Genomic DNA, 288,358 nt, shown 5'->3' with positions numbered 1-288,358 from the left:
AGATATTACCTCTGCATTGAATACACAATGGCAGTCTGAGGTCCTACTCTCTTATTTCTTCTTCCATACTTGCATGACTTCACTTTCCTTCCCAAATTTAGTCTTGGGAATAGGTCTTACCTTCTTTTGCTAATGGTTCCTTCCATTTGCGGATTCTACCACATAAATGGAAGCAGTGCTATAGTATCACATAGCATCCATGCCAATCTCATGATTTGGGAACCTTCTAACATACTGGTTTTCTCTCTCTTTTCTGATCATGCCATTGTAGTCAGTTGTTGGTCTCCATGGATTCCTTACATGTGCAAATACACTTCTCATCTTGTTCCATGCAGGTCTTTGTTTCTCATGTCTTCTATAACTGCAACTGTACTGAGCATGGTTGTTCCATTGGTTGCCATGGAACTGTGAGTGTTTCTTTCTGCACCCATAACTTCTATGGCCAAATCTATTGCAGTTATAACAAACACTATTTGTATAACTGGGAGAGGAATTATGCATGTTTCTACTCCTTGATACCTTTTTATCATATGCATAATACCTATGAGATCCTATATTATTCCTTCTAGATCCCTTCCTACATTATTCTACCATATGGCCATAACCATTACATGCAAAGCGATAACCTAAGAAGGGAGTTTAATAAATTACAAACTTATTCTACCATGCATGGGGAGATCTTATCAGTTTGGCATCTCCTTTTCTACTTCTCCAAGAATGGATCCTAGACTATCCATGCTCTGCAACCCTTCCATCTGATCTCTTCTTTTCCCACAGTTGTTTTGTGTTGTGGGTGGTAGCATTTCCTTGTCCTCTACTGGTAGGAGGTCTTCTTTGTTGTCTTCTCATGTTCTTGCTTCTGGTGAAGCTATCTTCTCCCATATTCCCTTTTCCTTTGGCATTTGCATTGTACCTTCTTCTTGCACCTTCGATCTTCATCCTTGTCTGCATGTCTTCACTGGTTGTGGTTCGATCTACTTTCTTCCAGGAAGAATCTCTAACTGTGAAGGTTTGCTCCTTGTTATCTCTATTTGAGGAGACAAACAAAATGTCATTGTGGGGGACAATCTTTCTAGTGGAGCATTCACTGGCACCATTTCCTAATCCACTAGTATCCTTGGCATGCTTTTGTTTCTTTAGCATCTTATCCAAGGCATCAAATTTCTGCCATCAAACTGAATTCTCACCTTGAGCTCATCCTGACATTTCTCAAGGTCATTTCAGAGAATCTCCATTTCTCCTACTAGCTGTAGATATTCTTTATCCTTGACTTCTAGCTCAGATGCTATATCATTACACCGATACACCTTGGTGTCTTCTTGTTGAGTCTTTAATTATGAGACACATTTCTTCGATTCTTCAAGGCGTCTGACCAACCGGTTTTTCTCCACAATTGTAATATTCTTGAATAATTTATCCTCATTCCTCACTCTACTAAGTTCTTCGAGTGCACTTACAAGTTCTCCTTCAAGATCAACTTCTTCTTCTTCTTCTTCACCTTCACTATCACTGCCAAACAAAATCTTGCCAGTGGGAATGATCTGCATGATCATTCTCAGATGTGTGTCTCTCATCTTCTGAATCTTAAGCCATGAAAAGGTGGGTTCCTTCTTCATCATTGTTGTGGTTGCTAACAGATCTGCCTTCATCACTCACACATGTATATGTTTCACGGTTCTTCTTGCTTCCACAATCTGATTCAGCAGTAGTCAGCTCATTACCATAGAGCTTCTTCAATCTATCCCACAAACTCTTTGTTGATTTGCACTTGTCCACCTAGGAAGAAGCATCACTAGAGAGACCACTGAATATAGCCTTCATGGCTTCTTCATTGCACCTATATATTCATTCAGCTTCAAGGCTAGTGGAAGGACTAACATGACGGGGGAGACCATTGGCAACTGACATCCAAACATCATACCCTAGAGAGGCTAAGAATACTTTCATTCTACAACTCCAAATGGAATAATTTAAACTATCAAATACCGAAATTGGGATTGACACTAAATAGACCATTGTGTCCTTAAGCCAAAATCTACCCAAGCTGGAGAAACCTTATCAACCGGGAACCTAGGCTCTGATACCAATTGTTAGATACAATGTGCCACTGAGATGGGGGGGTGAATCGGTGATTTACAAACTTTTCCCTAATCTATCCTATGTGTGTATACCAATTAATAGATCTAACAGAAAGCAAACTTACTGGTTAGATGAAAGACTAACACAAATGCAATCATACATGAAAGGGACATCACATAACACCAAATGTACGAGGAAAACCCAAGATGGGAAATACCTCAGTGAGAATACTACTGGAGTCTACTACTCCAATCCAACCTCACAATGGAAATCTCATTACAATGTTTAGGGCACCAACCCAAGGAGCACCAACCCCTGCACTGAGCTCCAACTCAGTGATCTTAATTCAATGAAAATAATCAATTATACAAGCTATAGCCTTGTTACAAAAGGAGCTTTGTAACTCTTATGCAAACCTCTCTTTCGGTTCTCCTCTCTTTAATTCTCTATCAGTTCTCTACTCATCTCTCAGCTGCAATAAACTCTCTTGATGCAACTTACTCTCTGCTACACCTTGACCAGTTCAGTCTCTTCTTCTTCTTTGTCGATTTTTCTCTCTATCGATTCTGCTCTCTAACGGTTCTCTCTTCTCTCTACTAAACTGCTATCAACCACTAGTCTTGATAACTTAATCAGATGTCTACCATCTGATTCGTGCTGGTTCTCAACTTGTCTTCTCTGCAATAATTTATGGCTCTTCTCTGTTGGCCTTTCCTCACTGATATCCTCCTCTCACAGACTCATTTGCAGACTACTGATTGCCTCACTCTTACCAGTTGAACTTAACTTGATTCTCTCTCACATAGTCTCTCCTCTGATACTCATTGAGCACTTGACTAATTTCTTCTCTCACATGCAGCAACACTCATTTAGCAACAGCCTTCATTGATTTTGGCATGCAAATTTATAAATTGGTTTTCCCACCAAAAACTAATTCAAACTTCAGGCGCTTAGGGTTTCTTCATCTACCTTGAGGCAAACTAAATCCAATCAAACCTCATCAGATCGGATCTCCTTTATTGATGAACTACAACTCATCAATCAATCCTGCCATTATCGTTCCTTAGAGAACATGCCTTCCTCATTTTGTAATCTTCTTTTAACATGTCAATTGATCTCTTGGTCAATCATAAAGAATGGTTTTGTGTTATCCTTCACCTACTTTGATCTGGTCAATTAGTCTATCCTGGATCTCTGTTGTCCATTTGACCTCAAGCCACAAACCTCTGGTACACATCCTGTGAATCACGTAGTCAACATAAATGTCGACCTTTCACCATCTACCTTGTTGCCTGACACTTTACCAACTCAACATGCAGACATGTGCATGCATGCTTGCCACATCAACTCTACATGGCATCTTTATTAGCATCCACCTTTGCTAGGTCATTTGTGTCAGTTTGGATAAGATCACTGACCAACCTCGAAACTAAGTTCATCTGCTGGTTCACAAACCTTGTTGGTTATACCCCAACTGGTTTGTCATCAACCTTGCACCTTTCTTCTCTTCTGATGGAACAATCAACCAATCAACACACATATCAATCCACCACATGCTCATCTTCATCAGGTAGGAGTACATCACTTAGCCTCTTTTCTTTCTTACCAGTTTACATACTTGCTGGTAGGCACTTTGATGACACCATGTCATCAACCTTCAACTATTTCCATCAGAGGCATCTACATTCTGGTTGCACTCTTTGTCTATAGTAGGTTGACCTTACCTTCTTCTTCAGCAGCCCGAACATCATCTCAGTCAATTTGTCAAGGTGACAAACCCATCACTTCTTTACTCTTAATTTTATGTCTTTGTAGCACAACATGCCAACTCTTTTTGATCTGGTGCACATCTCTAATTTCATGCACCTGGGGCATTCTTTTGTTTCACTGGTAGATCCAGTGTGAGCCTTCAATCACCTACCTTTAACTCTTTTCTCTTATTTTAGAGGACTATGATGCACACCATGCATAATAGTAGATAAGCTCCACTTACCAGTGGGAATGGATCATTGTCATTTGCATCCTGTAATGCACCAATGTGGCTACCCTGTATGAGCAGCATATCTTCAAATAGGCACATTTGATCCAATTGGGGAACAATAACTTTCAGTCATCTCTTTAAATGGTGGTTGCATCTTTATCCAGTGGGAGTCTTGTTGTTTGACATCCACATAGCATACCGGTGACTTGCACATACTTCACCTCCGACGTTGATGTAATTTAGATAGAATTCCCCCTCTTCATCACAATCAACCAACCAGCATCTTGCTCTCTTACAGATGTCATCATTTACTGGTTGTTATATCATACCGGGCTCATGCCCATATCTTCAATACAAGTCAAACACTAACTTGTGTACTGATGACTCCAATGGTATTCTCTCCCTTACCGTTGACCTGCTAAGATAGGTGACATCAAAGACATCACATCTGGTATGCATCAATGACAATGTTGCGCATACATCTCTTATACCAGTAGCCATCATATACCGGTTGACATCAATGACAACACAATTCCAATAGACTCTTCTTTCTTGACCAAACTACCTTTCTACACCCCCCCATCCACCCTAAGGGATTCAACAACATTTACTGCAGGTTTACTATCTTTAGGACAGTCATGACAAATGGGGTCCTCTCCTCCCACCAGGACTTTCTAGCACCTCCAAGGGTCACTAAAGTTCTTCACACACCTTTCCCAATTGTTTCCCGATCATCAAACCCACTCTTTGCATCTTATTCATAAGATCTTAGTCTAATTTTTTAGGACAGTCATATTAATAATGGCCAATCTGATCCACCAAAGGGCCACAATGCCTTGCAAAGGGTTTGCACTAACCCCTCATACCCCTTACTACTTTCCTCAAACCTTCCAAGTTCATTTTCACTCTTATATCCACCCAAACAACTCCAATCTTGTTGTCTTTAGCAATCTAAGACACAAAATCAGTCACTTTACAATTTGTATTCCTTCATGTTTTTTTTCTCAGATCTCTCCTATACTCTTGTGGTTGCTTCTTGAATCTTTGTTCATAGATACCTGAACTTTGATGATGAAAAATATTAGAGGAAGAATACATGAGGAGCAAAGGGTCCTTTTAGGTCAACATGGAAGAGACCAAAAAGTATCAATGCTTTGCATCATCACAAAAAGATAACACAAGCACATATACAACACACGTATACAACATATGGAAGAATAAAGATACAAATACGAGAATGCCACATCTAAACAAGGGCTAGAACCCACTATGAAATATAGTTTACACTTGTCCTTGAACTGAGAACTTCAACATTTTAATGGACTACATAGGGCACTGCCTTAAAAAATGAGCCGACTTCACATAAAATTGGTCTAAGGTAGAAATAATGGTAAAAGGAACATCTAAGCTTTTAAACTCAACTTTAACTTGAGGGTGATGGAACCAATGGTGAGACAAGTGAAACCATCATGCACCTTAACCAAGACTTCAGATTTATTATCATTGTCTCGATATAATGCATATGTTAAAAGATATTCTTTTGTATTCATCTTAACCATATGTAGTGGATCAAAAAGCACCCTACATGTGGGTTTGTCATTAGTTATAGCAGTAATGTATATTGGTCCATCAGCTGTATGCTTTGAGTTACCACTTTGGGTAAAGGTGATATTAGGTTCAATCTTAGGTTTCAGTCTATCTTGTTTAGGAACTAGTTTCATCATATTCACTAGATGTTCAACTCAATTGGTAACTCCAAGGGTCACCTTTTCATCCTAGTGACTACTTTAAATCTTATGAATATCATTGTCCCTTGATAAGGCATTTTCTTCATTGATGTTGAAATATGTCCCTAATACCTTTATCATATGACTGGATTTTATGATGTTATACATTTTCTTGTGTTTTTTCTTTCCTAACTACCATAATTTCTCATACACCTCTTAATTGCTTTAATACTTATCTTGGTTTTATGTTGAGGCTTTAAACTATCAATATAGCTTGATATTTTACATTTTGTGACAATGGTTGCATTCTATTGTGATCGATACTCTTGATACTCTATATAATTGTGAATTGTCCCTTTGTTTAAATGATGTTACTATTTTGATTGTGTATTGTAGGTCTATGAGACTTTGGGACTATCAAATATTTATTCATATTGCTGCTATGATACTATCATGTTCTCATTCATCTAAACCTTATACCCCTTTAACCCTAAATCATTGTAATCATTATAAGACCACTCATGTTATTTTTTTCTCAAGTACCCTCTAGAGGGGGCATCATCCTCATTTTTCTATCCTACTGTTGATACCCCAAAATCTAGTAACAATACCTAATACGCCTAACATGTCAGTCATCACCAAGCTTTTGTATTTGGCATAAGTGAAAGGTTGAAGCTACAAAAGTTTTCTTTAACTCAATACAAGACCTCACATACAATAACTAAAATCATATAAGAATAATCCCTGATAGACCTAAGAAAGATCAGCAAAATAATCCTCATTAAGTAACATTCTATGTATATATCGGGATAGCTAACCTGATCTAATAAGTCAGTATTAAATATGGCTATAGACATAGTTATACCGAACTTAAATGATGAGATGCCTATTGAAATAGTCACTAAAGGCAGAATAGTAATATTTTATAATCCTGATAGAGTATAGCTATCCCGACACACATATAGGGGTAGGTTGTAGCCATGCAGGCTCTATTGGAATAACATATAAGATCGGGGTAGGTGCAAAAGGCTATCCAGAGAGTGTAAACTTATAATCATTCAGGTAAGGAGTTATATAGGGGTAGTTCAATATTTGAGAAAGCTTATCAAATCATATTCCATATTTGCAATGCTTTATATTCCCTAATGGCAATTTTTTTTTTTAAATATAGCTTGTTCATCGGAATTCTAATGGACATGCCCAACATAGGCCCCGATGAGAGTGTTGTATCTGTGATGAAATATTTCATCGCAGGCACAACACTCTCGTCGGAGCTTTCTTGCATTTGTTGTCGAAATTCCGACAAAAAAGGGCACTATGCTTCGATAGGAATGTTGTACCTGCAATGAAAAATTTTGTTGTAGGTGCACCATTCCCATTGGGGCTTCCTTGCATTTGTTGTCAGAATTCCAATGAAAAGGGGTAATATGCTTCGACAGGAATGTTGTACTTGTGATGAAAATTTGTGTTGCAATTGCACCATTCTCATCGGAGCATAATGCCCTTTTTTGTCAGAATTCCAACGAAAACCTTGGTCCATGGTTCATCGGAAGATTGGTGACTTCGTCAGAATTCCAATGAATTAGACTGCCACATTATGTGTCAACTTCCAACAAAGAAGGCGTAGGAATGCCGACGAAAATCTGTTTGTCGAATAACATGACAAAATATGAGTGACAAAAATCTTTTCACCATTTCGTCGGATCTATGACATTAATATGTCGGAATTACGATGATAGTTCGTCAGAAAATGACCCAAAATGTGTTAGTGACGACAGGCATCCAGTGGAAGGGTTATGGGTCCACCCACACCACTGGGAGGAGAAAAAGGAGGTGATCCTAGAGTAGGGACTTCAAGAGCTTAGATTCATTCAAGTCCAGCTAGCAATAAGGGAGAGAGTTCATCATAGTTCTCTTAGATCTAGTTTTTGTACAATGATGTAGACACCTTCGGGTGATTTTGTACCCTTATGAGATATTGACATCATTGTATCATGACACATTATCTTTTGATATATATATATGAGATGACGCATTCCTTGTGACAACTATATGCATTTGTTCCTATGTGTTTGTGCTTCTATATGTTGATGCAGTTTATGTATGCATGTTCTTATAATGATTCTATGATGCTTATGATGTTATGACTATGATATGGATGCAAAATATGTACATGATGATATACAATATGTTTTTGTTCTTTTTTGTTTTATATGCTTATGCAAATGTGGATGTACTATATGTGGATGGATGTATGATTATTAAAATGCTATGATTATTTACATGATTATAATGTAAATGTATATCTGATATGCTAATCAGTGGTGTGTGCAGGATGTGATGTGATTATGGTTTCTAAATGTATGTATGAAATGAGATATGCTAACATGCGATGATGTAGGTGCAAGCTACATGAAATGAAGATATTTTGGGTGTGTCATTATACTCATTCATGTGATAATGGGCTACACAAACTCGGGAAAGGAAAATGGAGGTCAATCACGAAAGGATGATGGAAGGTAGAAGATATGGAAGTGAAAGAGCTCCTTGTGCTTTCTCATCATTGAGCTTTATAATGGAAAATAGGTTATGACAATCTAGGTATAGGTTCGACCTAGAAATTTATTGTACATGTTTGCATGGACATCATACATTTGCAAACAAGGAATGCCCCAGTTCACACTAGACTCATAGTGTCCTCATATCCTTGGACAAGTCATAGAATTACTAAGAGACAATCTGCAGACAACAAAACAATAGGTGAACATATCCCATCCTCGCCTTTCTAGTCAAAGACATCCTAGAGATATAACTTCTAGTCAGAGACATCCTAGAAAAGCTAAAAGACATGTCACCAAAAAGATGAAATCAAAAGAAAACCAAGACTTGACACCAACACACAATGAAATCCTCAGGTTATTTGTGTTTCTTGCCACATATGTTAACATGTTTGATTTGGCCACAATGTTGTCATCTTGATAAATGATAGATCATGCTGAAAACCATGTTGTTGCCAAAGTTTGCTGAAAGATTTGATTTGTTGAAAGCCCACTGTTGCTTGTGTCTCATTTGAAAATGAGTGAATCCATGAAACTAATACTTTATTGTGAAGAAGATCGGAACTTTACTGCAGATTGGCAATGCAAAGGACTTTTTATTATGGATTGTGAGCGAAAAGGAGGAACGAAAAGACGATTCTCCTCAAAACATGCGATACTCAAGGTACCACTTCCATCACTAGATTTGGGATTTTGCCCCAGTTATAGATTGGACTTGATTTATTATGGAAGGAAAGGGTGAAAAGAGAGATTTATTATCAATGCTAACCAATCTTAGGTAGATCAATAACAAGCCATGATGGGAATGAGTAAATTTGTTATGGATGCATAGACTGTGAGTGTGTGCGAAGTGAAAGGACAAGATTGAATATTGAAGGAGGGAGGAGCAATGTCTCTACACATAGCACTAGTAACCTGGTTTTCACCATGGTACTATCCCAGGGCATCACCAAAGTGGTTTTCACCGTTGGATGAATTTATTTCTCTTTACTTTTTTCTTCTTTTTTTTTTTATGATTTTTTTGTATTTTTGTATTTTTATTTTTTTTTATATTGGGATATTCTGAAAATCTATGTATAAAACCCGTGAAGGTGCATGTTGTTAACTGGATTTTCCAAAGTTTCTTCATCTTGTGTTGACAGCTGATATGCACCTAATCCATAGACTGTTGTGATGACATAAGGACCAAGCCAATTGGGCTCAAATTTTCCTTTCTTTTCTCGGTTCTCCTGATTTTTAGGATTCTCTCTCAATACTAGGTCACCTACCTCAAATGTGCAAGGTTTTACCTTATGATTGTAGCTATGACTCATTCTCTATTGATAAGCCTTAAGATTATTATAATCAATTTGTCATCATTCATCCAATAATTCTAGTTCATGTAAGCGGGAAACCCTATAGTCTTCATCATTGATTATATCGTGCAAAGAGACTCGTAAGGATGGTAACTCAACCTCAATAGGAAAGGTAGCTTCGGCACCATAGACAAGTGAATAAGGGGTGGCTCCAGTAGGTGTATGAACACTTGTGCGATAAGCCCAAAGTGAGGGATTGAGTTGGATGTGCCAATTTCGGCCAACGTCATCGACTATCTTTTTGAGGATTCTAAGAATGGTTTTGTTAGACACCTCATCTTGACCATCACCTTGAGGCTAGTATGGAGTGGAAAAGTGTTGGTTAATATGAAAGCAATCACAAAGTTCACAAACATCCTGGTTCTTGAAAGGACGCCCATTATTTGTGACAATGGAAAGAGGAACACCGTAGCGGCAAATAATGTAGTTAAGGATGAATGTAGCAATTTGTTTTCCAGTGACTTGGGTGGGAGGAACAACTTCAATTCATTTTATTAAATATTATGTGGTAGTGATAATGAGTTTATGGTCATTGGAAAAAGGAGGGTGAATCTTGCCTATGAGATCGACTCCCCACTAACAAAAGGGCCAAGGAGTTGTGATCGGTTGAAGTTAGTGAGACGATGCATGAATGAGGTCCTCATGAATCTAACATTACTTACATTTATTGAAAAATTGATATGAGTCTTTTTCCATAGTGGGCCAGTAGTATCCAGTCCATATAAGTTTCTTGGCTAAGGTCGGACCACTAGAATGAGCACCACATATACCTTCATGAACCTCTCGTAATGTAATATGAGCTTCGTCACTTTCTAAACATCTATGAAGAGTGCCATCTAGACCTCAACAGTAAAGGGTATCGGCTAAAATGATGTAGCTAGAAGATTGGTGGATGAAAGTACGACGCTAATTGTTGGAAAGGTCGGGGAAGGGTATTATTGCGAAGGTATGTAAAAATGACATCGTACCAAGGGGAATCACGACCAACACCACATATCATCTCAGCAGGAGTGATCTCATACGAGGAAACCAAAAGGTTGTCCACCAAGAACTCATAGTGGGTCTCATTTTGTGGTAGATCAATCAATGAAGCAATAGTAGCCATGGCATATGTAGCTCGATTGATTTCTCTTGGAATCTGCTCAAATATTATCTCTGTGAAGTATTGTTTGAAGTCATCTACCATTTTCTTATAAGGCAATAATTTGTTATCTTTTGTTTGGTAGTCATCATTTGCTTGACGAATTACAAGTTGAGAGTCCCCAAAAACATGAAGTTCCTGGATCTTCCACTAAACCGCAATTCATAAACTCATTGTTAATGCTTCATACTCTGCTATGTTAGTGGTGCAAGGAAATGACAACTGATAGGATTTAGGAATGGAATCCCCTTGATGTGTGATAAATAGGATGCCAGCTCATGCACCATGTTGCGTGTATGAACCATCAAACACTAACTCATTTGGGTGCATTTTCCAATGAACATTTCCGACGAACTATGGGATTTGTTTTGTTTTGTCAAATCTTAAAAGGCAATTTTTGTTAAATGTTTTTTTTTTTAAATATTACCCGATGTTCATCAAAATTCCGAAGAAACTAGTTATCATTGATGTTGTTCACCAAAAGTGATAACCCAAGACACCTGTAAATCTATCTATGAGATAGCCAATCTCAATCAATGAAACACTTCAGGGCTGGGACAACATAACATAGGATCCTAATGATCCTCCTGCACTTCAGGTTCTGCCAGACCTAGGGGGGGACATCCTTTTGATGCATTGAATACAACAATCACAAACATAAGACTACATCAACAATGAGCAGACAAACCATTCCACAAGCTCACCAAACTAGGTAACATGTACAGATGGGCTGGATCTTATACAAATAATAGGTGAAATAGAGCTTTGGAAGGATAGAACATTAACCCCTAAACATAAAGGGAAATAGATTTGTCTTTTAAAATGTATATCTGAGACCATTCTCAAATCTGTCAAAGACTAGTGCCTTGTTCATTGGGCAGCAAAGTCACTCACAGAACTACAAATATGAATCATAGATGCAAGTTTGTTTTCCTTAAACAAGATATTCATGCATCAATACCTTATATTAATGCACTATTTGATTCATTCAAAAATTCATCAGATCTGGATACATATTTCATTATTTATGAATTCAATCCTCAAGGAGGATGAAATTTGTCATCTCAAGGAGATTGTATGATTGTTTGTAGGCATTCTTTAATGAAGAGTTTAAATTCTATAGTCAGTCATAAATAATGAAATATGTATCCAGATCTAATGAATTTGTGAATGAATCAAATAGTGCATTAATATAAGGTATTGATGCATGAATATCTTGTTTAAGGAAAATAAGCTTGCATCTATGATTCATATTTGTAGTTTTGTGTGTGACCCTGTTGCCCAATGAACAAGGCACTGGTCTTGCAAGTTTGGGGATGGTTTCAGATCAACATTTTAAAAGACAAATCTATTTCCCTTTATGTTTAGGGGTGTGTGTTCCATTATTTCCAAGCTCTGTTTCATCCTACTATTTGTACAAATCTAGCCAATTTGTAATGTTTCCTAACTTGTTGAGCTTGTAAAATGATCTATCTGCTTAGTGTTGATGCAGTTATGTGTCTGTGATTGTTGTATTTAATGCATCAAAAGGGTGTCCCCCCCTAGGTCTAGCAGAACCTGAAGTGTAGGAGGATCAATTAGGGTCCTATGTTATGTTGTCCAAGCCCTGATGTGTTTCATAGACTGAAATTGGCCATTTCATAGAAGGATTGCTAGTGTACTTGGGTTTATCACTTTTGGTGAACAACAAAAATGGCGACTCTGCTGGAGAGAGTTACAATAAAGATATAAGCATAGATTTGTGTTGAGGTTTGTAAAGAAAATTATTGTGTGTTTGCAGATAAGATTGCTTGTTTTCATTTTTCCCATAGTTTTGTGGGTGGCAACTCTGTTACTTTGAACCAGTCCTTGTGAGATACGAATCTTTCTGAAAGGAAGACAAGCAAGATGCAAGGAGAAAAAAACACAAGATCATTCATGAAGAAACATCCTCGTGAAACTTTGCAAGAAGGTCTGCCAGAACAGTCGCAGAGAGGCTAGAAGAGATCCATGTTGCATGAGCCATCAAATGCTGCTTGGGTGCAGAAAAACAATACTACTAGTAAGATGCTTGACCGACCTATTTATGCAAAGTCTAATTCATCTTCCAGAGATTCAGAGCATGATATCTTAGGTTTTCATTCGGGATTGTTTGGAAATATTGATGATGCACCTATTTTAAATCAAGATCTATCTCATGCTAGTGTTTCTGCAAAAGATAGAACCAGTTCAAATGTAATTAGGCACTCTGTTCCTAGGACAATTGATGGGAACATTAGTCTGATTGACATAGATCAATTTAATGCATCAGACTCTGAAGAAAACTTTCCTAATGAGGATAAAGTGTCTCAAGAGATTGAAGATTTAAATAAAAGAGTCCATCATTTAATCTCCTTAAGAGCCCAAAAGGAGGCAAATAAAGAGAAGGAAGTTAAAGCCAAATTAATGGAAAGAGATAGGCTTCTTAGATAGATAGCTGATCTTGAAATGCTTGCTAAGGAAAAAGAAAAAAGTGATGAGGAAGGCCTTGTGATTAGGGAAATCCTAATCCCTAAAACTAGACATGCTTGTAAGTCAGTAGCCCAGCCAATTAGGGAAGTATTAAATGACTTCCAGCCTCCTAAAGCCAATTTAGATAAAGGAAAACAGAAATGGGTAGATGATGGAATAGAGTCTAAAACTGCAGAAGAGATCTCTCATAGGATTCTAGCACATGAGAGAGAGATGGAAAGGATGAGGAAGGAAAAGGAAGATCTCGAAATGGAACTGGAAAAGGCTGAGTTAGAAGTAGCGAATCAAGAAGTAAAAAGAAAGATTAACTACTTAAAGGCTCCCCCTATTACATTTCCATCAGAAGATCTTAGCAAGCCTAATCCCCAACACATTTCATTTCCTCAGGTTAATGCTCAACCTGCAGTACAGGCCAATATTGCCTCAGTAAGCCAACTACCTGTGAATAAACAATACACCCTGGCACCTCAATCTCCAATCCCAAAAGCTAGAATGACCATGGGAAATAATAGTGCTATTACCCCTTTTCAAACAAGGCCCATTAATCTGGAACAATATAGACAATTGTTCTTTGATGGGATCCCAAGATATCCAAATCATGTTCCCACTGAGCTAAGAGACAGACTCCATAAATTTGCTGGGAACAATGCATTTAGTGTTGAGGAACATCTGAAATCTTTTGGGGATTTAATAAATGATTATGAGATAGCAGATGAAGATGTTATTATGAAACTGTTTGTTCAATCCCTGGTTGATGATGCAAGAGATTAGTACAGAGGTCTTCCAATAAATAGCATAGGTTCATGGGAAGATTTTAAAAATTTCTTTCAAGAGCAGTATGGTGACACGACTAATGTGAGTTTCATGCTAAATGAGTTCAACAACATTAGAAAATCTGAAAATGAAATGGTCACTGATTTCAATGCCAGATTCCAGAAAGCTATGCACAGATTGTATCAGGTGATGAGGCTAGATGATAACATGTGTCTTAATACATATTATAATGCATTTGATTCTAAGATGGCCTATATCTTAAGAGATAAGAATCCCCATAATTTGAGAGATGCTTTTAGAATTGCCATAAATGTAGAAAGTAATAGAAAAGCATCTAGAAAATTAGGGAGAAGGACAGATGGTAGATTATGGCAAGAAACCAAACAGCAACCTAATAAAGTTGCTAAAGAGGATGATAAAATAGAGAAATTGGTTACTGCTATGAAAGATCTGACTACTAAGGTAAACAAAAATGATAAACCTCATTATAACTGGCAAGATAGACCCCCTAGATTACATGATATGCCCTATAATACCAATTGGAAGGATGGTAAACCCCAAATTGAGAAGCCCAAAATTACCCAAAGTCAAGACACACCGGATCCCTTGAAAGGAAAAACTGTTTATAATATAGAAAATACTCCTTGGTGTATTACTTGTGATGGACCACATTCCCCTCATCAGTGTGCAGTAGCTCAAGCTCTTGAAGAATCTATGAGACCAGAAGCAGAGCCTGACATTAATATGTTTGAAACCACCATAGAAAGTGATGAGGAATCTGTGCAAAGTGAATATAGTGATGTGCTAGATAATGAAAAGTTAGTGCAAGGACAGTTAGCCTTAGGTTGGCATCCCACATTGAATGTGGTAACAATTGAAGATGAAGAGGTTCATCTTAGAAGGCCCAGTGAGGAAGAAGTTAGAAATCTCACTAAGGCTGCAATTGCCAAAGCAAAACATAACTATAATCTAAGAAGCACCAAGAGAGACACTGATCAAGGTGAGCCAGGCTCTATGTTTGTAAAAGAAGTCACAAAAAGGGGGGCATCAAGCAGTGTTACTACTTTTCCTAAGGTCGGTCAAGAAAAAGAGGAACAAGTTAAAGATGTACTTAAAGGCATAGATGATAAAAATGTTGGTGATGTACAAGGAGCAGAGACAGTGAAAAGGGCAAGTCAATTCAAAACAGAAAAAGTTAGGGCTAATACTGAGAAATGCAATAATCCTACATTTGATATGGCCCAAGCCTTAACTCAAATGAAAGTCATTGTTCCATTAGTAGAATTGCTAAAGATTAAAGAACATAAGGATGCAGCTTTGTCTTTATTCTCTAGTATATCTGATAGTGACACAGTATTACCCACTGGTTTAGCTAAAGTTGGAAAGGATCAAGAGTTCCAAACCCCAGAGGTTTATGTTGGAACCACTATCACTCAGGAGCCTTCTCAGGTAGATCCCTTCTATGTTACTTTGTTAGTAAATAACCGGTTGATTAAAAACTGCATGATAGATTCAGGAGCTGCTGCTAATGTAATGCCCTATGGTGTTATGAAAGAATTAGGGTTATCAGTAACCACTGTGTATGGGAAATGCTATGCCATGGATAACAGAGAAGTACCTGTGATAGGTACGATGAAAGATGTAGAAGTAAAAATAGCAGCATTTCCTGAAGCCACTTACAAAATGGATGTTATTGTTATTGACACTAAACCCCACTATGGTATGTTACTTTCCAGACAATGGGCAGTGGCAGTAGGGGGAAATGTCCAACTGGATTTATCTTATGCCACTATTCATATTGGTGGTAATCAGGTCAAATTGTACAGAGAGCCATGAGCTCCTAGGGTAATTGAAAATGTAGACCCTAGTATGTTTAATTGTATGATTGATGTAGATTTAGATAATTTTAGACTTCAACCAATTTCACCTCAATTGAAGAATACTGACCCCATTGTAGTCGAGCTACAAGCACAGCAGTATGGGTTGTGGCAGATGTATTTTGATGGAGCTTGCTCCAAAGAAGGATCTGGAGCAGGCGTTCTTTTTGTGTCCCCGTCAGGTATAACTTTTAAATACTCATTTTTATTGGCATTCCAGTGCACAAATAATACTGCAGAGTATGAAGCCCTGTTACTAGGACTTGAGGTTGCAAAAAGGCATGGAATCCAACTGTTGAAAGTAATGGGGGATTCAGAATTGGTTGTTTCTCAAGTGAGATCTAAATATGCATCCAAAAATGATAGATTGAAGCAGTATAAGCATGTTGTTTGGGATGTTATTCAGCATTTTGATGCATTTTCTATTAATTGGATAGAGCGAGCAAAAAATATTATGGCAGATTTCCTAGCTAACAGGTATTTCCACTGTGGAAATAAAATCTAGGCCTGCTATTCCTGATAATGTGTACAATTAGCAAGTTTTTGCTGATGATGAAGACATTCTTAGGTTTATCCAATGTGTTGATGATTATGATGGACAAAAGATTGATTGTAATGCATTGGTGGAAGTGGTGGACAATAGAGAGACAGTGTTTGAAAATGATGTTGTCCAATTGGAAACAAATGAAATACCTAAAGGGCTGGTAGAGTTGGAGAGCATGTTTAGTTATAATGATAGTCATTTACATCAGCAGTCTACCACCAAGTTGGAAGAGTTAGAGGAGGTAAACCTGGGGATAGAATCATCCCCTAAGTTAGTATATATTGGAAAGAAATTACACCCTCATGTCAGGACTAACCATATTAATTTATTGAAAAGGTATAAGCATATCTTTGCTTGGTCTTATGAGGACCTAAAGGCGTATAGACAAGATCTTTTTCAGCATGAAGTTCCTTTACTTCCAGATGCTAAGCCTTTCAGGCAGAAATAGAGGCCTATCAATCCCTTGTTAGAAACTAAAATGCAACAAGAGTTGACCAAGTTGAGAGAAGGGGGGATTATCAAACCAATAAGGCATTCTTCATGGGTCTCCAATTTGGTCCCAGTGAGGAAGAAGAATGGAGACATCAGATTGTGTGTAGATTTTAGGAATCTAAGCGTTGCTTCCTTAAAAGATAATTACTCATCCCCAAATATGGAAGCCATGTTACAAAGAGTGACAGGATGTGATCTTTTATCCATGATGGATGGTTTTTCAGGATATAATCAAGTGTTGGTAAAGGAGTCTGAACAATTTAAAACAACTTTCACTACTCCATGGGGAACCTATGTATATGTGAGAATGCCATTTGGATTAAAAAATGCAGGAGCTACATTTCAGAGAGCTATGGATGTAGCTTTCAAAGAATTCATAAACATCATCATGGTGGTTTATCAAGATGATTTAACTTGTTTCTCTAAGAAAGCTGACGATCATTGTGGGCATCTAGAGAAGGTGTTCAATAAAGCCTTGGAGTTTGGTGTGTCACTGAATCTCAAGAAATGTCATTTTGGGGTCACTGAAGGAAAGTTATTGGGACACATAGTTTCTAAGGAGGGGGTAAGAATAGACCCTGAGAGAATTGAAGAAATCAATAGGGTGTCTGAACCTAAAAATGTGAAAGGTATCCAATCCTTTTTAGGTAAAGTAAATTTTGTCAAGAGATTCATTGCAAACTTCGCAGAGATAGTGAAGCCTATTGTCAAATTGCTTAAGAAAGACACAAAGTTTCATTGGGATCAAGAAGCTTCAAAAGCTTTTGCTGAGATTAAGAAGGCAATCCAGGAGGCACCAGTGCTAAAATCCCTTGATTATAGTAAGCCTTTTTCTCTGTTTTCTTTTGCTTCATATCATACGGTGGCTGCAGTATTACTACAAAAGGACAATGAAGGATATGAACATCCCATAGCCTTCTACAGAAAATCTTTGCAGGCAGCAGAACTAAAATATGAAACCATGGAGAAACAAGCTTATGCCCTAGTTAAAGCTGTTAAGGCTTTTAGGCCATATCTAGTGAATGCAAACATCATTGCCTATGTCCCACATGCTGCAGTTAAAGATATTTTGTCTTAGTCTGAGGTTACTGGGAAGAGATGCAGATGGATTAATAGAATTCAGGAGTTCAACTTGGAGATAAAGATCACCAAATTGGTGAGAGGTTTAGGTTTGGCTAAGCTCATGACTGAGTCAAATCTCTTGAATGTAGAAATACACAATGTTGAGGTTAGAGATGCTTTGGTCACTAGTATTGAGAGGCAACTCTGGTACATAGGGATAATCCAAGTTTTGAGAGGTGATATACTCCCAGAAGAAATGACATACAATCAGAAAAGAACTCTGAAACTCAAGTCCCAAAGATATGTGCTCATTCAAGGTGATCTTTTCTGGAGAAACAGAGATGGAGAGTTACTAATGTGTTTGGATGAGTTTCAAGCTAAACAAGTGTTGACTGAAATGCATGATGGAGTATGTGGAGGTCACTATTCTGCTAAGACTACTGCTGGTAAGATAATATGGGCTGGGTATTATTGGCCCACCTTATTTAAAGATACCCATGCATATGTTTGGAGATGTGATCCATGTCAAAGATTCTCATCCAAACTCAAGTATGAAGGAGCCTTACCCCTAAATCCAGTCTCCGTAGAAGCTCCTTTTGTTCAGTGGGGTATTGATTTTATTGGAGAAATTGTTGAGAAGTCAGGGAGAGTTCATGGATGGATCATAGTAGCCACTGATTATTTCACCAAATGGATAGAAGCCATCCCTACAAGAAGAGCTACTAGTAAAATTGTCATTGATTTCCTGACGGATAATATTGTAACTAGATTTGGGACACCTCAAAATTGGTGATGGATAATGCCATGTGTTTCAGATCAGAAGAATTTGTAGGCTTTTGTACTAGTCACGGTATACTCATGTCATACTCTTCACCCTATCACCCTCAGGGGAATGGACAAGCAGAATCCAACAATAAAAGCTTGTTGAATATCATCAAGAAAATCCTAGAAGAGAATAAAAGATCTTGGGATCAAAAGTTGAAGTTAACTCTGTGGGTAGATAGAATAACAGTTAAGAAATCAATTGGAATGTCACCTTTTGAATTAGTTTATGGTGCCCAAGCTAGATTGCCGGTAAATAACCTTCTTCCAGTGAATCAGTTTTTGCAAAATGAGAACATGGAGGTATCTGAACCAATGGAAAACAGAATGATCCAAATTGTAGAAATGGAGGAGCTTAGGGCTTCTGCCCATAATAGAAATCAGAAGATCCAGTTGCAGTCAAAATATCTTTTTGATAAAAGGACATCACTAAAGAAGTTTCGAATTGATGACATGGTTCTTCAGTGGAATGCAAAAGGACAGGATAAGGGAAAGCATAAGAAATTTGAATCACTATGGATTGGCCCTTTTGTGGTTTGTAATTTAAATGGTAAGGATTCGTATTTCTTGAAGAATATGGATGATGAAATACAAGAATTTCCAATGCATGGACAATTCCTAAAGCATTATTTCTCTTAAATGTCCATGCACGGTAGGTCCTTTGTTTGTACATATTTTGTTTCTTTCCTACTTTTCTGTTTTGGTCTGTGTTTTGGTCTGTTTCTCCAGAGTTTTCTGAGTTTTCTTGTGTTGACCTTGTGATCAACCATCCCCAGTCAGAGCCATTGTTATCACTGATTAAAATGGTTTTTCTTTTCCCATGATTGGCTATGATTTTGTTGAATTTTTGAATAAGGTGTAGTTCCAAATGCTTCAACTTTGTTTTAGACCTCAAGGGTTTAAGGGTTTTTGATTTTAAATCCTCTTGTGTTTCATTCTAAAACCTCTGGTTTCTAATCTTTCGTTACTTTATTCACTTAAGTAATGGGTCATGGGGTCGTAGGAAGTGTCCCCCCCTTGTTGTTTGCCTAGGCAGTTATGTTAATTAATCAAAAAATTTATGCCTTATATGTTTTTCTTCTAAAGTTGTCGGGCCCAATAACTAGTGCGCATCTCGCGGATGGATCCACGGCTCGCGTTATTTCACTAAGCGAAGTTGCACGTAGTTTAAAACCAGTGAAGTTGTGAAAAACACATGGCATGCCATATAGACGGTCCAGCTAGTGGTTGGCAGCGAGTAAGTTGGTGGCACGTGGCACAAGTCACAATAGTCAGCGGGTCAGGATTAAAGGCTAAAAGGCGGGCCCCAGAGGTGAGTCAGGTCGCAAGTGGAGATGACTTGGCGGGTATAGCTGTTAAGAAGAAAAGTGGGGCCCCGTGGTTTCCTTTTGGCAAATAAGAAGGTGACAAGTCAGCTTCGAAAGTGACTGGGTGGCAGGTGTTCACGATGAGTCAGCAGGCCCACCCCTCCTGAGAGCCTATTCAGAGGATTAAAAGTCGATCAGCTTAAGAGATGATCCGACGGCCCGCGCTATTTCGCAAGGGTAAGATGCTCGTCCTTTATACCCCACGAAATAGCGAGAGTGAACACGAGCCGTCCACGTGTCATGATGATGACCTGGAGGATATAGTTGTTATGAAAAAGGTGGGGCCCCGTGGTTTCCTTTTGGCAAATAAGAAGGTGACAAGTCAGCTCTGAAAGTGACTAAGCGCCAGGTGTTCATAAAGAGTCAGCGGGCCCACCCCTCCCGAGAGCCTGTTCAGAGGATTAAAAGCTGATCAGCTTAAGAGATGATCCGACGGCCCGCGCTATTTCACAAGGGTAAGATGCTCATCCTTTATACCCCGCGAAATAGCGAGAGTGAACGCGAGCCATCCACGTGTCATGATAACACGTGGTCTAAGAAGAAAGTGTGGGCCCGACAAGGTGGAACCGGCGATATGAAAGAAAGACACGTGGCCAGTATCAACTGGAATGCGAAGGGAATTTAAAGGCCAATGGTTGGACACTACGTGGTATCATGCAGCCAATAAAAAAGCGGGACCCAAAGCAAAGCCAAAGCCATCAGTTAATCTAATGCTCGATCAAGTTTCTTTTGATCGAACGGTTGGCGTTATTTCGCAGGACCAAGCTGCCCGATGGTTATGCTTTGCGAAGTTGTGAAAGAGCAAAATGAAACACTTGCAGAAATGTTGTGACCTGTTGGAGCAAAAAATATGAATTCTCGTATGAATTCAATTTCGAAGGGACGGCCGAAGCATGCGGAATCAATGTTATAGTTAAGGCCCTGAGTACAAATATTTGATTTCCTAACAACCGGGTGAAGATATCTTTTAAAGGATTTTGCAGAAGAGCAGACACAGAGTTATTTTCCTCAGATACAGAGCAAGTCGGTTCAGTTGCAGAGCAAATTCCTTCAAGCAAAGAACAGGTTCTCTCATATTTTTGTGTAGCAATTCTTGTGTAGTGTTCTGAATAAGATAATTGATTTGTCGAAGAATTGTTTAAGAGTGGCATTCATTTCTTGTATTTTCAAAATGGCTCCTAAAAGAGAATTTTTCGGCAAAGTTAACTATTCAGAAAGGATTGTGTGTGATGATTTTTTAGAATAGTTGACGTTGTCAACTAATCAGGCATCAAAGGCAAAAGAGTTAGTGCCCAAGGCTCCCCGTCTAAAGATAGGAGAAGGATTATATGACAAGGGTAATTGGTTGAGAGACCCACAGGTTGGATTGTCTGGGTTGGGGTTGTTTAAAGTTGGATTCGGAATGAGAAATTCTCCTGCCCCACAAAACAGTATCTGGGAACTAGATGTCGGGAAATTTGTTGTCCCAGGAGTATTCATGGACACAGATTTGCTAACCCAAATTGCGTTCAACTATGATCCAGTCACAAGAAGCATTCGGGATGTAAATGGGAAAACCCTTGTTGAAATTAATGCTGAAGAGTTTAGGACAGCATTTGGGCTTAATGAGTTTACAAACTTTCTAGAACCTATAAACTTCACATCATTAGCCCAAATTTATGGTGCACAGAGGAGTCATCTCAGGAATGGGCCTCTTAAGGAATTTTTTGTGAAAATAGGAGGGTTAACAGTTGTAGGACCCAACACATAAGAGCCCTTCTCATTAAGTATGTTCACCCTGAGGGCTAAAGGAATGTATTGGGCACTTTGCCAAGTTTTGGGAGAAGATGCTGAAGCAAATATGCTGAATCATTACTTGTTAATGATCGCTCAGATTTTGAATCCTTCTCTTGCAATCACATTTGATTATGCCGCTTATATTGTTGATGCTATTCATGGAGGGTTGATAGGAATCAAGAATGGAAAGGTGGATAGGCCTTTCGGATGGTACTCACTCCTGATGCATCTTTTTCTCTTCAAAGGTGGTGATTATTTTGCCAGTGGGCTGGACCTGGTTAAGGAGAAGGAAGGAGAAAAAATGTTGGTACAATTATGGAGTACTGTGTTGTCATGGGATAGAGAGGATGCCAGTTTTCTGAAGTTTGATAAATATTTTGCATCAAAAATAAGGACTCTCCTCTGCTCTAAGAACCCAAGAATCCCCAAAGTTCTTCTGGAATTCATGAGACCAAAAGAATTCATAGAGAACATAAAAATTGTTCATAACTGGGGTGACATTTATTTATATCCAGTCTCCACAGTTTTCAGAGTTTTTGGTTTCAGGGGCACCCCATTTTTGTTACCTTACCAGGTCCCTCTCAAAGTAGGAATCGCGGAGATCCTCAGACAAATTGGTGGCTTGCAAGAGGCAGAGTTGACAGGCAGGGGTAAAGGGACTATTTTCCCTACAGCTACCATAGCCCACCAATTTGTAATAACAAAGGGAGGCTAGAATAGCTTTGAGGATTTCCTCAAACCTTATCATTTATCCACTGCAGTGTCCAGGTGTGCCGATCTAGAGGACTTCTTCAACGGTATGTTTAGGAAGAAGGTAGCATGCAGAGGTAGGCCTTATCAATTCCAATTTCCTGAAGACCTCATCAGAAATGAATTTGATCTAGATGAGCAGGAGCTATGGAAAGAAAAGTGGGTGGCTTATAAGAAAGCCTTGGATTTTGTGCATCAGTTTGATGCTAGCTATGACCCATTGTCTAGCTTTTTCCCACTAGAAGAGAAAATAAAGTTTTTGATTGTTTGCTTTGAAGATGTGATGTAGACATTGAAGGAGAAGAGGGAAGCTGTAATCAAGAGCAACCCTGAGAAAGCCAGAATGATCCTTAGTAGGTCAGCTTCTAGCAAGCCAATCCCTCCTGGTGATTACACACTGCATAAGAAATTAGGTTATAGTGTGTTGGTGCCTACAACAAGGGAGCCCTCTACCTCCAAAGGAAAGAGGAAGAAACAAGATGTCATCGACATCCAAGAGAGCCCAAAGAAGAAAAGGGTGGGGAAAGAAATACAATCAGATACACCTTTGTATTCCCCATCCCAATCCCCTATCCATATAGGAAATGAGCAAGCAGCAGCTGAGAAACTCCTACAATTGGGTAGTTTAGGGGAAATTGCGTACACCTATGATGAAGTGGAGGAAGGGATACCGGAAGAACCCATTGCTGCTGGAATGGATATTACCTCCACTGAACTTAAAGGCCAAGAGTGGGATCCTAAGATAAAGCAGGCAAGCAGTGCCTTTCTACCTAATAACAATTTTGTCACATCAGAAGCATTTATGCAATTTATATGGAAATAGCACATAGATATATATATAATGCTAGATGTGAAACAAGAAAGGCTGAGCAGCCCAATAAAGATCCAGCCCTGGTGGAAGAGGAAATAAAGCAAGAGATGATGGAATAATTCAAAACCATCACCCTTGAGAGGGAAGAGATATGGTAGCACAAGCTAGAGTGTTTATATTACCCGAATGGGATATTGCAGATGCCCTGGTATTAGATGCAGTAAGAAAAGAGACTAAACCTATGGAAGGGGTTACTTTCAATAAGGACAATGTTGTACTTGTCATGTGGTCTCTCAAGAGAAATGAGAGTAAGAAAAGCAAAGACACCCCAGGGTCAAGTTACCTTGGTGGAATGATGGTGAAGAGAGTGCAGAGTACAGGGGTAGTGGAGGCTGCTAGCACTGTGTTAGAGACTGCAAAATTCAGTGTTGCAGTAGCAGAGAAGGAAGCCAAAGAGAAAGAGGCCCTCCAAATCAAGTTGGAAACAGTTTTAAAGGCCTATAACAGTGCCAAGGAGGAGATAAGAGGTAAGGATAGCATCATTGCCAAGCTGCAGAGCCAATTGACTGGACAATACCATCAAGGTGAGTCTTCAACACTGATGATCTCCTCTTCTCCTGCAAGACCTCCACCTACTAGCCCTATCACTGAGTTTCCACCATCTCCAGCACCCTCCAGCTCTCAAATGATTGAAATCACTCCCCAAGAATTAGAAAATTTGAAACAGGCTCAGGCCTTGTATGCAAAGAAGTATGAGGAGAGAGTAAGGGCTACAATTTCTAGTTTTGCAGATACAATAAATGCCTCATTTCTCTACAACAATGTAGGTAAAATTATGGAAATATGGAATGAGCTCAGGAGAGACAAGGCTATTTTGACGCCTATTTTTGACAGATGGAGGCCTAGGGAGCAAGATTTAGAGTTTATGTGTGTATCCTGTGATGAGGCAAGGGCCAATCCCATCATTAAATCCACTTCTGATGTCACTAAAATTTTAATACAATTAGCAGTAGAGGTGGATAATGTGGATAGGAAGGTTAATCTGTGCAAGAAGGAATACACTGACCAAGTTTTTGAGTTGCTCCCAGGAGTTTTTGCTAGCCCTGATCAGTTAAAAGACAAACAAATGTGGCTCAAGGAGCTAGAAGCTAAATTGTCAGCAAGAATTAAAGGAATTATTGATCTTGATGATGCTTCTTTCTTTGTTGTGACAATACAAGAGATAGAGAAAATTAAGTCGCATTATGCTTTTCTCAATTCAGAAGTCAACAAAATGAGAAATTCTTGGAAAAGGTTGACTAAGACTAAAGATAAAGAGATTAATTTCTCATGGCCGATAGAAGAAGTGTATAATGAGTGGATGATTAAATATGCCACCCATGATCCGGAACATTTAGAGAGCGCCCCTGAAAAGATAGAAGAGGTTGCAACCGAACAAACTGTTGAAGAAACTGCAGAGGCTGAAAAGAGTTTGTAACTGCTTTTGCGAAAAGTTTGTAACCTCTTTACTCTGAAAGAAATGATTGTAACAAACTCTCCTCGAGAAGTCCGAAGCTTTGTGCATCCATGTTGTTATAAATGGATACTAGGACTAGCGGATGAGAGATCACAAAAATTGTAAGAAAACGCTGCAGAAATTTATCTGAGCTTTTCTAAGTCTAATGGAGAATCAAAATTTCTTGTAATATTTTTTTGAACTAAATATCAATATACAGACCATCGGTTTTGAGTAAAGCTCTGTGTTGTCTTCAAGTTTGTTCACAAATTTGTTTACTATTTTCATTCTGAATAATCCATGGTTGTTCTGTTTGAATGGAATTGCAAAGCAATTTTAGTATAAGTGTTCGTTAGCTTTTCTCTTTAGGAGGCAAATTAAAGAGGCGGGGATCACTCATACTAGTAAATTCTTTGGGAGGAACTCTAAATTTTGATGACTATAGATTAGTTTGGAATGCTTGAATTCTTGTAGGTGTCAGGCATATACAAGAATTAATAGAAGCCAAGCCGACGGGAAGCATAAAGATGTATTGTTTGAAGAGTTTTATTTGAGTTTAGATGACTCTGTGACCTTGGATAAGGCACTGGTATTAATCGAAGTTGTTTATTGCATTCTTTGTTGATCGAAATGCTGAACTTAAGTACAATTTCCATTCTTTGTTTTCAGTTGATTTCAAGGTGAATAGATCCACTAGTTTTTTGGACTAGTTTGCTGTGGGTTTATGTTTGAAAGCGTGAATTTAATTCACAAAGGTATACCCACCTGGGCTCTGAGTAAGCCCGAAGTGTAGAAGGTCTAATCAAACCTTGTCATATGTTGTCTTGAGAATTTCCTTATCTTTGATGTCTCTTCTGCACCAAGCTTTAAACCATATTATTTTAAGGATGTTAAAGGGAATCAGATTTTGAAGACAACAATCAAAACTCCAACGAAAAATAGAAAAGTGAAAAAAAAATCATGCGTGAACAGTGTTTTCCATACTTGCGACATCATTTTGCTTGGGTTGTGAAGGTTATAGATCAAATTTTTCATAGCCCAATTTTTTTGCCTCTGAAGAAAAATCATGTAAGATAATATCAGCGAAGAAAAAAATAAGGAGACAATTTCTAGATTGTGGTCTAGCTTGAAAAGAAAAGGTGATGGGAAATGTTATTGTCTTCGCAAAAATTGTAAGGGCTTAAAGACGAGAAGACTTTTAATCACAACAACTAAGAAACATTGTAGGAAACATGGTCACATTGAAGAGGGGCATGATTATCGTCCATTGGTAAGTTCATTATATGTGTTTATATTGATTGTATTTGTAAATGTTTATATCATTTTAACAATTTATATACATAAAAAATCACTTGTTAATGAGATCATGATCATGGTTTATTTATGTTGATCATTTTTATATAGGCGGGGCACCCTAGGGCACATGATATGGACTACCACGACCCAAAAAATGTGGTTTTCCAAGTGGAGGAACATGGAGGTGTGAATATCGAAGCTGAAGATAATGATCCTATGGAAGAAGATGATCATGCACTAGAAAACACAGCTGAAGATGATGGTACAAATACATTGATCCATGACACATTTAGTACTAGCGTGGTTGATCATGATGATCAAGATGACTTTGATGTTGTGCATGATTTACCTATACTTTAAAAGGCATATGATCCCCTTTACGATGGCTCCCAAACAACTCTTCTCTTTGTTGTATTGTTGTTGGTGAACTTGAGGGTTATGAATGGTTTATCCAACATAACAATCTCACGTATGTTAAGGTATGTCATATATGTCATCTTTTTTCATCCATTTTTGTTGTTATTTCATCACTAGTAAATAAAAGGTGAAATATGTACCATTTATATTCTTTATATTAACAAATTATTTTTTTGTTCTAGATTGATATGTGATTTTTTGTTACCACCATCAAATATTCTACCTTGTTCATATCGAGAGTCATCTGCCATTATGAAAGATATTTGAATGGAGTATCAAGAAATAGATGCATGTACCAATGATCATATTATATATCATAAACAACATGAATTTGCAACAGAATACCCTAAATGTCATATCAGTAGATATCGAATAGATCAACTAACAAAAAAAGTGCATCACAAGGTTCTTCATTATATTCCCATTATTCCATGTTTACAACGATTATTTAGGTGCAAAAGCTTGGTGCAATTTATGGATTACCATACACGCAATAGAAGTCGAGATGACATTCTTCAAATGCCTACAAATGGTTCTTCATTTACAGACATAGAGGGAAAATGGCCACACTTTAAAGAAGAACCTCGTAATCTCAGGATTTCATTGGCAGCGAACGGTGTCAATCCATTTGGAGAGCTGAAATCTATTTACTTGGTGTGGCCTGTTTTTGTTATCAACAATAACATTCCTCCATGGATGTCAATAAAGAGGGAGTACATAATGTTGGCAATGATTGTTCTAGGTATTTTTTTCATTTTATAGTCATGTACATTAAATTATATATATTGCAATAAAATGGTTATAATAATTATGTAATATTTTTGTTCATTCAACTAGGTAAGTACCAAGTTAGAGATATGAATGTATATATCAAGCCTCTTATCGATGAGTTGTTGGAGTTATGGAATGGTGTCACTATGTATGACATCTCTAGACCAATAGGACAAAGACAATTTCAATTCCATGCAATGCTTGTATGGACAATTCATGATGCCCCAGGGCTAACACATTTTTGTGGTATGTTATAATGTTCAACTTGTGCACTTTAATAATGTTTAATTTTTTTAACTATAAATCATGGATTTAAAAAAAAAAATCCATTAAATATATATAATTATAAAAATTAACATATTTAATCCAATTATACATGATCTTGTAGGTCTTCAAACAAAGGGAAAATTTACATGTCTTGTTTGTGGTTCAAAGGAAATCGCGTCATTCAACAAGTTTAGGAAAGGTGTTTGATGAGTAAAGACACTACCTCCGCAAAAATCAAACATCTTTTCAATGGGAAAGCAGAGACTACATCAAAACCACGAAGAATGAAACCTCGCCTATGGAAGTTAGAATATAATAGAATTAATCGTCAAGGTAATGTCATTCAATTTAATTATTTATCTATCATATATGATATGTTTGGAATTTATATTTTTATATTGTGTTTTGTTTACTCATGTTGTAATTGACGATGATTGTCGTTGTTAACTTTTTAAACTTATATGCTTCATGAAGGTCATCAAGGCATTAATTATCACCTTCCAAAGGGACTAAAAAGTTACCCCAGACAATTTAGTAGGCTGGCCTACTATGAGCAGCTACAAATTGTGCATTTGTTTGATACTATGCATATTGAAAAAAATATAACAAATATGTTATGGAAAATATTGGATGGAAGGTGTGACAAAGAAAAAATTGTCAAAATTTATAGTGACATTCAGGAATCCAATCATGCAATGAAAAATGCCATTCAATTAAATAGCGATAGAGGCCGAATTAATATAAGTGCCCTTCCTTGGTTATGAACGGAGCAACAAATCAATGTTATAAAAGAGGTCATACGAAAAATTCATTTTCCCACAAGATTTGTTGCGAACATAAACAATCTCATAACAAAGAAAAGTGAATTTGGGCAAGGGATGAAAACGCATGATTGGCATACTTTCATTTAGGTAATTAATGTTCTTGTATATTTTTATACTGCATGTACTTTTCATTGTATTATGTTTAGTATTAGTTTTTGAAAAACAATGAAAGGGTCATTTTATAATTGTTGCAGTATGTTCTACCTCTATCACTCCCAGACCACTTCAACAATAATGTCAAGCAAGTTATATATGATCTGGGAAAATACATGAGGTAAGTAGTGTTATTTGTTAAATTTTTTGTATAGGTATTATATTTGTCATTTGTTTTACTTCTTACGTAATATATTGTATATTATTTTGTTAATTCTCATTAATATATTTGCATCTCGAATCACTTATAGATGGTTTTCATCTAAAGAAATCCATAAAGAAGATACAAAATATTGGAAAACAAAAATTCGTCGTCTAATGTGTGAAATACAAAAGTGTCTACCTTCGACATTTTTCAATGCACAAGAACACTACCTCATACACCTAGTTGAGGAGATTGAATTGTGTGGACCTGTACACACAAGGTCAATGTGGATGGTTGAGAGAAAATTGAAATTTTTGAAGGCTTTGGTTCGACAAAGAGCACATCCTAAGGGTTCTATGATGGAGGGATATATGGTATACCAGACTACGGTGTACCTTACTGAATATCTTCCTAAATTTGCGGCAAAGATCCATGTAGATCGCATTTGGGATCCCAACTCCATTAACAAATTCGAAGGGGAGTACCTGATGGGGAAAGGTAGATTGAGGAAAGTGAGAGGTAATTATTGGATGTTCATGGACATTAATCTAAATACATTTTACATTTGGTTTTTATATATATTGTAGTTAATTAATTCTTAATCTTCAATATACACCAGTTGTAAATTTTTAGTTATTTTTTTATAGTTGCTCGAGAGTGGGATGCACTAGATTTGTATTTCACAAAAAATCTTTATTGGATGACGGTATGGATTGAACGATGTCAACAATTTGGTCGCGCATTAACATGGGATGGTGTGGCTTCATTGGTTAAAGAAGCTCATCGTAATGGAGATTCCAATGTTACACCAAGTGAAATTGATTTGGCGTATGGTTTAAGAGACAAACAGGTACATATAAATATATTAATCACCCATATTATTTAATTTTTTTTCAATTGTAATGATGTAAATATATGTGTGTTGTTTTTTTGCATACATTCGACCAAGAATAAATATTTTTATCAACTGGTGATGCAATAATTTTTACATGTTTGACATATTGCAGGTGAAACACCACAAGGCTATGTTGTGCAATGGTCATAAATTTTGCATCAAAAACTTGGATGACACAAAGATAGCTTGTGATTCTAGGATAACTGTAGTATTTCAGGTGACTAATGTTTCATCTAGAAGCGAAATACATCCTCAAGTCTCATAAAATCGATACTATGGGATTTTGGATGATATACTTGAGTGTGACTTTGGGTCCTTCAAATTAGTTCTTTTCGTCATCCAATGGTACAGGATACGATTGAATAAAAATGATCCTAGTAGAATTGTTATTGAACATGATAATGGATTTACAATGGTCAATACAAGGTCATTTGAGCGAGCTGGAAATGAGCCCTATGTTCTTCCAAGCCAATGTGAGCGGGTATTTTACTCAGAGGTTCCACATAAATCGGGTTGGTCATTTGTTGTTAGACATGATCCTAGAGGAAGGTCGGTAAAGTATAATGTCATGGAAGAAGAAGATACAGAAGAACTAGAAGATGACGTGCATGATGATCAAGATCAACAGTTAGTTGATGATGTGTTCGGTGAAGATGTCGAAGAAGAGGAACAAGATCACGATGATGTAGGAGTTAATGTTCATGAAGATGATGATGATGATATCAATGATGATGATGATGATGATGATGATGATGATGATGATGATGATGATGATGATGATGATGATGATATGACCAATGATCCTTACAATGTTGATTTTGGATTGGAAGATACAGACAAAGAGTTGGATGAAGAAGAAGATCAATGACATGATTTAAATGTATGATGTATGCAATTCATATATTATCTATTTGATATTGATTTCTTGATATTTTTTGGTGAAATCTAAATATTGTGATTATGTGGGAGGACTTGTACTTTGTGATTATCTTTACATGTCAAGTCATTTATACTTTATATTACAAATATTTGCATCATTTTGTGTTCCTTGCTAAGATATTTATGAAAAATTTAATTGATGAATCATTTTAATGGTTTGTTATGCAATAACACAATGATTCCTATTATGATGTAGGACGCACCTGATACTATTTTGTATCTATTCTCTTAATCTAATTTGAGGAGATGATGTTTTCCAATCTTGATATTTTAACAAGTTGGCTATGATATTTGCATGAGCTATTGTAGATAATACCTTAGGGAATGTGTGTTGCATTAAGGAACATTAAGAAGTGTTGCAAATAATACCAACACTACTCATGTTTACCCTTTGCACGTGTTTCATGGCATACACACTAAAACACTTTACATACATTTCACCCTCCTATTAAACAGTGAATTTCATAGTTTAGTACATATACTTTCCTAGTTCTTCTACTAAATTAGTAACCCCCAAAAGCACCAAAAGCTCAAAATTTTAATACATATATAGGTTATCAATAGATCCTAAATCCTAGAGAAATGGTCACTAACTCATGAACAGACTCAAGATTGGACTTGGCCAATGAACAAGATTCAGCATGGAAGTTGCAATATTCTACTCTTCAGGCTCTACAAGACCTAGGCGGGTTTATCTATTGCACTGTTATCCATATACTAGCTAAATGTTAACTGACAATGCATTATGCAACAGATGCTTTCAATGAAAATATACCAAGGAAAAGCATAACATACTATGAATTCTGGCTTGAACCTTAGTTTCTTATCACTTTTGCTTGCATTGAAAATGGTTCTAATCTACTTGTACTCCTAATACAAAAAAACTAGAAAACTAAATATAAAAGGTGAAATAAGAATGAAAAGATGTCCCACAGACTTCAAGAAAGTATGATCAGTGCTTGTTCTAAGGGAAAATAGAGTCAAATCACAATCCTATTGACAAACAAGGTAACATTATCAACATTAAAGTCCACTACTAAACAGTTAAGACTTGCACTTGCAAAATCATACAATTCATTTATTGAGGGGTGTTGAATGTTGATGGCCATCATCATAAAATCAATGGGAAATTTGGTGAGCCCGCAATCAACTCCAAGGACCTTCTCTAGTGCATAATAGGTTTTCACAAAATAGGGCTCAAAACAGTCAAGCTTGAAGGGCTCCCTTTCAGATGGTAGGACATAATTCTATGAATCTTTCTAAAGTTTCCTCATGAAATGAGGAACAAGATCCTTCCTGTACCTATCATTTTTGTTCTCATAGTCCCTCTTCAAATTATCCCTATTTATAATTGTGAGGGTGGACTTATATATATCAAAACATTGAATGATAGCCTCGGGAGAGATGTCTAGTAGGACATATCCTTCAGTAGTCCTAACCATCTGGCTTGGAACATCATATGCCTTTTCCAACTCCCTTATGAGCATAGGCTCTACAAAAACATTGGGCACCACCAATTTGCCAAGGTTTAGTGTTCAGGGGTTACACACTAGGATCACCTTGTCTCTGTTGCCATAGAATGAATGAAAAATGTCCCAACCCCTTTCCTTGGTGAAGGCATCCCTACACCCTGCCTCTTTGTCATTGAAGATAGTCCTTAGATGATCCTGCATTGTGGATCCCTCAAATAATTCCAATAGGTCTTGGGATAGGCTCCTAGTCTTACTAGTTATCATCCATGTGATTTCTTCCAATCTCTGTTTAACCTCTTGTTGCAACCCTTCAGGGATCATGGCAGGAGAAAGAGGAGCAGTAGGTTGCACCGGTGGCTGCTCCACCTGAGTTGATGACTCCTCTTTGGACGGCTTCCTAGAGTGCTTTGTAGGCTTGGGGGTATTTTCTTTTGTTTGAGTAACCTCTTTAGCTGGCTCCTGAGGGTTTTCTCCTTATGGGATTGTCTTTTGAGGAATTGGGGCTTCCTCAGCAGATGGATTAACTAGAGCAAGAGCATCATGTGCAGGGGATGGGGTTTTAGTAGAGGCATATTTGGCTGAAGCCTTCTTGATTCTCTTCCTCTTCTTTGGAGTGGGATTCCTTGTTTTAGGAGCGAGAGAGGGCTCATCTAAAGATTCACTATCAGAAATGATAGTGATGGTCTTTCGGATGGGTTTTCTTTTTCTCTTTGTGGCCTTTTCTTTCAGAGGGGAGCTAGCTTCCGCCTCCTCTGATACTTGCAGGGTGGTTCTAGGGATTGGTTGCATAGAAGGGGCACCTTCAATTTCTTGCATGAGGGGAACCATATCTGGAAGTGTAGCCTTAGTGATGGGAATTGGGGAGCTTTCCTCTATTACACAGGCTTTCTTGGCAGTAGGGGTAGTAGATTTCTCAGCATGGGATGCCATCTTAACAATTTGGACTGATTAAAAACTTGGAAAGCAAATGTAAGAGTAAAATCTACTGACTTCTAGGGCACACATGCAGGCAACTCAAGATATTACTGTAACAGTCTGATAATGCACACAAGCGGGAAAAAATCACTTACTCATTTTCTCTTCAACTGAAAATGCTACGAAGAACGCTAGAGTGCTAAAATTCGCCTTTTTTCTCACTCTCTGCTACTCTAAAATCTCTCTGTATGCAAGGTCAGAAAGAATGCCACTAAATTTTCAATTTATTGTGATGCCATTAATTCATTTGTGGTGGACAGAGGTAATCATTGGTGCCAATTTTGAATTTCATCTGTCAATCTAGCAGTTGACGATCAGTATTGCTCGTTGGCCTTCCTTGAATAATGACATGGCATTCTCTTAAAGTTTCTCATGTCAAATTAGAATTTCATACTCCATGGAGCCTCCTCAGCCATCTTAACTTTCTCTGCGGGATAAGCTTCTGTTGTAATTTTCATTTATTTTACTTACCTCATGTTGTCACTAGCCATTCCTTATATCTTCACTAGATAAGCTTTTATTTTCTTTCTTTGGAGATCTTATCCCGCATTGATCTTAACCCTTCCTTTCGCCTTTCGCCTGCAAGCCCCTTTCTTTGTGTTTTTATCATCTGCGGGATAGGCTTTTGAACTAGCCTTTTCTTATCCGAAAGCATCTTTCTTGTCCTCGCGGGGATGTGCAGGATAAGGATTTCTCTTATTTCCCCTTCATAATTCTTATCACACAACGCACCTTTGATTTTCAGCGTTGTTTTGGATCTTTGTTGCCCTGCGGGGTAAGCTCTTTTACCTTTTGCTTAAGTATTTTGTTATCCCGAGACTCTTTTCTTATCCCCGTGGGGACACGTGGGATAAGAAAAGCATTGCATCCTTCATTGTTGACTTATCCCGCATTGCCTTGTAATGCTATTCTAGTGGCATGGAAATCCTGCGGGATAAGACTCCCTTTATATTTAAGTCAGCCCTTCTCCCACGGCCATTTCACAGTGTTTCTGGTTCATCGCGGGATAAGTTTTTACCGCTTGTTTTCTTCGACCGCTCCTTATCCCACGTTGCTCCTTGCTCACTTTGTAGTTGTCGCAGGATAAGGACTCCTTTGTAATTCTTTCTTTCTTCTTATCCAGGGGGGTTGAAATTCACATTTAAACCACTTATGAGATAAGGAACAGGGGGCACTTCCTTTTGAAATTTTATCCTGCGCGACCAAGTTACTTGGGGTCAGCACTTAAGTGATCATTTAGAACATGTGGAAAACTTCATTGGTTAAGTGATCGTGCGTGGGGCCTTCCTACGAAATAAAGGACTTAAGACCCGGGGTTTTTAAGTAATACTTAAGTCCCCTTTGTCACTTTAGAAATTCATATTCTCTGAAGCTCCTTCGGCCATCTTAGCTATGTCTGTGGGATAATCCTCTATTGTAGATTTCCCTTATTTTATTTATCCCACTATGTTAGTTACTCCTTCTTCTATCCTTACAAGATAAACTTTTATGTGGTTTACCTTGGAAGCCTTATCCTGTGTTGATCCTAGCCTTTTGCATGTAAGCCCTTTTCCTTTATGTTCCTACCATCTACGAGATAAACCTTTGAACTAGGTTTGTCTTATCCCACAGTACTCTTTTTATCCCTGTGAGAATGCGTGGGATAAGATTTCCCTTATTTCCAGCTTATAACTCTTATCCTGTGGCCATCTCTGAACAAGAGGAACACATCGCGCGATAAGACTTCCTCTTCTTTCCTTTAACACTCTTATCTCGCAGTGCACCTTTGAGTCTTACCTGTTGATCTTTCATTCACCTTTGTTGTGGATCTCTACTCCCCATGGGATAAGCCCTTTTACCCTTTTCTTGGTTTTTTTTTTATCCTGCGACTCTTTTCTTATCCCCATGGGAACGCACGGGATAAGAAAAGAATAGCATCCTTCTTTGTTGACTTGTCCCGCGTTGCCCTGTAATGTTATTATGGCAACTTGGAGACCCTGTGGGATAAGATTTCCCCTTTGTCCCTAAGACAACCCTTATCTTGCGGGCCTCTCACAGTGCTCCTGGATCATTGCGAGATAGGCCTCTACTGCTTATTTCTTTTAGCCGCTCCTTATCCTACGTTGCTTCTTTTCTCACCTTGCAGTTATCGTGGGATAAGGATTCCTTTGTAATTCTTTCCTTCTTCTTATCCCGCGGTGCCAAATTATTGATGCAAATGTGTCACAAGATAAGATGCACTCTTTGGAAACTATCATTTCCTTATCTCGTAAGGTTGAAAATCACATTGAAACACCTAGCGAGATAAGGGACAAGGGGCGCTTTCTTTGTAAATATTATCCCACGCGACCGAGTCACTTGGGGTCGGCACTTAGGTGATCAATTTTAATTTTTACATATCATATAATATCCCATTTAATTATAATTACCCATATAATATCCCATTTAATTATGTAATTGAAATATCGCATTTACATATAATTATAATATCCCATAGGTCAATTTGAATTTCAAATTACTCTGCAAAGCAAAAGACTTCAAAAAAATTCATTCCCGCAAGGCAAAGCAAAAGACTTCAAAAAAATTCATTCCTGCAGGCAAAGCAGGAGAGGATCAAATTTGCAGATGGTAGTGAATGAAGAGTTCATTCACACGCAGGAGAGGAGATTCGCAAGCAAAGGAAATTAGTTTACAGGTGAGCAATCACTTAGCTTCATCTTATGTGCATTTCAAACATATTCAGAATTATGTGTTTCCCTTTTCAATGATCTTCTAGGGTTTTTTAGGGACTTGTTCTTGGTATTGCAAGGGTTTGTATGCTTTATGAAGGCTTTAAAAGATGTTCTTTGAATCTTGGGATTGTGTTGAGTACTTCTTTTGTATATGGACAGTAAATTGAATGTTAAGGGAAGACACCGTATGGGATGTGTGAGGCGACCAATGTATTTTGTCACTAGGAACCTTAAGCATACTGGAAGATCAGGACTCATACATGTATTCCAATTACATATATTTTTATTATTATTAAGTGCTATCAAAAGGAGATATCTCCCTTACATCCCATATGTAGGCTACATGGTACCAGAAATAGAAAAAAAAAATTCTAAATAACAGAAAATTGAAGTGAACCTTTCACCAATGTCCACCACATACACAATCGAGGTCGCACTAAGCCAGATATCATTTGAGTTCAGGAATCTCTTGAAGGGCCCCCAAGTCATGATTTTTGACACCCACCCAGAACACCTCCCAAGCCTCTACCATGAAATCCTTCTTCCTTTCTCGCATAGCCCTGGCCTCCCGAGAATCCTCATCCTCCGACTCAGACTCTTCCTTCTAACTTAGACTCTTCCTGTGGTGGATCAATTATGTAATGTTTCAGATTGAAGTACACGCCCAAAACACTAGTCCAACCGCCCAAATCCAAGTCCAAAGTAGCACTTGCTACTGCCTTCCCATCGACCAATCTTACGAAGCCATCAATCATTTGCATGCATGCTTCCTTGGAATCAAGGATGTCAACCATTGGGCACAGAATCGCCTCATAGATGAAACCATCACACCAGTGTCTGTCCCCGCCCAAAATAGCCCAGGCCAGATGCCACAATGCATCCCAAGTGATCTCACCATAGTAAAAAAGTCTCCTACATTGTTGTTGAAATGTCTCCTCTGCACATAAGCAGCTCAACCCAAAGTGATGGACCATTTTTCCTCAGTTCTCCTCCTACATTCATTACTCGATCTTCCTTCTTATTTAACCTCAGACTTATGATTTCTTGTCCTTATCAAACATCGGGCTTTGTCTAAAAGAGAAAGAAATCTGATATCCCGTGAAAACCAAATCCATCTTCAGATTTGAAGTGTCCTAATCTCTTGCCACCTTCTCCCAATGTCCCTTCATTCATGGTAATCAGAGCCTTATTTTTGTCTATCATGATCACCTTTGTCACTCTGGATCCAAATTTGTGGTTTGGAATCCATATCAGTACCCTTCCTTAGTCGTACCTATCCAATGCCTTCTTTTTTCTGTCTCCATGAGGCTTTATAGTCGTCCACTAGAAACTGTTCCAAATCCTCACTCGAGATTGCCTCAAAAACCTAGTCATCCTTTGTCCTTAAATTTATTCCCATGTTTGCCATGTAATATGCAGCCATGTTCAGCTCCCTGAAAACATGTCTGACCTCGTAGTCGGGAACTTTATTTAGAGCATCCATAATGTCCCTCAAAATCCTCTGTATTTTCCAATTTGGTGTTGCACCATTCTTAATAGCGTTGATAAGTATCTATGCATCACCTTCTATGAGTATAGAGTTCAAACCCTTCTCTACACATTGTCTGAGTCTTCTAGCAATATAGTAGCTATAGATGATGCTAGGCAAAGGTATATACAACCCTATAAGATTGCTACAAAGTAAGGATCAGGTGTTGAAACAAACAAAGCCAATATATACTCGATTAGTTGCTTGCTAGAATAAAATGAATCGGATCTACCAAAGCTCTTATGGATCAAACACAACAAATTTGTAAAATAAAACTGTTAGATTTGATTATATAATATCCCATTTATTTATAATTATAATACCCCATTTACATATGTCTATGAAATTGAAATATCCAATATAATATCCCATATATATATTATAAAATGCACATAAGATGAAGCTAAGTGATTTCTCACCTGTAAATTGATTTCCTTCTCTTGCGCGTGCGAATGAAGTCTTCATTCACCGCCGTCTCTAACCCTGTGAATCTCCTCTCCTGCGCACGCCAATGGTCTTCTTCTTTGCCATGTGGGAATGAAGTTTTTCGAAGTCTTTTGCTTTCCAGAGTAATTTAAAATTGAAATTGGCCTATGGGATATTATAATTATATATAAATGAGATATTTCAATTACATAATTAAATGGGATATTATAATTATATGTAAAAATTAAAATTGACCTATGGAATATTAACCATTTTAATATGAAATTATAAGTAAATATTACCAAGGTATGGGATATTATACATTTCTATATGTGATTATATGTAAAAATCAAAATTGACCTATGGGATATTAAACTTTTCTATATGTAATTAGAGAATTTGTGATCTGAATGAACATTGCCTAGCTATGTTGAATATATGTTTTGCACTATTTGACCAATATAAGCAATGTATGAAAAATGTGGTAACATAGACAAGGCAGTGAACTATCAGAAAAAATGCCTTAAAGAAATGCGGTCTCATGGTGATGGAATGCCATGACAGACAAATTACTATGGATTGTCATGGCATTCCATCACCATGAGAACACATTTCTTTGAGATATTTTTTCAAATAGTTCGTTGCCTTGTCTATGTAAGGTAGAGAACCATTTCATTGACCTTCATATAAGATGTAATCTAACATAAGATAAATGAATTACATATGTAGGAACCTAAACCCCTTTGATGAGGATCCTGCACAATCTACCTAAAGGCAAGGTGACAATTCTTCTCATGGATTGGCAAGCATAAGTCAATACACCCTATAGAAACCATTTATTATTTGCTTGCTTTCTCTTTACACCCATCTTGCAGTGGTTTAATAATAAGCCAAGTTTTAGAAACTATATTTTGTCAAAACTTTGATATTTTTTCTCACCTAAACCACATTGACATCCACATGGTATAGCTCATTCCACTTTCTCGTCCCTCCTATATGCTTTAAGTGACAAGGAAGATTATTTTTCTAGAGTTTTTTAAACTCCAAAATTACCAGGAAAACAAACTTGCTTAGTTTTTGAAACCTCCACATTAGCAGCAACTCTAATACAATTATCAGCACTTGAGGCCCCAGTTGGCCTTATTCGAATTTAAATCTCAACATCAACTTTAGGGCCAACTTCTTCATCAACATTACCCTCAATGATGAATTTGGGGAAAAAGCATGAGCCATTCTTATCAATCTATGCAAAGGACCTGTTGGTTCCCAAACGGGTTTACACTATGAGAGGCAGAAACCAAGTTGATTCTTCAAATACTCATAGAGAAGCCAACTCCAACTATTAAAATCCTTGAGTACTTGGACCAACTGACAAGGATTATGCTAATCCTTCTACACTTTGGGCTCTACAAGACCCAGGAGGGTGATCCCTTAGCAAATTTGTGATCTCTATGCCACATTCACGAATTATGCTAAAACAAAGTAGATAATCTCATATACAGGCTCAACAATAGAGAGAATTCTCAAGAATGGTGAATTCTTCAGTGATCCTCAACCTTATCTGGAGCATGAGATAGTAGGACACCTCAAACATACATAAAAACTTGGAAATATGTCTTGATTTTAATGATTTATGACAAACCATAAGTGAAACATACAAGAAATTGATAACCTAATGACATCTGCTAGCATATACTAGTGCCTTACTCCATTGGGCTCTGAGTTTCTAAAATATCACTGAAACTTGACATAAATTTATCTAATAGATGATTAAATCTTAAACAATACCCCCTTACAGTATCATTTTATTTTCAATCTTACTCGAACTACTTATGAAATCCTAGTACAAGCTTTATCCCTATATAATTCCATTCAAGCATTTTAATTAACCCCTTGGATTAAAGCATGAAATCAAAAATTATATGCATCATAACAATGCAACAATCAAATGAAACCCTTGATTCCAATAACTCAAAAGAAGATAAAATTATACACAGGAGAGTAAGGATTTTGAAATTATATATGTATTAACTTCAAAATCTATCTTCTATCAAATAATCAAATACATTTCATTTACAAAAGACTATCTTCTATTTTTCTCTACAAAATGACATTACAATTCTCTGCTATTTACACATGACTTCTCAAAACTAGAACCTAATCCTGCAGACCAGACCTACACATGAGACCCTATTCATAGATTTTGGAACCCTTTCTAATGGCCTTGATTTCCCTTTTATAGAAAATAAGGGAGCAAAAAGCTTGAGGCCAAGAGACACATGTCATCTAGAATGAACAAGCCAAGAAAGCCATACACAATTCTGTTACAAAATATTCCTTAAAACTACCCATACGTTGGCACTTGTGATAAAACCGAATCACAATTTGTAACTAAACATTGGTAGAAACAAAAGTTCTTGAGTCATGCCATTATCATCATGATGTCTTCAATCGGACTGTGAGATGCTTCGTTCTTTCCTACAGAGCATTTCCCTTCCTAGAAGGGAAACTGGATCCTGGCAAGAAGTAAAATCGCCCCCAAACTAGAGGAAGATCTCCAACCTTTATGCCCAAGATCAAAGAAAGTAGAAGGAGAAGCTTATAGGGAAACATAATATGTTGGGGAGGGGTCGCATCTTGCATGTCATCATAGAGATGACTGGCTACCGCTCCCCACTCAAACAAATCCTTCTTTCATTCCCCTGTGGGCTCCTTCCTCAAACTCCTTGCCAGCTAGTGGCAGAGTACAAGCAGAGGATGTATCATGAGTGGATTTTTTTGATAAGAAATGACTTTCACGCCCCCTCTGACAATCCTTCAAACTTTCACAACCCCTCTGACAATAAGAAAACTCACACAAGAGAAAGAACATCCATCTGGTATCAACAAGCACACAAAAACTCCATGCATGATCTTACTCAAACATCATCTTCTTCAGTGATGAAAAACTGCTCTTCAGAAAGAAAAGAGGCTTCTTTTCTCTTCTACCAACTGAACTACCACCTTATTGTATTTATAATTAAAATCACTTCACTTGGTGGTGTTTGTTCATGCAAAAACAATCTTCCTAAATGCTCGCTTCTATCTATTCACCATGCCATCTGTGAACTAGGGAAATCATGCATGTCGGACTCAGGACACCGTCAAGTTCCAACATTTTCACAAGGAAAATCAATCCACTGCTTTTTTGTCAGGTTTCACCTTACATGGATGATTTTGTTTTGATCTTCTCATCCTGGGACTGTGCAACTTTGCTTCAAAATTATTTTAAAACACCGGATTATCCTCTTTTAGATCTTCTCAAAGAAGGCTTTTTTGACTTTAATCCTTGACAACAAGCAACCTCTGATTTTATCGAAAAAATCCATGATCTTTCATTTCCAACTTAGAGGTTATCCAAATTCTCTTATGCCTCTAAAACTATTGTCCTTACTTGTCAAATCAATTTTGACTCAATACAAACCTTCAAAAAATTGGCCTTCTAGAATGAGTTGGCATCCAATCGTCCTACCTTGTCACTATTTTCTCCAAGTTGACAAGCTTGCACTCTGTCCATTCTAACTTTCCCGCACAAATAACATACCATGCCTTTAAAACGCCCTTATAAAAATTATTTGAAACTCCGTCGTAGATCCTATCCATCTCGGCGAATCACACAGTCATCATCGATCAATCTGACACTGACCTTCCATGTGTCAAACGAGTCTATCCAAAATATGACTTGGCATACCCAACTCACCACTTACTTCACCTCGGTCAGCGACCCCACCATTGGATTTTCTTGGCCCACCTTGGACACATGGCATCATCTCATGATGTTGCGGTCCATAATCCCCTTGCATCTCTTGATTGTGGGGTTACGAGGGTCGTTGGATCGGCTCACTTTACCTACCGACCACAATGACCTCCTTCTTAAGTCTCTTAACAGCCGAGCAACTTTTTTGCAAAAATTAAAACATCTTCGTCCATTACAAGCATATGCAGATTGATGAACCATTTATAGTTCAAGCTTTACTTGTTGGGAACCGGTAACAACAAATGTTGCAAAGATTTAACTGTCAGCTTAACCTCCCCACCGAGGATAGGTGGCATCTCGTGATGTCGTGGTCCTTAACCACCACACACCTTCAACTGCAAGGGAGCGCGGGTTGTAGGATCTGCTCACAGTTTAGCTATCGGGCGCAATATTAAAACATTAGACTTAGGAAAACACAAAGGGGTCGGCAGAAATGTTAAACGGGATCCACCTAGGATAATATAGGTAACCACAACTTAGGGGATAAAATGGCCCTGTCGACGACGACACGACCCTCAGGGCTTAAGACAAAAAGGTAATGCGAAATTATAACAAGCTTAGGTTTTTCCCACGAGATTTAATTATAAAAGCATAAAACCCTAAACCCCAAAGGTAGGAATAGAGAACAAAATTAATCTAGAATGACCAAGATTTTGACTAAGGCGTGAAAAATTTTGCATAGTCATTTTTAGGACTATCAGGGCCTTTCACAACCCGCCCTCAAATCTATTTGCAGCATTTGCAAAAAAACAACAAGATATGGTGAACCATCTATTACAACTTCTTGTCGTCTCTCTCCATGGAATCCTAAAATTTATTTCCTCTCACAATAACAATTGACCCTCTCCCAACTATCTCTCTCATTTGATGGAGTGCAAGTGCCACCAAATAGGTATTTGCCAGATGTGTCTTCCTCGAGCGAGGGAAATTCAAGAAGAGAAGAGGAAAGCGAGACATGTAGTAGGTCTAAAAGAAGGAGATCAACTAGAGGTCAAAAGATTAGAAGAAAATTCCATAAATGCATGGAATTGTTTCTTGCTCAAGGGGGGTCATGTTCTTATGATGATGAGAGCATAGGCAAAATTGAGGTGCCCTTGAGGCACGAACATCTACAGAAACATTTTCATTACATGGTTTGGGCCTATTTTCCATGGACGACATAAAGGTCTATTACAACAAAGTTGGTGAATTGATGGAGTATGTCAGACCCTGTTACAATTACAAAAATTGGATGCAGCTGGTTCAATATACACGAAGTATGCGTAGGTGTGCACTGTCAGAAAATTATATACAGCTAAAAGATAATGATCAAAGTAAAAGAGTGGCTATGTACATTGACAGAAGGCCAAAAGCAATAGGGAATATTACAGATTTTATATATAGTACACGACCTGGGTCAACTAATAGGCAACCTAATTGCATATTCAAGGCGCGTGAGGGAAACCATGTATTCGTATGTGCGATAAAATCAATAAGTGCAGGGGAAGAGTTGGTAATCAATTACAATTTGAATCGCATAGATACAAACAATGTTACTATCGTGGGGCTGGTGCGTACTTATATATACCATTTAAACCAACCTCCAATTAATGACTACAATATACCATTTTATTATTAAGTTTTTTTGGTAAGTCTATTGGTTTCATTTCGCTAATGTTTTTTTATATTTAATTTTTGTCACGGTGTGACATTGATCTGACACATAGCACAAACTAGGATGTAGCTCCAGGCACTTCTACCGAGTAGGTAAACCTCATTCTAATTGTAAAAAATTAGATACAAGAAAAATGTTATATTATTATGTTCTTTTCTTTAGGGTTTTGGATTAATTTTGAATTCTTCTCACAGATGGGTGTTCAAGGAAAGGCACCTGTAGTAGCTGAAAACATCGATACAGAGGTGGACTCGCTATTATACGATGATAACATCACATATTCCACAAACCCTGCTGAAATGATAAGAAAGACGCAAAATAATAATAATAAAGAAATTCTTAAATTGTTATTCATAGTCCCTCAAACTTATGAGATACAAGAGAGGGTGAAACAATTGATAGTGAGAGCACAAAACTTGCAAGTAAGCAGTCATGAAATCTTTAATTATAACATAAGTTCATTCATGATTTATATTTTGTACTCTTTTATGTCATGAACTAAAATATGTACATGGTTTTGTAGGAATTTTTGCATCCTCATGAAGCTGGTGGCCATGATCAAGATACTCCAGGTAGTTCAGGTGATGACCATGTTCTGTGCATACACCAGCTCATATTTTTACATGTTCCTGTCCTTTTGTTGATGTGTTATTGCTCTTATATTTAATGTATTAATCTTTAGGTGTTGTTCATGTTCATGTGCATTCACCACCTCATCCGACCTCATCATCAACACCTATATTGTCGACTGCAATGTCGACAACACGCAACATGCAGTCATTGAGTACTACATCGACCTGTGCAATAGGACATACACCTGGGATGTGGAGGCCACTAGTGGTGATATTTTAGTAGCATATCCTGGATCTTCACGTATTACTAGAAAGAGAATGTTGCCGATCACATTTGTGGTGACCGATGATCTTGTTCCCATAAAGATAGAGAAGGTTCTAGGTAATTCAAAATAATTATTATATATAATCCAGTTGTAATTTACTTATTGATCACTCATTTTGGACTAATGATCCCATGATTTTTTAATAGGCAATGATGTTTTTTATAAACATATAAATGATATTACATTGGAGATGTCCGGGCCCACCATATGTACACGGTGGAATGCCCAAAATCAATAATTAAATGATGAACTCATAAACCATTTGGCTGTGTTGATCAGAAATGACACATTCAACAAAACCAAGGTCCTTCAGAAAACTGGCACATATCTAAAGTATGTGAGGGACCAATATAGGACACATTTAGAGAAGAACAGAAAGTACGAGTGTCCCCCATGATTCCAAAGAGGGAGTGGAAGGACCTGGTTTCGGATGGAAAAGAGAAAGATGAAAAGAGAAAAGGACATACACCGTCGGGCGAAGGAAGGTATGTCATACTATTAACAATGTAATTATGTACTAATTACTCTTTATATTTACATAATCTAACATATTTCAAACTTTTCATAGGTTTCCCGACACATCGAAGGCAGCTAAGGCAAGACTAGAAAAGCACAAGCAACACAAACTTTGCTCTGGTGGTTATATGAAAGTTGTCACACGAATTGTAAGTATCAATAAATAAAATATCGCATCGAAATAATAAATTGCAAACAATTTTATTAATCAAACAATAGAAGCAAAATTCATGGTATTAAGAAAAAATGCAGGGCTCTGAATTCAATAGAGTGCCCACAGAAGATGACCTGAAAATTATCTTCCAGAAAGGCTATGGAGCGGTGCCTGAACACCTAAGAGAATTGAGTGGGCGAACACAAGATTCCAATGCATTTGTTAGACAGGTAAATAAGCTAAATGAAAATTAATAAAAATTGAATACTTGAGCAATAATCTATTCGATGTTAATTTCCAACATAAAGTGACTATATTTGTTTTAAATAAGCAAGCAATGATAACAATGCACATGGCATTGGAATGCAGCCTGCTAAGGGTGAAACACAACCTGCATATGATGAAGGTTGTGGTGTGCATCTCGGTACTAGAGATATTCATGTGCTATACAATTTTTTTTATGTAATTATAATACAATTAAACATCTTTAATTGAAATTGGTGTAGTAATTAATGTGACTTTTTTGTTTTTATTTTAGAGCATGATTAGGGTAGACAACATCAAGAACGTGATGTGCCCCCATCAGGTAAAGAGGACCACTGTTATTCCTTTAAACAAATTTAATTGTAATTGGTGTATTGATTAATGTAACCTTCTGTGTGTGTTTCAACTCTAGAGGATTTAGAGGGTGTTCAGCATGTTGAGGATGAGGCTAGACAAAATGATCAAGAAGATGATGTGGCCCCATCAGGTAAAGAGCACCCCTGTAATGTTCTTTTAATTAATGAAATACTTGTAACAATAATGAAAAATCTTATGAATTTAACCCATTTCTTTGTTATTGTAGTGGAGCCCCCTTTGCCTAGGCATCCTTGTCATGAGTACAGGACTAGGCATACATTAAGATCACGAGCAGAGGGCACAACAACAGAAGACAGGAAAAATGATGAAGAAAACAATGCTCCACTTAGTGTTTACTTAGCTTCAAAATAAATAAATAAATGATTATAATCGTATTATTTGTTAATGAATGAATTTTATGTGTTAATGAATGTAAATTAATGATATATGTTAATGAATGTTGATGAATGTTACGTGTTAATGAATGTTATGTGTTAATGAATGTTATGTGATAATGAATGAATGTTATATTTTGTTAATGGATGAAAGAATGAATGAATGTTATATGTTAATGGGGAATTTAGAGTGATTTTTTTTGTTTTTTTGGGGGGGCAGGGGCAAATGAGCTTCCACCTTCACGTGGTTGGCCCTGTTAAGTAGAGAATATTAAAATATTCTTGAAATAAAGAGAAGATCAATAAGGTTATGCACTTTTCAATATTTCATTATGCTCCACTGTTAATCTTATTGAATAATATGTATTGAGTCTTAATTGCAGGGTCCAACAGAGCCAACACGAACAATAGCACAAGAAGTTACTTAGTGGAGACCATCAAAGGTAAGGTCCTTGATTAAGATTTTATTGTTTATATTCATATTGTTGATTACAGAAAATATATTTTGTTTATATTCATATTGCTGATTACATAGGCAAATATTCATTTAACTTTTTCAAAGGGCAGTCACCAAATACACCAAATAGTTGTCTAAGTCTGAGATCAAAGATTAGCAATTAGGAGTCACCAAATACACTAAATAGTTGTCTAAACAATGGTTAGAACCCACTATGAAATATAGTTTACACTTGTCCTTGAACTGAGAACTTCAACATTTAAATGGACTATAGGGCACTGCCTTAAAAAATGAGCCGACTTCACATGAAATTGGTCTAAGGTAGAAATAACGGTAAAAGGAACATCTAAGCTTTTAAATTCAACTTTAACTTGAGGGTGATGGAACCAATGGTGGGACAAGTGAAACCATCATGCACCTTAATCAAGACTTCGGATTTATCATAATTGTCTAGATATAATGCATATGTGAAAAAATATTCTTTTGTATTCATATTAACCATATGTAGTGGATCAATAAGCACCCTACATGTGGATTTGTCATTAGTTATAGAAGTAATGTATATTGGTCCATCGGGTGTATGCTTTGAGTTACCACTTTGGGTAAAGGTGATATTAGGTTCAATCTTAGGTTTTAGTCTATCTTGTTTAGGAACTGGTTCCATCGCGTCCACTAGATGTTCAACTCAGTTGGTAACTCCAAGGGTCACCTTTTCATCCTAGTGACTACTTTCAATCTTATGAATATCATTGTACCTTGATAAGGCATTTTCTTCATTGACGTTGAATTTTGTCCCTAATGTCTTTATCATATGACTGGATTTTGTGATGTTATACATTGTCTTGTGTTTTTTCTTTCCTAACTACCATAGTTGCTCCTAGACCTCTTAATTACTTTAATGCTTATCTTGGTTCTATGTTGAGGCTTTAAACTATCAATGTAGCTTGATCTTTGACATTTTGTGACAATGGTTGCATTCTGTTGTGATCGATACTCTTGATAATCTATATAACTATGAATTGTCCTTTTGTTTAAATGATGTTACTATTTTGACTGTGTATTGTAGGTCTATCAAACTTTGGGACTATCAAATATTTATTCATATTGCTGCTACGTTACTATCATATTCTCATTCATCTAAACCTTATACCCCTTTAACCCTAAATCATTGTAACTATTGGGACTCATTAAATTTGAGTCAAGTTTAGAGGCCCATTTCAAAAAATTTCTCTGTATGTCAGAAAGGCACCTAAATGAGTCACCTAAATGAGTCAGTTTGACTGCCTAGTTAGCAAGGGGGTAAAGTGGAGCCAGTTGATTTTCAGAGGGAAAGGCTCAAGATTCATGTCCAACACCTTTCATTTGGCCTATTCAGTGATGTGCAACTTTCAGAATTCAATTTGGAGAAGTTTATGAGGTACCCAGTTTGAGGGGTGAGCTGAAAGTGCATTTTAGGCACAAATGCAGATTTTATTGAGTAGCCTACTTTGGGTGTTTATATCTTTTGCCATGTTTATTATCATGAAGAATTTCAAAATGGATTGAATTTTATGCATAAATGTGAGTCAACATGCAAAATTTCAAGTCCTTATGAATCTGTTTGCTCAGTTCTCAAAGCTCAATCCGTTTGTAGTTTGTGATGTTTGCACAAGTGTAAAAATGTCCTGGTGAGCGTCATGTCAGAATGTTTGTTCCGGGATAATGTTGGTATAAATGGTGAGCTACGTTTCAAATTTCAAGGCTCTACCAATCCGTTTGATCGGTTTTCAAAAGAGCTCATTTTGCCATCAAATTTAGTTATCCGCACTCCAGTGTTATATCAGTTAATATAGCCATTTTGGTGAGCGCACCGTTTGCATCCTGTCAGTCTGGTGATCGAATTGAGAATTCAAAGATTTAATATGTACTTTAAGGTACCTATGTTTCAAATTTGAGGACCCACGGAGGTCGTTTGATATTTTTGAGAAAGGCATCATGTGTTGCCAGAAAATTGACTTCATCAGGTTCGCAGTGTCGACAAAGCCAGTTGGGCATTTTCGGAAATTAATATCTCTTCGCTCGGGACTCGTCTTGAGAAACCGTTTGGTAGAAGTCATCCTTGTATATCAGAGTACATGCCTGTCAGATGGCGAGCTCCAGAAAAGTGTTTTGATAGGTTTGAAAATTACGTCTTCGCGATTAAATGCGAAAATTGTGGCGTAATTGCCTGAAAGTTGCAAATTTTAGTTGGATGATCCGAAAATGATGTCGATCATTTCCAGAGGTATGTTTGAGGTCCGTGAAGTATTTCAGAAGTCAGTTGTTTGAAAACGAAATTTTTTTAGTCGAACCCACTTTGGGGCCCGACCTGGCTCGACTGCAATTCGCCAGTGGGATGGTGAGAGGTGACTCCAGTCTATTTGTCGTTAATGGATTGATGGTGTATGTCTTGCATACTATTTTTAAACCTCAAACATTTTAGAGAGATATCACCACCAATGTTTTATATATTGAAAAATGGAAGACAACGGGTATTGGAGCAGATTTAAAAAAAAAAAAATTCAAAGCAATGCAATCAGTATGTGTATCTTCATGTTGAATCCTCCCTGTGGCTGCTGGTTAAACCATATTGTAATTGGAGATCCCTTGTTGGATTCCTTTCATGTGATGATTGGTGAGACTTTTTTTTTAAAAAACTCCAAATTAACCAAGATGAGAGAGGGAAAATCAGTGGTTGGGCGTTGAAGTTACCAGTAGGCATAGACATTTCTTTTTAAATGCAGCATCTTCCTCTCCCATGTGAAGGCTTCAGTTCAAATGAATGGCAAATGCATGGTGTCAATTTGAATGCATATCTCCAGGCCAATGTTCCTTCCTCCATGAAGTGTTGCAGCAGCTACATAAACTTTCAAGCAAATGAATCTCAACCAAATCTCCCTCCTCCCACATGGTAGCAGCCAGCACATAAAGTCAAAAAACCAAGTGAATGCAAAATGGAGTTTGGAGTGCAACAAATTAGACCTCCAGGAAAACATGGTTAATGAAATACTGCAGAAGATGCAAAGTAAATTCCAATTAACCTCCTCCCTCACGTGGTTGTTTGGAGGCTATGTTAAAATGCAAAAAAATGCAATGGTAGATGATAGATGGCGTTGAACAGCAGCAGAAGATTGAAAAGGTAAGTGAATGCTAATTAAAACCCATATTCCTCACGTGCGTTTGCCAGGGATTCTCCCTATGCGTGGTGAGGAAAGAATGGGTAAAGTTTGGAAGAAGTTTTTTAAAGAAAGCAACATAAGTCTTAGGCAAATGCAAACATAAATAAATCCCTCTCTCCACGTGGAAACAATGTTTGGTGGGCAGCGTTGAAGCCTCAGAGAAGATGCAAACAGCAGTTTGGCAACCTCTGTGTGGAGTTTATAGACTGCAGAAGACCTCAGTTCCTCTCATGTGGCATTTTAAGAGCATTAAAATTCAATAGCAAATTGCCAATGGCAAAGTAAAAACTAGACTTATGCCTCCCTATCCTCCCTTGCAGCGTGGTGTGGTTGGAAAGACCACCGATTTCCAAGAAATTAAAAAAAAATCGCCATGAAAGCACTCAGAGAAAGCTTAAAATTGAAGCTCCAGGCTTAATCGCATTATCCCACATTGGCTGGGAAGTGTTATTTTTAAATGTTTATAAGCAAAGCTCCACGCATGTAATATGTCTAAGCCATAAAGGCTTTTGACAGATGGTGCTTGATGGCGTCCAAGGTGGGCCCACATGCGAGCACGGATCTCGAGGCGATGGAGGAGTTGATTGGATGGCGATTAGGTGGACCCCACGTAAGCACGCTTCTCAAGGGAGGTAGGCAAAATTTTGCAGAGAAAGGTCGGGGGTAACGAGTGAGCAAGTTCGAGATGGATCGACGATGCGCGTTATTTCGCGAAAGGAAGATGCACGCGAGTTACACCCTGCGAAATAGCGAAAGTGAACGAGAGTCGTCCACGTGTTGTGATAGGTGGCAGTCCAATGGCGATGACGTGGCGCTGAGGTGGTGTACACATGGCGGCCAATTGGCAGTGACAAAGCAGATGACGTGGCAGTGATGAGGTGTCATCCCAGGTGGTGTCCGGACAACCCCATCGACCAATCGGAGGCCGCCACGTGGCAAAAGCGTCAGGACCAAATGGAGGAAAAAAATCAAAATTAAAATGAATAAATGATATAGTTCTGACTATATTAAAATTCGAAATATCTAAATGACTGAGCACAAATGGGAATTAATTCGCCCAGGGTCTAAATTTTCGCCAAAATATAAAGTATTATATATCGTCGAAAAGCTCTCGGAGTGAGGAATTTGACTATGAGGTTAATTTTGACAAATGTGGGATATTTTGGAGGCAGTTTCCATGAGAACAAAATTCAGTTAGAGAGGAGACACTTGGCAATTCATTTGCATATTTGATTTTCTTCCCTCCTCTTTTTATTCCGAATTCTTCTCAGTTGTAAGGGTTCCAGAAATTTGGAAAATGCTCCAGATTTGATGGCTTCCATTTTCTGAAGATCTTGACCCAAGTTTGTAAATGCTTCTGTTTGGTTTCAGGGTATAGATATTGCAGTGCACTGTTGTAAATATGGTTTTAATTGCAGGTCTTAATTGTGTCAAGCATGAGTAATTTCCCACAAGATTGTCTTTGTGATATGTTTTTTCATTATTATGAATTCAATCCTCAAGGAGGATGAAATTTGTCATCTCAAGGAGATTGTATGATTGTTTGTAGGCATTTTTCAATGAAGAGTTTAAATTCTATAGTCAGTCATAAATAATGAAATATGTATCCAGATCTGATGAATTTGTGAATGAATCAAATAGTACATTAATATAAGGTATTGATGCATGAATATCTTGTTTAAGGAAAACAAACTTGCATCTATGATTCATATTTGTAGTTCTGTGAGTGACTTTGTTGCCCAATGAACAAGGCACTAGTCTTTGACAGATTTGGGAATGGTCTCAGATATACATTTTAAAAGACAAATCTATTTCCCTTTATGTTTAGGGGTTAATGTTCTATCCTTCCAAAGCTCTATTTCACCTATTATTTGTATAAGATCCAGCCCATCTGTACATGTTACCTAATTTGGTGAGCTTGTGGAATGGTTTGTCTGCTCATTGTTGATGCAATCTTATGTTTGTGATTGTTGTATTCAATGCATCAAAAGGGTGTCGCCCCCTAGGTCTGGCAGAACCTGAAGTGCAGGAGGATCATTAGGATCCTATGTTATGTTGTCCCAGCCCTGAAGTGTTTCATTGATTGAGATTGGCTATCTCATAGATAGATTTACAGGTGTCTTGGGTTATCACTTTTGGTGAACAACAAAAATGGCGACTCTACTGGGGAAGTGTTGTAATAATTCATGTTGAATCGAATCCCAGAATTGTGCCAAAATTCATTTGGGGAAGAGTCTTAGAAGTGTACAAATCCGAAAGTCATTTTCAGATTTGGAAGTGTTTACCCTGGAAATTCTTGTTGCTAAGACATTTGAAAAATATTATGTGACTCTGTTGTGTGTGTTGAGACCCAGAAATCTGAAAGTGTTTCAGAATGAAGATCAGTAGTTTAAAATTTATTCTTCTTCAAGGAGGTGGCGACTCTGTAAGAACGAACCTGAGATTTGGAGGATTTCTTCAAATTTCTAGTCAGAAGTGAAGTGGACAGCAACAACATTGATTTTACCAGGTATTCCTCAAAGTATCTATGAAATTATATGTTCCTTATAAGGTGAAAAGGTCACCATTGAAAGGAAAAGAAATTTACAATTTACATACTTCACTGAAATAAGTTTTCAGTCAGAGATATGATGAGAAGTGTGTATGATTCTGAAAAATAGTGACTGCTTGTATTTTGAAAAGAATTTGTAAAACAGTGAGATGCATGGTTATGATAGTGGTTCAGTAGATGTTTTAAACTCGATGGATCTAGATGTAGTTCCTAGATCTGCAAATCCTCTGTCAAATCTGAAAGAGATTGATAAAGAGATTGCAGTATGTCTTCAAAAGATCCGAGAGAAATTCATTTGGTTTTTAAGAAAGAAAATAGGGAAAACAAAAGAGGAAGAGTCATCATGTATTTTTTATAAAAGATTCATAGCTACATTAAATGAGTTTCCAGCTGATGCTAGACCCCATGAGTTTGTTTTGATTGAATTATTTTTAGAGCTTGATGAGCCTGACTCAATTAATTGGTCTACTACCTTGAGAGAAGAGAGTGTTGCATGTATTAAAGAATGGATAGATAAGATTGAAGCAATTAAATCTAAAAATGTACACAAGATTGAGGACAGTGAGGGAGATGAATCCGTGAGTGGATATGCCTCCTATGATGCTGAAGGTGATTCTTATTTTCAGCATGACAGTTTAGATGTGTATTCAGAGCAAGAAGAAATTTGTGAGAAAATAAGTAATTGTTCGAGTAATCATGAGCCCGTTGAGGTTTCAGATTTTAATGATATTGGTCACCTTGTTGTTAAGTTCAATCCACAAAATGTTTGCAACCTCAGTTATGAAACTATGTTGCAACATATAGCAACACTTTATAAGCAGCATGATAAAGGTTATGATGCAGATGTGAGTTGTTGTAATGATGAAACAAATGTGCATAGAGACATGAGCACTGCTGATTTAATACCTTTATCAGATTGGGATAATGTTTACAGCTCAGAGGATGAAGCCAAGAAAAATGGAAATGAAGAAGGTTCACTAAGTAGTGAACAAATTTCAGAGCTCTTAGCTGCTGATTTTCAGAGGTATGCATCCAAAAATGTGCCCAATCTCTCACGCCCAACTAGTACTTGTTTAGATATTGATGATGTTTTTGAGGGTGTGAAGTATGATACATATGTTATTTATTCTTTCCCTATTTTTGATTTGAGTGATGGACAAGATGAAGATGCATATACGCTTGATAGGTGTGATAATGTAGATTCATATGTTGATATGAACTCAGATTTTGGTATGCATTGTGTGGATCTTGCTGTTAAAAAGAATGACAGATTTGAAGTAGTTTTCTCAGATTTACAAGTGGGAAATGAACCATTGACAAGTGACAATCATGTATTTTCATGTGTGCAAAATGCTGATAGAAATTGTGATCAGCAAGTTGAAGTGCAGTCATGTTATGAGGAAGTTTTCCTCTCTAGTTTGCAGGATATTATTGTGAAAGAGTATTTATTATTTCAGCAAACTAGCAATAAGGATCTGTCTGATATTCCCAATTTTCAGAGGGAGTCGGATTACTTCTCATTTCAGCAAAGAAGTAATGGTAAAAAATATAGCACTCTTTGCTCACCTAGTGACCGACCCTCTCAGCGTGTGTTTGATTTTCAGAGATATCATGATTATAAACATGTTGATGATTATGTTTTATATGACCAGCTGATTAGAAGTGGAAGTGTTTTTTATCAGGCAGATTGGAATGATGATCTCAACTTACCTCGGGTTTGTGGAAAAGAGAATCATGTTTTTGACAGAGGTAAGAATTGATTTCAGTTTTGATGGCCCTGGGCCATTTATAAGTTGTATATTTTGTACAGTTGCTTTGCTTTCAGTTGTGTGGTTTTCAATAAGGTGCCCTGTTGTTTGGGTAGAATAAGGAAGCCCTTTTTTTTGAAATGAGAAGAGAAGAATTGAGGGAAGAATGATCCATTTTTGGGTGGTCTGCTTAACCAAAGATATATGGATTCTTGTGTTGATCTCGCAATCAACCATCTCCAGTCAGAGCCACTGTTGGGACTCATTAAATTTGAGTCAAGTTTAGAGGCTCATTTCAAAATTTTGCTCTGTATGTCAGAAAGGCACCTAAATGAGTCAGTTTGAATGCCTAGTTAGCAAGGGGGTAAAGTGGAGCCAGTTGATTTTCAGAGGGAAAGGCTCAAGATTCATGTCCCACACCTTTCATTTGGCCTATCCAGTGATTTGCAACTTTTAGAATTCAATTTGGAGAAGTTTATGAGGTACCCAATTTGAGGGGTGAGCTGAAAGTGCATTTTAGGCACAAATGCAGATTTTATTGAGTAGCCTACTTTGGGTGTTTATATCTTTTGCCATGTTTATTATCATGAAGAATTTCAAAATGGATTGAATTTTATGCATAAATGTGAGTCAACATGCAAAATTTCAAGTATTTATGAATCCGTTTGCTCAGTATTTAAAGCTCAATCCGTTTGTAGTTTGTGATGTTTGCACAAGTGTAAAAATGTCCTGGTGAGCGTCATGTCAGAATGTTTGTTCCAGGCTAATGTTGGTATAAATGGTGAGTTACGTTTCAAATTTGAAGGCTCTACCAATCCGTTTGATCGGTTTTCAAAAGAGCTTATTTTGCCATCAAATTTAGTTATCCGCACTCCAGTGTTATATCAGTTAATGTAGCCATTTTGGTGAGCGCACCGTTTGCATCCTGTCAGTCTAGTGATCGAATTGAGAATTCAAAGATTTAATATGTACTTTAAGGTACCTATGTTTCAAATTTGAGGACCCATGGAGGTCGTTTGATATTTTTGAGAAAGGCATCATGTGTTGCCAGAACATTGACTTCATCGGGTCCGCAGTGTCGACAAAGCCAGTTGGGCATTTTCGGAAATTAATATCTCTTCACTCGGGACTCGTCTTGAGAAACCGTTTGGTAGAAGTCATCCTTGTATATCAGAGTACACGCCTGTCAGATGGCGAGCTCCATAAAGGTGTTTTGATAGGTTTGAAAATTGCGTCTTCACGATTAAATGCGAAAATTGTGGCGTAATTGCCTGAAAGTTGCAAATTTCAGTTGGATGATCCGAAAATGACACCGATCGTTTCCAGAGGTATGTTTGAGGTCCGTGAAGTATTTCAGAAGTCAGTTGTTTGAAAACGAAATTTTTTTAGTCGAACCCACTTTGGGGCCCGACCTGGCTCGACTGCAATTCGCCAGTGGGATGGTGAGAGGTGACTCCATTCTATTTGTCGTTAATGGATTGATGGTGTATGTCTTGCATACTATTTTTAAACCTCAAACATTTTAGAGAGATATCACCACCAATGTTTTATATATTGAAAAATGGAAGACAACGGGTATTGGAGCAGATTTTTAAAAAGAAAAATTCAAAGCAATGCAATCAGTATGTGTATCTTCATGCTGAATCCTCCCTGTGCTGCTGGTTAAAGCATATTGTAATTGGAGCTCCCTTGCTGGATTCCTCTCATGTGATGATTGGTGAGACTTTTTTTTAAAAAAACTCCAAATTAACCAAGATGAGAGAGGGAAAGTCAGTGGTTGGGCGTTCAAGTTACCAGCAGGCATAGACATTTCTTTTTAAATGCAGCATCTTCCTCTCCCATGTGAAGGCTTCAGTTCAAATGAATGGCAAATGCATGGTGTCAAGTTGAATGCATATCTCCAGGCCAATGTTCCTTCCTCCATGAAGTGTTGTAGCAGCTACATAAACTTTCAAGCAAATGAATCTCAACCAAATCTCCCTCCTCCCACATGGTAGCAGCCAGCACATAAAGTCAAAAAACCAAGTGAATGCAAAATGGAGTTTGGAGTGCAGCAAATTAGACCTCCGGGAAAACATGGTTAATGAAATACTGCAGAAGATGCAAAGTAAATTCCAGCTAACCTCCTCCCTCAGGTGGTTGTTTGGAGGCTATGTTAAAATGCAAACAAATGCAATGGTAGATGATAGATGGCGTTGAACAGCAGCAGAAGATTGGCAAGGTAAGTGAATGCTAATTAAAACCCATATTCCTCACGTGCCTTTGCCAGCGATTCTCCCTGTGCATGGTGAGGAAGGAATGGGTAAAGTTTGGAAGAAGTTTTTTAAAGAAAGCAACATAAGTCTTAGGCAAATGCAAACATAAATAAATCCCTCTCTCCACGTGGAAACAATGTCTGGTGGGCAGCGTTGAAGCCTCAGAGAAGATGCAAGCAGCAGTTTGGCAACCTCTGTGTGGAGTTTATAGACTGCAGAAGACCTCAGTTCCTCTCACGTGGCATTTTAAGAGCATTAAAATTCAATAGCAAATTGGCAATGGCAAAGTAAAAACCAGACTTATGCCTCCCTATCCTCCCTTGCAGCGTGGCGTGGTTGTAAAGACCACCGATTTCCAAGAAATTTAAAAAAAATCGCCATGAAAGCACTCAGAGAATGCTTAAAATTGAAGCTCCAGGCTTAATCGCATTATCCCACATTGGCTGGGAAGTGTTATTTTTAAATGTTTATAAGCAAAGCTCCACGCATGTAATATGTCTAAGCTATAAAGGCTTTTGACGGATGGTGCTTGATGTCGTCCAAGGTGGGCCCACATGCGAGCACGGATCTCGAGGCAATGGAGGAGTTGATTGGATGGCGACTAGGTGGACCCCGCGCAGGCACACTTCCTGAGGCAGGTATGCAAAATTTTGCAGAGAAAGGTCGGGTTAACGAGTGAGCAAGTTCGAGATGGATCGACGGTGCGCGCTATTTCGCGAAAGGAAGATGCATTCGAGTTACACCCTGCGAAATAGCGAAAGTGAACGAGAGCCGTCTACGTGTCGTGATAGGTGGCAGTCCAATGGCGATGACGTGGCACTGAGGTGGTGTACACGTGGCGGCCAAGTGGCAATGACAAAGCAAATGACGTGGCAGTGATGAGGTGTCATCCCAGGTGGTGTCCGGTCAACCCCATCGACCAATCGGAGGCCGCCACGTGGCAAAAGCGTCAGGACCAAATGGAGGCAAAAAATCAAAATTAAAATGAATAAATGATATAGTTCTGACTATATTAAAATTCGAAATATTTAAATGACTGAGCACAAATGGGAATTAATTCGCCCAGGGTCTAAATTTTGGCCAAAATATAAAGTATTATATATCACCGGAAAGCTCTCGGAGTGAGCAATCTGATTATGAGGTTAATTTTGACAAATGTGGGATATTTTGGAGGAAGTTTCCACAGGAACAAAATTCAGTTAGAGAGGAGACACTTGGCAATTCAGTTGCAGATTTGATTTTCTTCCCTCCTCTTTTTATTCCGAATTCTTCTCAGTTGTAAGGGTTCCAGAAATTTGGAAAATGCTCCAGATTTGATGGCTTCCATTTTCTGAAGATCTTGACCCAAGTTTGTAAATGCTTCTGTTTGGTTTCAGGGTATAGATATTGCAGTGCACTGTTGTAAATATGGTTTTAATTGCAGGTCTTACTTGTGTCAGGCATGAGTAATTTCCCACAAGATTGTCTCTGTGATATGTTTTTTCATTATTATGAATTCAATCCTCAAGGAGGATGAAATTGGTCATCTCAAGGAGATTGTATGATTGTTTGTAGGCATTCTTCAATGAAGAGTTTAAATTCTATAATCAGTCATAAATAATGAAATATGTATCCAGATCTGATGAATTTGTGAATGAATCAAATAGTGCATTAATATAAGGTATTGATGCATGAATATCTTGTTTAAGGAAAACAAACTTGCATCTATGATTCATATTTGTAGTTCTGTGAGTGACTTTGTTGCCCAATGAACAAGGCACTAGTCTTTGATAGATTTGGGAATGGTCTCAGATATACATTTTAAAAGACAAATATATTTCCCTTTATGGTTAGGGGTTAATGTTCTATCCTTCCAAAGCTCTATTTCACCTATTATTTTTAGAAGATCCAGCCCATCTGTACATGTTACCTAATTTGGTGAGCTTGTGGAATGGTTTGTCTGCTCATTGTTGATGCAGTCTTATGTTTGTGATTGTTGTATTCAATGCATCAAAAGGGTGTCCCCCCCTAGGTCTAGCAGAACCTGAAGTGCAGGAGGATCATTAGGATCCTATGTTATGTTGTCCCAGCCCTGAAGTGTTTCATTGATTGAGATTGGCTATCTCATAGATAGATTTACAGGTGTCTTGGGTTATCACTTTTGGTGAACAACAGTAACTACCTTTGGCCCTTTTGGAATTGGATCAAATCCTTACTTGGGTAAAGTTGTTAACTGCTTCTACTCTCTGTCATTAACTTGCTACGTTTTTTTTCTGATCTGATCCTTGTATATGAACATCTTCACTTATGGACTGTGAGAGGTCACTTTGTGGTTTGAGATCTTTATAATCTTTGTGTGTTGCTAAGATTGTAATCTCTGCATCTCACTCTCATATTCATGCTTTATCAAGGTCTTCATTACCCAAATAGTCCCTCTTGGTTGTGTTTGTATATTGTTAGAATATATGGGATTGTTGATTTTGTATATTGTTAGAATATATAGTTTACCATAGTTAGTTAGTCATTGAGGTAAGGAGTTATATAGAGGTAGTTCAATATTTGAGAAAGATTATCAAATAATATTGCATATTTGCAATGCTTTATATTCCTTGATGAAAATTGTTTTTTTAATTAAATATAGCCTATTCGTCGGAATTCCGACGGACATGCCCAACATAGGCCCCGACGAGAGTGTTGTATCTGCGACAAAACATTTCGTCGCAAGCACAACACTCTCGTTGGAGCTTCCTTGCATTTGTTGTCGAAATTCCGACAAAAAAGGACACTATGTTTTGATAGGAATGTTGTACCTACGAGGAAACATTTCATTGCAGGTGCACCATTCTCGTTAGAGCATCCTTGCATTTTTTGTTGGAATTCCAACAAAAAAGGGCACTATGCTCCGATGAGATTGTTGTACTTGCGACAAAAATTTTTGTTGCAAGTGCACCATTCTTGTCGGAGTATAATTCCCTTTTTTGTCGGAATTATGACGAAAAACCCAGTGCATGGTTCGTCAGAAGATTGGCGACTTCGTCAAAATTCTAATGAATTAGACTACCACATTATGTGTCAAGTTCCAACAAAGAAGGTGTCAAGATTCCAACAAACATCTATCCGTCGAATAAACCAACGAAATTTGAGCAACGAAAATCTTTTCGTCATTTCATCAGATCTACGATAATAATACATGTCGGAATTACGGCGATGGTTCGTCAGAATTACAATGATGGTTCGTCGGGAAATGACCCCAAATGTGTTAGTGAAAGTATAATTTCCAAGGCTGTGTGTGTGTCACCGTCAGAATGGATTCATCTAAAAAAACTGAAGTTATAGGAGTATCATCAATCATAGGTGCATCTGCCAATTGATCTGCAATAACTTGTCCTTTGGTTGTTTTTCTATCCACATATTCAATGTCGAATTCACCTAGAATCATAACCCATTTAGCTAATATACCAGTGAGTGTTGCCTGATTGAGAAGATATTTTAGTGGATCTATCCTTGCAACGAGCTTAGTTTTATGAGTTAGCATGTAATGTCATAATTTCTATAAGGCAAAAACCATAGCAAGACATGCACGCTCAATTAGTGTGCAGTTAAGCTCATAGCCACCAAAGTATGACTAATGTAATATACTACTCTTTCTTTGCCTTCATTTTCTTGTTGTGCCAAGAGTGTCCCCAGTGTTGTTTGTGTAGTTGATATGTAGAGTAACAGGGGTTTTCCTAGAATTGGTGGCATCAAAACTGGTGGATTTAAGAGATAATCTTTGAGTATCCGAAAACCCTACTGACATTTACCATCCCACTTGAATTTGATGTTTTTGTGGAGTAGATGTTGAAAAGGATGACATTTATCTGCAAGCTGAGCAATAAATCTTCGTATAGACTGGATTCTTCCCTGTAAAGATCGAAGTTGACTGATATTCTTTGGTGGTGGCATTTCTAATATAGCTCTGACTTTTGTTGGATCGGCTTCAATCCCTCTCTTTGAGACAATGTATCCAAGGAGCTTCCCAGAGGTTACTCCAAAGACACACTTCTTAGAGTTTAATATAACTTTTTATTTTTCTAACTGATCAAAGATCATTGAAAGGATGTCCAAATGTGTTTCTCTTTCTAATGATTTACCTTGGAAGTCATCAACATAATATTCCACGGTAACATGCATAAGATCATGAAAGATGGTAGTCATAGCTCTTTGGTATGTAGCTCCTGTGTTCTTTAGTCTGAAGGGCATGACATTCCAGCAGAAATTTCCCCAAGGACAAGTGAATGTTGTTTTGTGTTGATCTTGAGGTGTGATTTTTATCTAGTTGTAGTCAAAAAATCCATTTATCAAAGATAACATTGCATGACCAAATGTAAGATCCACTATCAAGTCAATATTTGGCAATGGAAAGTCGTCTTTAGGACAAGATTTGTTGATGTCCCTGAAATCAGCATATATTTTTATGTTGCGATCTGGCTTGCTGACAAGTACTAAGTTAGAGATCCACTCAGGGTAATCAATTGGTCTTATGAATCTGACGTCCAACAGTTTCTCAAGTTCTACCTTTACTAATAATGCCACCTGTCGATGCTTTTTCGTCAATTTCTATATCACTGGCTTTGCTCCTGGTGTAATTGTCAAATGGTGCATAACTAGATCAAGATCTAGTCCAGGCATATCCACATATGACCATGCAAAATTGATTTGTCATTCTACGAAGAAACTTATGAATTTCGGTCTTTCTTTTTCTGTTAGGGATTGTGCTAAGAATATGTTGTGCGGACTCTCTTCTATGCCAATGTTTCTCGATAGTTTCCTCCACCAACATGGATTATTTATCTTCATATGATGTCATCAGGAGAATGTCAAGCCTTCCATCTTTGAGCACCTCGGAGAGGTTTTCACCCTCAAATACATCCTTTCTTTTTACTTTTTTAGAGTCAGACAGCTCCACAGTGTGGTTTTCACCATAAGACCCATGATTTGTTTTTATTTTTATATTTTTGTGACTAGAAGGCCCAACACCCTCACCGAAGTATGCCACGCTATTGAGTTCTATAGTGTACCCCACTTTATAGTCCCCAAGCGGAAGATCATCTTGTATACCCAAGTAGTCTATGAAAGCATCATCGTTTTCAAAAGTGTCTATTTGTAAAGGTCCTTGTTGGTCCCAATCAATGAGTTGTGGGTGAACAAGGGGAAGGCCATCGGTGTTTTCAAAGTCAGCAGGAGTAAGGGTAAAGACACAATTGTCTTTAGGTATGTCAAGGTAATTGTCAAGGTCATCGCTAGCACTCTCCTCATCTGTCCCAATCGTAAACGAATCCAAATTGGCATTGCTAGAAGCACATTCAGCAACGAGAGTCCTCACTCTAGGTGATTTCAACCTAGAACCTAGAAATAGAGACTATTTGGGATCCTTAGAAGTTTTTTATTTATCATCCTCTTCTTGTGATGTAGACTCTGAAATAGTTTGACCAACCTTGAACTTTCTATTGAACCCTTCTTCCTCTTTGGGTTCACCTGGTTCTTTGAATGTTTTGGTAATCTCATAATCACTAGATGATTTGTCTAAACCCCATTCTCATTCATTAGATTCAGTGGAATAGAGTTTTTCTTCTTGTTGGTCATTAGAATCTATGATTTGCAATGCTCTTTTATATTTGTGAGTACCTAATCTGAAAGGTATGAAACCAAGTCCTTTGGAGCGCTAATTTTTGAATGTCAATTCTGGTTGCAAAGGTTGAGTAATACCTTCTTTTCTTAAGCCAAGAGGGCTCTTACCATCATATCCAATTTTTTGCAAGAACTTGAATCCTTTACCATACTTTTCACATGGTATCTTGATATGATATTGTGTATCCTCTTCAGGTTCTTTATAAAGCATTTTGTATAAGTCTTCTTCTTCCATCTCACCCCACTTTTGGAATATAGTAGGATCCCATTTTAGTGTAATGATAGATACCTTTTTAGAAGGATGTGGTCGTCCATACTCTTTTCGAGAATCCATTACTTGTCTTAGGTACATAGTTTGATTTAGAGTGTACTCGCCCATGCCTTTGTCCTGATATTTCCCTTTAAGCTCACCTTGTTTTGACGTTGAAGGTTTTAATAATTTAGGATCAACATATGTGGATGATGGAGTTGCTTCTCTATTGATTGGTATTATTGTTTCCAATTTTGGTCACAAGTTATTGCAATATATGAATGGATTCGGATCACCATTAATGGTCACTTCAACTCCATTGTGTGGGAACTTGATACATTGATGATATGTAGAAGGAACAACTCTCATTTCATGGATCCATGGACGTCCCAAGAGTATATTATATATGAGCTCTAAATCAAGGACTTGACATACCACATCCTTCGTAACTAGGCCAACTCTAAGAGGTAAAGCGACTATGCCCTTGGATGAGCACTCTTCGTCATCATATGCCTTTATGGTGATTGCATGTGTAGAATTCACAGCCTTTTAAGGATATACCCCAATTGTTTAATAGTGTTCAATGTACAAATATTCAGACCTGCTCCTCCATCTATCAAGATTCGTTTTATTCAGTTTTTATATATAAAGGCTTCAATATGTAGAGGTGCATTATGTGGTTGGGTTATAGATGCATCATCGTCTTTTATGAATGTAAGGCTATAGGAAACAGAAAGGTATCCCACCATGGCTTGAAACTGGTCCATGTTCAGATCAGTGGGTACGAAGGTCTCTCTCAATACTTTATCAAGGATGGCCTTATGTGAAAGGGATATGCGTAAAAGCTCAAGGATGGAAATGCCCTAACAAATCTACAAGGTCATACTCATTCTTGGTGGATGATGAGGTAGTGGTCTTGAATGGAACGCCTTGCAAGGTGACTTTACCTCGACGGGTTGTGACATTACATTCAGAGGTTTCATTTTTGGAAGATGGGGAAGATGGTCCAATGCCTTTCAAAACAACATTACTCCTTTGGGTAGAACCTTTGGGAGTTTTATTCTTTATGATAATGGTCGAAACATAATTATCCATTGAAATGTGATTAATAGTAGAATCATAATCATAGGGCGTCTTAGTATAATTAGCTTGATTATCTATAGTTTTAGATTTTCCTTTGTAGTGTTTAGGAAATGGCTCCTTGAACATCTCATGCTCTTCATTGGAGGTGTGACCATCAACTTCTATGTCACCTCTGTTAATGAGATCTTGTATAATATTCTTCAATCTGTGACAATTGCTAGTTAAATGTCCTTTACTCTTGTGATATTCATAATATTCATCATCATTCTACCAATTTGGTTGTACTTTCGGCTCATATGGTGGGTTATCTGGTAATGTTATGAGCTTCTTTGCCACTAACTTCTTAAATGTTGTTTCAATCGGTTCTACCAACGGAGTGTACTTTCTTTGGGGTTTTGATTGCCTTTTATTGTTCACTTAATTGTTCGTATTAGAACTTGCACCAGGGAAAGTTATCTTAGGTTTCACAACATTTGCATCTACTACCCCATCATTGACTATGTTCTTGTTCTTGTTCTTGTTCTTGTTCTTGTTCTTGTTCTTGTTCCAAAAGTGGGGTTTGTCTTTCCCATTTGATTCCTCTTTTTTCTCTTTGAATATCTTAATGACACCTTGTTCAATAAGGACTTTTTCTATTGTCATTCCTTTCTCAATGACCTCTTTGAAGGTAGACAAACAAGCTTTTCTTAGCTCATATCCAATATCCTTCTTGAAGTTTTAAGTGAACATTTCTACCATTTGTTTTTGTGGGATATCACAAGAGCATCGACTAGAAAGACCTCTCCATCAATGTAAGAATGAAGAGAAGGGTTCCCCATTTTTCTGCTTAGTATTACACAAGGTAGCCACTAACACATTTGTTTCAATGTTGTATGAGAAGTGTTGTATGAAAGCTTATGCAAGATCACTCCATGATTTAATTCCAGGTGAAAGTTGGGAGAACAATTCCATTGCTTGTTCACCTAAGCTTTGTGGGAACAATCTCATCAAGTATGTTTCTTCTCCTGCTACCTCAATGCAAGCTGTGAAAAATTGTCTTATGTGTGCCTTGGGATCCCCTTTGCCTCTGTACTTATCAAACTTTGGTGTCACAAAATGTGGAGGAAATGGAGGCATTGGAATGCTTCTATCAAATGTGTAAGGACATATGTCCTTCATTGTATATTGTTGCTTTGGTGTATTCATGTCTACCATTTGCTTTTGTAAATCCTTGATTTGTTGTTGCAAGTCATTCTTGGGTGGTGTCTTTTCTCTTTGAGCTAGTCCCATGTCTGAGCCACCGGGCGGAGGAGGAGGGATATAATGCATGTATGGATGGCATTGATTATAGATGTGTTCATATGGAGGAGGAACATAGTTATAGCTTGTATATGGACCACTTGGTATGGTGTTGTAATGAGGAGCACTACGTCTAGGTCGATACATGTCATGACCATGAATATGGGAGGTATCATAAGAGTGATCTTGAGTATTGCCCCCAAATCTGACACGAGGTTTCCTCATGTCATGATTTTGAATATTTGCTTGAGTGTAATTGTATACATTGGTATGATCTTCGGTATTATCATGATCATGTGTAGTGGTAGTTCTCCTCCATGGGAAAGGATGACTGTGGGGTTGTTCATGAGAGGTTCTATCATAACTGGCATGAGAATGAGTGTATGTGTTTGGAATTTCAGGTTTTTGAAATAGGGAGGAAAGTGACTCAAGAACGAGACACTCTCTCCTATTACCACCATTATTGGGCCTCCTTTGCCTTGTATTAACTTGATTTATTTGATTTGTATCATCCTCCAAAATTTGTGACATATCAAAATCACGGGGTAGTCTTTTTCCACTTTGTGCCATAACTTGGAAGAAATATTGCTTATCCCTCTTCATGATTTCTTGAACCAATTTATTAAAATGGAGATCTATGATAGTTTCCTCAACTTCTGCAGAATCCATGGATACATTGTCATTGCATCATTTCCATTATTGTTGTCATTGTCATTGTCTGGTATATAAGTACTCATGTTTAAAGACTTTAAAGCTTATTCGGCTTCCCTTCTAGACCTTTGTGAACGAGTTTCAACGAAAGACTAAAGTCTTGACCAAAATGAAAGGTAAGATGAAAATGCAAAGACTATGGAAGAACAAGAGGTGTATTAAGTGTAGATGAATCTGGGGTAAACTTGCAATGTCCAAAAGTGTAAGACCAAAGTATATATGTTTTTAGAGTAAGGTGTGGCTTCCAAAGAGATGATGGAACTCTTGATGAGGTAAGTTGACCTTGACTCGAGAAGATCAAATGGGACCCTAAGATGATAGATCTTGATATGGGACTCACCTAGTGTTGTGTTATAGTATGTTTGAAAAGTTTGATGAGGACAAGCAAAGTAACCTTTTGACTCAAATTTGGAAAATATGTATGAGGGCAATGCAAGTGAAGGAAAATGATTGACTATGTGTGACAAAGACAGGTTGACTGAAGAATGAAGCCCTATAGGAAGCAGCCTTAGAAGCTCTTTGAATCTGAAAACTTAAGTCCTTTTTGTTCTTGACATTTTTTTGTAATTTCCCAACTGTGAACACAGACACAATTTTAACAAACCCAGACGTGATTTCTGATCCGAGACGTAGTTATAGTAAACGCAAACACAGTTTTCTGGTGATAATGACAATTTTAGCTCGAAAGTCAAAGACGTGATTCTACTCTGCACAGACGTGATTTCTCAACACAGACATGGTTCAAACTGACACAGACGTAGTTTTAAAGTTTTCTCTAGCAAATGTGACAGTATACTTCTCTGATACCCAGACGTGCTTTCCCAACATAGACGTGGTTCAAACTAACACAGATGCGGTTTTGAAAATGTTTTGCAATTCTGTCCAATTATAAAATTGTTGAATGTGACCAAATCTCAATGTTTTGACTTTTAGTGCCAAGAAAACACAACAAAACAGTGAAGACCCAATGTGTGAAAGTTTTTTGTCCAAAAATGATAGTGTTTCAAATTCAAGCATGATTGTAAAATGTCCTTGTTTGTTTTGCACACACTTGAAAGACACAGCAGACACAATGTTTGTTTAAAAATGTTTGATTGATTTTTTTTTATGAATGAAGACAAGCACAAATCATAAGCCTGGCTAGGACAATAGTTGTTGGATCTCACTTGGTTTCCCAACTATGCTTATTCAAAGCGAGTACTTAGATGCTTGACCCCACTGGCTCCCCTCTATGACACTCACTTCTTCGAGGCAGCCAAGCACTAGTCCCCACGAAAAATCCACGTGGCGAACTTTGTATCTCTACTAAGAGTCGTAAGAATGTGAGACGGCATCAGAGGTCCGACCTCTTGTACCAACAACTAGAAGGTTTTTGGCTTCTAACACAAAAAAGTGTCTAGTAAGGGCATTCGTTCGGGTGGCTATAATCAGTAGCATGTTACGCTCCGTTAAATGGAAGGCCTCCCAGCCTATAGAGGTTGTGCTCTATAGGGTTTATGGGGAGTCATAACGTCGTTATAGTAGCATGTAACACTTGTTGTTTGCAACTTTCGTCACAAACACTTTTATTTATAGTGGCTTGGAAGAGTTTGGCTTTAACCTGTTACCACTTGGGTCATTCCCTATCACTTGGCCTTATGGGCTACTCGGGAGGCAGACCCTCTAAAAGATAAAACAAAAAGAGCCTATTTCTCAAGACACAAAAGACACTTGTTAATTTTAGAGCACCAATTGAAGTGTTTGCTAAACTAAAGAAAACAAAACAAGCAATCTCAAAATCAAAAAAATTGCCAAAGGTCCTGCACCAAACTTGTTAGTAGTTTTTGAAATGATACCCCTCCTGCAAGCACACTAGTTAGGTAAATTGTTAGAAATCTCAAAAGACTTTGTGAAATAGGGGTCTTCGACAAGACGTTTTTTTTCAAACAATTGCACCACTTCATTAGTTGGATCAAAAGAGGTTTGCTCCAAAACCCAAATCTAAAAACCCTAAATGAAAGCGAAAATGCAAAAGTGAAAAACATAGATGCAACTATACCAGACACAGATGTGAAAACATAACATAGACACGGAAAGAGAGGATGCAAATGCACTTTCAAGAAATCAGACCTTGCAAATTTAACAAAAAAGCGCAGATGCGGCAGAAACCTGCACGAATGCGAGATCTGAGCACAGAGGCAAAAACAGAACTCTTAGACGGGATTCCAGAAACCTGCAACCTGCAAAACTGACTGAAAACCCTGCAAAAAAAAAAATGCGACAAAAGGCAACACAAACGTGGAGATAAATAAAAAACGTGATTAGATGTGTCACAGACACAACTTCGGGATAATAGATCTACAAAAACAACAGGAAATCAAAAACCTAGAAAGTGTAGTCACAAACACAGAAAGAAAACACAAACGCGGTTAGATCCATCACAAATGCAGAAAAACACAGAAACGTCACAATGTCGAACTTGCAACTTTTAAAAACATAAATCTGCAAACCAAGATGTCAAAATAAAAAGGACAAGAGTCCCACCAGGCGTGCCAAAATGCATATGGTGAAAATGGATAGTGAAAACAACAATATTGAAAGACTAACAAGGATCAACCACAAAGCCCTAGCCTAACAATGAAAAGCATCCACCATACACAAATGAAGATACCTAAGATCATGCAAATAAACAATAACAAAATAAGATATACCATTCACATGTCTAGTAGGGTTTCAATCTCCATTGTCTCCTATCTCCATTGATCTTGTTTGATATATTTGCTCTCAGATTTTATGTATGCACAAGAGCTCAACAAAGAACGGATTGTGTTTGATAGCTTGATTGCAAGAAAGCTTGATTATGTCATTAGGGTTGATAATGAAGGAGAATAGCCTCTTATATAGAAGACACTTTAGGAAATGAAGGGATAATATTAAAAGGTGAAATGGTCGGCTAGAATTAAAGGGTAGGTAAAGGAAATAATTAAATGATAAAGGGGGTAGGTAGTGTAGGAATTAAGAGATGAATGACATGTGTCATGGGAAGAAAAGGCTAATGAATTAATTAAATAAATAAATATTTATTTAATTAATAGAGGAAGTGGGATCAATTAAATAAATAAAATATTTATTTAATTTAGGAAAAGGACAATTTAAATAAATAAAAGTATTTATTTAAATGAGGAAAGGCTTAGAAAAGGATTAATGAATTAATTAAATAAATAAATAATTATTTAATTAGTAGAAGACTTAGGGTAAAATAATTAAATAAATAAACATATTTATTTAATTAGACAAGACAATTTTAGGTGTCTACAAGTGTCAAAGATTAAAAATTTATATATAACTAAAATCCAACAAAGAATATCCAAACCTTTATGGTGAGTAACTAAATCTTTCAGATTGTCGCCTATCGTGAGTAGACCTCAATTGTTGAGGTTCAGGTTTTTTCTCTGCTTCACAATTTTAGAGATGCTTGAGTTCTCCTCATCATCAAGTCCAACAAGAGCGTGTAGTTGATCTTTCATCAGAGTAGGTGGTATCTAAACTACCTCTTTTTTTATTTTTCTTCCTTCTCTAGTTGCAAATCAACAATGGAAGGTTTCAACTCATGAAAGATCGCACTTCTACTATAGATCATCTTCTTTGCAATTGCATCCCAAAGTTGGTAACCTTTCACACCAACACCATAGCAGATAAAGATACACTTAACTACCTTGCTCTCTAATTTTGATATTTTCTCTCAACTCATGTGCATATGCCTCACAACCAAAGGCTCTAAGATGTCTCATTGAGGTCTTCTTATTAGACCTCACCTCCATGGATGTATTTTTAACAAGCATTGAAGTAGAAGATCTGCTAATTAGATAACATGTAGTGGCTATAGCTTTAGTGCAAAACTTCTATACAAGGCCAACACCATTTAGTATACTCCTAGCCCTCTCCATTAGCTTTTTGTTCATCCTCTTCGCAACTCCATTTTGTTGTGAGGTGCATGGAGTTATTGAATCTCTTACCGCTACAATTGATTTATTTATTGATCTAATCTTTCTTTACCACTTTACCCAAGTCGTAAGAATAAAACCAAATATTGACAAGATTAGAGCACAAATCAAGGATTAGAACTTAAGTTTCTTGATAGTTGTTTTTATAGCCTAGTATGGGTGATAAGAGAAATTTCAAGGCTTATGCAATAAATTACAAAAAGGTTGAGGTAAAATAAAACCTACAAAACTATATATATTCACACATTTATATACTCATCATACAGATAACACATTAAATATCATTATACCATAATAGAGTATGTAATAGTACATATATATTTTAGATACAATCTTTTTCTTTTATTTCTACGATAACCTTCTACCTTTTGGCGGTAGATCCCTTTCTATTAATCTGAAAAGCTAATACATGCAACCAATAATAACTTTATCCCCTTCACTCAATATATTAGTCCTCTCCATTTCAGAGGTGGAGAACAGATCTTAGTTTAAACCAACAAAGTTGGCAAAGGAGGTAAGAGAAAAAAATTCAAGCCCTTCCCTACACAAAGAGAGGGCCTCTGCCACTTTCTTCTTTTATTTTAGATACAATCTTCATTGATACATTGGTCCCATTATTTATCCTCTTTATTATATATTCCCTCTTCTATCTCTTCATTTTTTGTCTTCGATGTCTCATATCTTATTCTTTACTTATATCTAGGTACATTTATACAAACAGGTGTGTCTCTCTTGCTTGACATGCCTTTTAAATGTGTTGGAAATTAGCTTATTTTGTTCTTCATAGTTGGCTATATCTAGTCAACAGTACATTGTATGTTTTTGCCAAAGAAAATCTAGTGCGCTCCTTACTCTCAAGTGTTGATTATGATATCATATGATCCAATACCTTAGTTGAGGATTCCACATGCATATATAGAGTTGGCATACACTTAAGTTCTTTTATATGTTCATTGTCCAACAAGGTACATGATGAAATAATCTAGTAAAGGAACCAAGGTCTAAATGCTCTTTATTTTGAAAGAGATTTGAACCTTTATGCTTTGATTATTTTTGAGACCCTAAACCCTGCATGTGATCAATGCTTGGTTATTTTAATGTCCATTGGCTAATGTTTTGGTTAACAATTTCACATCACTTAGGATTGACACTATGTGAACAACAAGAGCTCTATATAGTGTCCTCATTTTCATGGCATTCTATTATGCAAGCGTTGACCAATTTTAGGGTTTTCCCTAGGTTTCCTACTGTCCTAGGAGGGCTCCAGTGCTCTTGGTGAGCTCAATTTTGAGTTTCAATGGGTTTCTATAGTAGCTGCTATTTATAATAACTTCTTGTATGGCACCAATCTTTTTGGATTTTTTTGGAATTGGTCTCTTTGGTGTTTAGAGAACACTACTATCTATAGTAAGTGCTTGCATGGCACCAATCTTTCTATTTTTATTTTGGGTTTATTCTCTTTAGTCTTCAAAGAACACTACTATTTATAGTAAGTGGTTAAATGGCACTGATCTTTCTAGGTTTTTCTAGGTTTGTTCTCTTTGGTTTTCAAAGAACACTACTATTTATAGTATGTGCTCGTTGTTATCAATTATCATTTGTCAACTTCAATTGGTTTTGACATGTTCAATTCTCTATTTTTGGTGTCTTGGCAAGGTTTTGTAAGGTGATCAAAGTTATCTTAATATTTTCACTTTAAGTGTTTAAATTTTTTTAATATTTAATTTAAGCAATAAATATTTTACAAAGTATGTCTCAAAAAGGGGACGCCTAGCTAGGAGGCATAAGTTGTGTTTTAAATGTCTTTTGGGAGCCTTTATCAAGGCAATATTATATTTGAATATTCAAATTTGCCCTAATTGCTCCCTCCAAGTCTATATAATGGGATTTTGGTTCTCATTCATTTATTCTAATTTACACACACAACAAGATGTTGAAATCAATTTGGAGAGTTATTTTAGAGATTGTTGAGGACGAAAACCCTCTACAGTTCATATGGTCTCAGTAGTGCAAAATTCACCGTAGCTAGTTGTTGTTGATAAGGTTTTGATGAAGATGAAGATTTATAATGTATTTTGATTTAGGTTTCCTATTTTTGGTGTGACTTATGGTTTTTTGGAGTGTTGATTGAGTTGTCAAGAGATTTTTGGGACATTTTCTAGTGCTAGTCATACCATTCCAGCTACCCTAAGATTCACATTTTTGCTCATATCTCCAAAAATAAGACATTTTTCTACGTATTGTCTCAAAGGTTTTCTTATGGCTAGATGATGATGATGCATATCTAATATGTGGGTTTGGTTTGATATTTATTTTTCTAGCTCAAGTTGCCCCTTGTAGGCAGTGCCCAACTTTGATATTGGCAAGTGGGAATTTGTGAGGTGCTTTCCTATGTTTGAAAGCTACAAAATCATCCTTTAGAGGGTCTAAGGGTTCCTAACAGATCTGGATCACATTGGAGAGTAAAAGAAGTGACTGGAATTTCTTATGTGAATTGATCCTATGCTTTTCCTCGCACATAGTTGTTGGAGTAGGCTTCTGAGTTCACTTTCTGTCTAAAAAAAGGCTTTGAGTTCACCTAAATAGGGGGTTACATAACACTATGTCAAATTACCTTGAATTGAAATGCCTTATGTATAAAAAATATGTATTTACCTAGGACAAACTATTGTATCAAATTAAGCCAAAAGCAATGTCAAGAATTGGCCATTAGAGAAAATGACTCAATACAGGGTTTGAGTTCACCATTTAGCATGCACGTAATGGGACTATCTCCCCAATGACAATGTAACCTCGTCCAACCATAAATTTTGTGTGCACAGTACACTTTTGCAACATTGCATGTAATTCTACCGTGCAATAATGTCAAGTACGAATTGTTTAAGGCCCTACATGGTTTTGATACTTCAAACTTACCTGTTGTCCTCATTTTTGTTTTAAAAAATGATGGACCATTACATAAATTTTTTCTCAAAAAATGAAAATTTTACTCTATGGCATGCTTCCCGAGGCATAATTTTGCCTTACCTTTGGACTGGACTAATTTCCTCAGTCCATTCGCAAACCACGTTTCAAATTTCATCGCATTTTGGTTTCGTTTGCTATGTTTTTCCTTCAATTTCAAGTTTTTTCTCCCTGACTGCAAGTGAGAAATTTTTCATAAGTTGCAAGTTTTAATGTTTTCCTTTGTTTTAGTCTTTGTAGGGAAATTTTAAGTTAATTACAAGTGCACTTTATGAAATTAGAACTTGCAACTTACTTTTTATTCCCCCCTTGATGCTTTTTAAGTCATAATAGCAATTTTTTGGATCAGTTACAAGTTAATTTTAAATTATAAATTTAAAAGTCACTTGTAATTCTTTTATAAAGTTCCTATTTAAGCGATTTTACTTGTAATAGGGATTTTATTCCCCTATTACATATTTTATTTTTAAGTCACTTGTAAAGGGAATTTTATTTCCCCATTACAAGTTCTTTTTACAAGTTATTAAAACTTGTTAAGGGGATTTTATTTTTCCCTTACAAATTATTGTGACTTGTAAATCTCTCTCAAAAACCCGATTTGCCTTATGAATGAAAATAAAGGCATTTTAAACTTGCTAAAGGGTTTTAGAAACCCGATTGCATGTGTTTGAAGGCATTTTTGAACTTGTTGCTCCTTGCCAAGAACTTGACCAAGTATTTTTCCTCTCCTAAACCGATTTTGCCACAAATTCTTCCCGAATTTTTGGGAGAAATTCATGGATCAAGGAGGCAATATGATAGCAAGGCGGTTTTTGTGAGTTTGGCAACATGTTGTCATTGATTTGGTAGTCGTTTCATGCTCCATTAAACTGTGTTTTACCACTTCAAAGACATTTTTGCATGCCACAATTTGGGGTTTGTTTGCCACAATTTCACTCCATGATTAGGCATTTGACATTGTTCTTCTCCTACGTGGTATTTCCTTGAAGATTTGACTCATTCTACTTGCATTTTGCAACACGTTTTTGTTGTTTATTCTTCAAATCCGAGTTTGGAAAAAACGTGGCAAAGGTTTTTGGTGTCTATTTCTATTTAAGAGATTGATTCTTCCTTCCAAAGAATGTTTCATTTCTTGAAGAGGCATCTTGGTTAAGCAAGGTAAGATTTCTTTTGGTTTTGCTTTCATTTTTCTTTCTTGCTTTGTTTATTTTCTCTTCTTGTTTGATCTTTCTAGTTGTATGTATGTTCATTTTAAATAGTTCTTGCCTAAAATGGTTTTGTGAGAGAGATTTTCCCCTTTGCAAAGCAATTTGTAAATTGCATTGATTTTTCCCATTTTCCCTCTTTACTTGCATTCGGCATTTTAAATCTCGATTGCAAGTAAGATGAAAATAATTGATCTACCCCTTTGGCTGGAAAATTTTAACCATCTTTTGGTGAAATTCTAAATTTCTAAGTTGGAAAATACCCATTCTTTCAAAATCGGGTTTTTAAAACCGGATTACATGTTGAAAAGTTCTTCCCATTTGAAGAAGAAAAAATGTTAGTTGCAGTTGAGCTTGATATTGCTTTAACACTTTTAAGTCTTCATCGCAGCATACCAAGTTGTTCTTCAATGTCAGATTTACCATCATCTTCCATTCCAAAGAAGATGAAGTATAAATATGACAAGTACCAAAATGAAGTTTCCCCTTCACAAGTTTCCTCTCCTTTGGATCATATCAAGGATACAGAGATAGGCATGTTGACATGTCAGAATTCATCAAAAGGGTGGAGGATCCGCAAGATAGTAATATGCAGCGGTTGTTGGACAACCACATTCATCATGCATCTTCTTTTCCAGTGGCTGCCCTAGAACCTGAATTTGTTCTCGCTTGCGCTCACCATTTCGACAAGGAGACGAGAATCATTAGAAACGATGATGGTGAGGCAATAATCCACCTTAATGCGGATACTATTGAGAAAGTCTTCAGAATACCATTAGCACATGTGCATATGGAGATTTCAAAGGATAGTGCAGCTGAGTACTATGTCAAGAGAGAAAAGGACTGCAAATGCTACATTAACAGATGGATTCATGAGCCACGAACCGCTTTCACAAGGTGGGGTAAGTTGTACCGTTGTGACTTCAAGTGGGAAATCGGAGACATCATTACTCTCCTCAGCAGGATGTTGGGTCTTGAGCACTCTAATGTTTTTGAGTCCTGGATGTATCAGTTTATCATGTTCATAAGACAGTCCCATCACATCTCATGAGGATAAATTATTAGTGATGCTTTGTGTGAACAACTTGCAACAGTCCCTACCACTATGACATTTTACATGAACTCATACTTAGTGTATTTGACAGTGTCACTTAGACATTTCCCTGGTCTTTCTACCAAGGGTGATCGCTCACTTATACCTGTGTAGGAATACTGTGATTAGCTTCCCTTGAAGCAGATTACATTTCAAGAGGGTTCAAGATGCATTCTTTGGTTACTTCATGTGTCAGCTTGACAAGACTCTAAAGAACAGAAGGGTGTCAGATGAAACATGGGAAAGAGTGAATGAGTATGGTTGCTTGTTCCTTCAATTCCCGACTTTCACTTATATGAGAGTCGGATGCTATAGTGGGCAGCCATACATGCTTCCTAGATACTCAATTGATAAGATTATTCTTATGGAGTTGGGAAGACAGATCATGGTTGTTCATGCACATCAATCTGTCAAACATAAGGTTGGGATGGGGATTTCTACAACTAACCCATTGAAATTTGGTCGGTACTCCCTTATCATATCCACCAAAGCCAAAGCTATGGAAACCAAGATGCAGGAGATTAAACTCAAAAGGTTTAAGTCAGGGGAAGACTTTGACGACTGAGGTATGAAGGAAATGATCAAAAAGTCCTTCATACATGTGCATCGCATTGAGGATATCTGGGTGGATGTCCATACAGAAAAAGGAGGTTCTCAAGAAGGACTATTGCAAGCTCACCCTTGAGTAGGTTATTGATTTGAACCTAGTGGACATTCTGCAAGGGATGATTGATGATGGGAATATACTTGATCCAGAGTACATCTCACGAAGAGTTGATGAAGCCGCACTTCCTTTAATCCAGTGGTCACATAAAAAATGCACTTCCATTCTTGAGAGATTTAAGCCTATCCTAGCTAACACCAACACTTGGCTCAAAGGTAATGGTGTTAAACTCATCAAGATCAAGGTTGGAAAAGAAGATGATTCTAGGGGGCCTCTTGGACGTATGTTTGAGATTCAGATTGACAAAAAGGAAGGTGCATCATCTTCAAGCACAAGGATCAAATTGCAAGTTAGTCAGGCAATAGTGCTTCCTCTTGAGGAGGCGACAGTTCGTGGTAAAGAAAACTCTCAAATTCACATTCATGTGATTGATCCTAATGATCCAGAGGAAGGACAACAATCAAATGATTCTCCTAAGTCACTGACTTCGGAGTCACCTCATGAGATATCCTCCTCAGTTTCCATGGAGCTACCTCTATCTCCTCCTGACACAGTAGTGGATGAGTCTCCTCAAAATGTCGTTCCCATTTCAATAGTTGAGCCACCTCTTGATCATCAACAAGAGAGTTTGCTGGAAATCTTTGAGGATACTCTTGCATGCATTCATTTGTCAGAGACTGATACCTCTACTTTCAGCTTTGAAGAGTTTATGAGACAATCTTCATGCCCTTTGGTTATCGAGCAAACCATGGTTGCCATCCAGACATATACTCCCCCCAAGGTGACCACGACTGTTCAAACAGAAATTGCTTCTCCTTTGCTTTCAGCTACTACTGAACGAGAACTAGTTGTTTTACCTCCATGGCTTAGTTATTTCACTCCCATGAGGAAGTAAGAAATTTCTCCTGATGTCTTTGATTATCAGCAGCTAAAGCAATCTAGGCCCAAGGTTGCTAAGAGAGTCAAGACGATCTCAAGGGTAACAGTTGACAGCAACAAGATGAAAGTGGCAGAAATTGTTGAGCCCCTTGTAGATAAACCACACGTGGAAATGCAAGTTGTTGATTACAGGGAACAAACGCATGAAGTGGTCAAGCATGGTGCCCAACAATCCGTAGCTTCACTAGTACAGCGGTATGATGAACTTCTAGCGAAGAAAGACAAGCTAGAAGAGGAGAATATGCAACTTGTTGCAGATATTCATAAAATCACAAAACCTGCTGGTGAAGGGAGTAATCCTTCAAGTTCTTCCGATTCACAAGAATCAATTCGGGGAGTTGAAAGAGCTGCTCGAAAAGTACAAGCGTTGGACTCTTGGGTGGATCAACTTCATGATCTATGTGCGCAAGTGCTAAAAGACATCCCAAATGATGGTTAAGTTGGAGACCATTGAAGAAAAAATGAATCATACGTCCGAGACTTTCAAACAGAACTTGGAAAGGGTTGAAGGTAGCTTGATGGTTTGGCGCAAGATGTCTCAATAACAGTTGAGTGTTTTTCAAGAGCATGCCATTATTCCTTCCAACATCATGTATCTGGAATTTGAAGAGCTTCTAAAGAACAAAGCCCTCGTTCTCAAATCCCTCATTGAAGAGATTGATGACGCAATGAGATTGTGAGTTGAAGTATTCCAAGGTGTTGTTTCTCAGTGTGAGAAGGCCTCTTGCAATATCATGGGTCAGAATGGGGAGTTGATACCAGAAGAAATGATCGCAGATCTACAAATGAAGATTCATAATGAGTGGAGGAAAGCAATTTTCAGCTGCCTCAATTCAATTACAGTGGCCCCTGCTCTGTTTTACCGCCATGGCTTAGTTCTTTCGCTCCCATGAGGAAGAAGTAGGAAATTTCTTCTGATGTTTTTGATTATCAGCGGCTTAAGCAATCTAGGCCCAAGGTTGCTAAGAAAGCCCAGACGATCTCAAGGGTGACAATTGACAACAACAAGATGAAAGTGGCAGAAATTGTTGAGCCCCTTGTAGATAAGCCGCATGTGGAAATACAAGTTGTTGATTACAGGGTTACAATGATAGAATTGGGTAAACAAACGCATGAAGTGGTCATGCATGATGCCCAGCAATCCGTAGCTTCACTAGTACAGCAGTATGATGAACTTCTAGCGAAGAAAGACAAGCTAGAAGAGGAGAATAGGCAACTTGTTGCAACTATTCATAAAATCACAAAACCTGTTGGTGAAGGGAGTAATCCTTCAAATTCTTCCGGTTCACAAGAATCGATTCGGGGAGTTGAAAGAGCTGCTCAGAAGGTACAAGCATTGGACTCTTGGGTGGATCAACTTCATGATCTGTGTGCGCAAGTGCTAAAAGACATCCCAAATGATGGTTAAGTTGGAGACCATTGAAGAAAAATTGAATCATACCTCCGAGACTTTCAAACAGAACTTGGAAAGGGTTGAAGGTAGCTTGACGGTTTGGGGGAAGATGCCTCGACAATAGTTGAGTGTTCTTCAGAAGCATGCCATTATTCCTTCCAGAGTCATGTATCTAGAATTTGAAGAGCTTCTAGAGAACAAAGCCCTCATTCTCAAATCCCTCAATGAAGAGATTGATGACGCAATGAAATTGTGAGTTGAAGTATTCCAAGGTGTTGTTTCTCAGTGTGAGAAGGCCTCTTGCAATATCATGGGTTAGAATGGGGAGTTGATACCAGAAGAAGTGCTCGTAGATTTACAGATGAAGATTCATAATGAGTGGATGAGAGCAATTTTCAGCTGCCTCAATTCAAGTTTTGATGAAACATCAAATCTCCTTGCATGGAATCTAGTCCACTTTGGAGAAGAACAACTCTATGCTTCTTCAATGCCATGATACCATTGTGAAGACCATGATTGTTGCCAGAAACACCCACGAGCCGAATCCTGTTGAGCTACAAACGATCATCCAGAAGTTCGAAGGATTCATATCTTCACATGCTGCAACTTGAGTGTTTTTCAACACTTAGTTGCATTTTTCAGAATTGTAAACTCTTAGTTGTAGTTTTTCTTTTGACAAGTTTACTTGTAAATACATTTTGTAAATTGCAAGTCAAGTCATTACTTGCACTTTTGTAATAACAAGTAGACGAGTAACAAGTCAATTTAGAATAGGACTTGTAACTTTGAATAAGTCATTGTTAGTTATTGAAGAAATCTTGGTGGTTGAGAGAACTTCTCTAGTTAGGATCCTCCCACCTTTTTCTCAAGACTCCTCTCTTATAAATACTTGAGGGGGTCTATTGTAATCTTTATTTTTTTGAAAGCAAGCAAAAATTCTGTCAAATTTGCAGCAAAGAAGACTTTGAGCTTTTATATGTAAATTAAAGAATTGAAAGGAATATAAGAAAATGAGACTTTGTGCTATATTCTTGAGTTTATGTTCAACATTACCTTTCTTGCAACTGTTTCTTAAAGGGCTTAATCAAATTTGATTTGCAGACTTTGTGTTGCAAGTATTGGAGATTAATTTAGTTAAAAGAGAAGTTCTATTGAGAAAAGTTGTAAGACTTTGTGCTTACACTCGTTCTTGAGAGAGATTAGAAGTAGATTTTATAATAAGAAATAGTTGTGAAACTTTGAGCTCACACTAGTTCTTGTTGTCTTGTGTAGAAATAAATAAGTTTTTGAATAAGGGAAAACAGGTTTTGATGGGCCCCTGAAACCCATTACAGCCAAAAGATCAAAAGATTTACATTAAAGCGCAACAAAACGCAAAAGACAGCACCTAAGAAAATGACAGGTGACGAGCAAAATGCTAGCAAACAAGAGACAGCTAGTCAAAAACCAAAAGGACCGACAACAAATTTAGGTTAAGTTCTCAAGCATTTCATCAGCTTCCAACTCTAGTTGTTCCATATTATTAGTCGCTCGCTTGATTTCTTCAATTTCCTTGCTATGGCTTTGCATCTTTCTGGTGCTCGCTCACGCTCTTCTCCCAAGCCTAGTCTCCTTATCCTCTAAGGTATCTTCCTTCACTTCAATGATGCCCGTCGAAGCCTTATCCCCATGGTCATTCTCAAGCTTACTGATAAGAGCCTTCATACTAGTCGAGGCGGCCTTATGAATCTTATGGCTTTGCTCACCAATCTTTTTGAGCATGTCTCAACACCATCAAGTCTTTTTTCAGTGGCCCCTACTTTGTTCTCCAAGCTAAGAAAGCTATTTCGATTAGCATTGATAATCTCCTCTGCATTACTAATAGCTTTGGTGAGCTCGATGAGACAATCAAGGAGGGAATTGAATTTACCCGAGCCTAAAGCTTCTAAAGTCTCAATTTTACCTGCTTCCTGGGCTTGCTTGGTTTTAATGTCAGTAATTTCCTTTTGCATCCAAAGGAGCACCTATTTGAAGCTATCCATGCCATTATTGATACAAAGGTCAATATCCAGGTGATTCTCTTCCTGGGTCTTGTCACCTGCAGTCTCAAGATTCACTAATCTCACGAGGGTTTGGACTTCCTCGCTTTCAGTAGCCATGTTGTTATCAGTCTCATTATCTTCCTCATACTTTGTAGAAAGAAATAAGTTATTTCACACTTTGTACTGTCATAATTTGTTCTTGATATCATTAGAATAAAAAAGGGTAGATAAGACTTCACATAGTCAAGACTTTGAGCTTGATATTAATGTCTCGTCCCGAAGGAAGCGACAGGAGTCTTTGAAGGGTAGATAAGACTTCACATAGCCAAGACTTTGAGCTTGATATTGATGTCCCGTCCCAAAGGAAGCGACGGGAGTCTTTGAACTTTCAGGAAACTTCATTTCCTTTCTCTCATTTCATTTCAAAGAGTTATTGTTGTTTTATGTTAAATTGCTATCACTTTTATGAAGAGAAAAGGATATTGACTTTCTTGAAAAAAGAAGAAAGACTGTTGTTCCATCCTATTTTAGTTTTAGTATTAGATAGATAGAAGGAGTTTTCCTTTAATTAGGAGAGTTTTACTCACACACTGTTACCACAATTTTGTATATTTCCCCAAGTGTACAAAATTTTCAACCAACATTACCCTAGTTTGCAATTTATGGCGAGTGAGAAATATCTTTGTTCTCTATCTCATTGCTTTGTTGTACTTTTCAATTGTGTTGTGTTCGCTTAGCAAATAACCAGAGCTTACTTTGGCTACATTTCGGTATCACATTGCAAGCCTTTTGTAAACAGTCTTTGGTATGTTTAACACATGTGGAATGTATTCATGTTAAAATATTTGCCACTACTAAGCTTAGATTATTCATTTGATAATTATATAAATACGTGAAAATAAGTATGGATATACTAATAAAAGAGAAACTTTTTAAGATCACAGAATTAAGAACGATTGATTTAATGAAAGCTAAAATCCGCTGTGATAATAGCTGCTTCTTTCGCTCGATAAAAAATGAACGAAAACATTCCTAAAACCCATTGTGATGATATGTGAATTATTCCTAGAAGATTGAGAAAATAATGAAATCCACTAATTAAGTTTTCATAATAAACAGCATATCATATCATATTATTATGTTTCAGGTTTCTTTTCTGCCTGAATACTCCAAATCTGTCTCAAGAACAGGCATTATTCAACAGAAAATATCCGTATAGTGATTCGTACTGCTTGCTACATGAGATTCATCTAATCTTGCAATTTGAATCTATTTGTGTTTTTCTCTGTTGTTTATCCTATTAAGGTTAAAAGAGAAAAAAGTTCTGTGATAAAGGAAGTTTCTTGGCTGGTGAACAAATCAGGCGTTCCCCATCTGCAGTTACAACAAAGCTCTCAGGATCAACTTCAATTTTGGGAGTTGCAGTATTTAGCTTCATGTCAAGTTTGGTCAAACTGCGGACGTTTTGAACTGCTTCAACTCTCTTCTGGAGGGCATAATCTTTCTCAACTCCAGCTTCTTTGGCAACCTAATTATATGTGACAGAAGAAATACACATGTAGAAACAATTTCAATAAATAAGTAATCACATTGTCGAGCATGGTCTTAGATGGTTGAAATCATGAATATAAGAAGCATGGAAATTGAAAACTTCCAATCCATGTGGTTAGCTTACCTTGCTTACAAAGGCAATTGAATGTAGGTTTCCACTTTTACCAACGGCACCAAACATGGGCCTCATGAGGACCTGGAAATGAAAGTGAAGCACAACTTAAATAAGATGCTTACAATTTGGAGAAATTTTTTTTTGAAATTTCCAATACATCTTTGTTTATAATCTAAAGAAATTGGATTTAAAAATAGTTTCATGGCTAAAAGATCCATGTACTGTCTTCCTAAAAATAGACTTAATCTCATAACATATAAATTCAATTTTCTTTTGTCAGAATAGGCTTTCACGTTCTAAAAACTGGTTGGAAAGTGAACATGAGTGAGAATAATTTTCTCTGCAATATATAGACCCGAAAAAAAAAAGTGTCACCCAATGTAGGCACATTCTAGATCCAATTTCAAGATCTAGAAAAAGGAGTGGAGATGATAGTGCAGGAAGATAGGCCCTGATAACATCCCATAAATGGCATATGTATACAAGTTCTTCTGCATTAAGCAAAAAATACAACAAACAAAAATAACGGGTAGATAATGTCCATAAGGTAAGCCTTAATCTAATATCTCATTAGTGCTAAAAAGGTGAGAAAAGCGTTTCTCCAAATTGTGGAATTGATGATGACTCTCTTCTTATTAAAAGTTTTGATTTCGATGCTGTTACGTATTTGAATGTAAGTACAAAAAGAAATCTGAATTAAAAATGACAGTGAAACCCAAAAATTCATTTCTGCAACAGGAAAATGAAAAATTGAAGTTACTTACTGGTTCAGGCGTTGAGATGCTTGCATTGGCATCACCCATTTGTGCCCAAGCAATTGCACCACCTTTAATAATCATTTCAGGCTTTGCACCAAAGAATCCAGGCTTCCACATAACAAGATCTGCCATCTTCCCAACCTATAAAACCATGTGTTAGTAACTATAGCCAAAAACCTGTAATTAAGGCCTTTCATTTTCAAGGGACAAACAATATACAAGAAAATACAATTGGTCTTACATAAAATAAATTATATTCTTTTAAGAAACACTTTAAGAATGAAGAGGAAAATATGCTGGAAATTACTAATGAAAATTGTTTAATGGGATGTTTTCTATTTCTACTTTTAAGGTTGCCTAAATATAAAAAACTTTTATGTCATATAACAAAAAGGTTATTTGAAAGTATAAAAAAAGATATTGAGCTGGCTTCGAGAAGTTCAAGAAAAAACTTTACATGTCAGGGAAAACTAAATACCACCAAGAGATGGACAAAAAATAACCAAGTTTACAGTTCATAGAAGTCAAGACATTGACCATCACTTTAATCCATTTGGATTGCAAATGGTTATGGCGATGAAGGTCAATGTATTAAAAAAATTAATGAACCTAAGAGAATCCACTAATTGGTAAAAAGTTGAAGGTAAAGGTAGTTTTTGAGATCACCACCAAGTGAGACACCAGTGTGGTGTGTGGTGTATGAGATCTCTCACACGCAAGCATTGCAAAAGGTATTGCTCCCCCCCTTAGTGTGAACATGGGGTGAAAATACATCATAATATTTGATGACCACACATCGTAGTTCATCCTAAAGTATGAGTAGGGACATACACATCTACTCATGTGAAGCAATAGTGGAACTAGCCTCACTACGCTCACTAACTTTCATCCAAGGATAGGGACAAACACATCTACCCAAGGTATTACATCAAATTTGGATAGGGACAAACACATCTATCCAACATCAGTCATGAACAGGGACACACACATCTGCTCACAACTATTATGATTGGGGACAAACACATCCAATCATAATTACCAACTCTTGTGACTGGGGACAAACACATCCAACCACTTACATCATCTTGTGAATAGGGACAAACACATCCATCCACAAATTACAAAGCTTGACAACCAAGTCTTTGTTATCGCTTATGCAGCCACTATTTGAGATCATTGCCACTCTAATCACAAATGATATGAGACGGTTGCCACTGCCACCTGGAAACCGATCTTGGCTTTAGTCATTTTGGCACAAATTGTTGTCACTAATGCAGTTTCACGACCCCATCGCTAGTGACTGACGAGAGGTCGCTAAATTTCCTCCAACCTCCGGTGCCTCCATCCTCTAGTAGATTTGTTACTTAACAAATTTATCTTTTGAGGCTCATTTTGTTAATTATGAGGAAAAAATATACTCTCCCCCCATTGATATGAACTTCTCTTCTATAAACAATGGGAGTGTCGGGTACCACCGATCATGCACTCCAAATACAATTGAATCAATTTTATTTTTGATATTTTTATTATTATTATTTTTATTTTTTCTGACATGATAATAGACCCTATTTCAAACAAAATAGTACATCTTGACCAAATGACACTTTCACATACTATACAAATTTAACTTCAACCTATAAATTATCACTAACACTCAATCTACTGTATATTTAATGACTTGACTAACATATAATTTGTTGATCGCCCCACCCATAAAAATCAGCAAGGATTGAAGTTTTTTTTTTCACCATCAATGCAAGAGAAGAATATCAAAATCGAAGCAAGAAACTCTAGAACACTGCTTGTATTGGCGATGATAAGGAACTATTTTACTGTTGTTTCAATGTGCAACTCCACCAAGTACTAACAAATAATAAAGTTTGACTAAAAAAGATATTTCTCACACCTTTCATGAATGCTGTGATCTGGAATCAAATCACATCACCACTTCTCATAGGCACTAGAAATCATGGATGCCAAGTAATGAAAAAAAAACCTGAGGACGAACCTTCACATGACAAGAACTAAGAGTTTGTAAATGAACCCATCCTTGAGTCAGCAACCACAAAATTCAATCTTCTGCGTTCGATGCCTCTAAAACAACCAGCACTCACAACAAATAACGAACCTGACACATTGCACCATAAAAAATAAAATGATCATATATTGGCACGAGCTGACCCTTTGAAACCGTCAATCTCCAGCATGGATCCCTGATCACAAAAATCACGATTTGCAATATGCAAAAATCTGAGAACAAAAGGCGAAGTTGTCATGTCCCCTTTCTAGAGTGGACATCGGAGACGGAGGAGTTGGCCTATCATTGGAGTCTCGTAGGCTAGCAGAGGTTGATTGGGACTCATTCAGTGCATATAGTGATTGGATTTTGGCTTTACAGGCAGTTTGGAGCCAGTTTGGAGCAGTTCCTAGATTTTAGGGGGTATCCCTAAATTTTAGGAGGTCGTGACAGTTGCCAGTCGTGAGGTTATTCATGACCTTTTAGATGGTTTCAGTTTCAAAGAGATTGGGCTTGTTTCCTAAATTTTAGGAACATCCCTAGATTTTAGGGATGAGACTACCAGTGAATCCTTGATTTCCGACTTCAGTCACAGACAGGTGACAGGATGATTTTAGGGTTTGTAATGTCAGTTGGGCATTTTGTGGCTATTTGGGTTATATTTTTAATATTTCCTAAGTTAGCGTTTAATAATTAAATAAGGCTAAGTTGTTAGCCATTTTGGAGTAATAAGGGGATTTTTGGTCTCATCTGGATGCGCATCCTATTGTGTGATAGCTCGTTGGAAAGATCTTGAAATTCTTTAAATCTTTCTCTTTGGTCTCAGGGCAATTCAGTGAGCGGATTTCTGTCTATGGGGAAAAAGGTCATTTTCTAGTAACATGACCACTTTAAAATAAGAAATTATAACATTTCCACTAGACCACGCCACTTGGAGACAATTAGGGTTCGATTTGCAATTGAGAGGGGTTATAAGGGGATAGGAGCTTCATTCTATGATTATCTTTTACACATTTTACATCTTGGATTTGAGATTTGGCTCTGGAAGAGCTTTTCAGCATCTGGGACGCCAACCCCAATGCCTTGCCTGTTTGGGACGTAGCCCCCAATACAGTGGTTTGGATTTGTTTGCAGCTATTAGCATCTTGGAGATTGTACGGCATTCTTTCTGGAGGTTCAGCAATTCTGACAGAGTTCAGCGTGGGGTTTGGGGTTTCTAACCAGTTGGGTGTACTTGGCAGCTGTACGGCTGTACCTGGCAGCCACTTTCCTTCCCACGTGCAGCACTTGGAGGGCTGGAATCTTGCCACAACTTCATTCCTAGTTATGTTACTCTTTCAGCATCCAGGTTGGAATTATTCCTGATTGTAATCTTCCTGAAATTATTGGAAATCTTCATCTGGTCAAATATTTGATTTTATATTCAGAAATCTGCCTTGAATCGAATTTGTTTTGGCTGTATATGAACTTCATTTTCAGTACTTTGTTCATGTACTTGTACTTCATTATTTACTTGTTGAAAAATCATCAAAATACAAAAAGAATTCAACCCTTCTGCAACTTCCGTCTATTTCTGAAAGAAAATATTAATAAGCAGGAAAAATCAATTTAAATAAATAAAAATTACAGCAGATTGGTAAAAGAGATCCATCAGGGATCTTTCAGAAGTATGCAAAGTTGCCAAATCCACCAGGGAGCAAGGGATGCCACCAAAAATATATCGTGTGTTACAGGTATAGATTGATGGATCTCTGATCATACAACCCCGCCAAAAAACAAAAGCTTCGGCCAATAACAATATAATGCTCTGATGATACAAATGTTGTTTAGCAAAGATATTAAGCTGCCAATACCAAATATACTACGAAATGCACAGATCTCAAACAAATGTGCAACCCTGCACAATTAAGGATGTTGCTCCTACAAGAATGATACGTCGACAAGGGTATCAAGCCATTTCACAAGCCGATAATGCTGATAGGATTATGACTCATCTCACCATAAAAATGAATTCCAAGTTCTCAAATTGGCCCTCTAATACTTTGAAGCCTCGTAACAATGAGCACACCAATAAAGAGGAAACATCGATCCAAAAAAGTACTGCTACAGATCTGAGAGAGGCGAATGTACTCGAACTGCGAACACACAATCTTGTGCTGCCACTACACAAGGCTATGAGGAAGTTAAACCTTAACCCACTCTAATACCATAAAGGAAATATGGGCAGAGACAGAGAAGCCAGAATAATCAAAAACTGTCTTCAGACATTTAGTGTCGCGGTTAAAACACTTCGTTGGTGAAGCGGCCACCAAGGTTCAAACCCCTGCTGGGCCATTGTGGTCACAGGCCTTGTGTCTTCACTGGGCCGTTGTGCTCGCGGGTTTGAACAAGTGAAGTGTGAAGTGTGGGGATGAGGTCCCTCAGTTGTAGCCTCACCGGTTCATAGCTCCGGGTCAAAAGTGTTTCACATGGAGGCGGAGGGCGTGTCATGCCAGCATCGCCGGTCACGTTAAAAAGTTTACCAGGCATTATTTAAACAAAAAAAAAAAATAATCAAAAACTAAATAATACGTGCTTCATTTCTTTGATTTTTCATTCAAACACTTTACATATTTATAGGACTCCAAAATCCTATTGTTTAGGAAACAATATTCCTAAATAGACTGAGTTGTTTTAACAACTCAATAGACATACAAACAAGCACTCTATAAATATTGAGTTGTTTTTAACAACTAATTACACACCACTCATTAATAACTTATTAGACAAACCTTAAGACACCTAATTATTATTTTATGCCTAATTATTTATGCATCCTATGATGCAATATTACCACCTATGTGAGCACTAATTCCCAACAATTTTGAAGTGCAGGGTAAGACCAACTTTTGAAAAGAGTTGAAGTTGTTCAGGGAAGACAATGAGATTGTTGCATAGATTTGCATCACAAAGATAGGAAACATTAAGTATGCCAACATTCCATCAAAAAATGAAAGAATTAATTTGATAGAGAACTCTTTGATGAAATATTGAAGTAAGATAATTCACTGACCCAATTACCATATCAAGATGAAGATTTTGCTGATTACAATTGACAATCATGCTAATGACCAAGTTATGGATTTGTAAAGGGAGGAAAATGCCAATGTGATGGTGACAGGTTGAGTAATTTTTTCAGGGCATCTTTCCAAAGCATTTCTCTATGCAGGGCGACAATATTTGACACTCTTCTGAAGGGTTTGTAGCTGCATTTGAATTTATGCCTCCAAACACCTAAGTTTCAGAGGCCCTTTGGTCATGTTTGGTGGCATCTAAGACTTCTGTAGGGTGTGAAGGAGTTTGCTGATAGAATTTTGGAGTTTGCAAGGTTTTTGGTGTGGATTTTGAAAAGTTGAACTGTTAAGAGATTAGTATTCACATGGGTGTTAGTAATATTAAATTATTAATTAGGTTTGTTATAGTTTGTTGAGTAGGTTAATAATAAATATATTAGTGGTATGAATGTGTTGAGTTGTTAAAGCAACTCAATTCATTTAGGAAGGTTGTTTGGGGATTTTCCTATAAAATAGGATATGAGAATCCTATAAATATGTAGTGTTTTTGATTGAAAATAATGAAGCATTGTATTCTGTGTGAAATATTCTGTAAGCTTCGTTGCACAATTTTCTATTATGAAATCAGAGTAAATTGTTTCTACGCCATTTTTTAGTAATGAGGAGAGAATAATGATATAGATTTTTCCGGATATGATCTCCAAATCCAGTTTGATTTGAACGCCATAGATCAGATAATATCTATCCTAATCTGAGGCCAGTAAAGAGGGCATTCGCTAGACATCAATGCTTAATCTGTTTGACAACTGAGTCTGTCCATTTGGAACTGCATTCTATTCACTCAGAGAGTCTGCGATCTTGACCTTGGCTCATCGTTTTGGAGCTGCCTTGTGACATATTGTTGCCACCATAGTTTGTAGCGTGTGCATCTAGCCATTGCTCCTTTATGTGGTCGTGCCAGTGGATGGTGTGTTTTCTAATAAACCCATGTTACATATATGTTGAGGTGCTTAGGGAAGCGGCAATGAGTATGCGTAATTAGGTTTCACCTTAAATATATTGTTGCTGGTTTTGTAATGATTAGAAGTAATAATTGAAACCTGAGTACCACCATTGTTTATGTGGTTCTGATCTGCAAAGTATTAAATATTTCACTCGATTCCTGCCGCTGTGCATTTCTCTTTGGATTCATATGTTGTTAGTATGTTGAGAATGGAGTCAAAGAAGTAATCAAAAGGTCATTTTTATCAGTTGTTCTCATGTTGAGGTCAATGGTGAGCATATATAATGTAAACATTGTTTGAAAGGATGCTCAGCTCAGATTCATTATCATCACCATTCCATAGCCTCCACATCCACGTCCTCCTCCATATTCTCGTCCCTTTTAGAGAAGAGATGTCATAGAACTTGCAAAGGTTATGTGGGCCCAATCCATGGTGAAAACTCTTGCTGGAACTGTTAAGGAGATTTTGGATAAGCGCGTGACTACTGGCAGCACTGTTGGTGGCAAGAACCCAAAGGATGTGCAGGCAGAAATCGATGAAAGAAAGGTCAAAGATTTCAGAGGATTAATTTAAAGGGAGCAATTTAATTTGACTTTGATATTGCTTTGGGTAGAAGGCAAACTCAAGCAAAAACACTTTTTGACACTTGGGTTTGCATTATTAATATTATTTATTGGTCTTCTAAATGTCTATATAAGTTTAGTTCTTCATATTGTTTCTTTTTAATATGTATGTAAATTTTGTGTGTGTTGTCATCTCAAGGTGCAATATCGGTGGAACCAACACCTTAGACATTGTTTTGATTAAAAGGGGGGCAATTTAAAATTGAGCTTCAAAGCCATATTTGCTAAGTAGCAAACCATTGGAGGATGGAAGCGCAGGAGGTTGGAGGACATTCAATGTCCTCTCCTCAATCACCAACGACAGGGTCCCTCATCAGCTTTTGTGGCATTTTATTTTCTAGTGTGTGGCGAGTTTTCTATGTTGTTGGAGATCAAGTGGCATGATCAACAACAATGGATATTTATATTCTTGTTTGTGATTTCCTTATGTAATCTCCTAGTGTAAAACATTGTAATGAACAAAAGCACTAGAGTAATGCAGTTCATAGATCTTGAAAAGGTTAGTGGTGATCTAGAGAACCATATGAGGTGAACAGATGAGTGTGTTCTTGTTCGTGTCCAAGTTTGTGGTAAACCTATGTGAAAACCATGAAAGTTCGATGGGAGGTGCCTTTCGTTTGAATAGAGATCATGAGCCACAAGAGTTGGCTTAATGTAGTTGGAAGTGCTAAGGTGGAGAATATGGATATCATTGATATTGAAAACAGTTGTATAGGAGAGCAGATGACTATAGAGATCCACTGACTATCAGACTTCTTGAAACTTGAAAGTGTGGTCGGCCGGTGATGAGTTCATTGGAAGTGAAAGCGAGATAAGTTCTCGTATGTAGGTGATCATGTGCAGCAAGATCCAAACAGCAGTATACAGACCTAAAAGTATGCATAGGTATATGATTCTATTTCCAATTTGTGTGATGTTCTTTCTCCCCATGTTCACACTAAGGGGGGGTGTAAGAGATTAGTGTTCACACGAGTGTTAGTAATATTAAATTATTAATTAGGTTTGTTATAGTTTGTTGAGTAGGTTAATATATTAGTGGTATGAATGTGTTGAGTTGTTAAAACAACTCAATACATTTAGGAAAGTTGTTGGGGATTTTCCTACAAAATAGGATATGAGAATCCTATAAATATGTAATGTTTTTGATTAAAAATAATGAAGCATTGTATTCCATGTGTAATATTTTGTAAGCTTCTCTGCACAATTTTCTATTATGAACAGGGTACACCAGCATCCAGAAGAGCTCAGACTTAATCTAAAAGTGTTTATTGGTTATTTCTGCTCATTTCAATGAGTTTTAGTGCTGTTTCTTTGAGCTGCTAATGTCCAAGGACCCTTTCTTTGTAGGATGGCCATGTATGCATGATTGGGAAGATTCATAGCTACTATAACTTGCAAAAGAGGACAGCAGATCTGTAGCTGGTTCTATTTCTGTTTCAGATCTGTAATGTTCATTCTTGCCTCTGTGATTAATGAAATTTATTACTATATGGTTTGCAAATCATTGTTTCTTAAGGCATTGTTGAATGGTTTCAATTTCCTATCATGTTTAGTTGCCCAAGCTGATGAAATTTTACCAATTTAAATATCAGTTTAATAACAGCAGCAATCACATTAAGACAAATTTATGTTATCATTCCTTTGCAAAAAACAAAACAATTTTTTTTGAGCGCTGTATGTTAAATCCCCTCTAGTGGAGGAACAAATAGAGAGCATGTACCACATGAATGGAAAGTCACTATTCTAAAGTCTCCACTCAGATTTGGCACACACAAGATTCTCTCTAGCAAATGAGAGACAAGATGGCTAGCAATATCTCCTCTAGTGGAGGAACAAATAGAGAGCATACACCCCATGAATGGAAAGTACCAACACAAACATTTTAAAATAAAGTGATCATAAATGCACCAAGTGATGCCCTTTCAGGCTCTTATCACGAGTCTCCACTAAGCACCCTATCAAGCTCTCAACTTAACAAAACAAGTGCACACACAAAAGGATCACTTAACTAATCATCAAGAGGCGTTGCACATATCACCAACCTCAAACATACACACTTGAAATCTGATCACACGCATCTATCTCAAATGTTTGCATCTTGCATCTGCCAACTTAGACTTGAGAAAAAAGGGAATCTGGCATAATTGACTCCCTCACACAACACAAATTTAAGCTTAGAATGCATACATAGAATCATCAATCTGATCCTTGAGCTCAGAGTATCGGATATGAACATCTGGATTGGAATATACAAAAGGAAAATGTCTACTATAGTGGAAACCCTAACACACGTTATCTTGAAGACCAATTGCATCATAATCAAGAGCATCAAATATAATCTCTTTCACATCAACATATATGGCACAAGCTGTGCCACGAGTATTACATGTAATAACCAAAAGAAAATCCCTAGCAACAATCACAAACAAGGGATTGGCAAGACATAACACAAGTCTCAACACATTCTTCTAGAAACAATGGGAAGAAGCATGTGTATGTTGACAAGATAAAGAACATGGGTTGAGGTCGAAACGACAAACTGAATCATGTCTTTGACAACTTTGTAATGAGAAAACAACTTCGGTCGATCTGTGGGCAATTGAGGTTGGACTTCAATGACACACATAGATTAAGACTCAATTAGATATAGATGAAGGGTACCATTAGCTACAAAGTGGATGTGTTTGACATGAAGTTATTGGGAGACGTGTCTCCAGATCCCCGGGATGCATCTCCCGTCCCCAAAACGTTTTTGGAGTCGACAAGATGCGTAGGGTTTGGGCGAACAATGTCTCACAAAGTCTCCCATGAAAAAACTTAAGCCTCCTGCTAAAACTTAGGGTTTTCAAGATCAAGTTTTCTCCCACTCGCAACTAGGCCACAACACATTTCTTCAACATGTGATAGGGCAATGGCTCTCTCCAGGCTTGCTTGAAGTTCCAACGGCTTTCTGCTCAAAGTCCCCTTTCTTTGTAATATTTCCTAATGAAAAGTTTCACTTCTATTTTTACTTTAAGTTTTTTTTAAATAAAATTTAAAATCTTTATAAAGTGTTTTAAATGATTTTTTTTTTTTGTTTTTAAATTTTTTATTCAATATTAAAATTTTAATATTTGGAAATATTTAAATTAAATTTTTAATCATAATACATTTATTATTTAATATATTTTTTATTTATATTAATAATATTTAAATTAAGACTTCAAACAAATTTATATTACCTTTTTTTAGTATATTATAATGTATGCAAATTTTACATAATATTTGTTTTTTCTAATTTATTACTTACATTTTTTAAAATTCAAATATATATAGGCAAATTTAATCACGAATTTTTTTTCCAAATTATTCTCCTTGTCGAATTTCATCTGAATTTTATTGTTGGCAAACAGGAACTCGAATCTTGTGACATAGGTTACAACTTCCCAAGGAGTGGCTATTTAGGTTTCACCAGCATTGTCATTTGAAGAAAAACATAGCCTACACAATGGGCATGAATTTGGAAGTATGGTCAAACATTAAACTGAGTTCTAATGAATGTTTAACTTACCTTCAAAATATATTCACCGGGCTCTCATTACATTGTTTAGGCTACGTTATGCTTCAAATGACAATGTTTAACATGTTTTCAATTAACTATGTTATGAAATTTCATAAAAATTATTAAATTATATATAAAAAAATTGTCGTCTCCAAGTACCCATCTCCTTTTTTGAAAATTTGTCGTATCGGTACCAATACCCATCTCCAAAGTCTCCAAGTATCCCCGTCTCCTGGTAACCTTGATTTGACATTATCTTCAATGTAAGACCCCACAAGACCAAAGTTGCATGGACACGGATACGGTATCGGATATGGATACGGTATTGGATACGGATACGGCCATTTTTAAGACCCCCAATATGGATACGGCTGGATACGTCATTCATAAAAAAGCAATATAGACACATAATTGCTACATAAATAATGATAAGTTGATTTAACATTTTGCAATATGCAAAAATAGTGGAGTTGCATTGGAAGATAACCCAAAAAATGGGTCACTCAAATAGAAAAACATTTCATTTGTCTTTCTCATTGGGTGTAGGTTTTGTTTTTACCAATTTTTTTTTTTTTAAATGCATGAATGAAGTTTTATAAAACTGAATTTAGGAAGATTTCTGTCAATTTTTAAAAAAATCAAATCACGTAGTATCTAGCATGATTGGAAATCAAGGTTTTTAGGGCACATGTGGGTACATTATTCAATGTGTATCTGAGCTGTATAGGATACATATTTGTTTCGGATACGGGAACGGATACGGGGATACGCGTTCCCAAGGAGGGACAAAGGAGTTTCCGGCTACTCTGCACAAGACCCTTGAATCTAAGTCCACATGTAATGTCCCACCCTAGTCTGGAACATTGAACAAACTGTAGAACTAAAAGTGACTTGCTTGTTCCCTATATTATTTTTGCTAGGTTGATTTTATCTTTCAAGACTAGACAGGAGTTGCAAAAGGGGTTTTGTGTTTTTATTTGCAATGTTTGAGTTGACAATATTGAACAACATATTTTTGCAATAGTAAACACAAGTATTACAAAATATTGAACAACATAAAGTATTATGCAACTAGAGAGCATTTGATTTCCAGATTTCATTATAGTATCAGTGTTACAAAATTTGTAGACAAAAAGAATGACCTAGTTCAGGAATAGGTCTTACAAATCAGATTTAAGCATACCGAGTAGATGTCCTCTGAATCTTGATGAGGAAACGCTTCTAAACATAAGACTTATAGGTCTGAAAAACCAAGCTAGCAGCCACTTAGGTCACTCAGAAATATAGTTACAGCACCTTCAAATCTGTCCTCTCCAACCCAAAATACCTCTCGATGGGATAGTCTGATTTGGCCACTCAAGAAGTGCAAAAAGGTGTCACCAAAACCTAGGCAACTTGGCCTAGAATCACCACATTTTTAGGGAGCTGTATGACCTGCTTTAAATATGGTTTTGATATTAGTAACCCTTTAGTCCTCTAAAAAGTATTGGAAATCTGCTCCAAACCCGCTGAGAACAAAGGACTGGTGTAGCCCAATACCAAACAGCAGTTGAGTGGCTTTTCCAAATTCAAAATTGGCTAGAAAGGGGTGTGGCCAGCAAGCAATCTCCTCACTAGAAAATAACCAGCAAACTGCTCCAAACTAATTTCTTTGATGCTCTAATGATTCAATGAAACCCTTGAAGTAGGATTTCCTCACACACCTTGGGAAGATCTTTCACTTCTACAGATGTAAGCTTTATGAAGGGTTTTGTCTTCAAAGGCTGCTCTAAACCTTCAGGTTTAGCTTAACTCCTTTTGAGGCAAAACTTCAAAAGAGATAATATTCAACATGTCCTAACAAATGACTCCAAGTTGCCTTTTATGGCCTCCTATTCCTATGCTCTAATTAGGGTTTTTCCTTTCCAAGCACCCACTTCTGATTATATTAAGTTTATTCATTTTTAATCTCTCACTAACAAATCTTTTTCTCTCTCCTAAAGGGTGCCTACCCACTCTCTCTCCAGACTTATGTCATAAAGTACACTTTTGGAGGAGTTTGACTTAAGTTTAAATATTTATTTAGCTTGGCAACTGGAGATATTATGAAATAATAATTGATGCCTCCCAATCCACTCTAGCAAGCTGTCTAAACCATGAGAGAATCAACCCAACATGGGTTCTCTATCTATTCTGTTAATCTACGAGGACCTAGTGATAGACTAGCCCTATTAACCGAAACTGGCTAGGAAAGGGGCATTACACCACATCTTCTGCTATTGGCTCCCTAGGACTTCCAAATTGACAAAATGGGTTTTGATTAAGTAGCAAAATAAGACGTTTTTGGACAAGATTTAGAGTTTGACACAATACTTTTATTTGTCTAGGACACATGTTTCTTGTGCTTTTGTGATAGGTTTAGATACAACACACTTTTCGTGTGACAACTCTATTTGGTTTTTGAGATGTCTGTGCTTGATTTGACTCTTTGAGATATCACACTGTTCTTTTTTGCACATGCCTCGTGCTAAAGTAATAGGTATCTAAAGTGTGCTAGAAGAAGGTGAATTGATATTACAAATAGGTAGGTTAATGATTATCTTGCCACCACATTGTCACTTCCTATAACCTACTTATTTCCTTTCACAACATGTATTTGTTACAGAATTGCGTGAACATGAGTTTTTATTGTTGCCAATACTCTTATATTAACTCTGCCATGTGTTGGTCGCTTACTTTAAGTTGTAAAGATAATAATATTTGAATATAAAATTAATTTTTATAGACAGGAGAAAGAAGAGAGATTGAGGCAGGAAAAGAGACCCAATCACACACTTAAAAATTGGGTTCCAATGAAAATGCTCAGAAAAAAGTGTTGCAGGGCTTTGCCTTGAACTGCAAGCAAACAAAGATTCATAGCGTACAAGTTTATTAAAACACAAGGACTACTTTCTCTGATTACACCCTTATTTCTTTTAACACATTAATTTCTCTGAAAATGACCCTAGTTGTATTTCTATAAGGCACCTCCTATCATTAAATTGCTACTTAAATTAACTGGGATCAATGGGGAAAAGAATGCCATGATTCAATTTCATCATATGACTAATTTTGCTGTTTCCATTCCATCTTCATACCTTAATGGCTTCTATAGTCCAACAACAATTTCTTGGAAGTAAAAAAATATTAGAATTTAGAACACAAAATAGGTAAGTAGAATTATACTTGTTCTCCACAACACAAGCAAACTTAGAAATAGATGCCTTGCGCCAAAAAGGTAGTAGTTCTCTAAAAGACAAATCTTTGAATATCTACAGCGAAATAAGTAATGATGTGTGCAAATAAGAAACTTCGGAAATTATTTATGGCTATTTTGGTGTTCACAATTACTAAATAGCATTTGTTAGCTTATGACATATGTATTAAATTTTTTCTCTTGGAAAGTATTCTCAACAAACTCCTTAATAGCTTACCATTTGCAAATCATAAAAATTAAAAAAAAAGGAACTTTGTTGCTATTGCTAGAAGGTATTTATAAATCATTAAGGTTGACCTTCACTTTATATACCTCAATTGAACCAATGATGTGAGAAAACCCATGGGCAATGGCTGGATTGATGGTATACTTTGATATATATCTCTTGATGCGTAGATTGTCATTCTTAACAGATGTGACCTCTGGAAGCTGTCCCCTTTGCCTCTTCATTTTATCAGCAGTTTGCCAAGTTCGAGTTATAACCTACACAAGAAATCATTATTAGCAGAACGTCACCTTGAAGCACTATACAATTCCAAATGGACTAGATTTATTGCAGAGAGGCTACTTCATAGAGTTTGATAATAAACAAATAAATATAAGAGATAATGGATTTACAACTAGTCCACATAGAAGCTTTCCATACAAGGATCTGCAATCAGATTTAAATCTATAAGCTTTCAGATATAATAGCAAAGCCTGTTCCTTTCTATTAATATATGACAAGAATAATCTAAGGTTTATTCAACTTTCTTAGTTCTGGCATGGTCAAGCAACAACAGCCAACTCCTAATTTACTTCATAATTTTCTTCTTCTTTAATCACCATAACATGGATTCACATGCGCTAAATCATAAGATCAAGTAAGAACAAATACTGTTTGTGGCTTTACAAAGGGTCAGAAATTATTTTATTTACTATGTTTAACATCATGAACATCACTGAAAAAAAATGCTAAGAAATATCACTTAAAGCATTATCACATTAACCTAAATATTCCTCTCAAAATCTCTACAGACTGTATACTAAAACCTTAAGAACTAGAAATATACTAAATGTTTATCCCTCACATTAACCTAATAGATTATGTTCATCACCTATTGTCCTCTTAATTTATTGTTTCTAAAAACTTATCAGCATGCACTGCTTCAGAATACCTATGGTAACTCTGCATACATTACCCTAGCATTTTATTGTATGTAGAATAGATTCCTTCACATCACGAGATATTTTACTTATAAACCACTATTGCCTACTTGAAAACATTTTTTAACATATTATACCTACAAACTATCTACAACATGTATTCTCATGAGAAGAACTCCTTACCCTAGATTTAACCAATTATTTCTTCAAAGTCCCTTTTAATATTCAATGCATATGGTATTTTTAAAATTTGGTATCTGTCATGATGAAATTACCAAACACTCTGCCCATTAGTCTCGGACTCACTTTGACCTAGTTTTTCCTTTGTGCAATAACAAGCATACAAGTGGGTATTTGTGTGTAAAAGTTGGCAAATCCCTTGAACCTTTACTGATCTTAAGTTACCACATCTTAAGAATATGGATACGACTCACAAATCACCTATTCCCCACCCTACTTCAAAATTGCAGTGCAGGATTGAACTTGGTTTGATTTTGCAGCACAAAGTTAATCCCCATGCTTCTAAATTATTTTTTGTAAGTTGGGTTTGTATCATCCCCTTTCAACTAGCTATTACTTGTTGACAAAGTAGCATGGACACAGATACGGAACAGTATCAGATATAGATATGGCCATTTTTTAAGACCCCCAATATGGATACGGCTAGATACAACATTCATAAAAAAACACATACAAATATATTTAACACAATTTTCTAAGTTATTAGAGGAGATTTTCATAACTTGAAAAGCAATATAGACACATTATTGCCACATAAATAATTATAAGTTACAATATGCAAAAATAGTAGAGTTGCTTTTGAACCCAAAAAATGGGTCGCTGAAATAGAAAAACATTTCATTTGTCTTTTTCATTTGGTGAAGGTTTTGTTTATACCAATTTTTTTTTAAATATTGCATGAATGAAGTTTTATAAAATTAAATTTGGGAAGATTTCATCAAATTTATAAAAAATCAAATCAGATAGCATCTAGCATGGTTGGAAAATCAAAGTTTTGGGGGCACGTGTGGGTATAGTATCCAACCTGTATCCAGGCCATACTGGATACATATCCGTTTCGGATACAGAAATACACACGCCTAGGGAATGACAAAGGAGTATCCGGCTACTCTGCTTGTTGACTTCATTGCTAAATATTTTAAATTTTATTCTAGGGTGTTGCATAAAAGGACAAACCTAATTCATATTGGTCATCTAGAAGTCGGCATGCATAAAGGATAGATTCAAAAGGAATTGCATCAGCAAGTACCACAAACATTTGTAAATACAAATGACTAGGCATAGGGCATGAGATTAGGAAAATATTTGAGGAAGAGGCACATGAGACTTGGGACAGCCATGAAGACACTGCTGAAAGATAAGAAGTTCTGATTTTTGCATGCCTAATAGTAATAACAGCAGTTCATCAACTTTGCATGATCTTGTCATTCATGAGGATGGTTGGAAGCAACAATCATGGGTGACAACTGAAAATGCAGTACAAAATCTTCTCTAAGTGGGATGACACAAAAAGATTGATTGAAGATTTAATCCAAAAGAAACAAAGAGGTCAGCATGAACCAATTATTACCTTTGCTGATTTGCAAATAATAAAGAGCACAATGGAGAAAATAAATCAGCATACTTGCATATGATCAGAGATAGAGATATGACTACCGAACTTCCACATGAGACTTTATCTCTAACCAAAGAAACAAAGGCAAAGGTTGAAGAGCTCACCTACGATCTTAAATAACTAGAGATTCCATGAAAGACACTCAGATAGCATTACTTAAGGCAGAATAAGAACTTACTGCTGTCACAAAATTCAAGGAGCAAGAGAACAAAGAAAGGGCTAAAGAAATCAGACAAGTGATTGCAGAGCTTGATAGCATTCAGGAGGATTTTGATCTGGTTCATTTTTCCAATAAATCGGAGAGTAGAAGTTTAGATCAGCAGGAAGATTGGCTTGAGCAAGAGGTTAATGATAGTATTCAGTTTATTGATAACCCATTGTTTGAGATTGATGCAGAGTCATCTTTTGAAAATCCACTTTTTGAGTTGGATGATAGAGCACATCTTGATTTCAATGTTATGGTTGGTGATAATCACAAGTTTTGGGATCGAAGTGAAATTTCAGCAGTGAGCTATTGACTTAGGATTGGGGTTGTGGAAAAGATTATAGAGTTAGAGCTGCTCTTCACCTTCAAATCAACCAACATAGGACTTCGGATGCTTACAAACAGATGGATTGGCCAATATTTCCAGCCAAACAGTGGAGTAGACAATGGAGCAGTTTTTAGTTGGAGTTGAATAGTAGAGGTGATTTCGTCATTAAAAGTCCTCCCAATTATTTCCACACTCAAATCTCCTATGTATTCAAGAATATTTTATCATGACAGTTGCTGCCCCAGCATTGCAACGCTGATTTTGGCAACATCAGTCAATGAGCACATTAATTTTGAGTACTAGCAATTTTTATGGCAGCAAGTTGTGGGAGTTTTTCAGCCATGTTTCAATTATTTCCAACTTCCACATTGGTGAATGATGGTTATTGCGACCATTTCATGTTGCCGGTCTACATATCTCCAGATGATGCATTGATGATTGCAATTGGCTATGTGAGTTGGGGTGCTTGGACCACAAATTTGACACTTGGAGATTAAGTGTAAAAGAGGTGCTATTAGTTTATGATAGTGAATGCATTCCTAGGATAGCTATTTTCAGATTTGGCACTGCTGTCATCTTCTGCATCAGCCTTTTGTTAAGGACTAACCTACATCACTTTTGGGACACCATAATGAGATATGCTGAGAATCATATTTTCTTGTTGAGCTGATTATTTTTTTTGTTGCCCAAGATCATGTTGGATGGTGGTATTGTAAATGTTGACCATGCAGAGATGCTTTGGCATGAGATCTTCTACAATACAAAACGCAGTGCTAACATGTATCCCAATTTGGTTTTTGTGGATGATCACTGTTGGTGCAATTAATTTATTTTATTTATCTCTAGGATATTATTACACTTTACTTAAGCTTACTTATGGAATTGCATAGGATTGGTTGGAGCATTTCCACTTTAGGTGGACTTGTCCTTTCCTAGTATGCATAGTTATTTGTGTCAAGTGGCTGAGTTCTAACTCTTACCTGCCCTTACATCTCATTGGGCCACATGTCATTATTGTGTGCTTTCATTCCCTTTTGCCTTGCCTTTATAAGTAGGCTTGTGTACATTGTTTGTTGATCGAGCTTTTTGCATCTTGATGGAAGGTTTGTTCTTGTCTCTATTGTTCTCTCTTGTTTGTGCTATTCAATTGGCCTCTAGATCTTGGGTTGCTATAGTCGATTCTTACATGGTATCACAGCCTATAGGGTGTCAATGATAGTCGTCTTTGGAGAGATCTTGGTGCATTTCAAGGTTGGCATATTGAGAGATTTGGAGTTAAGTGAATTTCAAGAGCATCCTGTGCCAAATCCGAGCTCACCATTGCGTCTGGGAGGCCATTTCAACGAATTTTGACTATAAATTCGCCTAAATTGGAGGAAAATTGATTTTGAGGCAAAAAAAAATTAGCAGATCAAGCCGTATGGCCCCATCTGCAATGCGGTATGATTTCCTTTTTAAAAAAAAACATTCTGCCTATTTGATTTATTTTATCGCAGAGTACTTTTTTATAAAGAAAAAATCACAAAAAAAAAATTCAAGCAAAGTTTTTTGTTTTTCGAGAGAGGGTATCTGTAGACTTGCACCCCCCTCCATACCCTATCACAAGGTCCGCTTCATACTCTGCAGCTCCGATCACCGTGCAACTCCTGGCGACCTTCGTGCTCCCAACGGCGATGTCTCCCGACATTGTCTAACGGTGACCACCATACTTCAACAAGCTCACCCCAACTCTCTGCATGCTCCTTTGTCTCCCAGCGATGGTGTCCCCCAATCAACACCTCCCTCTGACACCTGCATTTTCTTCCAGCAGCTCAATAGCATGTTCAACCCTGTGTCCTGACGATCTGTCCCTTCCACCAAAGCTCTATCCCCTCTGACTACTCCTGCAGCCCCTGCATCCAGAGGGTTACAAGTGGCACCTTTCCATTCAGCCAGCACATAGTTAGCGACACTGCACAATCAACAATTTTATACTGCCAACTCACCGCACATGTCATCTGCCACACCAGTACACAATCAACGCAACATCAGTGCACTACGCTATAGATTCGTACTGCGACAATATCTGCCCCATTGACAGTCTGTACGGCCCGATCAACAGTGACGTGATCAGTCCGTACGACCCAGTCAACTGCCATGTCATCAGTTTGTACGGCCCAATCAGCTGCCACATCATCAATTCGTACACCTAATCAACTGCCACATCATCAGTTTGTACATCCAGTCAAACTGTCACGCAACCTGCATAGTCAACAGCCACATCAATAGTTTGTACTGTACAAATGCCACACAAGCAAGGAGATTTTCTTGCAACAGTCAGACGATTGTCAAATTTAATCAAGTAGTTTGTTGACCCCAACACTATTCAACATTTTTTTGAAAATTGGTAGACCCCTCTCCATTGAGCTTTTCAATTTGTAGTCCAACTTTGAAGGTTCATATCTTGGTCGTTATGAGGCCTTTTTAAGTGCAATTTTTTTTATTTGGGCTAATTTTTTGTGTACTTAACTATGGTGTGGTTAGTTTCTGATTTTGGTGGAAATTTTAGTTTTTCACAACTGTACCTATCCAGTCCTCGTTTCTACAACTTCCAAGGCTTTGTTCAAGCTCATATGACCTCCTTTTTAGGTGTTGTTTATTTTAAAAGTGCATAGTTTTTTGTCTACTTTTATGTGGTGCCATCAATTTTCATCATTAAGAGTAGAAATATCACTTTAAGAACTTGGATTTTTTTGGCCTATTTTGGCATATGTAATACTTAGATCTTAGAAAGGTCTTTTGCATTAGTGGTTTGAGTTTGTTGTAGCCTATTTGAGGTTGTTGTAATCATTGGAATCAGAAGTCCATCTTGCCTTGATTTGCAAGTGGCCCATTGTACACGCACTAAGTATAAAGTGCCAAAATCATCTTTTTGGGGGGGATTCTTTGATTAAGTGAATTTGGGGTGGTGTCTTGTGTGATTGTGCCTCTCTCTATCTCTTATGCTTTTTCATTTTCAATTATGGGTTCTAAATTTCCACTTCTAACTCCACATAATTATGCATCATGGAAAATTAAAGCATGGAGTAAATTAATGGAAAAAGGACTAACCCATTACATTGATGGAACTATTGAAGCACCATCGGATCCTAAAGCTGATCCAAATGCTCAAATGGAATGGGTTACTAAGAATACTATGGCTCTTGGAACACTGAGGAAGTATGTATCAAATGATCTTATCTTTCAAAGTTGGTAATTTGTATGGCCAAGTTGATGAGCTTAGGGGCTGCAAGCTTGACAATAAACTCACAATGTTGGATCCCAAGGATTTTGATACAATCCAAGACTATGTAACTAAAGAAGCTGAGCTAAGAGCAAAACTCAAGGATTGTGGCATTGACAAGAAGGATGCACAATTGGTCTACAATTTGTTGGACAAGCTTCCATCAAAGTATTCAGTCTTTGTTTCTAGTTTCCAAACCCATCAGTTGACTTCGGGTAGTTCTTTCACTACACCATCATTTGATGCATTTACATAAATGTTGATGCTTGAGCAAGCAAAGTTGATCACCATGGGGATTCTCAAGTCTTTCAAGTGAAAAGCTTTGGTGGCTAATCAAGGTAATCAAAGGAATCAAGGAAAATGCAAGAACCAAAAGCAATCTAAGCCAAAGCCACACCAGGATAGAGCACATTCCTCCTCTCCACAACAAGGCAATCCTTCACCTTCTTCCAAGAAGGAGAAACCAACTTGTTCATATTGCAAGAAAGTTGGTCATGATGAGCATCATTGCCGCTCCAAGCAAATTGATGAGTTGACAAACATCATCAAGAAGAACAACATCAATTTCCCATCCGCCTACAAGGACTCATCTCCTTCCACTTCCTCACAGTCAAAAGGAAAAGGGCAAGCATTTGTGGCAACTATAGGTTCTTCACAGCAATGGATACTTGACTCGGATGCCTCTCATCACATGGGTTCTACAAGGGCACAATTTTCTTCATTGGAGCCATCCAAGGTACCTCACATTTTCATAGGTGATGTTACACAAGTGGAAGTTGAAGGGAAAGGTTCAGTTGACATGGATGATGGAACATTTGAGAATGTTCTCTATGTTCCTAACTTAAGCACCAACCTTCTTTCGATCTACCAAATCACTCACTTTGGAAATGGAAAGAAAGTTGAGTTTCTACATGACTCAGTTGTGGTCAAAGGACTTGAGACTGATGCCTTGGTAGCAGTGAGACAAGCCAATCACAACACTCAGTTTTATTCTTTCTCCCACTTTATGCCTCAATCTCCTTCTATCACCTTGCTCACTCATTCAAATTCAGAAAGTAAGTTATGGCATGAGCGATTTGGACATCTCAATTACTGCTATCTTCAATAGCTTAGCTCCAAGGATATGGTCATAGGTCTCCCTCAAATCAGCTTTTCAAATGGTGTATGCTTAGGTTGCTCTATGGGCAAGCATCTCAAAGTGAAGTTTGACAAAAGGAAGTCTTGGAGAGCTTTGGAAGTTCTTCAATTGGTTCACAATGATGTAGCAAGCCCAATTCCAATGCCATCATTTAGCAAGGCTCACTATGTCCTCACTTTCATTGATGACTACTCCCGCTCCACTTGGGTTTCCTTTCTTGGTCACATGAGTGAAGTGTTTGACAAGTTTCTAGCCTGCAAGGCTCATGTTGAAAAGCAATCAGGGAACCAAGTCTAGATTCTCTGCATAGACAATGGAAGGGAATATGTGAACAATAGACTTGAGGAATTTTGCACTCTAGAGGGGATTGATCTTCAGCACTCAATTACCTACACTCCACAACAGAATGGTGCTGCAAAAAGGAAGAATAGAACCCTTAAGGAGATGGCTAGTCGCAAGATTCATGCTAGTTCTCTTGGCCCATCTTTTTGGGCAAAAGCTATCAGTTGTGCCACAAACATTCAAAATCAGCTTCCCTACAAGGCTTTGAAAGGTATGACTCCTTTTGAAGCTTGGTGTGGTAGAAAACTGATTGTGAGACACTTCAAAGTTTTTGGTTATCTAGCAAGAGCTCGCATTCCTCCACAGATGCACAAGGCATTGGGACCTCAGAGTAGGCCTTACATCTTTGTTGGATATCCTGAGGGAGTCAAGGCATATAGACTTTTGTATTCAAAGACACATGAGCTCTTCATTGAGAGGAGTGTTCACTTTGAGGAAAGCTCTCCTAGCTTGGCCTCTAATCCTCCTCATCCTTCCTCCATAGTGGAAAGTGATGATAGTGACTCAGAAGATGATTCCACCTCAACTCTGACTCACAGGCTCACACCTTTGCAAGGTCCACTTGACATTGAGGAAACTCGTCCTTCATCTCCTACAAGACCTCATTGGGCTCAACAGACTCTTGAGTCAACAAGTACTCTTGTTGGGGATCCTTCAGACACTCGAAGGACTAGGTCACAACATCAGCATCTTCCACATGCTTACATTGCTAGTGCCTCCGATCCACAATTCTTTCAGGAAGCATCAGGAGTTCCCGAGTGGGACTCAACAATGGTGGAAGAGTATAGTTCCTTGATGAGGAACAACACATGGGAATCAGTCCCTCTCCCTAAGGAGAGAAAGATAGTTCGATGTAAGTGGATCTATCAAAGTAAGTTTGCAACAGATGGAAGTGTGGATAAGTACAAAGCTCGGCTTGTAGCAAAAGGTTTCTCACAAGTTCTTGGTGTTGATTCTACAGAGACCTTTGCCCCTGTAGCTAAGATGAACTCCATTCGTTTGAGACTTGCTATTGTTGCAGCGCATGGTTGGCTTGTACATCAAATGGATATGAAGAGTACATTTCTTCACGGGGATCTTCAGGAGGAGATTTACATGGAGCAGCCATAGGCATTCATTGAGGATTCTTCTTTGGTTTGCAGATTGAAGAAGTCTATCTATGGCTTCAAATAGGCCCCTAGGGCTTGGTATGCCAAGATGGATTCCTTTACTCTCTCGATAGGATTCACCAGGTGTCATTCAAATCTAAATGTCTGCATTTTGCGACATAATGACTCTCATTTGCTACTTGTGCTCTATGTTGATGACTTGATCATTACGGGGAGTACCTCATCCATCATTGGTAGTGTCAAATCTGCCTTGCATGAGAGATTTGCTATGACTGACTTGGGCCTTTTGCACTACTTTCTTGGGATTGAGATATCACGATCTTCTTTAGGGATAACTCTTGCTTAGCCCAAGTATGCTCTTGATCTTCTAGCTCACTTCCACATGGCTGATTGTAAGCTTGCACTAACTCCCTTTCTTTCAAAATTCAAGCTTGAGGCTAAGTGTTCCACTCCACTTGTTGATACCACTTTGTATCATCAGCTTGTTGGGAGTCTCATCTACTTGACTCACACACGCCTTGATATTTCTTTTGCGGTTAGCATGGTTTCACACTATGTGCAGGAACCACATGAGCTTTATTGGAAAGCTGTCAAACGCATCTTGCACTACATATAGGATACACATCACTTTGGGATCCATTATGCAGCAGGTACAGGATTTATCTTGGTTGGTTACACAGACTCTGATTGGGCTGGTGATCTTGATGATCGTAAGTCCACTTCAAGCTACCGGCCCCATTTGTTGGCAAAGTAAGAAGCAACATGCTATTGCTCTTTCTTCAACTGAGGTTGAGTATTGAGGGACTGTTAATTTAGCTACTAAGGCTATTTGGCTTCAGAATATTCTATCAAAGTTTGTCTTCACCACTCCATGGCCTATAGTCCTTCATTGTAACAATCAGAGTGCCATTCAGAACTCGAAAAACCCGGTTCACCATCAGAGGACCAAACACATCGAGATCCATATGCACTACATCAAGGAGCTAATACAGGACAGGGCATTGCTTTGCAGTATTTTCCTACAATAGTGTAGGTTGAGCTGGCATTTCTTGAGGATAAGCAATCTTTGGGTAGGGAAGACTGTAATGTCCCCATTTTTGGTCTGCCTAGCATAGTATTTAGCTCTAGCAGTGAGTGCCAACCTTGTCATAGGGGATTTTTTATGAAGGCAGAGAGCTCAATTGGTATTGAGAACTCCTATGACACTTTCCAAAGTGAATTCCAACTTTTGGTGTCCTCCAAGATTCTTAGAGAGAGCATCTATTTATAGTGAGTCACCTGGTCGACCTTGATTTTCATTATTCATCATTGGTACCATTCCAATATGGTTAGATTTCGATTTTGATACTCTTTGGCAATTTCCATAGCTTGGGTGAATTATTGGGCTTTAATTTAATTATTTCACTAAGGTTGCTTAATTTTATAAAATAATTTTAAAAGCACCTTAGTGCAATAGCTTGTTGGAAGGAAATGAGAAGTTTATAAGTTATGGATGCTTGAAATAAGGACCTTGACCATCAAATATACTTATTATTTCATAAAGTGATCTTACTAGAGCCATGTAATATCCCAGTTTTATATAGAAAAATGGGTTACAATGGTGATCATGACCCCTGCATGTCAGTCTGGAGGTGCAGGGAAGTGCATGCACTTGACTTGTACATGCAAGCAACCTAGCCATACCCACAAAGGGCAATCCTGAGAAGGTGGATTGACTAACCTTCCAAAGTCAGGCATGACATACCAAGCATGGCCCCGTACCTCCCTTGATGGAAATCCTGCCAAAAACATTAAATGCACCCCTAAGGCTCCACAAAAAAAGTGCACAAGTCACCAAAACTGTCGGAGCATTTAAAGCCTTGAGTGTCGATCACGCCATCCGGAAGTGTTGCAAGCCAGAAGCAAGTTTAGAAGACTTCGGAGACCGGGGTCACCGTAGTTGGGGAACTTCGAGGACCGGGGTCACCGTAGTTGGGGAACCTTGGGGACTGGGGTCACCGTACTTGGGGAACTTCGGGGACCGAGGTCACCATAGTTGGGGAACTTCGGAGATTGGGGTCACCGTAGTTGGGGAACTTCAGAGACCGGGGTCACCGTAGCTGAAGAACAAGGAACTTGGGAACCTGGGGGTTCCGGAGTTCCGGGGTAGAAGGACAAGGAACTTGGGAACCTGGGGGTTCCGGAGTTCCGGGGTAGAAGGACAAGGAACTTGGGAACCTGGGGGTTCCGAAGTTCTGGGGGAGAAAGACAAGGAACTTGCTTCTGACAAGACAACACTTAATAATTCCATTGCTTTTCTCCTTGATCAGCTGGGCAGCGCTGGTCCATGGAATCATATCTCTGATCGGTTCTCATTGATGGACCAAGGGTGTCATAAAATGGCAACAGTGTCTACCGAAAATGAAGTGCAAATTTTATCAAAATTGGATGGCATGAAGAGCCTTGCTGAAAATTGAATCCAAAAGAAACAAAGAGATCAACCTGTTACCCTGCTGATTTGCAAATAATAAAAAGCACAATGGAGGAAGTGAAATCAACATACTTGCACATCATCAACGTTAGGGATGTGGTTATCATACATGCAGATAGACTTTACCTATTTCTAGGGAAACTAAGGGAAAAGTTAAAGAGCTCACCATTGAGCATAATTCCATGAAGCATGCATTAGAATGTCCAAAAGACACTTCTAGAAGCAGAAGATCAGCTTTATGAGGCCAATCAATTCAGGAAACAAGAGAATAGAGAGAGGGCTAAGAAGATCAATTACGTAATTGAAGATCTTGATAGCACCTGGGATGATTTTGACCTAGCATATTTTCCCAAGAAATCAAAAAATGAAAGTTTGGATCAGCAGGAGGATTGTTTTGAGCTTGGGGAAGAAGATCTTCAGTTTGTTGATAACCCGCTGTCTGAGGTGGATGCTGAATTGTCATTTGATATTCCACTCTTTGTTGGATGATGTAACAGCTCTTGATTTTGAAAACACTAATGAGATATGGGGATACAGGTCTGGTGTGCAATTATGAGGTGGAACCAGTTATTTTGCCTATTGGATCACCCAGAATCATTGATGGTTTGCTTACTATAATGGACCATAATGGATTGCATCATCATGGTTTGATGATTGAGCTTGTGATTTTACCACAAGAGAGTTATATTGTGGTTTAGAGTTTGATGAGGTGGAGACCATTGGTGTTGAAACTTCAAGGATCATTAGATACACTCTAGATCAAGTTCACATGGAGATTAGAGTAGCGCAACATCAGCATGGAGGAGTTTCTTTTGGGGTAAGTATCTATGCACAAGATCATTTTATGGGCTATTGGTGAATAATGATGATAGAAGAAGCATACCATGGGAGGTTATGAACCCAAAAAACAATGACAATGTTGTTGTTACCTCTTTTTTCATTCATCTCATGAGTTCATTTCAGCTCATACAAATGGACTCAAGGGAGATTTTAAACAAAATTTGGAGTTCTTCATTGGTGCTCTTGGAAAGGTGTTTTCAGCCAAGGGAATGATCAGAAAATTCATTTTGGCCAAGGTTTTTCAATGTTGCAGAAACTACTCTTCTCTCCAAGTGGTGTATTTTGAAAAATCAGACTTGAACAGTTGCAGATTTATGCTATTTCAGTCCGCTCAGCCACTTGACAAGGTTAATTTATGGCCTCATATGGAGGGATTGACAAGTTTGGCTAACCAGGTTCTGTATTGGATGGGTGTTCAAGCACCTAGCAATTATTATTTCCTAATTTCAGCTTGCAGTTATGTTTGGGATAGCAGATTACTTTTTAGTGATAGCCTTCGACTTGGAGTGCAAGGTGTTGAAATTGAGAGAATCAATCTTAACTTTCTTGAGCTTATTCTAATGGTGCCACAGATTGGTTTTTATGCAGAGCAATTTTCTTAAGAGTTGACCGAGATCTTGTAATTTTAGGTTGCTCTTCTTAAAGGAGGATTTTAGGAGGTCACTTGTGCTTGTACCCAACAAGTCAATGCTTTGAGTAGATGGACCTACAAACCTCCTAGATTAACTTGGGACCTTTGAATCATATTTGGTTTCATTGCAGTTCAGTCAAGTGATTTGGAGGCTTGAGGACAAGCAATCTTTGGGGAGGGAGGACTATAATGTCCCCATTTTTACACCACACTGTTTTGTGAGCGTTGGCCAACTTCCGGGTTTTCTTGGCACACGGTGATTATTTGGAGTTCAGTTGGCGCTCTAGTTGGTGACAACGCTCCTTGTAGAATTCTAGGTTTTTTCTGGGTTGTTCTCCTTTGTCCTTGGAGAGCATTGCTATTTATAGTAAATGCTCATTTTAGGCACCAACCTTTCTGGGTTTTTCTGGATTTTTTCTCCTCAGAACTTGGAGAACACTGCTATTTAAAGTAAGTTCTTATTTCGACCACAATCTTTTTGGGTTTTTCTGGGTTTATTTTTCAGTCCTTAGAGAACATTGCTATTTATAATCAGTGCTCATTTCGGAATCAATCATCATCCTTTAACATCATTTATGTTTCTGTTAAGGCCCAAAAGTGCACCCGAAAACTAAGCTATTAAAACCTAGCACTCTGGGATAACATGGGAACAATCATGAGTCTGTGGGTAAACTATTATTATGATTGGACCTCCGGATAGGCCGGTTCCTGATACTGATGGATCACCTATTCTAACAAGATTTTAAGAAAACTTTTGGGGAAAAGGGTGAGGGAATAAATAAGGATGAAAGGAAAACTAACAACCTAAATAGGGTGATACACCATATGATCTGAAAAATGACAGAAAAACCCTTCTAAATCCACCTGTTTTACACTTATAACATCTCTGAATTCATATCACAAAAGTGTCTCATCCAAAGGATCATTGCTCAGAAAAATTGAAAGGAAATGACTTTCACAAACAATTAAATTGATAAACCACAATGCATGACCTGTGATTCATGCATGAGACAGAAACTTCAAGAAAGGTTATTTGATAAATAACACAAAAATGAAAATTACTCTCAATCACACAATGAAAAATAGCTCAGAAAATGAGAAGGCATAAACTGATATCTTTATTGAAATTTACTGTCAGAACTGCAAATGGGTTACAAGAAAGAAAACTCAGCTAGGCTTGAAAAAAAATCCAGAACCCCCAGAAACTGAAATCCTTTCTTCCTTTATGCAAAAAGCCTTCCAAAGGCAAGGATAAGATGACTGCAAGTTAACTGAAAGCTTCCTTGAGTGATATCCAAGTCAAAAATATCTCCCGATCCGAGTAGAGAAAGAAACCCCCACAAAAAGGCCTCAAACTCTACATAAATGTATGAAATCAGGTGCAAACTCTTGGTCAACTGAAGGTTGACCCATGAAACACTCAAAATCAGGCCTTAACTGCTGGAGAACTAGCCCAAACTCATGGATAATTGCATTTCAAGCCCAAATTAGACCCCAAATCCTTGAGATAACTTCACCTCTTTAGGATTCAATATTTTCCCTCCATATGCATATTGGGAACAATTTTAAAGACACAATTATAATAAATATTAATTGGATTTATAACTCATCCAATTAAAATATTCATTTTACATTATTCATGTGTCTATGGATGAAAGGTATTGAATCCTAGAGTTTAAAAGATGCACAAAATTTCAATTTCCTTTTAAGAATATTGCTAGGAAATTTTACTACAAAATTAATTAATTGAATATTTATTAATTATATAAATGTTGCTAGAAAATACCAATTTTTACAACATTGATATAATTAATAAATATAAAATTAATTTACATCTTTTAAAATTAATAAGTCTTAGAAAGACTTAGGGGTTTTAAAGCCTCCCCACGGCTAGGCAAAGACTTATCTTAATACATAACTGGGAGTCTAAGGACTCGACCACCATATGCATTACTTTGTATTTCATAAATAAAATACAATCCCATTAAAATGGGAAAAGGGAGAGCAAGGGGAAATATATCGATAGAAAACCTAAGTCTATCATTCATTTTTCATTTTCCACATCACTGAAGAGGAACTCTGCCTTTCTGCTAGGGTTTGGAGAAGGAGATGAACAATGAGAACTACGTGTTATCTTGCCTTCTTTGGCAGTTGTCTATAACTTCTTTCGGTCTGCTCCATCTTCGACCTTGCAGGGATTGTTCATAAATCACGACATTTTCCTCTTTGCAAACAAGAAAGGTATTTTCCGAACTGCATTCTTCGAAGACTCTCTGCAAATCTTGGGGTTTTTTTTTGTTTTTTTTTAACAGTGAACTTGGCAATGTGTATGAGCTTTGCTTGTATTTATGAGACGAAATCTCTGCATTTTCGGATTGCATTTATGGACTTTGTTTTCCGAAACCCTACACTTTTCTTTTTTACGAAACTCTGTTGGTGGGTTTTCTGTTTTCTTTTTCCCTTTGCTGGAAAAAAAAATCTGCATTTTCAAAGGAAGAAATCTCTGTAATTTTTTAAAATTTTGCACAAATATCCTTCACGTCTTCTCACGTTTCTTGTATCTCTGTAATTCGGACAGAATCTGTAGGTTTTGCTTTTCATTTTAAAAGAAAGAAACTCTGCATTTTTTCTTGGATAGGAAGCTGAAGAAGTAAATGGGGAAAAATACTTGGTTTAACTGCACGAAATTCTGCAAAGAATTTTTACGAAACCCTCTCTGCAATTTTCTGAGCTTTTTATGTATTTTTGAAGAAGGAATCTCTGTAAATTTCATTTTCTGTGCTTTTCGAAAAGAATTTGGGGTAAAGGAATGGAAACTCTGTAATTTTTCCTGGGTTCTTTGCTTGCATTTCCTAAAAATGAAATCCTTTCTGCAACTCTTTACGCACAACTCTTCTGCAAATTTCCTAGAAAAGAAGACCTCTCCTCAACACTCTATGCACAGAATTTCTGCAATTTTGAGAGTTTTCCCCTTTAATTGTGTGTTCTTCTCTTGCACTTTTGGCCCTGTAGCATCATGTCCATTAGGAGATTTACCTCCTTTGCAATTTTACTGAATGCTTGAAAATATTGTTCAACAGTCCTCCTTTCTCGCAGCCTCCACTCCACCATTTAATTGAAAAGATTCTGAAAACATTCTAATTCCCAAAACTGCTGCATTAGAATTAGCTACTATAGCTTCAGCTTTACCTACCTCAGGCCATTGTGCTTCCATTATAGCTGTGGTTTTCTTTCCATCTGCAATGTTGAAATTTGCTTGGCATGTTTCTTCAGACTCCGGAACTTGGGCTCTCTTTTTACATTCTGCCTCTGCCTGCATTTAAATGGCTGCCTTTACACCATCTTATGATTACTGTATATACCTGCAAGTACACTCTGAACAATCATATGGTTTCTATGAGCTGGGCTCAACCCTTGTGGGAGCCTCATTTAATCCCACTCATAATAAAACCTCTGAAATCTGGAATTCCTCTACTTGTCTCTGCACATTAAACAAATAGTTAGAAAAACACTAATTCTCCAAGCAATGAGAATGACCTTTTCTTATTTGTCTTCCAAGATGTTTATTTTTCTGTCAAAAGGGATCTCGATTAAATAATGCAAATGTATAGGCAAGATCAGTAGGCATTTAGTCATTGCTTAGATCTTTTGATCTAACCCACTTCACCTTTTGACTTTTTCAAGACAAGGAGGAGACTGGAAGAGAACAGATGTCGAAAATGCAGACCTACAACTTCGAGAGCAGACTTATGTCAGCCATATACCCCCAGGCAATGGCTGGTTCCTTTCTTATCTCCTCTATGCATTTGCTTTGTTTAATTCAGTTCTTCTCCTTTGCATAGGAAAGTAAGGATCACTCTCACGGTCTTGTGTGAGAGGAAATTTATTTTTTAGATTACTTCTCGTAATCTTTTCAACTGTATAAAATATAATGAATTAAAAAACAATTGAAAGATTTTCTGAAATTCACTCATGTAACTGTAATCTTTGCCTAGATACTTGAATTTTCCATTACGTTGTAAATATCATGAAAATTTCAGTAACAATTTTGGCGATTTCTGCTTCATGTCTTCCTGCTAGTCATAGGGAAACGAGTAGCCTAATCAGTCCATTGGGCAGATAGAGTCGTTTTTTAGCTTTCAGCAGCAATAAAATCTCTTAGAACTCAAAAACACAGCTTGACAACAAAACAAAACAGCAGACTAGAAAACTAGGAAGGTTTTAGGAAAAACCTCAAATGTGCAAGTGCACTTTTGGGAAAACAAAACTGACAAAGCAAGAAACCCAGTTGCATTTCTCTCACATTTATGACTATAAAGGTTTCATGAATTAATCATGTCCCTTTCAAGAGTCATTTTTGAGCTTTAAGAATCAAAAGAAATCTGTCATATAATTCCCCCTCTACCTTTAACAATGAGGCTCTTTTGGTAATTATAAGGTTTCAGAATAACAACCCTGTCCCTAAGATAATTTTGCTTACAAAACTTCATATCTTTGAATCTATTCAGATCCAGTGTTTCTGTTGTGTGATTACACTGATAATTTATCAGTTAGTCATTTAGCAGGTGTTTCCCCCTTGGGGTATCAGGTTAAGACATTGCATAAATGACAGAAGTACACAGAATATATGGAACTCACAAGTGTTCTATTGATTCATAATAAGCTAGTACATACAATGATAGCAATATGTTCGACTAGAATAGCATGTCCAAAGACTGGAAACAGATACAATATAAAGGAGTCTAGTTAGTTACCCGGTGCCAATTGCCGACAACCGACGGGTTAACTGCCGACGCTAACACAATTTACCTTAATGCTTAATTACCTGACAACATCATCCCCCCCAAAAAGAAACGTCGTGGTGTCAGGTTAAGACATTGCATAAATGACAGAAGTACACAGAATATATGGAACTCACAAATGTTCTATTGATTCATAATAAGCTAGTACATACAATGATAGCAATATGTTCGACTACAATAGCATGTCCAAAGACTGGAAACATATACAATATAAAGGAGTCTGGTTAGTTACCCAGTGCCAACTGCCAACAACCGACGGGTTAACTGTCGATGCTAACACAATTTACCTTAATGCTTAATTACCCGACAACATCATCCCCCCCAAAAAGAAACGTCATCTCCGGACGACAGACAACCAAAATGGGAATGATGTACAAGCAAAACTGAAACCCCAAAGCAACAAATTACTGGGATTGGGGTAGAGATGGCGTCCCTGATCGTCCCGTGGATGAGGAAGAGGCCAATTGCTCCCGGAGCTGCAACACCTGCTCTGTGTGGTGGCGAAGATCCCTCTCAGCCACTAGCTGGCGCTCCCGAGACTGTTGCACTCTGAATACGGCCTCCATCAGCTTGGTATGCTTCTTATCCAGCTCTGCCCTCGTACTACTCAGACTGGCCTCCAACAAAGCCCTATCTGCCACCCATGCGGCTGAGGCTGCTGCTAACTCGGCGCGGACACGAGCCAACTCCTCCTCCGTACTCCCTGTCCGGGCTCTCTGCTGAGCCAACTCCAACTCCAGTGTCTCCCTAGTGATATCTGCCTCCTGCTGAGCACGCCGATGCGCCAAATGACTATCCCGTATGGCCTGCTCGATCCGCCTGAGTAGGCTCTGCACCTGACCCTCTCCAATCTGTCCAGGGTGTTGCCACTCCTCCAACATCATAGGAAGATCCACGCGAGGCCATCCTCTGTCAACAAAGCACCGCTGAAATGCCTCAACACTCCTCCGGTAGCAAATGCCAAGAGACCCTCCAACGCTGGCTGCTCTAGGGTCCCTTCCTCCGTCAAGGCCAAAAGTCTGCGTGCCTCACTCTCTACTGCTGCCAAAAACTGAGTCAAGGCAGTGGGCTGGTTCTCTGTAGAACCAGGCATCGGAATGTCTACCTGTAGCACCGTATCCTCCGTACCACCCATGTGCTGGAGTAGGTCTGTAGGTTCCCCCTATGCACGCATCTCATGAGGAGACTCACTGCCCTCTAAATCAACCACCTCTTGACAGTGAGGTGTGGCAGGCGAGGGTCCTACTGGGGCTTTCGGTTGCGCTGAGTATTGCTCCAACCATGAGTCTGTATCATCTCCCTCAACGTCACCCCTGTCTAACCTGATCTCTCCACCTCCATCCACTGGCTCTGTCCGAATAAGGGTTGTGTCCCTCGGCTAAACTACACTGCTGCTAGGGACCTGTGAAATCTGCCCGAGGGAGGGACGAGGATGCAGTTGGCCAAACCCCGGCACAAGGATTACTGATATGGCTCCCACTGTCACTCTTGCTGCTGGTAATGGTGTCATGGTCCCATCTGTAGTCAACACAGCGGGTGCATATACTAGCCTCCCTGTCTGAACACCCGTAGGTCGGACCACTCTTCCTCCTGGTAGTCCCCGCGTCCCCTTCGGTATCTGGCCAAGGGCAACCGTACCACCTGCGCCTTCTTCCATACCCAACTCTGGATACGGTACCTCCATGTGTGAGAGGCGAAATCCGGTATCCCCACCCGAACAACGAAAAGATGTCTCCTCCGACTCTGCCCGTGAACTACTCTCGGTGGTCGAATCCGACTCGCTAGTAGAGACTACCTATATCTGGGGATTCCGCTTCCTGCTGGATGGTGCATCCCCTGTGTGTGTATCCAAATGAGTCCAGTAAAAAATGGAGGGCGCGGTAGGGTCAATGCTGTCCCGTGGCTGCCACCCTCGCCTTTCTTCCGGCACCTGTATGCGGACTGCGTCTAGGAATAACCCAATGGCGTGGTGGGGCATATAGAATGCCTTGTGCTTTAGTGTGAGGAACTCATGAATGCGGTCTGACAGCACAGTAGCCCAGTTGTACACCGTCCCATTCCGAAGCCCGTTCATCAATGCAATCATCGGCACGGCTGTGTCGAAGGCCCTACTGGCTCCTGTGAGACGACTCTTCATCAAGTCGAGCAAGCACTGCCATGCACCAGGTACTATGTAAGATTTTTTCAGTCCTCGCCCCTTGGGTGCCGTAATCCTGTCCCACTCTGCTCTGGTCAGGTTATCCCGACATATTTGTTGTAGCAACTGATTTTTCCTCTTGGCAAACATCTTCATCGCCTGCTTGTCCACCTTCTTCCCTTCGTCAGGAGTGCCAAAAACCCTCGCAAAGTCATCCGGAGCAAAAGACACGGTAACGTCTGTGTGCTGGTACTTGAATGAGGTGCGCAACTCATCATTGTACGATTTTATCATCATGCGCAGGCAAGGCTCAAAATCCCAAATGGCAAATATCGGCATCTGAATGGCCCAATGTACCCGTGCCCTTCCTAACTGTGTTTTCACCAAAATGTCATCTGGGGACTGCGCCTCCAACCACCATTGCCTGCACACATTGCCGTTCAACCCCTTGAAAGTGATTGTGTCCGCTGTGACTTTCGGCTGCCTTTCTTTCTTGCCTGTATCCAGTACAACAACCTTCCCTTTATCCATAGGACAGTCTGTAGACGGTTTCCTAGGTGTCTTCTCTGAATCCTGTAGTCTCCTCCTCCAATCCAGTTTTTTCAACTGCCTAGCGCTAGACGTCATCAAATGATTTTCTTTTTTTTTTTCCAAACTTATATCTTTCTTCCGATTGTGATCTCTTATTCCCCTTGTCTCAATGGTACTTTTAGTCTGCTTCCGTGGTCCGTACAGCCAGTATTTTACTTCTCGAAAAATTTGTTTTCCTTTGGCCCCCCTGAATCCGTACGGACTTTTTCTTGACTCAGGCAGCCCCTTGGTTCGTACGGAATTTGTCACGCCAAATCCGGTTACTTGCGGAGGTCATACAGACTTTGCGTCTGAATTCCGTACGGAATTTCAGTTCTCCACTTTCCGTACATAAATCTTTGGCACTATCGCCAAAAAAAAAAATTCCGTACGGTTTTGTTCCTCCTTGCCACTTTAATTTCGTGCGGACTTTTCCCAATTTCCGTACGGAAGGTTTGTCTCCCCGCCGTACCAGATTCGTACGGAATTCTCTTTTCCTTGATACGTATGGGCCTCTGCCTATAAAACGTACGAATTCTTTCCTTTGTTGGCACTCCTCCCCGTACTCTAATTTTCGTACGGATTTTTCTTCTGAGATCCGTGGAGTGTTTTCTATTGACCCGGTATTTCCTTTACTTGTGGAATCCGTACGGATCTCTGTCTTTTAGTTTCGTACGGACTTACTATGAACGAGTCCCCCTTTAATTCTTCGGCACTTAAAAAAACATTCTTTTCCAACTTGTAAATTTTTTTATTTTTTTTTTGCTCACCACTTGTAAATTTCCCTTCATTTTCACAAAAATAATAAAAACAAGTTCCTGCAAAAAATAATGAAAACGGTGTGCGCCATGAAGTTTCGTGTGGTTCTGAAGGTTGTAAATTGGCGTTGGCAACGAGGGGCGCTGCCCCTCGACCCCGCCCTGTACTGCGACAAGGAGCGCGCCTGGGGCGTTGCCCCAGGAACCCGCGAGGGGCGCTGCCCCTCAACCCCGCAAAGGTGTTGGCATCAAACCTCCGTTTGATTTGGTAGGTACATTGCAAATTGGCCGAGTTTTTATTTTTTTTATTTTTTTATTTTTGGTTTCTTGCTTGTGCCGCTAGCTAGGTCCTTCTCGCTCATGGTATACCTTCAATTTAGAGCCATTCACTGTGTCCTGCACCTCCTGCCCATCGAGTGTCCATAGCTTGATCGCCCCGTTCGCGCCGACCTCGCGAACTTTGAAAGGGCCCAGCCACTTTACCTTGAATTTTCCGGGCTTGATCTCGTTGCGCCCATTAAACTTTAATACAAGTTGCCCTGGGGTAAACCGCATTCTTCGCAAATGCTTGTCGTGCCAACTCTTCTACCTTTGCTGTGCCGTCTCTGTCGCCCACTGAGCCATCATCCGTCGCTCATCCAATTTGTTCAAAGCGTACAGTCTCTCTCTCAAGCTTTCCATGTCGCCAAGTCGATTATCGATGGCGATTCGGAGACTCGGCACCATGAATTCAACTGGCACCACAGCTTCTTGTCCATACATTAGCTGGAAGGGAGTCTGTCCTATAGTTACCTTATAAGTTGTTTGGTATGCCCAAAGTACCAACGGTAGGCGCTCCTCCCAATCATCTTTCTCCACTCCGCAAGACTTATAAATCACCGACACAATTATTTTATTGGTCGCCTCGGCCTGCCCATTTGCCCGCAGATAGTAGGAGCTTGATAAGGAGTGGAAGATTTTGAACTTCGTTGTTAGCAACCGGATTATATGATTTACAAAATGTCCTCCTCTGTCACTCGTCAATTGGATAGGAATCCCATACCGCGTAATGATTTGTTCATAGATAAATTTTGCTGTATTGACCGTCGAGTTGTCCGGCAAAGCCCGTGCCTCGACCCACTTGGTCAAGTATTCTATCGCCACTACAATGTATCTGCACCGTTGGGCTCTACTTGGTTTTAATGGTCCGATGAAATCCAATCCCCATCTCTCAAATAGTTCCTGGGCATTTGATGGGTTGAGGGGCATAAAATCCCTCTTCAATGGCCATCTGACCCGTTGGCATGTATCACAGCTCGTCACCCACTCTCTGGCGTCATTATGTAGTGTCGGCCACCACAGTCCTACCAACAGAACTTTCTTGGCCGTGGTGTCGGGCCCCATGTGTCCACCTGTGGGCCCTTCATGTGCTTCCCTTAGGACACCCTGAATTTCCTCTTCCAGGACGCATCGCCGTAGGACCTAGTCGGGTCCCATTTTGTACAAGAGGCCATTAATAAGTTGGAATGTTCTGCTCCTCAGTACCTGTTTCCTTCTTTCTCCTGGTGACATCTCCCTCGGAAACCGTGATGTCGACAAGTATTCCCCCACGCTTGTGTACCAGGCGGGGAGAACGGCGATGCGAAATAAGTGAGCGTCTGGAAAATCTTCATTCACTCCTTCGGCTGGTTCTCCTGACTGGATTCTCAATAGCTGGTCAGCTATCACATGGCTCTTCTCGGGTCTTACAATAATGTTGAATGTAAACTCCTGAAGCAGCAGCAGCCATCGGCTGATTCGTCCTTGGATAATTGGCTTGTTTACCAAGTACATCAACGCCTGGTGGTCCACATAAAATGTGAACGGGGTGGCCAGTAAGTAATGTCGAAATTTCTGGACGGAGTACACCATCCCGAGGGCTTCCCTCTCTGTGGTGCTATAATTTTTCTCTACCTTCGACAGGAGTCTGCTTGCAAAGTAGACCGGGTGATCTAGCCCGTGATCGCCTACCTGCGCCAGTGTGGCCCCTATGGCGAAATTGGATGCGTCAACGTGTACGTGGAACTCTTTGTCCCAGTCAGGATATGTCAAGATTGGCGCACCCACCAACCGCGACTTCAATTCTTGGAAGGCCTCTTCCTGAGCCGTCCCCCATGCGTATCGTTCACCTCTCCTCGTCAGCTTGTCCAGAGGGCAGGATACTTGAGCAAAATTTTTGATAAACCGCCTGTAATACCCTATGTGTCCTAGGAAGGATTTGACTCCTATGACATTTGCTGGTGCCTCCATTTCCACTATCACCCGAATCTTGTCTAGGTCAGTCTTGAGTCCAGCATTACACACTATGTGTCCTAACAGCTTCCCTTGAGGCACCATGAATCTGCATTTTTGGGGATTGAGTGCTAGGTGGGCTCGCCTGCATCTCCCCATGCATTCGCCAAGTGTGGCTAGATGTGCATCCTGGTTACTGTAGATGGACCAGTCGTCAAGGAACGCCCTGAAGTTCCCTACTGACATCTTGTCAAATATGTGAAGGATTATCCGTTGTAATGTCGCTGGCACGTTGCATAACCCGAATGGCATTCGATTATATGCGTACACGCCATCTTCCACTATGAAGGTCATTTTTAATTTGTCCTCTTCGGCAATAGATATCTGGTTATACGCAGAAAATCCATCCATAAATGAATAAATTTCATGACCGACCACTTCCTCCAAGATGCTATCCATAAATGGTATTGGAAACGGGTCCTTTATGGTGACCGCGTTAAGGCATCTGAAATCCACGCAAATTCGGATCTGGTTTGCCTCCTTTTTAACGGATATCACTATGGGCGATACCCACTCGCTGGTCTGCACTTTGAAAATAATCCCGGCTTCGAGCATACGCTCGATTTCATCATTCACTCTTGCAGCATAGTTTTTATTCATTCTGTATGGCCTCTTTCGTACATGTACGGCCCCAGGTACGAGTGAAATTTGATGTACGCACAGTTCTGGCGGCACCCCCTTGAGGTCCTTGTACGTCCAGGTGAATACATCCTTGTATTCCATGAATATTTTAAACGCAGCGGCTTTCAGGACTGGATTCCAGTCGTCGCCAACCAGGATGTTCCTTGGCTCTGCTTCCGTGCCGAGGTTTGTAGGTTTTATGGACTCTTCGTACCGGATTGGTTTCGTCATGTCAAACCTATGTGCTGGTGTCTCATTGACAGGAGCATCCCCTTCCGTGTATTCCCCGTACGCTGGCAGAAATTCATTTTCGTCCGGCTCCTCGTCAACCTCCAACATGTTGCACCCATACAGCAGCTCGTAGTCTTCCATTTGCCAGTGGAAGAGCCCATTAAGGGAATCGGTCTCATCTTCCAAACATCCTTGGATTCCCAGGACGCCTTCCTCATCCGGTTCCCTTCCGTATTTTCCTTCGTCAACTCCACCCTCGTCCGATTCCGATTCTGATGCAAGTTCTTCACTCACGAGTTGTGTTTTCAGGTCGATAATAAATTTTCGCCCGGCTTTCTCCATGAACAGTGTGTTACGCTTCCAGTTGTGATTCACTCTGGCCGCCACCAACCACCCTCTACCAAGAATGGCATCGTATCCTTTCTTGGCGAGCGGAATCACCACGAAGTCGAGGACAAATGGTTGTGTCCGGATGGTCACTTGTTGCGCCATGAGCGTTCCAAGAGGTTTGATACCATGTTGATCTGCTCCCAGTAAGTTGAAGGTTGACGGCCATAGTGTCGGCTTGCCAAGCTTCTTCCAGGTTTCTTCTGGAAGCACATTCACTCCCGACCCGCCGTCGACAATGGTGTCAGTCAAAATGGTGCCAAGTATTCCCATTTCTACCACCGCCGGGTGCCGACCACTGTATAGTGTCAGCACCAATGGGTCTGTTGGTGTTCTGCCGGAAACATCCGTATTCCGAGTCACCCGACTCTGTGGGGTTACTTGCACCATACGTAGGAGTGTCGTACGTAATTGCAGCATCATTTCCAGGAGGTCCTTCATCTTCACAGGTACTTCAATCTGCAGCATTTGATTCAGGATATTTTCCTCAGCCTCAGAGTGGGAAGTACTTGCCGCTTCCTGAGTGTTCCCTTGTGCCAACATTTCCTTCGCCACTTCAGCCTTCGCCTCCAGCGCCCGCTGCTTCTCTGTGCGGGGGTCCGGGTATGTGGCCTTCTTTGCTTGTGACCGTGTGATTGCCAATACCCGTTCCTCCATCCTGTCAATGTTGAGTAGGTTCACTCCCGACTTTGGGCAAGTTCCATCATCGTGGTCTCCAGGCCCACACCATTTGCATAGTTTTTGTGGGGTTTCTTCTGAGGCGCATTCTTTGGCAAAGTGGCCCCATTGATTGCAGGCTCGGCACTGGATCATTGGTCATCCCTTCGCATCATATTGGATCCGGCCCCTATTATTATTGTTATTATTGGTCTTCCCCCCTCGCCGGTTGTTCTGGTATCTGCCAGATGATGCATTATTGTTGGCGGTTTGCGAAGTTCCAGCGGCTGGCTGCTCTTGCGTGAAGAGAACTTGTTGGCTCCTGGTTTTCATATTGTAGGGACATTCCTTTGTCAAATATCTGGCAATCTGACAAATGTCGCAGAAAGCCTTCTTGGGGCAAGACCCCTTGGTGTGTTCGTCACTCCTACAATGCGTACACCACACGTCGTTTTCTTTAGTCTTACTTGTACTCCCCTTCATGGCTTTGAATTCTTTCAGCATTCGTTCCATGTCCTTTTGGAGCGCGTGTACCTTTTTACTCGATTCGCCACCGCTGCTGCTTTCCCCGTCAGAGTCTTCATCATCGTCGGATGAGTATTTATTACTTCTCTTCTTCTTTGACGTTTTGTGTTCGCTCTCTAGGTCCATCGCCCTATTATAGGCGTCGTCATATGACGTCAGGGGTACAATTTTCATCTTCTTCCGTAGGGAGGATCTCAACCCTTCAACGAACCATCGTTTCTTCAATCCATCTGCGGGTTGGCTTTCCATTTTACCCAACAATTCTTTCAGCCTCCTGCTGTATGCCCGTACTATCTCCTTGGTACCTTGTTTGGTACTGTATATCTCGGCTATGATTTCATTGTCATCACGGAGCAACCGAAACGTAGATTGGCCCACGTGGCCACTTTTTGCTTGTCAACATCGGAGTACCAATCTATGGCAACTCCACATAACGTGGCTGGGAGCTGTTGTACCCAGTCATCCTGGTCCGTCACTCCATTGGCAGACCAAATAGTTTCACATGTACGGCAGTGGCGTACGGGGTCTTCCTTGCCGTCCCCTGTGAACTTTGGCAATTTTTGTTTACTTGCCATCCCACCGCTGGGTCTCAATCCTCTAATGCCTTGTGTGCTTGTACCTAGTGATCCTCCGCCTCCGCCTCCTACACCTGACCCTCCACTCATGGGTCCTCCAGAGAAGGTTGACCCTGAACCCAACAAATTGCCTCCCCTACAGTACCCTTGTGCTCCCCCGGCACCTTCAGCCGTACCGTCACCTTCATCGTCTCCCTCCGGTTGGTTGTCTCCCTCTGGTTGTCCTCCGAAATGGACAAGTTCTTTAGTAGGTCTCTGGTAGCGTCGATCAGGTTTAGATTTTGCCTTGTTTGTTCCACCAACTCTTCGCAATTTCTTATCCTATGGTGGTATTCTGGCGAACTGTAGAGTTCTCCTTCGGCACCCTCCATGACTTCTTTTAGGTTCCCTTCGGGCAACCCTACAACAATGTAGAGAGTGTAATTCTCTCCGTCTATCTCTGCCTCCGCAACCTCCATGACACCTCCTAAGTTCCCTTCGACCAACCCCTCAGCCGGTCGTCCGTCGGCAAGTTGCCTTAGCCTACGCCTTCATTCTATCTGTTGTCTGAGATTTAGCGCTCTTTGTGCCACTTCCCATTCGTCACTTTGTATCTTTTTATTTTTGTCCTTATTTAATATATTGGGCATAAATCACTTCCGTAGACAGCAAGCACACACCATGTACACAAAACACAAAAAAAAAAAATTTATTACTTCATCCCTCGTACATAATGTATGTCATTGACATACTTATTACAATGGGGGCGTTCTTATTTATTCTCCCTGGCCGTCAGAGTTCATGTATTGCGCTCATCTTCTTGGCGCTCCCTAAATTCCCGTAGAATTTGCTGCCGTCGGTTCTCTCGGTAGATGTCTTCCCTTCGGTTCTAGAGAGCCAAAAATCCTTGTGCCAAAAGGTTAGGCAGTTTGCTCATCAACCGATTCACAACGGGGCTTACTCCAAGCGAATTCCACACAGCATCTTGTGGGACATCTTCGGCTGTGGCTTCCCTCCTTACGTGCGTTTTGATTGCCGCTTGTAGGATGCAGGAGAAATCATTCGTGAGTGTCTTTTCCCCCTCGAACAATTCTTCGGGTTCTCTGTCAGGGTCATTCATTCCTTCTGGTAATGGTTGTCCCATTATCCATGTAGTACGTCCTTTTCCCCGTTGCTCCCAGGTTTTTACTTAGGCAACGGCGCCAAATGTTTCCCCCTTGGGGTGTCAGGTTAAGACATTGCATAAATGACAGAAGTACGCAGAATATATGGAACTCACAAGTGTTCTATTGATTCACAATAAGCTAGTACATACAATGATAGCAATATGTTCGACTACAATAGCATGTCCAAAGACTGGAAACAGATACAATATAAAGGAATCTAGTCAGTTACCCGGTGCCAACTGCCGACAACTGACGGGTTAACTGTCGACACTAACACAATTTACCTTAATGCTTAATTACCCGACAACAGTAGGAATACTGAATCTGAATGGTTTGAGGGGTAAAGTAACAGATTTTAAACACAAACGAAAGGCTTTTGTTGAAACAAAAACAGAACTGAAAAACTAGAAAACAAGGGACAAAATGTGCAGAGCACTTATTAGCAAAACCTGGATCAAAAGCAAGCCTTGAGATGAATCCCATTGACTGGGATTGGTAGAACTTCCCCATCCATCTTTGAGAGCTGGAATGCGTTATGCTCCTTACATTCCACAATCATGAAAGGACCAGTCCAAATATTGTCAAATTTAGTATGGTGTCCTGGTCTGCTTTTAAGAACATCCCACTTGAGAACCACATCCCCCTCCTTAAAGCTTCTGAAATTTGCTTTCTTGTCAAATGCTCTTTTTGTCTAGAGCTGATGATACTCCATTGTCCTGAAAGACTTTTCTCTTTCTTCCTCAAGTTGAAGCAATTGTGTATATCTCTGCTGCAAAGGGTCTCTTTCTTCAAACAAAACAAGTTGATTAGCAAGGTCAAGTGCTGGAAACTCAGTTGAAATAGGCAGTCTTGCTTCTTTTCCATATACCAACATATAAGGAGAATTACCTATAATCTGCTTAGGAGTAATTCTATCAAACCATAGAGCGGATTTGAGCTTAGCATGCCAATCTCTTTGGTTCTCTTGTAATGTTCTTTTAATAATCCTAATTAGATTCTTATTGGTTGATTAGGCTAACCCATTACCTTGTGGGTAATAGTTAGAAGAAGTATTCAGAACAATACCATTTTTTAAAGCCCATTCAGTGACTTTTGAACCAACAAATGCCAAGGCATTGTCTGATATAATTGACTCAGGTATACCAAATCTGGTTATAATATCCTCATAAAAGTTTAGGACAGCAAATTCATTAGCCTCCCTAAGTGCTATAGCTTCAATCCAACAGGTGAAATAGTTTGTTGTTGTCAAAATCCATTTATGACCAGCACTAGAATTTGGATTAATGGGGCCTATAAAATCAATACCCCATCTTGAAAATGGTTGTTCAACTAAAATAGGCTGCAAAGGGAATGCAGCCAATCGTTCCTTTCCTGCAAACATAGCACATTTTCCACATTTTCTAACCCAAGAGTGAGTGTCTTTGAATAATGTTGGCCAGTAAAAACCAGCCCTTCTAATTTTCCAAGCTGTGGTTCTTGGATTAAAATGACCTCCGGAAGATCCATCATGGAATTCAGATAAGATCTTATGAGTTTCAGCAGTATCAATACACTTAAGAAGCATTCCACTATAATCTTTCCTGAATAAGTTTCCATTGACTAAAACATAAGGAACAGATTGGAGACGGAAATACCTTCTTTTTACTTTGTCAAGGCCAGCTGGACACTCTCCAGTCTGAAGGAAATTGGTCATATCAGTCACCCAACTTGCTGATTGATTCTGATCAACAGGATCATCTTGAACCAAGACAACTTCTTTATCAGATTCTGCACGCGAACCTTCCCCATCAGTCAGCTGCATACATAGACCCTTTCCTCTTACCAACTTAGTAACATGAAAGCTGACATCATACTCCATCACTTTAGTGATCCAGCCTACCCTCTTTTCATTTAAATCCCTGCTTAGTAAGAAATCTTTGACACTTGAGTGGGTAACCATCAAATGAATTTTGTTATTAGAGACCAAATGTCTGAATTTCTTAAGACTTTTAACAACTGCTAGTACATGTTTTTCAACAAAACTGTACCTTTATTCATACTCTTCCAATCCTTTACTAAAGAAAGCAATGGGTTGTTCAAGTCCATCATCATTTTTTTGAACCAACATGGCAGAAATAGTGTCAAGCCCTCCATAAGCATATAAAATGAAATCTTTTGAAAAATTAGGGTTTACCAATATAGGGGCAGCAAATAAGGCCTTCTTGATTTCTTCAAAAGTACTCCTTCCCTCTTTAGACCACCTGAAAAGAGCATTCTTTTTCAACATTGTTGTCAAAGGTTTCAACAAATCAGCAATATCTAGTATAAAGCGTCTTACAAAATTAATTCTGCCAATAAAACTTTGTAACCCTTTCTTATGGCTTGGTAAAGGCAGATCCAAAATAGCTTGAATTCTCTCAGGATCAACTGTAGTACCAAATTTGGAGACTTGATATCCCAGAAGTCTCCCTTCATGAACAGCAAATACAAACTTTTTAGGATTTAGGGAAGTACCAAATTCTCTGCATCTTTGAAGAGCTTGTCTGAGATGATCAATGTGATCATCAGCTTGCTTGCTATAAACAGTAATGTCATCTAGATAAACCAGCACAAATTTATACATAAGATTATAAAAAGCCATATCCATAGCCTTTTGGAAGGTAGCACAAGCATTTGATAGCCCAAAAGGCATCCTTCTATAAGCCATAGTGCCCCACTTGGTAGTGAAGGCAGTCTTGAATTGATCTTCATTCTTTACAAGGACTTGGTTATAGCCTGAATAACCATCTAACAAGGAGAACCTTTCAGATCCAAAAACAAACAGCAAGATTTGTTCCATAGAAAGCAATGGGTGTCTATCTTTCAGAGAAGCCCTATTCAAATCTCTAAAATCCACACAAAGGCGGAGTTCTCCATTCTTTTTCCTAACTGGAACTAAATTAGAAACCCATGAAGTGTGTTTGATAGGAAAAATAATGCCACTATCTAAGAGTTTATTCAATTCTTTAAGCATAAGAGGCTCTAATCTAGGATTGATGGGTCTCTACTTTTGCCTAATTGGCTTGGCATTTGGCTCTAACTCAATGGTATGCTGGGTAAGTTGAGGATCAAATCTTTTTAAGTCAGAATAATCCCAAGCAAATACATCATTAAATTCTTGAAATAAAGCAATACAAGCTTCTCTTTCTTTATGAGAATTAATCTTACCAATTTTGAGGAGTTTATTTTTGAATATTTCAACCTCTTCATAGTGCTCCTCCTTAATCAGTATGCTGGTTTTATTCCTTTTTGCTTGGTCATCCGTATTAAAGATTGTCTCCAAAGTGACCAATCCTCTTGGCAACTTGTTCGATTTCAGTTGGATAATCTGATCACTGAATTGCTGATTCAACTTGATCTGATCAGCAATTGAAAACACATCCTCTTCTTTGAGGAAACTCAAAATCTGCTCATCATTGTCAAAAACTTGCCAGTTAAACTTGTTATCAGGTATTGATGGCCTAACAACAACTTTTACATGATGCTGCATATTTTCCATACTTTCTAGAATATTGAATTGTGCACCTACAGCAGCAAGTCTATCAACATGTTGATTCTTGCTTCTAGGAATGGATATAAGGTTAAATGCATCAAATTCTTCTATAATATCCCAAACCCTATTCTTGTATAATTTTAAAACATCATTCTTAACAGTATGCAAACCTCTGACTTGATTGACAATTAACTCACTATCACCAAAGACCTGCAAACACCTTATTTGCCTTTTCCTAGCCCACTCCAGTCCTTGAATCAAACCTTCATATTCAGCATTATTGTTAGAACAAGGAAAAGCAAAGTGATAACATGAAAAATATTTGTCACCTTGTGGAGATACAAGCATTGCACCTCCAGCTGCCCCATTTTTGCTTTTTGATCCATCAAAGAACAACTGCCAAACTTGATTCTATTGTTCTGAGAATTCACTTGTATCTTTTACAAGATTTGGCATAATAGAATCTGGTTCACAAATCATATAAATCTCAAAACCAGCATCTTCCACTTTGCTATTTTGTGCATTATGAGCATCTTCTGCTGCCCATTCATCCAAAAGGATGTCTGGAATATCATCAATCTATGTATTAGGAGATGAAGCAGAAAGATCATCATGTTCAAAGGCTAAACAGTTAGCATTCATTGGGCTGGGCACATAAGGTTCAATGTGATCCTTAGCAAGAACCTTGGATTTTATAGTGACCTTTGTACCATATCTGGTTCCGAAAAGCATATGAGACCAGTCTGATGAAAGATACCACCCAATTTTAGCTGTGAACTCCCTTGATAAACAAAGAGAAAAGTACGGGGGTAAATCAATCACATAAATGTCTTGAGATATGGAGAAATTGGGCAAGCATGAAGGGTTAAACTTGCTCCTTTTATGAGACCAACTGTATTAACAGATGAGCCATCTAATTGCACTACTCCTTTCTCAAGTGGTTCATATTCTAATCCTAACTGATCTGCTACCTTTTTTGGCATTACTGAGCTTGTAGCTCCACTATCAACCATACAATTATAAATCAGCTTATCCCCAATGATTAAAGAGACATAAAATGGAAGAGGTTTCACATCTTTACCTTGTATTTTACCCCCTTTCTTGTCACTGTTCTGAGGTGCAGCTTTCTAATTGGTCAACACAACTTTGTGGGGTTCATTTACAATTTGTTTAGAAGATACCTCATCAGATAAGGCTTGCTTCAACAAGTCAGTCTGCCCCGGAATAGCTAAAGAATCCCACATAGACATAGTCACATTCATTTTTTTCATATTTTCAACTATATTGAACGGAACAGTAGCGTGTACCTTTGGCTGGACCTTAGCAACAATAGGGTGTAATTGCTGTTGTTGCTGCTCATGAGTTGTCAGGGGATGAGTTTTTTGTAGAAGATGTTGTACTCTAGGCACAGATGAGTCTACTGCTATTGTATCTTTATTTTTTGGTGCAGAATCGTTATCTAAGGCTCTTTTCTTAGCTCTGTTGTATACAGCAACAAAAGGATCATCTTTGCCTATAGCACAGAACTCATCTCCTTGCCAATTTATGTTAAGTAGCATCAGCTAAGATTATATCTTGTTGTTGCTCAGGTTCAGTCTTAGGCACATACTGTGAAGTTGAAGTAACTTGGACCATTAGAGCCTGATTTATGACTCCATTTGAACACGTAGCTTGATTGTAAGGCTGGTTGCAAGGATAGCACCAGTCAAATTCTACGGCTAGATTGTTTTGAGTAGGGACGATATCTCTGACTGCATTCAAAGGTGCAGGTGCATAAGGCCTATAAGGTCTTTGATTGACATTCTGCCTATTTCCAGCAGCATTATTATTCTGATATGGTTGCCTATTACCTTGGTATTGGCCTTGGTTTGGTTGCTGGAAAGGCTAACTTACAACTTGATTCTGAGCCTGATAAGGTTGTCTAGTCTGAAACTGCTATTTTTTAAGGTTTACGAGCTCATTGCTGAAAGTTTGTAGCAATCCTTCAATCTTTTGTTGGCTGTTTTTAATATCTTGAAGCTCAGGAGAAGGTCCTGCAACCACTATCTCTTGGCTAGGAACAGTTGGCAAAGGATTGAATGGTGGTATAATTAATGGCATGTTAGACTGTATATTGGGGAAGATAGGCATTGGAGGCCTGGGTGCTATTTTCCCGCTTGGATAAGACTATTCTCAGCTCTCACAGAACTACCAAAAGCTTGGGGCAAAGAGACACCCCCCATAGACTGTATCATTACTAATATATCACTATTTAAGCTTTTAAGATAATATAAAAAAGCATGATCAGCTGATGGTCTTACCGAAATAGGAATCCTATTCCACATCCTTTGAAAACGGCTGTTGAAGTCCATCATCTGCTCTTGAGGAGCACGTTTGATGCTAGTCAGCTGCTCTACCAAAGACAGGTGATCAGATTTGTCTTCAAAATGTTTGGTAAATAATTCACCAAGCCTATCCCATGAATTTATTGAAGTTACAGCCAACGTTTTGTACCTCTAAGGCTTTACCCTTGAAGGATGTTGCCAATAATTTAATAGCCACATCTTCTTCAGTAACATGATGCACAGTACATAGGGAAGCGACATCTCTAATGTGATCAATCGTTGTAGTCTGACTTTCACCAGTAAAATCAGCCAAACTTTTAAGTGCTGCCAATGGCACATCATGATGTTGTACAAAGTTCAAGGGGTTGCCTTGATCAAAAGGAACAAACGCATGCACTCTTGGGAGTGCCATTATAGGAAAAACAGGAGGAACAACAGCTGTAAATAAAGGAACAGCAGGTAAAACAGGTGCTGTAGTAGATGTAGTACTTACTGTCAATAATGGAAATATTGAAATTTGAGGACTAGATGCTCCTGATCTGCAAGTTGGACTTGCTGAATGCCTGATTTCCTTTCCTTTAGATGGTCTTTCTCTCTTTCTGTACACTTGAAAATCAGGTGTTGATAACTGAAAACAATTTAAAGGCTGAGCCCTTGCAAGTGTTCTTCCTCTTCTCCTAAGAGGCTCTAGCTGCAAATACTCAAAAGAACTTGAGCTCCTAGTCTGGATCTGTCTCATAAAATATGAAAAAACACTGATCTTTTCCACTCTTTTCACAAACAGAGTCGCTAGATATACAAATATATCAATAAGAACAATAAAAATCTCTAACCTTAGTAGGAAAAGGGTCCCACCGGGCGTGCCAAAACTGTTAAGGCCCAAAAGTGCACCCGAAAACTAAGCTATTAAAACCTAGCACTTTGGGATAACATGGGAACAATCATGAGTCTGTGGGTAAACTATTATTAAGATTGGACCTCCGGATACGCCGGTTCCTGAAACTGATGGATCACCTATTCTAATAAGATTTTAAGAAAACTTTTGGGGAAAAGGAAGAAAGAATAAATAAAGATGAAAGCAAAACTAACAACCTAAATAGGGTGATACACCATATGATCAGAAAAATGACAAAAAAACCCTTCTAAACCCACCTGTTTTACACTTATAACATCTCTGAATTCATATCACAAAACTGTTTAATGCAAACGATCATTGCTCAGAAAAATTGAAAGGAAATGACTTTCACAAACAATTAAATTGATAAACCACAATGCATGACCTGTGATTCATGCATGAGACAGAAACTTCAAGAAAGGTTATTTGATAAATAACACAAAAATGAAAATTACTCTCAATCACACAATGAAAAATAGCTCAGAAAATGAGAAGGCATAAACTGATATCTTTATTGAAATTTACTGTCAGAACTGCAAATGGGTTACAAGAAAGAAAACTCAACTAGGCTTGAGAAAAAATCCAGAACCCCCAGAAACTGAAATCCTTTCTTCCTTTATGCAAAAAGCCTTCCAAAGGCAAGGATAAGATGACTGCAAGTTAACTGAAAGCTTCCTTGAGTGATATCCAAGTCAAAAATATCTCCCGATCCGAGTAGAGAAAGAAACCCCCACAAAAAGGCCTCAAACTCTGCATAAGTGTATGAAATCAACTGCAAACTCTTGGTCAACTGAAGGTTGACCCATGAAACACTCAAAATCAGGCCTTAACTGCTGGAGAACTAGCCCAAACTCATGGATAATTGCATTTCAAGCCCAAATTAGACCCCAAATCCTTGAGATAACTTCACCTCTTTAGGATTCAATATTTTCCCTCCATATGCATATTGGGAACAATTTTAAAGACACAATTATAATAAATATTAATTGGATTTATAACTCATCCAATTAAAATATTCATTTTACATTATTCATGTATCTATGGATGAAAGGTATTGAATCCTAGAGTTTAAAAGATGCACAAAATTTCAATTTCCTTTTAAGAATATTGCTAGGAAATTTTACTACAAAATTAATTAATTGAATATTTATTAATTATATAAATGTTGCTAGAAAATACCAATTTTTGCAACATTGATATAATTAATAAATATAAAATTAATTTACATCTTTTAAAATTAATAAGTCTTAGAAAGACTTAGGGGTTTTAAAGCCTCCCCACGGCTAGGCAAAGACTTATCTCAATACATAAGTGGGAGTCTAAGGACTCGACCACCGTATGCATTACTTTGTATTTCATTAATAAAATACAATCCCATTAAAATGGGAAAAGGGAGAGCAAGGGGAAATATATCGATAGAAAACCTAAGTCTATCATTCATTTTTCATTTTCCACATCGCTGAAGAGGAACTTCGTCTTTCTGCTAGAGTTTGGAGAAAGAGATGAACAATGAGAACTGCGTGTTAACTTGCCTTCTTTGGCAATTGTCTATAACTTCTTTCGATCTGCTCCATCTTCGACCTTGCGGGGATTGTTCATAAATCACGACATTTTCTTCTTTGCAAACAAGGAAGGTATTTTCCGAACTGCATTCTTCGAAGACTCTCTGCAAATCTTGGGGTTTTTTTTTGTTATTTTTTTAACAGTGAACTTGGCAATGTGTATGAGCTTTGCTTGTATTTATGAGAAGAAATCTCTGCATTTTCAGACTGCATTTCTGGACTTTGTTTTTTGAAACCCTACACTTTTCTTTTTTACGAAACTCTGTTGGTGGGTTTTCCGTTTTCTTTTTCCCTTTGCTGGAAAAAAAAATCTGCATTTTCAAAGGGAGAAATCACTGTAATTTTTTAAAATTTTGCACAAATATCCTTCACGTCTTCTCACGTTTCTTGTATCTCTGTAATTCGGACAGAATCTGTAGGTTTTGCTTTTCATTTTAAAAGAAAGAAACTCTGCATTTTTTCCTGGATAGGAAGCTGAAGAAGTAAATGGGGAAAAATACTTGGTTTAACTGCACGAAATTCTGCAAAGAATTTTTGCAAAACCCTCTCTGCAATTTTCTGAGCTTTTTATGTATTTTTGAAGGAATCTCTGTAAATTTCATTTTCTCTACTTTTCGAAAAGAATTTGGGGTAAAGGAATGGAATCTCTGTAATTTTTCCTGGGTTCTTTGCTTGCATTTCCTGAAAATGAAATCCTTTCTGCAACTCTTTACGCACAACTCTTCTGCAAATTTCCTAGAAAAGAAGACCTCTCCTCAACACTCTATGCACAGAATTTCTGCAATTTTGAGAGTTTTCCCCTTTAATTGTGTGTTCTTCTCTTGCACTTTTGGCCCTGTAGCATCATGTCCATTAGGAGATTTACCTCCTTTGCAATTTTACTGAATGCCTGAAAATATTGTTCAACAGTCCTCCTTTCTCGCAGCCTCCACTCCACCATTTAATTGAAAAGATTCTGAAAACATTCTAATTCCCAAAACTGCTGCATTAGAATTAGCTACTATAGCTTCAGCTTTACCTACCTCAGGCAATTGTGCTTCCAGTATAGCTGTGGTTTTCTTTCCATCTGCAATGTTGAAATTTGCTTGACATGTTTCTTCAGACTCCGAAACTTGGGCTCTCTTTTTACATTCTGCCTCTGCCTGCATCTCAATGGCTGCCTTTACACCATCTTATGCTTACTGTATATACCTGCAAGTACACTCTGAACAATCATATGGTTTCTATGAGCTGGGCTCAACCCTTGTGGGATCCTCATTTAATCCCACTCATAATAAAACCTCTGAAATCTGGAATTCCTCTACCTGTCTCTGCACATTAAACAAACAGTTAGAAAAACACTAATTCTCCAAGCAATGAGAATGACCTTTTCTTATTTGTCTTCCAAGATGTTTATTTTTCTATCAAAAGGGATCTCGATTAAATAATACAAATGTATAGGCAAGATCAGTAGGCATTTAGTCATTGCTTAGATCTTTTGATCTAACCCACTTCACCTTTTGACTTTTTCAGGACAAGGAGGAGACTAGAAGAGAACAGATGTCGAAAATGCAGACCTACGACTTCGAGAGCAGACTTATGCCAGCCATATACCCCCAGGCAATGTCTGGTTCCTTTCTTATCTCCTCTATGCATTTGCTTTGTTTAATTCAGTTCTTCTCCTTTGCATAGGAAAATAAGGATCACTCTCACGGTCTTGTGTGAGAGGAAATTTATTCTGTAGATTACTTCTCGTAATCTTTTCAACTGTATAAAATATAATGAATTAAAAAACAATTGAAATATTTTCTGAAATTCACTCATGTAACTGTAATCTTTGCCTAGATACTTGAGTTTTCCATTAAGCTATAAATATCATGAAAATTTCAGTAACAGTTTTGTTGTGCGTTGCACACGCTCCCTGTCGCGGGTCCCCCTTCCCTTTTTTGAGTCTTTCGTCTTCGCCTTGTTGAGTTTCGTGCAAAGTGTCTTGCGTCCATTCGAGCGAGTCCGCAACCGGTCCGTGAAGTGATGATGTTGAAAGAAAAGAGCCGATGATTCCATTAGGCTAGTCTAGCCCTCGGGCACGATTGCCAAGAGATTGTTCAAAATTGTGAAATCGCCTTGGATAGGTGTAAGGTGATAGAAGTTGGCGAGGCCCGCCAAGCTGAGAGCAGCGCATCTGAAGGTCGCATGACGACCCAAAATTGTCATTTTCGCGTAAGAGCGATGAGATGGAATACATGAGGTTTGTTTTTACAGAGTTTACAAGATTTGAACAAATGACGATTTTCGATAGCCGGAGGAGGAGCGAATTTCATTGCAAAATGCCAAAGTCCTCCAAACTCGCCCAAGTGCCCAAGCTCGCACAAAAGGAGAGAAATTTCGAAGGTTTGCAAAATCGCCCAAGGGGCCGAATTTCAGACCCTGGGGACAAAATGAGAGAAACTCCGAAAATTGCAAAAGGTGCCTTAAGCTCCGAAATTTTGTTAAGTTCGCAAAAGGCGTGAAAACTCCGAAAATTGCAAAAGGTGCCTTAAGCTCCGAAATTTGTTAAATTGACAAAATCGTTGAAAGCTCCGAAGTTTGGATAAATTCGCAAAAAATGTAAAAGGTCCGAACTTGTCTTAAGTTGGCAAAATCGCCCAGGGGGCCGAATTTCGGACCCTGGGGCCGAAATTTCAAAGTTTAAAATGACAAAATCGTTGAAAGCTCCAAAATTTGGATAAGTTCGCAAAAGGCATAAAGGGTCCGAAAAAAACTCTTAAAGTTGCCAAAATCGCCTTATGGGCCGAATTTCGGACCCTAAGGGCAAAATGGGAGAATTCGTAAAAACTTGCAAAAGAAAAAAAAACGTGAAAGCCCTGAAAATCGCCAAAACATCTAAAAGGTCCGAAGTTTGTGTGAAAAGCGCCTAAGTTCTTCAAGGTAAGAACGCAGTTTAGGTTCCGAAAACCTCCATTCCACTAAAGTCGCGAGCTAGAGGATAGCCGCGAAGAAGCAAGGGCAGTTCTGGCAAAAACCCCAAATGCTCCGAAATCCTCCATTCATCCGAAGAACACAGCGCGAAAGTGCAGTAAACCTCAAAACGCAAGGCACGCGAAGTCCGCGATTTAGGAGGAGATGTGAGGTTTGAGGGACTGCAAACCCCTCCATACCACCGAAGTTCGCGTGAGAGAGGATCGCGTTCGGTTTTGAAAGGGAAGCCAGAAAGTATAATTTGCATTCAAGGTAAAACGTGGACATAAACCCTTCCAAGCGTCTAGGTTCAAATTGCTAAATTGCCTAAAGTGAAAATCGCCTAGTTTAAAACTTGACATTGCAAATTCTTTTCCAATCGCAACCGCGAAAATTTGAATTAGAGAGATAACCGTTGGAATTCGAAATTTGCAGATTTATCCATTCGTTTTTGCACAGCAAGTCGGGCAATTTCTCGCCATCCATTTTCATCAGGTAAGTACGCTTTGTCTCTCTTGATCATCTAAAATGTTTATAAATTGGATGCATGCATGTGCAAAACTGATTAAAATGCTTAAAATTCGCATCTTTTTTCCGATTATTAAAACGTCATGCAAAGCAGTCGAAATTAGAATTTGCTCCTAAGATTTAACCAGAAATTGCATTTTCAAACTTAGGAGAATTTTTCGAGCTTTGTCCCTTTTGAAAATTAATCCTGAAAATGCTTAAGTATAAATTCGCGATCAAAAGCTTCATGAATAAATGTTTTGCTCAATCAAGCTCTCAGCTAGCAATATCACTCTGTTTCCAATTTAAATTTTGAATTAATCCTTGAATGCTGGAGTATTCTCTATCTAACCAGCCTTACTTCTTTTATATCGCCCCATAATCCGCATCCGACTGTGCAAGATAAATGCCTAAATCGGCAGTGGAATCATCAAAAACGCCCGCTACAGTCGAGACATCGCGAGCATCCAAATCAGATATCCCACGCAAAGTCGAAAGGATGAAGTACCAGTATCAAAGAGGGGGATTGAGGGAGTCAAAAGTTCAAAGCGTCTGGGACAATGTCGGTGATACCGACCTATGCCATATTGATATCCAAGACTTCAGGAATCGGGTCTTTTCCCCTAATGCATATGGCAAGCCTAGACAGATGGTGGAAAGTGGCATCGCCCAAGCGGTGGGATTTCCTCCAGCAGTACAAAATTATGAGTTAGTGGTAGAAGCTGCCCGGCATTATCAGCCAGGTTCCAGATTGGTGCTCCTCGAGAATATGACTCTCGCCAACTTCACCCCTGAGGCTATTGGCGACGCATTCAACATTCCCTTCCCAAACAATCCCACGACCACGACTATAGATGAAGCACAGGGGGCATATGATATGAATCCGGCCAGATGCAGAACACTGATCAACAAAGAGTGGTACAAGGAGAGAAGGCCTCCAAGTGCCAAAATTGGGAAAAAGACCCCAAGAAGTGACTTTCATAATGAGCATGGGGATATGGTCACATTACTCAGTCGGGTTATGGGACTTTCTAAATCCAACTACTTTGAAGAGTGGATGTTTTATTTCACAGAGCAAATCTTCGCTGGGAAGTCCAAGTTTGACTGGGCCCAGATTATAAGCGACAATATCCACGCCCAGCTAATTGAACTTGAGAGCAAAAAGTACTTCACTATGACCTTCTACTTGGTCTACATGTTCGCCAAGAACCAGCCACTGCCAGGTTTGATAATGAAAGGTGAAATCGGGAATGGGCCTGGTCAGGTAAAGGTCTATGATTGTTACCCGCAGCTGCACTATCAAGATATAGCTCAGAGAGAAAAGAGCAGCCCAGCTTATGCAGTTGGCCAATATGAGCGCGTCAATGACGCCTTCACAATGCGCCTGGTCAGGCTAATGCAGGGAGGATTACACATAAGGCTCTCAGAGCAAGCTACTATTCTAATACAGAGATATGGAGCCCGGTTCATCCAGTTCCCAAGGTACTCCTATATCCGAATAGCGGGCTTTGATGGTGCCCCTCTCCGACTTCCACGGTACCCAACCGACAAAATAGTTCTTATGGAGGTCGCAAGGCAGTCACGTCCGGCCGGCATCTTACTCAGAGAGAGCAAGCAGGCTAGATTCGCGTTCCCCATGATTATAGGTAACCAGGATGTCCATCTGAAGACCCCCACCCTAGTAGAGGAATCCCTCGCAGAGCTGGCCTCTTATGGCCTACAAGAGCACTCTCCGAGAAAATATTTCGATCACGATAATCTGGCAAAAAGAGCCTATGGCAGGCGGTACAGGGCAAAGGAATCAGTTGAGGATTATTGGAAGAACTGCTCTGATGACTACGAGGTCCGAAGGCGTGAATATTCTAGGCTGAGTGTGCAACAAATGCGACTCTTTGAATACCGCCGGGTCCCAGATCAACTCACGGATTCAAGAAATTGTCTGCAAGTCCAGGAATTTGAGGCAATGAGGCATCTTTTGTCAGGCGTTGATTGGTCCCAGGACCCTATCACTGATTTTGAGGCAGTCATGGCAGCCCTAGCAAGATATACAAACCTATGGTTGCATCAGTAGATTGAAAGACTAATTCATGAGGGAGTCCAGTTCACCTACCACTTAATGGGCAGCCTCGATTCTCAGTCCTCCGAAGATGAGGGAACTTCCAGTGCACCCAAAGAAGAAATTGAGAAACCTGAAAAGAGAAAGAAGGCTAAGGCTTGCAGAGGAACTCGGACATCCAAGAGAACAAGAAGGGAAAAGAATCCTATAAGAAGACCAGAGGTCACTTCATCGTCAAAGGACCCCAGTTCGTCTAACGATGTAGTAGAATTAGATTATATACCTGCTCCGCCTTCCCAAAGTGACATTGACGCGTTTGGAGCTGATGACCCTCCCGCACCTGACATGCTAGAAGCTGAGCTAAGAGCCATTGCATCAACCGAACCGGGTAACCAAATAGAGGAAGGAGAGATTCCATCCATTCAAAGGATCGAAGTGCATGAACCCACGCAACAGAGCCGCCATGAATTGTTGCTCCACAATACAACCAAAGATGACTCTATCGTCGAAGGAGAGCAAAAGACAGATGAGACCCGCGAGCCTGAAAAGACTGAAGAACAACCATCACATGAAGATACCAGGCAATTGTTCAGTGAAGTGGGAGAAAATTCAGCTGCAAGCAAGGAACTTGGCACCTCCTCCACCCCTTCGGTAACAGAACAGCTGCGAATTTGCGATGAGTCGGCTGAAAACATCAAAGAACAGAATGCAAACTTAACCATATCATCAACCCAGACAGTACCTCAAGAATGGTTGATTGCAAGAGCTCAACGCAAGGCCGCCACCAAACCACCTATTGATTTGGAGGACATCTTCTCACGCATGGACCAAGCTAAAGCTAAGGGGAAGAAAAAGCCCAAGGCATATTCTAGAATGACTAAAGATGATCAAAGGAACCGCACTCTTCACATTGCCACCCCGCCTGTAGACAAGCCAGCAGATCAGATTACACTGGCAGATTATAGCATCACGACTATCCCCATCGGACGAGCCACTAAGGAACAGGAAAAGGAGGAATTCAAGGATTCAGTACAGAACATGCTCAGGCAACTTGAAGAGATAACAGCTGAAAAGGACATGTATCGAGCTCGTGCTGAGCAGGTCGAGGGATACATCGATCAACTCCTAAGACCATTACACAATGCTTCTGAATCCCACATTCCCCCGACAGCATTGGCACAAAGGACCACAACAGAATTTGAAGGAGTACGGGACACTGCAAGGGCCGTCAAGGAATGGATACAAGGCATCAAAGGGAGGGGAGAACGAATCTTCGAAGAAGTAAAAGAGATGGCTCACCATCGAGAGACCACCCTGGTCTGGCTATTAGAGGTAAAAAGGCAATCCCTTAGAATGCATGAAGTGGCTGCCACTACCCTTCCCCTCATGAGAGCTCTCTTCTGGACCCATGCACAGATTCCTACATTACCCACCATCCTAGATCCTCATAACATCAGCACTCTTAAGGAATGGTACTGGACTATCACCATGAAGAATGACACAAGAGAAATCATTGATAAAGAACACGATGCGTGCGAGACAATTCTGAACACCATGCAAGAGCTCGGCAAAATGATCCTCCGATCAATGGTCTCGGGATGGCAAAATGCCCTGTCCGATAAAGTGATACAACCAGACTGGGAAGAAAGACTAGAGACGGATAGGAATCACCTATTCCGTTAAGGACCTAAGTTTTGCTGGTCAATTCCAGTCAGACATGTTGTGCTTCGAGCATAATCGTTCCAGCTGGAAGGATGGTTTGAAGCACGTGGACCAATATCTCGAGGGCATGCAATATAAAATTCGGCATCCTCCTATGCCTCCATTCAGTCCGCTATTCCAATTATGCATCGGGTTCCAGGAGTATGTTCGTGAGGAGCGTGCAGCAAGTCGAGATCTTTGGTAGGAATATTTGCATAGTGAACATGAGTTCTTGGAAAAGGAATCTACAAATGGAAAAGAGAAAGTGCTTTCCTAGAAAGTGCTTTTTCCTTTTAAATCTTGAAAATGCACTTTTTGGCCAAAAGGTCATGTTTGACTTCCAAGTCAACTAAAATGTAAAACTTTATGTATGCACCTTTTTGGATTATTTCTGGATATGTTCTAATTACCTTTTTGGGTAGTTATTACTCCCTTTGAGGTGGTTGTTGATATTTGGCTCCCATTTATGGGTATGGGCAGCCATGTTTTATGGATGAATCTGAGCCACTTGTTTAGATAAGATCTTGGCCATTCATCCATTTTTTAAGCCTATTTAAGGGACTGGTTTTCTCTCATTTTGTAAGAAGTTCTTGGATTGTTGCGAAAGCTCTGGCGAAATTTACAGGATTTAATGCAAAGTTAAGACTGTTTTCAAGTTTCCTTGTGAGTGCATGGTCTCCTTCTTCATGAATTTAGAATTTTTCAGTTATGCTTCTTTCCTTTATATAGCATTTTCTAAGTAAACATCCGATAGAATCCTCGCAGTTCACACCATTAGGGAATGGCTGATTGTCTTTCCTTCTGCATGGTTAATCTGAACCTTTCACATGCTTAGTTCGGTTGTTGAATGCTCACTGAAGGAATGTCAAAATTCTGATGTTGTATTTACTGACATGAAAATCCAATTTTCCCTTGAAGATCGCACTAGATTGATGCAAGTATTGTGTTTAAATGGCTGGTAATGCTTAATTTAGTTATTTGGAGGTGTCCGTCTATTTACTGAATCTGTTATCTTAGTTAAATTTATATTTTTATGTATCTCTCTCTCCCTATCCTTCCCTTTTTTCCCTTTTTTTATCAAGAGAATCCGCAGTCCTTTTGAAGACAGTATCAACCCAACTTGAACCATTTGATAAGCAAGACCATTAAAGTTTTGGGGAACTCATCCAACAATCGCCTATCTCACCGTAAGTCCCCCTTGTGTTTCTAGCATAAACACATCAAACCACTAAGCAATCCCGCAATCAAGACCTGACAAACGAAACCTTGAGGTTGTCCCCTTTGATCAAACGTAGAAAATAGCATTAGGGATTTCCTTATCTCAAGAGAGGATAGGATGCTCACCGATTTTATTCTATTCTGCATTGGCCGTATGGAGTTTGTAGCAATGCGATTTCAGACACGTCAACAAGTTTCAGCATGATCAAATTTTGTTTACGATGTCTTGACAAGTATCTTGTAAGGTGGTTGATATTTGATAATATTTCAATATTTGCACTAAAGTAATGAAGTGACGTTTTATTATTCACTTTAGTATTTAACTACTAAACAAGCTGTTTTTTGCTTCCCAAGTTGGATGCCTAGGTGATGTGGGGACTTAAGTTGTCTTAAAACATTATGGAGACATTTTCAAGGGAAAATTAAACATTTGAATTTTAAAATGCCCTAATTCTCTCCGAACTCTACAAAATTGGAGTTTTGGCTCTCATTTCTCTCATTCAAATGTTGCACACAAAACATGATGCTACTGGAATGAACAAAGGTCTTCCAAGATTGATTGAGGATGGAAACCCTCATCAAATACACTAGTTTCAGTTTGAAAGATCCTCCCTAGCTGGTTTGGTGTTTTCACACAGAAAACACATTAGTTATCACGGATTTTCCAGAATTAGGGATTAGAGAAAAAAGAAAATATATAAGGTATTTTGATTGCAAGATTTTTGGTGCTTGTTTTATGATCATTTCTAGATATTTTTGTGTTGTTTCTTAGAGACGTTTTCAGAATCCCCTTTTGTTGGTCATACAGTTGTGATTTGAAGTGTTCCCAAGATGGCCATACCTCACATGTTTTGCATTGAAATTTGTGCTGAGGTTCCGAAAATAAACAAGTATTGGTTTGTTTGTATTTCCCATTGTTGGGCTACCCTTCTAGGGTGAATTTTAAGGTTGTTAGCACTTAGCAGGTTCCAACTTTATTTGGAGGTGGTTGTATCACTGTACCATGCCGTACGAGCTTTCCTGGGGCTGGACATGGGTTTTTTTCCAGCATAAGCGCTGCCTCTTTGTCAATGGTACATGACTGAAACTTATTTTCAGATTTCTGGGTTGACTCTTTTGCTTTTAGAGATTGTTGTGAGAAGCTGGAAATGGTGTAATTATTTGTGGAGGTGTCTTACTCAAGGCTGGAGTGTGATTGAGAGGGCAATTTCACTGCTGTGATCCACTTTCCAGACCTACTGGGCGTGTTTGACAGCCTTTATGACAGAGCTGAGCATGATTTCTATTTATTGAATTAGTGTAAGGAGCCAAAATTGCTTGTTTCAGACCTCCTGAGTTTGTTTGAAGACCTTTATAACAGAGCTGGGCTTGTTTTCTGCTTATTGACTTGGTGTAAGGAGCCAAAGTTGGTTGTTTCAGACCTGCTGTTCATTATTTCTACGGCCTGCAACCAAAGTTGCATGGACACGGATACGGTATCGGATATGGATACGGTATTGGATACGGATACGGCCATATTTTAAGACCCCCAATATGGATACGGCTGGATACTTCATTCATAAAAAGAAATATAGACACATAATTGCTACATAAATAATGATAAGTTGATTTAACATTTTACAATATGTAAAAATAAGAGAGTTGCATTGGAAGATAACCCGAAAAATGGGTCACTCAAATAGAAAAACATTTCATTTGTCTTTCTCATTGGGTGTAGGTTTTGTTTATACCAAATTTTTTTTTTTTAAAATGCATGAATGAAGTTTTATAAAACTGAATTTAGGAAGATTTCTGTCAATTTTTAAAAAAATCAAATCATGTAGTATCTAGCATGATTGGAAATCAAGGTTTTTTGGGCACATGTGGGTACATTATTCAATGTGTATCTGAGCTGTATAGGATACGTATTTGTTTCGGATATGGGAACGGATACAGGGATACGCGTTCCCAAGGAGGGACAAAGGAGTTTCCAGCTACTCTGCCTGCAACATTTTCAGTGCAACTGGGTGTGATTGGAGGCTAATTTGTTAGTGCTGGGTATACTTCCAGCAGTTTGGTTTCGTTTGGAGGTGATTTTGATGTGTTTGGTGAAGTTGGATGCATGTTTTGGCCTATTGCTATAGCTGAGATATTTTTCATGTGTGTTGGAGGAGTGACATTGAAGGTAGTTTATCGCTGTCATAACCTACCAAAACTAAAATAGCAGACCTGCACAATATTTGCCTACTCTGTTTCAAGGTATTTTCATGTTGTGTTTCATCTGATTAGCTATGTTATGTATGAAATGTCTATTCTGAAAGTTTATCCTTCAAGAAACTTAAAAGAGCAGACATATGCTCATTCAAAATCAGTATCTGAACTTACTGACAACAAAGTTCCATTATTTGCAAGTTCTTGTGTGATTTCTTTTGGCAAATAAATTGAAAAATAAAAAAACGGTTACATTAGTGTTCTTTGTTTATAGCATGAAGTAAACTATTGATAGACCATCAATCCTTGCATCTCTTGCCATGCATGAAATATGAGATTTAAGTGTTAATTTCTAATAATCCTTATTGTCAATCTAACTAATAGTCATATGGTTTTAGATTTAGCTTTAGTAAATAGGATTTTATCACAAAAAATTGCAGTGCATGCAATCAATTCTTAGAGTAGAAGAGTAGTTATTTTTTATTTTATTTTCATGAAATATTTTTTAAACCTTATAAATACATGTCATTTTGCACTTAGTTTCTTAACAGTAATTTTATGTGTATTTGTTGCCGAAATTGATATTCACCAGTATTCATTATTGTTAATCCAAAATACATTATGTGTTCAAAAGAATTTGGTAATGCCCATCCTGCTTCTAAATTTCTATTGAGATGTTTTGTATTGTTTGTTATGTGTGAGAGAAAATCAAATTTCTTTTATCATGTTTGTAAGCTTTGCATTACAAGGCTATTCAAGGTTGAGAGTGAATTTGTACCAACTCTTTAATCCAATCTACCAAAACGTTTGTGTCCGTGCATTTAAACCTATCCCACCTTGTGTATTTGCACTATCTAGTCTCTATTTTTAGTTGAATACCATATAGAATAATTATAGGGTTTCTTTCAGTCAAACAGTACAAAAACATTTTGCCCTTAGTTGAAGGGTGTCTTGGCCTTTGCCTTAAGTGAATCCAAAAAGATGCACCTTTAGTTTTTTAGCATGATCATGCACCACCCAAGAAGCACTATACAAAGTGCAAATAGCAAGTATATATCGTTTAGATTAGGTTAGATTTTGTTTATAGGGAGCTTCCCTTCTAATTCGAACAATAGTTTTACCACACATCTATTCTATCCTGTGTCACATTAAAATGTGTGAATTAAAATGCTAGAATCTCCAAAGATGATTAAATATTTACGAGAAACTATGTTTAGCTATGGACATTTTGAGGAATAATAGATGATATTTTGGATGACTTATTCCATACTACTTTTAATTGAAATCAGTTTACACATTCTCTTATTTAAAGTTAAATATTTTAGATGATTTTGTATTCAGAGCTTGCTTAAGCTTGCAAGCAATCTATTTCCAGCAAAACTCTAGTTATTTTATTGTTTTGTTTTTATCAACAATAAATTGAATTGCCTTGCAAAATCTGCACTTGATTGATCACATGAGCAAGTGATTTTTTATACGCACTTATAAATAGGTGTTTTATACACTTTATATTAGCCAATAGTAATGTTATGCCTACTCGCTGCTGAAATTATTGTTTAGGCTGAGCATCTGTTATCTTGTGTGAGAGATTTTGGGAGCTGGATACAGATTAATGATTATTGCAGGCTTTCTATTGCATTTCTTATTAATTTGAGAGTTTGTAGATGCCTATGAAAATCACTAATACTTGACTCATAAGATATGGTCTTTAAATCCCAAATCAGTTATTGTGCTGTTATTATTTTTGGTTCTGCTACTTAGCCAAAAAATATGTCTCAAACAATCGTAGGTTAAATTGTTTGTATTGATTAGATCATTTGCATTGGTCATAAAAAAAAGAAATCTCTCATATGTGTTTGGAAGAGCTACTGTGCCCTTGTGCTCATTGCTAACAACAAAAAATAATGTAATTTTTCGTTTGTTTTGTTTGAAATTTAAACCCAACAAATACTTTGGGACTACTATAACAGCTAAAACGCATCTTCATAGATTAGTGTTCAAGAGTTTTAGTTTATTCTTCTATCACAAGGGAACTGTTCCTTGTAATTTGAAGAAAATGTTTTCATTTCATTTTGTCCTGAAGGGACAAAATAAAATGCTAACAATACTAGTAAGTTGAGTAATATGTGCAACATAAGCATCAAATTACCATGCATCAGAATGCATCATCATGTGTTGTGCATTGATGGGTTGTGAGGGAAGGAATGATGAGCATGCATAAGATACAACTATTGTCAACAAAGCGAGGTTAGTCAAAGATAAAGGTCTTGAATTTGAAGAATCGATGTCTTCTTAGCAAATGAACACTCAAGCATCTTCTCTAAGATGAAAGCAAATAAATCCACATGATTTAAGGAAACAAGTGAATCCGTTAATAATAAGAAGATTGTGAGACATCCAACTAGAGATGGTGCCTCTAATGCACACAAAATGTTTCCATCCTACATCAACAAAGGATCTTTGTAACATACAATTCTTTCAATCAAAATGGAAAACACAAGTTTAATCCTTTGTGGCCATGTAAATTAGCTAGACAAATGACAAGTAAATGGTAAATGTCAATATGAGTAAGAAAATATGATTGAGTTGGGAGCAAATGCCAAATTGTAACAAAGTTGTCCTTAAGGGGATTCTAATTAATGTAAATTCAAAACCACATGTCTCGAGTTCTGACCAAAATCTATCAATATAACCTTAGACTAAAGGTAAACATGAAGAAGCCAGAAAACAACACTAATCCACGAATGTGACCTTAAATCCTTGTCTTGTCATTGAAACCACTACCCAAACAGTAACCTGTAAAATCTGAGCCTCGGCAAATGAGACAAGATCTTGTAATCTGACAACACCCTGGATAGTTTATGGAGAAAATGGCATCACATCATTATAAGTGTAGTAGGTGATAGAAAGACTGATTGCCAAGTGAGTTTGAGTGCAATTATGTGATCAACCAAGGACACGACCTCCTTGAGAAGGAGGAAATCATAAATCATTTCCCTACAGTTGCAAATTCTTGCCCATTTATAAGCTTGCTTCCAAGCCCAACTTGAGCACAATCCATTTTAGTAGTCCTCTTGTTGGGTCTCATATGCTTTTCATCCAAATAAATCTTGTCTAAAAAGGAGAAAACAATCTTTTTACCTCTAAAGCTCATATTTATTCGTATAAGAACCAAAGGGGACTGATGTTAGAGGAAACCAAGATCATTGCATTTACAGTATCTCAGATATGTTAATTGCAAGAAATGAAAGACTCATAGAACGGCACTAGTACACCTATACTTTTCTGTGTAATAAAGACATCATAAAGCCACATCCAGTTGTGTTTTTTCCTATAGCAAAAGTGTTGATTCTCAAAGGTAGAAGGTACACATTTCATAAATATAAAGAAATAAGGTTTATTCCAAATCAAGGTTCCATCTAGCTATTACAGCAATCTATCTACCAAATACAGATTTACAATTTTAGCTCAAGATTCATGCAGTTCTCATTCATTGAAGCTCAGAGTAAAAAGAAAAATTATGTAGGCAATGAAGCTAGAGCATTAGAGGCTATTATTGAAAGCAAGGATATAAAAGAACCCAGATTTGAATAATGAATTTCCAATATAACATGATTCTTATACCTCTCCTATACGACCCATAGCTTGGGAGTCTGATGATATTATGCTAATTGCTCCCATATCATGCAAAATATCTTCTGCAGCTATTGTTCCTCCGCGTATACGTGACTCGGCGAATTTAACATCTTCTTCATTGTCTTTGTTCAAGTGATGGCATACCATCTGAATTTGAAGAAAAAAATAGTCGACCGTTCACTTGGAAGAAATCTTTGAACATTTTCTACTGTCTAATTTCAAGTACAATAAAAAAAACTCATAAAGAAAGAAAAAGAAACATAATCATGTTCTCTTGAGGATTGATAATTAGAAATACCAGCATGTCAAGATGTTCATCAATAGTGTTGTGAGTGAAAGGTTTTGTAGGATTTGTTGAGGATGGTATAACATTCTTCAAGCCACAAACTGAGATAATATCTGGAGCATGACCACCACCTGCACCTTCACTGTTGAACTAACACACATTTTTAATCTGAATATTGGTGAATCAAATTACACAACACTCGCTAATAATACATACGCTAAGTAAAATTGAAAACCTAATATTTATGAACCCATGTGAAAAACTAAACAAAAGTTCATGGATAAGTATATTGAATATTCTAGGTTAAGTTTTGGCACTTGTAGAGTACGTGCAAATTAAGTTTGGTGACAAAAATATCTAAAAACAAATTACAATGCTTATGTCAAAAATGTTTTTTTCATTTCTTAGAATAGGCCCACCTGTGAATTTCAAGGATTTGAAATCATTGCATAAGGAGGAAACACACACAAAGAACATTATAACACATCTTTATCATGGCTCAACAAAAGACTCTATGCAGTGTCCTACCTGAATAAGATATTAAAATAGGCCCACCTTTGAATTGAAATGAATTGAAAAGATTGTATAAGTAGGAACATACATAAAGAACATTAAATAACACATCTTTATCATGATTCAACAAGAAACTCTATGTTTTCTATATAGTGTCTTACCTAAATGAGATAATATATGATTTTTTCAAGATGCAACCAGTTCAATAAATTATGTTTTACAAATGTAGTTCATTGGCATAATATCATTGAAAGGAAACGTATTTAATCATATCTTATTTTATTCAATTGCTGGTTTGAAAATCTTCATACAGGCAATAATAATTGGGAGCATGTCAATCTTTGATAGTGGATGCATTCTGATAAAACCAGCCATAGATACTGCACTTAAATCATAGTTTGAAACTTTGAAGCCTTAAAAATTGTTCAAATAACCATAGAACTTGCATGCAAAACTTATTAGAAACAAATCTCTGCTAATGAATCATATAATGGAATATCCACGCAATTTACAAATCAATTGCATTTTATTTGAAATGCAAACCAACCATATTAGCCCTTGAATTTTGGATTTTCATAAAACTCGTGGTTGTTTCCAAAGAAGCAGATCACAGGAAAAAATCACAATTTATCATGAGATTTTGGATCTAAGGATGAACATGATTTTTTCCTGAAAACTGCATGAAAAATTCATGGGAAAAACCTGCATTTTTTCTCCTACCAATATCACACTGCTTTTTTTGGTTTTTCAGTATTAAATTGTCGCCACTGCAGATTACTAAAAGTTGCATTATTTCAATTGAAATTGATGAAGCCCCTATAGGTGTTGACTGTAGCAATGGAAAATGAAAAGGGAATGTCTAAGATTTGGAGCTGAAAAGAACTCAATTGGAAAATGGCCAAAGAACTCTACAAGGCACACTTGGATCACATCATTGCTAGCAAGAAACCTCCCTCAATTATTAGCTGGGTCACAAAACTGTGAGATACCAGCATCTAAGGTTTAAAAGTGATGTTGCCAATATGAGATACCGCCAGCAGTATGAAAATATGGTGAATTGCTGATAAAACTCACCCACTTTGTGAAATAAGGAGGAAGAAAGGCATAACACTGTGAGAAGAAAATCATACTCAAGACATGGCTAAGACACAAGTGAAACATACTCAAGAGTATTTTGAGTGATAAAGGCAGCATACTCATGAGTAATTTTACATAGAACATAATATATCAAGAAAAGATATGGAGTTAACTTAGACTCATCAAAGCTGAACATATGGCTGCCAAATGTAATCACTCTTTTTTATTTAATTAAGGCTTTAAGACATCTACATGATTCCCCTTTACTACTAGATATGGCTAAGAAATCATTTTTAGCTTCTTTAGAAACTTAATGGATGAGGAGAGTTTATTGACCTTGATTACTGTCATTAAGTCCAATGCAATGCTTAATCATCACAGGTCACATTACTAATATGGAATATTTTAGACTTTTATGTCTGTAGGGATTGGGAAGGTAATCTAAAACAAATATATTAGACTTCTTAAGAGAGAAGGATTTAAACACATAGAGAGTATGGGTGATCTTTTTATAACTTTTAGCATCATTAAACCATTTTCAATTGTGCTCATTTATAATGTTCCACATAATGCAACCAATTCATTACATCTAGATGCTACCAATTCATTACATCTAGATGCTATCTGTTGGATGACTATTCCTAGAAGTGACCTATAGCCCTGTTTTGAGTTTTCCAGCTTCTGCATGGTTAATATAGCACATTGGCTCTTTTTGGCCGATTAAATTCCAAATATGCATCCCGGATGTCATTCGTACTTTCTATGATACCTCTTTATTAATATTTAGTCTTATTTTCCACCCAGCTTACTTTGCAGACAAGATCATGATTGTTAAACATTTTTTAACAAAACTACTGTGTCCTTGTTTGTAAAATCATTGAACCTGTAAATGGCTTAAAACTTCAAAGACTCCCCTATGATTGATATAGAATCAGACAGCATATTATATTTTAATTTACCTGTGATAGGTGTGAATAGTTCTTTCACGAAATGCTTTAATGGAATGCTCTACGCAACCACCCTCATTTAATGTATCTGTGTGAATAGTTACCTATAAAAAACAAATAAAACATGAGTAATCTATTGAATAACCTAAAAGAAAACTAAACACTCGGGAATATTCATATACCTGCACATCATAACTATCAGCCACAGTAAGGCACGTGTCAATGGCAGCAGGAGTACTTCCCCAGTCTTCATGTAGCTTTAAACCTATAGCTCCTGCCTTAATTATATCATCCAAACCTGATGCATTCGAAGTGTTTCCCTGCATTTAACATTCATGGTAAATGTAATCAAAGTTAAACATTAAATTTGCAACTCCCCTACAAATATTCTTAGTCAAGAAAAATATATATATATCTGTGTGTGTGTGTGTATTAAAAAAATGAACCAATGTTCTCCCTGCTATGAATTCATCATGCTGCTAAGGCTTCACAATGTATTCCACATTTTATATCCTAGCTCCTTTTCCACTAGATACAACAAAGATAGAAAGGAAGAAATTCTAGTAATGTTCCAAATAAGCTCAACACCACAAATTGGGATTAAAAATTTGTGGATGTTTAGATATGATCAAGGGGAGCTTGAACCATCTCTGTCAATCAAACAATGGATCTCTATATATAGGTTCTCATTAAAAGTGGCAAAGCAACCTGTTGTTGAATGGTAATATAATGTGCAATATCTTTAGTGAAGAAAATCTTGTGAAATTACTTTGTCATGTTCAGCTGTTCTTGGTAGTGGTTCTTCTACTATAACCATGACAAAAAAGAATATAAAATCTACTAGATAAATTTATTTCATTCTTTTTGACCAACTAGGTTATCAAAGTACTCGTATACCTAACCAATTGTTGAAGCATCAAGGTCTCCATATGTAATCACTATGAAAATTGGGGTTATAGTGAAGGTAATGTATTTGGCATAAACCCAAAAAGTTTGGCTCTTTGCGAATTTCTTCACCTTTATCCCCTACTCTATCTTGGACTCAGCTCACTAATTCTAGTCTAGTGTTATAACCGTTCAAGCACTCTTGTAACTCAATCATTCTCTCCAAGAGAATGAAATATGATGCATATTTGGTATCAACAAATTTCAGAAATTCCTTCTTGTAAAAAGGACTGAAATAGTGCATGTGAAGTGTAGTGATTGTAGATGTATATATACACATCTCTTGCATCGACTAGAACATATTTGATCTAGTCAATTTTACCCATGTCTTTGAATGCATTGTTCATGGCATGCACACAACAAAGAGTGCAATAAATATGTTTGTAGGCAACTTCATCTAACTTGCCCACTACCATTCAAACATATGTTGCATCTATCATAACCTACTCCATAGTGGTAGGACCAACCTCCTCAATTGCATCTCTACAACTCTGAAACAGAAACCTTGCATCCTTGAAGTGTCCCAAATAAACAATAGCCCTAAGGAAGTAAGGGCCCTCTACACATGTCACTATGAAATTGATGAGTAAAATGTGCCTAATGTCTGTCCACCCATCAATGATAATGCTACATCCCTATGATACCCATGCAGCCTTCATTTTCTCCATAAGCATGTTTATATTGAAATAGTTCTTGTCCCAAGTAATGGTCCTCACTTCATATCCTCTAGCGGCACATGTGAAGATTCTACTTTTGCGACCTTAGACATGGCCGTCTTAAAATAAGGAAAGCAAGCAACACAAAATGGCCATCGACAAAGAAGAATTTGCCAATGGCATCATCTACCTCATCTTTGGCTTATAGGTTGAACCACTCTAGCAATAGGTTGGGAGTTTGAGCTATACCTATACCTATAGCCCTACATTTTCTTCTAGTCTCAACTATACATTTGACAGAAAAAAAACCACTAAGTACTAGTAGCCCTCAATGTCATGGCACCAAAAATTGTCAAACTGGGGAGCTCACTAGCAAACAATTTATTTATCTTGTCCCTATATTGAAGTGACAAATGACCACATATACCAACTCCTTTGTCAATGATTTGACCCTTGGAAAAATCCTTCAACAAATTGGAAGGGTTACTATATCCTTAGCCTATATTGTATATTAGTATTGAGATGTGTGATAACCAACTATGGCTCACATAATTCTGAATTGGGTCATTTATGAGTCCCTAAGTATAGTTATTATAACCTACTTCAGCCTTGTTAGTATTAGGGTACTAATGTTGGCTAATGATGCCTATTATAACAGGTAATGAGTAGTTGTTAAGCATGTTATTAGAATTTTCACTTATATTGTAAAATGTTTGGAGGTTGCCCCCTTGAAGTTACTTATTATTATTATGTATTTGCATCTACTTTCTTAATATATTCTTCTCTTGTGCAAGTAATTCCATTAGAAGTCATATTTGCACATTTTGTTTACAAATTGATGAAAAGGGGTAAAAGGTTTACATTTTAACTATGATAACAAATACATTCAATGGCACAAATGTGTTGAAAAGAAGTTGTTCTACAAATAAGACAACAATGAAGAAGAAGAGGCATTAGGAGGTGTTGATGAGTTAGAGGAGTCATAAGATCCCCAGCCATCTCTTGTCATGCACTTTCATCTTTCAATGATTAGCTTCCCATGAACATAGGAAATAGTGCGTTTCCTAGAAAAATAAAAGGTGATTGACTCAAGAAATACACAACTTCGTAAACAATAAGTTGGTGACACAATTTAATTGCTTCATTTACCAGATTCCATATATTTTTATCAATACTAGAGATAGAGGTAGAGTTGATTGTTTAGGGAAATGTCATAGTATTAAACTCACCATGGGAGATTGTCATTTCCCCTCTTTGGAAATAGCACCAGGGAGAAGACCTTTAAAATTAATGTGAGAAGCAAGGGAAACAATTTTATATTTAAGGGGTGACCTATCATAATATTATTTTATTCAATTAAAAATTTAAAAGTGGTCTAAAACATTCGAATATCAAAAAAATAGTATTTGTAAATACTTTTAAGTGAAATTACTAATCATGAGCCCTACTTGGAAAGGTTTAAAAAGAAGGCACCTAGCTTTATTTGGTGTATAGCATTCACTTTGGCATTTCATTCACTTTCCAGATTGAGCATCATGTTCATTCTACTCATCCAAGGACAAAAACTCTTGGCCGTTTTCTAAAATCTTTGAGGATGAAAACCCTCTTGGATTTTCATTTTTTGAGGTGAGGACAAAAACCATCATTCTCTATCATTGGCAATTCCACACAAGAGTTGCATGGTTTACTGATTTGGAGAATTTCATCATACTTTTTTGGTATGGCAGATATTGACACACAAATAATAGATCGCAATCACTCATCCTCAACAGAACACTTGGAAAGGACATCATATTTACTTGCAGATTTCCAGGGATTCTTGTTGTTTGGGGAAATTTTTGGCATAATTTAGAAGCTACCCTACCGTTTTTAGAGGAATGAATCAGTTTTGGACAAGAGCAACCAACATTTAGCAACAGTTTTGGCAAGTTTTGTGAAGAGGAGCAATCAGCATTTCGACATTATTTCCACATTTTCAGCTAATGATCTGCATGTTAACATCTATATCAATGACTGTCGGACAGATCTACATTAAGGAACATCATTTTGGCAATCTAGGGGAGGGATCAGCATTTTTACAACATTATCAGCATCCTACTAGGGCAGATCTACATTAGGGAAGCATCTAAACATTGGTGCAGCACTATGTACAACCATTTCCAGCTGCCAAAGTCAATGCCCAGCCTTGCCAAAGTCATTCCCAGCTAAATATCAAATAGTAAAGCAGCTGTCCAAGTTCATTTTGGCTGCAATAATTTAGATCAGATCATTGTGCGTTTAATTATACATGTATGAGAATTTGACCATTAAATAAACTCAGAAATATTGTTTCAACATCATTTTATCAGCACTGTACTGGTGCCATTTATTAAAAATCAGATCTGGGGTTTGGGTAATGAAATTTATTGCTGTCGTACAATTTTTGGCCCTCATTTTTCAAGTGTAATACTCGGATTTGACTAAATTGTAGTCACAAGGTTTACATATTGTCAGTTCTTGCAACTGAGGATATGAAATAAGTTTTCCAGTGCTATATTCCTTTAGTTTGTTGTTTTCAATTGTTCATTTTTCTCAAAAATTTCAGAAAACACAAAAAATAAAAGAAAAATAGAAAAAATTATAATTTAGGGACATTATAGTGGTATCAAAGCCAAGATATTGTCAGCCTACAAGATTAGATATGAAATAAATTTCATACAGCCTGTTGTGCGTGTCGCACACACACACCCATCCTTGACGGGGACCCCCTTTGTTTTCGCCCTTAGTTTGCTCAAGAAAGGTGAAGCTAGGACAATGTCTTCGAAGCCAAACTCGCCTGAGAAGGGTGTTGCAAAATGGATATTCGGCATCTCTTGTCTCATGGCAAGATAGATGAAATCACACATTTCGGCCCAAAATACCCTTCTCAGACCAAAATTCGCAAACTTCAAATCGCGCAAAGCAACTAATCTGCCCAAAATTCATTCCCGAGGTTGGGCATTCAAACCAAATCCTGAACTTCGCGTGAACCCTCAAATGCCTGACAAAAAAAAAACCCCGAAGTTTCATTCGATGAAAACAATGCAGAAAATCTTGCATTTTCTTCATGTAGCCCGAAGTTCGCCTTCCATATCCTCTGCAAAACCCGCGTTTTGACGTAGTCGCCCATTCTCATCAAGAAACCCGAAAATCATCAATGAAGGGCGAAATATGAATTTCGTAAAGTCAGAATTGAAGTCACCCGATTCATTGTGACTTAGAAACCCGAAATTTTACCTAGTAGATGGAGGCATTCATACCAAATCGCCCAAAAGGGCCTCATGGGCGAGAAAGTTCAAGTTCGCAAAATCTCCTTAAGGCCCGAAAACAATATCATCATATGAGTGTAAAATCTTCAAACTACCTCATTGACCCGAAAATGGAAAGCAAGCTTCAAAATCACGCAATATCAGCACCCAGAATCGCTTCAAAGGCCGAAAATGAAGTTAGGTAAGAAATTCGACCAAGTCAAAGATGCCTTCAACAAAATCACGCAAAACTCGCCAGAGGGCTGAACTAAGAATCCAAATCGCACATTTTTATCTAAATAGCCCGAAAATAATTCAAGGAATCCAATCGTGCATTTGGGCCTAAATGGCCGAAAGGCAATGGCACACAAATCATGCATTTCCACTCTTAGGCCCGATTTCTTCTAAGCAAGAATCGTATATTTCACTCCAAATGCCCGAATTTGGCACGTTGTCCTCACATTTCTTTAAAGTAGCCCGAGTATTTTTCCAGAGAAAGATCGCGCATTTGATATGAGAGGGGCAAATTTTAGTCCAAAATCGCGCAAAAGGACCCATTTGGCTGAAAATGATAAGGATTCAAAATCATCAGAAGGGCTCATTTGCCTGAAAATCTCATTAAACTTCAGAATCGCGTAAAGCAATGTTTTAGGTCAAAAAGCCCTAAACTCCAAAATTGTGCCAATTAGCCAAAAATGGACGAAAAGAACTAAACTCGCACATTTTAACCAATTAGGCCGAAAAATGATGAAGTTCAAATTCACGCAAAATTGGAGAAATCTTTAAGAGCTCACAAACTCGGCTTCTAAGCCGAAAACAACTAATCGCACCAAATGACAACGCCTCACAAAATCAATCAGGAAGCCGAAATTTAACAAAAAATACCGAAATCGGCTAAAGGAAGGAAAGTTGCGCTAGGAGAAAGACAAGTTCAAAGGGCTCTCGAAATTGCTCTCCAAGCCGAGAATGGGAAGCAATAAAGGTCGCCCAATACTATCTCATAACCCGAAATAGCTTTAGGAGACCAAAAACGTGCAATATCAGCTTGTAAGCTGAAAGTCCTGACCAAAGTCCAAAAGTTGCATCTCAATCTTAAAACCCTAATTTCGTAAGGGGAAATTTTAAGTACAAACATCTTTTGTCTTCGTTCTTTGTCAGGCCAAAGCCCGACATCGCGTAAAATTTGATATTTGTTAAATTAATTTATTTAAATTTTCAAACTGATTATTAAAAGTCGAATTCATTGTTTGCAGGATAACATCGGGAAGAGGCTAAGGTGGCGAAAACCTGAAGTGCGAATCGAAGCATGATCGCGATCAATGCCAAGAAGCGAAAATGCAAAGAGCAAGATGACAAATCCAAGCGCTGCTAATGAAGAGCGCATTGCAAAGGATCAAAACCAAGTACAGAGAAGCGCGCCACCATTGGACAACAGGTTGAAATCCATCCTCGAGACCGAAGACAAAGAACACGCAGGAGCACTCAAAATGTGCATTCTCAAAAACACACTGCTGGAAGAAATTCCAGAAAATCAGTTTTTTTAAAAACTGAGTTGTTTAAATGTAAAGGACTACTTGTGGGCCCCGTCTAATGAATTCAAAACAAAAGGACACAAGTCAGTTATTCCCAACTACCATATTGACCTAAATTGATGTCAAATAGTGGTCGACAGTTGAGAAAGTGGTTGCGGGGATAACTGAGGATTAAATGGGCATGGGTTAAAGCTGCCAAGTTCTAGAAGGCAGATTGCAACTGTTGGATGCAGTCAAACCTGACCCTCGATTCAAATTGTAAATTCTATAAAAGGCAGAGGCCTTTCTCTTGTAGACAGTTAGATTGTTAGATTCTAGTTAGATTTTTAGATTTAGACAGTTAAATTGTTAGATTCTAGCTAGATTTTAGTAGTTAGGAATAGAGTAGAAATACTGCAGAAATTGTTGTAATGGCAACTGAAGCAAATATATGAACATTGAAATATGGTGTTTGTTATCTTTGTTTTATTATGTTTGCATGGTTTCTTTCAGCAGGTTTAGATAGATTATTTCTAGTGTGTAGGTATTTGATGGATTCGGGTTCATACCATTGGGGATATGTTGATTGTGTATACCTCTGTATGGTTAGCCTGAGCCTTTAAAATTGTGTTTAGTTCAATTGCAGGTGTCTATTTGAGTTGTGCCAGAATTGGGTGTTTAGGCATGCACCTGCAGTCTGAAAATCTTCTAAGTCTCCCTTGAAGATTGCACCGTTCTTGTGAGGTTATGAGTTATTCGAGCCAAGCAAGGATTGGTTATGTTGGATCCGTCTACTCACACACTAGTCTAGTTAATTTTAGGTCTCCTAAATCCTTCTCCTTTTCTTTTATTTCACAATCTGAAAATCACAGTAGACCAGCTTGTTGCAAACGTAAGGCCCCTTGTGCTCCCAGCACAACACATCAACCGTTGAGCTATCCCACAGTCAAGAACAGACATTTGGAACCTTGAGGTTGTCCCCATTGATCAACTAAAACAGCATTAGGGATTTCATTATACAAGAGAGGATAGGATATTCATCGAGAACATTCTATTCTGCGTTGGCCGGATAGAGACGTGATACGATTTTAGCCACGTCAACACAGCCCAGCAAAAAATAATTCAGAGTGTATAAGAGAAGAAAAGAGACCCAAAAATAGATGAGATGGAGTGAAAAAGAGAGTATTGACAGATTATAAGGCAAAAAATCAGTGTAACGCCATTATTTGTAGTCTTTGCAAGTTGTTTGCCCCATCATTTCTTCACCTAAGTGTTTGAGAGGGGTTTTCCTTTGTTTGTCAACTGTTTTCCCTTTGTTCAGAACTTTTATTGGCTCAAATGTTGGCATCTTGAAGTTGTTGGTGTTTTGTTAAAGTTTCAAAACCTCTAACAAGAGCCGACAAAGTATTCATGCCCTTGGCAAAGTCCAATGAAGTTTTCCTTACTTCTTTGTCTTTCAACATTTCTAGATTTTTCGAAACCTCTGTCAAGTGCTAACAAGGTTTTGTTAAAACCCGACATCATTTTCTAACTCCATTCTTCATTTTGAAAGGGGTAAAGTGTTGAGTATTTTGTCACTTCTAAGGTTTTTGAATGGGTGTCCGGAGTCGACGAGGTTCTCCTAACCTTGTTCATGCCCAACAAGTTCCTCGTTACATTACCAATTTTGAAGGAAGCACATTTTCAAGTGTTCGTCAGTGATTTTTGTTGGCTTGAGAATCGATGTCGACCCTTGACAAGGTTGAACAACCTTTTCAGTTGCCTACAAACTTTTTGTAATTTTTCAAAAAAGGTAAGTTGAGTGGCTCAAAGGATGGTGTTCTAAATAAAATTGTTAGCATTTCGATGTAATTTTGGAACCTCTGTTGGTTGTTGACAAGGTTTCCATAACCTTGTTGAAGCCAACAATATTTTGAAACTTTTTGAGAGGCAAACAGGAGATGGTGTGCACATTGGTTTGGTAGAGTTTTGAGGTAATTTCCAAACTGCTTGTGGTTTTTGATATCACGTTTTGTGGCCAACTTCTTTTCCATCAAACAGAGAAGAGAAATGAAAATGAAAGCGACCAAGTCTATTTGTGTGTCAATGAATCAAAGAGGTTTTGAAACCTCTATTAGCTCTCAACTAGGTTCTCACTACCTTGTGAGCATCCAACAAGGTTTAAGAAGATGCTGATGTGAAGAAAAAAGGCCAGGAGAGGATCTGTAGTATTCATCAAGGTTTTAAACTCAACCTGTAGTGCCAATAAGCCCTCTAAGGAACGAAGAAAGTGGGTAAAAGCTTGTGATAAAGAAACTTTCCAAAGCACCAATATTACTTTAAATAATTATTTTCAAAATAGTTTTCATTGCCAAGTGAAACAACATTGTACATGTTATCCCCCCCTATTTGCCTTAAAGGCCAAATCAACTCTCAGCTACTGTTGTTCATGTAGATGGTTGCTCAGCCACCCGAATTCAATGCTCATCCTAGTAGTAATTGCAAATTCTACTTTAAATCTAGAGTGCCCATTGAAAATGCTACTTTCAATCTGGGCCACCCATTTTAAGTGGGATTCATTCCCAACCGCAGATCTGGCACTACTACAGTGCCACAGATTAGGTTTTTGACCCACTAGTATATTTTGGTAATCTAACTTTTTCTGGTTGAGTCATTGATTACTTTTAGTACAAAAGAGGTGTCAACACATTCCAAAATTCCAATCACTGAAAGTCAGATATAGAAGGGCAGTGAATGTTGCTAAAATACTTTAAGGAACCATGGCTATGTGTTGCAGACATAATGTCTCCATAGTCAATGAGTACAGGTTTAGGTTATTTCTCAATATTATAGAGAATCGGAGATTATCTTCAGCATGTTTGGTGTGTTAATTTTAAGTACTCAGATGTTAAACAAACCAATTGACTATAATCAGACTGTAAATAAACAGTAATAGTAACAAAACACAAGACACAAGACACCAATACCCTGGGAAAACCTCCCTCTTGGAGGTGAAAAACCCAGCCTTAAATTATGATATGTATTATCTCAATGATAGGCAATTACAACATAGCAGACTTATCTCTGATTGCTGTCCAAACAGCAAGTTGGCAAGATGATAAAGGATGCAGCCCTAATCATCAGTAGATGACCAAAAGAGCAGATCAGCAGAAGATGACTACAATATGCTGGAGCAGAATCACAGAAGATCTTGACAACTTTGCATAACAATGTCCTTGACTGAGTTTGCACAAGTGAAGAATTCGCTAAACAGCAGATTGCATTGCTAGTAAGTATGATTGTTTGAATGACTTCATCTTGAAGTTGATTATATATCATCCTTTTGGCGGTAGACATCCTTAAGTCGGCTTGCAACATTATTTAATTAATCATACATTCTTCTCACGTTAGGTATTTGGGTCCAGCCCAATAGCCTTTCACGTTACATTTAAGCCTAGCTCAAATCATAGTTAATTGTTTCCCCACGTTACATTTGGGTCCAGCCCAATAACAAATAAATTGAGCATTGATTGAGATAATACATATAACTTTTGATTGTCATTTGACAACATCAAAAATTCGATAATCAGATATCCGAACTTAGCTAACATTTTCAACATGGTGCTGCAAATGTAAGTCTTGTTGAACAATGTGGCAACATTTTAATAAAATGACACTAATTGTACTGATCATTCAGCATTTGCATATGAACTTGTGTAGTTTAATTATGGATAACTAAGTATGTTTAGTTCTCAACACTGAAAATTTCATACATCTTAATGTCTAGATCACAATCTGATATTTTACCTTTCATTGCATCTCCTCCCTATTAATTTGACTCTGTAACCCATTAATAGGCATCGGTCTAACAATAATTCAACTCAATCACTCATTAAACAAACAAATCAAGAAACATTTCCTTTTAACTTTCATTAGTTTATGCAGATCATGATTTCACAATATTTATAAGGAATTGCACATATAAAATTCTGTGAATCATGTATCTTGGTTCACCTTGCACTTATTGCAACAGTGTTTAATTGGCTATATAGATGTAGTAGAGTAACTAGTTGCTCTCATGCTCAATGACAAATCTTCGGAGCTGTATCAACAATCTAGGTTTAGTTAGCACCATTTCTAATTATCTTTTATTTACACAAGCGTCTAGGAACACTCTCGAGTTTAAACTGAGCTTGAATGAAGCGTTCACCCCTAACTTTTTTTAAATTTCCCACACTCTCTAGTTGCTAATAAATCAATTTGTTTTTATTTTTGTTGAACTAGGTTAACTTGTTTGTATTACAGTTTGGATTTGATGCTTTCATAATTCAATATTTAGAAACAGAAATACATAACACCTTGGCAAATACAAAGATAACATTGATATATTGACCGTGATTAGAATTTTGAAAACATTCACTGCACAATAAATTGCTAGTAACATACATAGAAATGAGCACTAACACAATTCTTGACCTTTACATATTGACATAAATCATTCTTTCAATGAGATATCAGCACATGAAGAACTGCATTCTAACTTAGAGTGGTGTGTCTGAAATATCCCGCCCTTAATCTGCCATGTTTTTTTTGATTGCTGGTCTGAATCTTCTGAGATTGTTTTTGAGTGCTTCAGTTTGGTCTTCACGATTTTTCAATGTGTAGATGTTTTTGCCATGATATGAATCAATTATAAAAACATTTAACATAAGAAATATCAACAATTATATGGACTGGAATTAAAAACAGAAGTCTGATATGGTTCTGAAGAGCAAGATTTTCTTATTGAATTCAATGAGTTTCAATACAATGACATACCCGATTGTTGCCTTCAGTATTATGATGCAAAAAAACGCCAACCAACAAGGTATGGATGGCTAACTACAAATCTAATTATAAATCTGATTTCAATGGCAGACCTGAAACAAGGATGAGGCTGTCCTAAATGTCTGAGATAGCTCCTTAAATCACCTCCAAAGGTTAGCGCTAGCTAGGTCTCCAAGGTAAGCACTCAAACCCTTTGCACAGCTTAACAATGATATCATATCAAGTCATTGCTCAAACAAATCCAAACCCTTCTGAACTGAAGTCTGATATAAATTTTGTCAGGTCTAAAACACAAATCTGAACGATGACAGATGCCAACAATCACATAAAACCCTTCCAAAACATGGCATTCACCTCCAAACCCTAACTGTCCAAGCTATTATGAAAATATGGCAAAAAAACTTCTAAATCTGAAGCAATATGTCTTCCACTTCATCCAAAACCCTAGAAAACCAACTGAAATTGACCTAGCATTGTAGCATGTCAAATCTTCAAAACTTAACAAATTTCAAAAAAACTTGAGAGATTTCCAATTGAAGCCTCCAACAATCTGATAATGAAGCGCAAAGGTGAATTCTAGATAAATCCACACCACAGATGGATTTGGGTTTCCATCCAAACCACCAAGAAACTCAAAGGGTTTTCGTCCTCGGATTTCCTATAAATGAAAGCCAAAGCTCTCAAACTTCTCAGAGAGAAATAAAACAAGCCAAGTATATCCAAATGAGCTCTTTTATAATTCTCCAAGGAAGCTTTCTGAAAAACCATTTAATTTTCCCCCTCTTTTAATTTTCATATTTACTTGCAATTGGGAATAATAATAAAGTGACCCCTTATATAATTTATATTAGCATAAAGTCACTTTATGAATTAATTTTTATATTCACCTTATATCTCCCTATATCGGCACTCCCTTTATGGATTTTAATTAATCACTTTATGAGATTAATATATTTAACTCTTTCAACCCCTTATAACCCCTTCTCATAGAGTCATTTAATATAATTAATAATATTAAAGTAAATGCTTGATAAGACTTAAATTAATTTAATTAAATCATTAAACTTCAGTAGATGCCAATAACAATTCATGAGATTAATCCTGCCAACTTCCTAGACACAGCCATGATACCCACTAATCATCCTATGACTTACTATAAATAGTAAGTATGAATCAAACATCCAAGTGACTTACTAAAAATAGTGTGTATCAAAGGCCCTTGAATGATCTCAAGAAGTCATACCACAAATAAACTAGGACACTGAGATAAGAACCAAAAGGTCAACTGAAGAGCCATAGACCACCCTCAGAAGGGTCCCCTAATCACCATGTTAGCCTACAGGGACCAAAGTCATAGGCTAACTTCTAGAAATAAATGATGCTTAGAAAGGGGCCATTATAGTGTATATCCTTATAAGCGTTGTGTTGAAGTCGTTGTAGCCTAGAACTCCACATCCAAGGTGTAAACCTACTACCAACTCCCAAGTGAACACTTAATGTCTTCTTAGTGATTAAACTTGCTCACAAATTCTCTACAAATGGTTATCATAGGTTCACAGACCCCCCCAAATATGCCTAGCAATCCAAACGGAACCAACAATTGAAGAGTTTGAGGCCACTAGCAATGTGAAGATGCTAAATCATTTCCAAAAATGTTGTCTTGTTCACTCGAAAAAGAATGCACTCATTTGCCCAGTGATAAACAAATCACTCACCTCTTGTGGAGATTCTATCCTTTTAATTGTGCCTTTTATTTATATTTGTCTTCAACCCATTCCTATACTCAATGTGATCTAACAACTTTGCACATGAAACCCTAAAAGAACATGTCTTTAAACTCAAAGCAATTTTGGCCTATTGGCATGTCACTGATGTATAATATTATCTGGTTTCAAGCATCTTATTAACTTCCTCTTGGGCCTTTGCTATGTTTTTAAGGTTCATTTAATAGGGTTTTTGTCGTACAAGTTTCCTCTTAGCATTATAGGAATCTTATGTTCACATCACTTCAGTAGAACACCTTTCAAGTCCTATATGTCCAAGTAAATATTTCAATTTAGTCACAAAAGATAAGAATACTAACACTTTGAACATAGGTTTTACCCATCTCCCATGCGGTAGACATGTAATGTCCTTTCTATCCCTAGATTCATCTCCATCATCCTAGGACTAACACTTTGCATTATCTCTAAATGAGTGTGAGGTTGCTATTCATCTTCATTCACTCGTGTCAAACTTTGTGAGTATGGTGGAAGCTCTCACCTTCCATATCACACTTCAACTATAGCCTATTTTGTCTTGTCAACACCCTCCTCCTTGGACTTCTTATATATCATAGGCTTCCTTCAAGAGAAAGGTCCTCCTTTATAGATATTATACCCCTGCAAAAACTTCAAAAAGGAATATGTCAAAATCAAATAGGATCAACAAGATATTGCGCGAAAGTAGACTAACTTGTTTTGTCTTCAATAATAGTAATGTTTATGTATTTGTATTGCCTAGTTTGTCCTCCTTTTCTCATTCACCAGTAGTAGAACCAGAAAGTAGTAGTCTATTGAAAAGCAAGGCAATGAAAGCCTTCATCAAATAGGTATTTCAAGGGGATAAAGGGTTATGGACAACATAAACATAATAAGCACACGAAAAGGCACATTGGACAGCACAAATGGGTGAATCATGTGATCCAAGTTGTTAGGGACAATTGAAACATTCTTATCACAAAACCTAGGCATTTAGGATGGCATGAACAGGCTACAGGTACAATAGAACATTTCAAGTTGACATCCAAACTCATTTTGCATGACCACACAATCCATGTTAGCATAAACAAGCTTGGGTGTGATTGTAGACCTAGATGTGGCAAATAAACATAAATCACATGACTTAGAAGCTAGACATTGTACGTGTGTTTAAATCACAAAATATGCATGTTGAAGGTTGGAATAACTGATTGTTCAATGCAACCAATAGATTAATGTCAAACTAATACTCTCAATTGTGCCCCGAATAAATTTTAAGCCAGCCAAGCATATTGAATTATGGAAGCATGAAATTCATGCTAGTAACTACCTCAAAATTGACCCCATTGGGGATGTTGCACTTCTCTGCTGTTAAACACTCACACAAAGACTAAGTTTCAAACCTTATTTCAACAAAGAGGTTAATATGTATCAAAACAAGGAACCTTTGCATCAAGACAAAGGCTTCAGTGACGAAAAGTAGACATCCAAGAGCATCATTGGATAGAGTATAGAAACTTTCACAGGAAGTTTAAACCAAACTTATATATACTCTAAAATTCAAGAAAGAAACGTCTATGATTTTACCTTCCCGGTGAAGCCAAAGTTAAGGGGCAGATCATCAGTTGCACATAACATAAACCGCATTTGAATAGGTGCAGGTGTGCAAGTTGTTGCCAAAGTACCAGTTGCTGGCCCAGTTCCCCCACCAACTAAGGTTGTAACACCTGCAAATATTCTGATTATTTGGTTATATTGACCATGGGGCACACTTAAAAATGGAGTCCATAATAATCAAGGATCTTCATTGCTTGTGTCAACTTCAAAGAAGTTACATAACATGAAACATAATCTGCACTCGAGAGGAATATGGTTAGCCATCATGGAAAAGGAAAAATCAAACCATATTTCATTTGAGAATCAATTTCCTATAAAAATTTTCAAAGCAGAGGAATACACTGATATAAGAATATTAGCAATTTTCGTATTCATTCAAAGACAATTACAACATGGTTGCCTTAACAAAACTGTTGAGATCAAAAAGAAAAAGTAGCTAACATGGCCTGAAAACTGCAAATTATGATCAATAAGGTCAATAACCAATTTGGTGGAATATTCAATGATATATAAGACCTTAAACTAATCATTCCTGATCACACAAGTTGCTAATGAACCATTGCAGTTTTGTTCAATTTATATAACTACCAGAGTTGAAGCTAATATGCTCAGCCAAGGTGGGGATTAAGTGGAGCAAACCATAGTCATACATCCAGAGGAACTGAATAATGGAGTCAGAATCTAGCGGCTTCTCATTCCTATGAGAATATCTATATGATCAAGAAGCCTATACATTTTTAATATCTTCTATTAGGTCCATCCCAAGAATCAATTATACAAAAAGCCTTATATGTTATGCTTAAATGCCACGATATCGAGATTTCATCAGTAATAAAAATGTCGCAGGGGTAGGAGATATGTTAGCCCATTTCCTACAAATTATAGAAAGAAGGATCCCTTAGGGTCATCCCTAAGTCATCTTGAGTAAGGAGTTATCAAAGATATATCTCTCATCATGACCATCATCTTAAGTCACATAAATCATGATCACTCATGAGTCACAAATGAACTCATTCGATCCAAGGACCCAAAACTTTCCATATCTAGAATTCACTCATTTCAAACCATCAGTCTCACCACAAGCTCACAAATTTTGACAAATGATCTTACCTGAACTAACTAAAATTTACACTATGGTGGGGTTGAACGATAAAACTCAACATATTTAAGGAAGAACAAATGTTTTGATGTTTACTGTTGTTTGACATCCTTGCCTGCTGCTGATAGTGCTTTTTCATTGGAAGAAGAAATTTTCAGCCATAAATGAAGATTCTGGAGAAAGAATTGGAGCCAAATACTGAGATGTCTCTGTTTTCAGTAATTTCAACATAGAACTATAGTGGGCATCATCTTTAACAAAACTTTTCCAGATATTAAAACCAGATTATAATAGCAGTGATCAAAAATTACACTTTAAATAACATTTTGCGGGTGTTTCAGAAATTTAAACATCTTCTTTAGATGATTTGTAAGAATAAATCACATTTGGAGGGTGCTGCTTGTTTGGCTCAGGTTATTTACAAGTTAACCAGCTGTCAAGGAGATCAAAGAAAAGTATTCCAGTTTTGTGCTACAAACAAAAGTGTAAGCTAAGTTTTAATCAATAATTAGATACAAGCCAAAAATCAAGCCAGAAACCCCCCATTAAAGGGGTAAGAGACCATCAGTTAGAAAGAAAACATATCTTCAATGTTAGTGGAGTAAGAGGTAACCAGGTACAAAAGGACAAAGCAGTCTGACTTAAACCTCATGCAGGTTTCAGCAGACTGAATTTTGACAGTGCATCAATAGGAAACCCAGCTGGAACAGGGACTGGTGAGATTCTTTGCTCTAAGCATGGAGGATTTATTCAAGGTCGATCTCTCTTCTTCGGACATCATACAAATATGAAACTGAATGGGAAGGGGTAATCGTTGGGATAGTACTTGGTTCTTCATTGAGGGTTCAGTGATCAGTGATAAAAGACAACTCCTTAGTAGTGATTAATGGGATTCGCAAAGTTTCATGTCCAAATTGAAAAATTAGAAGGTATTTTAAGGAAGCTCTTGTCCTTTGTAAACCTTTTAAAGGTATTGAATTTTCACATTGGCATCAGAAAGTGAACTAAGCAGTATATCTGCTGGCTAATTACAAGGTGGAGTAAGATCCTATGATGGCTCCCTATAGTAACCATTCAGCATCTTGGTCAAGCTTAGAGCAATTTTTAGCTTTCACAATCCCCTAATTTGAAAGTTTGTTTTATTGCTAGGGTTAGTGGCCCTCTACATGCTTAAAGCATGTGAAAAAAAAATCAGTTCATGATTTTGAATGAGAGAATAGTTTGTTATCAGTGGCGTGATCATGCAGCTTGTTTAAAGTTGGTTTGGCTCTTCTGAAGATGCATGTGCTCTCTCATTTTTATGGTGTTTCAAAAGCTTTTGGTTTGTGTCCTGATGTGTTTCTTTAAGGCCTACAAAATTCTATGGCAAGGAGTTTTGTTAAGGAGTTTTGTTACAGTAGGTGCCTACTATTTGTTTTGCATAGCCAAGACACACAGACAGAAGCCCATGAAATTGAGATACTCCTACACTCGAGAACAAATTTCAAATGAACATTTAGGTTCAACTCCTAACTAACATGACTTGGTGGGGCTAGGGTTTGTGAAAGCAATCCTTGGCAACTTTGAGTTGCATGTTGCAAGACGTACTTTCTCTAAGACTTCAATCAAGGAAGATTTAAATTGAAGATTGTTAAGGCAGTGCTAAGGCTGGATCATCGAGTTTGGTTATTACATCTTCTACTCTCACTCCAATTTAGGGAATCTAAAATCTTGTGTACATATCCTAAATCGCATATATGAGCTAGGATTTGGTTCAAAGATCTCAACATAATAAAGAGTTTCAATTTCAATGCAATACAATTGTCAGAGTTTCAAGATCCAAAAGTCTATTTTTAATGTAATGATTAATCTATTTATAGCCAATGCTATTTTTAGCCATCATTATTTTCAATGACCTGAGCATATCCTGAGAAATTTAGCATAGCAATTTAGCATCTATTTATAAATAGTATATTTTTAGATGACCTTCTAGAAGACCTATTCTTAGCTTGTAGTTATACTTATCATGGATCTATCTAAAGATTGCCAAAGCTAGAATTAGTATTAGTGGACAAGATTGTGTAATAAGCTTGCTTTGCATGCAAGCGGACTATTCTAGGGTAGAAGTGTTAACTTTTTGATTCATTTTTCACACGTAGCTTTGTAAATATTACAAATTAGTACTTTTGGCACTTAGTTTAGGAATCCAATATTCATTCAATAGATTTTAGTATGCCTATTTCCCTACTCAAATTGTTGTTGGAGTCTTATGGATCCTTAATTTTTACTATGTTTTTTATGAATTGAATATCACTTAACAATTATTAGATGCTTTGTATTTAAGCAGTCATTAGGTTGGTCATTGTAATTTCGAGTACAATTGCTAGATATAGCTCATATCATCTAATGTATGTGTAGATGGAGTGAATTGAAGTGTTTTTACTGATAATAATAGACTTTGTATTGAACATAGTGAAGTGGGACTTGTATCTTTATATGGCATTCCCCTCTTCTAATTTACCGATTATTTTGTCTTGTTTAAACCAATCTTAATTTTATGTGTACTTACATTGCTCAATTTCTACCTTGTAAGCATGTTAGTTGTCCTAGAGTTTACTTTTAGTCATTGCTTTGAGCCAAAGTGTTGAATTGCCTTTTGCCCTAGCTTGAGAACCAAAAAGATAGGCTTTCATTTTGTTTTCTATACTGGAACTATCTTGGAAAACATACCTATACAAATTGTAAGTAGCAAGTATATATTGGTTGGATTAGGTTAGTTTATGGTACAAGGAACTCCCCCTTTTAATTTGAAGAATGGTTCTACCATACACATTACATTTTGTGTCGCACTAAAGGTGTGAATTAAAACATTAACATAATAGAAACTTGAATAATCCATGAGAAGCATACAGAATTAATTTAGAGAACAAATAAGTTGAAAAAATATTGAAGTATTCATAAAAACAAAGAAAAAATATCCTGTTTGCTATTTCAAGCCAAATAAAGGAAAATATGTAGCTTTTCTATCTAGGGAAGCCCAAGACAGATTTGTATATTTTCCTTTTTCAAAACCAAATTGGGGTCAAAGTGCAGCACCCTAGGTGCATTCACTATCACAATACAAGGCAGAATTAAAGTGTAAAACCCTCACAATCAAACCCAGTGTAAAGCCTTTGAGGACATAGGAACCTCCATGGTGCATGCCATTTTTCATAATTTCATCACTTTTAACCTCAACCCATTCTTATTTGGTCAGTTGTGGTTAATTCTTCAAAGTTTGTCCGATGAATAGATTTCTTCATCCACAAATGCAACTCTAATTTATACTTCTACTATGGCTCCAACTTTTACTTCGGCTCCAAAAATGGACTGATGAATATTGTTCAATAACCTCTCATAGTCTCCAGAATTCTTCTAGTTCCATCAATATAAGACACCATCTGATTTCCTAAGCTGCCCTTCTTACCACCTTGAGGCCTCTCCCTGCTCTTATTTGGGCTTCACAGCATTAAATTTGTGGAGCACAATGTCAATATTCACTTCTTTCCTCTTCCTCATGATGACACCTATGTTTATACCATTATAGTATTTGTTAGTTGTGTACTTCACAATCTCGTTCAGCACAAAGGCCATGTAAAATTAGATAATGTCTTGCTAGGAGCTTAGGGAAGTTATCTAACAACCTATTTTCTTCTTTGGTTACTACCAAGTTACCTAGATGGAGTCTATGGGTACTTGATTTCTGCTTGATCCTTCTCTAACATGTTCTTGAACCAAAAGTTCACACAAGTACCTAAGGTTTGGGTATGCTGATCTCTTTCTTTTTGTTTGTAAGAAGATTCTTGTATCAGCTGTCCCATTTACTCCTACTCCATTTTATTGTGTCATCATTAATAGTATGACCAATTTTGACTCCTTTTAACTTAAACCTGACTTCACAAAGGGAACAACAAATGGTCTTACAAATAATAGCAAATAAAACAACTTTTGATTATGCTAACCACATGGAACATGGGTCTAGTTGCAATATATCCCATAAAATATGCCTTAATTTATGGTGTGTTTAGTTGTGCATCCCTCATTTCTTGAGATGTTATATAATCAAAACACTTAATTGGCCGCATGCAAAAAAAATTACAATAATTCTCTCACCACTTGCAATCGCTTCATCTGCTAACTGTGGACAGATAAAATGAATATGGCAATCTATTGCTCCAGCGGTGATTATCTTTCCCTCACATGCAATGACTTCTGTATTAACCTGCCGAAAAAGAAATTTAAGAAAATAAAAGAAGCTTCCTGGATAACTGAAAGAAAACACAAAGCTACAAGTTGAACGAGATTCATTGTCGATAGAAATCTTACACCAATAATCATTCCCTCAGAGACTCCATCCATGACATCAGGATTTCCTGCCTTCCCAATTCCTACAATAGTAGTACCTTTAATGCCGATGTCTGCTTTATAAATCCCTGTATAATCTATGATTAATGCATTTGTAATTACAACATCCAGACAAGAAGCAGATGGATATCCAGACGCCTGACCCATGCCTTCCCGTATTACTTTACCACCACCAAATACACACTCATCTCCATACACTGTGAAATCATGCTCAACTTCTGCATACAAATCTGTATCCCCAAGCTTAATCTTATCACCTTTAGTTGGCCCATATAAATTACTATACTTCTCCTTAGTGATCTTACACGTAACTTCATTATTTTCCCCAGTGATACCTTCTCTGCAAGACATAATTTTCAAGATCAGCTTGCTAAACTACAAGATGCTGTTTAAATTAAAATATATGCTCCTAATTTGTGCTAAAAGTGAAGGAAACCAATCCAATGAATATGATAAAAAATGAAATCAAAATATTTTAAGCATTTTATGTACATGGCATTTGTTTCTCTCTTATGGAGAAAACCTTGAGCATGGGCAGTTAACATAATCTGTGGAAGCCGTGCATAATCTACTGGACCACTTGCAATTCCATTTCCACCTTGTATGTTCCGATTCCCTCCAATACTAACAAGTGTTACTGGAATTTCTTCGCCAGCCTGAGATATTAGAAATGCATTTAAAACCTTGAATACCAAAATCTAGCCATCAGAAAGACATGGAAATATGATATGCAGTATCTTGCTATTTGTAATCTAGAGAATCAGAATATGAACTGACTTGCATGGTATTTTCTAGATAGAATGTTGTTAACCTGAATGTGTATGAATCATAACAGAAATTCCTTGCAAAGGTCCCACAATATGATAAAATCTGGATTCAAAGTATTTTGCAAAGATCATGGCTGTCTAAAACAAAAAAAATCTATTAAATTTGCTAGCAAATTCCTCATTATATCCTGTGAAAACAGAATAGTTTTTTCTGATGCATTAGCTTGGTTATGTCTTTTAGGAATAAATGCTTGTTTCAAGACCCATTATCTTTTTCTTGAAAATATTCTGGAAATTAATAATCAGTATGCTTGCAATATCCATAACACAGTAAAAGTCCTATTTGCTTCTATTTCCTTCAGAAATAGGATTTTAATTACTTGATTTGGCACACATAAAAGTTTCTGAGATATATTTTCCCACAACATACCCATGGAAGAACTGACCAGGGAAGAGGAAATGACTCTTCTGCGGCTCTACCAAAAGCCTCAATTAATAGCAGTCAAATTCAAGGTTCCATAGCCTGAGATCCCTTTATATCAATCTACATCTCCTGCTTTGGCATTCACTTGGGTCCAGAGAAAGTACTCAAGTTTGTGATTTGGAAGGTCACCCAATACAAACAAGATTGAAGCCACTCAAGTTTCTGATTTGGAAGGACACTCTCTACAAACAAGGTTTGGATGACACATTCTTACAGTGTGTAAACAAAGATCAACACCCCAAGCTGTTGAAAAGATTTCATGACAAGGCATGTGGTGGCCTTTTTTCTTCAGGAATGATGGCATTAAAAAATTGAGAGTTCAATACTACCAGCCAACCATGTTTTGCAATGCTTGTGAATGGGCTCAAAATTGTCAAGCATGTCATCAATTTATTTGCAAGCTCAAGTTCACAGCTATTCAACTCAAACCCATGTTCATTGAGGCTCCCTTTTCAAAATGGCTGTTGGATTTCATTGGCTCTCTCAACCCGAATTCAAGGAAAAGCCATATTTACAACCTTACAACAACAGATTATTTCACAAAGTCGGTAGAGGCAATTCTTACAAAGTGGAGCTGATTTGTGACTTCTTGAAAGAGAAAAATATAACAGAGCAGTGATATGTCAGGTACAATATGACAAAGCAGTGATATGCCAGGTACAATATGACAGAGCAATCATATGTCACGTTGGGAACAATCACCTTTTCCACTACATTATCGCAGAAACAGGTCTACTCCAAATTTGGCTGGAAAAGAACAAAGGGCCGTAGAGAGACAAAACATAGAGAATATGGGTGACACGAATGCAAGAGATCCAAAAGAAGAGAGATTTCTGAATTTATTGGATGCCTTAGTTAGAGAGCAACAAGTTGCAGAACAAAGAGCACAACAACAAAATCAGCGGTCAGAACTTTTAACTAAATTAGTGGCTTGACAAATAGGCATTAATATTGGTGCCAACAATGGTATTAATCCAAACAATGCTAATATGGGAGGCAAAAATGAAGAGAACTACAGACATACCCAGAACATGCCCAATCCTTAAATAAAAATTTATCATACCAAGGTACCATGCTGGCATACCCCTACCTGCACCTGACTCCAATTTGGTAGCTTAGACCAAAATTGCTTGCAACCACAGCATTGAGAATATTGGATGATCATTTTGAACACGAGAATGATTACATTACAATTGTTGTTGGGAGAAATAGCTAGACAAACAAATAAATAGAAAAAGTCTTTCAAAGTGCTTGAAAAGAACCTTGACCTTGAAATAAAATTGAAAACATAGGTCAAGGTCAAAACATATTTTTTCCTTGTATCAAGACAAAGATAAGCAAAATATGCAAGGGTCAAAATTGAGAAGTAATTTAAATACCTTTACTATCAATGACTTGTCGAATAAAATTTAATCAATTAAAGACCCATCATATCCTAATCAAAACAATGTGCACTTATATGAAACAGGAAGGTCTATTCAAACAAAGATCAAGAATATTAAGGGGATCTAAGGTGTGATAAGGTTGAGAGATAGGCAGTAGCAGAATATTCTATCACAATTGAACATAATAAAGTCCTATATTTATATGGATAAAAATCTCTAGCTTGCTAAAGGGAGCAACTTCTTAAATTGAACAAGTTCCGAGAACTACTACAAACCAATGCAAAGCAAATGCAACTCTCACAAACAGAGAAAAGGAGAAAAACACTTGGGAAAAAAACTCCTCTCCAAAAGAGAGTAAATCATAGATAGAATACTCGCAGAGTACATGTATAAAAGAGACAAGGAAGCTACGTAGCAAAGATGGAAGATGGTTTGTTTATAACTTTTATCCCTATTTGGTTCACAGAAAGGAGATCGTATTTATTATAAATAAATTAATAACATTAGACCATAATGCATTAGTTACGGTGTGATATAATACAATGAGGAGAAGCATTGGTTAACATAAGCAAAAGCAAGAAGTGTGATCGACCAAGAGGTGTGATTCATTAAGAGTAGAGCGATTTAAATTGTGAAGAGATATGGTCAAATAGAAAGACATGACTTTTCGGAAGAAGCCTCTTTGAAAAGAGATATATAGAATAGCAATTGGAATTAGAAAGGGGCGCTGGGATATTTGGAATATACAAGGCATTCAGTTTGGGCCATAGATTTTATAGTTGTGGTTGCACGATCTTAGGAGATTGATTAAACAAAACAGCAATACCGCAGAAGTAATAAGGACGAATCTGAAACAACAATCCAACATCGCATAAGCATTAAGCCAACTGTCTGAAACAACAATAATTTGATGTCAGATCAGATCGTTAAGCAGAAGTATAATTCACATATATTATAAAGAAGATATCAGAACAGCGTATACTCTCAGACATGTCACTATAAGTGATATCATTATATACTTTGCATAAAGACATATAAGGAGTGTTAAACCTTGGAAAGAGGTTATTATGGTTATTACAATAAAGAAAGATAAGTTCTATCTTCCGTACTATTCTTAAGATTTTTGAGTTAAAGTTATAATAAAATATATTCAGTTTTGATAAGATTATATTTATTAATGTGTTATAATTCTTACTTTGAGTTAGAATTGTTGTTTCAGGACTAAATCAAGGTAAAACCCGAAAGGGAACATTACAAGTGGTATCAGAGCATGTTCCTGCCCTCTTGGGGAAAAAGGCTGCCAGCTTGGATTAAAGAAGACGAGTCTATGTTTCAAATGTAAAGAACCATGGAGCTATAACCATCAATGCAAAAGAGGACAAATACATATGATAGAAGAAGGCTGTGATGGAGAAACATCCAGTAAGAAATCAAGGCATTCTTAGTGAATGTCAGGGGCATTCTTAGTGAGTGCTAGGAACATTCTCAGTGAATGTTTGGGGGCACTTTTAGCAAGTGCCAGCAGCATTCTTAGTGAATGTTTGGGGGAACTCTTAGCTTGTGCCAGGAGCATTCTTAGTGAGTGCTAGGGGCATTCTTAGTGAATGCCAGGTGCATTCTTAGTGAGTGCTAAGGACATTCTTAGTGAATGTAGAGGATACTCTTAGTGAGTGTCAAGGACCTAACAATATGCAATTCCGCGTGTATGCTCCATGTTTTATGTGTATTCTCTATGTCTGTTTCATATCTGATGTACTCTCAACATGTTTATTCCATGTGTATTTCCAAAACCATTTTCATATTGAGAATCGTTTTGAGCACTCCATGATCAGTGCTTGAGGACAAGCACGCTTGAGTGAGGGAGAATGTGATGTCCCCACTTTGAAATATAATTTAATAATAAATAATTATAATAAAATTAAAATACAAATGAATAGACATAAAATTAAATTAAATTAAATATCAATACACTTATTTAGTACTGATTGATTAATCATCCATTTATTTCTATCAGCAATATATTATTAAATAACGAGTAACCATTTATCTATAAAATAATAAATTATTAAATAAAATATTAATTTGTAATCATTATTAATTACTATAATCATTCAATAAACACAGTGTGGCAGACCATGCAGATTTGTCTGCCTATGCATACATGTATAAAAGAGACAAGGAAGCTATGTAGCAAAGATGGAAGATGGTTTGTTTATAACTTTTATCCCTATTTGGTTCACAGAAAGGAGATCGTATTTATTATAAATAAATTAATAACATTAGACCATAATGCATTAGTTACGGTGTGATTTAATACAATGAGGAGAAGCATTGGTTAACATAAGCAAAAGCAAGAAGTGTGATCGACCAAGAGGTGTGATTCATTAAGAGTAGAGCGATTTAAATTGTGAAGAGATATGGCCAAATAGAAAGACATGACTTTTCGGAAGAAGCCTCTTTGAAAAGAGATATATAGAATAGCAATTGGAATTAGAAAGGGGTGCGGGGATATTTGGAATATACAAGGCATTCAGTTTGGGCCATAGATTTTATAGTTGTGGTTGCACGATCTTAGGAGATTGATTAAACAAAACAGCAATACCGCAGAAGTAATAAGGACGAATCTGAAACAACAATCCAACATCGCATAAGCATTAAGCCAACTGTCTGAAACAACAGTAATTTGATGTCAGATCAGATCGTTAAGCAGAGGTATAATTCACATATATTATAAAGAAGATATCAGAACAGCGTATACTCTCAGACATATCACTATAAGTGATATCATTATATACTTTGCATAAAGACATATAAGGAGCGTTAGACCTTGGAAAGAGGTTATTATGGTTATTACAATAAAGAAAGATAAGTTCTATGTTCCGTACTATTCTTAAGATTTTTGAGTTAAAAGTTATAATTAAATATATTCAGTTTTGATAAGATTATATTTATTAATGTATTATAATTCTTACTTTGAGTTAGAATTGTTGTTTCAGGACTAAATCAAGGTAAAACCCGAAAGGGGACATTACAGTTTTCAGCAAAAACTTCGCTGCATTAAAAAAAGAGGCCCAAACATGTCAAAAAATTATGTAATTTTCTTTTTTCAAGTCAATCTCATTCTCTTCATTAGAATATATACATGAAATATAATATTTAATTATAATAAAGGAAAAAGACGATAATTGGCAGGATGTTTGAGAGTGGTTTCAGATCTCTACGAGTTATAATGCAAATTCTAGGTTTTAGAAGATCTTTTAAATTTTCAGACAGTAAAATTTCAGTAATCACTAGGCTCCTATCAGCATTCTCTCGTTCTCTCTATCTCACTCACTTTATCTGCCCCGAATTTTAGACCTATCTATCTTCCTATCACTCTTCCCTTATCCCCTCTCTCTACCACTCTCTATCTCACTCTCTCCTCTCTCCCCCAAGATCTAGACCTATCTCTCTACCCCTCTCTATCTCACCCTCAGACCCCCACGAGTGGTGCTACCCTCAACCTAATTTTGGCAAGGTGGAGAAGCCACATCGAACTCCTAGGACTAGACCCTCTAGTTCTATCTCTCCCCCGGTTTTCACTAGAGCTGGGAAGAGGAAGATGTAAAATGTTTTGATGTAGTATTTACTTTTAGTTTTACAAGAACAATTTGCCATTTCATTTTGTTTCAGTCTATCAGCCATTGGCATTCCGCAAGAGGATGCCATTTTGTACCCAATTTGCATTTAAATCAATCAAATATATCTAGACTCAGCTTGTTTCATTTGTGTACTCATTTATTGACTCATTGGATGCATCTCCTCATTGAATTTTGCAAAAAAAAATGTATTTCTAATTAAATTTAAGCAATTTTTTAAGTTGCTGAGTTTTCGCTGAGTTTTTTTTTTGGGGCCTTGGCGAGTTTTTGCTTTTGGCAAGTAGTTCAACTATGCTATAAACCATAAAATCAAATCAGAGATGTCACAGAAATGATTATTCACTATTGGTTTTGGATAATTAGAATATTTCTTCATTTTTTTCTCATTTTGTACAACTCTATATAGGTTGCAATGAAGGATGACAAAGAAAAAACATTAAAATGTAAACATGTTACCTCAAACCTCACAGCTGTGCCAGCAGGTATGTTAAGACGCATCCCATAAGCCTTTTCTCGATCAAGACACAAGAATGGATTCACCTCGATAAAGTGATAGTGGCTACCAACCTATTGATTAATATAGAAAAACATTTTAATAACTCACAACATAAAATCAATTTAGAAACATGCTTTCAATGTCAAATATATAATGATATGATAATGTAAGATTGTTGTAATTTAATTATATCTATTGGGAGGTAACAGAGCTAATTTGTTCCCAAGACAGGCTAATGAAACGGAAAACATATACTTTTCCCTAGAACAACCTTGTTTCTAAGGATCCAAGGCTTCTAGTAATAACAAAAATAAAATATTCATAGATACCAAAAAATTGTGTTGTTAGAGCCTGTTCAAGAATCAAATTCAACATTGAAATTAATAACTGAAAAAATTATACCAAAAGAATAGTTACAAATTGTAGATTTTGACGTACCCATTGTGCTTAGTGCAACCCCAATATCACATAGTTTCATTATTTTCAAGAGTGATCCAAATGCGAATTCTTCCTTTCAAGTTATCAAATGTCAGGCATATATTCACCATCGAAGAGTGTTGAAAATTACACCTCAAACATGCCAATTCTTGCCAAGAACACCCATGTCTGACTACCTCTCAAAAAATAACTCAGATTGAAAAAGAAGATGATGATGCAATTATAGGGATAACAATTCTATTATGCTAATAATAACCTCCTAAAATAATTTAAGAAGATCATGATTCAAGCCTTTCCATTCTCTACAAAGCTCATTGGAGTGTCCATATCTTGCCCTCTGCTCATAACAGTTTTAAGGAAGATGAGTGATTATTAAAACAATGTGAACATAAAAGTTGCAAAGTGACTTGCCACGTTCAATATCCATACGAATTGCAAAATGAATTATTAAATAGAGACTTGCCGTGTGCACACCTACTAAACTAACCATGTGCATAGCTACTAAACTGATCTAAACCTTAGGTTCAAAAATCAGGGTTGAATTGAACTACCCAACTTAAGCTTAAAATTTAAGTTTACACTAATATCCCTTCAAATTAACCTTTTTTTATGAACAAACCATTTTAAAACCAAGAGTTAAAGCATAAAACCAAGTCCTCATAAAAATACACAATACATGGGATCACATGCCAAAGTCAAACTTGCAAAGATGGGAGTAAAATAAACACGTGGCCCCAAAAAACTAGAAATAACCACACAAAAACAAACAAGACATGGCCCCACTCAAGAAACAATCAAATCACCACTTCAACAAAACTGAAAACAAACCATTACAAATATGCTACAAGGGTAACTCCAATGGCATATCCCCTTCTCGAGGGTAAGTTCATTGATGACCCTTCAGCCTAATTTGTAAGAACCCACCTGGACCCCACACCAAATTTTTGTCATTCTATCCAATGAACATTTTGTCATACAGTTTGCATAAATGTGATTGTACTAATTTTCTGTTTTGCAGATTAACATGTAGCTTGCTTGCAGGATTTTCATGTAACATACGCAATAGCTTCATGTTCACATACAACTGAATTGATACCAATTGATAAACACATCAATAATGACATTAATAAATCATCAATATTTTAAGTTGTCCAATAAAGTAACATTTTATGGATAACTTTATTTTAATTAATTTAATAAAGCAAAAAAAAAAAGAAATATTATTTTAAGCGAGAATTTGAAAAGGCCTTTGGGAAAGTTTTGAAAAATATAAAAGTGGAATTAGTGCTTCTTGTGACGTTTTCACACATCGCCCCATTGCAAATGGGGACCCCCTCTTTTTGCCGAATAAGCCAAGTCTTTTGCATTCTGTGTTGTCTCCCGACCCTAAGGAATGAGTTGTAAGGTATTGTCGGTTTGGATTTTGATCTTTGAAAGTAATGAAATGACTATGCAGGAAATGGATTCTTAAGGAATATACAGCCTAGACAGGATACAGTCTTAATATTGTCATCAAGTTGAGAATCGGGATTTTGATGTATTGAGAAATGCATTGTGCTTATTGCTTTATCCTTCAAATTTTGCATTTTGCTAACTATGAACTTGATTGATACTTGTATTTCACAACACTTCCTTGTCTTTTTCAGCTATAGTTTTCAGACTCGGTGGACTCGCCTCAAACTCACTAAGACTCGCAAGTCTGGTGGCAGGCCAAGTTGAATCGCCACGGACTCGCGAGCCGAGTCCAGGAGAGTCCTCAGCATAGACTCCCAAGTCTGTGACAAGGACTCGAGCGAGTCTAATGTCAAGACTCCCGAGTCCGTGGCAGAGACTCTCAACGCAGCTTCACCCACCCAGTCAAACGTTTTTAGTCATTTTTTTTTTCTCATTTGTCATTTGTAACTACTCAAAACAGGTTTGTAGGGTTTGAAGGAGGAGAGGAAACAAGATTAAAACAGCAAAAGAGATCTAGGTAAGGATTTTTCTTCTCTTTTTTTTTCATTTCCATCTTTTGAAAATCAAAAATATCTTGAAAAACAAGGGAGTATGCTGCCAAAAAAAAATCTATTTCCCTTCCTAACTTATTTCCTTATGTTTTTTTCTTGTTTTCGAATACTATTTTTTTCAAATGATTCATTATCATTATTTTTGTTGATTTTCCACAAAATTCTGCTGGTTTTTTAATTTTTTCATATTAAAACAGCAATGGCAAGTTCAACTCCAAGGGTAACCCCAAAGCCAAGAGGACAAAAAGGTAAAGCATGGAAGTATGGGATACTGGGAAACAAAAAGGGAGAGGTCACTCGTACAGTTTGTGGCAAATGGATGACTGGTGGAATCAATAGATTAAAATACCACCTTGCACAAATACCTAGACAAAATGTGGAGATATGTGACAGAACAATGTCGGAGATTATTAGAGAGATGAAGGCCCTTCTTGCTAAGTATGATATGCAAAAGGAAGAAAGGTACAAAACGAAAGAAGCAATAGCAACTACAATGAATCCCACACTGTCCACTTCAGGTCCCCTTGTGCGAAAGCCCAAGTTTACATCAACCACTTTCATCTTTTGGTGACAATGAGGGTGAGGCTAGTGAGACTCCTCTTAGATCAGACCCTAATTACTTTGTTCCATGCAATGTTCCAAGAGAACAACCTTCACTTGAAGGTATAGGATGGAATAGAGAGAAACATGAGCAAGGATAGCAACAGCAAACTTTTGGTATTACAATAATTTACCTTTCAATGCAGTGAACAATGAGTATTGGGAAGGTTTGGTTAATGTATTTACAATTGCAGGTAAGGAGTTTAAGGTCCCAACAGGTAGAGACTTCAGTGAGCAATTGCTAGAGCAAGCCGTCAAAAATACACAAGTTGTGGTTGATTATCAAAAAATATTTTGGAGAAGAAAAGGATGCAGCAATTTATCAGATGGATGGATAGATGGACAGGATAGGACTCTCCTCAACTTCTTGGTGGCTTGAAATGGTGAAATGGTATTCCTAAAGTCTATTGATAACTCATAATGAAATAAAAAATGCAAGAACATTGTGCAATCTAATGGATGGGGTGATCCAAGAAGTCGGAGTTGAGAATGTTATCCAAATTATCACAGACAACGCAGTTGCATATGTAATTGTAGGTAGAATGCTTATGGAGAGGCATCCTACAATTACATGGAGTCCTTGTGTTGCACATTGTTTGGACTTGTTGTTAGAGGACATCGGGAAGATTGGATGGGTGAAAAGGGTGGTTGACGATGCAAAAAATGTCACCAAATTCATCTACAACCATACTTGGGTCCTTGCTTTGATGAGAAAACACACAAATGGCAAGGACCTTGTGTGACCTAGAGTGACACGATTTGCTAGCCACTTCCTCACTTTGTAGAGCATTCTTGGTGCCATTCCTCATCTTAAGCAAATGTTTGTGTTTGATGCTTGGTTGAAGTTTGCATACTCCAAAAGAGCTGAAGCGGAGAAGATTGTAAGCATTGTTTTTTTATGAAGGGTACCCCAAAAGTGGAGAGGAGTTGAATGGGGCAAGTAACAAACACAAACGTAAACTTTATACAAGATAATCTATTTGCTGATTAATTTTTTTAGGGGTTAATTTGTATTGATTTAAAATTTGTTTCATTTTTTTAGGTGACAAAACCTTTGGTAAGGGTTCTTCATATGGTGGATGGAGAGGGCATGCCATTGGACTTCATTTATGAGGCCATGGATAGGGCCAAAGAGGCCATTTCACATTACTATGGCGGAAATACAAGAAAATGTGAAATCCTGTGGCACATCATTGATTATAGGTGGACAAACCAACTCCACCAACCGATACATGCCTTCGCCTACTTCTTGAACCCGAAATTCTACTTCTCCGATTCATTTAGGGGCTAATGAGGAGGTCATGGCAGGTGTTGTTGCATGCATAGATAAGATGGCACCTGATCCTGAGTTGAGAGACAAGGTTCTTGATGAGTTGGAGCTGAGATTTGACATTTGCTATATCTTTATTAATGAATTTGGAAATGTTCATTGTTGAGTTTGACTATCTATTTATGAATTTGGAAATGTTCATTGTTCAAGATCTACAAGGTTGTAGAGGGGAGACTCTTCTCTTCACAACAAGCAATTGATAGGAGAGGAAAACAACAACCAGGTAAAAAATTTAGTTCAATACTACAAGAAAAAAACTAGAAACTTGATTGTTACATTTTTTTCTCAATTCTAATATTTCTAAATGTTTTTTTGTAGATTTATGGTGGGAGAATTATGGTGTCGGGCATGCCTAATCTTCAAAAGATAGCCATCCATGTTTTGTCCCAGCCATGTAGTGCTTCTGGGTGTGAACGGAATTGGAGTTTATTTGAGAGCATTCACACAAAGAAGAGAAATAGGTTATGATCTTGTCTTCGTTCGATACAACCTTTGCCTTCGCACTAGAAAGGAGGGGATGTTTCACATGAGGCCATTGACTTGGATGAAATTGATCCATATGGTGATTGGACCATCAATGAACAAAATGATGGTGATGATATCCTCCTTACCAAAGAAGATCTTGCAGAAGTAGAGAGAGGAGCAGCACAAGAAGCAGAAGCAGTAGGATTCGATGAAATGGAGGAGGACGAAGATGAGGACTTTGATTTTGAAGAAAAATCATCTCACCATTTAGATACCTCAACACCTACTACTACTAGCTCAAGGCCTGAAAAATTGAGCTATACTCTTTAGTTTGTTGTTTTTCACATTTGGACATATCATTATATGTAATTTTGTTAACATTTATAAACTTATGCTGCTTTTATACATTTTAAAGTTTGAAACTATGAGTATATGAAGATGAAATTTCAAATATTGAGTGTTTGGGGATCATATGAAATGTATCATGTTTCAATTATGGCTCTTATGTTCTATAAATGCATTAATTTATTTTTCCTTTTTTTTGTAAAATTAAGGTTTTCTTTTTTGCGGAGTCCTTTCCCGAGTCTAAGTCTGAATCCAATTTTTGGGCTGTCGAGTCCGCGGCGAGTCTAAGTCCTCAAACTTTTCTTTTAGGTACATTGCAAGAAGCAGGACTTTGGATGCTGAGAGGACATCATTGAGTGGATAATATTATCATCCACGGAAGAGATTGCAATGATAGAACAAAGAATGCACGTGCAAAAGAATGGAATGATGGATATTTGGTGATGTGTCAAGAAAACCTAGAGAATTGATATGAAGAAATGAAAGAGAAACAGCCAAATTTTGGCCAAGTCTGGAAGCATGTATTGTCTATTTTAGGATTTTTATCCTTCAAACTTAGAAATGAGGTTAGTAGCCTAGGGCATTGTGAAATTCATGATGGGCATGATGCCTTATTAATTGGCAGGCCCACTACTTGGTGCCACAAAGGGTTCATTTTGGTCAAAACCCTAATTAGGGTTTACATGGTGTAATCTTGGCCCTTGATTTCAAATCAATCTTGATCATTCATTTGTAGGAGGATCTCTATAAAAGGCCCTGCCTTCTCATTTGTAATTCATTAGATAGTTGACTCATTAGAAGTGAAGAGCTCTTGCTCCTTAGAGTAGTAGAAGGAGAAGACATTGTTGTAAGACTTCGAGAAATAAAATTTGATTTCACTGAAGATATGGTGGATTCATGTTTATTTCAACTTGTTGCATGGTGTTCTTCCAATTTCTCAATTGTTGGATAAAGTGTTTTGATTTCAATGGAGAATGTAATGGTGTTTGATGAATTTCCATGGTTCATACTTTTTGCATCTTGTTGATTATAAGTTGCAGTGTAAAGTTAGCCTGAGCCACTAAATTTGTGCTAAATTGGATTATGGATAGTCACTTGGATTGCATCTTTTTTTAATGCAGCTGAGTTTTTTCCGAGAACGACGAAATCCAAGTGACTATCCATAATCGACGCAATCCAAGAGACTATCCATAAAAGACGTCTGGTTGTTGCTCTAACTCAGACGAGGCTGAATGTGTATCTGCTTGTAAGATCAGCAATTGATTCAATGTATCTTTGTTATAACAGCATAGGATTGATTGTAATATATGGTTATTATCTATCTATACATATGTTAATGTCTCGTGTATGAATTTCTAGCATAATGATAAAAGCTATGTGCGAAAACTGGAAAACCCCATCATCAAACAAACTTACTAATCAAAAAACAGTGCATTTTTAATGTCTCATGTATGAATTTAGGAAGGGGTCATCATAAATGTACACCCATCTCTTGGGAAATATAACTTACATAAATGGAATACTCGAAGAGTACTCCGCGAGTTTTGAAAAACTCGCAAGTTTTTTTGCTAGGCGAGTATTTACACCATTGACTCCCAAAAGAAACTCGCCAAGTTTTTGGGAAAAACTCATCGAGTTTTTAGCGAGTTTTTCAAAAAAACTCAGCGAGTTCTCGACAAAAACTCAGTTGCAAAAAAAAAAAGGCCCAAACATGTCAAAAAATTATCTAAAATTTTTTTTTTTGAGTCAGTCTCATTCTCTTCATCAGAATATATACATGAAATATAACATTTAAGTATAAGTCACATTTCATGTATATATTGGCAGGGTGTTTGAGAGTGGTTTCAATATCAGCATTCTCTAGCTCTCTCTATCTCACTCACTTTATCTGCCCCGAATTCTAGGCCTATCTATCTCCCTATCACTCTTCCTCTATCCCCTCTCTCTACCATTTACTCCTCTCTCCCCCAAGATCTAGACCTATCTCTCTACCCCTCTCTCTCTCACCCTCAGACCCCCGCGAGGGGTGCTACCCTCAACCTCATTTTGGTGAGGTGGAGGAGCCACATCGAACTCCTAGGACTAGACCCTCTAGTTCTATCTCTCACCTAGTTTTCACTAGAGCTGGGAAGAGGAAGATGTAAATGTTTTGATGTAGTATTTATTTTTAGTTTTACAAAAACAATTTGCTATTTCATTTTGTTTCAGTCTATCAGCCATCAACATTCCACAAGCGGACGCCATTTTCTACCCAATTTGCATTTTAATCAATCAAATATATCTAGACTCGGCTTGTTTCTTTTGTGTACTCATTTATTGACTCATTGGATGCATCTACTCACTGAATTTTGCCAAAAAAAATGCATTTCTAATTAAATTTAAGCAAATTTTTAAGTTGTTGAGTTTTGCCGAGTTTTTTCTTCAGGCCTTGGCGAGTTTTTGTTTTTGGCGAGTAGTTCAACTATGTGACAAACTATCCACTGGAAAGATATAAATTTGGTAAAAAATTCAGTGAGGGATTTTACAGAATACCTATATACCTCTCTTAACTATGCCTTCAATCCATATTGTCAACTTTCTGTCCCAAACAAATCAATTCATCACTTATGAACCACTAATCTCTCGTTCATTCAACACTTCATACAAACTCCACAACTAGACAAAAACAGCAATCTTGACGGAAAGAGTTTAAACTTTAATTTGGTTGACATTAATAGTATTACTATTATCCACCAGATATAAGGAAAATCCATTCCAAGATTTGTTTGATTTAGTGGGATCACAATATTAATGGCATAAAAAGGAGTGTCATGTAACAAATTAAATAGGACTACTATAGGCACAAATAAACTCTTTCCAGAATGGAGTGAGAGCAATAAGACAACGTAATTTTGAAGTCCAAGGCAATCAGTAACACTTAATAAATCAGCCCTTAACACAACACACTTACCAAAGGTTCTATAACTTCAAGCCATCTCTCAATTGCCCAACTTCTTCTCTATAAAGTAAATGCAGTGGCTGTTCAACTCCAATAAATCTATCTCAGAGATTTGTGATTGACTTCTTAATCTTTTGCAATCACAGATGAAACTCTTGGTTAAGAATACAATGGGAAGGAAGTTTGACACAAAAAAATATATAAATGAATGAAAGGGCACTTTCAAAAGCAGCAACTCCAAATCACAGGGATGTCTGAAGGTACACAATAGAAGAAAAAAGAGGAAAAAGCCCCAAATCTTATGAAGACAATCAGAAGGCAGCAATGAAACAAGAAGAACCCATCAATCTTGAGGAAAATGAATCAATCATCCTCCCTGGCACCAATTGCATTATCTCTTTAAACCAACAAATGTCTGCTCCTCATGAACTTAATCACACCCACATAGTGAAAACAACTGTTAAAAATCCCAAAGGCAAGTCTGTTCCATTCTCAAACTAGTCTAGGTAGCAAGGCCCTGTCCATCTCAAAATCGTATTCATCTTGACCTCAAAGGTGGAAAAATGCCCCCTTCCCTCACTCCCAACTTTGACAAGGTTTGGAGTTAATCCCACTCATCTCAATATTCCAAAACAATCTTATTTTGTCTCTTTGACACATGAGCCTTCCCATCCAATTCATTTCTCTGTTCCCTTACACTTCAATTGGTCCAATCCTCATCACAATGAACACCAATACAACACCCTATCCCCCACTCTTGTAAGATTCTCAAGCCTAACCTTTGTCCAACATAGCTGCAAACAACCTTCAACAGTTTCTTCTCTCTGTAATTATGGATATAACCCAAGAAATTGAGAAGCTTCACAAAATTATTGAGAAAAAGAAAGTTTATAACCCTTATGTAGTGAGTTTTCTCTCCAGACTCCTCAGTGTAACAAAAAAATTTGAAAAAATGGTAGCTATTAACAAATGGGCTCACGTTTTTAGCAAAATGGTGGACCAACACAAAAATCTTTAAAAGTAGTAAATGGCATGCTACTCCCAGAGACGGTTGACTAAAAAATTGTTGAGATAATAGCGGACCATGCCGAAATGATCCCTCCAGCCAGATGCCTAACAACTCAATACAAAATCTCAATCGATGCCAACATTCATGGAGCTTGATTGTACACATTGCACAAGCCTTAAGCTTCTTCCTCACCCCTAGCGGCTTCACTAATCGAAATGGCCCTTACCTCCTAGTCATTATTAATGTTGAATTGATACTTATAACTGCAATCAGTATACATGAAATATTAGTGACATTTGGTATTTTGAAATGAGAAATACCACAAGGATGCAACCCATTTGACTATGTTTCCATGAATATGACTTAATGCTCTTTCCATCAATTTAATATCCTTCCATATGTAAGCTTTTTTTTCCTGTAGTGATATGTAAGGATGGGCTATTTTGTTCAACGCTCCCCTTGTATTTAGCACTTACATATCTAATATGTGTACTAGTTTTCAAATAACAATCAAAAATTATTTTGAAATCATACTCATTAGAACTATTATCAGTAAGAAAAATTAGCTAAAACAATATAAAAACTTGTACTAGCTATATGTGCATGTGCAAATACATCAAGTGGTAACAGTAAATGTGAATGAAAAGAAATGAACATCCTGGTGAGTGCACATTCACATTTTGCATTCACACATAAAGGTGTCTTTTTTTTCCCCTATTTTATGTGTTGTGCTGCCTGCACGTTTGTCTAAAAGAAAGAAACTACCTGAATAGGTCGATCTGCCATATTAGTTACAGTAATCTTAATTGCTTTTCGCCCTGCACTCAAAATAATATTTCCTTCTTCTGGATAAATCTTTCCAGGCCAGCATTCATCTTCCATGCAAGTAAATTTATCCAATCTAGGAACTGCATACATAGACACCATATTATTGGAAAATTTGTAAAGTATCTCCATCAACTTGTACATGTCTGTTTTTATACTTATTAGCTACTTAGGGCTAGTTATCAAATCGCATCACACGAAAGCATTCATCAAATAAATAATCATAGGCAATGCCTATAAAAGTGCAGTTTCAATACTGTAGTTATGCAAGATGAATATAACAAAATGAAGTTTAACACATTTAATTATAAAACTAAAAAGTGGCAAGTGAATTTCTCCTACAATAGATTTCTCCTTTGGTGAATGTCACAAATAATCTAGAACCATGCTTATTCAAGAAACTCCAAAGACACAAATGATCTCCCACCAGTTTGGTAATTGCAGAATGGCTTGGTAATTGGCCTCACTCTTATGTTTACCTTTTGTAAAGAGCACCTCCCACTTAGCATATACAATGTCTAGAAGCTATAAATTGGCTTCCATGCATAGGCTACTTATAAGTGGGATATACTGTAAAGATTCCTTAGTTTGTTCAGGCAGTTGTCTTCGTCGCTGGGGAAATTGCCACAAATCAAAGGGTTTTCATCCACTAGAAGAGAATACACATTCATTTTTGAGAAAATTAAATTATTCCAAAAAGCAAGAAGACCATTTCTGAAAACATTCCTATAACCTTTTGAGGAAATAAAATAATAATTACTTTATAATAATCTTCTCAAAATTGTAAAAATATAAGTGTCTCTTTTACTCACCATTTTGAGCATTGGGTCTAGCAATATTTTATTTAATCACTTATAATGACCTTTTAAAAAAGTAATATAAGTTGTATTTTAATATAAAGTTACTTTCTTTGACAGCTTAAATTTAATTATTTAGTTAATACCATAATTTTGAAAAAGGGAGCATGACAATTTGCCTTGAGTTGACGAGAATCTCAACATTTGCCCTAGCTGAACCCAAAAAGCGCTTTTAATTTAATCACTTATAATGACCTTTTAAAAAAGTAATATAAGTTGTATTTTAATATAAAGTTACTTTTTTTGACAGCTTAAATTTAATTATTAGTTAATACCATAATTTTGAAAAAGGGAGCATGACAATTTGCCTTGAGTTGATGAGAATCTCAACATTTTGCCCTAGCTGAACCCAAAAAGCGCTTTTAATTTTATTCAACATAAAAGTGAAGCATCCTAAAAGGCAATGTAAAAATTGTAATTAGCAAGTGCATATTGTCTACACTATATTAGTTTCATTTTGTATAGAGCTTCCACTGCTAATTTGAAGAGTGATTCTACAACACATCTGTTCCATTTTGTGTTGCACCAAGAAGTGCAAATTAAAATGCTAACAATAAGTAAACTAGCATTTCCAAGGTTTTGACCAAACCTCCAAAATCCAAGGACCAAAAGCAAGAAGCCAAACATCAAACAATCTAGGGTGATGTTTTTCTGTTGAAAAATTTGGTTTTGCTAATGTTGTCATGTCTCAAAAGAGAGAAAATTAGTAAACCACAAGAACATCATCTTTTGTTGGAAGGCCAAAAGACAACCCTAGATAAAGCATTTGGGATGTAACGTACACCACAAGAAAGTTGGCTACACCTAGCACTTCCTCCAACCTCTTTGACAAGAATCACAAGCAATTTTCCAGTTTACCTATAGGTGATGGCAAAGACAAGAAATACCAAAAACACTCAATTGGGAGAAATTGAAAGCCACAAAATTACATCTATGGTAGGAAATAAACTAGAAGGGCGTGAATTGAAGGCTGCTATGTGATGGATAGGCAGGAATCATTTGTACAACATATGAACCATGAGATCAAAAAAAATCACGTATACCCCCACCAACATCTCTAAAGTGTTTAAGGGACCTTCCACATGACCATCAATTCAAAATCCCACAAGTAACCAAACTCAAGCATAAATGTTACAAAAGGATCTCGTTCAAACTTTATGCAGGACCAATTTAGTTAGTGAGAAGATATCCAAAATGTGGGCCAAAGGAGATTGGGGAATGAAAAAAGATTATTTCAATTTATTTGGCTACAAAAGAATGTCAGTGCATAAGGGACCCCAACAAGAGCAAGTTAGTTGTAGTCACTTAGGCTTCAAATATTGCATTTTGGATGACCAACTATATTATTGGGTTAAGCAAAGAAGAATTTTATAATTGCAAGGAATTGTTATCTACAAGAATCCATGAGTTCTAGCCAGTTTAACACAAGGGATTCTACATGGCATTGCACATCATTGGATTATTTTCTATATGATCTATGCTTGGGAAGTATCTAATGGTGAATTACGGGTAAAAGTTAAAACTATCCTACAATCTATCTTGGCCATGCATTTTTCGATAGAAATCTCTAGGATCTCAATTTGATGATGTAAAATTCAAAAGAGACACCAAAGGACAACTATAGTACCACACGGCAACGGAAAAATATGTTCGAGATTATTACATTCAAAAAAGAGATTGCTAAAAATGGATGAACTAGAAGAGATCACGAGCAGCCAAGTACATGGTTCCTCCCTACTCCCTAAAACCAATCCTACGAGTAGAGGCCTGCCACATAGAAGAATGATTTGACCAATAGGGTGTTCCAAAAGATACATTGAAGATACCTCCAATTCCCATTCATTCTCTACCCACACTCCACCAAATAGGTACACATTCAAAACCACTTCAACGAGTGAAGTGGTTGTCACTTATCATAGAGGAGCCTCACTTTCAAATGGAGTTAACTTTGACTTTAACACATCCCAAGTTGAGTAGACCTTTACCACAAACAGATTCCACATTAGCACAGTTTCCTTGGTGGGACCTTACTAATCAACTATGTACTTTGCAACAATTCATTCAACGCATAGAACCTATGGCACACACCATTGGATGTGGTTGATGCATAGAGAGTGGAAATTTTGCATTGTCTCTTAGTTTTATAGGAGGCCTGTGCATCAAGAAATTGGGTAAAGAACTAAGTTGCTGAATCGTGGGATTTTTCTGGCGATTCTGGGTACGAAACGTACCGGAATCGGATTCTGAAATGAATCTCCTGTGGGTACCTTCGGGGTTCACATTTTTAGATGACAAAATGTTTCCAAAATGTTTAGTGATTCTAGTTTGATCTTTTCGATATTCTTAGGACCTACAATGTTGATTAGTGAACTTATAACTTATCTATCATGAGATTCTAGTTTGATCTTTTTGATATTGAAAATTGAATTTAAATTAGTATGTTATGTTTCAAAATTTGAAATTTGTAATGGTGGTTTTGTTTAGCATATGTATTGGAATATGACATTCTAAACTTAATTCTATTTTTTAGTTACATACATATATATGTATGTCTGTATATATGTATGTATGTATATATATGTATGTATGTATATATGCATGTATGTATATATATGTGTATATATTTATACGCACGCGCACACACACATATATATATTATTTTTGTATGAACGTACCGAAAACATACCCAGCCCTCAAAAAAATTTATGCCGTACCAGTGTTTCATACCCACGTACCCGTTCCCGTTCCCATACCCAATTCGGCAACTTAGGTAAAGAAGATTGCCACTTAGATTTTGTGCACATCTTTATAAACTATAGATCACCAACAAAGAGTACACTTGAGGTGCGAGATAACTAGCTACTAGTTAGAGTTCCTCCACTTCTAGGTTTGGATGGGAAAATTTTGGTAGTCTTGTGCTCCTTTGACAATCATTAGATACCATTATCTTATGTTGCAAATCAAAATGTGTTATCACTAAAGTGAATCCTAAGAAGCTGAAAAATCAGCAATGGGAAATGAGGCCTTGTCGAAGGAAATGGAGGAACAACAATCACAAGTTCAAGAAGAGTTGTCTCAAAAAACATTACATACAAAGGTTTGAACAGCTAAGTTGGCAGAAATTGAACAAGAGATCACTCAACTAAAAGCAAAAGTGGCTAAAATAATGGTTGCGCAAGAGAAAGTTCAGAAGAAGCTTCAAGAGTTTGTTGTCGGGAATAATCATTATGTTATTTTGTCGTCGGTAATAATGAGTTACGGCAGTTAGTTAGTCGTCCCGAAGGGTAGTTGGACGCGACGGTTGGTCGCACCCCTTCGGGTATTATATATTGCATACCTTTCCTTCTTAGTATCATCATGATAGTCGTATCTAGGTGTAATGTTATAAGCACTTGATGTACATGGACTGTTGAATTAATACACAAATTGGTTCTTTAATATATTTCCATTATGTTCTGTGCATTTGCTTTCTATGTTTAATCATTTACTCGTATGTGGCAAACAGAGTTTGTCCATACAGTCAAGAACTCGAGAGAACATTAAGTTATTGTAACTCACTAGCTGAAGCAACACAAAGATGAGGTTTATAAACTATCGACTGCAGTCAAATAAGCACAACCTATTGGAGCTACCACTTTAGGATCAGTTGGTACCAATGTACCTCTGAGGTCATACTCTTCCCTAGCTCTTCAATGATAATTGCGCTTTGTTGTCATTTTGTCGAATGGGGCTCAGCTTTTCTTTTGCAGGAAGGGTGTACTCATCATAATTTTGTTATAGTTTGTTAATGATTGTTTATCTAACTATAGGCTTGCACCAACATGGAAGATGGCCAGTAAACTTCTGCAACAACCCTACACCACTTCCCTAAATTCAATCGACCCAAACAATGACTAAAATGTCTTTGATGCCCATGCCACTAGTAGGTATACAAAGTCAACCAACTGCATATGAGTTCCCATACCTACAGTGCTACATGTGCTCTACTAAAGGGGATTATCACGCCTTGAAAAATAATTGCATGATTATATTTACGAATATACAACGTATATAAAGAGAATTACAAGACGGTGTTCTAAAAAGAACAAATAATTGAACTAAAGCTTCAACACGAAGCTAAAAAGCTAAAATGCTTAAGAAAGCTAAAAAGCTAAAAACTAAAAAGTTAACTACGACATCTAATAAAAGAAGCAACAGTTACACTAAACGAACTAAAAAGACAACTAAGTCAACTAAGATGAGCATTATAGAATAGATATAATATTATTTTAATACCCTCCCTAATGGTCATCGTACTTAATTCCCTACAGAAGACACTGCAAGTCTTTTGATCACAAATGCAAAGAACACTCTGTTGCTATGGAGACCCTCCCAGGATCTACAAAGTGTTAATGACCAAGAGTCCTAGAAGCTGTCCAACCTGATGTAATCCTCACAGGCGAATTACTGAGCCTGAAACCACGATTTTGAGGAAAAATTAGCAAACCCTCCAATGAGCAACAAACATGATTTTAGCAAAAACCGCAAAAACTTTTGCAGAAGAGCACTGAGCACTGTTCGCTCCAAGAACTCCAAAATAGACTACAAGATACCATGGTTGCAGATGTTCGCCCCAACAATTCCAAGTGCGACTCAAAACAGACTGCAATAAAGCACAATTTTTGTGGAAAAAACCATCAAAACCTGAAAACTAGATTTACAAATCATCGAAATTTGTGGAAAAAACAGCAAAACCAAAATAACCAAAATCCCATGCGAACATCGCGAATTATAGATAATTTTTAAGGAAAAAATTATAAACCCTGCAAACAATTTTTGAGGAAAAAATCGTGAAAACCTAGCAAACAATTTTTTGAGGAAAAAATCGTGAAAACCCAACAAAAAAATTTTTAGGAAAAAATTGTGAAAACAAAAAAAAAAAAATTTAAGGGAAAAAATTATAAACCCCAGTACAGAAAAAATCGAAAATAATTTTTTAAGGGACAACAATTATAAAACCCGAAAATAAATTTTTAAAGACAAAAAATTATTTAAAAACTATCAATAATTTTTTTTGGAGAAAAAATTATAAGAACCCAGCAATTGTTTTTTAGGAAAAAAATATAAAAAACGTGGAATTATTTTTTTGAGGAAAAACAAATTTAAAAAAACCATAATCATTACCACAATTTAAAACCCATGCAAAAACAAACCTCTGATGAGTCAACGAAGTCTGTAACAAAACGGAGGATGCAAGGCATGTACCAGCACCCGAAAACACCAAGAAACACGGATCTGAAGGGTGCAGAGAACCATATCGCAACCCGGAAATTGTGCAGAACAGAACCATGGTTGTGGAAAAACAAAAAAAAATCACGTAGGTCGCGAAAACGCGAGCAAATAATCATTCAAAAACAGATCCAACGCAGCACACAGAACCGCAAAAAAAACTAAACACGGGAGTCAAACCTCGTCCCCCCCCGCCACAGAAAAAACTTCGCTCAGTTAAAAAAAAATTGCGCAAAATAAATTCGTCACTCAACACACAAATGCCGCCCGTGACCAACAAAACAGGTATGATCTTCAGAAAAATCGCGTAGGCTATAGAAAAACGACAGCCAAGTTGCAATGCAGATTTCAAAAAAACTCGCGATTTTTCTGAAAAAAGACACCTCCACGAAGTAACACAAAACTCAAAAACTCCCAGAACCGCCCATGAAAATCCTCGGACCAAAAAACCCTAATCTGCGACCTTCAAAAATCTCACCAAAAAAAATAAGCCACGAAATCGTAAAAAAACGGAGATAAGAGTAAATGCAGCCAAAATCCCTCGAGCCACGAAATAAAATAAAATAAAACCGTCGGTGGCTTTAGCAATGAGAAGAAAAACATCTGAGCAGGAAAATTGCGTACAAGAAAATCACCACCAGAAATGCCCAAAAAGAACTCACGAAAAAAAACTCACACAAGAATAATGCATCTACACGCACAAGCACAAAGAGAAGACCCAACGCAAAAGGAAACACTGTCGTCGCCGCCATCGTGCGTAGAACCCGCACAAAAAAAATCGCGATTTTTCTCAGAACCATGCATCGCGGAAAAGAGAAGAGTCGTTCCACCTCCTTACGCAGCCTCAAAAAAGATCGACGAAAATCCACGTAGACCCACGAAAAAAAACAGGAAAAGGGTCGCGCACGAGACATGGAAACAGGTCGCAGGAGCAGTGAAAAAAATAACTTCCACAAATCCGCAAGCTTGGAGAAAATAAAGCCTGCAAAAAGCTCCTCCAGACTTGAACCCTAAAACAGACCCACGAAAAACTTCAAACAACAAAAGATGCCCAGAAAACTCCAACATTTTTTTCATAAAAAGAATTGATTAAAAAAAATTTGGAAAAAATTCCAGGTACGAAGGCCTAAAAATTCGCCAAACCCTAAAAAATCCCATCGACACACTCTGATACTATGAAAAATAATTGAATTATTATATTTACGAATATACAATGTATATAAAGAGAATTACAAGATGGTGTTCTAAAAAGAACAAACCATTAAACTAAAGCTTCAACACGAAGCTAAAAAGCTAAAACACTTAAAAAAAGCTAATAAGCTAACTACGCCTTCTAATAAAAGAAGTAGTAGTTACACTAAACAAACTAAATAGGCAACTAAGTCGACAACTAAGATGACCATTATAGAATAATAATATTATTTTGATACGTCCAACTAGGTAAAGAAGGCGATTAGAAGTCATATTAGTTGCCTCAATCTATTGTTAAAACCCTCAGCCAACTTTGCTCACTCCAATAACCTATTTCACTTTCACACCAAAGATAGGGTCAAAATATGCAATCGTCGACCTACAAATGATTCACACTACAGCCCTAGATATCTTTGAAATCGTCTATCACATAGAAGTTCACATTTGCCCTTAACAAAAAAGTTCTTTTAATCCAACATGGCATTAGTATGAATGGTAATTCGTCCAACTCAATGTCTCCCTAAAGGTGGCAACCAAATTCTAATTGAAGCTCTACGAATTGCCCCTTGAAATTTGTTTCTTTCAAAGACCTCACAAATTTCTTCAAAGCTTTGATCTTTGAAACCAAACAAGAAACCTAAATGATTCTCCCGCAATAACTCCTTCCCAGACAGCCTGTAACTTTGAACGAAACACACCGCACTAACCAAGGAGGAATCTTTGTTGTAAAACAAGATATGAACTTAAACTGAAAGTTATTGCAAATCTGAAACTAAAGAGTAACCCTTAATAATGTGATTGCAGAATCAAAAACAAGAAAAAAACCATTAGACATGAAGCACCAAATTTACGTGTAGAAACCCTTTCAAGAAAAAACTCCACAAAAAGAGACGCAAGTATATTACTAATCCAATGAAGACCACAACGGGAATACACTTCTCTGTAAAACCCCTATAAAATCCGGCAACACTCTATTACCCTGCACATTGAACAAGATAGAATGAAAAACTCTAGCTCTAGTCCCCAATTTATAGAAACTTATGAGGATGAATACCATTGTGGTATCACCAAACAATAGGCAGCAAAACCACCTGGAAAAATTCACACCTACCACCTGATATGGACTCTTATAGATGCTTCTTACAACTGTCATAAGGCATCTAGCTAATTTGGACACCCCTGGACCAATATAGGAGTCTCTATCATAAATGCTTGTCATAGAGACCCATAATGACTATCATAACCGTCATATATTATCTTACAACTCCTAACAAATGTCCAAGCACCTCAAAATAGAAGATTCCAAAAGGGGATGTCTAGCTATTTTGTCCTTTTCCCAGAGGACAAACAGTAAAAGTTGTTAAGCACGCAGTTTAAACAGTATAACACTACTTCCAGTATTTTAACAACTTTAAACAAAGCTAGATTTATGTGCAATGAAACAATAATATAATAGTTTATGTTGTAGTCTTTTACAATTTTTAGAGGCACCAAACCCTCATTCAATTTGTAAGCACCAACTCAATAGAGGCACCAACCCTTCATTCACTATGTGAGCACCAACTCACTAGAGGCACCAACCCCTCGTTCTGTAATTCATCTCTTCAAGAACAATGGATGACTCCAATCTTCACTAACCTGATTACCACACTTTTCTTTTCACTGTCAAAATTCTGATCACAAACTACTCATAATTTCTTCCTTCAAAAATCTGCACATGATATTCTTCACAGTCAGCATCAAAGTCTACTCTATATCTGTTGTATTTTCATTACTGATTCTTCTTTTGAATCCTTAAGTCTGAAGAGCTTTCGGTTCTGCTCTTACACACAATACAACAACAGCCTCGCACATCTTTTTGTTTCTTTGAAAAGAGACATCATTTTTTAAATGATACAAAGCTTCATAAAGGATGCAGCTGTTCATAAAGGATCATTGTTTTTTACCATTTACAAAAACTAATCATTTCTATTTCAAAAGTCATCGCTGACTTTGAAGTTAATTGCTGTCCTTACAAATATTTACCGCAGCCTTTCATTAACTGTTGTCTTTTGTCCTTATTAACAAATTTCAAATTCTATCTAATTAATTATCGTTGCAGCCTTCACAAACTAATCCATGTTAATTACTGACAGATCGTATCTCTTAACATTGGGCTTGTTTTCTTTTTTAGCAAAACGCATCTATCATTTAAAACTTGAACGCTTGTTTGTTAATGCATATTGTTGTCTTCCTTGATTTGATTTGCTAACTGAAACACCACATTTCTTTGTTGGCTATCATTGATTATTGTTTAGGAATAATGTACTTACTTAAATGATACTCGATAGACACCATAGTCGCTTGTTTGCCATCCAGTTCAAACGCAGCAGTAAATAATGGATTGGTCTCTTCTCATGAAGAGGTACATCTTTAATTGCATCCATGTCATAGCATGGCTGGCTTCTTCAATACTCATTCCAGTCAAGGCAGATTTCTTCTCAATCACCATGCATCAAGCTTGTCCTTCATTTGAACTTGATCTCAATGCCTATGTAGCACGAATGATGATCTTTTGTTTGCATTGGAATTATGATGATCACTGATTGCATAAGAGTCATATAGACATCAATGACAATAATTCAACAAAAGTAACTTTGCCTTTACATGGTCTCTTTCACCACTGTTGGTAAAACGGTTTAACCTCTTATGGGTAAATTACAAAACACATTAGGAAACAATTGTAGTCTACATAAAATGAGTATTGTTATTTCCCATAATATTGGTAATCTGCCAATGCATTAATTATTTGCATTAAGAGGGTTGTCACTCTCTGCCAGTTATGTGTCGGTTGGTTGACGGTTGTGTTCCTCTTGGCAACCGTCGAGTCCTTTAAATATGTTGTGTTAGCCAAGGAAGATAATAGAATATAGTCGGATGAACTGGAATCCTTGGCCCACCATCTTTGGTCTTCTTCTCTATAATAATTTCATGTGTGAATACAGATATATTTTACTTATGTATCTAGTATGCATTGTCATCGGTATTATTATTTTATATATTCAATTTATCAAATATAGCAGTAAACATTTGGTGCCATTGCCTTAAAAGAAATCGGTCCAGCTTTGCATGATTGATGCCCTTAGTGAAAAACGAAACAAAAATATTGAGAGGGGGGGTGAATCAGTATTTTAGTATTTTTAAAACAAATATAGCCAAAACAAATTGAAGCTCATATCAGACTGAGAGAACACAAGGATTATCTCGTGGAAAACCCTTTCAAGTAAAAACCACAGCCAAATAATCTCCATTAAAATGAATGGGCTCCAACCCAGAATTACAAAAGAGCACCAACTCAAGACTCCAAAGGCTCCAACCTCATTCAACCCAATAAAAACCACTTTCAGTTTTTTTAAAAAGAGGACTACACTGTAAGCTCAGTGTTTTATGCATCAGTGCATAAAACTCTCAAAATACACTACACAGCAACACACTCTTCTCATGAAAATTTTACAATGAATCGAACTTTGACTGCACTAATAATCTTCATACAGCTACCACAACGACTCTGGTTTTTCATTCTTAACAACACTTCTGCACATACACGGTCTCCTCCAAAAGGATTCTTATCATATCGATATCATTTTTCAGCAACAAAATCTCACAAACTTTCAATCGATTGAATGATATATCTGTTTTAAGCTCTATTTTTTAAGCCTTCAATACCACGTCTCACAAGCACCTCAAAAAAAAAGCACTATACATCTTCTTATGTCAAAGACAATTCGCACCAACCTTGAAATTCTTCATCATTAATTTCGCGCAGTCACAAACCTGAATATTCAGAAGTAACGCGTTTTGTATCCCTGGCAATACGTATTTCACAGAACTCTAAAATCACTTTCATTAGTAGTGTAAAATAAAAGCGGCTCACATTTTCAAAAACATGTCAACTTCATAGAAGATGTGAATCTGAAAATACCACCAAATATGTTTTCCAGTCTAGTGAAAAGAAAAATGCATCTTTACATTGCCACACCCCTTAATATCAAACAGCCATCTCATCATACATAATACGTTGCCAATAAAAATATCGACCTTATTTGGCTAAGAATAAACACCTATACTTGACAAATAAAAAACGGCAGTGTTGGTTGAAAATTTTGTACACTTAGGGGAAATATACAAAATGGTGGTTTCAACCACAGCACACGAGTAAAAACTCTCCTAATTAAGGGAAGGCTCCCCCTATCTACCTAAACTGAAATAAAATGGGATGGAACAGCAATCTTTCTTCTTTCTTCAAGAAAGACAATATCTTTTTCTCTTCACAGAAAAGGATAGCGATTGAAAACGAACAGCAATAACTACTTTCAAGTGAAATGAGAGAAAGGAAATGAAGTTTCCTGAAAGCGCAAAGACTTCCGTCACTTCCTTCGGGACGGGACAGCAATATCAAGCTCAAAGACTTGACTATTGGAAGTCCTATCTACCCTTTGCTACACTAAATTTTTACAATGAATAAAAGATAACAGCTCAAAGACTGGAATAATTTATTCTTTTAACACAAAGACAAGAACTAATGCAAGCTCAAAGACTTGCTGCTATTTCTTATCAAACAGTAATTTTTCCTCAAGAATAGACGCAAGCTCAAAGACTTGCTGCTCCTTCTAGAGATTTTCCTATTTTAATTAATCTTCTCTACTTGCAGCTCAAAGACTTCAAATCAGATTGGACTAAGCTCCTTTAGAAACACTTTGCATAGAAGAAATAAAAAGATTCAAACTCAAACATGTAGCTCAAAGACTCAAAACTTGAGTAATCCTTCTTTCTTATTCTTCAAAACTTTCAATTCACATACATAAGCTCAAAGACTTCTTGCTATAAATTTGACAGAGTTTTTGCTTGCTTTCCAAAAGATAAATATTACAATAGACTCCTCCAGTATTTATAGAAGAGGAGCCTTGAGAAAAAGGTGGGAGGATCCTAACTAACTTGAGAGATTCTCTCAACCACCAAGACTCATTCAATAACTAACTGAGACTTCATTAACTAACTAAGAGTTACTCCAACTAACTAAGACTTATTCCAACTACAGTCCTAATCGGACACAACTTGTAGTTGTCTTACATGTAATTACAAAAGTGCAAGTAATGTGTAACTTGCATTTTACAAAAAATATTTTTACATGTAACTTGTCAAAACGAAATTACAAATGCATAACTAAAACTATTCCATGTGTCTAAAGACACGACTCTAACTGCATCATCCTTTGTCTGTGATGATCTTCATGTCGCTTCAGGATGCTAGAACTTGAAGTATTCTAGATTGGTAAAGACATCTTGAACCGGAACGGGAACTTGCATCCTTGTCTTCTTGCTTGGGGTAATACTAGCTTTTCAAGAGGGAACGGGCTGCCTTCCTCTTTTCATGTCATGACCATCTTTGTCTTGAAAGCATTCTATGCTCTCAACCATGAATTGTTGTTGTATCTCTTCTTTGTATCATCCTTCATTCTTGAAATCTTCTTGCAAAATAAGGCCCATGCCTTAATCCATTGATTTGGTAGATCGTGTGTGCAAACCGGACTGACAAGGGAAGGGATAAATTGATGCGAAAATGGGCTCACAAGTGAATTTCGGGTTTTGGAAGTTGCATTACATGTGTGGGGAAAACAAGAGCATTAACTTGCAAATGTGGGAACAAACATGCAACTTCATATGCGTAATGGGTAACTACAAGTTTGCACTTGTAATCGGACTTTTAAAACTCAATTTCAAGTGTTTTTTGAGTGCATTTTGGACCAATTTCGGGTTCTGGATGGCTGACCACGGGTAGACTTTAAATGGGGAAAATGAATGAAAGTGTGAAATGAGTGGATGAAATGGTATGTACGGATGAGGGAATTGGAAGCGGATAGGTAAAAATGAATTTCAAGAAGATCACTTGGAACTTTGCCAATGCAAAAATGGGAAGAACTTTCAACTTGCAACCCGGATTTCAAAAAAAAGATGGTTAAATCTTTTATCCGTAAGGGAAGAACAATGATTTTCATCCAACTTGTAATCGGGATTTTAAAATCCCGAATACAAGTAAAGAGGGAAAATGGGGAAGAACAATGCAATTCTAAAATTGCTTTACAAAAGGGAAAATCTCTCTCACAAAATCTGATTTTTGGGGAAGAACCAACCATTTACAAATTTACAACTAGAAAGAAAAAAAAAAAAAAAAACAAGAAAAAAGAAACAAGAAGAAAATAAATCTTACCTTGCTCCAATGTGAAAATGCCTCTCCAAAAGATAATCAATCTTTGAAATAAAGAAGAATATCTCTTAAAAAGAAATTAACCGTATTCCAAAACCCTAGCCACGTTTTTGAAAAAATGGCAAAAACTGAAAAACGTGGCAGCAAATGCATGAGAAATGGCATGGAAAATGGCCAAGACTCTTTCTAACCTCAATACCTTAGCATACCAAGCCAAAACGATTCATAACATTGCTGATTCGTGGCATTTTTAATAAAGAAAAACGTGGTTTTTTAGCAAAAACGTGTTTGTTGTTATAAACCTAAAAACCAGCAAACTTAACCTCCATGTGGCGTGAAAGGTGTCTAAAAATGCATGGAAATAGGAAGGAATCCAAAATGCCTTCTATCTCCCAAAAAAATCTCCACAAAAATTTGCTAAAAATCTTCCAAAAACATGGTTTTCCTTGCAATTCGGGTTTTTTGGAACAAATAGCAAGTTTAAAATGTATGAAACAATGAAAATCGGGTTTTTTGGAGGATATGACAAGTTTAAAATTTCACTTTTTCAACATGTTAGGCAAAATCGGGATTTTTTGGCCAAATAGCAAGTTTAAAATGTCAAAAATGCACTTTATGAGCAAAATCGGGTTTTTTGGACCAAAGTGCAAGTTTTAAATTGTCACTTTTTCACTTACAAGGCAAAATCGGGTTTTTTGGAGCAAACTGCAAGTTTTAAATACTTGTAAATGGGAAATAAAATCCCTACAACAAGTTATACTTGCTTGCACATATGTAATGGGGATTTAAAATCCCTATTACATGCAAAAACCATTAAAGTAGGGGTTTTTTCACCAAACTGCAAGTTTACTTGCACATATGTAATGGGGATTTAAAATCCCTATTACATGTGAAAACCATTAAAGTAGGGGTTTTTTGACCAAACTGCAAGTTTACTTGCAGTTGAGCCAAAAAATCCCTATTTTAACTAAAAATGACCAAAAAACAATAAAAAGATAAAAACAACAAAGGAGAAATTTAAAATAAATTACAAGTAACATATTTGAAATAAAAGTGCACATGTAATTGGTCAAAAATTCCCCTACAAAGACCAAAACAATGAATATCATTAAAACTTGCAGTTTGAAGAAAATTCTCCACCTGCAGTTGGGGTTTTAAAACCCGACTGAAGGAAAGACATAGCAAACGAACCCAGAATTTGATGAAATTCGAAATGTAGTTCGAGGATGGACTGAGGATTAAGCCAGTCCAAGGATTAGTCGAAATTCTGCCTCGGGAAGCGTGCCATAGAGTAATTTTTTTCATTTTTTCACAAAAATTTCATGTAATGGTCCTTCATTTTTGAAAACAAAAATGAGGACAACAGGCAGGTGTCAACCCATTTCAGAGCTCTTCAAGAAAGCAGACATTCGATTCAAAGCATAAAAAACAATCTCCTTAGCGATTCCTCATATAGGTGGCAGCACCAAGAAGCGCAGAAAATAAGTCCCAAAACATTAGTAACAATTCAAAAAAGTAACTCCCACATCAATAATACCTGACAATATAACTCCAACCCAGCTGCCAAACCCAATCAGTCCAAAACATAAGTCAGAAAAACATTATTCAGAATGCCAAGTTCACACCACCTTGTGAGAAGAAGCAAGACAAATAGGAATCAAATCAAACAAAATGTCATGCTATCAAAGCTAATACTTACAACCCACAACATCAATGACAAAATCTTCACACTTAGAACCCAATGAAGGCAAGAAGAGGCCACAAGGTGGTCAAGACCGAGTTATTAGGCAATCTTTAAGGATTGTACAACAAAGAGAACAAAGAAGAAGATTACGAAAAACATTTGAGGAAAATTGTAATGTCCCCTTCTCAGTAGGAGGTAATCAGTGGTCCATTAGCCTCTTCTGGAAACCCGGAGGCTAACTGGAATAAGGAATTAGGGTTTCCTATTTTCTAGGAGGATTCTTCGCAGTTTTCAGGGATGTTTTGATTGGAGTTTGGCAGAAAGAATTGAGGATTCCTTATGGGTTTTTCGAGAGCTTCGTGGTGGTTTAACATGCATTCTGTTCCAGAGTGATTTCTAAACTTATTATTCCTAGTAAGTTGGTGGCAGCTAACTGGATTTTGAGGTTTATTTGGGTTTTCTGAGCTTTCTCACAGGGTTCGACAAGCATGTTTTTCGAAGATGTTTTCATGACTTACTATTTTCAGTAAGTGTCTTTCAAGCAGTTCTATTTTTAGCAGTTCAATGCAGAACTCTAACCCAGTCAGTTTGACGGTTTTCAGCACTTCAAATTCATAGTTCAATTTGGTACTGATTAGTATTTGATTTGCAAGTGATTTTCTAAGGTCTAATATTTAATTATTATTGTTGGATGACTTAGGAAAGGGAAAATACTTTTAATTTTAAAAAAGATTACTAAGTCTCCTAAGTCAAGCAATGTGGATGAAAAATGCTTAAGTTATAATGTTTTTTTTTATGTTGCAAAGTGTGGACCAAGGGAAAAGTTCGAACTTGGAGCCTAGGTGGAGGACTTTCATCTTGGACGCCATATACTTGGAAAGAAATGAAATGAAATATATCGCCTAATGTGTATGAGATGAAATGACATGTGATTTGAGGGAATTTGGTGAGCATTTCCATTTGAATTTGATAGGGCAAAAGTTGTAAATAAGTGACTTGGGCTCTCATTTTTCCATCCATGAGAATTCGTTTAACCAAGTGTTGTCGGAATGGTGGCAGATTTGTGCTTCGAAGTCGCGAGCTTCCTAGCCTATATCAGTTTCGTGCTTGAGATATAGCACCTCGTTGTGGAGAGACTGTTTCTCACTCTGAGGAATAGATAGAGCATATTGAGAAGAGTTTGTATCAGTGGATTCTCTGTTTTGTGTGAGATTTTGTGTGCTTCCTGGTTGCTGGTTGGCATCATGGCTGAAGCGTATTTTCACTCCTAGTTTCCTGTGCAGGCTCCTGTTGATTCTAGGTATTGGCTCTAAAGTTTTCTATGCATCCAGCGAAGAGATTTGTAAGTTTTCAGCCTTTAGTGTTGAGTTTCCAAACTTTAAATGCAAATCGTATTTTCCAGCCTAGACATACTTGTTAGGGAGGTGCATTGGGAAGCATGCTAAGTATTTGGGGTCATATTGTTGCTGTTTTCCAGTTCGTACTTGGTCTCTCAATGCTTATTGTTGGTTTGGGTGTGTTGTTGGGTGTTTTGAGTGGGTTTTGAGTGAGTTATGAGCTTTTTGGTGTGGATTAGTGTTGCTGGTTATGCATTTCCAGCCTGCTGTCATATATATCAGATTTTCAAAAGTTGGATTTTGGGTGTGATTTTGAGAGTGTGAGTAGATTGGGTTGTTAGATGATGTTTGGAGGTCTTGTTGCAACTGTCAGCTCATAATCAGCACTTTGTTATCAAATTTTATATTCATTGTAATGCTGGTTAGTAGTACTAACAGCAACATTTTGGCTTTCTACTGTCGCACTGCATAAGTGGAAGAAGTTGGCTTAGCCGCCTACCTTAGATTAGTAGTATTTATGATATTCAGAAATCTCTGTAATGAATTATAAAGCTGGTTAGTAGTACTAACAGCTATCTTTCTGATTTCTTATTTGGTTCCCGCAGCATAAGTGGAAGAGGCTGGCTTAGCCGCCTATCTTGAGTTTGTAATATTGTCCTCCCGCTGCATAAGCAGTTGAGTTGATTGTAATGTTATCCTCCTGCTGAATAAGCGGTGGAATTGATCTTAATTTTCATTTATGGTCCTTCCGCTGCACAAGCAGTTGAGTGATTGCATTCTTCAGTTCTTTGGCTTGTCCTTGGCTGGTTTACCGTCAGGTGATTGCATTGTTTTCAATATCCCGTTGTATAAGCGGAAGGGGTTGGCTTGCCACCCGAAGATTGTAATCATTTTCAGTTATTGACATCTAACAATCCCCTCGACACTGTATGCTCTCACCCTCCCAGATTGGGCTCTTGGTGATCAGAAAGTGGAGGGTTACTTTCAGCAGCATTTGGTTTTCATTTCTTAACCTTAACAGGTGTTGTGTTGAATGTAATTGTGGAAAAAAATTGGAAAAAATTATGGGGGATATTACAGTGGTATCAGAGCCACTCTTCCTGCCAGCCTGTGTGTTAGGGGTTCTCCATGAGTGATAGAGATATTAGATACTACAACAGAGAGCAGAGAAGGCAGCAGTTTCAGATACCGTTAATGCCAATGGAAGAGACCTCTTTAGAGGTCTTGAGAAACAGAGATAAAGAGGTTGACTCAGCTAATTCAGTAGATTCAATGGCAAAAAAACCAACAGAGCAGAATAATGCTAATGGGGCTGCGGAGAGAGTTGAGAAAAAGTTTGATACTATGATGGACATGATGTCCCAGTTGTTGGCCACACTGAATCAGAATGTTGGTGGGGGTCGAAGTCAAAATCAAGATACCAATGGACACCATGCCAGTACCTCTAACAATTCAAGAGGTAATGGGAATGGCCGCAACCATAGTAGCAACAATGGTGGAGTACCAGTTGCTTCGGTGTCAAGACCCTTGCAACCTGTATTCCTTCCAAAGGAAGCATCACCACTTGTGGTAGAAGTCCCAGTAGTTGATGAGATACGGGCATGTTACATGGAATATGCTTCACTTCCCACAGAGATCCGAGACATTTTGTCTCTTGATCAATTAATGAATCAAAAGAAGAGAAGGGAAGGGAGGTTTGATAAAAGATACTCCACTCCAAGAGATTATCAACAAACTCTTGGGAAGGTCACTCTAGCACATTTTGATGGGAGCAATAAGTGTACAACTAGAGCTTGGGTCCAGAAGTTGGACAATTATTTGTCCTTAAAGCCAATGCCCGAAGAAGACGCCATTAAGTTTGCTACCCTGCACTTGGATGGTGTTCCTCACAAATGGTGGTACCATGGGTTGGTCACCCTTGGACACAATTTGATAACTACATATGCTGAGTTCACAAACAAGATGATTGAAAGGTTTGATTCTAAGGATCCGGAGGTTAAATTCAGAGAGCTTGCACAACTCAAACAGCAAGGCTCCTTGGACAGCTACATAACTGAATTCCAAAATCTTTCAGTTATGGTCAGTAGTATCTCTGAGAATAGGCTAGTGGTCTTATTCACTGAAGGACTTGAAGAGCCTTTGAAAAGTTGGGTTAAAGCTTTTGATCCACCCACCTTAGCTGAAACTATCAAGAAATCAAGGAGTATGGAGTTGGCTGCCCCTAAGTCCAAATTTCAGTCCAAGCCTTCTTCATTTCGGAAGGACAAGAAGAAATTTTCCCATCAACATAAAAAGTTTCCTTCCCAGATGGATGATGAGCTCTGCCAAGAACTCCAAAGGAAGAATTTGTGCTATTCTTGCAAAGAACCTTGGGCCCCGGCACATAAGTGTCATGGGAAAGGCAATTTACATCAAATGGAGACCTATTCAACTGATGGATCTGATTCTGAAATCTCCGAACAGCGGACTGAAATTGAGGACAGTGAATATGAAGAGGCTCCTGAAGGGCCTGAAAGTGAACAAGATGATAGAGGTGTGGTTGCTCAACTCTCAAGCCTTCACAAGAATGAGTCATTTAGAGTTAAAGGAGTGTTGGGAGAACACCGTGTCATAGCTCTTATTGATTATGGAGCAACTCATAACTTCATTGATGAAAGAATTGTTGCTAAGAGAGGGTCGGTGACTGAAGAAGTTGAAGGATTCAAAGTCATGGTAGCTAATGGCTCCACCATATCATGCAATCGGATGATTTCCAACATGTCCTTGAAGTTGGGAAATCATAAGATTCAAGATGACTTCTTTGTGGTGAGCATAGGAGGGACTGATGATGCAGTCCTTGGCATTCAGTGGCTGAGATCTCTTGGTAGATCACTCTAAATTTGCAAACCATGGAATTGAAATTCAAGTCCGATGGGAAGAGGGTAGTGTTGCGAGGAATGTCTAATGGTGGTCTCAGAATTGTGTCACTAGAGAGGATGGAGCGGTTGATCCGCCACGATCAAGTGGAATGGGCAGCAAAGTGTTTGATAATGCCATCAAGTCCACTCGAAGAAAAAGGAAGCTACTCTGCAGACATTCAAGCACTAATCACAAAAAAGAGTAAGGGCTTTGGGAATCCACCTCTTCGAAGATCTCCTGAGTGTATGATCATGCCATCTAATTCACCTGAAGAGAAAAGAAGTTATCCTGATGACATTCAAGCTTTGAATATAAAAAGGAGTAAGGTGTTTGAGAATCCACCTCCTGGTAGACCTCCCGAGCAAAGTACTGAGCACATCATTGAGTTAGAAGAAGGAACTAAGCCTGTTATGACAACTCCTTATCGATACCCAAAGAAGCAGAAGGATGAAATAGAGAAAGCTATTAAGGAGCTTCTTGAAATGGGATATATTAGGCCAAGCAAGAGCCCTTTTGCTTCGACTGTTGTATTGGTGAAGAAGGATGGGACCATGCGCATGTGCGTGGATTACCGAGCACTCAATCAGAAAACCATCAAAAGTCGATACCCTATTCCAAGGATTGATGAGCTACATGGTGTCGTGTTCTTCTCAAAGATTGATCTCAAAACAGGCTACCATCAAATCAAAATGAGGCCATCTGATGTTGAGAAGACTACTTTCAGATGCCACTTTGGGCATTTTGAATTTTTAGTCATGCCTTTTGGTCTGACTAACGCTTCTACCACATTCCAGTCTTGCATGAATAAGATCTTCCAGAAGCAGTTAAGGAAGTTTGTGCTCATATTTTTTTATGGCATCCTCATCTTCAGCAAGTCTTGGAAGGAGCACTTGCAGCACTTGGACGAAGTGCTCAATACACTGGAGTCTGAATCCCTGTTTGCTAAGGAGTCCAAATGTGAATTTGGAATGAAAGAACTGCTCTATCTTGGTCACATTATTAGTGCAGAGGGTGTGAAGGTTGATCCTGAAAAGATAAGAGCTATCATTGATTGGCCTCCACCTGAAAAACATAACACATTTGAAGGGATTTTTGGGTCTATGTAGTTTCTACCGGAGGTTTGTGAAGGGTTACTCTCAGTTGGCTGCCCCCCTCACGGATCTCACGAGGAAAGGAGCCTTTGAATGGTTAGAAAAGGCACAAACGGTGTTTGATCAGTTTAAGGAGATTATGAGCTCATGCCCTATTTTGGCTTTACCAGATTTCACCAAGCCCTTTGAGCTACAATGTGATGCATCAAGAGAAGGTGTTGGTGCGGTTCTCATGCAAGACAAGCATCCTATTGCCTTTGAAAGCAGGAAGTTAAGAAGAGCTCAAAGGTTATATTCCATATATGACAAAGAAATGCTTGCCATAATGCATGCTCTTGTGAAGTTTAGGCAGTATCTTGTGGGGAGTAAGTTTGTTGTTAAGACTGATCATAACAGTTTTAAGCACTTCATGCATCAGAGGGACTTGAATGAAAGACAGCGAAAATGGGTGAGTAAGCTACAAGCTTACGACTTTGACATTGAATATGTCAAGGGGAGGAATAACATAGTGGTCAATGCTTTGTCTAGAAGACCCCACTTGAGCTCTTTGTGTGAGCTTACTGCAAATTGGAGGGACTTGTTGCTTGCTGATTATGCCAAGAATCAGTTTGCAACCAGCATCATTGAGGATACTTTTCATGATGAAAAGTACAAATTGGTTGGTGAGTTGATTTTATACAAGGGAAGGATCTTCATTGTGCCTGAATCTAAGCTCAAGGAGAAGATTTTGCAGACCTTCCATGACATTCCTCTTGCTGGTCACCAAGGTTATTTCAAGACATACAGGCAGATCGAAGAAAGATTTTCTTGGAAAAGATTGAAAAATGATGTCTTGAACTACATCAAGGAGTGTCATACATGCCAAAAAAATAAGGATGAGAATACTTTACCAGATGGTTTGTTACAACCTTTACCCATTCCGAGTCAGAAATGGGAAAGTATATCCATGGACTTCATCACTGGGTTGCCACGAGCTCAGGGGAAGGATTGTATATATGTTGTGGTGGACAGGATGACCAAGTTTGCTCACTTTTTTGCCATCACCAGCTCATTTACAGCAGCTCAAGTTGCTGATGTGTTCTTTCGAGAGGTGTTCAGATTGCATGGATTATCAAATAATATTGTAAGTGATAGAGACAGCAAGTTCCTAAGTACCTTTTGGCAGGAGATTTTCAGATTATGTGGTACTGTGCTCACTCCAAGCACAAGTTATCACCCACAGACTGATAGGCAGACCAAGATTGTAAATAAGTGGTTGGAAGGCTATCTCAGAAACTATGTCTCGGAGCAGCAGAACGCATGGGTGAGATGGCTGCACCTAGAGGAGTATTGTTACAACTCCTCTGATCACATGTCCATCAGAATCACCATTCATGGCATTATATGGTTATGAAGCTCCTAGCTTCGCTGATTTGATATTTGGTGATAGCAGAACCCAGAGTTTTGTGACTCACAGCGAATCACGCGAGTCAGCGGTCCGGGTGACCTCCGTCGGGTCACGGCGACCCTGACCCAGGCCCAGACGAGTCACAGGGTGTGACTCGCCTAACTCGCTGAGTCAGCGAGTCACCCCCTGACTCGCCGAGTCCGAGGGTCGTGACCCGGCCGACGCAGTTTGCAAAAAGTGGACGCAAAAACAAAAAAAATACAACACATTTTTATTATGTTTTGTGCCATTTGCCTTTGTTATAACCCTAAAAGGGATTGCCATTCAGTTTTATGAGTGGAAGAGAGGAAAAAAGAGAGGAAGAGAGGAAAAAAGAGAGCCATAGTTTTGCAACCAGCTGAGAGGAAGAGGTGAAAAGCTTGCACAAATCACATTGGGGCAGCACTACAGTTGCATTGAGAGCATCAAGGAGCTCATTTCAAACACTTGTCAACAAATTTGAAAGAGGTAAGTGTTAATTTTTATTGATTATGTTGGTTTTTTTTCTATATTTATGGATTTTTTCATTTTTTTGTTATTTTTTTTTTTAACTTCAGCTTTCCAAATCTATATTGCTGCTTGCATACTTCAATGATTCAATCACAATGACATAAATAGAACAATAGCATAGCAAACCCTAGACTTTTTTTTTTGAAAAAATTGTATACATGTATTTATAATTTTTTCTAAAAAAAATCTAGGGTTTGCTGATTTTTCTGAATTGTTAATTTCTTTCTTTGAAATTTGAAAATTTTCAAGAAAAAACACAATGCACAAATTAGTCTTTGCTGATTTTTTTTAATTAGTTTAAAATTTTTAATTTAAAACTTTGTCAAACACAATGCTCAAATGGTGATTTGTAAAATGGTCTTATTGCAGTAGCCCTCACGTTTTTAAAACAATTTTTTTTCCTAATGGCTCATCCTAATCCTCCACCTAAGAAACATGGTCAAAAAGATGAGGCATGGAAATACACTGAAGAATTCCCTGGTAGACAAAGAAATCAAACCAAGTGTATGTTTTGTAAGGAAATTAACCATGGGGGGATAAATAGATTAAAATATCATATTGCTGGCATACGTGGTCATGATACTGAGCCTTGTGACAAGGCAACTCCCGAAGCAGTCCGTTTTTGTTACGTCCTATTAGAAAACTTTGAAATACATAAGCAAACAAAAAAAAGGCAAAGAGAGGAGTTATGTCATATTGGTTCCCCTCCACCCACATCCGCATCCGGCTCCGCATCCACAGCTGCATCCATAGGTTGTGTTGGAGAGGGTTCTTCTATGCCTCCCTTTTGTCCTAGTGCTTCTGCTAGTGCCAGTACTTCTATTCCTACTCATAGTCACACTTTTGGTCCTAGAGTGCGAAAATCCAAGATAGACAATTTTTTTGTACCACGCACTACTCCTGGCGCACAGCCCTCGCTTGAGAGCATGTCTTGGAACAAGGAGGTCCATGATGCAAAAAGAAAAGCAATTTGCAAGTTTTGGTACTTCTGCAACATTCCATTTATTGCAGCCAGGTACTTTTTTATTTGATTGTTTTAAATTAAAATTTAAAATTTTATGGTTTGAATTTGAAAGTTGAAATTGAAATTGAACTTTTCTTATTTAATCTATTTCAATTTGTGACAGGTCTCCTTATTGGCAAGGCATGATTGATGCAGTAACCATTTGTGGTTCGGGGTTTAAAGCCCCTAGTGATACTGAGTTGAGTGGCCCTCTCTTGTTGGAAATGGTGGAAGATATGAAAGTTGACCTAGAGGACAACCGCCAATCTTGGAGCCAGAAGGGTTGCACCATCATGACAGATGGTTGGACTGATAGGAGGAATAGAACACTCCTAAATTTTCTTGTTTCCAGCGGAGGTGATTGATCATTTTACTTCTCTATATGCATTGTGATTGAAATTGAATAATTTACATTCTAATTTATTGATAATTAATTTGTTTTATTTTCAGGATCCACCATGTTTTTGAAGTCCATCGATGCTTCCTCACATGTCAAAAATGCGGCATACTTATGTGAGGCTATTGAGGAAGTTATAGATGAGGTGGGGGAAGAAAATGTGGTGCAAGTGGTGACGGATAATGCAGCAAGTTATGTTGCTGCAGGTAAACTTTAAAAGTTTTCTTTTAAGTTTTAACTTTTAACTTTTAAACTTTTAAGTTTTTAACTTTTAAATATTAATGGTAAAATTTCTTGATACTTATCACATCTAATTCTTTAACTAATTTAAAATTGTTGCAGGAAAACTTTTGATGGAGAGGCACCCAAAAATCTTTTGGTCTCCATGTGCGGCCCATTGCCTTGACCTCATGCTGGAGGATATAGGTAAGCTTGGATGGGTGAAAGAATGCGTTGAAAGGGCCAAGAATATATGCAAATTTATTTACAATCATGCATTGGTCCTTAGCATTATGAGGCAATACACGGGGGAAAGGGAGTTGGCTCGTTCTGGTATAACGAGATTTGCCTCAAATTTCCTCACATTGAAATCCTTGTTAAAATCAAAGGCATCTTTGAGGCGCATGTTTGTTGGTGAGGAGTGGACTTCCTCATCCTATGCTACGACCACTGCAGGGATGGATGTAGTAGATTGCATTTTTGATGAGCCAGGTTTTTGGATCCCTTGTGCAGAGATCGTGCAGGTAATTTTATAAATTTATAATATTATATGCATATTTTTGTTTTGTTTGCATTGTGCAACTTTGCAATTTTTCTTATTTTCATGCACACTTGTGAGTTAACCATTTTTGTTTAACATTATTTGCAGGTCACTGAGCCCCTAGTAGTTCTCCTACGAGTTGTTGATGGGGAGAAGCCCGCTATGGGCTACATATATGAGGGCATGGATAGGGCCAAGGAGGCCATTAGATCCATATATGCTGGAGTTGAGGATAAGTATAGGCCCATTTGGGACATAATTGATAGAAGATGGCATAACCAACTTCATAGGCCCATCCATGCAGCAGCTTATTACCTCAATCCATCATTTCGTTTCCGTGCTGATTTCAAAGCGGATGAGGAGGTTCTTAGCGGGCTATATTCAGTAGTACAACGGATGGGCACTGATACCACAGCTACACTTCTCGAGATGGATGCATTTAATAATGCATCAGGGGCAATCTTTGCCAGCCAATTGTGCAAAGAGGGTCGGACAAAATTGCAGCCAGGTAGAAAATTCTGAAGTTTATGACATGCATTTTAATTTTTCATTTTATAATCTACCTTTAAAGTTGGAAATGAGTCTAATGTTTTTTTTTTTTCCTTATCTCAGATAGATGGTGGCAAATGTTTGGGCCTTCAACCCCAAACCTTCAAAAAATTGCCATCTGCATATTGAGCCAGCCGTGCAGCGCTTCTGGATGTGAGCGCAACTGGAGCATGTTCGAGCACATCCACTCGAAGAGGCGAAATAGATTGTCTGTGGAGAGGTTGAATGATCTAGTCTTTGTTCATTACAACCTCTGTCTCAGGACCAGACAGATTTTGGATGATGACTCCTCTCCGATCACTCTAGAGGAAGTCGACCCCGAGTCCGATTGGCTCACTGAGTCCACCGATCCAGTCTTCACTGATGAGGACCTTGAGTGGGTTGACCAGGCAAACAGAGAGGCTGAGGCTGTGGCTATGGCAGAGGAGGAGGATAGAGCACGATCAGGCACAGCACCTATGGCTACTCAGACTGGCACATCACAGGCAGAGACTGTGGCTACTCAGTCATCCAGGACCTACCTTAGACGCCTTTGTAGGAGGCAGATAGACGAGGCTGAGCCAGAGCCTGAGCCATAGACTTGTTTTTTTTTACACTTTACAGTTAGATATATGTTTGGGAACATTTGAAGTCATGGATTTTATATTATACATTGGACAACATTTATAACTCTATATATCTATGTTTTCTAATTCCTTCAGCTACAATTTACATTTCTATGCATGTGATGGATGTATGTTTATGTATGTGATCAAATTAGCTTCTATTTGATGATGTTATAGTGTCTTTAAACTTAATTCAATAATGGGTGTATGAAACAAGTTTTAAATCGTTAAAAATCTCTAAATTTCAAGGGTTTTCTTATTTTGCCGAGTCCGAGCCGACTCACGAGTCGAGTCAGCCTTGCCGAGTCAGAGCCAAGTCCGAGTCTGGGAACTTTGGCAGAACCCCTTAGGCAAACGATATGATGCAGGAGAGTCAGGATATTTTGAGGTCCTTGAGGTACAATCTCCAGCATGCACAGAATCAGCAGAAGTTGTATGCTGATCGGCAACGGATTGAGCGCACCTTTGAGGTAGGCGACATGGTTTACTTGAGGCTCCAACCTTACAGACAATCTACTCTCAAGAAGAGTGGAGTTGAGAAATTGAAGCCACATTTCTACGGCCCTTTCAGAATCAACAGGACGATTGGGAAAGTGGCGTATAAGTTGGAACTTTCGGCGAGCAGCAGAATTCACAATGTATTTCATGTGTCTCGCCTTAAGAAGGCTCTTGGACTTAATGTAGTAGCTTCAGCAATGTTGCCTCCACTAGATGAGGAGGGAGAGTTGGTTTTGATTCTAGAAGCTATCATTGACTTCAGGGAATGTTCTTTAAGAAAAAGGGTGATCAAAGATTACTTGATCAAATGGAAGAACTTACCTGTTGAGGATGTTACTTGGGAGAATGAGGAGATTTTGCAGCATACAGGCCTACGATTGCTTGAGGGCAAGCAAATCGTAGGGGAGGGTGGACTGTAATGTTCCCTTCTCGGTAGGAGGTAATCACCGGTCCATTAGCCTATTTTGGAAACCCATAGGCTGACTGGAATGAGGAATTAGGGTTTCCTATTTTCTAGGAGGATTCTTTGCAGTTTTCAGGGATGTTCTGGTTGGAGTTTGGCAAAAAGAATTGAGGATTCGTTATGGGTTTTTCGAGAGTTTCATGGTCGTTTAACATGCATTTTGTTTTCGAGTGATTTCTGAACTTACTATTTTTAGTAAGTTGGTGACAGCTGACTGGATTTTGAGGTTTTTTTGGGTTTTTTGAGCTTTCTCACAGGGTTCGACAAGCATGTTTTTCGAAGATGTTTTCATGACTTACTATTTTTAGTGTCTTTCAAGCAATTCTATTTTTAGTAGTTCAGTGCAGAACTACAACCAAGTCAGTTTGACGGTTTTCAGCACTTCAAATTCATAGTTCAAGTTGGTACTGATCAGTATTTGATTTGCAAGTGATTTTCTAAGGTCTAATATTTAATTATTATTGTTGGACGACTTAGGAAAGGGAAAATACTTTTAATATTAAAAAAGATTACTAAGTCTCCTAAGTCAGGCGATGTGGATGAAAAATGCTTAAGTTATAATGTTTTTTTTTATGTTGCAAAGTGTGGACCAAGGGAAAAGTTCGAACTTGGAGCCTAGGTGGAGGACTTTCATCTTGGAAGCCATATACATAGAAAGAAATGAAATGAAATATATCGCCTAATGTGTATGAGATGAAATGACATGTGATTTGGGAGAATTTGGTGAGCATTTTGCATTTGAATTTGAGTGGGCAAAAGTTATAAATAAGCGACTTGGGCTCTCATTTTTTCATCCATGAGAATTTGTATAACGAAGTGCTGCCGGAATGGTGCCAAATTTGTGCTTTGAAGTCGCGAGCTTCCTAGCCTATGTCAATTTTGTGCTTGAGATATAGCACCTAGCTGTGGAGAGGCTGTTTCTCACTCTGAGAAATAGATAGAGCATATTGAGAAAAGTTTGCATCAGTGGGTTTTTTGTTTTGTGTGAGATTTTGTGTGCTTCCTGGTTGCTGGTTGGCATCATGGCTGAAGCGTATTTTCACTCCTAGTTTCCTGTGCGAGCTCCTGTTGATTCTGGGTATTGCCTCTAAACTTTTCTATGCATCCAACAAAGAGATTTGTAAGTTTTCAGCCCTTAGTGTTGAGTTTCCAAATTTTAAATGCAAATCGTATTTTCCAGCCTAGACATACTTGTTAGGGAAGTGCATTGGGAAGCATGCTAAGTATTTGGGGTCATATTGTTGTTGTTTTCCAGTTCATACTCGGTCGCTCAATGCTTATTGTTGTTTTGGGTGTGTTATTGGGTGTTTTGAGTGGGTTTTCAGTCAGTTAGGAACTTTTGGGTGTGGATTAGTGTTGCTGGTTAAGCATTTCCAGCCTGCTGTCATATATATCAGATTTTCAAAAGTTTGGATTTTGGGTGTGATTTTGAGAGTGAGTAGATTGGGTTGTTAGATGATGTTTGGAAGTCTTGTTGCAGCTGTCAGCTCATAATCAGTACTTTGTTATCAAATTTTATATTCATTGTAATGCTAGTTAGTAGTACTAACAGCAACATTTTGGCTTTCTGCTGTCCCACTGCATAAGTGGAAGAGGCTGGCTTAGCCACCTACCTTAGATTAGCAATATTTCTAATATTTAGAAATCTCTGTAATGAATTGTAAAGCTAGTTAGTAGTACTAACAGCTATCTTTCTGATTTCTTATTTGGTTCCCACTACATAAGTGGAAGAGGTTGGCGTGGCTGCCTATCTTGAGTTTGTAATACTGTCCTCTCGCAGCATAAGCGGTTGAGTTGAGTTGATTGTAATGTTGTCCTCCCGCTGAATAAGCAGTGGAGTTGATCTTAATTTTCATTTCTGGTCCTCCCGCTGCACAAGCAGTTGAGTGATTGCATTCTTTGGCTTGTCCTTGGATGGTTTACTGCTAGGTGATTGCATTGTTTTCAATATCCCGCCGTATAAGCGGAAGGGGCTGGCTTGCCGCCCGAAGATTGTAAACATTTTCAGTTATTGGCATCTAACGATCCCCTAGACATTGTATGCTCTCACCCTCCCAGATTGGGCTCTCGGTGATCAGAAAGTGAAGGGTTACTTTCAGCAGCATTTGGTTTTCATTTCTTAACCTTAACAAGTGTTGTGTTGAATGTAATTGTGGAAAAAATTTAGAAAAAATTAAGGGGGATATTACAAAAATCCAGTTGGACAATCATATAGCCTGTTCGTACAACCAACATCAGATGAGTTCGAAGAGGGAAATCTTGAACTCACATACGTATTCTGCCAACTATCCATCTCAAGATAACCGAGATTTAGCGGATCCAAACCGCTAACCCTCAGTTAGAGGGAGTACAAGGACAAGTCAGAGCTTGGAATTACCCAGAGTGTTGGGGATGTTGGAGGTGGACTTGTAGAGGACACGCGCGTAGCCGAGAGTGCAAGGAAAGCAACGAAACGTATTGGTCAAAACAGTCTACCCAAGTCCACCACACAAGGGAGTAAGCAAGCAAGAAAGATGGTGACTCTTCTGACAAGTTGGAATGTGAAGTAATTGTCGAAGTTCACAAGGGACGAATCGGAGTACCCTATACACCATTGCAAGACTTGCATAACAATATGGGAGGCAAATGGTCAAGACGACTATGAATACTGGTTGAAGGCATTTCCCGCCACACTACAGGGAATTACCATCAATTGGTATACAGACCTGGCGAATCAACACAAGGCAACATGGAACGAACTAAAGAAGGCAATTCAGAAATAGTTTAAACTGTTGAGTGACAACAATGAAATTGTTGTAGAAATCTACAATTCCAAACAAGGGAAGCATGAAAACAGGCATACAATCATAGGCTCAAGGAGTTGTGGAGTAAGATGGAGAAATAGTCGACCAATGGGTTGAAGAAGATGTGGTTCGTTGAGGAATTGATCCCCTCACTGTGCAAGAAGATGAAAGTAGTGCCTCCATCCTCATATGTTGATGCTTACTGTTGGTTGAAAATTTTGTACACCTGGGGAATGTGCAAAATTGTGGTTTCAGCCACAGTGTGTGAGTATGATACTCTCCTAATTTAGGGAAGGCTCCCCCTATCTACAAACTAAACTAATCTAATATGGGTGAGACAACAGTCTTTCTTCTTCTTTCAAGAATAATTATACTCTTTTCTCTTCACAGAAAAGCAATAGCAATTGGAAATAAATAACAGCAAATACATAAATGAGACTTTTTTGTAGGATTTTGGAACATAAAGGGAAGCAAAGTTTCCATGAAGGCACAAAGACCTCGTCACTTCTCCGGGACGGGAAAACAGAAATGAAAGCACAAAGTCTACAACACTTCTACTGTCCTATCAACCTTTGTAGATGATTTTCTGGTAACTAAGCACAATATGTAGCAGCTCAAAGTCTAACCACATGATGCACCTCTTATGCACAAACATAGAAAATAAAAGCAGCACAAAGTCTGCAAGTTACCCCTTTGCTTGAGCGTCCTACAATAGTTTTAGACGTGACAAGCAGCTCAAAGTCTGCAGTATCAAATTTTAAAACCAATCTAAAATTCCGAACACAATAAGCAGGTCAAAGTCTACAAGATTGAGCTTGAATCCCTTTTGTATAACACCTCAAAACTCACAATCAATCTCTAGAAAATGTCGTCACATAACACCTTGAATCAACACAAAGTTTGAAAGCAATTTGCCTCTTTTAATTGACTGCAATCTGATTTACAACTAAGCTCAAAGTCTTAAGAGTGTACATACAAACTGGCAAAGTTTTGTTGCATTGCCAAAAGATCTCCCCATTACAATAGACCCCCTCAAGTATTTATTGGAGAGGAGCCTTGAGAAAAAGGTGGGAGGATCCCAACTAACTTGAGAAATTCTCTCAACCACCATGACTTTTTCCAACTCCTAACTAAGACTTATTCAAAATTACAAGTCCTATTCTAAATTAACTTGTAATCAACTTACTCGTAATTACAAAAGTGCAAGTGATAAACTTGCAATTACAAAATTGTTTTTTTTTTACAAGTAAACTTGTAGAAAGGAAAACTGCAATTCTGAAACTATTCTATGTGTTTGAAGACACGACTCTAATTACATCATCCTCTGTTTTGAAAATCTTCATGCTGTTACAAGACACTCTGTGATCAAGGTAAATGACATCTTGAACTGGAACAAGAACTTGCACCTTTGATAGTCTTTGTGTCTTTAACCGGCGAACTCTAACCTTTCACATGCTTGGGGTAGTACTGACTTTTCAGGAGAGAAGTTATTTGCAAGGTTGAAGTAAGAAGCCTATCCCTGTCTTGAAAGCATTCTATGCTCTCAACCATTCATGTTGTTCTTTCTCCAATCTTGGAATCTGCTTGCAAAATAAGGCCCATGCCTTAATTTATTGATTTGGTAGGTCATGTGTGCAAACAGGACTGACATGGGAAGGAATAAATTGATGCAAAAATGGGCTCACAAGTGAATTTCAGGTTTTGAGGACTGCATTACATGTGTGGAAAAACAAGAGCATTGACTTGCAATTGTGGAGGACAAACATGCAACTTCATATGTGCAATGGGAAAACACAAGTTTGCACTTGTTACTGCATGCTAGAGACTCATTTTCAAGTGTTTTTGAGTGCATTTTGGACCAATTTCGGGTTTTGGAAGGTTGAATGCAAGTGAAGACACAATTGCAACCGGGTTTTAAAATTTCGATTGCAAGTGGACTTGTAATCGGAAAAATGATACCAACCGGTAATGGCAAACTTTATGTGACCATGGATAGATATGGAGAAGGACATTCTCATCTTGGCAACTTGGAAAATGGGAAAATCTCTCAACATTGTAATTTTTGTAAAAAGAAGGTTAACTCTTTTTATCAAAGGGAAGGACAACATAACCAAAGCTACTTGTAATCGGGTTTTGAAATCCCAAATACAAGTAAAAATGAAAAGGGGGAAAATCTTGCACATTCACAAATTGCTTTGCAAATAACTTATCAGTTTGGGAAGATCAGTTAGAAACCCGAATTCTTGCTTGGTCAAATGCCCTAGACCAAAACAAATGAGCTTGGGAAGAACTGAAATGCTCCATAAATAGATACGTTGAAAACCCTTGGCAGCCAAAAACGGATTTTGATTTAACCTCCTCCTCCAAAAACGGCATGAAGAGAAGTAGATTTGACTACAAACACTCATCAATGAAGGGAGAATGCAAGACGTGTTTGCCATGTGGCGAATTTCATGCTCCAAAACGTGGTAATAACCAGCAAAGACGTCTTCCAAAAATGTCTCTAAAAACGCCTTCAAAAATGCAAAACGTGTTTGCCCAATCCATTTTTGGTGAAAAAACGTGGCAATAAACATTGATTTCCAACGATTTTGCATGAATATAGGATGGATTTAGTGGAGGAAAGCCACAAAAATCGGATTCATGGAAAGAAAAGTGCAGGTCGGGTTCTTCCTTTCCAACTACAAGCAAAATATGCCCACCAAAGATGCAATCGGGTTTTAAAAACCCCATTACAAGTTTTAAATTGCATTACTTTTTTCCTTCATTTGGGCAAATTCAAGTTTTAAAGGAAGAAGAACACAAAAATAAAGAGAAAAAAAACTTGTAATAGGGAAATAAAATCCCCATTACAAGTTTTAAAAACATAAAGGAACAAAAAGACTTGTAATAGGGAAATAAAATCCCCATTACAAGTTCTAAATAACACAACTTAAATAAAAAAAAAGATTTGTAATAGGGAAATAAAATCTCTATTACATCTAGGAGCAACACATAACAACTTGTAATAGGGAAATAAAATCCCTATTACAACTTGAAAGCACAAAGTAGGAACTTTTATGAGAAGTTACAAGTTCTCATTAAACTTGTAATTTTAAATTCACTTGCAATTTGTCCAAAAACTTCCTACAACAACTTAAAAGACATAAAAAGTAAGTTACAAGTTACAAGTTTAAATAAAGTGCACTTGTAATTGCTAGAAAAAACCCCTACAACACAAAAACATAAAGGAAACTCCTAACCTGCATTAGAAAGAAAATTTCCCACCTGCAATCAGGAAGAAAAAACCCGAAATTGAAGGAAAGACATAGCAAACGAACTCAAAATGCGATGAAATTTGAAACGTGAATCGAGGATAGGCCGAAGATCAGTCCAATTTAATCAGAAGCAAAAAAATTGTCTTGGGAAGCGGGCCTTGAGAGTAAAATCTTCAACTGCAGCGACTACTCTGAAACCCAAAATTGCACAAAAAGCTAGGAAAATGAAGACCAAAACTCACCAAAATTTGGACAATGATGGCAAAGACACCCCCCAATGATTTGACACTAATAAATGTGAGTTTTGCACCTCGTAAAACATGCCTTGGAGACAAAATGATGCATTTTAAGCAAAAATTTGTAGGGGTTGTCACATTTTTGAAAATCCAAAAATGAGGACAACACTTACAATTGGGTGATGGACATCGAGAGTGAAAACAAAACATCCTCCCGAGGGAAGAGGAGATCGATGATGACGAGAGCACCAAAGGTAGTAGTGATGAAGAATCCAAAACGATTCAGGCCCTTCGATGGGATATGTTGAGAATGATGAAACAATTGAAGGTCGAGAAAGGAACCAATAAAGAAAGTAATGAACTATGGTCTACTGAGTACAAAATTGAGCATGCAGAAGGTAGTTATCTTAAAAAGATGTTTTGTGAGATTTTCTTGGTGATGGGTAATTCAATAAAGGAGTGTCCATATAATTTGAAGACTAGAAGTACGCACGTACTCTTCACACACATAGACTAGCCCATCAAAACCACAGAATGTATTGCCAGGCGGTTATGGAAATCAATGAGGGCGAAATCAAATACCAATACGACTCCAACGGACGTCCTATCATACAATGCGACAATGTAGTGAATAGGGTCACTTTGCGAGAGATTGTCAAAACAAAAAAGACAACATACAATTATTGTGCAAATGTTGTGGACTGGGGAATCATGAAGACACCGACTAACCAAAGCAAAAGGGTATTAATATGCTGGATGTGGCAGAACAAGATGAGGCAATTCTGGCAATCACGAGAGCATAGACAAGGAAGGCGGTGTACTCAGACCCTTGTACGGAGAACGAATGACTTTGAGAAGGCAGAGCAAAAGTAGAACAAGTGTTAGCAAAGGAAAGAATAACTTCCAATGAAGTGCAAAAACATCATTGTGAGAGTCAGAGAAGAACATAGTTCGGAAGGTGCTATAAACAACCATACCCATCAAGGTGACAAACCTTCTTCAAACTATGCCACATCTGAGAGTGGTAATTACCAACACGATCAATGACGACACAGTTAGCCAAAGACAATGTAAACCACAAGAGGAACCGACAAGGAAACCACCATGTGAAGGGAATGAGACCAGTGATCCAATGTTGCTATTGGTGAGCATCGGGAAGAAGCCAGTGGTCATCAAGATGGAAATAATGGGGAAGAAGTTGGCAAACATCATCATCAATGGACACTCAAGAGTAAACATACTGCAAGAAGATACTTGGAAATGCCTTGGAAGACCAACGCTCTGGCCATCAACTTTCCACTTGGTAGGTGCCGACCAACACAACATCGAGTCATTGGGAACATTGATAGCACAAAAAGTAATGATTGGGACACAACAATTTTTCTTAGACTTTATAGTCATCTCACTGTAGAAGAAGGCGTACAACACACTCCTTGGGAGGGGATGGTTGATTACGGCCAAGACGAATCATAATTGGAAGTGGAACACGCTCTCGATCGAGAGTGATAGGAAAAAGTACATCATCAACCTGAGGAACTAGGCGGTGAGTAAAAAACTAGCATCCTCCGACTCAAAGTCTGAGGGTGGAGAGTTGGGTACAAACAAAGGGAGGAAAGGTATGGAACCCAACAATGAAGGGGTGCTCGAGTCGAAAGACTGCTCTAAAGATGAGATGAGTTCCCTGAATAGAATTCCACTGGCAAATGGAGGTCTGTGAGGCATTTTCACCATCATGTAATTTTCTTGAATGTACAACTCTCGATGAAGAGCAACCAATGAAAGCATGTAAAGTTATGGATGATATATCTGACAATACGTAGATGGAAAGTGGAAGGGAAAAGCCCATGAAGGAAGAACCGAGGCGATATAAACGAGGGTGCCTGCACGAAAGGAAATCATACCCGTACGGAGTTAGGTCGTACGCAAGTGTACTGGCATACGAGGGGCTCGCAGGTAGCAAAGAAGTACATACTAAACCATACATGGAAGAGGTCATATATGAAGGCAAGGTACTCGTATGCAGCACGAGAATCATGCAGACCATACAAAAGGCAAGAAAAGGACACAAATTAAAACCACGTGTAGGTTGTTAGGTCTCGGAGACAACTGAGAGGGGGGGGGGTGAATCAGTTGTCTAATAAATTTAAACCAAAAACAACTTAACCAACTTAATGCTTAATACCGGTAAACCATATCAATATGCCGGTAGACAATTTTAATAGTTAATTGCTATACCGGTAAGGATTAGTGCATGAAACATAAACACAAAGTCATCCACAACACATAACACCAATATTTGTACGTGGAAACCCTGTAAGGGGAAAAACCACGGTGGGAAACCTTACCCACAATCAGATGATACTACTGCAGATAGTAAGTGTACATAAATGGGGTCTGCACATGCAGAAAGGCCAACCGCCTAGAGCTCACTGCTCAATCACAAAATGGGAGTCACACTGACTACAATTGGATGGTTAAATCCAATAAGAATGTACTGCTCAAAATAGCATCTTCATATGCTGGATTCAGTACCGGTGTAATGCTGATATGCTTTCACAAAAACCTAGCTTCACCTTCAAATGATGTCTGCGTGTATAGCTCTGCTTATTCTCGCATATACCTTCACAAAAACCTTCTTCGCATTCCACATATGATCTTACAAATAAGATCTTACATTTATACCATAACCTAAGACCAATTTTAGTAGGTCGGCTCTACAAGATATTACAATAAAAACATTTTACAAACAATATAATATCCGATGCAATAACCGATTGAACATGTCGGCTTAATGCATTTACAACAATAATTAATCATCTCCATAGCGTGCCATGTTGATCTGGAAAAGATAAACCTGCCGGTGTAACCCTAGACCTATTTGCCGGTAACAGCAAATATGCAACTATGAATATACCAACGAACAAAACTCCAGGACAAGATGTCCAAACGATGTCTTCGACATAACCATGTGTTTTCCATATCATTCCAAGTGTCGGTGATCATTATATCTTGCCGGTGTACCAGATACTGGTGACTGTGCATGAGTCACTTGCTTGCCAGTGAATGTTGCTGATTCTCCAAAGTGCCAGAGTTGATAAGAGTTTAGTAGGTGTTGACATCAATGACAAAACCATACCAAAATACCAACATAGGTACCGTACAAGGAAGTTTGTATGAGTGCAAAGCCAGAGAGCCATACATGGTTTCCATACAAGGAAGCCCAAACGTGCACAAGGTAGAATTGACCGTACGTGAGCAGCAAAGTCAATCGTACATGGAATTGGAAAAACACGGTTGTTCGTACAAAGGGTGTAGCAAGTCAAAGAATCCATACGCAAACGAGACAATCACCATACCATACACCAGGGAAATTATGAGACTGTACAGCGAGGTGAGAAAAACACCATACAACAAAAGTTGCCATCTGTATGCCAAAGAAAACACTGCAAAGCCATACAGAAAGGGCCTGGCCAAACCATACACGAGGAGGGAAAAAGCCACACGAAGAGAGAGAAAACAAACCGTACAGCACTTCTAGGTCGTACGTGAAGCTATATGTAGGAGAAACATTGTCATACGTGGTAGGGTTGCCATGTGCTGCAAATATCAAAAAAAATAGACTGTATGAGAAGCAAGATAGGAGCAATCCATACGCATACGAACCACAAGTGCTCAAAACCCCGCACACACAATCGAATGGAACCATACGTGAATGGGGAAGGAGGTCGTATGGGCAATCAAAAGTTGTAAAGAAAAGGCTCGCAAGAGCCGTATGTGAAGGAACGTACGGACAAGAAAAAACTGTACATGGGGGTATTTCACAAAAAGCCATACAGAAAGGATGTGGAGAACAAGAAAAACAAGTTACCATACGGGGTCAATCTCAGACACAACATTTTGGCAAGTTGTACGAGGAAGGATTTAATCCATATGAGAGTGAGTCGTACGACCAAGGAAGACTTACATCAGACAAGGGGAAGTCAGGAAAAACAAGGAAACTTCTAGTACAGTCATCAATTTTGAAGTGGAAGTATGACTTGAACATAGTTTTGATATAAAATTGCTATTTTTTGGCTTCATCAGCATTGTTTTTGGCGTCTTAAAAAATCAAGAAAATCATGTGCTCACCCTTGGCACCCGCAAGGGGCGCTTCCCCTTTAACTCGTGGGGGTGTTGCCTCCAAATCCTCATTTGATTTGGCAAGTACACTACACGTTGGGGTTGCCCAATCCAAGTCATTGCCTACACTCTTGTCATTAGTCTTTCTAGATATTACTTGATCTATACTTGTCATCTGGAAGACAACTTTTTCTTTTGAGGGGGATGTAGTCAGCATAAAACACCTATTGTTATTTCCCTTGATATTGGTTATCTGCCAATGTATCAATTATTTGTATTAAGTGGGTTGTCACTCTCGAGTAGTTATGTGTCAATTGGTTGACTTACTCTTGGCAACCGTCGGGTCCTTTAAATATGTTGTGTACCGCCAAGGAAGGTAGTAGGATATAGTTAGATGAACTGGAATCCTTGGCCCACCATCTCTAGTCTTCTTCTCTATAATAGTTTCATGTGCGAATAAAGATATATTTTACTCTTGTATCTGGTATGCATTGTCATTGGTATTATTATTTTATATATTCAATTTATCAGATATAGCAGTAAACAACAATTAAATAAAGAATTTACAAGGTTGATGTCACCTAAGTTCTAACATCTTTCACCACCAAAACTAATCTTCTCCAAGAGAGTTTTCGTCCTCAAGAAAGCTGAGATGAACCAAGTTCAACCTTGCAAAACATAAAGGTTTCACCAAAGACAAATAGATTAAACTACATAATACAAATGAGCTCCCTAAATCACCTTATATACTTTTCCCACAAAACTTTATGAAAGGCACAATTTTAAAATTCACAATATAATTAAAAGCTCCTTTTTTTTCCAAAAGACCCTTTTTTTTTAAAATATAGATAATATTTGATACGCAAGGTCCCAAAATTATGAGTCCATGATTTAAATATTTTCATCCTCTTTCCAACGAGCTATTATACTAATGTGCCCATTAAATTATTTCAATAAAATTCAGCAACCTTGGTAAAATAGTTAAATTAAAACCAATAATACACCCGAGTTGCAAAAACTATCAAAAAGCATCGGAATCCAAATTTGATTGCACTAGAGTGATACCGATGATGAATAATTAAATTCAACTTATTATAAATAGACGCTCTCTCCAAGAATCTTGGAGAAGCCAAGAAAATTCAAAATTCACTTTGGTAAAGTGGCATTAGGGTCCTCTAGACCATCTACGCTCATTACAAACATCAAACATCCCCTCTAACATGGCTAACAGTCACCAAGAAAGCTGAAGCTAACTACAGAGTTGAAGTGACCGAAAGTAGGGACATTATAGCAACATACATGGTTTATCACTACTTCTTGAAGAGGCACATAAAAAAGCACCAACAAAAAACTAAGTGATGCCTCCTCTTTAATGAAATGAAACATAACTACAGAAATAGAAGGAAAGCAATATCATCATAAAGATTTATGAATTTTGTTTCAACAACTTGTAAGGATTGTGTAATCACAATTCACCAAAGAAGATTATTTTTCTAGGAACCAATGTAAGCAATGTGGAGAGGAAGCAAAGAACAAGATGAATTCCAAAAACAAATATGACAGAGGAAACCCAAACCTCAATGGTGCTCAAACTAAAAAGGAGAGAAGAATTTGTGACCCTTAATATAAAGACAAGACTATCAACTAGGAGACACCAACAATAGTGAAAATTTTGTGAGTGAAAAGACCATCGATGACAATGGGAAGAAAATAGGTGGTGGGAATACCTTCAACGACAAGCCATAAATGAAGGTGAGCAAGGGATCAAAATGGAAGAAAACAAAGCATCAAATATCGACATCTTAATATTTGAAAGTTGTAACTCTTAGATTGTAATGTTAGAATGAAATGCAAATCTTTGCACTTTATAATCACCAAGATCCCGATGTGGGTAGGGTAAGAGCATACGGTGATTGAGAAACTAACCTACTAGCAACAAGCTGCATAGTTTTAAAATGAATGCCATACAAAATATTTAAACAGTTAACCATGTAGTGATGTCCCATCCTAAATGTTGTGGTGGTATAGATTCCCACTAGGCATGTACCTAGTATTGGGACCCACCCATGATTGGGTAGCCACATGTCCACAAGGGGATGTCATCTACATTGGCACTCTAGTGTAACGAAAAACCTCACCTTTAACACCAATGAACACCATTCACTAATAGTCTAGGCTTTTGGTGTAATGGTCGCTTAGCTTGGTATCAAAGCTAGTTATCTTACGATTCTTACCAACCTCTTTTTCAAAGAGATAATCCTTTGCATGCAAAGTTATATATTTTAAGCATCCTGGTGACATAGCAAACAAATACTACCAATGAGAAATTAAAAAACAATATAAGTTTCTAGAGAATCCAAATATAGAACTATTGCCTTCTAAAACCTTGTCAAAACAAAATCTTATGTCTAAAAAATAAAAGAGAACTGGCAAGGAAGACAATCCTAATGATCAAGATAAAAGAAACACTGATTTGATGCTTGATATGCTAACACAAATGCGTCATAAAATGGACAATAATATGAATGCCCCTAGACATCAGAATGGTGAAGGAAGCACATCAGGGGCTAATGTTCTTAATGTCACTAAGAGCAACACCTAGAGAACTGTTATTGGTTCAATTCCTAGTCCTTTCCAACCTACTTTTCTTCATAGGGAGGAAGAGCTTCCAAAAATGAAGCTCAAAATCTTTTCGTTGATGATATCACTACCTATTGTATTAAGTATTAAGGGCAAAAATATTTGAGTGGTCTGTAAAAACATTTGCAATCACCTCTAATTCTAACTTTTTTTTATCACCTAGTTTCCAATAAGGATAAGGTGAGAGCATATAAAGACTAGAACAAAGACAGATGAATTACATGAAAGATGTAACTAGCTGACCAACTTACAATAAAGCAGAGTCAGAAAATCACTCTAGCCACACTAGCTAATAATGAATGCAGATCCCAATCAAGCCAAACAAGCTGATTACAAGTAGGGTTGTGTCAAAGCCAAAATGGTAGACTAATCACTTGATTCCATTACATGCCATGCAAGGCAGAGAATGTACTAAAAAATAAATTTAGACTCAGTGAATGTACCATCTAAGATCAATTACAAATAAGAACAAGGATTCAGCAGTAAACCATCTAGAATATTCAAAAATGATATTAAAAACTACTGGCGGTAAACTGTTCAGTTTACAATAATGTCTCAATTAGAGCTCAAGTATAAATAATTGAAATGGTTACATCAGCTCAAGATAATAAATTTAAATTCACCATTTGGAAATATGAATTTTGACCCTCAAGGAGATATTCAGAATTATTAGATGATACCTGTAAAAGATAAAGCTAGTTGGAATTGATAAGGCTTGATCTAAACATCATACGTTCCAAAAAACATCTAATTTTTGATAGATATCAAATATTCTAAATGATTCATTTTTCAGCTACAAATGGTTCAACTTCAAGGTGTATGGCCTAGATTTCAAAGAGTGGTATGACCGACAGAGGCTAAAATAGATGCAGCAATTCCATTTTCTTCAATCATCAGCTGAAAATTGATACTATTTCCCTTCAAGAAAATCCTGAATCACACAATCTGATTACCAATACTTATAAATAACTTCACATATGGAGTATGGCCTGCTATGCGAATGTACGGCCTCCAAGATCAAGCATGCAACAATTGATATAAAATGTGAGCATAATATTGAACAGGACTGCTAACAAATGAGCATAACATTGAACAAGAATCAGATATTCACCTTTTGGAATAATGTGGTCAAGAAAAAAAAGTAATATCCATCCTTACAAAAAGCCATAGTTACTATTCCTTCAACCTATTAGGGATCACAACCTCCTGCAAAAGACAGTACTACTGGAACTACTATATCTAGCAATGAAAACTCCACAACAACATTAGATAACAGAATCACCAACGCTAAAAACTTACAATAATAATATAATATGCTCCATAAGATCCAAAAAAACATCACATCAAATCAAGAATAAATGAGAGCAAACACTGAACAACTCGCTCTCAAAAATGAAGCACGGAAACCAAGAAAAAATTGTACCATTTGTCAATCCTTGAATGAGATTACATCTAGGACAGTTTTCATTCTTGAAGCTTTAAAAAATTTCATCCTTGGAAAAAGCATAACACACATTTGTACTTGCAAAATAAATTGTTTCAAAATGCATGCAGAATGTTTTTCAAAAACAGTCCTCATAATTTTAACTTTATTTTGAAGAAAAAATATATTTCTTATTTCTTTTTAGGTTATTTTCCATTGAAGTTATAAATTATAATTTACGCATCGTTTTCATCACCTTTTTATACCAAGAACCTAGCAATAATTAAATTAACACTTACAATGCCTTTTAAAATAATTAAATATAAGTTGTCTTTTAATTTTTCATTTTGACAAACTTATTGAACTATTTAATTAATTTTCTCTTTTAACCATCCCAGTAGCCTATGGGAAAATTACAAAAAATTAGGCCAAGGGTCACTCGTGACTTACACTCGAGAAGGCAACATCACACATGTCTTAGTGACATTGCCATCCAAACTTACATTCCAAGGAAATAAAATGGTAAACTGCACAGATTTTACAATATGAATGATAAGCAATGAAGAACTCTTCTATTTTAATTCTAGGAATTATAACAAACAATTGTCCAACAATCCGGAAAAATGCATGTTGTCAAATAGTTGGAAAGAAAAGTGCAAAATACACAAATATAATAATACCCGAAATATGTAGCAAGGCTTGATTGAGAATGGAGCACCTGATATAAAACTTCAAAACTATACTCAATTATTAATAAACTTCTGTAACGACAGTTATCTCTGATAGCCTCACATCCCAGCCAAGGAAAGCGGCTATCCCAATAACTGAAAATCTGTATGGTTTGAAGGAAAATGGCCAACAAGAGCATGTATGGCCAGATATTGAGGACGCATTGCCTGATAACAGTCTGCAGGTCTGAAGTGGGCATAAATGGCCAAATATGAGCACAGCATTTTGTGACCAGCAGTTGGTTGATAGCCCACTTCAACTGCTCAATCAACCTCCCAAAATGCCTACACTATGGACTGTTGTGGTAGCAATAAAAATATAACTCCAGCTAGTAATAAATATCAAATTTATTTTCCTTTATGATGTCCACATCCTTATTCTGATCAGCAGCAAGAGTTGTTGTGGTCTTCATTAGATTGCCCTCCTAGAATAGATTGACTTGTCCATCAATAAACCATAGAAATTTCACACAATAGCAACCATATATTGTAGCAGAATTGTAACAACTTCAATACTAACTCCTTTACAACAACTTTAATCAAAATCATATGCAGACATTAACCAAAACTACAATACACTTAGCTCAAATGTGATCTCTGTATTAAATCACCCAAAAGGAACTCGAGGGTTTTCATCCTCAATCCAAAACTCAAGGGCTTCTGTCCACAAGAGAGAAGGTGAGCATTGTTCAATCTTGGAACAAGAAATTTGTTTTTCAAAATGGACGCCTTCCTCATACCCTAAACCCCTCTCTTATAGATTTTTCAGAGATCTTAATATTATTTTCTTTTTTTCACCTTTTTCCCTCCAAACATAATTAAAGTCTCTTTTTTAGAACACTTTAGACCTCATCTTTTAATAATTTGAATTTAATTCATCCCCTTTTTAAATAAACATAATATCACCTTGTGGACGATTTAAATTAAATTATTAAATAGTTTTTCCTTTTACAACATCCCACTAGCCTATGGAAAAATTAAAAATAGGGTAAGGGTCTTTTATCGGCCTATGTCCTAGAAGGGGACATGACATCGATTCACACTCTAGTCTCATGGAGTTGCTTAATGGGTAATGAGTCATAGAGTGTTTACACAAGATTGAAATTCATGTCTATCACTGGAAAGTTTAGTAAGTATAGTTCCTTTGTAGTTATCAAGGTTTTGAGGCCATAAGAAAACAATCATATAAAGTTTTTAATTGATTGACTCTCCCTTTGTCTATATAAGCATCTCTTTGTTCTTGAATCTTGAATTGAAAATGTATTTTTTGGGGTCAATATATGACTTACGTTCCTTACTATTCATCAATTACAAAATGATTCGTATCTCTAGCAGCTAGTCCAAGTTATCATGTTTAAGTTCCTCGACAATAGTTATTTTCACATTTCTTGATAAATCCTTTGCACAAGCTGGTTAAGTTTTTGAAAGACATGAGTAATGGTCAGAAGTTTGAATCCCCGGCTTGAACCACTACATCATAAGGGAAGCTAAAGTGGGCGGAGGTTATAGGGGCCATATTATTGGGACCTTGCAAATGGGATTCTGAATAGTGGCAATTCTTCTGTACCTAAATCAAAAAGAAATCGTTGCACAATACTTTAGTAATAAATAAAACTAAAAATATGACAGATTAAGAATCAGACAAATTTTTCCCATGCACAAGAATAGAACACTACAAAGGGAAGACTATAGTAAACAAATATATCTAAAAACACAAAAAATGACTACAAACACAACAACATGCTATCCAATAAATGGGTAGTCAATACAGCTAAAATGCATAGTAGCACAAGCTGCAATATAATCACAAATAAAAAATATCAACTTGAAATATAATTCTCTCCACTCTCCAAATATCACAGCATTCAAGTATAACTGCCATTACAGCTCTAATTTTTTATACAAAATATCAAAACAGGAAAAATTCACCTTGTCAATTCAAGTGAGTTAGAGAAAAGATAAAACAGATGATTGGAAATGAAGAATTCCCCATATCTAACCTGGAAGGAATGAGCCATACAGTGCGAGTTCAAGATTTCCATCTTCATTTGTGATGGGATTGTGAATTGTCACTAATTTAGTGCCATCTGGAAATGTTCCTTCCACCTACAAATAACAGACTTCAAATTATATTGGGCATAACATTTGAAAACAACCAGTCTAGACTACAGTTTAATGAAACTATCATAGATATATTATAAACAAAATAGATTAAAAACAGAACAATATGCCATCCCTGGAAGCTATAGCAGCAAATACAAAAGGTCAAACACCTCAAGCACCATGAGGAGTCAAGCTAATCAAGCAGGTCAAGCATCTCAAGCACATCAAGAGTAGTGTGGCATAGGTTAGGCAACCAAGATTGAAGATATGGTGGGGATATTAGAGTGATCACAATGAATTGAAGTAAAATTTGATGGAGGTGATGATGCCACAGTGCATCAATATCATTGAATTTCCTAAGCTTCTAAATTAGAAGGATCTGATCAAATAAGCATTGAAAAGTAATAATCCTTGATAAGCAAACAGCATTCCCAAGAAAGAATAAGTAGCTTTGAGCCTGATGACTTTAAGTTATTGAGAGTCCCAGATGCTAGGAAGGAAATAATAAATCTTCAGAAGACGAGAGTGAGGATAAACTTCAGCTGACCTTGGAGTAGCTAACATTGTGGAAGGTCACTGGATAAGTTAGCAGTAGTGTAAGCACCAAGAACCAAACTGCTGTTTTCAAAGGTATGGGAGATGAGGATCCCATCAACTTTGATCTCAACCTTTAGCATTTCTATATGTAAAGGTGACTTCACAGGTGAACCTTCTAACTGAATCAAATATTTTTTTCAATAGTCTTGCAATTCACCGACAGTCACAAAACAAGCTCGAGTTTACTTCCATAGTGATATTGCATTTCCTTCAAAACTTCTTTTCATTTAAATTGTTGAGGCAGATTTTTTTTTTCTCCTCTCCTTGCGACTCTGAGTAGAGGTCTCCATATAATGAATCACGTGCATTAGATGCAATCAAATTTGGGAAAATTCTTGATTATAAATAAAGTTCTGATAATGGTTATTGCCTCTGACACAATACATTACAATTATCATGGACTTTTCTCTTAAGATACAACTTCTTTAGGATGTAAGTATTTCTCACCTTTGGAGATAACTTTTCACCTAAGCTTCTTGCCTATCAAGATGTACTTGCCAATTTTCAATGTCTTAAGACTGCAGCATGGATTAGTAACATATTTTTTTCTACTATGTGACTTTATAATGAGTGCCTCTTATGTGATTTTATTTATATTTGGAAATTTGCTTTCCTGATATTCCCTTCAGTTTTAGACATTAAAGTTGCATGCAGAATAACAAAATTGCCATCAAACTTGATCTAAGTGGTATCCATATGGGAAAGTTTGTTTATATATGAAAAACTAGTCCTGTAACACCTTATTTGAGGAATTAAACCTGAGTTTGAAAAAACTTCTAAACAAATTTAGAATCTTTGGAATCTGTCTCAAGTTTAGACCTACCAGATAAGTTCACAGTCACTCTATTAAATTGAGAAGAAAATCATAGGTTTTATCAGTCATTTTGCAACATATGTCTTCCTTCCCTCCCCTAATCTCAACCAGATTCTTGAGTTTGCGTGGATTATCTTGTTGCGTATATGTTTTTGCTGTAGCAGCTTGCATGGATTATCTTCTTCTGTGTATAGTTTTCCTGTAGCATCTTTTGCACCTACGTATATAAGAAGCTTCAACATTATTGGAGAGCAATTCGTAAGAAATAATTGTTAGAACAATGTATTGGGAACAAATCCAGTGGAAAAAAAAAGAAATCCACAAGGACCTAAAACTAAAAGTCAATTGCATGAAAAGTACAGAACCCTTTCCCAAGCAATAGGAAAAGGTGCAGTAAGAAAGCACTAAGTAGTATCAGTTTCGCCTAAGTTTTCAAAAAGGAACCAATTATTTGCCATAATTAAATCCAAGTGAAATAATCACAATGACAAGCACAGAGGGCACGGTATACTACATTTGATGTCACAAATGGGCATAATAGGCCTTAAATTCAGGAATTTACCATCATGAATCATGACAGAGTCATTGCACCTTTATTATAAATCTTTCTCCATCTAAACTACAAGGGAGTCTACAAAGGATTTGAAATTTCACTAGAATTATCAACTCATCTACATCTGCTCATTGACATTGCCAGTTCTGAGTTAGATGATATAATGCCTACTCTAGGACAGTATAAAGAGAGAAATAGAGAGTATGTTATCAGTAAAATGATTCTTGAAACACATTAGCTTATTAAAGGTATATGGACATGGACTCTATTTGAATAAAAACATTTCCTGTTTTGGTTTTATTTCTAATGCTTTTCTAATTTCCATTTGCAGTTTAATATATGATCTATTACATTTCTAATCCTAGTAAGGTGTTATATTCTAATTTTATGACCAATAGTACCAAATATAACACTGAGAACTATTAGACAAGAAGATCCAATTTGATACAACATGCCTAAATGCTACATTCTTGGTTCAACAATCACAGCATACTTTCAAGAGAATAGAAACAGTAAACAAGTTATGATAAATAAATTTCTACTACAATGAAAATATAATATACAAGCTATACAAGCATTTAGAAAATGCCCCATACCTGAACTGTTTCCAAAAGATGAACAACAGAAGGAAGAACTTGACGCCTGCAAAACCCCAGCAAAAAGCACCATGTGCAGAAATAAGCATCACTACTCTCCTATGTTTCATTTGTATAGCTTGACTTGAACAAGAATTATAATCAGAATTAACATTTTTCTTTACTCATTAAGAAGATCATAAACAGGCACAATCGTTTGAGTTGGATATGGCCTAAGCATATGACCAACATAATAGACTAGCTTTAAGGTTACCAAAAAGAGATGCTAGAAATAGACATGATGGATGGTGATATTCTAAAAATAGAAAGAATAGGCAATTCTATAGAGGACATCTTGTTGAACGGCCCTAACTTCAAACCATCTTGGATAGATTAAGTTTCTTATAAGACTTCTTAATCAAAACAAGCTAAAAGGTGGGAGAGGCATTATTACAAGTGAAAATAAAATATAAATTGTATATTAAAATTGGTGAAAGCATGAAAGAATTCTCTTGGTACACCCAATTGACAACAAAGGATTGTTGGTCTATTGACAAGAAGGGGCATACATCTTGGCCCACAAAGTCTTTGTTAAGGAAACCTCTATAGAATGAAAAAGAACTAAAGATTTATCTATAAGAGTGATGATGTAAAACCCAATAACAAAAAATTCTATTACCAAGTATCATTAATAGAAGGAAGAAGTGATCATCATCTCAACACATCAATTTGGTTTCATAGAATGCACTCTCTATCATGTCCAAAAACTTATTCACGCATAAAAGTTTATTGTCTACAATAAAGAACCTCATTAGGAAAACAAGAACACCATTGTTTGCTTTAAGTCCAATTCACCATGCATTTTGAAGTTTTATCCCCTTTTGCATGCAAACCTACTCAAGAAGAAAAAAATTGCTCAATGTCGGGCTTTGTGTAATGTCCCTTTTCACTCCATTCCAACATTCTTGGGAAGTACCAAAATTCTTGGAGAACACCCTTTGGCAGAAAAGAATTCTGACAATGGCAACAAGTTCAAAAAATCAAGATGGGTCCAATGGTACTTTCTATATGCAATTTTGACATTCTAGGAGCTCTCCACACTTCTTGGAGAAGTTTGCTATTTTTGGAAAGCACCAAATTTTATAAGTTTAATCATGAGTTGAGGAATATTTTGGCAGGGTCAAACAACATATTTGGTCCATTTTAATATTTTTACTAACTTTGGACATATGTGTGGAAAATAATTAAATAGTTAAACGTCATGTTGTTCAAAAAGTAAAAAATTAAAAGACAACTTATATTTAATTATTAAAAGAAGTCTAAAGTCACTTTTTGGAGGGAAACTAAGAGGACACATATAATAATATTTTATTAGTCCAACAAGTGCTTATAGAAGGGGATTTTGAGAAGAGAAAGCTCACTTTGAATATTTTATCAAACCCTTGATTATTTGGGTGATTGAACCAAGTTCATTCTTCAACCAAATGACAAAAACTCTTTGGCCATCAGTTTCATGGATGAAAACCCACCTAGTTGATTGAGTGGATTCATACGGAGTTCATCATTGTGCTGAACGTTTGTGCCATTTGATTCTGCAGTGTTTGGTTATGAGATTTGTGGAGTTTGGTGTTGAGTATTTAGATTCTAGATAGCATTCCAAGAATATAAATAATTTGAAGGAGTTTAAATTTCCTCATACCTGGCTGTAGTTTTTGGGTAAGATTCTTGGTTCGTACTTGCTGGCCACTTCTATGTTGCATATCATGGTTGTGTATGTGCAAGGTGAACGCGGCGTGGAGTGCTAAAGGAATAGAGGAGGTTTTTAAAGGAAAAAATTCTTCTTATTACCATTGACCTTGCTAGCCATACAAGCAAGAGGAGGTATGAGGATTGTTTGGGATGAGTCTCTTCATGTTTGAAGGGTGTTTGGGTTTCTAGAAATCTACCGCTCCATAATGCAAGATATTCCATTTGTTTGCAAGGTTGAACATAGTAGTTGCAGATGTTAAAGGGGATTTATAGAGCATACTCAGCTCTGAACCAGCAGTATGTAGATTTCAGTATTGGACAAGGATTTTTTCCTACGATATTTAGTTGCTGAAATATCCCCACCCTGATCTGGATATTTTTAAGTTGTTTGCAAGTCTTGAATGCGAATGTGAATAGTTTGGTTAATTGATTTGTTTCAGATTTCATGCACCATTAAAGAGTACTTCAAAAGAATTAAACAACAACATTAAATTTGATGGAACACTACTGTATCAACTATGAAATCATTTGATATTGTAAATATGCTTCCTTACTGATGCAAATTTCTGATTTCATTATTTGATTCAATTGCTCATGCAATATATTGATTACAAAGCTCTTGGAAGAAAGTATTCTCATTCATTCATTGATACTTGTAAGAGATTATAGACAATCAACAATATAAAAGAATACCTGGAAAAAAGAAAATTATTAAATCCATTCAGACCTGATGCAGCAGTTATGGAAAGTAAGAAAGTCATAAACTTGCTAAATCAGTCTTCCAAGGTTAATTTGCAAAGTCTCCAAAGCAGCAATTCAGGTCATTAAGCCTTCACACACCAAACCCAACACTTCTAGAATGCTCTGATCAAATACCCTTCATTCCAAATATCTGAAATCACTATCCATGGGTCTGAAATATGCTCAGAACTTCCACCAACAGCAATCTGGGCACAAGTGGCACAGGGTTGGCTAGAATTAACCCCAAAGACTCTTCACAAACCTCACTAGGTAAGTGCCAAATGAAGCGAGTCTCCAACAATCTTACTATCTTCCAGAGGTTTGAAAACAACTCATAAATCTTACTGTAGCAACACCATTCATGTCACTGTAGCAAGCCTTCAACATTTAGGAAATCTTCAAAACTTTACAAATTTCAAAAGAACTTGCCTGTCAAATCCTCCACGGAAATTTTCAGTTGAAACCTCTAACAATCCGATAATGAAGCACAATGGTGAATCCTAGATGAATCCACACCAAGATGGGACTGGGTTTCTGTCCAAACCACCCAGAAACTCCAAGGGTTTTCCTCCTCAGATTTCTTGTAAATGAAAGTCAAAGTTCTCAAACTTCTCAGAGAAGAATAAAATAAGCCAAGTATATCAAATGAGCTCCAAATGACCCTTTTTATAATTCTCCAAGGAATCTTCCGGAAAACCATTTCCCTCTCTTTTAATATTCATATTTACTTGCAAATGGGAATAATAATAAAGTGCCCCCTTATATAATTTTAATATAAATAAAGTCACTTCATGAAGTAATTTTATATTCACTTTATATCTCCCAGTATTGGCACCTATCTCCATAAAATGCTTTATTAAATTATTTAAAACCTTATAACTACCTAGGTGCCAAAATAAAGTCACTTTATGAAAACGACTTAAAAATCACTTTAACCCTCTTTATGTCATCATATCATAAGGTCACTTAATATAATTAATATTATTAAAGTTAAACTTGATTTCACTTCAATAATTTAACTTAAATCATTAAACCCCTGATAATTGTCAATATCAACTCATGGGAATAATCCATCCACTTTCCAGATATAGGTATGATGCCAATTGACCGCCCTGGTGACTTACTATAAATAGTAAGTATGGGCAAAACATCCAAGTGACTTACTAAAAATAGTAAGTGTAAATCAAAGTGTCCAGAATGATCTCCAGAACGCACATCACAAATAAACTAGGACACTGAACTGAAGAATACTGAAATAAGCACCAAAAAGTCAGCTAAAGAGCCATAGAACACTCTCAAAAGGGTCCCCTAATCACCATGTTAACCTACGGGGACCAAAGTCATAGGCTAGCCTCTAGAAATAGCTGATGCTTAAAAAGAGGACATTACAGTTGCCCAGCTGAAGGAATATTTATTAAAGGTGTGTAAGAAACCACAGCCTTGAAGACATAACAATACTGGTCACCAACTCAGCAATACAAGGTCAGATACACGAATATTTCCAGCTCTGTTGTAACGAAAACTTATGACAGCAGTATGATAATTTCAACAACAAAATCTGAGTTTATTAATTCATTTTTCTGATTGCAACAACAGTGTCTATCATTGTACCTCAAATTGCTTTGACATTCTAATATTGAAAACTTACTTGGTGATTGATTGAAAAGAATTATAACATTGGTGTAACCACTTAACTAATTTGTTATCTCTACACAGGGGTTCCTTCTTTGTAAGTGGTGTATCACAACAATAAAGTGTTGACATGAGATGTGTTGTGAGGAGGAAAATCAATTGTTTTTTAAATGACACCTTGTATACTGATTAAATATGTAATTTAAAATCGCCAGTTTTTCCCCCCTTTCTATAATTCTTCCTCTTCCAACTTCCAAACAGTATGTTTATTGCAAACAGACAGATGCTTTCTCTAGTTAGATATGACATCAACCATGAGAACAAAGATCTCAAAAAGAAAAGGAAAATTCAAGGCAACATATTTTTGAACAATTTTATAGCATTTTTTTGTAACAATCTAAATTTGAAATGCATTACCTTCCCAAAAGCTGTATTCCCAAGTCCATCAACTCAGCTACTGTTTTTTCCCCATCTCTTATTAACTCCAAAATCTGCTCAGTTTTTGTCATTGTAAAGTTAAGACTCATGTTAACATTTCTCATGTACTAGAACATAAATTCATGTTAATCAATTATATTATTAGCATCTGTCTCAGTATTTCTTTCACATTTCCTAAATCACAAATACCAATTTTTTTTATTTCATAGCCTACAGCAATACGAACTCTTTCTTTCATTCTTAAGTGCAGATACATCTTTAAAATTAATTTATTAAGCTGTATGCCACTGGAAAAACTGTACTCTGAATTTCTTAAAAGTGAGATTTTCTGCAATCTGGAAAATGCCAACCAATGAGCCACTCAAAATCAGGGTTTCAAGACAATGAAAATGGAGAAAAAAATATCCACATTCATTTGCTATTCATCAATGTCAGTCTTTGACAAATAAATAAAAAAGGAGATTACCTTTACAATTCACAAAAGATCATATAGAAGACATTCCTTTATCAAGTAAAATCACAATAAATAAGCCCTTACCCTGGTTGAAAGTTATAAACAAGAGTTGAAGGACATGTATGATAGGCAGTATACCTACAAGGTGATAGGTAAGGTCTTTTCACAGCAATCCTTGATAAGTAATGGTAAGGATTCAACCTTGAAGCTTAGGTAGAATGTGGCAAACAATATTATCTTGATAATTTCAGCAATAATAACAGATACAACAAAAACAATACATCCAGGATCAATCTTAACATGCATTGAATATCTTCATAAATTATCATTTGAATCTCAACAACAAAAAACTCTTTAAACTTTGACACTGAAATTGAATACTCTCCTGATAGTGAGAAAAAGAATAAGATTTAATTTTAGCTTCATTGGATTCTACATGAATAATATTTTCAACTGATGAGATGGTTGCATTTGCAATAGATACTTTAGGAAAGATGGTCACCAAAAAGTATTCGGTTGCCTGTGCTTGCCAATTTGGTTGAGGATATCAGGCTTGGATTTGTGACATTTAATCCTTTCTTGTAGCAACTCTAAATGCCACTGTGACTTATGATGTTTATGGAACAACCAAATCTTGCAAAAATATTCCTATTAATGAAATTGGCAGTGTCGTAGACAGAATAATCTTTCAAACCTTCAACTTAAGCCCATTAGTTATAAATTTTGTGCCAATCACAATATACCATCAACTTCTCCCTTTAAAAGTCCCACAAAGCAAAGGCCCTATCTCAAATAATTATTGTGGTCACAAAGGGTGTAGAGGCATGAAGTTTAGCTTGGTAGGTTAGCCAATTCTCTAACAATTATGAAAACACCACACACAATCATGGCTATCTTTAAATAGTGTGAGCCACCATGGATACACAAACAGAACCACTTGTGTTGTTGTGTCACAGCCCACGTGATCATCTACCTACCCTTAGTGTGCCCCTTATAAGGTAACATCTATTTCATCTTCCATCACACCTCTTCTAAGGATATAATCTTCCCTGCATAGTATATAATAAGCCTTGAATTAATTAAACTAGTATTTCATTCATGAAAAAAATCTCTAAAATAATTAAAAATCTTTTGGAAAAGTACTTGTGACTAAATAGCCTTCATACCCTTTTGGTTGCATATCTGTTTTGAAGTTTGAACTGCTGGGCAATTGGACATTCATCATTAACTCTCATGGTGGTTTCCTATGACTTACTCTTGACATTATAATTTTACTATAGACAATTGACTGGCTATGGCAGGTGACTCTCAATCTAGATTCTAAATGCTATAAGAAATACAAATTCTTAAAGTGGAACCATCTTGAAATACTAAAATATACCACAGGGTTGATGATCCAATCAAGTAGGTCCTAATGGTGCACATAAAATACAACAGAGTTTACTAGTAAGGAAATTTTTACCAAATTTACCATGGCAAGGGGACTGTCATTCAATGTTACTAGCTTTCTTCTTAGCTCAATTGAACAATTGAATTGCACAATGTCATGCCCCCGCCTTAAAAGCATCGTCCAAGGAGGAATTCAAAAAAATCATCTTATTAAGACTTCACGACTTTTCCTAAGGCTGGAGATCGGCCAGTAAAGACTTCGGCGTTCACCAAGAGAATAAAATATTTCCTAAACCTTTGCAAGACTGTGTGTCTAAATCACCCCCACATTCATGCAAATTTATAAACTTAACAAACCCCTAAACAAGTGATTGTCAAGGGCCACGTAAGAAGAAGAGACACGTGATCAAGTTGAAGAAAATCGTCATGCTCTCGCCTTGATAATAGTCAAGAATCAAAGGAAATCGTCTTTCAAAGACTTCACGATTTCCTAATCTAACTCAGGTAACAAGGAAATAAGTCATTGTCTAAGGAAGAATAAACGTAGGCATCGCTTTAACCCTTAAGTGATTCATTACACTATGAAAGGGCATGTGTGAGTGTGACAAGGCAGCGACTAAATGAGAGAAGAGGCCACGGTCACAAAATACAGAGGAACCACTTTTCAGAAGGAGGACATGGCTATGAAAAGAGGTGACCCTCCAAGACCGATTGCGGGGTATATATTGCCAACTAGGACTCAAAGGAGAGCAGCATGGAAGGACAAGTGAATAGAAGCAAATCTCACAATCAATGGAGAAGATAGCAATCAGATCAGAAGCAAATACAGTAATAAAACAATAAGACAATATCCAGATCGGGCATAAGGAAGCAGCAGACTCCTCGTTATTTCAGAACTATTATTATAAGCATTAAATAATATAACAATTGCTCTTGTGGTATCAATATTGTCTTACATTATTTGTCAATCAATTATCTTTTACATATACATAAATGATTAGATATAAAAAGCATATGTCTTAAATTTGTTTGTAAACCCCATCATGAATGGAAGGAGGTGTAAGAAAGAGGGGGATAATGAGGTTGCCATCTAAGTAAGCCACCCTAGGGATGTCCGTGTTGCTTGCCCCTAGGGCTAAGAGGGCCAAAGTTCTGCCCTTGGGCTTAGATAGTGTAATGTCCCCTTCTCCGCAGTGATTAGTTCAGTGGTCCGTTGGCCTATTCCGGAGACCCGTAGGCTATTTGGAAGAGAGAATTAGGGTTTCCGACCTTTGTGGAGTTCTGCATGAGCTTTTTAGGGTTTGTCAGAAGGGAATTCTTCAGTTCTGCTTATGGTTTCCTTCTGGGTTTTCCATGAACTCCAAGGTGGCATAACATGCATTTGATTCTTTGGTGAAGTCAGAACTTACTATTTTTAGTAAGTTAGGGTTTGGCTGTTTGGTTGATGTGGTTCTACTGAGCTTTCCAAGCTCTTTCTCTGGGTGTGAAGATTATGTTTTTCGGAGCAGTATTTCTTGACTTACTATTTTTAGTAAGTGGCTGTGTTGAGCATTTCTTTTTTTAGCAGTCTTGAACAGGGTCCTGACTTAGCACAGTTCAGTGGTCTTCATCGCACAGCTTCATCCTTGATTTTGGTATAAATCAGTATTGGAGTTATAAGTTATTTAATTAAATATTAATTCCTTATCCTAAGGTTTGATATTTAATTATTTTTATTACTGATTAATTGTGTTATGGGGCAACTTAGGAAAAATATATATCTGCCAGCAATATTGTTATTTTCCTAAGTCAATGGCATTAAAAAAGGTGGCGTTGAGAAAGATGAAATATTTCATGTTTTTATTATTTTATATCGCAAAGTTGTCACCTAGGAAAAAGTTCGAACTTTGCCTAGGGAATTTGGAAAAATTAACGCCATGTCTAGGGGAGGCTATGAAATGAAATGAAATTGAATTTCAATGGTTTTGGGCGCCATTTGCATTTGGATTTCAGAGGGAAAAATCTATAAATACAGGTGCTTGGCCTCTCATTTGGTGAAAAATGAATTTGCATCGTTATGCTGCCGAATTGGCGATTGAAAATCTAGGCTTCGAAGTGTGGCTTCCTAGCTAAGTCTCAGTTTTGTACTTGCAAAATAGTACCTAGTTGTGCCCATGTATTCCCAGTGCTGTTGGTGAGTGAGTTGCAGATTGTGGAGTGTTTTACTTGAGATTGGAGTGTTTTCTGGTTGCTGGTCGCGGGACTGTTGAAAGTGTATTTTGCTCACACCACTTGGCCAGGCGATTCCATCATTCTAGGTATCGGCTCATCCTTCCTTCCTACCACTGGCGATGCATATTGTAAGTTTTTAGCATCTTATTTTGAGTGTGGATTTTTATTTTGAAAATCGAACTTCCCAGGTTAGGCGTTGGGTTTTGTGAATGCATTGGGAAGTGTGCAAAATAAATATGGGTGTTTCGATGGGTTTCCTTGGGTTTGTTTTCATTGTAGTGGGTATAGCAATTGTTTAGAACAGATTTTGGGTGAATTGGGTGAGTAATGAGAGAGTTATGAGAGTTTTAGTGAATTCATAGGCTGCTGATTTTGCAATTCTAGCCTGCAGATTTTGATGTTAGCAGAAATTTCATGTTCTTATTTGGATATTCAGCATTACTCTCTTCTCACATTATCTTGATTATTGTAAGGTTAAGTAGTAGTACTACTAACCAATTATGACTTGTAACTCTCACCCCGCTGAAAAGTGGAAGAGGCTGGCTTGCCGCCTATTTTCAAGTAAATTGTAATTCAGTCCTCCCACTGCATAAGTGGTCGAGTGATGTCTGAGTGTAATGGTCCTCCCGCAGCATAAGCGGTTGAGTTGAGTTTATTTTGCAATTTCAGTCCTCCCGCTGAAATATCGCAGTTGAGTGATTTGTGCCTTTGTATGTTTCTCTTGGCTGGTTCACCGCCAAGTTTCTTGCATTCCCGTTGGATAAGCGGAAGGGGCTGGCTTGCCGCCCAAGCATTGTATTGTTTCCAGTTATTTGAAGCTAACGATCCCCTCAACACCGTATGCTCTCACCTTCCCACATTGGACACTTGGTGATCAGAAAGTGGAAGGGTTGCATTTTCCAGCAAGTTTTCAGTTTATGCTTTCTAACCTTAATGGGTTATCTGTTTGTGGATGATTATTATTGGCCTAAAAAACAAAAAAAAATAGCTGGGATATTACAGATAGTACAATCAAGAAACCCCCATTACGAGCTCCTTTCCAATTCCACCATGATGACTATTGACCTTAGGGAATGAGGCATGGATAGGGAAAGCGGGTACAAGCACCCCACTAGGTAGGCCACCCCAAGTGGATGTCCATGTTGCTTGCCACCGAGGCCAAGAGGGTGAGTGTTTTCTCTTAGGCTTAGTGCGGGATGGCTTCAGGTGGACCTAACATGTTTCTTCCCCCATACCGTAATGTGTTTGAATGGTAAGAAGTAATATAGGTATTGTATGTGTTGATTTAAAGATTATGATATGTTATTATCTAGCCCTAATAGTTGGAAATATATGTATATGTATTATTGGCTATGGTTGCAAGATCTAAATCCAAACCCATATTGTTTAAAGAAGATATTTTACTTGATAAAAGAGCTAACCCTCACCCTAACTTGTTGCAATTGTGATTCTAGGGCTAAATTTATGATAAATTTGGAAGGGGACATTACAATTGGTATCAAAGCCTTAATCCTACCAACCTACAGGATAAACCTACTTAATTGAATCAAAATACAATTAGGGTTATCTACTCAATCCTTTCTTAAGTGAATCAAAATCAAATAGGCCAACATTGCACATCTATATGTGTGTACCTTTCAAATTTATGCTTTATGTCTAGCGTGTTTTTTATATGACTTCATGCCCTATGTGTATTTATACTTCACGCCTTACGTATACACTTCATGTCTTATGTGTATTTACATGTATTACTTCATGCCTTGCATACCGCTTCATGCCTTACATGTATTTGTGCTTCATGCCTTACATGTATGCTTCATGCCTTAAGTGTATTCATGTGTATACTTTATGCTTTATGCGCTATGTGTATTCACGTATATGCTTCATGCTAAGTGTATTCACATGTATGCTTCATGCCTTAAGTGTATTCACATGTATACTCTATGCCTTAAGTGTATTCATGTGTATACTTTATACTTTATACTTTATAAGCTACATGTATTCACATATATGCTTCATGCCTTGAGTGTATTCACATGTGTGCTTCATGCCCTAAGTGTATACAAACTTCATGCTTTATGAACTAAGTGTATTCCCGTGTATGCTTCATGCATTAAGTGTTCATAGCCCATGCTTTATGCGCTACATGTATTCATGTGTATGCTTCGTGCCTTAAATGTATACTTCATTACGTGTATTAATATGTATGATTTGTGCCTTACGTATACTTCATGCTTTATGGCTTACATGTATTCAAGTGTATTCATGAGAATGATTTATGCCTTACATAGATTTGTGTGTATACTTCATGTTTTACACCTTAACTACATTCATGCATATGATTCATGCCTTATTTGTATTCATGTGTATAGTTCATATTTTACACCTTATGATTCATACCCTATGTGTATGTACTTATGCTTTACGTATTTGCTTCATAGCGAATGTGTTTCAGCATGTTTAAACCATGATTACTTTATGCTAAATGCCATTCAGACATATATCATTGAATTATTGAACTCAATATGATAAAATTGACATATGACTAAACAGGTTAACTCTCTTTTGAGGAATTAACGAAAAATCATAACATAAATCTGTCATATGTTTTGACTGCTAAGTCATACTCAGTCTGCAGATATTATGAACAACAGTAATTGACTATCATCTTGTCAATGATATATCAAATTGACAAATCAAAACTTAGTCCTAAGAAGTTTACAAGATATGCCACGTATGTAGACATGTTGTTCATATCTCCAAGGGTCAATTTCATTACAACAAGGCCTATGATGCACCCAATGACATCAATCTCAAGTAAAACATTCATACACCGTACTGTATATAAGCACATAGGTCCTGAGCATTTGAAATTGTATGAACTTTTACATGAAAGGCATTGATTGAACTACATCCTTTGATTAGTTTAATCTGAATAAGGAGCTCATTGTAACAACCTTCACAAATCAGATTCTCAAAACCTAGTGAACACAATTATGGTAGCCTTCACTACTAAAGGTTTGGATCAACAAAGAATTTCTCATTCCTTTAATCATATTACAACAATTCTTAATGGACTTTATCAATCCCAAAGCTTAATGCTAAAAGTCAATAATGATGTCACAAGAGGGTGATCTAGTCATGTCCCAGATATTGACATGGAATTTAAAGATCCTAGAGAAACTAGATACATCTCCCCAATTATGATAGTGTACCCAAAAAAAAACAGCCCATCTATGAAAGGTGAGGTGCACGTGATAGATGACACTACTAGGTGATTCATATCCCTTGCATGGGGTCAAGTTGTTCTATGCAATAATACACCAAATAGTTCTTATACAAGAGATAAACAATCCATAAACGTTCAAGGAATGACTATTACAAAGCAGATAGGTCTCGACCTTGGTGAGTTGCGGATAATTAATCAAACCCTCTTCATAAAACCTCTTGGGAAAGAAAAATTGAACCTAAAAAACAAAGGCCAATTCAAAGACTCATACTTATCCCAGGTGTAAACAAAAATGTAGTTTGCAAAATAATGTAACTGGGTGATGAACTTTGGGATTTTCAACCCAGTAAAATGAGTGCACAAGCAAACAAATGACAACTCAACATAATCCCTACTACAAGTAAGGCAAGATTGTGAAACAAAGAAGATGAGACCTAAAAACGACTCTGAATCTTTCTAGGCAAGAGCATCTAAGACCATAGATGTGTGCCATGCTTCAAATCCTCATCTTAATATTTGACAATTTCCTCTTCTTACCTTGCCTCAAGAAAATAAATCAAAGTAGAATCCTGGTAAATGCAGAGATTGAATTTTCAATTGATCATCCCTGAATTGTTTTCAAACTACGCTATCACAAGACAAGGGAAAAAAATTATCTTGAGTCACGGGCCTTGCAAATTCTCAACTATTGTTCACATTGTTGACAATTATTGAGGCACCCCACCTTGAAGTAAAGACAAAAACATATCTTGGTTTACATCTGCAAGTTGAGTTAATATCAAAGTTATGCAGTAGAAGATAAGTACATTCCATGGAGAATCTAAGGAATACATATCTCCAAAGGTTAGTTTGGGGACCCTCACATTGAAAAGATTTGAATAAAATTGGCATTGCTTGAGGATAAACAATTTTGGGAAGCACGAACTATCATGCCCCCACCTTAATAGCATCATCCAAGGAGGAATTCAAAAAAATCATCTTATTAAGACTTCACGACTTTTCCTAAGGTTGGAGATCGGCCAATAAGGACTTTGGCGTTCAACAAGAGAATAAAATATTTCCTAAAGCTTCGCAAGACTGTGTGTCTAAATTGACCCCTGCATTCAAGCAAATTTGTAAACTTAACAAACCCCTAAACAGGAGATTGTTAAGGGCCATGTAAGAAGAAGAGACACGTGATCAAGTTGAAGAAAATCATCATGCCCTCACCTTGCTAACAATCAATAATCAAGGGAAATTGTCTTTCAAAGACTTCACGATTTCCTAATCTAACTTAGGTAACAAGGAAATAAGTCATTGTCTAAGGAAGAATAAACGTAGGCATCGCTTTAACCCTTAAGTGATTCATTACACTATGAAAGGGCACGTGTGAGAGTGACAAGGCAGCGACTGAATGAAATAAGATGCCACGGTCGCAAAATAAAGAGGCATCACTTTTTAGGAGGAGGACATTGTTATGAAAAGAGGCGACCCTCCAAGACCGATTGAGGGGTATATATTGCCAACCGGGACTCAAAGGAGAGCAGCATGGAAGGACAAGCGAATAGAAGCAATTCTCACAATCGGTGGAGAAGATAGCAATCAGATCAAAAGCAAATACAGTAATAAAAAAATAAGATAATATCCAAATCAGGCATAAGGAACCAACAGACTCCTGGTTATTTCAGAACTATTATGATAAGCATTTAATAATCTAACAATTGCTCTTGTGGTTATAATATTGTCTTTACATTATTTGTCAATCAATTATCTTTTACATATATATAAATGATTAGATATAAAATGCATATGTCTAAAATCTATTTGTAAACCCCCATCATGAATGGAAGGAAGGAGGTTTAAGGAAGAGGAGAATTATGAGGTTGCCATCTAGGTAGGCCACCCTAGGGATGTCCATGTTGCCTACCCCTAGGGCCAAGAGGGCCAAAGTTCTTCTCTTGGGCTTTAGATAGGACAATCAAGAAAACCCCATTATGAGCTCCTTTCCAACTCCACCATGATGGCTATTGACCTTAGGGAATGAGGCATGGATAAGGAAAGCAAGTACAAGCACCCCACTAGGTAGGCCACCTCGAGTGGATGTCCATGTTGCTTGCCACCAAGGCCAAGAGGGTGAGTGTCCACTCTTGGGCTTAGTACAGGATGGTTTCAGGTGAACCTAACATGTTTCTACCCCATAGCCTAATATGTTTGAAAATAGTAAGAAGTAATATAGGTATTATATGTGTTGATTTTGAGATTATGATTTGTTATTATCTAACCCCAATAGTTGGAAATATATGTAAATGTATTCTTGGCTATGGTTGCACAATCTAAATCCAAGCCCATATTGTTTAAAGAAGATATTTTACTTGATAAAAACGCTAACCCTCACCCTAACTTGTTGCAATTGTGATTCTAGGGCAAAATCTAGGGTAAATTTGGAATGAGGCATTATATACAATAGATATTATGGTTTAGCTTATGGAATCCTATTTGGGGCTGAATACACCCTAGGAAATTATTATACACATCATATGGATACAAAGTTTATAGCCCTAGTTTGTAAAGGCTAAGAAGGGAAAAATCATAATCACTAATATATGCTCAGTGAACCAATCCTTCCTGTGCGTAAAATGTCTAGATGCTCCAAAATCAATGTACCACATAGAAGACTTGGAGTTTGGCCATAAAAGCATAAAAGGTTGACTCCTGCTCAAAATGTTCTACGACATGATCCTTTGATGAAGACCATCCCTAGTTAGATTTCTAATAAGACAACCTCTTTCTGCAGTGCTTCTTCATGTGACCAAGTTTACCACAACAATGACATGTGATAGTCTTCAAATTCCTTGCAATATCTTCATTCCATCGTTTGACCTTTCTTCTATGGCCACTTGTCATTGCTACTGCCAAACTGCTTTTCCATGTGTCCTACTACAAGTGTTTGTTGCACAAATCATCAAACTTCAGGTCAACACTAGTAGATGTGATGTTGAGAGTTTCTATGAAATTCTCATAGGACCATGGTAAGCTTTTCAATGTTATAACCACCATGTATTCTTCTTCATCATGCGGCCAACAACAACTAATTGATCACAAATGTCTTTGATCTTCATCAAATGATCTTGCAAAGACATCTTCTTGTCCATCATTATGGAAAATTACATATTCTTCAAGAAGAAGGCCCTATATTGTTTTGACATCTCGTGCGAATTGCACAAGTGTTTCCAAATCTCCACAAAAGATTTGCCTTATGGAATCTCTAAAAGCATCTCATCTATTACCTATAATTTCATGAGCATAACAGCTTCACCTCATCGAATTTGTCTTGGTCATTACTCACAACTATTGGCCAAGTGTCTATTCTAAGGACAATCTTGTCAAGGCACATGTAATCAAAAATTGTGAGCATTCGTTGTCTTCAAGTATTATAATTTTTGCTAGTGAACCTTTGGGTGCCTTCCAACATGAATACCTCTTGCAATTTCAAAATTATGGAAAATGAAGAAACTTGTTGCTTGTTAGATGTATAGGTCAAACCCCAACCATCACTATAGCCACGATTTTGTACAAAAACTATCAAAAAATGAAGCAACCCACGAAGGGTCTGAAACCCCTAATAGGTTTTTATTAAAAAATGTCAAGACACCTACAATCCCCCTGCCCTAGCCACAAGAAAAATAATATTGTCACAACGTACAAAGGACCCTCGATTTTAATGAAAAAATCAGCAAAACATAAATTCAAATAACTATAAGAAGCTCAAAAAACACTTTTGCATGGCCCTAAAATGGCAAGAAAACCCATGATTTATTAATGAATGTCACCAAAAAAACTCCTAAAAAATCCATTGCAAAAACAAGAAGGTAGAATTGCAGCCAAAAATAGAAAAAAATGCCCAAAATATACAAAAAACTGTAACCACACCCAGAAAAACTAGTCATGCGACTTTTGGAGGAGAATAATAGTGCAATATGAGTTGATTGTTGGGAAGTAGAAATGCGAGCACCTGAAATTCAGGTAAATAGATACTCTCAAATAGAACAAAAAAAAAGATCTTATCAATGTTGCTTGCGGGATTTGAACTTATGGAAGGCCAATCCGATCCGGAAATACCTTCCACCGTTGATCTCTCGCGCATTTCTTTGTTGACCGATGATTGCTAGATGGATGCAAGCATGATTTGTTGAAAAAAAAATGCATGGTCAGAAACAACCCAAGCGCAATTTTACAGACCAAAAAATGGTGCAATTCAACCAAAAAACCATCGCAATTTTCATAGAGAAAACCTACACATTTTTGGTCATAAAAAAACCACAAATTTTGTAAAAAAGACCACTAGAAAATTACAAAAAATAGATCCACAAATTTATTTTTAAAAATTGCCAAAAACCCTTGTACAAATTTGTACAACTTCCTTTGGCATGACCCTCCCTATATCTTTCATTCAAACAATCCAAGGAATCCACACGTTCACTGATCCCAATAATTTTTAAAACCTGAGCTCTAATACATATTACAAAAAATAAAAAACACAGAGAATGATTGCCAAGATATTTGATATTAACAAAGGAGAAAAAACCTCCTTAAATAAGAGATACAATCAATTTATCCATAAAGGATAAGATTGACAACCAAAAAAAGAAGATGACAACAAGTCTATCCTAACTTAATTGACCATTATAAACTAATATTACAATATTATTTTAATACAATATACTACCATAATTTCTTGAGTTTGCACCTCTTCCCACAACATTAAAAACTAAAAACATAGCTTCATATAATTAGCAATCAAAATAGTAATGGTTTTATCATTAATCTATTTTAGAATGTTTAACTATTTCTTTTGGATCCATTTGCATCAACCATGCAATGATCATGCTTAAACTATACATGTTGTCAACTATCACATGTGATTGAAGTGCACCAATCAACTCAAAAACCACTCCTACATTGATCAACTTCGAACCCTATCTAGTGCAAATCGATTAGTGACCTTGTGGCTTCTCAATCAACTCATCCTTCTTTTTATAGACAACTTGCAGCTCCTTTGTTTATATTGAAATCAAATGTCCCACCACATTAGTGAACTCGCCATTTGGTATAAATTTGAAACCTTGCATCATACATTGTGTGCTCTTTTCACCACTACATCAACTTTTGTTATGTCAATTGACTTGAATCACCTACCAACATCAATCAACTCTAGCACTTGTGTTGCTTCTTTACGATACATATCCACTTCTTCCTACAATCATTATCTTCTAAGATGCATGTTTGGAGCCTCCTTTATTCATGTCAAAATAAAGGTGTTGAGGTATCTATTTAATTTGGAGTCACGAAACTCGCTTGGACTCGTCCAAACTTAGCAAGACATGGGGCGGATTACCCTAGCTAAGGCCAGTAGGCTCAAAACCAAAGTACCTAGTGAGTCCCATCATGCAATCTCAGTCCTAACTTTCTATTGGCGATGCTTTTTTTCAAAAAAAAAACCCTAACTCAACTTCCAATAGCACACAATAGTGTGCATATATACCTTGTAAACAATCTTAGTCAGCTTCCTCAATGGTACACAACTATATATTATACTATAGATTATAAATTTCATAAAATGAAGGAGAAATTCCATAGACACTACTAATAAGAAATATTATGACATGCTTTTGTAATATGATGTCATTTATATATTCTACATGATAAGTTGGGATAATGTGGATAAAGGTAGGCTAGAATATGTTATCTAGAATACGCAAAAACTAAAACTGATGTATGTGCGGCATATAAATTCCTTGAACTTGGTCAAAAGCAATTAAATAATGAAAAATGGCATACACCATGAAGGTTTGTGTAGCCTTAAAGGCCTTAATTTGGGCTTGTGGTAGATACTCTACACCTCAAAACCTACCCTATATCACAACAAGGACCACACAATGGGCATTGCCCCTTGACCCTACTTGTGGCACTAAACCTTGACCCCACTAGCAGCACTACCCCAATACCTCCACAAAAGGTGTTGTCCCTTGACCCTACTATGAGCACTACTCCTAAGCCCCTACGAAGGGCATTGCTCCTTAAACCCACTAGAGATTGCCACCCTCCAACCCATGCTCTAGTTTTCAAAAGCAAAAATTAAAAAAAAAAATCATTTTGAGCCATACCAAATGAAAAATGTAAAAAAAATTGTTCTATCCACTTTTCCCCAGTTATTTCCCAATCAATTCAGGTAAATTTATACTTTTGATTATCAAGTCAATCCCCATCCTAACTTGTATTCCTACGGTTGTAATAGCATTGCAAAATTATATAAGATACAAGTGCAGGACCCCATATTGAGCTAGTGTTGTTGGGTTATGTGATACAGGCTCCTTTTAACACACCTAAAACACTTGAAAATATTTATATATTTAAAAATGTTGTTTCCTTCAACTCAAATCTGCTTTTGTTCTCATTTGATTGATGTATCTTGTGTATGTGATCAAAGTAACTTCTAATTCATAATTTTATTACATTTTTAAAGTTGATTTATTGAAGGGTGAATAGTAAAAGCTTTAAATTCTTAAAAAGTCTTTATATTTTATGGTTTTTCTATTTACCAAGTCCAAATCCAAGTCAAAAATCAGCCATGTTGAGTCCGGCCAAGTCCAAGTCATGTAACGATGATTCAATCACATCATAGCAGCCTAGTGCTTCAAAATGAATTCATCATTGTCTCCTAGGTAGTAATGCATACACAAATGTTTTGTGCTAATGGAAGGACAATTGCAAGCAAAATGCTGAAAAGATTTGCAACACACCATTAATTAGTCGCTTTGGTCTTCCTAATTGGTAGTTGATCCGCTTTTTTCTTTCTTTCCACATTTGTCTATTATTATAATAACCCCTAGTGGAAATTTCATCCATGTAGAATATAAACGTGTTGATTGCTAACAAGTTTTACACCGACATGACTATGATATTTGATGTTAAAAATGCACTTTTCAAATTGTGACTATTACTTCATAGGCTAGTCTATTCTCCAAAGGAAGTTTGGCATTGGAATGCCCTTATCTCATGCACTTTAATTGCCATACTATTTTATTGTCTTTCTTCATAGGAGTAAAACCAAGCTGCAACATCTGTAAACATTTATTTTTTGCTGGACTGGAATCATTATTGAGTTGAAATCTTCTTCTTCCTCATTTAACAAAATTTTATTTGATCTAGTTCCTTGAAATTTCATGAATGGTTTAGTGCATCATTGTAAGTTTTGGGAGGAACAATACACGTCTTATCACAATAGTGTAAAAAGTGCCCCTTGATTACTACTATTTTTTTTCAACAACCAACTTAAACAATTGAGCATCTTCCAACTAATCTAGAAGTGCCAACTTCATAACCTCTCCGACCATCATTGTGGCAACGACTCCATGCCACCTCTCAAATTGTTACACTAGAAAGTGAGGAGATCCCAATGTTAGGATTATCCCTAGACCCACACCTAAAATTTGAGGATGCATTCGTGATGATCATGACTACGTACCCCTTTCTGGGAATCAAAGGCTTCATAGTTTGTACACCAATAATAAAGAATTCATCCTATTCTCTTGTGTGAGATTTATGATCTCTCTTTTAATTCATGACCGTTAATAAAGCTTATATTGTCAACTTAGTCCAATTATAATAGAAAGATACCAAATTGCCATGAAGTGTCAATAACTTAATTCCACATCAATGAATATCAATTATAAGTGTACAAACACACAAATTCACATAGAGGTCATATCACAATCCAGAGTTCACACAATGATTGGCTCAAGCATACATCACTTCTACATAGGGTGACTAGTTCATGCACACATCACAAGTACAATCCACACATACATCACATGTTCATATTAAAAAAACTTGACACCAAAAAAGTGGAAGAAGAAGAAGAAGAAAAAGAAGAAAATCTTTTAACATCCATTAGGCTAAAATAGCCTACAAGACAATCAGCTTCATCATTTTTTACTTCTTCATTTCAATCCTTTTCCTATTCAAGATGATGATGAGCTCCTTGACTTCTCAACATTCCCCTCATTGAAAAGACTATACCACAAACCAGCAGTCAAAATTTTTACGTTTGTACCTGATGTCTCTGAAGGCATCAAACACCATAATAATGTGTTTTTATGATTCCATTGGCTTCAGTAATGCAAAATTGCAAATAATACACACCCTTTCTTCCCATGCTTCTTTTCGTCTTTTCCACTGCCTCGTTTCACATCAAAGTTGATGAGTTAGTTCTTAACTGAGTAATAAGAATTTTGGCAATCTATAAAATATTAGCCCCTATATAAGCTTTATGTTGATGATCATATGTGGGGTTGAACTCCACAAGATAATATGTCTTGTTTCTCCCAAGCAATTTACCCCATGTATGCTTGTGGAACTTATCCATTAAACTCCATGATCATATGTGGGGTTGAACTCCACAAGATGATATGTCTTGTTTCTCCCAAGCAATTTACCCCATGTATGCTTGTGGAACTTATCCATTAAAAAACTTTATCTCTTACACTTTTTGTTGATGATCACGTGGGGTCAATCTCCTCATTATAATATTTATTCTTTCTTCCTAGCACTTTACCCCATGTATGCTTGTGGAACTTATGCATAACAAAAATCTTTATCTCCTTGCTATTCATGGGACATGCATTCAAGTAGATATTTGATGTTTTGACGAAGTGTTTTAGCTCTATTTTTTTATTTTTTTGCAAATTTTATCACTGATAATTGGTCCAACTAATGCTTGCATGTAAAGACTTTGGTTTTGTTTCGCTAGTTTGATTGCTATTGAGATTTTTATGGTTTCATATAACATTAATTGCCGATTGAACAACTTCATGTGAAATAACAAACAGAAGTAGTGACAAACTATAAATGATAACCAAATCATTTTCAGATTGAGCTTGATGTCATAACAGTAGCAAATTCATCAATTACACAACAATAAAACAAATACAAGATGCTGACTTACTAGCAAGATTCATCACAGAAAACTTCTGGGCAAATAATTGAATAGCAACAGCCTTGAAGAAATGAAAAAGAACACTCAGAAAACCTCAGAAGGCTGGCAAACTCTCCCACTACTTCCCGCACCCACTTCTCTTGCTCTTGGAGGCTAGTTTGGACTGGAAAGACCAGTGAATAGTTATAAATGAGCATTTGAAATCATCCCAAGTTCCTGTTGCAGCAAACTCCATGACAGGAAAGTCACCATTAATCCTGGAAATCAAATTCTATAGCAAAGGTAAGGCCCCATAAGCAGTGATAATAACTCATAATTCTTCTAGTGCAATGATGGACTCCAATTTAGTGCTTACACCTTATCATCATGCATTAACAACTAGGAACAAACCATCCAAATGCAAATAGGATCAGTTTTAAACTCCCTATTGTTGCAAAGTTTTGAACTAGTATACGAGGGCAAATTGCAAAATATTAACCTCTCCCAAACTCTACTACTATATCATAAACCTGCAGCAGTAATTCTGGACACCATCCAAGGAGATGCCAACTAACTCTATAAACTACCTCAAAATGACCCTTTACCCCAAATTGACCCCTTAATGAGCAAGTCAGCTAGCTGAAACTGGTGATTAGGCTCTAGAAAAATCTATACTTCTCCAAACATCCTGACATCAGTCCCAAAACAGGCGGCTAGTATAAAGAAGCCTCTTGGTACCAACAAAAGATCAACATTAATAAACCCTAGTTGAATCAAAAAAATGAGTTTCTACTCTTCCTGGCAAGTTGTACGGCCACCACAAAAGCACCTACAATCATGCCATTTAAATACTATCTCGAATCCTTTGTATTCACTTCCAAACTAGGTAGAAATTACTTGCAATCAAAAAACTAAAAAGATCTTCATTATACTTTGGAAAACTGAATCAACACCCTTGAATAAATCACCACATTTGAAGCACAAGCATAGCCTCTATGTGAGACTATCAGCAATCACCTAGGAAGGATCTTTCACCTCCGCATATGATATTCTCCATGAAGGGTTTCGTCTTCATGAAGATCTAGAAGAAAACCCACAGCATATCCTTCTCTAATTTTTCACACTTACAAAAAATGAGCTCAAAACCCTCTTATATATTGCCCAAACTTCCAACACACCAAAAAGGAGAATAAAATATTAATTTATTAATTTCTCTTATGTCTCCCATAAATCATGCCCAAACAAGCATAAAGTTGATTAAATTAAATAAATTATATTTCCCAAGAGATGGGTGTACATTTGTGATGACCCCTTCCTAAATTCACCCTAAAAACATATATTAGCAAAATATTTAGGATTTTTTTAGGAATAGGTGCTCATCCTTTATACAAATTGACTTTTTCCATATTACCCAACCATAGCTAATATTATGCATAGCAGCATACCTATCAATCATTTACTTATGCCAATAACGAAATGTTAAAATATTTCAATTAAGATGGATATATTGTTAATTTGTTGTATGATTTACTTCCCATAGATTGCACGAAACTCCTCTTCCCTATTCTGCTAAACCTTACAAGATGGAAGATTTACTATGCCAAAGGCACATGACACAGTCTACATGCGGCTCCCTCGAGGTTTTCTGTAATGTCCCCTTTTGAGCCGCTCTCATTTTATGATTGGTTAGCCTATCATCGGCCCTCGTAGGCTAAGTTAGATATTTAGAGGGTCCCCAATTGGCAGAGATCAGTGTGTTATTTCTCTCAGAGCTCAATACGGGTACAGGTTTGGCCTTCATTGGACTTAGTTCGGTACACTTACTATTTATAGTAAGCCATCATTTCAAGAAAGTCATGGTTTTATAGCAGGGCACCTGGACAGGCTATGTTTGCAATGTCGATCCCTTGCACAACTAGTTTGATCAGATAATGAGAAATTTACTATTTATAGTAAATCAGTGGTTGAGAGAGAGAGACCCTTAAACTCCCACATTCAAGTGGAATTGAGAAAATATGACTATTTGTGGAGTTATGTTATTTTAATTATTAATAAAGTGATTACTTTATGAATAATTATTTATAAAGTGCAACTATAATGTTTTCAGTTCACTTTATATTCAATGGAGCCATGACCCTCAATTAAATGCCACTTAAAGTACATTATTAATTGCATAAAAGTGAGCACCCAAGTTTGCAATGTCGATCCCTTGCACAACTAGTTTGATCAGATAATGAGAAATTTACTATTTATAGTAAATCAGTGGTTGAGAGAGAGGGACCCTTAAACTCCCACATTCAAGTGGAATTAAGAAAATATGACTATTTGTGGAGTTATGTTATTTTAATTATTAATAAAGTGATTACTTTATGAATAATTATTTATAAAGTGCAATTATAATGTTTTAAGTTCACTTTATATTCAATGGAGCCATGACCATCAATTAAATGCCACTTAAAAGTACATTATTAATTGCATAAAAGTGAGCACCCAAGTTGAGGAGATATTATAAAGTATTTTATCAAAAACCTAAAAGTGGATTTCAAAAGGGAATTAAAGGCATTTAAGAGTTGTGAGGATATAACAGGTTTCAAAAAGCAAATCAAACTCATTCTTGATGTTATTTTGACTTGTGCTTTTTGATATGAGAACTGAGTGTAGAAATACACAAGGATTTCAGTCATCTACAGCATTGGAGAACGAAAACTCTTCAGTGTTTGTGCATTTTTGAGGCTGTGCAATACCAACTAATATTATTGCTTGAGAAAGCTTCATCCAAGAGTTTTATTTGTGCTTAAAAGTGAAGAATTTCATCTAGGGTTTGAAGTTTTCGGAGGTTTATCTACAGCAGACCCAGGTATTTACCATTGGCAGCCATTAAAGAGCAGATATCAAGTTTTTTTCTAGCTGCTACAATAACACATGAACACTAAACGCGACAATGTTTAAGCATATTTGTGAAAGATGATCAAGGGGTTTATTGCTGTACTGATCTCCAATATTTGACTTCAGCCATCTGGGTATGAAGATTAAAGAATTTTCAATCTTTGTTTGTAGAGCTGAAGTTAACATTTTGAAATATTGCATGTTATTGTAATCTGAAACAGTGTATCAGACCTGATTTGCATTGTTATCAGACCTGATATAGTGGCAATAAAAATTCATTTGAAAGTTTGAATGTTCATTATTTGTTTATGCAAGTTATTGGTTATCATTTCTATGTATTGGTATATGTTTTGGAATTGCAAATCATTCAAATACAAACAAAACAAACACATATACACTCAGAAATCAGAACTTAGGCATTGCATGCCAACCATTTGACGAAATGTCAAAAGGTCAAAACTGAGTCTCCGGAGCAGAACTAGTAGGGGTTCTTACATTTTCTACCTGTCTTGGGACATTTTCGCCATGTGACCAATTTACTCTGCCTTTCCCCCACACACTCCCTATCTTTGCAAGTATTAGAAAAAAATGAAGAATCAGATCACTGCCATCTATGGGTTAAGAATTAAATTTGATATGGCATTATCCAAATTACATTGTCAATTATTTACTTAATCCTTAATTATCTGTTATAGCAATATGAAGTATACTCCAAATTATGTCTTCCTATCACTTATAGCGATGGATGATTTGCTGTTTCAGTTATGTCTTATACGAATATGTAATTATGTATAATGATATGTTGCTGTTTCTAATAAGTCTATATGGATATGCAAATATGAGGGTATCGCTTGCAGCGATTGGTTGATGTCTCTGATATGAATGATATGCTTGCAACGATGGTAGATGATGTTGTTTCTTATTCAACTTGATGTCCTTGCAACAATGGTGGTGCTCTCTTTGATATTGTCCTTGAAATATATGCCACCGGTTCTTGATATTTAGGCCAAAATGCTTGATCGAGCTATCCAAATACGATATGTATTAAAGAGGTTAAACTTATTCAATGATGATCGCTGGAATGAGGTCAAACTCCATTCTATACCTTGCTGATCCAAGGGATTGGTTGTATTCTAAGAGACATGTCCTATGCCCCTCCATAATCGCATCTCTTTATAATATTCAAATCGTACTACTACATAATGAATTAATTTGTTATACTAATCATGTTTCTTCATGCTATTTGGTTTGTTTGATATGCAAATTGCCATTTACTTGTATAATCGCTGCCATCTTGTATTTCTCCTTTCCTCTTGCTTAATGATTATTAATTAATTCCTTGTTTGATTGCTTATCTTATCGTTGTTATTATCGATGGTTAATGACTAATCATCTGACAACTTCTCCCTTAAATCGATATTCTTTTGATACTTGATAGAAATCAAATATCTTCCTTCCATGGTGCCTATTCATGCCTATCAAGTCGATACTCATGATGTTTGTTGATCGATCTTCTAAGATGATGACATTGTGTCTCATTAATTACTTGTATCCTTGTTTTATGTGTGATAGATCTATAATACTTGCTGTTCTTATGGAGATTCCTGGTATGATAATGATATTGTTATGTCCTCCATCTCTTTCGCATACTTTCTTAAATCTGATAAGATCTCTTTATCAGATATCAATGCTGCCATCGATGAGTTTTCTTAGTCTTATTTTCCTTAGTGATGTAATCGTTGTTAATAACAGTAAAATCATAGTCTTAATCATTATTGCTTTATTAATGAGCATGTAAATATTAATAAAGATATTAATGAATATTTGATAATAATAAGATTATTAATATGTGATACGTAATAGTAATATTAAGGCATATTAATAATCTGTTTATTGATGAGTTTGATTATTTAATACTAAGGAGGTTTAATCATATCTTTAATTTGAATGAGCAATAAATTCATAATTAAATAATTGATGTATAAGCATATATAGGCATAAATCACTATTATTTGATAATATGGAGATATCACAACATTCCATGGCATAAGTCACATTATTAAATAATTAAATGCTGAAGTGAACTTTATAATAAACTACTAGTTTTAAGCATCCAATTAAAATCACCCCATTTAAATTGCGGAATCACCAACAAAGCATTGGATGTCGAAACTAAATGTGCCAGGGTGTCACTAAAGATGAGGAGACATGACTGAGGCCAAAATGGTGACTTACTATAAATAGCCACAAGCTCCAAGAATTTTGGAGCTCAAGCCGAATGGTTGAAAATGCTTCCAAAAGCATCACTTCAAAACACATTGAAAATCGAGCTCAATGCCAACCATAAAAATGTCGAAAGAACAGAACTACAACAGCTCCAAGAACCAAGGAGTTCCCTAACCAACCACATTAGCCTACGGGAACCCAAGGTATAGGCTAACGGTCACCAACTGTCTAGGCTTCGAAAAGAGACATTACAATTCTCCCTCTCCAAAATTGCTTGTCCGCAAGCAATTTCAACTTTGGATGTTGCAATATCTACTCACTTTCCTAGGTAGCATCCTCAATCAACATGTTCTTCCACTTCACTAAGTACTTTCTAATATTCCTCCTCATAAGAGTACGCTCCCTGCTATCAATGATAGCCTCTAGAATGAAAATTTGTTTCCACTTTGAGTCTAAGGTGCTGCTAGACCACAATTCAAACCCATAGAGCACTATCAGAAGAACTAAAAGCATAAAAAGGATCTAGGTAATTTTCCAATCCCGTAATTCTGCCCCTCTACATCTATTTTGAAGCCCATATAATACTTTTTATCCTCCCAAAGTTCTCTTCTTTCTATAGCCCTCCCTACTAAGCTTGTTGTTGAAGTAAATCCCAAAATATTTGTACTCTATTACTTCTTCAAGAATATTGCCTTCAAAGTAGAACTTATGTTGGTTTTGCTTCCTTCTATTGAAAAAAAACATGACTTTAGTCTTGCTAATATTGACTTGGATCCCCACTACTCTACAAAAATGATCATGGGCATATAAGCTCTCTTGCAACATATGAGCCGATGTAGCAATCAACATAAGGTCATCTACATAAAGACGAAGCATTATCACAAACTCTCCCAAACGAACACCATCTCCACTTTGTAAATTTAACCATTCTTCAAATTTGTCAATATATAAACTGAAAAGTGTAAGGGATAAGGGGCGCCCTTATTTGACCCCAATGTCTCTCCTAAAACTTTTTGAAATGCCTACTGAAGTTCTGATTTTGAATTTAACCTCTTCATAATGCCTATGGACAGCCGCTCTAAGATGCATAGTAATGCCAAGTCCTTCCATTATATGCCATAGCTTATCCCTATGTGTTGAAAGCCTTTTCGAAATCAACAAAACAACAAAAAGCTTCTTCCCTTTTGTCCAAACTTTTTCAATCGTGTGCCTCAAAGTAATTCCATATTTGTAGAGTGCTTAGGCCTAAAACTTGCTTGCCCTTCTTAATGCTTTTTTTCCTTCTACCCACTTACTGATTCTATTTTCTATCATACTGTCAAATAATTATGCAAACAAAGGGTTTATCATTATGGTCCTATTATTGGAAGGACTGTTAACGTTACCACTCTTAAAAAGAGGTATCACTAGGTTAGATGTCCAATCTCTTGAGAACCCTTGTTGAATGATGTTGTTGAATATTTTCATAATGTGAGATGTGAGAGTTCTCAGCCCCCAATTTAGATACTCTACTTGAAGCTCAACCAAGTCCTTTTCTTTTCCAACACCCAATTTCTTAATATCTGTCTCAACCTCCTACACGATGAAAATTTTCATTGTGGTGTTGACCAAAGGGGGAGTTGACCAAAGGGGGACAACCTTAAATTCTTGCTCACAAATTTGCCTTGCAGATTCAAACCATTGATTAGTTGTAATGTTATTTTCAGTTTGCTTCTTTCTTGGTTGAATCTCCTTCCAAGATAACTTGGGGTTATTCTTTCCAAGGTAAATTAGTTCTTCATGCCTTGTATTCATAAAACCAACTTTTTTCTTTCTTAAAATCTACTTGTATGGCTTAATATTTATCTTCTTCTTGCAATTTTGCATTCCTCATCAAACCAAGCATTAACCAGAAACCAATTTGTTTCTGATTTCTTATTTTTTGCTCTTTTGCACACCTCAGTGCACCTTGAATTAAACTTGTTAACTCAAAATTGTTGAATCTTGGATACAAACTACTATGTGCATCATCCCACTACCTAGTTTAGTAACATATATGCCCATAAATAGATCTCATTGGGAAAAGAGAATATCGATGTATCCCATAGTACACTGTGGGTTCCATCCTTTTCTCAATCCACTACCATCTATAATGACAATCGAGCATCCCATACTACTTAATGTCATCATTGGCAAGGGCACCAGAATAACAATGTGCACAAGTAGACAGTGAATGACTAACAAATTCACAATGAGTGACTAACACCTACCTTTTTAGTGCATCACAAATAGAAAAAAAATGACGGTACATTATGCACTACATTGTGGGCCCCATCCTTTATTCTAGTCTTCTACACCAACCATGATGATGGCAAGCATCCCATACTACTTGCAATCATCACTAAGTGTAACAAACACATCACATATGGCCATTAACAAGATTCCCACAACCCCTTGAACCATCAAGCCAATGGATTCCAAAATCTATTGCCCCTAGGCCACTGATGACAAGTCTATCTACCCAAGAAGTAGCCTTCAACATATACTACCTAGTAAACGTTGTGACGTTTTCACACATCGCTCCATTGTAAATGGGGATCCCTACTTTTTCACTTTCTAGGTTAGTTGTCTTAGTTTAGTCATTTGGCTTGGCAGTACTTTTAGTTTTCTCAACCTTTTACTTGAGGAAGTGCAGTGTCTTAGGTTGTCAAGAAGTGATCAAGTCATGTCTCTCTCTTTAAGTTGGAATGAGATCAATTTAGCTTTCAATGCCTTGGTGATGAGCGATTTAGGATGATCATTTCATTTGATCATCACCATGCAGCTTTCAAGTTCTTGGATAGGAATGTTGAGTCTAAGTGTGGAGAACTATCGAACAAAGTGGAATGCTTGATGAGAGGGTAGTCAAGGCATAAGCAATAATGAAGAAGCCTTGTTGATGATGAGGTTACTTTCATGAGATGAATAGAAAACTCTTGAAGTGGATGAAGTGATACAACCAGAAAAATGGGACAAGTTAGGTCATTTCCAATGACCCCCCAAATCCACGACTTGCTTCATCTCCACTTCCAGTTGATGCCTAAATCCCCGGCCTGAATTCACATCAACTTCCTGTGACTCTCCAAAAGTCTGACCACCTTGGGATGACTTCCAATTGGCTATCTGTAATATTCCCACAATTTTATTTTTATTTTTAAAGCAAGATCACAGTCACACCAATCACCCATTAGGGTTAGAACCAAAGAAACAGGACTCGGACTCGGCTCAGACTCGGCAAGGCCGAATCGGACTCGGACTCGGGACTCGGAATCAGACTCGGCTGGACTCGGGAAAGTGAAAAACTCAAGAATAATAGAGATTTTTAAAGATTTAAAACTTGTTTCATACACCCTTTATTGAATACACCTTAAAGACACAATAACATCATCAAACTCGGCTCATTTGATTACATACACAAGTATACATCAATCACATTAGCATAAACGCAAATTGTAGCTGAAGGAAATAACAAACATAAATATATAAATATTGTCAAATGTATACAATATTACAAAATTCATGGAATAAAAAATCCATGTCATCATATGATCATCATCAAATGTTCCACACAAATACCAAAGGTAAATACAACTACAAGCCAATGGCTCGGAGGAGCGTGCACCCTCTCACCCTGGCCCCCTACGAAGACGTTTAAGGTAGGTCCTAGATGATTCGGCAGGCATAGTCGCTCCCCGTGACACCATGCCATGCTCACCAACATCAAGAACATCTGTGTCACTATCAGTATCTCCTGTCTTTGCTCGTGCTCTCTACTCCTCCTCTGCCATGGCTACAGCCTCAGCCTCTATATCTACCTGGTCGATCCAATCAGTGTCAGACTTGGAGGTTAAATTTTCCCTACTTCTATCGACTCAGTTTCCCCCCATATTTTTCAACGAGGGTTTGGGGGCAGCGCCCCCAAGGTGGGGTCAAGGGGCAATGCCCCTTGCGCACTCCTTGTCACGATACAGGGCGGGATCAAGGGGCAGCACCCCGTGAGGCCAAAAAGACTTTTATTATTTAGTAAAGGCATCAGGTGTTATTTTTCTATTGGTTAACATGTTGTAACCCTAATTTTCTCATTCTCAAGCGGAGGTTGTAGTGAACAAAGATGAGATTATTCATTTTAAAAAAACTTTTAAAAATGCATTTTTTTCGCCTTTTTTGGGCCTTGCCGCTGGCCGAGTCCTAGGCACAGGACTCGCCGAGTTTGGCAAGTTTATGCCAAACTTGCCAGACTCGGCCGAGCCCGAGTCCGAGCTCTAGAGACTCGGCGAGCATGTCTCGGACTCAAACTCACCGAGTTTGGCGAGTTTCGGGCAATTTTCTAATCTCTGATTAGAACAATGTAATCCAAACAGCTAAAGGAACCCTACACCTTTTGATCACCGAGAGCCCAAACTGGGAGGGTGAGAGCATACAGTAGCAGGGGATCGTTAGCCACAAACTGTTGAAAGTAATGATTACAATAATGGGCGGCAAGCCAGCCCCTTCCACTTATCCAGCGGGTAAACAAGATACTTGGCGGTAAACCAACCAAGGCAACAAGAGCACACTCAGCACGAATCACTCTACCGCAATGTTTCAGCGGGAGGACTAAACACATCAATAAAGCTCAACTCGACCGCTTATGCAGCGGGAGGATCATTACAAACATAATATCACTCAACCACTTACTCAGTGGGAGGACAAAGCAACAAAACTGAATTACATAACAAGTAGGCGGCTAGGCTAGCCTCTTCCACTTATGCAGTGGGCAAGCAACACTCTAGAATTGGTTAGTAGTACTACTACTTAACCTTACAATATAGAAATAGAGAGATAGAATAGGGAAGTAATGCTGTCCAATGCTGATATATATCTCCAAACAATTACTAACTCCCAAAAGATCCTTCAACATGTAATTATGAAATTCTAGGATCAATAACACACAAACCAGCAGCTTCAAGAAGAAATGCTCATATCTCTCTCCCAACTCACCCAAATCACAACCAAATCAACTAATCTGCTCACACTTCGAAATGCACACCCAAAAGCCAACTTCTGGAAATCTGTAATTTATGACAGCAAGCTGGAAATGCACAACCAGCAACACCAAGACACACTGAATGCATAAAACTCACTCACCACTCACACAAAACATCCCCAAAAACTCCCAAAATGCTAATATATCATAAGTGACCAAGTACAAACAAAAAAATGACCTCTATATATCCCAACCACCACAACTTGCTTCCAAATGCCCACACAGAGAATGATGCCTAGGCTGGGAAGTTCGATTTGCATAATAAAATTGAAAACTCAAAGTTTAGAGCTGAGAACTTACAAATGTCATCGCCTAGGACATAGAAAACCAATGAGCCAATGCCCGGAAGCAACGGGAGATCACACGGAGACTTATGAACGAAAGTACGCTTCAGCCATGTCGTCCCCAACAGCCTAGAAACACACCAAAACTAGAACTACAGCAAAACCAACAATCCCACACTTCAACAAACTCACTAATATCACTAGAAGATCATGGAAAACAGCTAGGTACTACCTTGCAAGTACGAAACTGCACTTAGCTAGGAAGGCTCACTTCGAAGCTCAAATTTCAATCGCCAAACCGGCAGCATAACGAAGTAATTTCTTCAAGATGTCCAAATGAGAGGCCAAGCACCTGTATTTAAAGATTTTTCCCTCTAAAATTCAAATGTAATTGCTCCCAAATTCGCCCACATCTCATTGCATTTCATTTTCCAAAGTGGACCCAAGAATGGCGTCCCCCTTAAAGTCAAAACCACGCCTAGCCAAAGGGGACCACGATTTTTGACATAACATATACTTTGTTAAATAAAATAAAATCTCCTTATTCATTTTGGCGTCCCCCTTCATGACACAAATAATTCACGTAGCAGACTTAGGAGAAATCATATTATGCACATTTCCCAATGTCGTTAATCAGTAATAAAAATAATTAAATTAATTAAATATTAAACCTTAGGATAAGGAAATAATATTTAATTAAATCAATTATGACTCCAATACTGATTATCAACAAAATCTAGGATGAAGTTGAGCAAAGAAGGCCACTGAACTGTTGCAAGATCAGGACCCTGTCCAAGACTACTAAAAATAGAAATGCTCAATACTGCCACTTACTAAAAATAGCAAGTCATGAAATACTCCTCCGAAAAGCATGATCTTCGCACCCGGAGAAAGAGCTTGGAAAGCTCTGTAAGATAGCATCATCCAATTAGCCAAACCCTAACTTAATAAAAATAGTAAGTTCACACTTCACCATAGAGTCAATTGCATGTTGTGCCACCCTGAAGTTCATGAAAAACCCAGAAGGAATCCATAAACAAATATGAAGAATTCCCTCCTGATAAACCCTAAAAAGCACGTGCAAAACTCCACAAAAGTTGGAAACCCTAATTCTCCTTTCCAAATGGCCTACGAGTCTCCGGAATAGGCCAATGGACCACTAAATGCACATCACTGAGAAGGGGACATTACACTATCAAATGCCCACTTGTTGAGGTGAATACTTAATGTTTTGGAGAGTAATGTTGCTTGTGATTGGTAAAGTTTGCCAAGTATGAATGGAAACGCATTGAAGAGTTCATTGAGCAAGCTATATTGATATCTTGGAAGTGACCCTCCAAATCCATGACCTGCTTGAAAGGATTTCCACTTACCCTCCAATTCCACGACCAAGCATATGGCACTTCCACTTCATGGCAAAAATTCCGACCAGCTGATGACCACTTCCACTTGCTGGTGAAATCCACGACCAGCCCTATAGCATTTCCAGTTGGGGGTGAAAAGCATGGCCATGCTTGCTCATTTCCAATACATGCCCAAAACCCCAGCCAGCTTTAAGGCATTTCCACTTGGACTCTAAAAGTTTGACTTGAGGAGAGACAATGAAGAACATGTTGCAGGCTTATCACCTTAATGAAGATGAAGATTCCTTTCTTGAGGCAAGAGAGGAAGTCACCACTTCCAATGACCCCCTAAAAGCACGACCAACTAGTGAGGACTTCCACTTGAGGTCCAGCATATGACATTTCTGATGTGGTCCAAAAGCCCGGCCTTGCCACATTTTCACTTCCTGTAGGGGGTCAAAAGCTCGACCACTTTGGAACCATTTCCAAAGACCCCTCAAATCCACGCCCAAGAGCAGAATAAAAATCAGACCTTGAAGCAGTTCAAATCAAAAACTCAAATCAGGCCTCAGGCCTCAAAACATTACAAAATCAGACATGAGGTCAGAAATCAAACATCCTTAGGAAGACATATCAGGTTAAAGAACTCGGAAAATGTATGAAATCTATATATACCATATGTGTTTGATGCTGTCGTGATTGTTGTTGCAGGTGATCAAATGAAGGATTGGCTGCCAGCAACGTCAGGGTCTGATGCAAGAAGTAAAAACGTGGAAGAATGGAGACAAGACATCACAATTTGATGAGATCAAGGACATTCACATTGATGACAAAAGGAGAAGGATACCAGCATCATCAAAGCAAGAAGGAGGGTGAGATGATCCAGCAATGAGAAGAATTCCAAAGATGAAGGGCATTTGTAACCTCGAAAGAGAGAGGCATCATGATCTCATGGTGTGCATATGCAATGATCAACAACTTCAAGGACGCCATTAAATGAAGGATGAAAAGACAGCAATGAGAATGCAAGATCAAGAGCTACGATATTTAACGACATCATATTGATGATGAAGGAAATTTTATGACTATCTTGAATTTCCTTTGGAATTCCAAGAAATCATTGCCAATATAGCAAAAGAGTAATCCAAGGAGGAATAGGTGAAGATGATCAAGTTAGGCAAGATAATGCAATTTGGGAATATCTCCCACCATCATCACATCAGGCGCCCGGAAATGTTGAGTATCAAGAGATATGCCTCAATCGCAAACTCTTGTGATGGGTCACAATGGCAAGTAAGCTAAGGTGGTGCCCAGTCATCATCAACTCACCTTCACACATCATTCAAATTCAAGGCGTCCAAATTCAATGCACCTGACTCATCCAAGGAAGCAAATAACTACCACATGTGGGCACAAAGTTCAATGTACCTACCCTCATCAATCATTGGTCGAAATTCAAGGAGAGACATGTGTCCTATTTATTATAATTTTATCATTGGTCAAGCATTAAATGCTATGTAATGGTTATAACATAAACAAACCCTAATTAGGATTTTCATCTTGTAATCTTGACCCTTGATTGTGAATCAATCTGAGCCACTCATTGTAAAGAGCTATCTATATAAGGCTTAGTTTTCTCATTTGTAAAGGTTAATAGCGAATAGTTTAGTAGCAAACAATAATTAGATAGCAGCTAGAGAAGAGTAGGAGGAGAAGGCAAAAATTGTTGCCAGGCTTGTAAATAAACATCTTTTTCATTGAATTTATGGTGGAATGAGTTGTTTCTTCTACATAATTGCATGGTTTCTTGTTATATCCTCATGATAGATGGTGTTGATTAGATGGATGGAAGCTATTGTGGATGATTAATGGTGAAATTTGCATGTTCATACTACTAGTATTTCGCTAATTGTTAAGTATCTTGCGTGGTCAACTGAACTCGTTATAAACTTAACTTTGATTGCTATTTGCTCATTGATATGCATCCCCTTGATGGTTTCTATGTTGTTGGTACTGATTTGAATATCATAAGACTACCTTAGAAGATCGCACTAAACTTTGTGTAGTTGTTGTTTTGCCATGCAAAACAAAGTCTAGTTGAATTTCACTAAGTCATTCATAGTCTCTTGCATTCCTAGGATTAGACTAGCTTTCTTAAACCTCACCCTTTTTATCTTTTTTCAAATCAAGTAAGATTCCACGTTCCAACGGCATTCAAGGTTCAACGTAAGTCACCCTTGTGATTCCAACAAAAATCACATCACAATCACTAAGTCTATCCATGTATAAAGTCAATACCTGGCTATCAGATGCTTGGAGTCACCTCGTCTGATCACGAAGTTTAGCATAAGAGGAGATTTTGTTCAAGAGACGATAAGATACTTAGTATTTTATTCTATATTTGAAGGTGTCACAAAAAGCATATCAACAGTAACCTTGGTGATATTGTCAACTAACCCCTTCACAATATGGGTAACATCTAACATTGATCACCTTTTGTGCTATAGGTGATTACCTATTAACCCTCTCGATACAACAGTTAGCTCCAATTTTCATTACCTGCATAGTAGGGTAACAACCAGCTCAATTTCTCCAATATCAATGTCAGCTAATCCTAAGAGACAACAATAGCTTTAGGCATCCGTCATTAGAACAGTCCGATGACAACCTACTGAATGTTCCCATATCAAACCTGATTCTAACCTCTGGAGGGTCTTGTAGTCATGTACACATAGTCTTCACATCATACGAGTTCACAAGTATTGGTCAAGTGGGCCTAGATATGTATATCACTATCAGATGATTCAAGAGCCTATACATAGAATCCTATAGGTCTACAATTGAATTTTACAAACACATAAGAATCAGATTGAACCAAAATGAGATGGTCTCTACTCTACATGTACACATAAACAAATATCAACCATAAGGTAGTAGAATCAATTCACCTCATTCAAAATGTTAACCAAAACACACTACTCAAGAACACTGTCATATTCCCGTGTAGACGGTAGGCAATGATTAGAAACATTTAACAATACATGTACATAAATATATATATTTTCAATACATTAATTATTTTTACCGCTTAAAATACATTTTATCTTAACTAGTGGGAGTAATGAAAGGACGCGTTCATTCCCAAGCCACCTCCGGAATAGACGCCATGTTTCAAGGGGAATCGCGTGGTTTCAAAGAGGTATAAAACCGCACCCCAAGGAAACACGGGAGATGACTGCCCTAGGAATGCATCAGTTTTCATAATTTATGATGCCTAGACAACCATGAGGACTGCCCTGGGAACGCATCAGTCAGCAGACGATGTGAAAGGGCTAGTCACTGGTTCTTCCCAGCGATGAAGAACCAGCGCCTAGTAAGCATTCCTTCCCATCACCAACAAGCTGGTACGTCCCCAGGCCAATCCGCTTAAATGTCGAAATGATGAAGTATGTCTTTGTGCAAGTTGTATTAAATCTACTTTCATTCCTCATATAACAGTAATTAATATAATTTAACTAGTGACCCAGATTAATTGCTAAATCGGTTCCATGCCTAAAAATGTCTTACCAAATGAACTAAGCACATCTGTAATGTACAAAAGGGTAAAATGAACTTAATCTTCACGCTAGATAGGTAACCTGCAATTTCAGGTATAGTATACTGCATTAAAATACACTTTGGTGACAGATAGAAGAATAAAAATAATTCATTCATTCTCAGACACAACTAATAAGTAAAGAAAAGGAATACTAATTAATGATAGTCATGTTTCTGCAACTAGGCACAAATATAATGAATTAATCCCTACAAATTTATATATAATGGATAAATGTTAACCAAGTAATATAGTCATGAATCTATGCTTTTTGTATGCATTTGTTATCTTCCTATTATCCTTTGTTTGTTAGTACATTCAAGATAATGAGTGCAAGCCAGGGGTATGCTGGGCCCATCCTCAAGTGGCCCTATTAGCCCTAAGAGACGGGATGGGTCTAGATGGGTAGCCCAGCCAACCTGGAAAATCCTCAAAATCTAGAATGGGTCATGTATGTATTTTGTGCTGCAATAATTATGCCACTGATCTAATATTACTGCTGACATATAAAATAAAATATCTAAATGTTGCAGGAAACCGTAATTTCCTTTTGTGGCCCTAAATCCAACCTTCGGTGGATAGATCAGGCCCTAATTATCAGGAAGGCGAGGCAGGTACAGCAAAGGTTCTTTACAAACACATTATTTTTTAATAGATTCAAGGGCAAAATATCCAACCTTATTTAGTAATACTTATAGTGTTTGCCAATAGATAGCAAAGGCAATCCTAGATAATGTCATCCCAAACTCAACCAAAGATTTGTCCAATTTTAGTCCATATTCTTCAATTATTATAGAGATTTTACAAAGAAAAATTCAGATTTCCAAATTTTTTAACCTCCCAAATGAATTTGATTTTTATAGAATGGTAACTATGATTGAGAAAGCTACAAACTCACCTCTACATGTGAGAAGGAGGCAAACCGAGCCAAATAAGAAGGTGAGGATGTTAGTTGCATATTCAAATTCTTTAAGAGAGAAATGTGGGGATGGCTGTGAAAAATTTTAGATGTCAGGAGAAACAAAAGGATGCAACTCTGATGCATTGAGTAAAATACTTCTCATACCATTTGACAGACAAGAGCAAGGGAAAACCTCCCATGATAGAGAAGTTCTAAAGTGACCTGGTGAAAAATAAAAGCTGGCTGAAATAGGATTTGATTACGAGTAGGAAAGAAAGCAAGAACGAGAAGATGCACATGACTTTATGGAATGGCTGAATTCCTTAGATAAAATTGTAAATTTACCAGTCCAAGAGTCAGACTTGCTAAAAGGAGCTTCCTACCATTACTACAATGCAGGCTAATAAAGAAGTAGCTAGTCCCAAGCAGAGTCCTCTACACTACAAAAAAGGTGGACCTCAAGAGGTGGATGATATATTATAATCGCTGTGTCGGTTATATTGAAATTTTATGATAATTTCCAACATATCTTTGTCTGTCTATAATTCTCATAGTAATAGACACTGAAAATTTCATGTTTTTTTATTAAGGATCAAACAGGATTTGAAGGGACCCGAAACCACCGAAAATCTCATGTTTATCATAATGAATACATGAGATTTTCAGTGTCCATTAGTATGAGTATACTAGCTTCTGAATATAACGGTGATTATATTGTATTTGCATCAGCATTCAGATCTTGATATCATCAAGATGTAAAAAGAAAGAATAAAGTTATAAACATTTTTTCCTATTTCATCGTACAATAGACTATAGATTACAGTGTGATTCGAAACAAAATAAACTGTTGTTTTCAGATGCTTATACTCTGCATCTATTGTACCGAATGAAAGCGAATCAGCATTACAAGTACCCCTGCCATATTACATCACATGACCTAAACTTAGGAGTCTGAAAGGTAGACCCAAGTAGCGGACTAAACACAAGGGAGTACCTATATACATGTTTTGAAAATGAACAGCTGTGAAAATAAATCTTAATAATCCGGATTGTTCATGATATTATTTTTAGCTGGATTACAGTTTTCCTGCTCAAAACTACTCTGTGCTCTCTGATATTTTTTGACAAAGGCAAAGGTCAAACAGAATATTAATTTTGTCAATGTAGAGAAAAAGGGAAAAGGGAATTGAAGAGAAGAGAAAATGTCAATACTTGAGTGGCGATGAGTGCAACAGCTTCAGTATAATTAAGTCGAAGACCTCTAGCGAGGCGTTTCTGTGCCAAATGGCCTGCGCCATGCATGGCAAGTTTCTCCACTTCTCTCGGTAGCAGCTTCATTCTGTTCGCTTACAGACTTACACCTACCTTACTCAGGATGTCTTCTGTTCATCGACCCTTACCCCCCAAGATCTTAATCACTCTAAAGTCTAAACCTCGTACATTGCAGTGCAATTGACTATACTTTATGAATCTGCATCCACGTTGAATGCCACTAGATACGTGAAAGATGCTCTGTCGACTTCATCCAATCTCAATTTTCATTTATACTATTTTGCCATATTTTATGGCCATGTCAGATAAAAAAGTAGAATCTCGAAGACACCCCCTTCCCATTTCCCACTGCGGTAAATTTGGCATGTTACAAAAAGGACAGAGCCAATTAATATAAAATTAGTAACCTTCATACCATATCTCATTGTCTCAAACTCTGGCCTAGCCTAGATCGTGGTTGTCTCGTTCCCAAGGGAACATGATGGTCATGGAAAATGGCAATAACCATCATTATTTTTTTATTATTTTTCAATTATATTTTTGGGTCCACGGTGATTAAAACCTTTTAATATATCGAAAGTGTGGAAAGAAAGGAAAAAGGAAAAAAAACTTTTTAACAAAGTCCACGAGCCTAAAAGTAATCTATGGGACAGAAGTTAGTATAGTGTGTGTAGTATGTTCTTGAATCTTATCATCATGCTTTTTTTAATTAAATTTTATTTATTAATATTTTTGTTTTCTCTCTTTAAATTAGATATGTGGGTGTAGATGTCATGTCCGCAATCAAATTTGGTCACCAAACATTTTTTTTAAGTTATTATTTTTATTAATTGTTATCTTTAAAATGTTGTTGTCTTTTTTTTTTACTATTATGAATTAGTTTAAGTGTGTATTCTATTAAATTATTTGTTAAGTGGTATATTTGTAAATTAAATTTAATTAAAATGAATGATTTAGTGTATGTCTAGCATCCAGGTTCAAATAGCATAAATTTGAAAGCATATTTGTGAATTGAATTGCAAATGGATATATCTATAGGCATCTCATTTTTCTTTTGTGTGATTTTGTCATGTTACTCTAAAGGTTTACATTGTGCTTTTGATTAGCCTAGGTTTATAACTAACCTCAGAAATTCTAAATGGGCTAGTCATGCTCGGGGTGTGCCTCGAGTTGTTGTGTTCCCTCCCCCTTTCATGTTTTAGTCAATTGCCCAAGTTGAAGTTTTTAAAATTGCGCAATTGTGAAAGTTTTCAAAGTTTCGGAGTTATTGAGTTGCTCATATTTGCACACCTTCCCTTCTGATATGGATTTCTCGCTCCAATCCTTGCAAAATTAACTAATTGTTGTGTTTTTCAAAATTCAAAGTTTTGGGGGTATCCATCCCAACATGCCTTTCTTCTCACACCCAAAACCCTACATGGAAGCCTTGTGAAGTTATCTAAGTACCAATCCTATCAATTTTATGGATTATCACAGTTTCCCTTGCTCTCGTGTATCATTCACCCATCTCTTTGATCTTTGAATTGTGAAACCTAAAAGTGCATAAGTCTTGTTCTATCGAACTTTTAGAGTTTCTCTTTCTTTCCTACCATTCATTTGCATTCTTGATCCCTAAAGTTTGAAGTTAAATAGAGCCTAAGTATCGATCTTTAGGACTTTCAGAGACTTGCATCCCCTTATACCATTTCTTAGTCTTCTGGATCTTCAAAGTCTAAAAGTTAATTCTACCTAAGTATCAATTTTGTCAGCCTTTCAAACTATCAATGTTCTTCTTACCTTCTTGTCATTCTTTATCATCCTCCATCCTTGACACCCAAAAGTCTTCATAAGCCTAAGGCCTTTATCTGTCAAAATTTCAAACATCTTCATCTATCTATCTCTTGGTACCTATTTTCTCAACTCCTCAATTCCCCAGTGCTTTGATCATCATCTTTTCAAGCTTCTTCATCCCTTCATCCCCATCAAACTTGTCAACCCAATCATGCTTTCGTTGAAAGTCTTGACTTTGTCACATTTATCTTGGCCCATTCCAAATTTCTTCTAAGCCTTTCAAACTTGCAGCCTTTTGTTTCCCAACACATCTCTCCATCCATCCCCAAAAGTTTGAAACTCCATCTTTCCTCTATTGACATGATGTAAATGTCATCACCCTTTATTATCATCATCCATTGTAATCATCCATGTTGACATCATCATCCCTTTGAAGTTTTGAAGTTTTGAATTCCCCTTTCTATGGTAGGTAGTTTGATGGTAGCCCAATGACCCAATGTCTTATAGTTAAGTGTTGTTGAGATGTCAAATATGGACCTACCCACATCCTTGGTTTGATATGTATACAAATCAAAGGAGCTTGATGGTTCAAACAAAGGAGCAATAAAGGTTCATGTCAAGGTGTCACAAGTTTTAATGTTCCTTGATTAAACCTTAGCATTAATTTAACTCTAACCCTAATGCTAAATACTAAATAAATCTTAAACTTGATTGAACCCTAACACTAACCCTAATTGCATTGAACACACCACAGGATTGAGAGGGGGGTGAATCAATCTGGACCTTAAAATACTTTACTTATGATCTAATACTTCAAACCATAATTAACGTATTACTACAGTTATGAAACATGAAAGTAGAAAGCACAATAAACACATGAACCTTATATTTATGTGGAAAAATCATAAATAGGAAAAAACCACGGTGAGAAACACACTCACAATATGAATAACCGATTGCAATGCTTTTGGGATCAATTCCAAGTAGCTCACTACACCTGATAGGACTTGCAAGACTAAGGAACGCAACCTTAGTGTAAGATACAAAGGATTTGCATTACTGAGACTCGTTGTCTCAAGCCAAGGTAAAAATAATTACACAAACTACCAATTTAGGAAAAAACCTTCTTCCAACAAGTGCAGAGAATCAATGAATGCAAATGAACAAGATCTCTCGATCATGAAGATATTTTTCAGAAGGATAAGATGAGGGTGCCACCCCATTTAATCGTATTAAAAAAAAGTCACAATATAGCGGATTAATTAAAAATAATAATAGATAATAACAAAATAATTTAATCATTTATTTCACTTTCAATTTATTCAATTCTTACACACGTCTCCTTTTGGAAGGTCTACATCTGTTATGTGGCATATTATCCTTGAACCTCTGTGTCAAGCGACCAATATCATGGCAAACACATCTAACATCAATCATTGTCATATTACTCACACTGAAGATATCATCATAAAATCTCTTCACAAACTGACTTTCGCACCAAATCTTCTTGCCTATCATTCACATCTACTTCACATCAATTCACACATATTACATACCTCAACTCATACAACTGCACATCTATATATACAAGATAATTCATTAAAACTCTCAACTAGGTCGACCATGGACAAAATATACAATATTACATAAATTAGGCCACCTAGAACAATAATATCAAATGTAGTCCACTACAAGAGATAAAAGGGGGTACCCTAACACATCACAACACATCCTTTTAAGACAATTCCAACAAACCACGCATGCTAACACATCCTCCAATGCAAAATAAATACTATGGATCTATACATGCCACGATGAGACCCATATCAGTATCCAAACGCAACGTCCAATGCATATTCAAACCAAAAGAGCATGATCCAAATAAGATACACTACCTCAATCAGCTAGAAACTAAATAGCTGACAACATTGAACTCGAGACAGCATAACTTCACTTGCCAAACAAACCAACACCAAAAAAATAAACTAGAACATTGCACAAACCAAATGAACATGTCCTCCAAGATGCAATATTGAATCCACATATCAAAGAACCACCAAGCATTCTCCAAACCAATTCTGACAAACAACCTCACTGTTAGAAACAACAACAACCAACTCTACCATCTAAGCAATAGAGGACTTGAAAACATGTTATTGCAATATACACATATCATAAACATTATATCCAAAACTGCAATCCATGATCTTCACAATTCAAAGGAATGTAAAGAATTCTTCCACTAGGATATTAAATACTATTTCCTACAAATAAATATTATTTCCTGCATATTGAAACTTCCACTACACCAACTATCTAGAAACACCTCAACATCACTATGAGACCACTCAACAATATCTACACACTCACTTTTGGACCATCTACAACACATAGTGACATCAATGATAACCTCAGACAAGTTGACAGCAATGACAACACAACTCAACAACTCAAGTTTCCAACAAATTGAACCCTAAGTGAACAATTACCCTAATTGAACTATAATCCTAACCCTTACCCTTATTGAATCCAAACCCTAATCAAAACCTTAATTTAACCCTAAACATAATTCTAATAATTTTAAAATAATTATAATTAATAAAAATTAGTCAAAATTATAATATAATTAATAATTATAAAATATTATTAAACTTAATTATTTTGATTATATCCCTAAAATTATTAATTATTGAAGAGGGGAAAACATATTTGAAGGTCAAGTGATCAAAACATAACGAAATAAACATGCAAAATGCTAAAATATCATTAAAAGACCATTTCACCTTGCTATTTTACCTTCTCCTTCGGATTGAGCTTGATGAAGTGAAGGCGCCCTTTGATAATACTCCACTTGATGTGCTCCTTTGATTGTTGGATGGATGGCTCTCCAATGTTGTGCACAAGTGGAATGGATTTGAAAAATGATAAGGATGAGATGATCAAGTTGCCAAGATGATTTCCTGGGCTCAAAAGGGCAGCATAAATTTACTGGATTTCAAGATGTTTTGAATGAAGGGATGGAGCCCTATTTTATAGGAAGAGGAGAGAAAAACGGATGGCTAGGATGAATTTGAGATGAAGGGCTAAGATTTACTTGTGAGCTCACACAAGGTCCAAGAGAGGGTGTGGAGACCAAGAAATATGCCTTAAAGGCATTTCGTATCTCCACACTCCACAAGATGCATTGGAGGAATTAAAAATTCTCCAAAAAAAGGATATCATGGGGATTAGAGGAATAAAAAGGAATTAAAAATTCCTTGGGAGAGGGGATGCCTAGAGGAATGTGTGATTTCGAAAATCTTACATTCACCTAGAAAAAGAGCATTTAAAGCTAGTGGATGGATGAAAAGGACAAAGAGTTGACTTTGTGACTAATCATGATGATTAACCATTAACGACTCATTAGGAGGGGGATTAGAGGAAAAGTTAGGTGGGATTAATATTTGTAGGAGAATTTGACTAGGAGAGAGAATGAGTGGAGGGAATAAAAAATTAGAAGAATAATGTTAAGTGAGTTTAGGGAGTTTCTAGAAGAATGAATTAAGAAGATGATTTGTAGGAATCATGTAGTTTAACTAATTAATTGAAATTAATTAGCTAAGAGGATGATTTGTGAGGATTTGATTTTTTAGAAGAATAAAGAAAGGGATTGATTTATTAAATAAATCAATCACATGCTATAGTGACAATATTAATTATATTTAATTAATATTGAGGAGAATTTGAATTAACATAATTAATTAAATAATTATGTGAGGCATTAAAAATAATTAAAATAATTATTTTTAAGTGTCTACAATTATAAACTATTATGGTGGAAAATAGGGTTTCAAATATTTAGCTATGTAGATAAGGAATCCTCTATTTTGCATAAAACATTACATTGAGAGGTGAAATGAATTTGATTGATACAATATCCTCTTCAAGTATGAAATAGATTGAATGTAGATCTGAATTCATCACCCCTTTTTGGACATTGAGGTTGAATGTGTATTGTTGAATTTAAATGTTAGATTTAGGGAAAATGATAGAAAATTAACATAAAACAACATGAACAAGAAGCTACAAATGCAATAGACAAACACAAAGATAGATTTAAGCAAAAAGGATAGAGAGGAACCCATTTCAAAAAATATGGCCTAAAAGTACGGGTCTAGGACAGTCCTACGGTTATTGGATGCAGACAAATAGGAAACTTTTGGAATCAAAATATCGCTCAAATCTTCTCCCAAAAGTTCATTAGAAATTCACAGGACTAAGATGCTCAAGGTGACCTGTTCCTTTTCTTTTTGCTCTTAAAAAGCTAGATTTGATCGTCATCACATTCTATATTAGAATATTCATTCATAGCTTCTGGATCTATCGCCTGCACATAGAAAGAAGGGAAATGGTATTGTTAATATGGGTTTGCCTAATTGAAACCTCGGGTTTATAATTAACCCTTGAATTGATATTGAAATTGAACCTATAATGGAATTGATTGAATTGGAAGCTTACCTTTTGAGGGCAAGGCTAGATTTGAATCGACGTTCTTGAAATCTGAACTTGACCTCTCCTTCACTACCTTGATGATGATTGATTGCTTGCTCACCTCAATTTGCAAAAGTGAAATTGGGAACTTGTAGAGAGATCCTCAAAATGAGGGGGTTATGCTTGCTTTTATACCTAACCACACCAAGCGCGTTTAAAATTATGAAGCAGGTATACACGAAGAAAGTTTTCCTTCCTCCAAAATATGATCATTGCAGGGTCCAACTTTTGGCCCCTTTTGAGAGGACCAGGGTGCCCAAGGTGTCCTGGTCCTGCCAATCAGGACTAAAATTTGGACAAGACCTCACAAAGGTGCTGAAAATATTGATTTTGGGTTTGTATGAGCAAAAACAAAGTAGAGTTAGGGCATGTAAGACCGAAACACAAAAGTGAGGCCTAGGTGAGGACAAAATTGTATAGGGATACAATTTACGATGCTACATCTAGCCCCCACTTTAGTAGGAGTATGAGCCTACATACATACTCTCAATAAAGTATAGAGTAGCATTGAAAAACTTTCATCAAGATATTAAAGAGGTAAGACACACCAAGCCCCCAAAGACTTAGGATCATACAAATCTAATATCAAGATAAAAGGAGAAATACATGAAGAGAAAAGAGAGCATGACTATGCTAGCCTAGTAAGGTTTATGTTTATTATGAGCCATGTTGAAAAAATCTAAAAAGTTTGAATTGAAAAACTAGTTCAAAAGACCACAAATCAAAAGGCTCAATTTACAAAGTAATTTGAATAAGTGAATTGAATCGACTATAAAATAGGTATTCCAACATGTACCGAACATGTTGTGGTGTACGATCAAAAGTGTACAAATCAAGTCTCGTGGTGTGTGCACAAAGTGTAACAATAAGAAAAGTGTATGCCCCCACATTAAAGTGATTGCATACACCTTACCGGGAGCAATAGTTTTAAAGTAACCTACATACATCCAAAAGACAAGCATGTTGCCACAATTATATGCCCCCAAGCAAGGACAAATCAAGGGCAATGGTCACAAAACATAATGAGAAAGCACATAAGGGATCCACTAACTAGGGTCAATATGTGCATTTGATAAACCATGTATATCAAGTATGATTGCATTGAATTGACCTCATCCCCCAATGGTAGTGGAACTACGAGCATAGTGGAAGAAGGGCACATAAGATAAACAAACATATGTCTTTTTGGGTCAACATGGTAGAGACCAAAATGAGAGATCTCAATGCTTTGCATCATCCCTGAGTAGACAACATAAAGGCACATTTACAAACAATAACACATGTACGACATAACATTGATATGACATGTAGAAGAATTGAGATACAAATAGATTAATGGCATGATAGAATAGGCCTCTTTATCACCTTATGTCGCCAATGGAGTAACAAGGGTCTTCCAAAGATAGCCTAACATAACACAAAATGACATATGAAGCAACACATTACAGGGGAAGTACATTACATACAAGAAAACACATATAAGAGTCTACTACACAAATGAAGCTAGTCAAGCAAACTGTCCACCCACCAATCTTGCTTAACATCACTTAGGGGTGGTGGACAAGATGCAGGAGGAGCAAAAATTAGCATGGTTGATGGACCTACTACAAGTTCCAAACAAGGGCCATTTTTTAATGATGATTCACTTTGTTTGTCATTAGGAGCTAGGGTTAATTCTTTTAAAAATTGTGAAGGTAGTTTATGATTAAACTCATTAACCTCATACATATCTTCAAAATAATTAGGATCAACATTGTTAGCATTAGCATCAACATCAACATTATCATCTAAGTTAATCACAATGGTATCTTTAACACGTAAAGGAAAATGAACATCATTTTACATACATATTTTTAAATTTTGACATGGTGAATTAAGTTGAACTTCCTCCCTAGGGCTAGGCAAAGGTTAGTCAAATGGGACTGGAAGTAAACATTTGGCATCTTTGAAGAGGAATTGGTTTGGGAAGCAAGTTCACGAACCTTGGCAAGATGTCTTTGTCGATGTTCTCTTGCACTATGATTTCTCACAGATCAATTTGAAACATGTGAAGGTTGAGGATTGATCAACATAGGCTTCTTTTCTTCCCTTGTAGGGAGAGGAATGAAAGAAACCTCACTAGGTTGATAGATATAAGAGGTTGGACATTTTCTTTTATAAGATGTAGGGGTGGGACTACAACATACATAGGAGGAATAAAAGGAGTAGGAATAAATCCACGTCCGAGATCCGAGGAGGAGGAATATCCATAGGTAAAGGATCCTTAGGTTTACTCAAGGCAAATATCATCTCATTTTTCCATTTTTGATAAGATAGGAAAATAGAATCATTTTAAGGTTTCAAAGATTTAAATTGTTGAAGCTAAAAGTAATCAAGGGTGAAATTTCCACGTATTGTTGTGGGTTTGTAAAGACTATGATTGATCATGATAATATGCTCAATATGAGGGAACTTAAAACACTTATGGATGGTATAAGGGATAGCTTGCATCAAAGAGAGCCAAGGATGCCCCAACTTCACATGAAATTAATAGGAAGTAGGGATAATAGTAAAGGTAACATCTAAGCACATAGTGCCAACCTCAACTGGAAGAGTGATAGATCCTATAATAAAACAAGTCAAACTATCCTACATCTTAATCATAACATCAAATTTGTCATATGTTTCCTAATTAAATTGGTGTAAAGAGATGTTCTTCAATAATAACATTAACCATACATATTGTATAAATGAGCACTCCTCATGAGAGCTTTCCTTTAATCTTCATAGTAATGTATAACGATCCATAAAATGCTTCAATAGTCTCCCTATAATAAAAGGTAATGCATGGTTCAGTTTTAGGTGCAGGGTTGTTTAATAAGGTTCACAACAATATTAGACGCTATGCTCACATCATTGGGAGTAATTGTGAGTGGCTTATATTCAATAACATCAATAGAATGAGAAGGCAAAGGATTAGTAAATATTTGCAAATTCTGATTAGGAGGTGCCATGGATTTGTTTCCTTTATCATTCACACCTTCCATGGATATAGTATAAGAATCAATAAGGTCTTGAATCTTATGCCTCAATTTATAACAATTTTCAATATCATGGGCGACCTGACGATGGTATTGGAAAAAGGCTTTATAATCGAAAGAAGTTGGTAAAGGCTTAGAGTTATATTTAGGTTCGATGGGAGGAAGTTGCAATGCATTATCATTCATCAATCTAAGCATTATACTATGTAAAGATTCACAAATTAGAGTTAATTTTATTCTAAAGATTGATGATAAAGGGGCCACACCTGGTATTGTGGTTGCCACTTGTGAAAAATGTGATTGGAACAGTTATCATTGATCTTGATGAAAACTTTATTTTACTTTTGGAACTTTTGGAACATTTTTTGAGTGCTTTCATTCTTATCAACCAGAGCCATTGAAGAAGGTGATTCAAACTGGCTCACTTTAAGCCAATAGTTATGAAGCACTACACACAATTATGTGGAAGGTGAAAACTCAGAAAATAGAATCTTATCTCTAATATCCTTTTGCAAAATAGTAATGAAAAAATTCTTCTGACATCACCGTTAGGCATAGGATAAGCAATTTGTAAATGCAAATGTTTATATCTACCAATGAAATCAATCACTTTTTCTTTGACTCTTTGCTTGCAATGAATCAAATCAGTCAAAGTAATTTTAGGACCAATGTTATTTTGAAATTGTTGAAAAGAAGTGATAGACTAAGGAGGCAAAGAGCAATACCATTTCAAAGCTTTATCTCTAAAAGTTTGATAAAATATTTTTTCCATGAGTCTATGATCATGGGAGAAATCACTACACAAGGTTTGAAATGTTTTCAGATGAGCTAAGGGGTCACCTTTTCTATTATATAAGTCCAATTGGGGAATTTCCACATTCTTAGAAGCAAAGGTACAATCCACATCCTTGGATAGTGTGCTAGCTACATCATATTTGGGGAAATTGAACTTCAATTTGGTTAAATAATCCAATTGTTGTTGTAAGGATGTCACACTTTGAGCTAGGCTACTGATAGTGGCTTCAATGGATGAGTTGGAGTTCAACATGCTGGATTGAGATGGAGGTGTAACATTATGATAGATAGGTAGAGGTTGAGATTAAGGAAGTGGAACATTATGATATGCTAGTAAAGGAAATGGTTGGGAAACAAATGGAAGACTAACAAAAGGAGGTATGTAGGAGTATTGATTAATAGGATTGCCCGCATGAATAACATGTGTAGGATTAGCATTTTGTGTAGATGTAGTCATGATAGACGATGTATATATGGACACATTAGGAAAGGATGTAGGAATAAGAATGGAATGATCAACTTGATTTGTAGGATTAGAGTAACCAAGAGCTTCAAAATAACATTTTATTGGCATAACAATGGTATCAACAATATGAGAAATACCACACAACATTTCTACACTTATTTCATCACTTTGAACCAATCTAATCAAGCATTCAATCAAGGGGATTGCGTCATTATTTGAGTGTTATTAACCCATACATTGTTGAAGCTTATTTAAATCATGGTAAATATTCCCCAATTGGTCAATAGTAACTCTAGTTAATGAGTCATCCTCATCATGAGAAGTGTGAGGGGAACCCTTCTCCACAATGTTAGGCATGTCTTGTGTACAGATTGAGGATTCACCCAAGTTCCCATGGAATAGGTTATTAAACATAGGTTCACACCCATTAGTATTTAAACTTTGGGAAGCCATAAGTCTACAACTTCTTCTCATCAACATATTGGATTTAGGTGAAATGGTAGTAAAACTTATGCACAAAGAAAGAAAAAACTGGATGGATAGATTAAACAATGAAATTTGTTTATAAAATAATTGATTAACCAATGAATTAAGCAACTAGATGCTTCTAAATCTAAAAATAACATGCAATATAAATCAGATATGAGAAAACAAATTATAAATTACGCAACCCACAATTCATTTTTTGACAAAATATCTAGGGTTTTTGTGAATTGAACCTCTAAATATGTATAATTATAAATGTGAATTGATTAAATGCATACAAATAATATTTGAAAATAAAAATTAGAAGTAAAGAAAGAACTATGTCAAGTTCACCAAAATGTAATGGTGGAAAATAAGGTTTCACAAATTTAGTTATGTAAATAAGGAATCCTCTATTTCGCATTAAGCATTACACTGAGGGGTGAAATGAATTTGATTGTTCCAATCTCCTATTCAAGTATGAAATGGATTGAATGTAGATTAGAATACACAACTTATTTTTTGGAAATTGAAGTTGAATTGTATTATTGAATTTAAATGCTAGATCTAGGGAAAATGATGGAAAATTGACATAAGACAACATGAAAACCTACATATGTAGTAGACAAGCACAAAGATAAATCTGAGTTGAAGGGAATGTAGAGAAACTTGTGTCAAAAAATCTAGCCTAAAAGTATGGAACTGGGATTCTTGGGGCAAACTGGTCCTACGACTATTGAATGCAAACAAACAAGAAACTTTTAGAAATCAAAAAGTCGCTTGGAATATTCTCCCAGAAGTTTATTAAAAATTCATGGGACTAAGATGCCCGAGGTGACCCCATCCTTCACTTTTTCCTCCTGCAAAAGCTTGATCTAATAGTCATCGTATTCTCTACCAGAATCTTTATTCATAGCTTTTATATATGTTGGCTACACATAGAAAGAAGGGAAATGGTGTTGATAGGGGTTTGCCTAAGTTAAACCTTGGGTTTGGAATCAACCCTTGAATTGAAATTGAAATTGAACTTATAATGGAATTGATTGAATTGGAAAGATTGATTTTTTAGGGCAAGGCTAGATCTAAATTGAAATACTTGAATTGTAACTTGATACCTATTACATATATGTGTTCTTGTTGTCATTGATGTCAAACTTGTTGTTGTGGATGAGTGTTTTGGTTATAGTTTGTGGTTTGAATGTGATTTGGTATTGGAATTCCAGTATAGTCATGCAGATGTGTGGAGTCTATTTTTGGTTGCTTCAAAAGGCTTTTAATGATGTATCCTAAATTTTCCAAAGCTTTGGTATTGGTTTCTTAGATCTACAGTTGGTGTTTAGATAAGTGTGACTATTTTACTATCAGTGTATATTTGTTTGTGAAATATATTCATGTCTATTTAAATATGTCTATAGATGTATTCCTATACACATGAACATATGTGTTGCTCTTATAATAGAAGCATCCAAATGACAAAATAATCAAACTTACAAGGATAAGACCCAACGCTTGACCGACATTAGGGGTTTTTGATGACTTAAACTAAAACAAGGATAAGACCCAAAACTAAAGACCAATGTACTTACTTGATCCCTTATCAAATTAATTTTCAAAAAGACTCAAGATGGCATCGACACATTTCTATAAAAGAAAGTCGAATTAAATTCAATAGCCATTCAAAATTTATTTTGTATGTGTAGCATCCTAAATTGTACTCCCTTACAATTTGGTCCACATTTTGGCCCTCCTCTTAGTGTTCATGTCTTGAATCTGGACTAGGACCTAATTCTACACATGCCATTCAATTCTAGCCTCATTTTCCATTTTCCCATCACTTAGACCCTTGGTTCTGGCCCTTAAATGGGCTAGGACCATAGCGTGGCACCTTGGTCCTCTCAATTAGGACCTTGATTGGCTCCCTTTAACGGTCACCTTGAGTTGGTGGGAATGTGATCTTCATGTTGACCTATGTCAAAAAATTAAGGCATTTTTTAATGGGAAAGTATATAAGGAGGTCCATACCTCTCATTTTGAGATACATACACGTCATAGGAGAATTATAAGGCATCCATTCAAGCATTAAAGTGTTCATCATCAAGCATCTCTAGAGACCTTCAAGACTGCATATTCTTCATTCATCTACTGTGGAGCAACTTTACATCATTCATATGCAAGCATGTGTGTGTGATTAGGGTTTTGTCATGTTCATTCCATTTCATACAACATATGTGATTACATTCAAGAAGGAATGCATCATTATCAATCATTGCACATCTTAGGTATACCTTTCCTAATCTTTGTTGGTTTGTGACTAGATCTATTGGATTGAAATCCTCTTTTGAATGGAATGGTCCTAAGTCCTAAAATTAGCAGTTTTCACTATATCTAATGGTGGAAGCCCTAATTTCTCATCATTACATTTTGGTGAACCCGACTCCTTACACCATTAATTCTGATTTATGTTCTTAGATCTGAGTATTTATGCAATTTTAAATTCAAATTTACATTCACAAGTTTAATTTCCAATTGAATTTCAAAAATTTAGAAGTTAAGTTCACAAAAACCCTAATTTTTAATTCTAAAATTGAGCTTGTGAATTACTTAAATTGGATTAATTTCTTCAAATTCGATTTAGAAAGATTTAAAAATTCAAATTCATAGATCTCAGTTTAATCAAGTTACATAAATTTAGAGGTTTAATTCATAGAAACCCTAATTTATTTTGGTTAATTTGGTTTGTGGGTTACAAAATCTTTCACTTCAATTTTCAGATATGATTTAAAAACATTCATAATGGCACTTGATAGGTCTTATTTATTTTCTATTTCACACATAATCACTTTTCTTTTCACTTACATTTATAATAATCATGTGTTGGATAATGGCTTCTTTCATTTCTTATTGCTTATTTTCATCCATAGCATTTTGGCATATTGTGTTTTTAGAGTTTCAAAATTTCTTCCTTTCAATCAATTCAATCTCAAAAATTTCATTTATAATGCATGTTGTTTTATTATCATGTTTTTCGGAAAATGTATTTCATATGTAGATCACCTCAAAGCTTTTGTAGATCCCAATTCTAGAGATGCTAATGGGAAACCTAATACTTGTACCTATCCTAGGGTATCTTGTGTGAGTGAAGAAAGAGCTAATACTCCTATCAATGATCTCTCTAATGGAGAGAAAGAATTTAAGAGTAACATGGCACCATCTTCTTCTCATACACATACCCTGGTGCAAGGGGGGCGAGATCAAACTATTTGTGTTTCTATCTCTCTAAATCCTTCTTATTCTCCTAGAGCCTATCTTAGTCATCAAAATATTTGTACGGAAGATGATGCTATCCATTTCATTCATGATCTATATTCCAACATAACATTAAGTAAATATGAGGTCTTAGATGATAAGGATCTTCCTTCCCAATCTACCAAGAGGACATGCATGATGAAAGAAAGGAAAATATTTCTTCACAAAATATTCATTCTTCATCTACTAATCCCTTTGTTCCTTCTAAACACACTTGCACTACAAAATTCAAAGAAATTTATTACAATGTTCCTCTGCCTTCTGAATTAAAATATTCTTATAGGAGTGGCTTTAACATAATATCAAGACAAGGTTTTAGAGGATGAGGAGTTGGAAAATTTGAACAAGGAAATCGAGTCCCTATAAACCCTCCTACACAAACTAACACAAAAGGCCTAGGAAATGATCATAAATCTCGTATGAATAACCTTCTTAGGATTCAAGACTTACAAGACCATATTACAAACAACAAGCCATCTGTTCCCTTAAAAGTGCTTCTTCTTCAAAACCTCCTTTTTGTTCATATCACCAAACTAATGATCATACTACCAATGATTATCCTAATTTTTCAGAATGCAATGAAAGGATTCATTGATAGAGGCATAGTTAAAATCATAGATGATGATTCTTCTTCTTATAACAATCTTGATACTACATTACAAAAGACAAAGACTAATTCTATTGATGATCAAGAAAGGTTGGCAACTAGAATCTTTTGGAAACTAAAGTATGACAAAAAAAGTTGTTTTTCCTTTTGTAAAGTTTAGCTAAAAGCATAAAGAAGGTAGTGAGAATTGTCTTTTTCATCATGGTGGTTGTCATTCTCTTCGAAAGTGTAAAGAATTTAAGGAATGTTTTCATGAACAATTCGATAGAGCTCAAATAAATCTTTCAACTCATATTGTTGTCTTTCTTGGTGAGATACTAGTGCCTTTGCAATCTTCTCACCCTTAATGTTTCTCCTCACCCTATGACACAATTAGTTAACTTAATTGGGGGCTATTTGTCATTATAGGTGGTGATTTTTCAATTTCAAACACCTTGGGGCTGCAATATGGTCCATTCTTACCTCTATGCTTGCGGGGCAAGAACCTTATCCTCCTCTATCTTTCTAAAGTATCACTATTACCTTTAGGGATTGCATTTATCATATTTTGATATTATTTCTTACATGAAATGGTATGTATTTTATGATAAATCCCTCCTTGAGGGAGTTTGTGATCTTTCTTTCCTTCTCTCTCTCTTTGAAGATTACCTCTTCTTTAGAGATGTATTTAACATATATTAATGTATTTTCTTACATTGAATATTCATGTGAGTGTTGGCTTATGTTTAATCTCTCCTTAGAGGTTGTGTAATTCTTCTCATTGTCATTACACTTGGGGGGAAATGATTTATTTCTCTCTCTCTCCTTTCTAAGGATCTACTTTTCCTTTGTTAGGTGGTGTTTGATTATGATTTGATTTCATTCCTTGTGTGAAGTTGTTGTTTTCTCAAGGATTCTCTCTTATGCAAGAGGTGTATGTCCTTTGCTACAACCTCTTATTCACTTGGTAATATCCTATTATAAACTTACCCTCACATTGGGTCAAAATGTGTCATCCTTCATCAAGAATCCCTTTCACCTAGCATTAGGGGGAAGGTATGCATTCTTGTTCTCCTTCCCTTCTTTTGGTAGAAGATGTTATGCTTGTTTAAGAATCTCCTCTTGGAGGTAGATGTATTTTGAAAAAAGACTCTTCTCCTCCAAGGATCCTCTTTACACTTGTTGCAAGATATCTCTTTTTCAACTATCTTATCCTTGCTTGAAGAGTATTCCCTCTTTAGCTTGGATTTATGACATTGTTGCCTAAAGGATATCTCCTTGGTGTTGAAGGCGGGTATCATTATTCCTAGATTCCTTAAGACATCAACATAGGGATATGTTGACATCTTAAGGTGGGGGGGGGACCCATATCGCCCTCTTTGTATCATATTTTTTCATATCATTTTTGCATGTCTTAAACAGGGAGTTCATTCTCGAAACCAGAGAAAAAAAACTCTTATACAAGATGATTCACACTTGAAACTAGACGCAACATTTGATAGATGTCTTAGATGGGGTACACATCACCCAAACAAGAGAAAATGAACTCTTACATGGGATGTCCTCAAAACCAGACATGCATCTATCTTAAACAAGGTTGCACATTCTCGAAACAAGAGAAAACAAACTCTTAAATGAGATGTTCCCAAAACCAGACATTTGCCCCTTGGCATTCACACATTTACCCCATAGCATTTGCATTTGCATTATGTGTCTTAAACATGTTGATGCACACTCAAAAACAAAGGAAACAAACTCTTATACGAGGTGCTATATACTTGAAACCTATATACTTGAAACCAGACATCACTTGCACACACACATGAGAATGAGTGGAACTAGAGGAACATGGCTAGTCTATTCCTACTCTCCACCCCAACATGGATGACCTAGAAACATATCTAGGGGCAAGTATCCATGCCCTTTCTCATCATTCCTCTCAAATCACCTAGAAAAACATATCTAGTGTGTATCAGTGCTCTCTCCTTCCTTCTTCTCATGAACTCATAGCTTTTCTATCGATGGTTCATGGATAATGCATGCTTTTCTCTTTTATGTGGTCACTTGTGTTCTTCAGATGGCATTTTTGAAGAATTATATTAGTTGTTGAGACATTTTTATATCGAGGTCTATTTGGCTAGTTGACTTGAGGTCTTATTTTTGGTCCTTAGCTTTTGTGTTGTGTGTCCTTTTTTTTTGTCTTTGCTTGCCTTTCGTTTGTCTTTTTTTCTTTGTTTGTCTTTTTGTTTATGTTTTGTTTTGTGTGCCCTTGCATATGTTTGAGTGAGTTAAGATCCTAAGATTGGGGGCTTAGTCCCTTGAAATTAGTGATGTCTTACAATCCTTGTCATCATGCTCCTCATGTCTCCTCTTCTTCGTCTCTCTTTCATCTACTTTATCATGAGTATTTCCATAGGCTCATACTCGTACTAAAGTGGGGCTAAATGTAGAATCCTAAATTGTACTCCCTTACAATTTGGTCCACGTTTTGGTCCTCCTCTTAGCGTTTGTGTCTTGAAGTTGGACTAGAAACTAATTCTTCGCATACCATTCAATTCTAGCGTCATTTTCTATTTCCCCATAACTTAGCCCCTTGGTTCTAGCCCTTAAATGGGGTAGGACCAGGGCGTGGCACCTTGGTCCTCTCAATTAGGACCTTAATTGGTCCCCTTTAATGGTCACCTTGAGTTGAAGGGAAAGTGATCTCCATGTCGGCCTATGTCAGAAAATTGAGGTATTTTTCATGGTCAAGTATATAAGGAGGTCCATACCTCTCATTTTGAGATACATACACATCATAGGAGAATTATAAGGTGTCCATTCAAGCAATCTATCATTCAAGCATTGAAGTGTTCATCATCAAGCATCTCTGGAGACTTTCAAGGTTGCATATACTTCATTCATCTATTATGGAGAAACTTTGCATAATTCATATGCAAGAATGTGTGTGATTAGGGTTTTGTCATGTTCATACCATTCCATACAATATATGTGATTACATTTAAGAAGCAAAGCATAATTATCAATCATTACAGATCTGAGTTATACCTTTCCATTATTTATTTTAGTATTTGAAATATTTCATTCAAGGTTAATTCTTAAACCGGGGTTTGAATTAGGCAAACCCCTATTCCCAACCTTTTTCCCCTTATTTGTATGTGCAAGAAATGGATACGGAGCTGGGATCTTTAGAATAAGCATTATTTACAGTGACGAATCAATCACCCTTTGGAGTGCAAA

The 288,358-nt window shown here is 37.2% G+C and overlaps 1 protein-coding gene across 2 annotated transcripts; it reads right to left on the bottom strand.

Annotated features, from left to right (window-relative positions):
- Window positions 1–80,468: 80,468 nt before the first annotated feature.
- On the bottom strand, window positions 80,469–270,645 carry LOC131061660 (urease). Of its 2 annotated transcripts, XM_057995465.2 has the most exons (18): window positions 270,121–270,645; window positions 236,373–236,446; window positions 231,855–231,900; window positions 229,192–229,297; window positions 185,166–185,308; window positions 175,230–175,340; window positions 168,992–169,155; window positions 168,461–168,839; window positions 168,248–168,356; window positions 162,988–163,127; window positions 148,660–148,797; window positions 148,490–148,581; window positions 145,953–146,082; window positions 145,643–145,801; window positions 95,605–95,775; window positions 81,826–81,960; window positions 81,071–81,142; window positions 80,469–80,923 (listed from the first exon to the last, which is right to left on the bottom strand). In XM_057995465.2, the coding sequence occupies exons 1-18, from the start codon at window positions 270,244–270,246 to the stop codon at window positions 80,702–80,704; spliced, it is 2,517 nt and encodes an 838-aa protein (XP_057851448.2). In that variant the 5' UTR covers window positions 270,247–270,645; the 3' UTR covers window positions 80,469–80,701. The 2 variants fall into 2 exon arrangements, with proteins under 2 accessions (XP_057851448.2, XP_057851450.2); XM_057995467.2 differs by lacking the exons at window positions 229,192–229,297; window positions 231,855–231,900; window positions 236,373–236,446; window positions 270,121–270,645 and adding an exon at window positions 192,027–192,289.
- Window positions 270,646–288,358: the final 17,713 nt, after the last annotated feature.

The sequence above is a fragment of the Cryptomeria japonica genome, chromosome 7 (assembly GCF_030272615.1).
Source record: "Cryptomeria japonica chromosome 7, Sugi_1.0, whole genome shotgun sequence".
Taxonomy (NCBI): Eukaryota; Viridiplantae; Streptophyta; class Pinopsida; order Cupressales; family Cupressaceae; genus Cryptomeria; species Cryptomeria japonica.
Note: the sequence above shows the minus strand (reverse complement) of the source record. Positions and strands in the feature narration are given on the sequence as shown.

Coding starts and splice junctions, on each gene's coding strand:
- LOC131061660 (XM_057995465.2), bottom strand. CDS start 270,246: ATGAAGCTGCTACCGAGAGAAGTGGAGAAACTTGCCATGCATGGCGCA. Junction 95,776..145,642: donor CTATGGGTCGTATAGGAGAG/GTATAAGAATCA, acceptor TTTCTTGTGTAG/GTTATAACTCGAACTTGGCA. Junction 81,961..95,604: donor ACATCATTGGTTCAATTGAG/GTATATAAAGTG, acceptor ATGGTTTTATAG/GTTGGGAAGATGGCAGATCT.